Here is a 288358-nt window from a genome sequence, read left to right as displayed (position 1 = left end):
TGCTCATTTGCACCTTCGACAGGTCAAATTAAAGACATAATTCTCACCTTTTTATAAGGAAATTCAAAGTGCTTGCAATCAAATTGACAAGTTAGGTGATAAAATTGAGAAGCTGTCAAAATACCCAAATAATGTTGAAAATGTATAAGTTAATGTGAAGCTTTATCCTAACAGGTTCTTCCCACAATGCCTCACTACCAAGCATGCTAAGGTTTACACTCCTGGCATCAGCTATGATTCTTTTTCACATTCACTGGTGGCTAAATTAAATGCCTGTTCCATCATGTTTTATAGTCTACCCCACTTTTCCTCTCTGGCTAAACAACAATGGCAACTTTCATTTATATAATGCCATTAACATAATTAAAATCTCCAAGGTGCTTCACGTGGGCATCTCAAACAAAGTTTGACACTGAGCTGCATATTAGATATTAGGGACAACAACCAAAAGTTAGGTCAGAAGGTCAGATTTTCAGCATTTTAAAGGAAGAAAGAGAGGCAGGGGGGTGGGGGGGGGGGGGGGGGGGTGCACTCCAAAGGTCTTGGATACTGAAGTCTAATGGTAAAGTGACTAAAATCAGGGATGCTCGAAAGACCAGAGTTGGAGGAGCACATGTATGGTCGAGGTGGAGTGGAATACAGAGGTAAGGAGGGAGGGGAAAGGCCATGAAACCATTTGAGAACGAGGATGAAAATCTTAAAATTGAGGTGTTTCTTCACTATGAAATGAATGATATGGATCAGTGAGCAGAGCGGGTGATGAATGGGTGGGATTTGGTGAGAGCTCGGGCACAAGCTGCACTACTTTGAATGTCGTTGGGTTTATGAAGGGTAGAATATGGAAAGCCTACCATTGGGATCATTGAGTCCAGCGGTCAAAGGCATCGATTATCTGTGGAATTCCCTGCCCAGTGAAGCAGTTGAAGCTACCTCATTGAATGTTTATAAGGCAAAGATTTTTGAACAGTAATGAAAGGAAGGGTAAGTGGAGCTGAGTCAACGAGAAGATCAGCCATGATCTTATGAATGGCGGAGCAGGCTGGAGGGGCCAGATGGCCTATTCTTGCTCTTGGTTCTTATGTTCTTATGATTAGGGTTTCAGCAGCAGGTGAGTTGAGGTAAGAGTGAAGTTGGGAGATGTTACAGAGGTGGGAATAGGTGGTCATAGTGATGGCATAGATATTTGATTGGATATTTTCACCTCAGGGTCAAATATGATAGCAGGTTTATAAATGGTCAGGTTCTGTGGGCAATTGGGACTAGCTTCATGGTTACAAAAAAAGGGCAGCATCGACAAGTTGGGCCATGCTGTAAATCTCTATGACTCTATGACAGTCTCAGACAGCTGTCAGACAGAGGGATAAAGTCAGCGGCTATGGAACAGAAAGTAAAAAAGTTAAAGCAAAGTTTATTTATTTGTCATGAGTAGCCTTACATTAATACTGCAATGAAGTTACTGTGAAAATCACCTAGTTGCCACACTCGGGTGTCTGTTTGGGTACACGGAGGGAGAATTTAGCATGGCCAATGCACCTAACCAGCACATCTTTCGGACTGTGGGAGGAAACCGGAGCACCTGGAGGAGATGTGGATAGAAGTCAATGTCCTCCCATACTTGGTTGGAGGAAACTTTGGCTTGTCCCGTTCCGGACGTTGAACAAGCAGTTTGACAACTTAAAAACAGCAGAGGAGTCGTGATGAGGTAAGGTAGAGTTGGAGCATGGAAACGGAAACTGATGCTGTGTTTTCAAATGATGTGATCAAGGAAGAACATTTAGATGAGAATAGATCAAGGGTAGATCTTTGCGGGACACTAGAGGTAATAGTGCAAGAGAAAGAAGAGAGACCATTGCTCGTGTATCTCTGGCTATGACTAGTGCACAAATAAAACAGCTTACAAATGAATTACATGAATTATTTTGCTATACACATAATGCTGTCTCTGAATGTTTTTGGATTTTGCCTATATAATTAAAGTCATGCCATCCAAAGTGCAACTACTGCAATTAGAATCATAGAAACCTTACAGTGCAGAAGGAAGCCATTTGGCCCATCGAGCTTGCACCGACAACAATCCGACCTCGGCCTTATCCCCGTAACCCTACATGTTTACCCCGCTAATCCCTCTAACCTACACATCCTGGGACAGTAAAGGGCAAGTTGGCATGGCCAATGCACCTAATCTGCACGTCTTTGGACAGTGGGAAGAAACCAGAGCACCCGGAGGAAACCCACGCAGACACAAGGAGAACATGCAAACTCCACGCAGACAGTGACCCAAGCCGGGAATCGAACCCAGGTCCCTGGAGCTGTGAGGCAGCAGTGCTAACCACTGTGCCACCGTGCCGCCCAATTACGGCATTTGTTAAATACGCCACTGCAATCAAAATATTAGTTATCAATTGAGAAATCCATTGCACATGCATAAAGTTAATACAAGTTTGAAACTTTCAGGATTAACACCTCAACATTTCAACAGAATGTGCTTAATAAAGTCTGTTTCTGAATTTTCAAGAATAAGTTCATCTCTGTTTATTTGACATTCTCTTCGAGACCGGCAAACAAATGTTTTTTTCAAAAATAAGCTTCTACACAATGCATATCCATTTATCATTTTCAATAAACATTAGCAAATTGCACTGAAAAATTAATGAATGGAAACCCTGATATAAATGATTTAAGAACCCATGTTGACAGCCTGCTCCAGTGCACAGTTACATATTCTAATTCCAATTCTCTTCCCGCACCTACTGGTGCACTAAGGCAGATTCCTGTCTGTTTCCATCGCTAGTAACACCCGGAACAAGTCACTATTTTGTCGCGAGGGGCTTATAGCTTGAGTGTGCCACTGTACATCAAGCATGGCTGACCAGGAGTCTCTCATGCTCTGACCACCAGCCATTGGCGTGTTTGGAAGGATTTGCTAATTGACACAATCAACTTATTTGGTTGCGTTGTGAATGCAACTTCCTTGGCCATCAAATCCTGAAATGCAACTGGAAACCAGAGCTTCTGGCTTAGAGGCAGGGACACTACCCACTGAGTCACATTACTTCCATGCACATACTGGTGCACAATAGCAGTTCCAAATAAACTATACACATCTCATTTCCTTTTTTTTTCCAAATTGAAACATGAACACAAACATTTTCAAGGATAGTTGTTTCAATTGAAATAACCCAGAAGGATGATAACAGTTCAGACCAGTATTCTTATTTCCCCTTTTTACTGTTTTTTTCCTTCTGGGAAGCCACTTATGGAACTTTCCCAATTGTACTGCACCAACATTATCAATTCTATTTTAACAGTGATCCAAACAAGAGACAAGGTTACACTGCTCACTTGCATCACTTCTCAATTAGACATTGGCAAATATCCAAATAATCGAGAGCTTGGAGCCTGAGTTTTAGGGCTCAGCTTCTCCCTCTGCAACTGGATCCTGAACTTCCCAACCCACAGGCCACAGTCAGTAAGGATAGGCAACAACACCTCCTCCATGATCATCCTCAACAAGGATGGTGCACCACAAGGCTGTGTCCTCAGCCCCCTACTATACTCCTTATACACCTTTGACTGTGTGGCCAAATTCCCCTCCAACTCAATTGTCAAGTTTGCTGATGACACCACCGTGGTGGGTCGCATCTCAAACAATGACGAGACGGAGTACAGGAAAGAGATAGAGAATCTGGTGAACTGGTGCGATGACAATAATCTCTCCCTCAATGTCAACAAAATGAAGGAGATAGTCATCGACTTCAGGAAGCGTAATGGAGAACATGCCCCTGTCTACATCAATGGAAACAAAGTAGAAATGGTAGAGAGTTTCAAGTTTTTAGGTGTCCAGATCACCAACAACCTATCCTGGCCCCCCACACCGACACAATAGTTAAGAAAGCCCACCAACGCTTCGACCTTCTCAGGAGACTAAAGAAATTTTGCATGTCAGTTACAACTCTCATCAATCTCTACAGATGCACCATAGAAAGTATTATGTTTGGTTGTGTCATAGCTTGGTATGCCCCCTGCTCTGCCCAAGACTGCAAAAAACTACAAAGGGCCGTGAATAAAGCCCAGTCCATCAGTTAAGCCAGCCTCTCATCCATTGACTCTGTCTACACTTCCCACTGCCTCGAAAAAGAAGCCAGCATAATCAAGGACCCCACGCACCCCGGGCATTCTCTCTTCCACCTTCTTCCGTCAGGAAAAAGATACAAAAGTCTGAGGACACGTATCAACCGACTCAAGAACAGCTTCTTCCCTGCTGCTGTCAGACTTTTGAATGGACTTAGCTTGCATCAAGTTGATCTTTCTCTACACTCTAGCTATGACTGTAACACTACATTCTACGCTCTGCCCTTTCCTTCTCTATGAACGGTATGCTTTGTCTACATAGCGCGCAAGAAACAATACTTTTCACTTAATGTTAATATATGTGACAATAATAAATCAAATCAAATCAGATTCCTTTCTGAATCCAGCTCTGGGCTGTCTTTTGCTGACTGAATCTGTCTGTCAGAAGGGAGCTGCAGGCTTTCTCTTGTCTGCTCTGGTTTGGCTGCACTATGTCGCTGAGCTCACGTGTGTTCCATGAAGTTCCTGCGCCTCCGCAGATACACATTCAGATGGGGCTAAACAGATTTGTGCAAATTAATGTGTAATTCATTAGAAGCTAAAAGGTAATAAAAACAGAAAGCAGATTGCAGCTCAAAATCTTATAACTGTATGTTAATAAGCAATGGTAAATTATCCTACATCTAATGTTGTCTACTATACCATTGAGTTTTGTGGTTTTAATTCGATGTGTTATATATGTTGAACACTTTATACATTTATTTCAAAAATATTATTCAATATAAAATTGTATGGATAATTCTGAACTATTACAAAAATACATGATAACATTTGTTTTGTTTTATGTGCTTTGATCCCAGTGAGTAATTCAGGTGAGTCCTCAGCTCCCACCCCTGTCTAAACCGGGAGAAAACAAATGCCCTTCAAATTATATCATTGACATATTCATCTGCTGCAATGTGTTCTGAGTCCAGTTCCACTATCGGACTGAATCAGTGGCCGGGATTTCCCACCCCTGTTTTTGGCGGGCAGGAATGTTGGTGGGAGGTAGGAAATCCAGCTGGAATCCCTCAAACAGCTTTCACGCTGATAGGATTTCCTCACTGGAGTGACCCCACCCCCTGCCAATGATGGAATGGGGTTCCTGCCATGTAATGCCAGGAACTCCATTTAAAACCTTAGCGGCCTTCCCTGCATCATTATCCCCCCATGTTAGGATTTCCCTGTTGTAAAACAGGAACCTGATGAATGGTCTCCACTGGGGGGCCCACAGGTAAATACAGCCCCCAAGGGGGAGAGAGTCATGCCCGGGGCATTACCATGGTGCTGCCTGGCACTGCCCCTTGGCATTGTCCCCTGGCACTGCCCCAGCACAGCTCTGGCAGTGCCAGGTGGCAGTACCCATGGGGCTTCCATTGGAGAGGTTTGGAGTTGGAGGGGGTTTCCTGAGGGTGGGAGTCAGTAAGAGGGGGTTCCCTGGTGGGATCGCATGTTTGTCAAAGGGATACATTTTATTTAATAGATCAGGGCGAAAAGCTGAGATTGTTGGCAGAATGAACCTGCCCCAACAGCATGACGTCGTGGGATCCACCTCGAGCACCTTTTTTTTCAGAATATTAAAAAATTTGGCGGGCAAAGCTGACAGCGCAGTTGACGGGCTACACACCACTTTTCCCACCCGAGACAAACCTTTGAATAAAAAGCAAAAAGATTCCGCCCAGCGTCTCCAGCCTCAGCTGTTATTTCCAGAAAGGTTTATCAGCTATCTGAGCTGATACATTTGGTCAGAAATCTCTTAAAGACTTCAGACTTCTGCTTAGTTGTGTGAGTTTTACAGCATAAGTTGTCAGAAATTATTATAACCAGCGGAAAAGTCACAGAACATGAATTATCCTGTGTGAACTGAGTTTCCACAATTTAAAAAGTATCTTGCTAGAAGCTGCCCTGCCTGCCTTCACCACAGCCCATCACCCAAGATAGCTAAATGCACACTTTACAGAATCATAGAATCCTACTGCACAGAAGGAGGCCATTCGACCCATCGAGTCTGCACCAACCACAATCCCAGGCCCTATTCCCGTAATCCTACATATTTACCCTGCTAATCCCCCTGACACTAGGGACAATTTAGCATGGCCAATCAACCTAACCCACACATCTTTAGACTGTGGGAGGAAACCAGAGTTGTTATGACTTATTCAGAAACTGAAACTACAGTATAACTAGTAAGTTTTCAGCAATTGAATGTCCAGTTACTATCAGGTGCGAAATTGACACTGTGATTTAAAATTTTTGTAATAAGTTCATGCTCATATCAATCAAACTGTACAAACTCTTAAATGTATTAAGAAATGTTTCTTTTAAAACAATTTTTTTGAAAAAATTTTTTTATACTGCTGCCAGATTGCATTGGTTCATAGCAGATTTTGGCTGGATTTTTATGCCTCCATCCATGTCTGGCCATCTGTTCAGCCTGCTTCTATGGATACAATTACCAGATGGCCTCATTTTGAATGCTTGGCTGAGCTCCAAGAATGACTGATGGAATCAGCCCAGCAGGGAGTTGTTTACAAAGTTGCAAAGGGGACTGCTAGTTTTGTTTTATTAACAGGTTTATTGCCTTGCAATAACTTGCTTTTTCATTGACGTGGGTTTTTCCATGCCTGCGTGTTTATTTGGACAACATTGAAGAACTCTTCACTGGAAATTTCATTGCCTGTATTTGATTGACTTGAGAAGGCAAGAGGGGTAATGTTTCACAAAGGGATTTTTGAATGGTTGTCTTTTTTACTTCATGAGCATTTCAAAGACTTGTCAATGCTAACATATTGGTTGTGTATCTAGTGCATACTGGGTGAAGAGTGCATTGGGTATAGGTGGTGGGGTGAGGGTTTTGGTGAAGGTGAGAGGGTTAACAGCAATGGATACAAATGGCCTGATCTCTCAGTAAATGGAGGTTTACCTTTAATCCGCCAACCTCGCTATCCACCTCTTCTGTTGCTGACTCCAACTTGCGTCCGGAGGTGGGTGGGTGTGGGGGGGGGCATCTCCAACCCATGCCAGCTTCCCTGACATGAAAATAAAACAGGCTGGTTCCATCCAGGAAAAATACAGGATCATGGGATCAGACGTCTGAATGATGGAAATCTAGCCCTTTGTATTAACCAATGTACACATGGGTTTCAGCAGAAACTCAATGGTGAAATAACACTTTTCAAATTGTGGGAATTTTGTAGCTGGATAGCTGGTTGCACCCAAAGCAGAAACTTTTGCCCAGTGGATTCCTGGGTCACATCCAAAATATGGCTGTATGATTATAATAGCACAAAGTATCTCTAAACTGTTGGGATAACATCCACAAAAGTCTATGCAGTCATTGTGTTAAGCAGTGTTCAAACTATTAAACCATCACCAAAAAATCACAAAACAGCTAAATGGTCATGTCCGGTTAGGAATGCATGAAAGATGCTGGGGGTGATTCTCCCATCCCCGCTGAGCTGCTTTTGCAGTGCAGCGGGCGAGGAGACTCTCACAGAGGCCGATTCGTGGGCTCCCCGCTGGGCACCAGGGCCTCTGCGGGTCTCCCAGCGCCGCATTCCCGGCACCATCAGCTCCACGCCAAAAATTGGCGTGGAGCTGCATAATTTATTCAAATCAGAATTTTAATGTATTTTAATCTTATTACCAACCTCCCCCTGCTCGGAATGGTTCACTCCAGCGGGGGTTAGTATAGCTCCCCACTTGCGGGGAGCTGGCAGCCCGACCCTGCTGGAGTGAAGGGGGGCAATTGAGGCCCCCCATTAGGTTGGGGTTTGACCCTGGGCAGTGCCATCCTGGGCTCCCTGACAGTGCCCAGGGGACAAGTTGGCACTGCCCACTGGGCATAGGGCAGTGCCAAGGGGGTCAGGGCCTAATAGGGGTCAGGGCCTCTGGGGGGGGGGGGGGGCGATTGGTGGAGGTGAAGTGTCCCGCTGCCAATCTGCACTTTGGGCTGCTGGTGTGGGTGGGGGGGGGGGGGGGGGGGGGGGGGGGCGTGGAAATCGATGGGGTGGATCGGGAGATAGGTGCTGCGGGGAGTGGGGGGGTCGAGGCTGGCCCAAGGTCTGTTCAGGGGGCCAGTGATCAGGCGTGGGGGAGTCGCGGCCCGATCACTGGTTTACTTAAGCCCCTCCCCTACCCCTACCGGTGCCAAGTCTCCAGCTGTCCACAAAATTGAGTGTGTCGGAAGGTTGCAGTGCCAAGCTCACCCAAAAGACCAGCATGGGAGATTCCCATTTTCCCACTTTTATGACAGAATTTCTGGGGGAAAATTCCACCCATGATTTTTGGAGCTGGAAAAATTGGGTCATCTCATACACCAATTTGATTTAAATGCCGTGAACTGTGGTAATTGGAAATAGGAGAGGAGCTTGGAACAAAGAAATTCACCTTTTAAGAAGCATCTGATGTTATAAATATATTTCTGGGGCCTTATAACATTAGAAAGGTGCTTTACATTGATCTCATGTCAATCTCATGATGCTTTAGTAAATATGAAGCATTGATGCATTGAACTAACCCATGGTGCACAGTGGGCGGCACGGTAGCACAGTGGTTAGCACTGCTGCTTCACAGCTCCAGGGTCCCGGGTTCGATTCCTGGCTCAGGTCACTGTCTGTGTGGAGTTTGCACATTCTCCTCGTGTCTGCGTGGGTTTCCTCCGGGTGCTCCGGTTTCCTCCCACAGGCCAAAGATGTGCGGGTTAGGTTGATTGGCCAGGTTAAAAATTGCCCCTTAGAGTCCTGGGATGCGTAGGTTAGAGGGATTAGCGGGTGAATATGTGGGGGTAGGGCCTGGGTGGGATTGTGGTCGGTGCAAACTCGATGGACCGAATGGCCTCCTTCTGCACTGTAGGGTTTCTATGATTTAGACTTTAGCCAAACTGGAGTTTATCAGAAACTATGGTCCAGGAGCAAGATTAATCGTAAGCAATGTCATGGGTAATCTACTATTACCAATTAAGTGAAACTATTGACTGAAATTGTGGTAATCTTGATTCTTCCGGTGAAAACCTCCCGTGCGTTCCATAGATTATCATCCCGCTGACTAATTACATCCACATATGGGTCAGATAAAGAAGTGGCAGGCTAGTTGGATTTGCCCCATATACCCTTGGGCATAATGTCATGGAATAATAAAAGCTACATGCTGCGGAAGCTGGAAATTTGAAATACAACAGAAAATACTGGATAAACTCAGCAGGTCTTGCAGCACCTGTGGAGAGAAACAGTTAAGGTCTCGGGTCCAAATGGTCTCTCAAATCCGAAACGATGGTTGGGATTTTATGGCCTCGCTCGTCCCGCAACCATAAAATCCCACCCGAGGTCAATGGACCTTCCCAATGTCCACCCCTCGCCCGCTCCGATTTCCATGGGGCAATAAAATTCCGGTTATTAATTCTGTTTCTCTCCATAGATACTGCCAGACCTGCTGAATTTTTCCAACATTTTCTGTCATCGAGAGATGTTTAACTGTGCTCTGTAGTTTCTCTGATGGAAAAACTAAGGTCTACATTAGATTGGATGGACAACGAGCAAGTCTTTACTGTGTGCCATAGAGGGTTTTGTGGCTCGATATTTACTGTGGTGAACATTTCAAGTGGTGTGGTTGGGGTTGGGGTGGAGAGGGCTAGGGGTGGGGGGGGGATTACTGGGGTTTATACTGTGGAGGAATTTTGGCTACCTTCTAACTCCAACATGTGCTTTGTTTTAATACATTTTCTGCCCTAAAGCCAGTGTGACTGACAGGCTTAGCTCCCGATTGGGAAGGGAGTGTTCCAGAAGGGGCCACAGCCCAGGTTCAGGTAGGTCTCCTGCTGGTTTGAGTAGAGATCACAAGGTGGATGGGTTATGGGTACAGTGTGAGTTGGAATTTTAGGAAAGGGAGTTAATGATTCAAGGGGGTCTGATTCACCTTGGTAGTTCCTATGGGGAGGTTTTCTGCAATAGGCTGCATATTTTGTATCAACTTCATTTGGTACCTCCAATTTTAAGAAGGATAGGGAACAGATTTAATGTATTATTCCCTCTGTGCTTTTCAATTTGAGATGTCTTAATTTTATTTTTTGTGATAAAGCATCTGCTGCCGCAGCTTTAGTGTTAGACAAGTCACACAGCAAAAACATGCGACCAAAATATAAAATCCGTGTAATGACGTGACGGGCTTCTTTCCAACTGAATTAATTAAGTTCCATTTGGTTAAAAAAAATGTGTAATTTCTTACAAGCTTTCCTGGAAGAATGATCCATAGCTGTTAATCTATGTACTTTATTCAAGGCTGATAAACTTCCAGCATCTCTGCTTTTGATCCCAAACTTTATACATCTTCCCCTTTTCCTCTCCACCATTTACTTGCTTTTGTCCATGTATGGAGAGGTGATGGCCTAGTGCTATTATCGTTAGACTATTAATCCAGAAACTCAGCAAATGTTCGAATTCTGCCGCGGCAGGTGGTAGAATTTGAATTCAATAAAAAAAATCTGGAATTAAGAATCTGCTGATGACCATGAAACCATTGCTGATTGGTTCACTAATGCTCTTTAGGGAAGGAAATCTGCCGTCCGTACCTGGTCTGGCCTACATGTGACTCCAGAGCCACAGCAATGTGGTTGACTCACAACTGCACTCCAAAGGGCAACTAGGGATGGGCAATAAATGCTGGCCAGCTAGTGACGCCCACGTCCCATGAATGAATAACAGAAATGGACCTTTTGCCTGCTTTTCACCCCCTTTGTTACTTTTATGCTAAGAAAGTTCATTGCCTCATTGAAGCTATCTTTCATTTCATCCTCCCTCTCTGTTTAGCAACCTCAATGTCATTTAATCCATTAACTTCCTCTTAGTGATTGGAGTGGCTTTGTTGGTTCTTTTCCCTCCAGCCCACACTACATTCCCTCCTGTTCTACACAGATGTGTGCGTATCCTTCACTTTGCAGTTCCAGTTTTTTATTAATATTTTAGAATAGGATGGGACCTCTGAAAAAATCACAGTAATGCGGGCATACAACATTGCAAAAGCAGCACCAAGTGGAGAGTTATCAAGAACACTAACATAAACGTGCAGGATTAGTAATATTCAAATCACCCCATGTTGAAAAATATATTATTATTCGCCCATCTGGCGCTGTATAAAGAAGCCACTAAAATGATCTCAAATGCAACAGTTTAGTAATGAATGTGTTGTATCCACTAATGTACATCATTACTATTTAAAGAAAAGCCTTAGCTAAGTCAGCCTCCTGCTGTCTTGTTTTACAACACTTAACCAGAAAACTGTTAAATTTAGTCTTTTCCTTTCTCCCATCTGTACTAAACAAAAAACACCCATTAGGTTTCTCTGAAACACACTGATGCCCTTAATTTCACCTTCATCATTGGCTGTGAACATTTCTAATCATCCTAAAATGATGCATCTGCAATCACATTTTGAAACTTGACACTCAATAACAAAACTACGTGAACTTTTGCTCTTTCCTGATTGTGACAACGATGTTCATGCAAACAACTTTCACATTACGTTTCCCAGTACGACCTGGTTAAAGCCAGGTTAACGTACTGATCGTGTATTCCAATCTTGCAGCATGGTTCGTGAAGCTACAGTGAGACAAAAAACATGAGACTTATGGCACAAAATGGCAGCTACAGCATTAAATTATTGATGCAAATGTCGTAAGCTTGTGCTGTGGTATTAATTTCTGTTAAAAGAATTGCAATGCAGTGATGAAACTCGTCTCTAACTTGTGACAAATGTATTTGTTTACAGTTGAGATTTTAGTTTCTGTTCCTCTCCCTATTCTCCTCAAAACAAAGCAAGAATAAATTCAGGGACTGAAGATGCAAACTGTTCCTAACACAGGAAAGTGTTTCCTTACTAAATGTCGCTCACCCATCTCCGCACATAGAAATTGGACAATGGGGGGAAACCGGCTCAAGAACTGTGTAAATCACAAGAGGGGAAAGACTGGCCTTCTAAAAATCAGTTATCAGCAGGAAGTTCGTGATTTTGTCACTTTCAAAGAAGATGTTAAAAAATGAATATCAAACGTAGAACAGTACAGCACAGAAATAGACCCTTCGGCCCACAATGTTGTGCCAAACATGACGCCAAATTAAACTAATCCCTTTGACCTGTCCTTGGTCCAAATCCCTCTATTCCTTGCATATTCATGTGCTTATCAAAAAACCCTTTAAACGCCCTTATCGTATCTGCCTGCACCACCATCCCTGGCAGCGTGTTCCAGACACCTATCTCGGTGTAAAAATGAGCCCCTTAAACCTCCTTTGAACTTCTCCCACTCATCTTAATTGCATTCCCCTAGTATTAGACATTTTAACTCTGAGAAAAAGATTCTGACTGTCAACCCTATCTACGCCTCTCATAATTTTATAGACTTCTATCAGGTCTCCCCTCAGTCTCCGCCACTCCAGAAAAAATAACCCTAGTTTGTGCAGCCTCTCCTTATAGTTCATACCCTCTCATCCAGGCAGCATCCTGATAACCTCTTCTGCACCCTCTCCAAAGCCTCCACATCCTTCCTGTAATCTGGCGACCAGAATTGAACGCAATGCTCGAAGGGTGGCCTAACCAAAGTTTTATAAAGCTGCAACATGATATCCTGACTCATGTACTGAATGCTCCAACCAATAAAGGCAAGCATGCCATATGCCTTCTTTAGCAGCCTACCTGCTTAACACACAAGAAACAGAACTTTTCACTGTATCCCTATACAACAATAAATCAAACCAAGTCCAATCAAAAGAAGCTCAACACCATCCAGGACAAAACAGTCCACTTGATTGACACCACATCCATCACCTTCACTATTCCCTCTCTTCATCGCCATCACACAGAGGCAGCAGTGTTGTACCATCTAGAAGATGCAGAGCTGGAACTCACCATGGCTGTATCGCCAGCAAGTCCCAAACCCACGGCCTCTGCCACCTTGAGAAGGACCAGAACTGCAGACACATGGGAACACTATCATCCACACATTCCCCTCCAAGATATACTCCATCTTGACTTGGAAGCATATCACCTTTCCTTCACTCGCTGGGTGTAAATCCTAGAATGAGGACATAACTTATCAATCAGAACTAAAGGTTTGGAGCATTGCCAAACTTGGAGAGGAGATGGAAAGGGCCAGCATCAAGAAATGGTATAAACATGAAGAGGAATCAGGGTGCATTACTGTTCTTGCAGACAATCAAGAAACATGATAGATCTTGGTCAATTCCACCGGGGAACCCATAGATATCATCAGAAGACCACCGAGGGGTCATTGTATGTATCAAGTTAGAAAATTAAGTTAGGAATAAGGGGATTTAGCTTTGAACAGAACACGATCTTGGTAAAATAATAGTTGCAACTGTAACCTTTGATTGCTGAGTGTAACCTTTCTCTAAGGATTGTGAATAATTCAGTAATGTGATCCCGAGTTATCAGAAGAAATTTGTCTTGCTGGTTATTCTGTTCATGTCATACATTCGTAATTCTGGTATCACAAACCTGTGTCTATAGGTTCTCTAAGTGAGGCAAAGAATTCCCTCCGGTATTAACCAGAAACTGGACCAGCCACATAATTACTGTGGCTCCAAAAGCAGGTCAGAAGCTGGGAATTGTGTGATGATTAACTCACCTCCTGATGCCCCAAAGCCTGTCCACCATCTATAAGGCACAAGTCAGGAGTGCAATGGAATATTCAGTAATGTGATCCCGAGTTATCAGAAGAAATTTGTCTTGCTGGTTATTCTGTTCATGTCATACATTCGTAATTCTGGTATCACAAACCTGTGTCTATAGGTTCTCTAAGTGAGGCAAAGAATTCCCTCCGGTATTAACCAGAAATCGGTTCCAAGGACACTCAAAAAGCTTGACACCATCCAGAACAAAGCAGTCCACTTAATTGGAAGCCCATCCACCACCTTAAACATTCACTCCCTCCACGATTGACGAGTGACAGCAGCAGTGAGTACAATATACAAGAAGCACTCCAGCAACTCACTCAGGCCCCCTCAGAAGCATCTTCCGAAGCAGTGACCTCCACAGGGGAAACAGCATAAGTTTGAGAACACACCACCTGCAAATTCCTCTCCAAACCGCACATCATTTGGAACTATATTGCCATTCCTGTCACTGGGTCAAAATCTTGGAACTCCTTTCCTAACAACACGGTGAATGTATCTGCATCAGATGGAATGTAGTGGTTCAAGATGGTGGCTCACCACCATCTTCTCAAGGGCAACTTGGGGTGGACAACAAATGCTGGCCCAGCCAGTGACACACACATACCATGAAATAATTTTTTTTAAAGTATATTTTCTGAATTTGAATCTCTATCCTAACACCAATCCACTTTAGACTGGGAGTTAAGATTCTGCCCGAGGTTTGAATAGATTAAATGGTTAAGTATGGATACAATCAAGACAGTTATTATGAAAGATATCTCACCATAGTTTTTTGCCACTGTCATATTTAAGGAGACCCAATAAGATATTAAAGAAATTGACTTTAACGTAGAGAATTTGCTAGATCGGGGACAGGTTCATGGTAACGGGAGCTGTAGATTTGTTTAATTTGACTGAAAGAGTCGCGCTTTATATCTCCCCCTGCCCCTCAGCCTATGGTGCACTCTCTTTCGAGGCACAAACAGCAGTTTACAGTCTCTCAGGTAGTGGGAGAATATCCATCCTTGCTCAGCGAAACAGGTGGATAATATTTTTGTCAGCACCTTGTATCATGGTTTGATCAGCCACGGAGTCCAGTCCCCGTAGGATAACACCATTCCGCAGATTAATTAGACAATTAGCAGAAAGAATAAGGCCTGCTGCTCCTCTCTGACCCAGTTCTTGGACCACATTTCAATTCTTTCATTATCCTTCAACAAGTCCGCAGGCTGTTGCCCTGGAATAACTTTAAAGCAATTAAATTTAGACACTTGCCTCTGACATCATTTGGTAAGAATTCTGTTACTCTCAAAGTCAGAGAAGTTGCATAAGGTCATGGAATTTACAACTCATCACATGACTTCCTACTGTAAGAAACAGCTCTGTGACCCAGCAGTCTATTGACTTGGGGTTAAACAGGAGTTGATTAATGGAATAGCAAATCTCAAGCAATTAAAAGGATCTTAAGCAACGCCTGCCTTAAATTCATCCATACTAAAAGATTCACTGAACTTAGATCATGCTAAGTGGGATACATCCAATAGGATTAAGGTCCCTGACATTGCTGGAGATGTGGGGAAAGGGAGAAAGCATTCTGACCTATCGCTCTCTTTTTCTGTTCTAGTCTAGGTAAACAGTTCTTGGGAATAATATCAAATACTTATTCCTTTAAATTCCAGTTACTGTCTGTGATTATGTTTTGCTATTTGTTCTTGTCCTCCTCTCTCTGCCACATTTGACATGCCCAGTGCTCTATTCTTCCCCATCTACACACTCTCTGGCCCACCAACAAGGCACTAACCCCACTCCTCCCTCTCTTCTTGCCACTACACACTCCTATAATAGCCTCTCCAACTAACCCCTCATAGCCACCTTGACTATCCATTCAAAGATCCAGCCATTGCCTCATATTTCCTTTGGTGACACAGGCCTACACATGGATGCTGACAGAACATAAGAACATAAGAACGAGGAGCAGGAGTAGGCAATTCAGCCCCTCGAGCCTGCTCCGCCATTTAATACAATCATGGCTGATCTCATCTCAGCCTCAAATCCTCTCTCCTGCCCGTTCTCCATACCCTTCAACTCATTACTAATTAAAAATCTGTCTATCGCCTCCTTAAATTTATTCAATGTCCCGACATCCGCCACACTCTGAGGTAGTGAATTCCACAGATTCATGACCCTTTGAGAGAAGTAGGGCAGAATTTTATGGCCTCGCTCACCCCAAAACTGTAAAATCCCACCCGAAGTCAACTGATCTTTCCTATGTAGTTTCTCCTCATCTCTGTTTTAAATCTGGTACCCCTTATCCTAAAGCTGTGACCTCATGTTCTAGATTGCCCCACAAGAGGAAGCATCTGCTGAACATCTACTTTGTCAATATCTTTTATCATCTTATATACCTCAATTAGATTTTTTCTCCCTCGTATAAACTCTAGAGTATAGTCCTAAATTGCTCAATCTCTCTTCATAAGACAAACTCCTCGGGCGGGATTTTACAGCCTCACTTGTCCCGAATCCGTACAATCCCGCCCAAGGTCAATGGACCTTCCCCATCCTCCGCCCCTCGCTCACACCGATTCCTGTGGCGGGCGGGCCAGTAAAATTCCGGCCCTCATCTCTGGATTCAATCTAATGAACCTCCTCAGAACTGCCTCTAACACCACTACATCTTTCCTCAAATAAGAGGATCAAAACTGTGCACAATACCCCAGGTGCAGTCTCACCAATGCCTTGTATATTTGTAGCAACACTTTCTTACTTTTATACTCTATTCCTTTAGCTATAAATGCCCAAATTCTATTTGCCTACGGCTTCATGCCTATGAACAAGTCTGTATAGCGCGCAAGAAACAATACTTTTCACAGTATGTTAATGCATGTGACAATAATAAATTAAATCAAATCAAATCAATAACACTAACTTTAGCTATCCATTGCTACTTTTGAATTTACACTCAGGAATATGCTGTTCAGCCACCTTGTTTGACATTTATGCAGGGGTGAGAACGAAGTTTCTCCAATATTAGAGAAACCAAAACATTGCTTTTGCGGCTACTCCTATCCAATTGCATCCCCATTCCAAAAGTTTCTTTTGGCTTTTGAGGGACGCAAGTTTTTATTGCAATAATTGTCCCCATCAACTGCGTTTGCAAGAATACAAATCTGAGGTGGTTCCAGCATCTTGCAGCATGTTAGTGTTCACTGAAAAAAATGACAAAACAGTGTTACAATATTAATAAGCATTGCACCAAATTGCTCACTATGCACTTAACCAACATGCTGATGTCTAATGAGATAAGGGCTAGGTAGAGACATGGGCCCAGAATTTGTTGGAGTGGGGCATCTCATATATGTAGGTCCTGTTTGTGAGATTCTTCATTCTCACTTTCAGTTTGAACATCAAATGCACAGCAAATTGCTGGAAGTGCAAGTTAATGGTAGCACAGTGAGACCAACAAGTCATTTAGGACTGTAGTGAACAATGGTCCATGAATTTAATCGGTAAGATTTAAGGATTGTGAGGGAACATGATCTTATATTGGATATTTCTCTAAAATATATATAGATCTCCTCATGGCTAGCTCCAAAACTGTAAAAGCTCAACAATGATCATTAAAATGGCTGAAACAACGACTGTCTGTGACCCAGAACAAAAAAAGCTACTTTGCAGTTTCAGAAATCTCACACCTCGCTATCTCGGAGGATCTACTAATGATTACCTGGAGACGGCAGCCCAAATTCAAAGAGTGCTATACAAAGGCCACCTGCATCTAATAACCCAGGCTGGCCAGAAGGAGATGGATTGTTTACTAAGACAAAGGCCCCACAACCTTCCTTTCAATTCCTAATGGCAGAGACATTTAACAATCCAGACAATGGATACTCTTCTCCTCTGACAGTCCCTCAGGGTCAAGGATGACTTGCTTCCACTCTGGGGAGGTGGGTTCTGCAGTGACTGGATAGTCCAATCCTGGAGCCACAGACTCTGCCAAAGGTTTGGCGGGTGGCGTTTGATGAGGTGGGTGGCTGAGTGGGACACTCTGGATTCTGGGCACTCTTTCCTGTTCATGCTTGGCCTCCACATGCTCTACCCCATGACACTCAAGGTGTTTGGCACCTTTGCGGATGTTTCTTCTCCAGTTTCTGCATTCTAAGGCAAGTGATTCCCACATGCCAATGGGGATGCTGCATTTATTGAGGGAGGCTTTCAGAATGTCCTTGTAGCATTTCCTCTGCCCTCCTAGTGATTGCCTGCCATTGCGGAGCTCAGAATAGAGCACTTGTTTCAGTAGTCTTGTGTCAAGCATGTGGACAATGCGTGGGGTTACAGGGATAAGGCCTGGGTGGGATTGTTGCCAGTACAGGCTTAATGGGCCGAGTGGCTCTTATTGCACCATAGGGATTCTGTGATTCTATATTGCTGCCCCGCCTCCCACCCTCAACACTATTCAATAAACATTAACCCAGGGGAAATATCAAATTACATCTGTGTCCCTCCCTGATCGCTAGCTTCTCCAGCCTATGACAAGAATTAGAGATCAGAGTATGATCTACGTAACTGTTGGAAGGTCCAATGTTCCTGTCAAAGCATCTTCAAGAAGTAGACTTCTGGTAGTGTGCCCCTTTAAGGGGTGAAGTCTCGAAGGAGATCATGTGACCCATTGGGCCAATCGGTGTGCATGAATCCTGGGGCTGAGCGTGGATTTTCCCTGCAGTTAGCAGTCTGGAATCGCAGGGTTCAGTAACCTTTATATCACTCTCTGTAAATAGTTACTTACCTTAATAAACCTTTCATTCATCAATCTATTTGAAGGTCACCTGTCTTTCAAGATACTACAAGACCGAAACAGAAAAGTGGAAAGGTGGAATCTACGAGAGCACCCAGGATTCAGAGTCCAATGGTTGGAAGGAAACCAGAGACTTTGGCCAGAATTTTCCAACCTTTCACACCAGCGGGATTTTCCCATCCTACTGCAGTGAATGGAGATTTGGCTGGGCGCCAAAGTCTCCGTCTTCGCTGCAGCGGGAGTGTGGCGTGAATAGCCGGTAAGATCGCGTCCTTTCACTCCAAGTTAGAATAACTAAGGTGGGGGTTGGGACAGGGGTTAGAGTAAACCTGTCTATGTAGCACACTTTTCCTGTAAATTAAACCTGCCCTCCCTTTTACTTGATTTATGTATACGATGAATATTACATGTATCACAATTGTATTGAAGCACCTCAGAGTGCAACTTGATCTATATGGCCAACTTAAATACCTTTGCACTTTCTGCAATGACCATTTTGAAATGTCTGCTATGGTCTTTTGATTGTACTGAAGCATCTCAGAGTGTAACCTGATCTATGTAGAAAATCTGAATATTATTGCACTTTCTGTGATGGCCATTTTGAAATGTTTCTAATGTTCCTTCAGCTATTTTACAAATAAAATTATATCTTTGCAACAAAGAAAAGATTTACGATTACTGGAATCTCCTTTTGTATATTTCAAACCTAGGAATTTCAGGTGAAGCTGCCAAATTCACCAAAATTTCAGAAGTGTAACTAATTTGGATGAAACAGGGTAAATTTGCTTTGCTGTATCTGTTTAATTCCACCGACACTGTTGTAACTATTTCATGTTGCCCTTCTCTAAAACTCCAGAGGCATTAGCAATCTGTTGGATCATTGTCATCACATATATTTTAAACTGTGTCTTTGAATCATAATCCATGTTTTATGGCGAGATTACACTTTAAACGAACGCAATGGGAAATGTTGAGGTCTGAGTCTTTACTCTCATTGTTAGCCAATGCTGCCTGTGAATAAAGTGAACCTAATTAGCCTTGATGCAACAAATTCACAAAACGACCACTGGTTGTGATCTTTGCCAAAAGCAGTGGAGATCCAGACAAATGATTCTATAAGCCTGCCCTACACCTTCTGTTACAAAGTTTCAGGAAAAATGACAGGAGGGTGCTGTTTGACTCTGACATCAATTGTCCAGATGGTACTCTCCAATGGCTGTGAGCATAATGCCACATCTCTCCATCAGAATGATAGCTTCACCTATCCCTGAAGAGGCATTGAAGTTAATAGAGATGCAAACTTATCCACTACGTCCATTTTCTGTTCAGTGAAAGAATGTTGCTTCAAGAATATTTTAACTATTTTTCATCTTATGCTTGTTACCTACCTCTTTCCTCTGAGCTGAATACCCCACCATATGCACACGTATAAAAATCAATTTCCTTTTGCCACAGAAGCCATTCTAAAACTGTCAACTGTCAACAGTTTTATAAAATAACAAGCAATGAATGTGAAGGCACACTCCTCTTTAGAAATCTCTCCTTGGGCTCACATTGCGTATCATTGACAAGAACTCTACGTCCAGCAAACAGCAGACCCCTGAACCTAAGAGTGCAGGTGCAAAAGACAGCAGCACAGGGCGGCACAGTGGTTAGCACTGCTGCCTCACAGCACCAGGGACGCGGGTTCAATTCTGGCCTCGGGTCACTGTCTGTGTGGACTCCCCGTGTCTGCGTGGGTTTCCTCCGGGTGCTCCAGTTTCCTCCCCACAGTCCAAAGATGTACAGGTTAGGTGGAAGGTGGATTGGCCAGGCTAAATTGCCCTGTAGTGTCCAAAGATGTGCATGTTAGGTGGATTAGCCATGGTAAATGCACAGGGGATAGGGTGGAAGGAAGGGCCTGATTAAGATGCTCTTTTGAAGAGTCGGTGCAGACTCTTCCTGTACTGTAGGGTTCTATGGATTCTTTGGAGCAGTGATGAGCTGATACCATCATGCCGATAAGCATTTTCACCTGGATCAAAACCACACACACTCCTGGAACATGATTAGAAAACAGGAGACATCATTTTAATTTAATCCAGAACCAAAATATGTAAGGCAAGCACTGATTGGAAGTGCCACCAAATCTCAATTTCCCACCATTCTGCCAAACCATCACTCCTGACAATCAAAAACAAATGGTGATTTCAATAAACGGACTGAAATTAAAGCAACTGAAACTTTAATAGAACTGTGGTTTAAATTAAAATCTTGAGCAGTCTGCTGTACATGTAATTAATATAAATTTAATATTATTCCTTCCTTAAAAGCAAAAAAAAAACTACACACGTAATGGGCACAAGAATAAATATTTCCTCATAGGTTACTTTAAGCAATTAAAATTATTGAGTAACAGGGAATTTGCAAAAGTCACAACACCACCGTATCACAGCACTTAACAGCTGTTGTGATGTGCAGCATCTATTTTATGTCAGTATTTGACTGCTAAACTGCAGTCACAATGATATCCCTTAGGAAGCGTTTAAAGGCCCATGTGGATAGTGTTTTCAGATTGAGGAGGAACATGACAAAACAAGCATACATGTGTGAGAAATCTTTCTCCCTTTGCATCTTTCCAGCGCCATCTGCTGGCCCTACGTTTTAAGGCCAACCCCACTTGGGCGTGACGCCATACTCTCTTCTTGACAAAGCACATCAATTTTTAGCTGATTGACTGTCAGCAGCTACAGGCCTCTCAGAAACGGATTTAATTGTCCCAGCTTGGTACCACCTATTAACCTGTCAGTTACAGGGAAATTGTAACAGAGGCTTTGCACACATATTAATTTAATCACTTTGTAATAAAGCAATTTGTAGACTAGTTCAGACTTGCTTAATATCCCAATTACACAGAAGCAATTAATTCACTTTGTGCATGAAAACAAATTCTCGCTGATCTTGACTTAAGAACACTTCAGAATGTGTGAGGGAGAAATCTATTGCATCTGAATGAACTGGAATTTAGACTAAGTCACTAAAAATTAATGCCACTATATCTCCGATGCTACCACCTTAGCAGGAATTCCAGCTTGTCTGTGGAAAACCACAGAGCTAACAGGCTTTGAGCTAACATTTTAACCTGATTCCCAAACGGCCACCTCATTTTTCCACAAACTAATAATGTTGCAAGCTTATTAATTATTTAGGAATAACTCAGCTACGACTCTCACTTATTTTTACAGATACACCATAGAAAGCATTCTTTCTGGTTGTATCACGCTTGGTATGGCTCCTGCTCTGCCCAAGACTGCAAGAAACTACAAAGGGCCGTGAGCGAAGCCCAGTCCATCACACAAACCATCCTCCCAGCCATCGACTCCGTCTACACTTCCCGCTGCCTCGGAAAAGCAGCCAAAATAATTAAGGACCCCATGCACCCCGGAACATTCTCTCTGCCACCTTCTTCTGTCAGGAAAAAGATACAAAAGTCTGAGATCACATACCAACCGACTCAGCTTCTTCCCTGCTGCCATCAGGCTTTTGAATGGACCTACCACATATTAAGCTGATCTTTCTCTGCACCCTAGCTTTGACTATAACATTATATTCTCCCCTGTGTACGGTATGCTTTGCCTGTGTAGCACTCTTTACAATACAATACACTTTTCACTGTATGCCAATACATGTGACAATAATAAATCAAAACCTCAGAATCTCAAACCTCATTTTCAGATGTCTTATTTTCCAACAAAAACCCCACTTCTTAACATTACTTCACAACTTCTCAAATTAATGAATGTCAACTATGGTGTATCTGATGAATACTTTATCTCCTGTTGTAATTAAGGGTGCATTACACAGCAGTGTTGGTGCATCGAGGTTGTAGTCTTATTATAAATGCAGCCAAACTTGAGAGTCAGGACTCATAAACCTGACACCAGCGCAAAGTGGACTGAGATTTACCGGAGACAGGAGTAACGCTCAACATCAATAATAGGCAAAACAATTTTGTAAAACAGAACTGCACTCTCACACCCAGACTCCTGTATCTGGAGCCATATTCATTGCCTGTCATTTATAACATACACCTAAGGAGAATGAGTTCCAATGCTGTGAAAATAAATGTGACTCAGTCCTGCTCGGGAATTTGCCCTGATTCTTTCTAAAGCTTTGTACTTTAACCCATTACATGCATTCCTGTCATCTAGAATCAAAGATCACTGATTCCTGCTACCTGAGGTCTCTGCATGTGTGTGTTGCTGTAAGCTGCTTTTGGGACAGCCCGCAGAGTGAGTCTGCCTGTGTGGCGCACCCACCTTGGTGCCTCTGCATGTACTGGAAACAAATGACACGCAATATCCTGACACAACACAACTCAGCTGGCTGAAATGACACTAAACTCCCCAATTTGGAGCAGGCAGTGAGTCCAGCCATCACTCAGTAAGGAAGTATCGAGCTGCAATGGGACCTGGATGAACCTTATTTAAAGGACAGGCCTCCGATTTAGAGTTGGGAGCTGGGAAGGGGCATACGGCAGGAACGTACCATCGTCCTCAATGTATTCAGTGATGCTGGATGCCCTGGGCTCTGTCACACCCGGGTCCATGATGCTGAGGACGATGTCCTCCATAGAGCTCAGGAGGTGAAGTTGTCTCTGTCCTCCAACAGCTCTCCTCTGCACCTTCCTATTGTTCACCATCTCGTCCTGCAAGAAAGTCAGGGTATCAGCATTTGTGTCACGCTGTATTTGAGTGATGAAGGCCCCGCCTTCTCAAACTTGCCCCTCGCTTGAGGTGTGGTGATCCTCAGGTTAAATCACCACCAGTCAGCTCTCCCCCTCAAAGGGAAAGCAGCCTCTGGTCACCTGGGACTATTGAGACATTACCTTTTATTTGAGTGATGTACCTTCCATTGGTGAAAGTGTGTGGATGCAGCAGGAAGTGGATTTGAGGCTGACACACGTGGTGTTAGGGTGAGATGGAGTATCTGAAGGTTAGCTAAGAGTCCTAAGTGTCTGGGGTTGCTGATGGGTGGGTGATGTGGATGTGGCTGATTGGGTAGCGTGGGAGGTTGGTGGTGGGTTAGCTAAGAGATGTCATAAGAAGGTACATTAACTGAGCTTGGCCACTCGTGTGAGGTCATTAGATTTCTCGTGATATTGCTGCCACGTGTTCAGATACAGATAGCGGAATTGACCTCCCTGTCCACCTGTTTGAGAGTGGTCCTTGAGTGCCTTTGCGGAACCATGCATCTCTCCTCTGACTCACCTCCACCTCAAACACCCCCAGCAACGCATACATTAGCCTGGAACCCTTCTCTACCTTGGTGTTCCATTTTCCATATTTTAAATTGTAGTCATCTTTTCCAACACAGAGTCTGGTGGGATAGACTGCATTCCAGATCATCAGGTTGAGTGGTCCTGGTAGAGGCTGAATAGACCAACAGTGAGTGGACTATTAGTTAGTTTGTGCTGCTTGATCAGACTGTCAATGATACACTCGTTCACGTTTTGGTCAATAGAATCGTATCACAGGAGAGCCCAAAGTTACAACACAGAAGAGGGCAATTCGGCCCATTGTGCCAATGCCAGCTCTTTGAAAGGTTGTCCCACACCCTAGTTTTCCCTTAAAACTTTGCCAATTCCTTCTCTTCAAATACCTGCACAGTGCTCTTTGAAAGTTCTTGTGGAATTGAATTTCCAGGTAGTGTTTTCTGGACCGTAACAACACTCAGTGTGAAACAATTTCACCTTATTTCCACTCTACCTATTTTGCCAATAATTTTAAATCTATGACCACTGGCAACGGACTCACTTGACAGATTAAACAGTTCCTACTGGGTCTGTCAGAACCCCTGAAAATTTTGAATACCTCTGTGAATCAGATAAGGTGGCGGGAGACCCAAGGAGAAAACTTCCAACTTCTCCAATCTCTCAACACGATTGAAGTCCCTCATTCTTGGTATCATCTCGAGATACCTTGATTTTAAAATTCTCATCCTTGTTTTCAAATTCTTCCATGGCTTCATTGCCTCCCTATCCCTGTAACACCCTCCACGGATTCACCCCCAAGCTATCCCTGTAACACCCTCCACGGATTCACCCCCTCCCTATCCCTGTAACACCCTCCACAGATTCACCCCCTCGCTATCCCTGTAACACCCTCCATAGATTCACCCCCTCCCTATCCCTGTAACACCCTCCATAGAGTCACCCCTTCCCTATCACTGTAACACCCTCCATGGATTCACTCCCTCCCTATCCTGCAACACCCTCCATGGCTTCACGCCCTCCTTATCCCTGTACCACCCTCCGTGGGTTCACACCCTTCCTATCCTATAACACCCTCCATGGATTCACGCCCTCCCTATCCCTGTAACACCCTCCATGGATTCACCCCCTCCCTATCCCTGTACCACCCTCCGTGGATTCTCACCCTCCCTATACCTGTAACACCCTCCATGACCTCACCCCATCCCTATCCCTGTAACACCCTCCATGGATTCACCCCCTCCCTATCCCTGTAACACGCTCCATGGATTCACCCCCTCCCTTTCCCTGTACCACCCTCTATGGCTTCATCCCGTCCCTATCTCTGTAACACCCTCCATGGATTCATCCCCTCCCTATTCCCATAACACCCTCCATGGATTCACCCCCTCCCTATCCCGTAACACTCTCCATGGATTCACCCCCTCCCTATCCCTGTACCACCCTCTATTGCTTCATCCCGTCCCTATCTCTGTAACACCCTCCATGGCTTCACCCCCTCCCTATCCCTGTACCACTCTCCATGGATTCACCCCTTCCCTATCCCTGTAACACCCTCCATGGCTTCACCCCTTCCCTATCCCTGTAACACCCTCTATGGCTTCATCCCCACCCTATCCCTGTACCACCCTCCATGGCTTCACCCCCTCCCTAGTCCTGTAACACCCTCCATGGCTTCATCCCCTCCCTATCCCTGTACCACCCTCCATGGCTTCACCCCGTCCCTATCCCTGTAACATCCTCCAGTCCCCATAACTCTCCGAGATACCTGTGCTCCTCGAACTCTGGCCTCTTGAGCATCTCTGATTTTTATTCCTTCAGCTACCAAGGCCCGAAGTTCTGGAACTCCTTTCCCAAACCTCTTCACCTCACTTTCCTCCTTTAATATTGTCCATAGAAATGACCTCTTTGTGCAAACATTTGATCACCTGTCCTCATATCTCTTAACGTGACTCATTGTCAAATTATGCTTTAAACACCTCCGCTGAAGAACTGTGGATTATTCTATTACATTAAAGTGGATTAAAGTCACTCTGTAAGTATATTTTGTTGTAAACCTCTTCTATATTCTTTCCAAGGTCTTGGCATCTTTCCTAAAGTGTGATTCCCAGAACTGGACGCAATGCTCCAGCCAAGGCCTAACCAGTGATTTGTAAAGCATTAGCATGGCTTCTCTGTATTTGCAGTAAATTACTTACTATATAGGCTATTGTTTTTTTTAATTGCCTTATCAACCTCCCCTTCCACCTTCAATCATTTATAAATATGCACTCCCAGGTCCCTCTGTTTTCACATCTTACTCAATATAATAGCAATTAGATAATAGTGTCCCCCCCCAAATTGCATCTGCCATGGGTGGAATTCGCCCAAAAAGTTTCCAAATGTCATAATGGTGAGAATAAAGGAGTGATCCATGCCGGTCTCTCAGGCACACTCCGCACCGCAATCTTCCTATACACACTTACTTTTTTGAAGAGTTGGGAGGTTCGCGCTGGTTCTGGAAAGGGGCGGGGCCTAAACACGCCGGTGCATCTGGCTTCAGACTGCTTGGGTGCTGTTTTGCAAGGGCGCCCCGATCCCACAGTGCACTGGGACACCCCCCTCTCTCCCCCACTGGCATCGGGACCCCCCCACCCTCATTGGTGGCATGTTCCCCCAACCCTTCCTCAACATGGGTCATCGGCATCGAGGCCCTCCGAATAGGTTCCCCAGCCTGACCCCGGACATGCCCCCATCATGACCCCCGACATGCCCTCCCCCCATCATGACCGCATCCATGATCTACCCCTGCATGACCACCCTGTGCAAACCCCGTCATAGCCACACTCAAGCCCCACATGCTTGGCACTGCCCCTGACACACTGGCAGTGCCCAACTGACGCTGCTGTGTTCATGGGGCAGTACCACCGTGCAAGGTGGGCACCGCCCAGCCAAACCTCCAACCACCCAGGGACTTCAATGGCCCCCGAGCCTCTTGGCATGACTATCGTGCCAGGTACCCAATAGCGATTATCGCCATTATCACACTGCGCCCAAAGGCCGGTGATTTCTGTGCGCTGAGATTTGAACAGGCTGTGCATATTTCATAGATCATAGAATCCTACAGTGCAGAAAGAAGCCATTCAGCCCATCGAGTCCACACCAACCACAATCCCATACAGGCCCTATCCCCATATCCCCACATATTTACCCACTAATCCCTCTAATCTATGCATCCCGGGACACTAAGTGGCAATTTAGAATAGCCAATCAACCTAACCTGCACATCTTTGGACTGTGGGAGGAAACCGGAGCACCCGGAGGAAACCCACGCAGACACAGGGAGAATGTGAAAACTCCACATAGACAGTGACCCGAGCCAGGATTCAAACCCAGGTCCCTGGAGCTGTGAAGCAGCAGTGCTAACCACTGTGCTACCATGCCGCCCTCCATGCAGCTTTAAATATGCGAATCAGCCACATGCTCTTTCTGGGTGCAATCTGGTTCACGCCTCTAGGAAAGGGCCTGGAGATTCGCAAACTTTTTGCCGCCAAGCGCGAAACAGATTTAGGCCCTCACACTATCTCCGCGACTGGCGCGATTTGCTAACTGCACGGCAAGGTTGGAGAATCGCATCCCCTTATGTGTCAGTTCATTTACCAGTGTGTGTACTCCTGAAACCCCTTACAATCCTGTTCATCATTTTTAACATTGTTGAATTTTGTATCATTCACAAAATACAAAACTGTGCTTCCTATAGCCAACTCCAGGTCATTTATATAAATATATATAAAACAAGAAAAATCATGGTCACACTGACCCCTAGGGGACTCCACTTCATCATTCCAGTCAGAAAAACTCCACCACCACTACTCTCAGCCTCTTATCCCTTAGCCAATTACATACGCAAGTGACCCTGGTTCCTTTAACCATCTGCTTCATTTCCTGGATAAGCCTGCTATCTGGATATATACGCCATCTATTTCATAATCTCTAATTCATCGACCCTCAATGTCATTTCACTGAAGAACTCATTCAGGTTATTCAGACACAATTTGCCTTTAAATCTATGCTGACTATCCCTCACTGCGTTAACATCCTTCTCCAAGTGAGAATTACAATGACTCTATTGCCTCATTAATTAAATACACTGAGTTGCCCTTGATGATCCATTAGCTTATACTGGGAATTGACCACAATCATTTATTAAAACCATTTTTCACAAAATATGGCAAGCTGCTGTCATCTGGGGCAAGGGCAGAGGCATTTTGATACATGGCTTAAAATCTTTGGAAGTATAATCACACTATGAGAGCCCAAAAGTAGATACACCCACACCCTGCAGAACAACATCAAATCAGGAACTTTACCTTTGGATTTAAAACTTTGAGGTGAAGGTAGAAATAAATTAAATCTCAGAGCAGTTATGGAATGTGGAAGTATTTTTCTTGTTTTTTTAAACCTTGTTCCTTTACAACACAGAGGCAACAATTCTTTGCGCGGAATTATTGCATTTTCAAGACTTTACGTTCTGTTCACATTTATGTTTCAGGAAGCTGTTGTACATTTAGATTACACGCTGCATGTAGAGAAATGTATCACTCCTGACCGTTTATGGATTGTTTGTAGTGGTTAAACTGTTCTCTCTTGCAGGAAGCTGGTTTGGATGCTGGGGAGGGGGGATCTGTGCTAAGTGAACCCCCAGGAACATGCTTCACGACTGCTTGGCAATCCTACATTTCCAGGCAGGGACCAATCAGCACTTGCTTGAATTGGGATAGAGTTCAACCGAGTCTGTTGCAGGGAGGATCGAATTGCCTTCTAACCAATAGTGAAAGCTGAGTGGTGGCACTGTATACTCACAATGAACAAGCAAGCATTGGGCTAGATACTCTTAAAGTGTCAACTTGACTCAATGGTGGCATTTCCACCTCTGAGACAAAGGGTCCTGGGATTTAGTTAGATATCAGCACAGAATCGAAGGTCACATAGAAGCATTATTTAATTGACTGAGATTTTCAATTGAGGCCCAATCCTTTTGTTGAGATGAATGCAAAAAATCCCGTGGCACTATTTCAAGTAACTTTGGCTAACATTTCTACCTGAACCAAAGAAAAGTAACTGGTCATTTGCCTCATTGCTGTTGTGGGAATGTGTACAGGAATCAGATGCCTGTGCAAATTATTAATGATTGGCAAGTATGCTGAAGCCTCAGTCTAGCCATGTAGAGCTACTTTCTATTTAGCCAGAGCTATGACATTTTCAAGTTTGAAGAGCACCAAGGGTCACTGCTCAAGGATCACAATTCCCAATTTAGGCAAATTCAAAACATAGACACCAATTTGATTTTGATATTGGGGAAGCAGGAATGAGTCACACTACATCAGTATTGAAACACTACCTATTGTCGACAATATTCCTCAAGGAAGATGCTCAGAAAAGAAGAATTAAACTCCACATCTTCATCAGTTAAAGGTCTGGTTCAATGAAGCAACGGTATATTATTGCAGGAAGTTTAAAGCATACTAATTTTATTTAAGCTTTCAGTAGCATGACCATTATTTATGATGGTGTTGCTCTGCTTTCAGCAGCAGAAAGATCTATAAAGAACAAAGAAAAGTACAGCACAGGAACAGACTCTTGAGCCCTCCAAGACTGTGGCGATCATGATGCCCTAACTAAACTAAAACAAAAGTCTTCTGTCCTTACTTGGTCCGTATCCGTCTATTCCCTCCCTATTCATGTACCCATCCAGATGCCTCTTAAATGTTGCTAATGAGCCTGCTTCCACCACCTCCTCTGGTAGCGCATTCCATGCACCCACCACTCTCTGCGTGAAAGACTTACCCCGCATATCTCCCTTAAACTTTCCCCCTCTCACCTTGAATCTGTGCCCTCTTGTAATTGACACTTCCACCCTGGGAAAAGCCTCCTACTATCCACCCTGTCTATGCCTCTCATAGTTTTATAGACCTCTATCAGGTCTCCCCTCAGCCTCCGTTTTTCCAGTGAAAACAATCCTAGTTTATTAAACCTCTCCTCATAGTCGACACCCTCGAACCAGGCAATATCCTGGTGAACCTTCTTTGCACTCTGTCCAAAGCTTCTATGTCTTTCTGGTGGTGTGCTGACCACAACTGCACGCGATATTCCAAATGCAACCTAACCAAGGTTTTATATAGCAGCAACATGATTTCCCAACTCTTGGACTCAATGCCCCGGCTGATGAAGGCAAGCATGCCATATGCCTTCTTAATCACTTTGGCCATCTGTGTCACCACTTTTAGGGAACTGTGGACCTGCACACCCAGATCCCTCTGTATGTTAATGTTTCTAAGGGTTCTGCCATTTACAGTATAAATCATACCCAAATTTGATCCTCCAAAACGCATCACCTCACATTTGTCCGGATTAATCTCCATCTGCTATTTCTGTGCCCAAGTCTCCAATCTATCTATATCCTGTTGTATCCTCTGACAATCCCCAGCACTATCAGCAACTCCGCCAATCTTCATGTCATCTGCAAACTTACTAATCAGACCACCCACATTTTCTTCCAGATAATTTATATATACTCCAAACAACAGAGGTCCCAGCACTGATCCCTGCGGAATACAACTAGATACAGATCTCCATTCTGAAAAACATCCTTCCACCGCTACTCTCTGTCTTCTATAACCAAGCCAGTTCTGTATCCATCTAGCCAGTCCACCCCGAATCCCATGTGATTTTAGTTTTTGTACCAGTCTACCATGTGGGGCCTTGTCAAACGCCTTACTAAAGTCCATATAAACTACATCCATAGCCCTTCCCTCAGCAATTATCTTTTGTCACCTCTTCAAAAAACTCAATCAAGTTGGTGAGACATGACCTCCCCCGTACAAAACCATGTTGCCTGTCACTAATTAGTCCATTTTCCTCCAAATGTGTATATATTCTGTCCCTCAGTAGCTTTTCCAAAAGCTTCCACACCACTAATATTAGGGTCACTGGCCTTTAATTTCCTGGATTATCCCTGCTTCCCTTCTTAAACAAGAGAACAACATTGGTTACTCTTCCATCCTCTGGTCAAAGAGGATGTGAAGATATCTTTTAAGGTCCCAGCTATTTCTCCCCTTGCCTCCCACATGAATCTGGGATAGATCCCATCTGGCCCTGGGGACTTGCCTACCTTAATGCAATTTAGGGTACCAAACACTTCCTCCTTTGATATATTGACAATCACTTGAGCGTTCACACACCTATCCCTGACCTCAACATCTGTCATGTCCTTCTCCTTGGTGAATACCAATACAAAGTACTCATTAAGGATTTCACTCACTTCCTGTGGTTCCACGCATAATTTCCCTCCATTGTCTTTGAGTGCGCTTACTCTTTCTCTTGCTCCTAATATATCCAGAAAAAGCCTCGGGATTCTCCTTGACCCTGCTTACTAAAGACATTTCATGGCCCCTTTTAGCCTTCTTAATTCCACATTTAAGTTCATTCCTGCTTTCACTAAAATCCTCAAGGGCTTCATCAGTTTTTAGATGCTTAGACCTATCGTATGCTTCCTTTATCCTTTTGATGAAGCTTACAATTTCCCTTGCCATCCATGGTTCCCAAATCCTACCATTTCTATCCTTCATTTTTGTGGGGACATGCCTGTCCTGCACTTCAATCAACTAGCTGCGGAATATTTGTTTCCTTGTATGTTTTCAGATTTATTAGTGATGGGAATATGTGTGTGTCTGTGAATGCTCTGAGCTCTTCACTGCTCAGTTGCAGTTGGTTAAATAATCTTATGCATCCACAAGTGAATACATAAGATTATTTAACCAACTGCAACTGAGCAATCAGAGCAAAGTAGTCCAGGTACTTACAGTAAGTGAGAAAAAACTGATGGGTAACTGAATTTAGTTCACTTGCTACAGGAGGAGATTTTGTAGTCTTTCAATTGGAATAATGTTCAGTTTAAGGGAAAGTTGTGAAGGGGAGACAAACTAATGAAGGAAAAAAGAAACACAGCAAGACAAAAAACTGCACTGACAACAATGCCGTGGTGTAGTGGTAACATCACTGGGCTGGTAAACCAGAGGCCCAACTAATGCTCTTGGGATGTGGGTTCAGATTCTGCCATGGCAGCTGATGGCATTTAAATTCAATTCGTAAAACGTGGAATTGAAAGCTATTACGTAACCATGAAGCTACGATCATCGATTGTCATAAAAACCCATCCAGTTCACTGATGCCATCCGTGTGTGTTCTGGCCCACATGTGGCTCTAGATGCTCAGCAATGTAATTGACTCTTAACTGCCCTCTGAAATGGTCACTCAGCGTAAGGGCAATTTGGGATGGCAGCAAATGTTGGTCTTCCCAATGATGCCCACATTCCATAAAAGTACAAAGAGAAAAAAAGGTAACATCCTGTTAAAATGCTGATATCGCAAATAGAATTTATATCACATTCAAATTCTGTGGCCATATTTCTGTGCAGCTTTGCTCATGATGGGGTGGAGATAAGGTAGCTCGAATTTTCTCACCTGAACGCACCAGTGGCAAGGATCCTTCCTGTTCCTCAGCTGCCTGAAAGATTTGACGTAAAGGAACAATGTCAACAGTAACGTGTCACTTCTGGCACTGTTAAAGCAAGTGCATTAAAAAAAATCTAGATAAAGGCTCCTTATCTTCAGCACCAGAGTGAAACGCACCTTATCACATGTGCACAGGTTCTAGCCAGTGCCGGATTTAGGCATAAGCTACACAAGCTACAGCTTAGGGCCTCACAATCCACAGGGGCCTCACAAAATTTCAGAAGGTTTACAATGAAGAGAACATTTAAGAGCGGACACCAGAAAAGACAAAGAAAGCACCAGCTTGAAGAGCAACTCAAAGAATTACCAAAATTACCAAAATCTATGAGAGAGATCAAGCCAGCCAAATGATAAATATGTAATCAGTAAATGCATTCATTTGAAAATAATTTGTATTTTTCACTTTAAATATCTTGCTATTAAATAATTAAAAGGCATAATTATGTTTTCAATTTTTTTGTGGCGACCCAAGGTCCTGTTTTGGTACGCACCTTTGTGAGACCTTTTGGTGTAACTTTTTAATAAGGGGCCTCCAAGCTTTATGTAGCTTAGGGCCTCACCAAGTCTAAATCCGGCACTGGTTTTAGCAGAATGTGCAGAATGTTGCACGAACTAGGGAAGGGCCTCACTAAAAACTATGTAGGCAGTTATCTTATACAAGTCTCCTGGATATAGGGAACTCAACAATTGTACCTAAAGTTTGGGAGGTCAAGTCCCTCTGACATTATTGGGAGCTGAATTTGCACGATGCATACTTACTGTCAGCCATTCAGGAGCTACGGATCCAGAGTCTTAAAATTGTTCTGTTGAGAACTTTTGATTGGCTGATCCAGGAACATAGAGAGGCAGTAAGGGTGAGGAGGTTTCAGCAGTGGGAAAATAAGGCATCATGAAACTCAGCAAGCCTGGAACTTCTCCAGATTGGAGGCTTCTTACTGCCAGATGGATTTCACTGAGAAGTTTGGCAACTGAGTGCTTTCCTCGAAGAGCTTGGACAGGAGGAGGTTGAATTAACATGGGATCTCAAAGTATACAGTAAGCTCTGGTAGTTGGCAAACACCCTGCTCAGCTCAGTGGGGTCAGCGATAGTATTATCATTATGTTACCAAACTGACAAAACAGTTGTGGCTTGTATTTTGCAGCCGTAGGGTATATTTTAGCAGCTTCCCCCGTTTGTTATCCTGTCTGTTGGTTATGGTATACAAGAGAACATTCCCAGCAGCCACCAATGACAAGCTGTTTCATTCCCCTCTGGCCTGTAGCATGGCCATTTAAGTGTTTTCCATTTGATGTTCCTGTGTGTGGATTTCTAGCTTTTGGCAGCTTACCTGAGCATTCAACCTACTGGCAGAGGTGAGAGTGTTCATGTCACCCCCAAAGGACTACATGGCTGGTTTCCTAATGTAATGGAGGGAGGTGTGACACTCTGCTGCTCAACTACTCAGCAAGTGAGTTATACCCATAAGAAAGGAGGCAGTCGTTATTAAAGATTTTATAGCAGGGCACGTAGAAAAATTCAAGGCAATCAGGCAGAGTCGACTTGGTTTTGTGAAAATGAAATCAAGCTTAACCAATTTGTTGGTGTTCTTTGAAGGATTTACATGTGCTGTGGATAAAGGGGAACTGGTGGATTTATGTGATTTCCAGAAGGCGTTTGATAAGGTGCCACGTCAAAGGTTATTGTAAAAAGTAAAAGTTCATGGTGTAGCGAATAGCATATTGGTATGGATAGAAGATTGGCTAGCTAACAGGAAACTGAGAGTAGGCATAAATGGGTCTTTTTCTGGTTGGCACGATGTGAAGAGTGATGTGTCACAGGGATCAGTGCTGGGACCTCCACTTTTTATCATTTATATAAATGACTTGGATGAAGGGGCTGAAGGTATGGTTGTTAAATTTGCTGATGACACAAAGATAGAGAGGAAAATAAATTATGAAGAAGACATAAGGAGTTACAAAGATATATAAATAGGTTAAGTGAATGGGTAAAAGATCTGGCAAATGGTGTTCAACGTGGGAAAATATGAAATTCTCCATTTTGGCAGGAAGACTATAAAAGAAGCTTATTATGTAAATGGTGAGAGATTGCAGAACTCTGAGGTGCAGAGGAATCTGGGTGTCCTAGCGCATGAATCATAAAAGGCTGGTATACAGATGCAGCAAGTAATTAGGAAAGCTAATAGAATGTTATTGTTTACGGCAAGGGGAAAAACTAGAGAGGTTATGCTTCAGCTGTACAGGGCATTGATGAGACCACATCTGGAGTATTATATATAGAATTGGTTTCCTCATTTAAGAAAAAATTTAAATGCATTAGAAGCAGTTCAGCAAATGTTTACTTGACTAATACCAGGATTGGGCGGGTTGCCTAATGAGGAAAGGTCGAACAGGTTAGGCTTCTATCCACTGGCATTTAGAACGATAATAGGCAACCTGATCAAAACCTTTAAGATCCTGAGGGGCATTGACAGGGTGGATGTGGAGAGGGTGTTTCCTCTTGTTAGAGCATCTAGACCTAGGGGTCACTATTTAAAAGAGGTCACACATTTAAGACAGAGACGCACCCCCACCGTGGATTTCCTGGTGATGAGGAACCCTGTTGACAACTGCAGGGCCATAAGACCCCACTGCCAGCGAGAGGATGGCACTTCCCATCGTCATGAGAGGAAGAAAAATCCCACCCTTTGAATATTTTTAAGGCAGAGCCAGATCGGTTCTTTATTAACAAGGGGGTGAAACACTATTGGGGGCGGGGGGCAGAAATATGGGGCTGGAGTTACAATCAGATCAGCCATGACCTAATTAAATAGCGGAGCAGGCTCAACGGGCTGAGTGGCCTACCCCTGCTCTGAATGTTTGTATGTAAGGAGAACAATTCTCAGTCATTAGGCAGGGCAGAGCTGTGATGCCAGTGTTGGGAGAGTGACTGAGATATTGGGCCCTATTTTACCATTTTGATTCTAAGTGCGGGGCGGACCTGAATCTGGGAGTGTTTCAGATCCGACTTTTACACCCGTTCTGAGGCGCCCCCCCATACGCACTCTGCCTGAAGAAATATCAGCGAATCCAAATCGCGCTGCACAAGCCTGTGGGCGGGGCTTAATGAGCCTGAAACCCTGCAGCTCCGATCAGCGCCTCCAACTGCGCAAACGCAAACAAGAACGATAGAATGCCGCTCCCCTGCCACATCCCTCCCGGGCCGGATAATGCCTCCCCCTGGCCCTCACAGACATTGCCCCACCCCTACAGTATTACTGACTCCCTTATCCTCCCACCCCCTCCGTCACTCAGACCAATCACGGGCCCCTCCCCCCCACTGATCTCAGGCAGAGTGTCAGCGGACCCCCCTTCGCCCCCCCAACCAATCTCAAGCAGAGAGCCATCAGACGCTATGCACTTACCTCCTCACTAACCCTCACTGATGGAGCACCCAAATCAGACCTATATGAAGCATGCCTGTTTCACGCCGATTCTGGATGGACGAACATGGTGGTAAAGGGGGAAGTGCCGGTAAAGTTGGGCGCACAGCCCATTTAGTCAATTTAAATGCATGCAAATGCACGTAAATGGCCGTCGCGCCTGTTTCGGTCGAGGTCCCATTCGTGGCCATTTTTGGGCCTTGGTAAAGGGGAAACTGGCGCAGAGGCGGGCGCGGATCGTGCTACTCGCCTCACGCCCGACTTTACCAAGTTTTCACGCCCGAGACCGGGCGCAACGTGATGGTAAAATTGGGCCCATTGTCAGAAATAACTATTAATCCTGATTCGTATAAAACTTGGAAAAACTTGCAAACTGCTTTGAAAGAATTGAAGTAGTCCCCAAAAATTTAGTAACTCAAAAGAAAAATTATTACTGCAAAAACCATCCTGTATAAAAGCCATGGCCAAAAGCATTGGAGTCATAGAATCACAGTAACCCTACAATGCAGAAGGAGGCCATTTGGTCCATCGAGTCTGCACCAACGACAATCCCACCCAGGGCTATCCCCAATAACCCCACATATTTACCCTGCTAATCCCTCTAATTTACACATCCCGGCAGACTAAGGGGCAATCCAGCATGGTCAATGCACCTAACCCGCACATCTTTTGACTGTGGGAGGAAACCGGAACACCCGGAGGGAACACGCACAGACACAGGAAGAATGTGCAAACTCCACACAGGCAGTGACCCAAGTTGGGAATCGAACCCAGGTTCCTGGAGCTGTGAGAGAGCAGTGCTAACCACCGTGCCACTGTTGTTTCATGCTAACTGTATCAGTTCAATTCCTTTTAATTACATTGCACTTCAAAATTTTTAATTTGTGTTTTGCAATTCATAAAATTCACTTGTTTCTCCAGTAAAACTTTGGTGCCCTCATGTTTGACAAAATAAATGCTTCCAAATGAGTTTTGTTACATCAGCACAACGAGCCATGGTAAACGTGATTGCTTCAGGAATGATTTCATCCTGGTGTATGTCTTGTCTGTGTCTGAGTAGAAGGTGTATACAGGTTCTGTGGGGGATATGGCCCACTATAGATCCAACCCTCACTAAATACCTTCAGGCTGCAGTGGCTTCTTACCGAATCAGCTGGAACTCAGCACCTCTGGGTGGATACTGGATGAGTTGGCATGGGAGGTGTAAGGGGAAAAGGTGGTGGGCAGGGGTTGGCATGGGTTGGTTTAATAAAAAAGGGCAGCATGGACAAGTTGGGCCGAAGGGCCTGTTTCCATGCTGTAAATTTTTATGACTCTACGACTCTATGAGCTAGCATTAGTTGGCATGGGGGTATAAAGGGTTATGGGTGTGGGGACCATGGAGTTGGCAGCCTCTTTTGCTCTTTTCATTCAGGATATCAAAAAGTCAGACATCACTGTAGTTTTCCTGGTTTTGCGACTCTTCCATTTTAACAGCTCCGGCTTAGTTTCTCTCAAAACAGGTGGATTGTCCATGAATTTCTTCCAAATGTAATTGAGTTCCTTCCATCTATTTTTCAGTTGAACTGAAGCCACCTGCCGATCCTTACATTTTAACCGAGCTGTGTGCTGGTGTTGCTATTCCAGTTGTGTTTTTTGTAGTAATGAATTTTCAGCTTATTTATCCAGTGTTGCAGCCAGCACTTTGGGGCCACCTCAGTTCCCAATTCAAGTGGTGGACCTGCTACTCGCTAATTGCTTCCCCAGAGCTCTCGTGAAGGCTAATTACAGTCAGAGGCAGTGGAGCCTCCGTTCTGTCTGACAGACCAAATTTCTGTGATTAGTGTTACACAATGACAACACTAAATTTGATCATTTAAACAAAATTCTTTGGGGCTTTAAATTGAACTTTTGTAAAACTCAATTAAAGAAACTGACATAATATTCACGGATGTGAGAGGGCCAGAGAGTGAAATATTTTGTTACCATTTACAGCATCAAATACTGACAGGTCAGAGCAGGGTTAACAGCATTCCCTCCCCATGTTAATAACATACAATACCTGAATACTAACCTCTCGAGCGTACTCACACTCCCTCATTGTCAACGCCGAACATTTCAAATTCTAACTTGAGATTAATATGGTTTCTCTGAATAAGAATTAGTTTTACTGGTGCCAGATTCAGTCTTTTGCCATGGTCTGTTATCGACCACAAACTGATTTAAGAGAGTTAACACAGCTGATGCAAGAACAACTTATAACAGGTTAGTAATTGTATGTATTATATATATGTAGTGATATTTCTGTTCCAAAAGAGTGCGACAGATTGTAAACTCGGTCAAACACATGGGGAAGTATTTTAGTGGGAAGGATCTGAAAGCATATTTTTTCTAACGTTGGCGTTCATGCTACTTTTCCAACACCATTCCCGACAGTCAGTGGGGAAGGCAGGATCCAGCAACCCACCTGAGGAATGACCAATCAACCCTCTTAACACACTTGTTGTCAGCTGATCAAGGCTGGTCTGCAATTTTTGTGGGAAGCCAGAGGAACTACACTGAAACTGGAACAAGTAGAAGGAGACGGTGATGACCCAGTGGAGAACCAGACATGGCCGTGTTAATAAGGTGAGCTCGTAAAAGAGTGCACGGCTAGAAAAGTGCCCATCCATTGGTCCACAGCTGTCCTCAGGTGAGCAAGAGCTCTGTGCATGCTTGGTTATTCTGAGGGAATTGAGAACCCCCAGAGAAGGTGGGACCATTACAGGGAAGTTCAGAAGCGTTGTAAGTGCAGCTCACTGAGAGGCAGGAAGGTGACAGAGGCCATACTCTCAGCATCAAGTGTGCCCCCAAATAAGTTGTTACCTGGGCATGTCAGAGACTAAGTGCTGCAGGAGACTGCACCTGTCCAGGCACATGATACATGAGGTTAGTGCTCTTAACGCAAAATATGTCAAATGTCACAACAATGCCTACCATCCCTCCTTGTGAAAGTCACTGCGGCTTTGAACGTCTTCACTTCTGGTTTCTTCCAAGAATCAGCAGCGATCCTTGGTGGAGTCTTGCAAGTGGCAGCACACCATCACATATTGCAGCTCACTGATACCTTATTTATGAGAGCTGGCAAGTATGTAAGAATTTCAAGTAGATGGTGTTTTGCAGGTACAAAGGGTAGTGGGATTTTTCGCCATCATTGGATCTCAGCAGAAGCAGGACATCACCAATTGCACCCACGTGACTATCAAAGCACCAAGTGAGTGTTCAGTGCCATTCCTCGATAGGAAGAGTCTCAAATCCCTCAACATTCAGCTGGAAGGTGACCACAACATGTGCTGTATTTATCTATACACTCCCTACCCTGGTAGCTGCCATGATGCCTTCATCCTCCCACTGTCCAGGGCACTGCTGCCCCTCATGTCACTGTCAAAACTATATCAATGGATTCCAGGGGATGAGGGACATCCCTTGAAGAGATGGTGGCACACATCTTTCTATGACCTCCAGATGGAGGCACAGAGGTGTTACAACCCAAACCAGCTGCTCGCAAAGATCGCCATGAAGCGCCATTGAAACCCAACTAGATTCACTAATGCCTTTTAGGGAAGGAAACCTGCTCTCCTTAATATCCTATATGTGACTCCAGTGCCACACCAATATGGTGCAAACTGTCTGCAAACTGTCCTCTGAAGTGGCCTTGCGAGCCATTCAGTTGTATCAATCTATGGAAACAGCGGTTAAAGAATAAGGTCCATCAACCAACTTTTCAGGGCAACCAGGGGTGATCAATAAATGCCAGCCTTACTAACAAGGTTCATGTCTCGGAAATAATCAATTCTTAAAACTTTACGGTGGCACAGTGGTTAGCACTGCTGCCTCACAGCACCAGGGAACCAGGTTCAATTCCCGGCTCGGGTCACTGTCTGTGCGGAGCTTGCACATTCTCCCCGTTATCTGTGTGGGTTTCCTCTGGGTTCTCCGGTTTCCTCCCAGAGTCCAAAGATGTGCGGGTTCGGTTGATTGGCCATGCTAAATTGCCCCTTAGTGTCAGGGGGATTAGCAGGGTAAATGTGTGGTGTTATAGGGATAGGGCCTGGGTGGGATTGTGGTCGGTGCAGACTCGATGGGCCAAATGGCCTCCTTGTGTACTGTATGGATTCTATGATGATTGAACTTATATCCAAATGCCCTTGAATAGTGCCAGCTCATGCTGGAAAAGTTTCTGCAGCATTGGGAGTGAGTGCTTTGGTCATCTCTTCTGCAAAGCACACAGGGGGAGGAATATGTTTTCACAGCACTGTTCCTAATGGTACTTCACAGACTGACAGAGACTCCAAAGCAGCAGAGTGCGCCACAGGCAGCTACCTGCCTGGTCCACACAACATCCTTCATTGCCAGAATCAGCACTCTGTCTACTTTTCAATTTATTGCAGCCTGAATTTCCTCTCTTGGCCCATGTTTACAGCACGGGCTTTTTAAATCAAAACCCCATATAGAATATGTCAGCCTCAGAAATGAATTTACAATGTGTGAATCCTGAGGGACAGTACTCATCTCCTATTTCTTAAACATCTCACCAGTCAGATGTCATTTTGTGTTCCGAGAAACCTTTGACAGCTGGGTTTGATTACCGTGCTGCTGATTAATGCCATGGGGAAGATGGCATAACTAACAGTGCAGGAGAGTGACTGGTGGTATTTTATTAAGCAATAAAATGATACTGACTGTGGCACTAAATACACCAGAGAGGCTAATTACACCGCGTCGGTGCAAAAAGCTATGTTATGCCATGGACACACAATTAGTGGCATCAAACCCCACATTACAACAGAAATAACACTCCTCCGTCAGCCAGGTACAGCAGCATATGACTTCAAGACAACACACTGTGCAAGTGAAAGTGGGAATAGAACATTCTCCATGCTGTACAGAAAGTATCAAGTCTAAAAGAACATTTTTATCACCGTTCCCAACATGTGAACTATGATCCACATATTCACTATAGAACCTATAGCTTTGTCTAGCAGCAGTGGGGAAAAATGGGAGCAAAAGGATAAACGATGCATTATTTGATGATCTAATGTCTATGGTAGCAAGACATTGACGAACACAGGGTTATCGTGTCTTTTATTTTATTGGTTTTTATCGTTATTTTAATTATATTCTCATGCCTAAACTTTGTTTATTAGTGTCACAAGTAGGCTTACATAAACACTGCACTGAAGTTACTGTGAAAATCCCCTAGTTGCCATACTCTGGCGCCTGTTCATTACATGGCCAATGCCCCTAACCAGCACATCTTTCAGACTGTGGGAGGAAACCAGAGCACCCGGAAGAAACCCACACAGACACGGGGAGAACGTGCAAACTCCACACAGACAGTGACCCATGCCGGCAATCGAACTCACGTCCCTGGTGTTGTGAGGCAACAGTGCTAACCATTGTGCTGCCCCATGTATGGGGAGCTGGTTAACTGAGAAAGCTAGCATATGTTTCAGAATAACACCAACAGCACAGGTTCAATTCCTGTTCCTTCTAATGTGGAGTTGGGACCTGCCTCCTCATTCCACTCCTGAGAGTGGAAGGCAATGGCAAACTACCATGGACAAAACCTGCCAAGAAAACAGCTGAGGGTGAAGCATCAGCAGAGAATGAGACAAGGACCTGCATAAATTCTCATGCTTAAATTACTTCTGCCATTTAGTAATCTTCTGTCTTCCATGGAAGCGCACTGCCTGTCAGTGTTCTATTTCATTACTTGGACGCTTTGCTCTTTTTCACCTCTTCTGTGTCTTTGTTCTGTTGCTTTTTAAATGCTGCTCTTCAGTAAGATCTTCCAGCTCAGACAAAGCATATCATTCATAGAGTACATAGGAGAGAAGGAAAGGAGAGGGTGCAGAATGTGGTGTTACAGTCATAGCTAGGATGGAGAGAAAAATCAACTTAATATAAAGTCAGTCCATTCACAAGTCTAATAGTAGCAGGGAAGAAGCTGTTCTTGAATTGGTTGGGATGTGATCTCATACTGTTGTAATTTTTTCCCGATGGAAGAGGGTGAAAGAGAGTATATCTGGGGTGTGTGGGGAAATATGAGAGCAAAAGATAAACTATGCATTATTTGATGATCTGCAACATAATGTCTATGGTAGCAAGACATTGACTAACACAGGATTGAACTATTCATATGCTCCCTTGTCTCATACGTGTCTTTTATTTTGTTGGTTTCTATCATTATTTTAATTATATTTTCATGCCTAAAGTTTATTTATTAGTGTCACAAGGAGGTTGACATAAACATTGCACTGAAGTTACTGTGAAAATCCCCCAGTCGCCACACTCTGGTTCCTGTTCAGTGCATGGTCAATGCACCTAACCAGCACATCTTTCAGACTGTGGGAGGAAACCAGAGCACCGGAGGAAACCCACACAGACACAGGGAGAGCGTGCAGTCTCCACACAGACAGTGACTCAAGCTGACAATTGAACTTGGGTCCCTTGGGTTACTGCTGCTAAAATATTACCTTTTCCATCATCTCCACAAATGCTGCTTAATCTGTTGCCTGTTTCCAACATTTTCTATCTTTTTTTTTTTACAAGATTTCAGTTTAATTGGCTAAAATTGTTGTTTTCATTATAATTTTATTGCTATTTCACATATTTCAAAATTATTATTACCAAAAAAATTTAAAACCGGCAGCAAATGACAATCTCTCCCTCAATGTCAGTAAAATGAAGGGTAGTCATTGACTTCAGGAAGCATAGTGGAGGGCATGTCCCTGTCTACATCAACAGGGATGAAGTAAAAATGTCCAAATCATCAACAAGCTGTCCTAGTCTCTCCATGCCGAAGCTATAGTTAAGAAAGCCCACCAACGTCATTACTTTCTCATGTCCGCTATGACTCTCACCAACTTTTACAGATGCACCATAGAAAGCATCCTTTCCAGATGTATCACAGCTTGGTATGGATCTGACCAAGACTACAAGAAACTACAAAGGGTTGTGAAAGTAGCGCAGTCCATCACACAAACTGGCCTCCCATCCATTGATTCTGTTTATACTTCCTGCTGCCTCGGCAAAGCAGCCAGCATAATCAAGGACCCCACACACCGCAGACATTCTCTCTTCCATCTTCTTCCATCGGGAAAAAGATACAAACGTCTGAGATCACGTACTAACCAACTCAAGAACAGATTCTTCCCTGCTGCTATCAGACTTGTGAATGGACCTATCTTATATTAAGTTGATTTTTCTCTACATCCTAGCTATGACTGTAACACTACATTCTGCACCCTCTCCTTTCCTTCTCTCCTATGTACTCTATGAATGGTATGCTTTGTCTGTATAGTGCACAAAAAGCAATACTTTTTACTGTATCCCAATACATGTGACGGGATGGCACAGTGGTTAGCACTATTGCCTCACAGCACCAGGGACCTAGGTTTGATTCCCGGCTTGGGTCACTGTCTGTGTAGTTTGCATGTTCTCCCTGTGTCTGCGTGGGTTTCCTCCGGATGCTCCGGTTTCCTCCCACAGTCCAAAGATGTGCGGGTTAGCTGCATTGGCCATGCTAAATTGTCCCTTAATGTCCCGGGATGTGTAGTTTAGAGGGATTAGCAGGGTAAATATGTGGGATTATGAGGGTAGGGCCTGGGTGGGATTGTCGTCGGTGCAGACTCGATGGGCCGAATGGCCTCTTTCTGCACTGTAGTGATTCTATGATTTCTATGCTTCTTTGTGACAAAAATAAATCAAATCAAAATAAATCAAATTCATTGGTCCAGTTTTGTCCCCTATCATCAAAAATATAATTTGGAAATCAAGCATTCCAGATCTAATTTGTAACAATCGATTGAAGAGTTTGTAAATTGTTGCAGGTAAATTGTGAGAATATTCACAGGTAGCTGAGGGTGTCCCAGTCTAAGGATAGTCTGCAAGATGAAAGTGAGACTTGTGTTCCCTTGAGCCTAGAAGATGACGAGGTGATGGAACCAAGGTATTTAGGATGATTAAATGTTTGATAGAGTAGCTGGAGAGAAACTATTTTCTCTGGTGGGTGAATTCAGAACAAGGGGGCACATCTTTTAAATTAGAATTCAGCCATTCTGGAGTGATTTCTGGAGTAATTCTTCACATAAAGAGTGGTGGACAAATTCTGGAAATTTCTCCCTCAAGAAGCTCTTGAGATTTTCAAAATTTGAAACTGGAATTACTAGATTTCTGTTGGGTAAAAGTTATGGAAGCAAAACAAGAAATTGGACTGGCGATATTGAGCTGCCACGAACTTAGTGAACAGACTTAAGGGACTGAATGGCCATCTTATTTCCCATGCAAGGTTCTAATGGAATAAAGGGTTGAAGCAAGGAGCCGGATTGTGTACAGGATCTAACAAAGTTACGCAATGGACTTTATGGAGGATGCATCAGGGTGTACTGAAACTAAGAAGTGTGTGTAAAGGAGAAAATTTGATGCAAAAGGGTATAGAGTCTAAAAATGTTGCTCTAAAATATACCGATTCTAAGGAGGGTTCCTCAGGGTCTAGGGAGAGGTGCTGAGGATATATGGAGTTCAAATAAATGTGTATGGAGTCTATAGAGGTTGCCCAAGGTTCTATCAGTTCTTGGAAAAGTGCATGTGGTATGAAATTTAACAAGAGTTCCTTAAATTTAACAAGAGAAATTTAACAAGAGTGTGAAATAAAGAAATAAATTCATCCACCAAGGGATTTAGAAATTATTTATATTCCCTATCAATCTCGAACACCTCAATTAGATCACCCCACAACCTTCTGGACACAATGGAATACAGGCCTATGCAACTTCTCATTATAATTTAATGCTTTAAGTCCAGCTTCATTATGTTGAACCTGTGCTGCAGATTTTCCAAGGCCAGTGTACCCTTCCTGCTGTGCAGTGGCTAGAACTGAATTCAAAGTTTGCTTCAATTAGTGTGTCCCATCCATTTATCATTTTAAACACTTTTATTGCTATCTGTGTTGTTTCAATGAAAGACACAAGTTTTTAAGTACACAGAGTTGGGGGCAAAGTGTTAGCGTGGATTGAGGATTGGCTATCTAACAGAAAGCAGAGTGTCGGGATAAATGGGTGCTTTTCCGGTTGGCAATCAGTGACTAGTGGCATGCCGCAGGGATCAGTGCTGGGGCCTCAACTATTTATCATATACATAGACAATCTGGAGGAGGGGACCGAGTGTAGGGTAACAAAGTTTGCGGATGCCACAAAGATGAGTGGGAAAGCAAATTGCGTGGAGGACACAGAGAGTCTGCAGAGAGATTTGGACAGCCTAAGTAAATGGGCAAGGTTCTGGCAGATGGAGTATAACGTTGGTAAGTGTGAGGTTATCCACTTTGGAAGGAATAATAGTAAAATGGACTATTATTTAAACGGTGAAAAATTACAACATGCTACTGTGCAGAGGGACCTGGGGGTCCTTGTGCATGAATCACAAAAACTCAGTTTGCAGGTGCAGCAGGTAATCAAGAAAGCAAATGGAATGTTGGCCTTTATCGCGAGAGGGATGGAGTATAAAAGCAGGGAGGTCATGCTGCAACTGTACAGGGTATTGGTGAGGCTGCACCTAGAGTACTGTGTACAATTTTGGTCCCCTTATTTAAGAAAGGATATATTAGCTTTGGAGGGGGTACAAAGAAGGTTCACCAGGTTGATTCCGGAGATGAGGGGGTTAGCTTATGAGGAGAGATTGAGTAGACTGGGCCTGTACTCATTGGAGTTTAGAAGGTTGAGGGGAGATCTTATAGAGACATATAAGATAATGAAGGGGCCAGACAGGGTAGAAGCAGCAAGGTTATTTCCACTTACAATGGAAACAAGAACTAGGGGGCATAGCCTCAAAATACGGGGGAGTCAATTTAGAACAGAGTTGAGGAGGAACGTCTTCTCCCAGAGGGTAGTGAATCTTTGGAATTCTCTGCCCAATGAAGCAGTAAAGGCTACCTCGTTAAATGTGTTTAAGTCACAGATAGATAGATTTTTAACCATTAAGGGAATTAAGGGTTATGGGGAGCGGGCGGGTAAGTGGAACTGAACCCACTATCAGATCAGCCATGATCTTATTGAATGGCGGAGCAGGCCTGAGGGGCTAGATGGCCTACTCCTGCTCCTATTTCTTATGTTCTTATGTAAGTCTTTCGTTGTGTTAATATTTCTTCATTTCAGCCAACATTGTAATGAACATGCACTGTATTCTCTTTAAACCCTCAATACCCTCCCATGTTCAATTCTCAGCAACTGATGCACTGTCCCCCAAATCCCTCTCCTTTTCTAAAGCCTCAACCCACTTCAACTTTTTCAATATAAATGTACCACCTCACACTTACTGACAATGAATTCTAACTCAACACTTTTTAGTCCAGTCTTTGATCTTACCAATGTCCTCTTGTAGCTTCCTTTGGTCTTGCAAAAGATTATCACTCCAAACAATAAAAAAATCTTCTGTAACAAGATCTTAGAAGATTACATCAATTATTTATACATGAAATATTAGAGGAAAACCTAAATGCAACAGATCATTCAGTCAAAAAGGGCAAATGCATAAATGATTATTGATATAGATTCACAATCCAAGAAAAACCTCCTAAATATTTGGTTGCAAAATGGAAACCATGGGTTAGATTTTCAAACGGCCCTGAGGATAAGGTTGGGTATGGGTGCTCTTTGAAAACAGTGCTCCTCAATGCCCTCTGAGCCATAAGACCGTAAGACCATAAGACATAGGAGCAGAATTAGGCCACTCAGCCCATCGAGTCTGCTCCACCATTCAATCATGGCTGATATTTTTCTCATCCCCATTCTCCTGCCTTTTTCCCATAACCCCCGATCCCCTTATTAATCAAGAACCTATCTATCTCTGTCTTAGAGACACTCAATGACCTGGCCTCCACAGCCCTCTGCGGCAAAGATTTCCACAGATTCTCCACTTTCTGGCTGAAGAAATTCCTCCTCATCTCTGTTTTAAAGAATCGTCCCTCTAGCCTGAGGTTGTGCCCTCTGGTTCTGGTTTTTCCTACTCGTGGAAACATCCTCTCCACGTCCACCAGCCTGCTGATACTTCCAGAATTTTCATATTGAGGGTGGGTGGAGCTGGCAACCCTCTGAATAACTGTCTGTAAACTCATTGAGGAGGTTGTAATCAGCTGGTGAGGGACAAAATGACATTTTCAAAGATAGGAATGGGAAGAGCCAACAGTCTGGAGCAATGCAGCTGGCGGGAGCGATTTAGCTGGCGGGACCGATGCAGCTGGCGGGAGCGATGCAGCTGGCGGGAGCGATGCAGCTGGCGGGAGCGATGCAGCTGGCGGGAGCGATGCAGCTGGCGGGAGCGATGCAGCTGGCGGGAGCGATGCAGCTGGCGGGAGCGATGCAGCTGGCGGGAGCGATGCAGCTGGCGGGAGCGATGCAGCTGGCGGGAGCGATGCAGCTGGCGGGAGCGATGCAGCTGGCGGGAGCGATGCAGCTGGCGGGAGCGATGGAGCTGGCTGGTGCAATGCAGCTGGCGGGAGGGATGCAGCTGGCGGGTGCGATGCAGCTGGCTGGTGCAATGCAGCTGGCGGGAGCGATGCAGCTGGCGGGAGCGATGGAGCTGGCGGGAGCGACGCAGCTGGCGGGAGCGACGCAGCTGGCGGGAGCGACGCAGCTGGCAGATGCGATGCAGCTGGCGGGAGCGATGCAGCTGGCAGGTGCTATGCAGCTGGCGGGAGCGATGCAGCTGGCAGGTGCGATGCAGCTGGCAGGTGCTATGCAGCTGGCGGGTGCAATGCAGCTGGCGGGGGGGACAATGCAGCTGGCGGGTGCGATGCAGGTGTCGGGTGCGATGCAGCTGGCGGGTGCGATGCAGCTGGCAGGTGCGATGCAGCTGGCAGGTGCGATGCAGCTGGCGGGTGCAATGCAGCTGGCGGGGGGGACAATGCAGCTGGCGGGAGCGATGCAGTTGTCGGGTGCGAAGCAGGTGTCGGGTGCGATGCAGCTGCTGGGAGCACAGCATGGGGGCAATAATGTCTTGTTGCTGATTTAAAGTTTTCCCTTGAGAAAGAGAAATTCAAACAGACGTTTGAGGGCGGCTTGGACAAGTTGGTCCGAAGGGCCTGTTTCCATGCTGTAAACCTCTATGACTCTCTATCTCTACATACTCAAGCCATGATGCGAAGTTGCAATCGTTCAGCAGAGCTGATGATGTACCCGGTGGCTAGGATTTTGGGGACTTGTTGGGACAGTGAGGTTCATGGCCCTCTGTTCTTCTGCCTGCTCCATTCCCTAAGGGAACCGCACACCCAGCCATGGCAGCTCCCTGCCTTTGAGAATCGCCCTGCAGAACCAATTCTTTCCTCCAGGCAGTGCTTGGCACCATTAATTGGGCACCTAGCTTGCCTTCAGCCCAACCGGAGCTTTGCATACGAAAATAGAGCCTCATGAGCCACACTTGTGTTGTGAGGTCAAGACCCAGAAATGCTCAAAATTCCTCATAACAGGCAGTTAATTGGAAATGATGTATGCACAAGGACTTGCATTGATATGATACTAAAAACATATATCTGAATAATGTCTTACTTCCCAATATTGTTTTGTTTCTTACCATATTTTACAACTGTGGACTTAAATTAGTTTCTCATATGCAGCGAGACCTTCTGTTTTATCATTAATCTCATGTATGTAATGTATATCTACCTAAAGTAATAAAGTGCACTGACTTTCATAATTTAATGTATTAACCTTTAACTGCAAGAGAATGATGGTCTTTACCTTATTAGCCAAAAGGTTTATGCTTTCTTCTGTTAAAGTCAAGATCTATTTTTAATTTGCCCTATTTGCATATGTAAATCAATGGCAATTAGCACAATTGCTGAGACACTAAACAGTCCCATTATAGCTTCCAATTTTGGAAAGGTAGGTCGCGTTATTATTCTTTATAGGAGAAAGTCCACACACGATTTTATGTAATTCCAGTAAATGACACAGCTGCTTTAAATAAGAACAAGATCTTTTAACACTAAGAAAAGATCATTTTGACCAAAAGCCCATCATTTTTAAAGATGTTTTGTCCCTCTGATTTTACTCCCCCAGTCCTCTCCTGAATGCATGGATTTCCTTACTGCGGCATGGTTTCAAGGGCTTGCTTGTCCTCGGGCAAGGTTATCATGTGAATATTTACGATGAATCTCAATGGCAGTCCCTCACTCTTTACCCTTCGCTTCTTACAGAGCAACACTGAGGCCAGCAGTGTGCATAGCAGCATAGGAACAGGATCAGCCAGTTCGTCCCTCGAACCTGTTCCATCATTCAACTAAAGGTTGATTCCATATACTCATCATTATCCCATATCCTTTAATACGGTTGGTTGACAGAAATTTATCAATATCAGCATTTAAAATTAACAGTGGACCAAGCATCTGCCGACCTTTTGAACAACGGTTCCAAACTTCTACCACCCTTTATGTGGAAGTGTTTCCAAACTTCACCCCTAAAAGATCTGCCTCTAATTCCAGAGATTTTTTCAAAATTAATTGATGGGATTTGGGCATCGCTGGCTAGGCCAGTATTTATTGCCCATCCCTAGTTGCCCTTGAGTAGGTGGTGATGAGCTGCCTTCTTAAACCTCTGCAGTGCATGAGGTGTAGGTATGCCCACAGTATTAGGGAGGGAATTACAAGATTTTGACTCAGCAACAGTGAAGGAACAGCAATAGATTTCCAAGTCAAGGTGGTGAATGGCTTGGAGGGGAACCTCCAGGTGGTGGGGTTCCCAGGTATCTACTGCTCTTTTCCGTCCAGATGACAACAGTTATAGGTTTGGAAGGTGCTGCCTAAGGAACCTTGGTGAGTTCCTGCAATACATCTTGTAGATGGTACACATGGCTACCACGGTTCGTTGGTGATAGAGGGAGTGAATGTTTATGGAAGGGATAGCAATTAAGTGGGCTGCTTTGTCCTGGATGGTGTCGAGCTGCTTGAGTGTTGTTGGAGCTGCACTCATCCAGACAAGTGGAGAACGTTCCATCACACTCCTGACTTGTGTCTTGTAGATGGTGGACAGGCTTTGGAGAGTCAGGGGTGAATACTCAGTCTCTGACCTGCTCTTGCAGCCATAGTATTTATATGGCTAGTCCAGTCTAGTTCCCGGTCATTGGTAACCCCCATGATGTTGATAATGAGGGATTCAGCGATGGTAATGCCATTGGATGTCAAGGAGTGATGGTTAGATCCTCTTTTGTTGGAGATGGTGATCGCCTGGCACTTGTGTTGTGCAAACGTTACAATTATTTGTCTAATCCCGTTCCTTGTCATTTACCCCTTACACACCCAGTTTGGTTCTAGTAAATCCACACTGCTCTGCTTCCAATTGCTCACAGTTCTCCAAGTGTCATCCAGGGTTTTGTACTCCCTGGTTTCTTTAAAGATGAACTCTATAATAAACCTCTCACACATGCCTCCTTGCTGCTGACCCATGGCTGGAGGAATATCGAGATTAACATGAAGGTAGAGAAGGAAGCTCAAGTTCCCTTAATATAACAAATGATGAATATATGTAAAGCAGAGCACAGAATTATTGGATCCGAAACATTCTCGGAGTGAGCCTGCACCAGTCAACATCAGGGTCTGATGCAATTAATCACCTTAAACCATGTAGATGTAGCAGGTTCTATCTCAATATCTCATTTTACCATTTTAAAAGTATAGCCTTATTGTAATTGTAAAAAGCATTAAAAGCTTGTAACAAGGTCCCCTCTAGCTTCTGCGTGCCAAAGTCTGAATCTAATATAAATTATTTGCATCTGCTCGAATAGTCATGACATTTATTTCTTCTGTTAGTCCAGCTGAATTTCTGCTCGATGGTGACCCCCCAGAATATTGATTGTGGGGGAGTCTGTTATAGCGATGCCATAAATGTCAAAAAGATGTGGTTAAGCTCTCCCTTGTTGGAGATAATTATTGCCTGGCATTTGTGTGGCATGAATACCATTTGCTATTTCTCAACCAAAGGCTGGATGTTGTCCAGGTCTTGCTGCATGTGGAAATGGGCTACTTCATTATCTGAGAAAGGTAAATGAAGCTAGACACTGTGCAGCCATGACAAAGCTGGTGATGGAGCAGCCAAGGATAGCTGGAGGCTGCTTGGAGGAGCCCTTGAAGTGCTGTCCTGGAAACTGAAACGGTTGGCTTCCGTAGAACACAAATATCTTTCTTTCTGCCAGGAATGACTAAAGCCATTGGACAGTGTCCTCCATAATCCACATTGACTTCAGTTTTACTCATTAGTAATGGTGATTAATAAATAGACTGTGTTGGTGCTAGGTTTAGAAAAATTATTCCAGAGTACTTTGTTCTAAAATAATAGATGTTCTTGGCAATTGTAGTAATGGGAGTGGTTGCCCCTCCCACCTGTCAATCAATCAGTGGGCGGTGCCAGTGCTGTGCCCCGGGTAGTAAGATGGCGATCAGCCAATAAGCACCTCAATGTGTGTTCACAATAAAGTTTGTTTGCAACAAACCAGCTCCTTCCTCAGATTATCACACTGGCGATGAGGATAAACCTGACTGAAGCTGCTTCCCTCACCATGAGTACCACACGGATCAAAGAACAGCAAAGGAAGATTCAAAAGTTTTGCACGCTTGAAAAGGATTTCTGAAAAGTGTGGGAAACAAATAAAAGAAAGGAAAACTACTGTAGCTCTATGAAACTGGAAGAAGGAATTGCCCCGAAATCCAGCAAGTTGCTGCAGTGTTTGTTTTAAGTCAGGGGACAGTTTTGAAAGTTAAATGAAGGAGCACATTGCTACAGAACTGATGAAGAATCAACTAGACTCGAAACGTTGGTTCTATTCTCTCTCCACAGATGCTGTCAGACCTGCTGAGATTTTCCAGCATTTTCTGTTTTGTTTCAGATTCCAGCATCCACTGTATTTTGCTTTTAACTCTCTGTGTATCAGGTGACTGCTGTTAAACCTGTGCCCACTGCAGTGACGGTCAGGTGAATGGCAAGCAACTGCAGACAGAGATGGACACTGATGCTTCAGCTACTGTTGTTGGGAAACTCATGTTCAGGTACCTCAGCGAAGGCAGTAAGTCATTGACATTGAAGTACATGTCCACCCAACTGAGAACCTACGCTGGAGAGGCCATTCATGTCCAGGGCATTGTTGCAGTTCCAGCCTGCTACAAACTGCAGATAGTCCAGCTTCCTGCGATGGTCGCAGAGGGAGAGTAGCCTTGCCTTTTAGGAATAGATTGAATCCAGAAATCAAACTCGTCTGGTCCAAAGTATTCCATTTGATGTCCGATGGAATTCTGGAGTTTTTGAAGAAACATGACAGAGTTTTTCAGGATGAATTGGGGAAAATGAAAGGTCTGCAAGCTAAAATACACATCGATCCCCAGATACCACCGAGCTTCTTCAAGGCCTGGCTGGGGCCTTACTCCCTCATAGAAAAGATAGAAACAGGGTTGTGTAGGTTGGAAAATCTGGGAATAACTCAGCCTGTCCAGTTTACTGAGTGGGCCACACCCATCGTCCCAGTTCTCAAGCAAGACCAGACCATAGGTCCATGCGGTGACTACAAATTGATGGCCAACAGAGCAGCAAAGTTAGACAAGTATTCTATTCTGTACGCACCGACAGACTTAGAGTGCCTAAAGAACAACAAGGTAGGCTTGGTAACTTGAACACTGCGAGTTCTTTATTGCAGGTGTGCACTGTTCCACAGTCAGACCTAAGACAGCCTAACCACACTGGGAGGAGCTAATCCCCCAGAGGTCACCTGACTGTCACAGCAAATGGAGGACGGGCTAGAAAAGCCCATCAGATACGTTTAGAGAACACTATCCCAGGCTGAAAAGGGCTACTGGCAGCTGGAGAGAGTTGTGCTGTCGGTTGTGTTTGGTGTCAAGAAGTTTCACCAATGCCTACACAGGCAACATTTCACACTTGTGTCCGATTATAAGCCACTGACAGGCTTATTCGGCGAAGACATAGCTATCCCACCCATAGCCTCAGCAAGAATCCAGCGGCACAGCTCAGTTTCAGTCCAGCTTTTCAATCACTCCAAAGAAAGTAATGAGTGTGGGGTTTACACCGTCAGCCTGGCAGGGTGGGGCGGGGCCAAATAGAGCCGGCATGGACACATTTCAACTCTTGATCTTGGGAAATGCAACAAACACTTTGTAATTGTAATGCAGCTGCTTTGTCGCTATGTTAGACACAGGCTGACTAAAAGAAATATCACTGGGTTTCATTAGTAAATCATAGAATGGTTACGGCACAAAACAAGGCCATTCAGCCCACCATGTCCATACCGCATGTCTGCAAGTGCAACACAACTAGTCACATTCCCCCACCTTTTCACCATAGCCCAATGAATCTTTTTTCCTTCAGATAATTATCCAATTGCCTTTTGAAAGCCATGATTGAATCTGCCTCCATCACACACACAGGCACTGCATTCTAGATCTCATACACTTGCAGCAGAAAAAGACTTTTTCTCCCATCGCTGGTTTTGACTGTCACCCTAAATTGGCATCCTCTGGTCCCTCGACAAACCCCTCACCATTTGAACACAATCAAATGTTATGTTCTCCAAGGAGAATCTATCGACATAACTGGACTTTTTCAATATAATCCCACATTCAGAAAGAATATATCTTCCCCAATGTGGGCTGGTTGTCTTCTTCATGTATAATATATATATATATTTAAACAATATGCACTAAGCTCATTTTTAGTTGTTGCAACCTATTTTAAATCAAGAAGCATCCCCAATAACAAATTTGACGTGGGGATGTTTTGTAAGTCAATAAAACCTCAGTGGGTCCTAAGCCATAAAGACAAAGCTGTTTGAAATTTGTTCAGTCCATAGCAGCCCTAAGGTGGTATAACAGCTTGTAATATATTTCCAAACAACTGTTCTTTTATATCACATGTACAGAGGGGGTGAGGGGGGGGGGCACTGAATAGATTCTAATGAAAAGGGGCAGTTTCTACTGTTCCAGCATCGCCATCTGGGATCTTTCACCCACCCCATCACCATGTTTTGCTCTTCAGTGTAAGTTATATGAAAGAGAACACAGAACAATAGCAGTTAAAGTCCTCTCCCGTATCGCAATTCCAAAGCAGAGTAAGATATTTCTTGTATGGTAATCAGAATATCTCCTACTGTTATTATAAATTACAATATTGTAAATTGAATGGCAGTCTAAACATTTAAACATTCTTGGGGGAACAAGGTGTGTCGTAACTATTGAAAATTCAGCAAATACAGTTTCAGCTTGATATAGGAAGCATAAAGGAACATAATTGGCATCGTTTCTTTTCATCTCTTCATTAAAAAATAAACACAAAATTATCTTTAACCATTTTTCTAATTTTCCTCCCTCCCCTCTTAAAGTCGCTGAGTGCATTGCTCTGTGAGTACTTCTAACACTGTTGGATATCTTGTTGTGAAGAGCATTATTCAACAAGGAGCCTCTGGGCAATGAATATGAGCTTTTATTGAATCAGGGAGACCATCGTAACTTTCAAGGCTAAGGGCCAAGTACTGGTAGATGGGATTAGGTGGGAGTTAGGCGAGTGGCACGGTGGCACAGTGGTTAGCACTGCTGCCTCACAACGCCAAGGACCCGGGTTCGATTCCCGGCTTGGGTCACTGTCTGTGCGGAGTCTGCATGTTTTCCCCATATCTGAGTGTTTCCTCCGGGTGCTCCGGTTTCCTCCCACAGTCTGAAAGACATGCTGGTTAGGTACATTGACCATGCTAAAATTCTCAGTGTACCCAAACGGGCGCCGGAATGTGGTGTCTAAGAGATTTTCACAGTAACTTCATTGCAGTGTTAATGTAAGCCTACTTGTGACACTAATAAATAAACTTAAAGCTTCAGGGGCAGGATTTTCTGGCCACGCTCACCCTAAGACTGGAAAATTCCGCCCGTGGTCAACGAACCTTTGCATGGTTCGCCCCCACCCGCTATGATTCCCGTGGCGGACGGGATGAGAAAATTCTGTCCCACGTGTATTTCACGTGTCAGTGCCGACTCGATGGGCTGAAGGGCATCTCCTGCGCTGCGTGACTCTATCAGAGCTGAATCTGAGCCTGATCTGGTTTGCACTCAAGGGTGCAGAGGACAGGTTCCAGCAGGAAGACCTTGCGCTTATTCAAGCTCTTTCACATTCTCAGAAACTGTTATGAGGTGTTCTGCAGCCAGTTAATTCCTTGTAGAATTGTGGCGTTGGATTTTATTGCAGCAAATTGGGCGTAATGGCATCAGATCAGAAAAACAAGGCTACCACCCAGGTGTCTGCAAATTGGAAGCCTGCCCACCATTTTGAAATGACCAATTAACAAGTTACTGAGCTTGTTAAAGACCCAATTTCTGCAATTTCCTGGTGCCCGCTGCATTTTCCGGGCATAGGATGGGAAAAGATTCTGAAGTATTTTACGGTCACAATGACGACAGGGTGGCAGAAAAGGCTGACCATCAGGATCATGGCTGAATGTAGCAGCAAATGCTGCTGTTGGTGAAGGTGGCAGCGACTGTGTGATTGCAGAGTTCAATTGTTAGTTTTTTCAGCATTCCATTAAAGAGAGATTAAGAGAGCGAGGGGGCCTTTAAGTGTGTAGTCACAGCGACCTTCCTGTTCAAAGCCTATACCCCCCTGCCACATTGCCATATGATGTGGCATTGAACTGGGTTGGGCACAGTAAGAAGTCTCACAACACCGGGTTAAAGTCCAAAATGTTTATTTGGAATCACAAGCTTTCGGAGCGCTGCTCCTTCATCAGGTGAGTGGAGAGGTAGGTTTCACAAACACGGCATATATAGGCAAAGACACAATTGCAAGATAATGGTTGGAATGCGAGTCTTTACAGGTAATCAAATCTTTACAGCTACAGACAGTGCAAGTGGAGAGAGGGATAATCACAGGTTAAAGAGGTGTGAATTGTCTCAAGCCAGGACAGTTAGTAGGATTTTGCAAGCCAGGCCAAATGGTGGTGGGTTACATGTAGTGTGACATGAACCCAAGATCCCAGTTGAGGCCATCCTCATGCGTGCGGAACTTGGCTATCAGTTTCTGCTCGGTGATTCTGCGTTGTGGTATGTCTTGAAGGCCGCCTTTGAGAACATGCCCTTGACTGCTGAAGTGTTCCCTGACTGGAAAAATCTTTTTCCCAACAGAAGAAAGTGGAAGAGAGTATGTCCAAGGTGTGCTGGGTCCTTGATTATGCTGGCTGCTTTTCCGAGGCAGCGGGAAGTGTAGATTGAGTCAATGGATGGGAGGCTGGTTTGCATGACGGACTGGGCTGCGTTCACGACCTTTTGTAGTTTTCTGTGGTCTTGGACAGAGCAGGAGCCATACCAAGCTGTGATAAACCAGAAAGAATGCTTTCTGTGATGCATCTGTAAACATTGGTGAGAGTCGTAGTGGACATGCCAAATTTCCTTAGTCTCCTGAGAAAGTAGATGTCGTCAGCAAAGTTGAAAATCGAATTGGAGGGGAATTTGGCCACACAGTCATAGGTGTATAAGGAGTATAGTAGGGGGCTGAGAATACAGCCTTAGGGGCACCAGTGTTGATGATGATCGAGGAGAAGGTGTTGTTGCCTGTCCTTACTGATTGTGGTCTGTGAGTTAGGAAGGTCAGGATCCAGTCACAGAGGGAGGAGCCGAGGCCCAGGCCACGGAGTTTGGAATGAATCTTGTAGGAATAATGAACTGTAGTCCATGAATAGGAGTCTGATATAGGTGTCTCAGTTATCTAGGCATTCCTGGGTTGAGTGTAGGGCCAGGGAGATGGCTTCTGCTGTGGACCTGTTGTGGTGATAGGCCACTCAAGCTGCCACTCAAACTCAGAAATGTAACATTTTTCATGAACCAATGCAGTTGGGCAGCATTTTAAAATATTATTCCTTTCATTAAAAGCTATTCTTTGAGTTATTTAAGACTGGTAACTGTTATGATTTTATTAATGCAGCTGAAAATGAGTTCATCGTGAATAATATTTTAGTAATAGTGCCCAGCAGCAACTGTGAGGAACTGGAATTAAGTTACTGAAAATGCCTTTCAGAAAGACAATACAGAACCATCAGTGCGCGCTGCTCCATGTCTCAGTAAATTCAATATTATTCAATATTGAAAAAGTTACTGAAAAAGTGTTTAATTTAAAAAACCACCTCGAAGACCTCTAAACTAAATATTAATGGAAAATTGAATTGATGATTAATTTGTTTGTGGTCGTGGCTGGTTGGGACAGAGTCAGCATCCAGCCACAAAACCAGTGGAAACTCCACCCCAACCAACCAGCCACTCCACCCCTATCCCCCATTAACCCATCCCTGCAAACCCCATCCCCCCATTCCCCATCCCTCAATTCCCCATTCCCCAATCACCCCGTTCCCGCATTCCCGCAACCCCATCCCCCGTTCCCTCCATCCCCCAATCCCCCCTTTCCCTCTATCCCCTAATCCCTCAATTCCCCATTCCTTTCCATTACCCATTCTCTCATTCTCCTATCCCCCAATCCCCCCATCTCCCCATCCCCCTATCCCCCATCCCTCAATTCCCCATTCCCGCAACCCCTATCCCCCCATTCCGCATTCCCATATCACCCATTCCCAATCCACCCATTCCCTCCATCCCCCAATCCCTCAATTCCTCATTCTCCCCCGTTGCCCGTTCCCTCATTCTCCTATCCCCTGATTCCCCCCAATCCCCCCTTTCCCCAAGCCCCCCATTCCCCAACCACCCCATTCCCCTACCCCTCCATTCCCCTATGCCCCCAATCGCCCCAATCCCCCCATTCCCCTATGCCCCCATCCCCCCAGTCCCCCAATTCTCCACCCCCACCACCGCAACCCCTATCCCCCATCCCTTCTTTATCTTGATAATTTTATGGAAGGAAGAAAAGTAATTTCACACAAATGATTGAATACAAATGCAATGGATAACATTTTGTGATTATGCAACAGGTCATGGCCACATTCCATCACATCAGTTTGCCAGTTTAGACGTGTGAGCAAGGCCGATCCACATCTGCCCCTTTGGTCATTCACACAGTTTCCGATTCTGAATTGAGGTAGTTGGCACCAATTTACAGATTTGCATCTCATCTACACGAGTAAAATTCAGAATCCTGCATTCTCACTCTCAAAATAATGAAGCTAGATTCTCCACCACAAAGGCACCTGAGTCATTTTTAAATAAAGGGAAACCATGCCTGGCACAGCGAGTGTCATTTTCAAATAACCCAGCACAAGTTTCACAATTTGTGGCACTCGTGTAACATGGACATTACATGATGAGGCTGCTATTACAGAGATCGGTCACTGTGGAATTTATAGCCTAATTACCTGGGTTATTTGAATGAAAGGATTAGAAATAAATTGCTATTCAAAAGGATAATTGATTTGGTATAATACTCAATCCAGTTGAACAGCATTTTCTGTAACAAGCTTTCATATCATGTTGATTAGGCCGTGGTAGTAGCATTTCCTAACGGAATTATAAGATAAATAACCATGAAAAACAGCCTAGCTGGTCACGTTGCTCTGCTGTTGTTCAATGGAGATGCGATGCACTCATACAATCACTGCCATTAAAGACACATCAAACAATAATTGTGCTTGCTTTCAACACTGTGACAGTGCAATTTACAAACATTTAAAATGGCAGCCATTATTTTTAAAATGCTAGCAATGATTAAATGGCACTCAAGTTAAAATCAAGCATTTTACTTTGCATTAGCCGTCTATTTACCACGTCACAAACCACAGTTCAGATCTCAGCAACGTTGGACTCATCTGACTTGACCGAACCGGGACCGGTAACTGGGTTAGAAAGACGTGGAATTACAGCATTCCATTGAAAGGGATGAAAAATAACTCGTACTAACCCCTGCTTCACCACAGCAACAGCCTGCATTTATAGAGTGCCTCAATATGGTGAAAACACCCCCAGGTGCTTTTCCAACAAAATTTAACAATGTTTTCCTGTTGGATAAAACTGCCATGCTGGCATTTACGAAGACCCAAGTTCATGCCAACTTCTCAGCAAAAGAGGGAAGAATACTCACCAGATATCAAAATGTAGAAAGACATAAACAAACAGCATTATTTGCAAAAAAGAAATATTTCAATAAACAACACGATAGAATAGAATAGAATCTCTAAAGGGCAGAAGGAGGCCATTCGGCCCATCAAGTCTGCACCGACTCATCTTACCCAGAGCCTATCCCCATAACCCCACATATTTACCCCGCTAATCTCCCCTAATTTACACATCTTGGGACACTAACTGTCAATTTAGCATGGCCAATCCACCTAATCTGCACATCTTTGGATTGTGGGAGGAAACCGGAGCACCCAGAGAAAACCCACACAGACACGGGGAGAATGTGCAAATTCCACACAGGCAGTCACCCGAGGCCGGAATCGAACCTGGGTCCCTGATGCTGTGAGGCAGCAGTACGAATCACGGTGCCACCATGCCGCCCCTACTGTTATTTAAATATATTAGTTATTCATTTAAACAATTTAGTGACATAGTTTTCAAGTGTTTTTTGCTGGATAATGTTTAGGTGTAAACTACTGGTCACAGCGGCCCAATTTCTGACAGCAAACAGCAACAGCTGCTAAAGAGTGTGTGCACCAAAGGATTTATTATCCATTTGGGCCATTATGATGCATTGTGGTTCAGACCAAACTGGAGAGCTTTTGCAGTGACAATGTGAGAGGTGGACAGGGAACTTGACCTTCCTCCAGGCGTCCCCTTCCCACAAAGACTTAAGGAGGGGCCCTCAGACACTCAGAGGGTGGGGGAGGGAGGAGCATCAGGTAGAACACCCCTGGGGCCTCCATTCAAGACTCTGCCCATTCCAATTCCCCTGGGTCTGAGACCCCAGCAGTTCCAGCCTCTGGGACTGCAGAGCGTGCACTTGCCCAAGAGCAGGAGGCCCAAAGTCAGTCAGGGCAAAACCTCAAAACTCCAGAGGACACCTGCCAAGACCATCAAAGACAGCGGGGCATGGTGGTGAGCAGGCTGCCTCCAACCTACTGCAGAGGTCAGGGAAGCACTGCGACACATAGGCAGGAAAGGTAAGATGAAGAAGCATTGATCTTATTATGGTGGCATGTGTGGTCTATCGGAATGTTGATGCATATAACCACCTTTTACCCGTTCCCCACTACACAACCTTCCCCCATCATCACCATTAACCTACCCAACCCCCACCCACCCCTCCCCCATGTGTCACAGTCAACTTTGGAGTCACCCCAAACTCATCCTCTCTGAAAAAGCATCTAAGCAAGTCCCATGGTACTGCCTTATCCCTGTAACCTTGCACATTCGCTTTTTTCAGATAGCAATCCAAGTCTCTTTTGAGTACCTCAGTTGAACCTGCCTCCACCATCTTCTCAGCAAGTTCATTCGAGACTCCAACCATCCTCTGGGTGAAAGCATTTTTCCTCTCATCAGTTTTACCCTTTTGCCAATTATTTTGAATCTGTACCCTCTAGCGCTTGATACTCTCGAGTGGGAAGAGTTTCTCACTATTTACCCTGCCCTTACCCCTCCAGATCTTGAACACCTCTATCAAGTCTTTGGGTTGTAGAGAAGGGAGGGTCCCTGCAATTAAATTTATGTCCGTTCTGGCAAGCGTAAATAAGTCACATTACAAGCTCGACTCATTATCTTAAATTGGATGTTACACTGTTGCTATTGGCGCACTCATAGAATCCCTACGCTGCACAAGGAGGCCATTTGGCCCATCAAGCCTGCACCGACCACAATCCCACAGGTCCTATCCTCGTAGCCTCATTTACCCTGCTAGTCCCCCTGATACTACAGCCTAATCCGCACACCTTTGGACTGTGGGAGGAAACCGGAGCACCCGGAAGAAACACACGCAGACACGGGGAGAACGTGCAAACTCCACACAGTGATCCGAGCCAGGAATTGAACCTGGGTCCCTGGCACTGTGAGGAACAGTGCTAACCACTGTGCCACTATGCTGCCCTAAATGGTGGCATGATTGTTCACTAAGTGCAAAGCTGGGCTGAAAAATGGCAGATGGAGTTTAACCCTGATAAATGTGAGGTGATTTATTTTGGTAGGACTAATTTAAATGTGGATTACAGGGTTCTGAAGACTGTGGAGGAACAGAGAGATCTTGGGGTTCATATCCACAGAGCTCTGAAGGTTGCCACTCAAGTGGATAGAGCTGTGAAGAAGGCCTATAGTGTGTTAGCTTTTATTAACAGGGGGTTGGAGTTTAAGAGCCGTGGGGTTATGCTGCAACTGTACAGGACCTTGGTGAGACCACATTTGGAATATTGTGTGTAGTTCTGGTCACCTCACTATAAGAAGGATGTGGAAGTGCTGGAAAAATTTCAAAGGAGATTTACCAGGATGCTGCCTGGTTTGGAGGGTAGGTCTGATGAGGAAAGGTTGAGGGAGCTAGGGCTGTTCTCTCTGGAGCGGTGGAGGTTGAGGGGAGACTTAATAGAGGTTTATAAAATGATGAAGGGGATAGATAGAGTGAACGTTCAAAGACTATTTCCTCGGGTGGATGGAGCTATTACAAGGGGGCATAACTATAGGGTTCGTGGTGGGAGATACAGGAAGGATATCAGAGGTAGGTTCTTTACGCAGAGAGTGGTTGGGGTGTGGAATGGACTGCCTGCAGTGATAGTGGAGTCAGACACTTTAGGAACATTTAAGCAGTTATTGGATAGGCACATGGAGCACCCCAGGATGATAGGGAGTGGGATAGCTTGATCTTGGTTTCAGATAAAGCTCGGCACAACATCGTGGGCCGAAGGGCCTGTTCTGTGCTGTACTGTTCTATGTTCTATGTTCAATCGCAAAATCATATCTAACATTAGACATTTTGTTTTGGATTTTGAAAGCACGGGCTGGTTAAGTACAGTCTGTGCTCTGCCTATTGTGAACAAGCAAAGGAATATGCTGTTTTTGATCAGCCCATCACTGGGACATAGGGTCTAGGTACTGGCATTGCACTGGCACTGAAATTCAAACATGACATTAGCAACAATAGTAAATGTTAAATAAAACTGTATCCTCACAGTTTATAAGTATAAGTTACAGGAACTAAACATTACGGTGGCACCAGTGGTTAGCACTGCTGCCTCACAGCGCCAAGGACCCGGGTTCAATTCCCGGCTTGGGTCACTGTCTGTGTGGAGTTTGCACGTTCTCCCTGTGTCTGCATGGGTTTCCTCCCACAGTCCAAAGATGTGTGATTGGCCATGCTAAATTGACCCTTAGTGTCAAAGGTAAAAATGTGGGGTTACGGGGATAGGGCCTGAGTGGGATTGTTATCGGTGCCGACTCGATGGGCCGAACGGCCTCCTTCTGCACTGTAGGAATTCTATGATCCTATTCTAACTTCTTTCTGGTCCTGACAGATGTGCAGTCATCACTTTGTAGACTCTTTCAAATATATTTACTTTGTTTAATACTTACATTGCACATTTAGGAATTATCCTCCCCACAAAAAAAAACATTTTGCTTGCTCCATAATAGATTACCAGTAGTTGCAGGGTGAGATAAATAAAACATATTTTTCACAATGATTGCTGAGCCAAATAGTCTAGTGTCATAAATTTTAATTTTACTATGATGAGATTTTAAAAAGCTCATTCACTGTTTGTACAGTTTTAAAGGATCTTTATTACATGCGTATCATGATTGGTAGATTTTTAAAAAGGCCTGGAAATCTAAAAGAAACTACAAAATGTTGGTAATGTGTGGCCAGTTTATCAGCAGCTAAAAATTCCCCAGAACAAAAAAAACAATAAAAATGGGGAAATAAGAACACTGGTCCAAATTGGTCTTGTATACCTTACTGTGGAATACCTGTAAAAACAGGGAAATAAGATTACTGCTCTGAACTGTTCTTTCCAGAAAAAAACATGTCGATCCTTCATCAGGACTAGAACCTGAAAGACAGAAGAACTCTTCTTCAAGCTGAATAGAAAGTGAAAGGAAGCGGGGAAAGAGAACAGACTAAAAGTAGCCTAACACTCTCAGAGAAAGGGCAGATTGATGGACTATAATTGTTAATAGATCAATAATAATTTTGTGAAATGCTGAGAACTGTTAAAAACCTATACAATTACCTTTTACAAAGGCAGTGAAAAGCTTTCAAAAAAACGAGGGAGGGAACATTTGAGATGTAAAAGACTTATTCCCCTCCAATTTACTCAGCATTAAAGGGCTCATTATGTTCCAGTCTCCAGTTCTGACAAAGGGTTTATACCCACAAGGTTAATCTGCCTATTCTCTTTTCAGGAGATTGGCTATTAATTGTTCATTAACACTAATAAAATGTCAACCTCAGGTACAACACACATTTCTAAACCATCCATTTCTTTAATGTCACACATCAGGGTGAAAAATTGGAATTTCTCTCTTTAAAGGAGGAGGGATATCTAACCTAATGATTCAATTGTAAACCTAATAAGGTTCCATTTGACTAGTTCCATAATGACATGGTTTAGAAGGTGAATCTTACTGCATGAGGGGTTTGCTATTTATGCATTTGAGTGTAAGGTTTTTCATTTTGCTATGACGCCTGGCAGTAAAAATACATATTCACATACAGTTTGCCACATGGGGTTACGCGGAGCTGCAACACACACACACAGTTAAGTTTTAGCAGATACCAGTTGACTGAATTTGTTAAATGTTGACCTTGTTCTGGTTAGACCTTTTCTCAATTTTACTTGCACTTATAGAAATCGATAGCCCATGAATATTTTGTTGCTTATACATGGGTTTTTTTTTAGTATATTCACAGATAGATTTTAAACCTTTTTGAATATAACCAATCAGCAGATCCTGATACACTCATTTCAATAAGTGCTGTTTAAAGAAGAAAATTCATTTCCAAGTCATAAAACTACACGAATGGCAGATTCGTAAAAAGGCATCAGAAAAGTTTGGGTATTTAGAATGATATGACAATATTCCAGGAGCAACATTAACCTGTATGTTTAGAAAGTGAAAAGTTGTCAAAGTGCAGTGCACTTTCCCCACTGATAACACAGCAGATTTAGACAGAAGTGCAGTTAAGATGCATTGCAAGTTAACTTTGTCATATGAACTTACATACTAGCATGTTACATTACCAAATTTCCTTATCATTCAATAGCAGGTACCGACCACAGAAGAAATAACTTTAATTTGCTCTGTTACCGCCATCCATGCTGTTGCTCATTAATGCAAGATGGTCCTCAACTACAACAACCTGGCTCAAAAGAAATCTACCATTAATATCACTCAATTTCCCAGAACTGCAATCTGAACATTCTTCCTTCAGATCGCTCAAGTTAATTTCCCAATTTTAAAAAAGTGGGCCGGGATTTTCCCAAAAAGATTTGAAGGGCCATATTCGCGGAAAAGCTGGAGTAACTCCCACTGTTATTGCGGGATTTTCAAAATGGATCTCCCACACTCTGTGCACCATTTTCCTCTCATAGGGTCATTAGTCTGTGGAATTCTCTTTCCCAAAGAGTAATGGAGGTTGCATCATTGCATATATTCAAGGCTGAACTAGATCAATTTTTGATGGACAAGAGAGTTGAGGGTTATGAGGGGCAGACAGAAAAGTGGAGTTGAGGCCACAATCAGATCAGTCATTATCTTATTGAACAGCAGAGCAAGCTCGAGGAGCTGAATGGTCCACTCCTACTTTTTGTTCTAGGTCACTAATATATGCCAAGAAAGGCAGTTGTTGTAGTATTAACTCCTTTTGGAAATCCATGTACACCACATCAACCACACTACCCTCATCACCCCTCTCTATTACCTCATCGAACTCAATCAAGTTGGTTAGACATGACTTGTCTTTAACAACTCTATGTTAGCTTTCCTTAATCAAACTGCACTTCTCCAATTGTCTTTTGATTTTGTCCCAGATTATTTTTTCCAAAAGCTTTCCCACCACCGAGGTGAAATTGACTGGCCTGTAGTTGCTTCTTAAATTGTTCATTTAGTACCTGGATGCCGATAGAAGACTTTTGATTCCTTTCCATTCTGTCTGCTTGTCTCTTCTCAAACTCTGTTTGCTCCTCTTATCAGTTTTTTCACTTCCCCTATGAACCTTCTATACTCAGCTGCTTATCATTCGTTTTATCAAACCAACATCTGCTGTACACATCCTTTTCCTGCTTTAACTTACCCTGGATCGCTTTTATCATCTAGAAAGCTTCGATTTTGTTTATCCTACATTTCCTACTAGCGGGAATATACCTCGACTACACCTGATCAAATTCCTTTTTAAAGGCAGCTCCATTAAAAGCTGCCAATCTTTGATTCCAATTTAGCTGGGCCACTTCCTAACAACTCATTAAAATTGGCCCTGCTCCAAGTTATTATTTCTCTCTGGATTGTTCTCTGTCCTTCATAATAGCTAAACTAAACGTTATGATAATATGATCACTGTCCTTTAAACGTTACACTACTGACACCTGATCCATTTGACCCACCTTATTTCCCTGAACCAGGTCCAGCAATGTCTCCTTCCACATTGGATTGGAGACACACTGATCAGGAAAATTCTCCTGTACACACTTCTAAAACTCTTCCCCTCTCTGTCCTTTGCTTTATTACAGTTGAAGCCTCCAAATATAACTACTCTATACTTTTTGCACCTCTCTGTAATTTTCTTGAAAATGTGTTCCTCTAGTTGAGGTCTTGGCACTGATCTCTGTGGCGAGTTACAGCTTATCAGCCCAAAAATGACCCATTTATCCCAACTCTATGGTGCCAGTTAGCTGAAAATTTCCTCTATCCATGTTATAAAAACAGAAAATACTGGGGAAACTCAGCAAGTCTGGCAGCATCTGTAAAGAGAGAAACAGAGTTAACACTTCAAGACTGGATGCAATTGTTTAATTGTGGCTCCCAGATGGAAAAGAAATAGTGAATCGAGGTAATAAGAATACTGGTCCAAACTGTTTATTTCCTTCGGGCTTTCAAAAGGGAGTTTAATTATTATCTAAAAAGAAAACATTTACACAGTTACAGGCAAGGGCATGCAGTGGGACTAACTGAATTGCACTTATAGAGAACTAGCACCAACATAAAAGGCCAAATGGCCACCTTCTGTTTTGTAACCATCTCATGCATAACCCTCGTCTGTGCTGGTGGTAACCCCTGTGTTTGTGTAACTTACTGCAACTGGTTACATGATGATGGAAATTAAGCCAGACACTGCTCCCACTCCCTATTTTCATAAATATTACCAAATCGGTCTCCTAATACAACAATAAATGATAACTGTTTTAATCATTTATTAAATCTTCTTTTGCTTTATGCTCACAGTAAAAAAAAATGCAATGAAGTGCAGTGACCCATAGCCTGAGAAAAGGCATATTGTGCAAAATCATGAATGGGATGAAGGCCACCACTTTCAGTCTCCCTGAAAGTACCCTTCAACAGTAAAGTGTCTAAAAATAAACTGAACAAGCGAATCCATTTCAAGCTGCTACTAGCTGTAGAAACGCAAGTGGTATTCTCCACAAACACGGTGCTACCATCGTGCCATCAAGGTCTGCCACCAAACAAGAGCAATGTGGTATATGAATTTCAATGCCAATGTGATGCTAGGTCGATAGGTCACATGTCCCAATGATCAATGCATCCGATCAAACAACATGTCCCTTCAGCTCTTCACAAGAGTCCTGACCACACTCAACAAGCCCATGCTTGCGAAACTCAGAACATAGTGTCCAACATTAGATTTGATTTCACAATTAGACAACACTTACTGAATAACCCAAAGTATGCTGAGTATTACACATGTAATGTGGCTCACTTATATTTACTAGAAACTGTATATCTTCATATGCATGGCCCTGTCCCTACAGTAAGAAGTTTAACAACACCAGGTTAAAGTCCAACAGGTTTATTTGGTAGCAAAAGCCACACAAGCTTTCGAGGCTCTAAGCTTGTGTGGCTTTTGCTACCAAATAAACCTGTTGGACTTTAACCTGGTGTTGTTAAACTTCTTACTGTGTTTACCCCAGTCCAACGCCGGCATCTCCACATCATGACTACCTGTCCCTACAAACAGGAAGAACACGTCCAGGCCTTTTTCAATCAAGCAAAAGTTCAGGGGACAATCATTCGCTTGCACATTCTCCATGGCCATGACTTGACAAATCAGAATCGACTAGCCTTTTTAGAATTTAACCCAAGGCTTGGATATAGCTGTTCCCTGGTGCATTCTCTATAACAATGTCTCAACCAGAGTCCCTTTGCCAACCAATCAGCACTGTTGCTCCCTTTGAAATCTGACATCGGTCCTGATGAGTGCAGGGCAAAAAGCTTTGACAGCATGTCTCTTTTTTTCAGCAATACTTGAGTTCAGCACCACCAAGAGACTATTGTTAATTATTTCTTCATAGCAAACAGCAACCAGACATTTATTCCCCAGCTGTATGAATCTCACCACAACTATTGTAAGGTTTGTACTTTAGAATGTTATTTCCTTCACAGGGTGGCAGCTACAAACTCTTCTCATTTACATCATCTGCAATAATGCCTGACAGGTCAGTTTGTGGCTAAACATGCAAATCCTAAAGATGTGCATGAACTATGCAGTGAATGTAATTATTAACTGGTAAAGGCCTCAAGTACAAAGGGGAAGCAGTCTAGATAAATAACAATTGAAAAAAAGTTAAACTATAGAGAAGGGAAACCCACGAAAAGAGTTAATCCCATTTAAATGCTCACACGAGGAAGGGGTAAATAAGGACTCTTTGTGCTTCTTTTTCATATTACGTGGTGCTTAGTCCATTGGAAATAGTTCAGATGTTCACAGATAAACATTTAACATAAAGCTCATCATTCATCACACAAAAGACTATATTCTCCAGCCAGAGAATTCCAAAATCCCATTTTTAAAATATTTTATCTGGCACTAGAATAACACTTAAATTGAAACTGATTGCCTTATCCTCGTGGTGGAAGCAGACTTGGAATACTGCATGTTATTAGGAGTATCCGTCCTTCGAAGGTGCTTCAAAAGATGGGAAAAGGTTTGGCTATAGAGGAACAAGAATGGTTTGAGAATGTACATGTTAAGTTAAAGAAGAGGGATTCCATTGTTCATTGCAGGATCTTTTGCTGCAGTGTGAAGAGTTGACCACTAGATGGCAGCACGAAATCCAGTTATTTCAAGGGGTTAAGCCAAATCTGGCTGGAAAAGTGACTGAAATGGTGCTCAAAGCACAACTCAACCAGAAATATTCAGCGTGAATGAGAGATACAGCAAAATTCCAGAACGCGCCGGTAGTTTACACCAGCAATTCCTTCACACAAACTGCATCTTGTCCTTCGGCTCCCTATTACTTTTTAAGAACTTACTGGACTTGCTTTAACTCCCCTCAACGCTAAGTCTGTAATTAACAGTAAGAGTGTCTTTTAAAGGATGTGGTCATTTTTATTGTAATGTCGATCAACCTCTCGACCCCAGAAATTGAAGAATTTAAACAGTAGCACCTCGTTCTTTCAGGTGATGAATTGTTCTTAGAAAATTATAAAAACATAAAATTTTAAGGGCAGAATTCTCCCAACTTGCCCGTGGCTGGTTTGGTGGCAGGTGGTGACAGCGAATCTGGTGGGAGCCAGAAAATTGGAAAGCAGCCGGCGTAAACAATCCTCCCAATGGCGGGTTAATGGGCGGCACAGCGCCAGGGACCCGGGTTCGATTCCCAGCTTGGGTCACTGTCTGTGTGGAGTTTGCACGTTCTCCCCTAATCTGCGTGGGTTTCCTCCGGGTGCTCCGGTTTACTCCCACTGAGAGACGTGCTGGTTAGGTGCATTGACCCGAACAAGCGCCGGAGTGTGGCGACTGGGGGATTTTCACAGTACCTTCATTGCAGTGTTAATGTAAGCCTTACTTGTGACAAATAAATAAACTTTAACTTTAATGGCAGGTCACTCTTCCCGCTCATATTTGCTCATTAAAACACCTGCCCACCTGAATCCTGACTTCCGATCTTGTGTCACGTCAGCGGGAAATCACGTTGGTGCAAACATGATTTCTGATCAGTGACGCGCACAAGGCGGTCCTCAGCTCGCCAGAGAGTTCGGGGTGAGTGCAGCCACAGTGCTGTGCTGCTCCTGAAGCATTGTACACCACTCTGCCAGGACGGACTGGTTCCTGCCTTCATCTCCAAGCTGAGGCTGGTTGTTATGGACAGCACTGTGCTGCTGGACCCATTGACTCTCCTGTGTCATCATGTCGGATCAGTAATGTGTCTGGGGTTGGGGAGTACAGGGGTCTCCTTCTCCCTGGTGCCACACACTGTCCAGTATCTATCTGGACAGCACTATGCTGCAGGACACATGCAGCTGCTGCAGCAAAGTACAAGCAGGGGTGGAGTGTGAGGCGAGGCCGTGGGGTTGTGGTGTAATGAAGACAAGGAGGGCAATGTGGAAGGAGGGTAGTGCAAGGGGTGTGGGAATGGAGTGGGCTCATGATGACATGTAGAGGGCAAGAAGGTGGATGAAGAAGATGAACAATGGAAGGCAGAGGGAAGATCAAGGGGAGAGAAGACAGACCCCAACAAGACTACGTGAAAAGCTCACAAGAAATGGTGTCAAAGGGATACCACATTGTTTACTGAACGGGGATGCACAAAGACTCCAGATGTGATGGGGAGAGGTCCAAGTGCGACATGGATGCCTCGCAGGTGATGGACTCGGGGAGGTGGGGGGCAGAGGGGGGGGGGGGGGTGGTGGAGGAGGGAATGGTGGTTGAATCAAGGAACAGAATTCTTCTTGAGGCTGCTAGCCTTTTTCCTCCAGGTTGCTGACATCCTGCATGGTTTGGTGAAGACAGGTGGGCTGGAGGGAGTGATATGTGTGAGCTTGACTGGGATTTAAATATGACACCAGGACCTTTGAAACAGCCAGCTGAGGGCAGACAGACGAATCAGCCATTGGTCGACTAGTAAAGTCAAAGGGGAACTTGCCTGTGCAAAATTAATGAGGTTCCAAGCACTGAATCTGGTGCGAAATCCCGCCATTCTGGCTGGCAGGAAAGGCACTGTCAGAGCCACCCACCAACTTAGTCTCAAAATGAGAGGATTCTGCTCAAAGTCTTTGTGTGTTGTTTTATACCTGGCACCTACAAGCTAATATTTCCATTAAGCACAGCTGAGAGGTAATCAGAAATAAAAAATCTTTGTCAATATTTCCTTAATAAATAACACAGTAGACTAAACGGGGACCATCGCTAAGTTCTGCAAAATACAATGAAGTGTACATCGATTTAAGGAGCAGAGGAAGAGGAGGATCAGTTTTGTAAAGTAATGGGTTAACATCAGGAGCACCTGATACAACTATGATGAAATGTCATATGATTGAGACGGAGATCTGGTGGGAAGCAGAAATGCAAACTTGTGTAGAATACAGAGATGTGTATATTGATCCAGAAATCTTCAAGCATGTTTTTTATGAAGAACAGTTTATGGTAACATTCTTAAGTTAACGGGAAAGCCCTGAAGAAAGCCCATCTAGACCCTGAAACCACGACAGAACATGATGGCAGCTGGTGGTATCTGCCGACTGTTCATCTACACCATCTGAAACATGGTGGCAACGGGCAGAATGTAAAGACCCATTAGAACTCCGAGAAAACTGCAGACCTGAGAAACCTACAAATCCTTGGACAAAGGGCAAGAAAAAACAAAAGAGTAAAGGATGACCTGAGAACAGGGCAGTGTGTCTGCTCCAGATGCAACCAGACACACAGGCCTGGAGTGCAGACAGCAGTGAATACAGATCCCAATCTACAAGCTAAACTGAAACAGCAATAGATCCAGAGGGTGGGGTAACCATGAGGTCTACATTTCCACACCCAGAACCATTCCGAGGCCCTGAAAGCTCACAACAGGCTCAACACGGGGACAACTGGAAGAAGAGATTCTCCAGATACAGATAAGGGTGGCATGGTGGCACAGTGGTTAGCACTACTGCCTCACAGCGCCAGAGACCCGGGTTCGATTCCAGCCTAAGGTCAGTGTGTGTGTGGAGTTTGCACATTGTCTGCATCTTTTTCCTCCGTGCACTCCGGTTTCCTCCCACAGTCCAAAGATGTGCAGGTTCGGTTGATTGGCTATGCTAAATTGACCTGAGTGTCAGGGGGATTAGCAGGGTAAATATGTGGGGTTACGGGAATAGGGCCTGGGTGGGATTGTGGTCAGTGCAGACTTGATGGGTCGAATGGCCTCCTTCTGTACTGTAGGGATTGTATGATTCTATGAACAAGATTCAGGTGTGCATTAGAAGGAACAGAGGGTCAGTTTAATACTGTAGAGGCCATAGCAGATGATGTTATGGCAGATGATGGCTATATTCATTGGAATTCAGAAGAATGAGGGGAGATCTTATAGAAACATATAAGATTATGAAGGGGATAGATAAGATAGAAGCAGGGAAGTTGTCTCCACTGGCGGGTGAAACTAGAACTCGGGGGCATGGCCTCAAAATAAGGGGGAGCAGATTTAGGACTGAGTTGAGGAGGAACGTCTTGACACAAAGGGTTGTGAATCTGTGGAATTCCCTGCCTAGTGAAGCAGTTGAGGCTACCTCATTGAATGTTTTTAAGGCAAGGATAGATACATTTTTGAACAGTAAAGGAATTAAAGGCAATGGTGAACGGGTGGGTAAGTGGAGCTGAGTCCACGAAAAGATCAGCCATGATCTTATTGAATGGCGGAGCAGGCTCAAGGGGCCAGATGGCCTATTCCTGCTCCTGGTTCTTATGTTCTTATGTTATTGCTTTGAGTTCATATAAGCAAGTCCTCCGGGCATTCGATTCTTACTTCAGTGTTCGAATGATGAGCAAGCAAAATTGAAAAAAGGGCGGCAAAAACCAGCTGAATCCATGGGTTCATTCATAAATAACCTGTGCAGACTCGCAGGGAATTGTGACCATGGGATCCTCAGAGATGAATTAATACACAAGCAACTTGTGATTGACTTCCTAGATGAAACCCTATCAGATCTTTTGCAGGCAAGGGAAGATTTAACTCTTGCAAAGGCGGTACAAATAGCATGACAGACCAAGCTTAGGAAGCTAAACAGAGCAGTTGTTCATGTAGAAAGTGACATCTCTTGGAAAAAGTTAATGAAAATATCCAATATGTTGCACAAAAAAGTGAAAGGACAGTGGCACAAGAGCCTGTAGAATCGGAGAAGAAGCACATCACACATCATCTTGAGATTCTCTTGGTGTGGCAGGAAAACCCTATATAAGCAGGACAAATGCCCAGCAGAGGAAGCTGAGTGCCACAACTGTGGGAAGTTAGGACAGGACACTTTAAAATAGTCTGCTGATCCAAAATTCCTATAGGTCATAGGAAGAAAGAAATCAATGAAACCAAGTAAAATCCAAGAAGTGGAAGAGCCACAGAAAAAGACAAATAACCTTCTTAGCAGTGAATGAAACAAAAAGTAATTACTGGAGCATTAAAATAGACTATGATGGACAGTCTACAGCATTCAAGATAGATACTGGCACACGTGTTTCAGTATTATCTGATTAAGTAAAATGGCTTAAAAATAAATCACATAATGGCCCTCCTCCATCTGGTTACAAGATCCAGGAGTGACAACACTAAGTGATAGGCCAACACTTGGCAATTTTAAGATACAAGGATAAATTAATTGTTGAACCCCTGAATCTGATAAAAAAAACTAGGAGTCATTATTACTAAGCAGAAAAAAACACGTTTTCAGTTGACGCTCATTTACAAGGTTGATGAAATCACTGACAAGCAGTCTAGTGTGGTCTTCATGATTCCCATCCCTATTTTCAGGCTGAGGAAAGCTATCAACCTAAGGGCAGTGTTATACCTATATGTCTCTTCACAGCAAGGAAGGTCCCTCACCTACTCTTAGACAAAGTCAAGAGTGAGATTGTTTAAATATTACAACAAGGGGTCATCTCTCCTGTAACCAGACCAATGAAGTAGTGAGCTGGAATGGTCACAGTGCAAAAGTTTAATGTTTCAATTAGAATCTGTGTGGCCATGATTTAATTAAACAAGTCAGTAAAGCATGAGGTCCACCCAATGTTCTCAGTGGATGAAATTCTCTCCAAATTAGTAAAGAACACCCTCTTCACAAAATTGGGTGCTAACAGTGACTTTTGGCAGTTGTCTCTAACAAAGAATCCAGTTTGCTAACAACTTCTATCACCTAATTTGGTCATGATTGTTTTTAACAGTTAACTTTCGGAATGGCTTCTGCAACAGAGATATTCTAAAATACGATGTCTCAGATCCTGGAGGACATGGAACGTGTAATATGCCATATGGAGGACATTCTCATACATGGCTCATTGAGGGAAGAACATGACTGTTGAGCGAGAGCAGTCCACAAAGTCCTACAAGAAGCAAGTTTGACATTAAATGATAAATGTGGATTTGCAAAACCTATGATAAAATTCATAGGTTACAGTGTGCAAGCTTTGGGAATTACAGCTGACCCATAGAAAACCAAGATCATCAAAGAGTTCCCACAGCCTAAAAAAAATCAGGGAATTACAAAGATTCCTTGGGATGGTCAACCAAGTAGGCAAGTTCCTACCAAAATTGGTGGACATCAATGAGCCGTGACAATAGCTGTTGAGGCAAGATCAACAGTGGTGCTGGAATATGGACCACTAAAATGCTAAATCCCCTAATTTCACCAGAAAATTTAACGCACTATAGTCCAGAGTTGCCAACAACTGTAATCGTGAATGCATTATCCACAGGCTTGTTTCAAGTTCAAAAGAATGGACAAAGATGTCCAGTTTACTACGCCTCAAAATCACTCACGGATACAGAGAAGAAGTTGCAATCATTGAGAAGGAAGTGTCAGCAGCCACATGGGCCCTGAGAATGTTTTCGGATTATGTCATGGGAATAAGATTGAAAATTGAAACCAACCACAAACCTTGAGTTACTCTTCTTAACCCAAAGGGAATTGCAAATTGCCATCGAGACTGAGAGATGGGTTTCATTTTGCAACATATGTTCAAGGGAATTACCAGGCGACAGTGAATGTATTGAGGAAGTGGAAGTATTTACTTCAACAATTGCCAAACACTTACCAGCCACTGAGAGGAGTTTACAAGAAATTAAGCAAACACAGGAGCAGGATGACGAGTACATCAAAATAAAAGTGTATTGCCAGAACAAATGGCCGGAGTATATCCCTAATAAGCCAATACTTCGAATAGAGAAAATCTCTCTCAATCATCCATGGTTTCTTCGCTTTTACAACAGACTAGTCATCCCTTAATCACTTCAATTTGACATTCTTCAGAAAATCCATCAAGGTCACTTAGCAAAAAGCCAAACAAGAGTCCAGCAGTCACTCCATTGAGGAGTTAATCAGAATTGCCTTACATGTGCCATGAATAGCAAACAGCAGAGTGAACCACTGGAATCCTCCACATTTTCCACTGGGGCCCCCAATAACTGAAATAGCTAATGATGTAATGTCACATGAGTAAGAGACTGATTTGGTGGGAAGCAGACGTCTAACCTTGTGTAGAGTACTGTGACGTACATTATCTCGAAATAAACAAGAATTTTTTTAATGAATAACAGTCTACAATAGCATTCTTTGGGTAACAGGCAAATCCTAAAGAAATCCAATCGAAAAACCATGTCGAAGATGAAACAACTTTCGGAATCTTTGTTTTTTTTTCCCTGCGTAGAAACAATTTTAGGACTGAGTTACATTTAAAGATTGCATTTGAGACTGAGAACAAGTCAGAGATCAATCCAAGTGATTGTTTTGCATGCAATTTATTATGCAGGAGATCAATTTGATGAAAATCATCTAAGCAACAAGTTACAGGAAACTAACTCAGCTTATGGGTTGAAGCCTTATAAAGATTACATGGAGGTTTTCATTTATTCTTTCATGGGATGTGGATGACGCTAACAGCATTTGTTGCCCAGCCCCAAGTTTCGTTGAGGACATAGTGATGAACCGCCTTTGAGAACTTCTGCAATCCATCCAGTGTAAGTGCAATGCAGAGAATGCCAGGATTTTGATCACTTGACTGTGTCGGAATGATGATATAGTTTTAAGTCAGGACGGTTTATCGCTTGGAACTGCTAACATGGATCTACAACATGCTACATTTCCTATTCAGTGATTATGAACGCACCAAAATAATCATCATTGGTATTAGACATTTTGGCAATTTATAAACCTCAAATTGTTGGTTTGACATCCTGACTAAGGAGAACCGAAAATAACCATTTGATGATTTGTTAATTTGCAGCACCTTCTGGATGTTACAACAGAATGTGATGCAAGTGTTGCCATGTCAGAATGAGGTCATGCCCAGTATTTGACCAACTGATAAAGTTGTGTATTGGTAATGATCAGCACATTTGGTTGATAATATCACACACAGTGGGTGCGCTCATACAGATATTCTTAGCATTATCTTCCTCTAGATAAGTGGAAGATAAAGCAAATTGGTAGGATTTGGAGGGAGGGGTGTGGGGGTGTCAGGCCAGGGCTGTTGGGATTGGGAAAAGGTGGGAGGAAGAGAGTATTGGCTCAGGCCTCAGGGGAGGTGGGGTGTGGGTCTAGTCAGACCAGTTCGACCTAGGATGGGAAAGGGGTATTGGCTTGGGCTATAGGGTGTGGGGTGAGGTGGATGTCAGCTCAGGTTGCAGGAGTGGGTGGGGACGGGGAAGATGTCAGGTCATGTCAGTCCAGGTCAGGACGTGGAGTGGCTGGGAGAGCGGGGATGGTGTCTAGTCCTGTGAAGCCAAGGTTGGGGTCAAGAGGTGTAGTTGGGGATGTGAAAGGGCATGGATCGGTAGTGGGCAGAGTCCCATGGTGCTGGGGAGATATTCTGTACAATACTTACCCAGAAGTGAGAAATTGATTTAATTCTTCTCGCTTTGGTCTGGGTAACTATTTGCGATTTAAGTCACATTTTCGGATGGTCCCTAGTGCTGGGCAATTGCTCAAAGGAAGTTTGAACTTCACGGGCAATTGCTGTGCAATCCTTACCTGGGAACTTTGGGGTACCTCCACCCCCAGTTACACTGGCCTGGAGGTCAGAAGTTACAGCTCAATATAGTAAATGCTCTTATGCTGTAAGAGAGAGTGACTCAACCATCCACATTATTTAATATTCCTTTAACATTATTAAATTTACATCTTGATGCAATTCAGTAAATTGACGAACTTGGAAATTCATGATAGTTTTCGAGATGTATATGATTTTAGCAAGCCCTATTTAATGATCAAATAAAATAGTCTTTGTGTATTAATTATATGGGTACTTGCAGAAAAATCCCTTGTATCTATTAAAATCCCCTACACTTGTTTGAAAATGAGGCAGGGTTGATTTTCAGGTGCAACAGATGCATGGTGCATACATAAATCCTTCATTGGCAGATTGTTTTATGGGAAAATTTTGAACAATAAATTTTGATGGGCTTGATATTAATACTGACAGAAAGATACACCAGCTATCAGCAGTCTTTACAATTCTACCTCCAGATCTAATGATGGGATGTATTTGCAAATTCATGGAACAATTGTTAACTATTTAAATGAACTAAATTAAGAAAATGATTTCAGGGCTAAAGAAAAGAGGAGTTGAATAGAAATAATTGGATAGTTTTACCGAAGATTTCCCTCCTTTTCTGTTGTATCAACCTATGGTTGTAAAAGTAACCAAATGGCATTGAACAGAAGCTATTTGTTAATAGGAAAATCACCAAGAGAATTACCCACATTGCAAGACATCTTGAAATGTACATCGGGGAGAGAAGGCAAATCAATAATTAATGTGTTTTTAATTGCAAATCTTTTTGTTTTAGAAAAAGAATCGCTGCATCATAAGTAGAAAGTCGACTGAAAAACTAAGAAGTCCTCCAGTTTATATATCCCTGGGAGGAATAAGTTAATGATGTGGAGATGCCGGCATTGGACTGGGGCAAACACAGTAAGTAGTCTCACAACACCAGGTTAAAATCCAACAGGTTTATTTGGCAGCAAAAGCCACTAGCTTTTGGAGTGCTGCTCCTTCGTCAGGGAAGACACTGGGGGGATTCAACCCAAACTCAGACCCTGCTATAATTATGAACAAAAGTTACATATTTGGCTGAAAGTGAACAAAATAGAGATGAGGATAAAATAAATGCTTTCCTTACCTTGATGCTTCCAGATTATTTTGAGATGGTACCTTCAAGGCCCCAGTATTCTGCACTGTTCTAAAATTAGTGTAGTTCTGGAGTCATATAAAGGCATCACTAAGAATGAGATTGCTTTGAGAGTTGCAATCCGTGAAAGGAAGCAGTTGCCAAGTGAGACCATTATAAAGTATATTGCTATGTTGCTGAAATACTAATTTCTCTGAACTTGAGAAGCTGTTACAGACAAATGATCAACCAGCGAAAAATAAAGATTAAAAAAACTAGTTGGTGGCATCAATTGGTAAAGGTAAGAGTGATATTTTAACATGGCACTCTGATTGACGATACTTTATATTCCAGACAATACATTATATTGCAGGTGTACAGATAACATCAGTGACAGTCATTGCAAACAGCTAGCAGCTAACAAAGGTATGCCTTTGTACAGCCTAAAAATGGTAGTTAAGAGTTGATGATCAGCCATTGTGAGATGACGACCATATAAATAATGATGAAACTTTTGTATACCAAAATTTATACTCAATGCTTCTTTTTATAGTTAGATTACATGCTGGTCAGAGTATGTAAAGCAAAAGCTGTTGGTCATTCTTCTCTTGAAGGCATAATACAAGAAGCTACTCCATAAGGTGAAGTGTCGCAAGCAAGCAGTAATGGTAGCTTCAGATTAAAATGAACCAATACCTCAGACTTCTATAAAACATCTTTGACATCCTTGTATGCTTTTATACATTGTTGTCCATTCACATGACTCTTAACACATTGTAAATTATACAATGGCTTCAATAATGTTGCTAAGTTAGGGACAAATTTGCCATAATAATTTACTAATCCTAGAAAGGACTTCAATTGGGTCACATTCATCGGAATTGGTTTTTCTAAAATAGCATCCATCTTTCTGGGTGCTTTATTTGACCCAAATACTAGACCGACTATAGAAAAAAAAAATCACACTTTTCTTTCTTGAGACGTGGGCCTTGTGCTTGAAGACGTTCCACTGTTGCTTCTAAATTATTCAAGTGCTCCTGTTCACTGGACTCTATAATTAAAATATCAGCCAGGTAACACTGAACACCAGAGACCACTTAAAATCTGATCTTTCGCTGTTTGGAATACGGCTACTGCAGATGTTATTCCAAAAGGCAATCTTTTATAATGAAAAATACCTTTCTGAGTAATTATGGTAAGCAATGGTTGAAATTCAGTGGCAACATACATCTGTAAATATGTTTGTGAAAGATCAATCTTGATGAATTTCTGCCCACCTGATAACCCAGCAAACAAACCTTCAATAAAAAAGTGGATACTGATCAACACAAAACACAGCATTTATGGTTGTTTTATAATCACCACAAATACAAACTGAACCATCTGGTTTCATGATAGGTACGATCCGATAACCTGCTCTAACACAACAGTGTTAACAAGTCGTACTAATTCTTCTTCAACCTCGGGACAAATTGCATATGGCACCACTCTTGCTTTGAGACTTTTTGGTTGACTTTATCTTGAGTTTCACTTGAACTCCCTTTGTTGAGTCAAGTGTCTCTTTGAAGAAACTCTTATTTATCCAGAAGGTGTTGTAGGTCTGTTTTGGCATCGACCAATCTGTTGACAGTGCATCAATCAAGCTTTGTCTTCTCCAACCGTGATCTACCAAATAAAGCTGGAAAATTACCATGGACTACATGGAGAGGCAGCTCCTTTGTCAGATTTCTAAGTTGGAATTCTTGGGCTCTCCTTTTCGCTTTTTAACATTGTCACTTCCAATTTCCTTTCCTCTTTCTCATGCTTGCCCTTTTGCCTGTTCTATTACAAATGCTCATTTTATTTTGTTTTCCTCTTGTTTTCTTTCCTTTTCTTTCCTGTCCAGTTCAAGATTTTTCATCTGCAATTGAATTTGAGCGCATTTCAATGACCAACCCCGGAGAACCCTGTCCCATGGGTATCCTTCCCAACCCCAAATGCTGAGCTGCACCTTAAATTATGTCCAATTTCCTTACCCCAGTAGGTAATCGCAATTGCAATTTATCTGCCAATTCTGTATTTCAGCTTTAGTTACCTTTTGAAAACCCTCCAAGGTTATATTTTCTATTCTCAGGCAAAGTCTTAGTCATTGCCAAAACCAGTTTGCAATCACCCACTTTAAAATCTCACAATACTGCTCTTGGTTCAATACTCTCCTCAATCTCATTGCTTTTAAATTAATCAATTCCAAACTAATCAAGGAAATATTATTTTAATATCCTGCCAAAAGCCCCAGTTTTATTAAGGGCAGGGTTAATGGTAAAAGCTGAGATATTCCAAATTCCAGAAGGGAAACTTGAAACAACTGCCCTCAATTTTATCTTGTGCAATTTGTTATTAGATGAGGTGAGGTTTGAAATCCAGAGAATGATGCCCCAGACATTTTGTGATGCTTTCAAGTAAAATAAACAATAAAGTCAATTGGAAGTACACTAAACTAAGACAATGACTATCCACGGTATCACTAATTCTACAGTTCCAAACAACCTTTACTTCACTACCCAGAGAGTTAACTCTCCCCAAAGGTTCCACAACACCTTAGAGATTTTAAGAATGGTAAGAATCCAGTAACAATTAACAGAGTCATAGAGGTTTACAGCATGGGAACAGGCCCTTCGGCCCAACTTATTCATGCCGTCCTTTTTTTTAAAAAACCCCTCAGCTAATCCCAATTGCCCGCATTTGGCCCATATCCCTCTATACCCATCACTCCCACGTAACTATCTAAATGCTTTTTAAAAGATAAAATTGTACCTGCCTCTACTACTACCTCGGGCAGCTTGTTCCAGACACTCACCACCCTGTGTGAAAAAATTGCCCCTCTGGACACTTTTGTATCTCTCCCCTCTCACCTTAAACCTATGACCTCTAGTTTTAGACTCCCCTACCTTTGGGCAAAGATATTGACTATCTACCTTGTCTATGCCCCTCATTATTTTCAGCCTCCTACGCTTCAGAGAAAAAAGTTCGTCTATTCAGCCTCTCCTTATAACTCAATCCATCAAGTCCCGGTAGCATCCTAGTAAATCTTTTCTGCACTCTTTCTAGTTTAATAATATCCTTTCTATAATAGGGTGACCAGAATTGAACACAGTATTCCAAGTATGGCCTTACCAATGTCTTGTACAACTTCAACAAGACATTCCAACTCCTGTATTCAATGTTCTGACCGATTAAACCAAGCATGCCGAATGCCTTCTTCACCACTCTGTCCACCTGTGACTCCACTTTCAAGGAGCTATGAACATGTACCCCTAGATCTCTTTGTTCTGTAACTCTCCCCAAAGCCCTACCATTAACTGAGCAAGTCCTGCCCTGGTTCAATCTACCAAAATGCATCACCTCGCATTTGTCTAAATTAAACTCCATCTGCCATTCATCAGCCCACTGGCCCAATTGATCAAGATCCCATTGCAATTGGAGATAACTTTCTTCACTGTCCACTATGCCACCAATCTTGGTGTCATCTGCAAACTTAGTAACCATGTCTCCTATATTCTCATCCAAATCATTAATATAAATGACAAATAAAAGTGGGCCCAGCACTGATCCCTGAGGCACACCGCTGTCACAGGCCTCCAGTTTGAAAAACAACTCTCTACAACCACCCTCTGGGCTTCTGTCAAGAAGCCAATTTTGTATCCAATTAAATACCTCACCCTGGATCCCGTGAGATTTAACTTTTTGCAACAACCTACCATGAGGTACCTTGTCAAAGGCCTTGCTAAAGTCCATGTAGACAACATCAACTGCACTGCCCTCATCTACCTTCTTGGTTACCCCTTCAAAAAACTCAATTAAGTTTGTGAGACATGATTTTCCACTCAACATACCAAGCAGTTATATCTCTTTGATGTTACTGAGGTAGAACAAACAGCTTGCTTTTCAAGATAGCCTTTCTTCACTTACACTACTCGCCGAGAGGTAAAACAGCTTTTACTGCTGTTGGCTGGAGTCTGAAAACAATCTCTCCTGCATCAGTTTAATCATCTCTTTATATACAGTTTTCCCCTTTGGTCTTCCCTTATCTGAGCTAACTTCTTCAGAAGTCAAATTTAATTACCTTCATTTCTTGAGTCCAGTTTTGAGAGTGTAAATGCAAAGTACACTTACTTTATGACCCTTCTTCTCACCTTGTCCTTTCCTTTGAATCTCTAACACCTGATTCAAATCCCTTCATGTTCTGCTCCCCATTGTTCCCAACTTGCCTTAGGTAAACATTAGTTGTAGTGCTTCTCAGCTTCTCAACATATCAAAGACACTAATTCCATTAATCTAACCAAGCTGTCCCTACTTTAAGCAACTTAAACTTTCCCAGTTTTAAAAATATATAGAAAATAATCCAACTTCTTGGATTTCTCTGTTATTTTCATGTAATCACTGTTTGCCCAACAGTGGTTACAGGATGACCGAGACTGTGTACTGAATATTCAAGGATATTCATTATTTAGCAAGGATAGGCAAAAAAGGGAAAGGAATTTGGGTGGCACTGTTAATATGGACAAGATCAATACATTAGTGAGAGAGGCTCTTAAGATCAAAGGATCAGTTTGGGTGGAGCTAAGAAACAGCAAGGGGCAGCAAGCATTGCTGGGAATTGTTGATAGGCCAAAGTATAGTGGTAACATTGGGCATAGTATAAATCAGAGGTTAGTACTGCAGGTAACATGGGTTATACAGTAATACTGGGCAACTTCAATTTATTTATAGATTGGATAAGCCTAAAGAGGGCTCATGCTGTGGAGGATGAATTCCTCAAGTGTGGACGAGCAAAATGTTAAAGAATGAACTGGGGATCAGGCTATTCTAGATTTTGTATATAAGGGCTCGTAAACAACCTTGCTGTAAAGGACCCTTTAGGAAACAATATGATAAAATTTTATATTAAGTTTGAAAGTGAGTTAATTTTGAAACTAAGGCCTTCAATCTGAACAAACGAAACTATGAAGCTATGAGGAGCAAGTTGGCTATGGTCGATTGGGTAAATTAAATATAAAACTTAAACATAGACAGGCGATGGTTTGTGTTTAAAGTTAGACATGGTCTGCAACATGTATACATTCCTCTAGGACACAAAAACCCAACACAAAAATATGAATCAACTGTGCCTAACAAAAAAAGTTGAGGATTGCATTAAATCAAAGGAAGCAGTTTTTAAGATTGCAAGAAAAAGTGGGAAGCCTAAGGATCGGGAGAAATTTAAAATCCAACAAAAAAAGACCTGATAAGACGAAGGTAAGTAAATGTGAATGCAAGCTAGCGAGAAGCATGAAAGCAGACTGTGAAAACTTCTTTAGGTTATGTGAAAAGGAGAAGATTAATGAGGATAAAGGTGGGCCCATGATAGGCAGAGAGGGAAAAATTATAATGGAGAATAGGGAAATAGCAGAGAAATTGAACAATTGCTTCATGTCTATCTTCACTGAGGAAGGTACAGAAAATCTCCCAGAAATACTAGGGAATCAAGGGGTTTGTGAAAATGAGGAATTGAAAGAAACTATTAATAAAGAGGAAAATTTAATTGGATTAAAGGTTAATAAATCCCCTGGACCTGATGAGCTACATCCCAGAGTGTTGAAGGAGATTACTATAGATCGTGGATGCAAAGGGGGCCCATCTTTCAGAACTCTATAGACTCTGGAAAGGCTAGTTATCATAGATTTATGAAAGGGGAATCATGTTTGACAAACCTGGTAAGAGTTTTTTGGGGGGGAGCTGTTACTTGCAGCATAAAGGAAAACCAGGGGATGTGTCTTATTTGACTTTTCAGAGGTGATTAAACAAAATTAGACCACATGGGTTTGGGGTAATAAACTGTTATGGATTGAGAACTGGTTGACAGAAAACAGAGTAGGAATAAACAGGTCATTCTCAGTTTTTAAGATCGTTATTTCCCTATTCTCCATTATAATTTTTCCCCTCTCTGCCTGTCATGGACCCACCTTCATCCTCATTAATCTTCTCTTTTTCAGATAACCTAAAGAAGTTTTCACAGTCTGCTTTTATGCTTCTCGCTAGCTTGCATTCACATTTACTTACCTTTGTCTTATCGGCTCTTTCTTTGTTGATTTTAAACTTCTCCCGATCCTCAGAAATTGTTACTAGTGGGGCATCACAGGGATCAGTGCTGGGGCTACATTTGCTCATAATCTAGATAAATCATTTGGTTGTGGGGACCAAATGTAATATTTCCAAATTAGGTGGGAATTTAAGTTGTGAGGAGGATGAAAGGAGGCTTCAAGGGGACTTGGACGAGCTAAGTGAATGAACAAGTACATGAGAAGTATAATGAGAATAAGCTAAATTGCTCCTTAGTGTCCTAAGATGTGTAGGTTAGAGGGATTAGCCAAGTAAATACATGGGGCTATGGGGTAGGGCCTGGATGGGATGCTCTGTTGGAGTTGGTGCAGACTCGATGGGCCAAGTGGCTTCCTCCTGCACTGTAGAGATTCAATGAAAAGTACAAAGTTATCCACTTTAGTAGATAAAACAGAAAGGTAGAGTCCTACTTAAATGGAGAAGAGTTGGGATGTGTTGATGTCCAAAAGAGCCTAGGCATTCTAGTTCATGAATCACTAAAAGTTAGCATGCAAGTGCAATTAGGAAGGCAAATGTTATGTTGGCCTTCATCGCAAGGGGAAAAAGTACAGGAGTAAAGATATCTTGCTACAATTGGATAGAGCCTTGGTGGACTGCACCTGTAATGTTGTATACAGTTTTGGTCTCCTCATCCAAGGGATACACTTGCCATAGAGGGAATGCAATGGAATTTCACAAGATTAATCTGTGGAATGGCAGGATTGTCTTGAGGAGGTTAAGGAAGCTGAGAATGTATTCTCTAGAGTTTCAAAAAATGACAAGTGATCTCATTGAAACTTAAAATTCTTACAGGGGGTGTGACAGGATAAGATGTAAATACGATGTTATACCTCGCTGTTGAGTTTAGAACCAGATGGACAGTCTTGAACAAATGGCAGACCATTTAAAACTGAGATGAGGAGGAATTTCTTCACTGAGAGGGTGGTGAATCTTTGGAATTCTCTACCACACAAGAGCTGTGGAAGCTCAATCATTGAGCATGTTCAAGATAGAAATAGATGGATTTCTGGATACTAGTGACATCAAGAGAAATGGGGATAGTTTGAGAATGTGGTATTGAGGTAGATGATCAGCTATGATCTAATTAAATGGCAGAGCAGACTTGATGGGCTGAATGGACTACCCCTGCTACTAATTTAAAAATCTAATTTAATGCTTTTTCTCTTTCATGCAAGGTGGTTAGCTTTAAATATTTATTCAAGTACTGATTTTATAATGGGAGAGGGGCTACTTATTGAGTTCAGTTATTCAATGAAGTACGTTAAAAGGGATTGCGACTGCATCATTTCTAAGTTAAGGCAAAAAACCAAGGCATTATATGCAAATTATCTTTTAGGGAACAATCTAGTTTAAAATAACTCAAAATAAAGTAACTACTAGAAATCACACAACAGTGAAATAACAGTTAAACCTATAGGCTAATCATGACAGCCAACATGGATTTGTTAAGTAGGTCATACAAACAGCCAAGCATTTAAATAAAGGGACTGCAACAAATATAATGAATATCACAAATGCTTTTTAAAGTCTGAAGTATCACATTAGAGATTGATTTCAAAGTATTAAATTCACAGTCTTCGAAGTATAATGATGAAATGAAGAGAGATGTGTGAAAGTTAGGAAGTAGAAATGGGGTTAATCAGATGCTTCTTGAATTGGCAAGAGAGGTTAATGAAATGTCCCATGCTTCTTTGTACATTCCTGATCTGAATATGAAAATGGAAGGAAGATCATCCATCAAATTAAATGGCATGGCAATCTCAAAAAAAAGAACAAAACAAAGAACAAAGAATACAGCTCAGGAACAGGCCCTTCGGCCCTCCAAGCCTGCGCCGCTCATGTGCCCACTAGACCATTCTTTTGTATCCCTCTATTTCCAGTCTGTTCATGTGGTTATCTAGTTAAGTCTTAAACGATCCCAGTGTCCGCCTCAATTACCTTGCTTAGCAGTGCATTCCAGGCCCCCACCACCCTCTGTGTAAAATATGTCCGCCTGACATCTGTGTTGAACCTTGCCCCCCCCACCTTGAACCCATGACCCCTTGTGTTCGTCACCTCCGACCTGGGAAAAAACTTCCCACTGTTCACTCTATCTATGCCCTTCATAATTTTATACACCTCTATTAGGTCGCCCCTCATCCTCCGTCTTTCCAGGGAGAACAACCCCAGTTTACCTAATCTCTCCTCATGGCTAAGACCCTCCATACCAGGCAACATCCTGGTAAACCTTCTCTGTACTCTCTCCAAAGCCTCCATGTCCTTCTGGTAGTGTGGCGACCAGAACTGGACGCAACAAATATAATGAATATCACAAATGCTTTTTAAAGTCTGAAGTATCACATTAGAGATTGATTTCAAAGTATTAAATTCACAGTCTTCGAAGTATAATGATGAAATGAAGAGAGATGTGTGAAAGTGTGAAAGGGCAGGAAACTACTGGATTTAGCAGTTAACAAAGTGGGTAGATGCATTACAAATGCAGTAGTTTAAGATTGATAAATGTGAAATTAAGTTGTTGGGGAAAAACAATCCTAAAACATAAAATTGTCAGTGAAGTGTGAAACTAAAAGATCTGTTGATACACAGGTGGATCCCTGAAATACAGGGTGAATATATGTGAAAAATGTCACATGGCCACAGACCTACACCAATTATACCAGTGCCACACATCAATCCCCTTCAAATCTATGGCTCTCAAAACCACATTTTGAGCAAATACTTGACATTTGGTAATATAGCACACAGAACAGACTTTATTCTTGACTAATATGAGTAATCAGCTCGATTAGACAGAGATTGTCCTTTTTTAGGATCTCTTGAGCACTTTGGAAAAACTGTTGAAGAGAAAATGCCCCTTTATCCACCATGTTTTGTCTATGAAGGTACATCACGGATGAGGGTGCAACAACATGAAGAGTCTTCATGTAAACAGTTGTGGTTGTTTACTCCAAAGTTTAGTTAAGACTTCCTACCCTAACTGTTCTCAACTTTTTTGAAGAATACAACTTGCTCTGAAGGGTTATCCAGATTTGAAACGCTGGCTTTGTTCTCTCTCCACAGATGCTGTCAGACCTGCTGAGTTTCTCCAGCATTTTCTATTCTTGTTTCTACAGTATTTTGCCTACAACTTATCAACCGTTGTCTTTCTACACTATATCTAACAGAAGCCCTACTTATTTATTACCCTTTTACCCACCACTAAAGTTACATTTTAATAGCTGATGGCTAACATCATTATCATGCATTCTCTTTACATAAGCATTTGTGGCATCAGAAGACAAGCTATGCATTCCTCTTATGTCACTTCAAACCAGCCTGTTCATTTTGGAAAAACTGTTGCTCTTAAGATACAAAGAAGCTCAATTACTCACCTTCAACTCCCCAACATACATTTACCCAGGATGTCTACCCACCCAACTCCATATTCACCTCTCTCAAGACATAGGTGCAGAATTCAGCCACTCGGCCCATCGAGTCTGCTCCGCCATTCAATCATGGCTGATATTTTTCTCATCCCCATTCTCCTGCCTTTTCCCCATAACCCCCGATCCCCTTATTAATCAAGAACCTATCTGTCTCAAAGACACTCAATAACCTGGCCTCCACAGCCCTCTGCAGTAAAGAGTTCCACAGATTCACCACTCTCTGGCTGAAGACATTCCTCCTCATCTCGGTTTTAAAGGATCGTCCCTTTAGCCTGAGGTTGTGCCCTCTGGTTCTAGTCTTTCCTACTAATGGAAACATTCCACGTCTACTCTATCCAGGCCTCGCAGTATCCTGTAAGTTTCAATAAGATTCCCCCTTCATCCTTCTAAACTCCAACGTGTACAGACCAGAGTCCTCAACTGTTCCTCATATAACAAGCTCTTCATTCCAGGGATCATTCTTGTGAACCTCCTCTGGACCCTTTCCAAGGCCAGCACATCCTTCCTTAGATATGGGGCACAAAACTGCTCACAATACTCCAAATGGGGTCTGACCAGAGCCTTATACAGCCTCAGAAGTACATCCCTGCTCTTGTATTCTAGCCCTCGCGACATGAATGCTAATGTTGCATTGCCTTCCTAACAGCCGACTGAATCTGCACGTTAACCTCTCATTTCACTTTCTACCAAGCCCCCAGCACTGAGGCATTCAAGCCAAACTCACATGACATTCTTGACAATTGCAACCATGGTGGTGTCTTTCGTGTGATTCTAAACACTTCTAGCATTTGGCAGTCGCACTCCCTTGCACCATCTCTCCTGCTGACCTACCTCAGCAGGACTCGCCTCGTTTGCTCGAGACTTAGAGTGAAACCACAAATCCCACACAAGTCATTTCAATAGCATCAAAGTTCCATTCTGGGCCCACTTCCATTTTCATTACCTGTAGACACAAGTAGTGCACGAATGGTGATAATGCTCAAAGTTTCTCTCAAACAACTCCGCATTGCTATATTGCATGACCATTATGAAATCATAGAACCCCTACAATGCAGAAGGAGGCCATTCGGCCCATCGAGTCTGCACCTACCACAATCCCACCCAGGCCCTATCCCCACAACCCTACATATTTTTATGCGCTAATCCCTCTAATTTACGCATCCCAGGATACTAGGGGGCAATTTAGCATGGCCAATCAACCTAACCCGCACATCTTTGGACTGTGGGAGGAAACCGGAGCACCCGGAGGAAACCCACGCAGACACGAGGAGAATGTGCAAACTCCACACAGACAGTGACCCAAGCCGGGAATCGAACCCAGGTCCCTGGAGCTGTGAAGCAGCAGTGCTAACCACTGTGCTACCGTGCCGCCCGAAGAGGATGTGGGGCCAATTAACAATCAAAATGTATGAAGCCATCCCTCGTCCCACTCCACATCCATCAAATGAAAAACTCTGTACCTTTGCCCTTGAACCTACCCTGTTCAAATCCCAAGTCCTAATCTCACCAAAGATGCCTACTTCCATTTCTGCTTCATCCACATCAACTACTTACCTCACCCCATGCTTGCCTCAAAAGATAATTTTACTCAGAGGCCTCCAAATCTTCACTCCAACAATCTCCAGGTTGTCCCAGTTCTGCAACCTGGATCTATTCCTATTCAGCTATCATCTGTAAACTGGATAACATCAACTTGCTATTTTTCTTAGGGAGGTCAAAAGAGTATTGGAAAAGACTGGTAGTTGGTTTAAAAGGGAATCAGAAAGTCTTTGATAACCATATAAATATAGAAGAGGATGTGGGGCCAATTAACAATCAAAAACAGCATCAATGCATGCGTGGCTGAGGTACTAAAATGAGTACATTGCATCTGCCTTTATCAAAGAAAAAGATACTGTCCAAGACCAAATGAAAGAGGAGGTAGTTGGCTAAAATTTGATGAAAAGGTGTTAGAAAAGTTGGCTGTATTTAAAGGGCATAAGCCACAAGGACAAGATAGCATGTACCGGAGGAAGTTAAGGGAAGGAATACAATTACAGAGGTGCTAGACTTGGGGGTGGCGCAGAAAACTGGAATTCCAAAAGTTTCACCTTTGTTCCAAAAAAGGTACAAGGTGAACTCCAGGAACCAAAGGCCAGTCAATTTAATCTTAGTAGTGGGAAAACTGAGACAATAATGTGATACAGAATTAAGAGTCACTTGGACAAATGCGGATTAATTAAAGAAAGCCAAAACAGATTTGTTAAAATAAAATTATTTTCAACAAACTTGAAAAGAAATGAGCTTTTTTGATGATATAACAGGGTTGATAAGGTGTGCACAGTCTTCCAAAAGGCATTTGACGAAGTACCACATAATAGACTTGTCAGCAAAGTTAAAGTCCAAGAAAGGACAGTGGTAGCATGGACACAAAGTTGGCTGTGAGACAGGAAATAAAAGTAGTAAATAATTATTTTTTCAGATGGGGGGAAAAAGGTGTATAGCCAAGTTCTCCAGCAGTTGGGATTAGGACCACCGTTTTTCTTGATCTATGTGAATTATCTAGACTTGGATGCGCAGGGCACAAATTCAAAATTTGCAGATGACACCAAATTTAGAAGTATTGCGAAATGTGAAGATATTTATAGACTTAAGAACATAGACAAGCTGTAGCTGGATGTCACACGGCAGGCATTTTGGTAGGAAAATTGAGAGGCAATATAAAACATAGGACATAATTCTTAAAGGGGTGCAGGATCAGAAAATACTGGGGGTACATGTGCACAAACTGGGTTCAGAACACAGTTAATAAAGCATATAGAATCCTGGAATTTATAAATAAAAACAAGAATACAAAAGCACGGAAATTATAAAACTGGTTTGGCCTCAACTGGTGTATAACATCCAAATCTGGAAACCACACTTTAGGGAGGATGAGACGGTTTAGAGAGGATCCAGAACAATATATGAGAATAGTTCAGGGATGAGTATCTCAAGTTATGTGGACAGGTCAGAAAAGCTGGGCGGTTTCCCTTTAGAAAAGGATGTGAAGGGATTTGATTGGAGGTGGGGGGTGGGTGGGTGGTCAAAACCTAGACAGACAAAAACTGCTTCTGGAACTGGAGTACAGCAATTTATGATTGCAAGAGTAGTAATGGCCACATGAGGAAAAACTCTTTTACACAAGTGGTTAGGATCTGGAATGTACCATGAAAGTGTCAAGGAAACGCATACAATGGGGTTTTCAAAAGACAGTTGAAGTATCTGAATAATAAATATTGCACTTATGGGAAAAGGACAAGAGTGGGACTAGCTACGTTGCTCTTCCAGAGAGCGAGCATGGTCACAATGAGCCAAATAGACTCCTTCTGTGCTGTAACCATTCCAGATTTCTACATGCCAAATTCAAAAATCTCAGTTATAAAAGCCTCCTAAGAGATCCTAAGATAAAAGGCAAAATACTGCAGATGCTGAAATCTGAAACAAAAACAGAAAATGCTGGAAAATCTGAGCCAGTCTGACAGCATCTGTGAAGAAAGAATAGAGCCAACATTTTGAGTCAAGATGATCCTTCATCAGAGAGCATTGCTTCTTTGCCCATGACCTTTTAAAGCCTCCTATAAATGTATCTTCTGGCCCATGATTAACATGGGGCTTTCTAAATTGAAATACTTCAGGATACTTTTTTTAGTTTGAAGGTGCTATAAAAATGCTTGTTGAAAGAACTGTATTTTTCAAATCATTATTGCCTCCCTCCGAAGATGTCTCCTCTCCTTCATATATTTGCACATTGTCATCCTCATTTCCAAGATAGATTTCTGGCAAAGGCGCACATCAGAAAGGATTATCCCCACTTGATTCCGTGGCCACAATATCCACGCAAAACACATTGAAAATCTCACCTACAGTGCAAAATTGTTATTTAACAGTGTAAACCATATTACAAACTGCACTTGCATCTTATTTATAAAAACAATTTTCTCCATAGATTTCACATCACATGAGTTGTGATTCACACTAGCTTCTGTAGTTTCATTTTAGTGCCTCCTTCTTGAACTTAAAAATGTCAACAGGAGCTCGACAAGATGCAAGAGGGTAGACACTTTTCAAATGAAGTAGTTAATTTTAAGTTGGGGCCGATTTCAGGACTAGTGTTTTTTGTATTACAAATTATTTTGAGCTGTATTAACTGACCTAAGGAAGGAAGGGAAACTGCAGGCCAAAAGCAGTTGGAAAAAAATTGTTTCATCAATTTTGTTCCAGATTGTTGTTATTGAAAACATAACGTTGAGGTATTTTGTCATTGCTGATTGGTAACTTTTCTTATCAGTTCATTAAATGCAAGTGCTTTGCTTTATAGACAAGGGGATGTTTTCACAAACTAGCTAACTTAATAGACAATGATCATTTTAGCCAATTTTGTTTTCCTGTACCAGCATTTGAGGTGTGTATCCCCCAGGTGTTGGGGCCGTAGACAAGCAGTACAGATATGAGATGGCTATCCAGAAAAAAATACCATTGAGGTTTTTCAGCCGCTACCAATGAATTATGCTAATCAGAAATAAACACTATTTGAGGTAAGGTGAAGCAAAGGCTGTGACATCAGACAAATAGGTGACAGCACTATGTGAAATCCAATAAAAAGTTTTATTTTTGAAGAGGAGCTACATACATTTCTAGTCCAAATTGCAATTCTGCTTTCCAGTTTGGTTGCATTGTTCAACAAAATTATTTGTTTACAATTACATTAGAAAACTAAAAATTCCTTAATCAATTTAACTGCATTTATTGTTTGCCATTAGCCTCCCCTCCGTTTTCCACCTATACATGTTCAGTCCTAAATAAGTTGCAATGCATAGTGGCTACTATAATGTACTACCCTTAGCCTGAGACCATACTATATTAGGGCAAAGTAGTTAAGAGCACCTGATTCTTCATATTATTACAATCTAATAGCACATCATAAAAATAGATTGGGATTTGTTCTCCAAATTACACCATGCACCAGATTCTGTTGTGTCAACAAAAAAGTGGCAGTATAACTGCATGCTTAAGCTAATCTACTGCAATTTACTTATTGTCAACAATCTGTACCATAACATTTTGTTACTTATTAAAACCTGATTTGTTTACCCTAAAGGATGGTCATTTTTGATAGTTATTCTTATTGCAACTCTATTTGTTATCCAGTGATGCTGATTTCTGCAATTACAACAGCTAAATATATAACACAAGCTATATTACTCCCCAACCAAATAACACACTGAATATAAAATAAATAAATAACCTCGGAAACAGTTTATTGTGTTTTGAGATGATACATCAGGTGCTCATTATTTAGAGCTACAAAGGTTTAAATGAAATCTCTTCATTACAAATTGACAAAAAGGTAAAACAGATTCACAACAGCATGTACCACATGATCGGAAATGGAACTGGGTTTAATACGAATGCCAAAATTCTAATAATCTACAGCTATCATAGATTTCATACAGATAATGGATTAGGCTAAAATGCACCATAATATTTGGTTGACTTGAGGAACATTTTCCTTTTACATCACAAAATACATTTTGATATCCCAAAGAAGCAGACTTGCAAGTAGGCATTTAAACATAACTAATCTACTGCTACAAAGATCTACTTCAATAGCTTTTACCTTTTACAGGGCTTGTCCCAATCTTCAAAAGATAAAAGCAGAGATTAGAATCAGTATAACATATACACAGAAGTCCGTATTGTAAAGGCTATAAAGAATTGTTGCACATTGTAAATAATGCCTCCTGCTCCTTTTCACAATACAGGAAGTGATGCAATTTATGTAGCATATCTCTTGGTCCACTGTCTGGCTATCCTGTCATGTTCTGCTCTGTTGGTCAAATATTGGGTTGCTATGCTCCCAACTAGAGGATCCGCTGTGAAACAGAAGAAAATTTAATAAGCCAAAGCTGAAAAAATTAAGAATGTTCATTATTCACTTTTTCACCAGTTTCCCCCACCTACATTTTTCCCACCAAATACACCTGTGCAATGTCATAACTTCCAACACTTCAGCAGTGCTACATAGGAAATTAAGAAAAAATTTGTTTTCAATATCAAGCCAAAGCAAAACTGTTTCCGGAATTAAGACACACCAAAAATGTTAATTTTTAAATGGAATAAAAATATTGTCAAATTTAAATTATGGCATTATTTGCAAGTGGGCATACCGAGAGAATTCACAACCGAAAGTATTGTTTTGCCTTCAAGGTTTTATGGTCTCACCTTCAACCCACAATTTTTAAATGGGCTTGATTTTGTGGGCAGCAGTGAAAGGATAGTGCTTGCCACTGAACTTGAAAAAGCTGCCCATCATGATGTAACTAGCTCCAGAGCTTAGAGCTCCTCTATTTTGATGTCACTTTGAATTTAGTATGGTATCCAGCCAATCACATTGAAGTAGCCTCAGAGCAGGAAGAGCATGAAATATAATTCACATTTTAATGACTGGGCAGAAAGCCAGATAACGATTGGAGTGCATACATGGGATTAAGAGAGAAGCAGAAATTTCAAATGTTAAAAGAAAATAACAATCATCTTTCAAATGTTGTTTGAAGGAAATGTGCAACATGTGTAAAATTAGCCTTTCTGGGCAAGAGAGGTTGTTTAAAAGTAATTGTGTGTTAGCATGTCATAAAAATACTCAGTTACTCCTGTAAGACTCCACATTTTCATCGTTTTTTTTAAACAGCTAAAATAGTACACACGCCAAATCTGTGCTTTTGTACATATTGCACGGACAACAACTGCAACAGTATATTCTGTGGAGGAGCAGAGCTTCACTGACAGCAATTTTCAGATTTCCTATTTAATTGTGCATGCATGGATGCCAGGAGTTGCCTTCAGTTTTGCAGAGTGATGATGGTGAATACCACAAGTTATGTCATTATAACTGCAAATTCTGGTTGAGTAGTTTTTTTTCTCTATATGGAAGCATTACTAATGTTGCCTAACAAAGCTTACTTGCTGGCACAATTAGGTTTTTTATGAGTTATCTAATGCATTCTTGAAAAATAATTTTCCTATGCCTTGGTTTCTTCTTTTTGTTCAGTTAAAAGCATTTGTGCTGTTGAATAAGATAGACAGCTGACGCTATTGATTGCCTAAAATTTCTACTTGCCTTTTTCTTTCCTTAAATGTTTAATTTATGCTAGAGTGCTGGTCTCTATTTTGAGGGAGTATAGGAAAGCTCCAGAACGTGTAACTCCATGATTCTGGCAATCAATGGCCTATCTCTATGCCGGACAACTCATTTTTCAATTATGCCTTTAAAAGATATTAGAACAATGCCTGCGGCCCCTTGCGCACAAACAGATTGAGAGCTGTAATCTGTTCATTCACTGTCCAGTCAAGGTTTGATCTCAGATTCTAGCAAAGGGGAAGAGAGAGACAGGTGTTTCTTTCCCTTGACCCCAAGCAACCCTTTCTGATTAGTATATAGGTTGATAAAGGAAGTTCAATTGATGACAACAGCATAGTAAAAATCTCAGATCCATGCAAAGAACTTAGATATCATACTGAATAAACTCAAACACAGTCAGGTCATGCTCATAGCTTTGAACTCAAGTGGCACCATTTATATACCTCACCAAAAGGCTATTTCATCTCCCACGTATAGATTAATGCTTTGATTCTGCTGCAAGTTTAGGAGTGTTTCAGTGTGCTCAGGATAAATAAATTTTGGACTTTTATGCCTTGTTACATGCAAGTGCACAATGAAATATAGATCAGAGGGCAAAAACATCAAAGCAAATGGAAAAGGTAACTAATATTGCTCGTGGACACCATGGTGGAGTGTATACTATCCTTGAAGTTGAAATGCAAATTGGTAAAAGCTGCAGTCACTAATAGCTAACATTTGAATTAAGTATATATGATCATATAAGGCTATAAATTCAAAGATGAAAGGATTATGAAGCATGACTATTAGCTAACTGGATCAAAAAATAGTTCCATGAACACAAAACTTATGGTTGCAAACTAATAAAATGCTTGACAAAGAGGTAGCCACAAGGGAAGATCTATAGGAACCCATTATTGCTTCCTTACTCAGTGCAGTTGAATGGATATGGAACATGTCATAGAATTCCAATGGTGCAGAAGGTGGTCATTCGGGCCCACCAAGTCTGCACTGATTCTCCAACAGAGCATCTTACACACACACTTACACAATCCTCACAACCCCATGCATTTACCCACTAATCCCCCCAATCTACACATCCTCGGACACTTAAAGTGCAATTTAGCATGGCCAATTCACCTAACCTGCACATCTTTGGACTGTGGGAGGAAACCTGAGCACCTGAAGGAAACTCACGCAGACATGGAGAGAACATGCAGACTCTACACAGTCACCCAAACTGGAATCGAACTCAGGTCTCTGGCGCTGTGAGACAGCAGTGCTAACCACTGGTGGACCTGATTGTGGCTCAGCTCTACTTTCCTGCCTACTCCCTATACTCTTTGACTCCTTTATACAATTGAACAAACCTGTCCTGCCACCTTGAATTATTTGTGCTGATACAAACCAGATCCTCCACGACTAGTGGACTCCAGGGGGACTGGGGTGCGTTATCACCCCCAGAAATGACATTTGTTTTACTTAGAGTTTCCTTTGAAGTTTTTTTTTGAGAACGGTCCCCCATATTTTTGCTTTTTCAAAAGAGTACACACCAGTTCCCTCTGCTTCTGCATCCTCTTTAAAATTATATCCTTTATTTTATATTGTCTCTGTCAAAATGAATCACTTCTCTGCATTACATTTCATCTGCCACTTGTCTGCCTATTCCATCAACTCGACTATGTCCTTTTGAACTTGTACACTACTTTCCCCATACTTCAATTGCCTGCAAAATATACACCAAGGTCTCGGTCATTAATATACATCAGGAAGAGCTGGGGGATCCTAACACTGAGCCCTGGAGGATTCCATTTCAAATCTTCCTTCAGACTGAAAAATAATCATTCACCACTACCCTGTTTCCTGTCACTCAGCCAAATTCATAACTATGTTGCTACTATCCCTTTTATTCCATGAGTTCTAATTTTGCTCACAAGCCTATAGTGCAGCACTCCCACAAACACCTTTCAAAAGTACATTTCAACCACATCAATATTCTTGCCCTCATCACCCTTCTCTATCAAAAACTCAAGTAAATTACTTAAACGTAATTTGTCCTGAATAAATCTTTCCTTAATTAACCTCTTCACTTCCCTCCATCCTCACAAACTTATAAAGTCATAGAGTTACAGAATTGAACAACGCAGTAAAGACCCCCTGGCCCACTGAATCCGCACAGACAATAGCCACACCAATCCTACCATCTGCACCCCCCCAAACTCCACGATATCTCGTGTTCATCCAAAACCATGTACTTGTAAGATTATAAAAATTACTGATACAATCTCAATCTGGAGCAAGAAGACTTTTACATAAAATGGTCCAAAACAAAGTAGATTCCATCAAACATTACAATAATACCGGAAAGAGTTATTGCTTTGGGTCGATAACCTTTTGTCAATTTTGATGAAAAAAAATCATCTAGCTGACATGTCAACTCTGTTTGTCCCCTCTACAGAGATGCTGCATTATCTGATGAATCTTTCCAGCACTTGATTTACATTACAAACATTACTGCTTTGGTTCAAGACAAAACTAACAGTTGGCATTGAAGCCAAGCTCCTGAAATATGGTTATCTGCCAAATTGGTCTTTGTGCAATCTTTTGACAGATACACATCTCCAGGCATTAACCTGCTTTAACAGAATGATAAAAAGCTAGTGGAGAGCGAGGCCAGAAGTGTGAATTATAACCGTCTCAGGTCTTCAATCGGTGGTGTGCGTGGGGGATGATCATTTGAGAGAGTTTGGTGCTATAGGAGGTTCAGGCTATCACTAATTAGATTCTGTTAGTTTATTACAATGTCTGTGAGAATCATCATGGAGGACAAATACAGAAGCAAGGTATTTGCATGCAGCGTCAGAACTTGATTGTTTTGGAGTGAAAGCAGTAGGTACTTCAGCATTAATTAGCAACTACCAACAATGGAGAGGACAAGGGTATTTTGGACTAAATTCTCCAGAAAATGACCAAAGGCAATGATATAATAGTTCAACCATGGTTTAATAAATGGTGGTGGGGTCAAGGGACAATAGGCTCCAATTTGTTATGTGCTTATGTTAATGCTGGACAGTTCAAGATACAGGGATAATGCAGAAAGGGGGAAGTGGGTGACCACCCATAGGCACACCAGAAGAAAAGAGAACACTCAGGTGGCAAAAATCTGAGTTATTGAAGATGTACATGGATAAGTGAGGTGGATAGATAATTAGAGTATCAGAAAGGAATGATATACTGCAGCACTGCGGCATCGTAGTACATGGGGCACTCCGGGAAGTGAAAGGCAAGTATTGGAAAGTTCTATAAATGAGAGGTGTAGATCATCTTTTTATACCTTTCAACAGTTTGTTCCAGGTCTGCCACTGAATTACATCATGGTAGTTTAGCACCTGAACTCCATTTACCCATCTTTGTTCCATATTTCACACCGTTACTCAACAAAAATCTATCATTTTCAAAATTAAAAATTCTGATTCTCCTAGCATCCACAGCCTTTTTACAAGGGTGAGAGCAGAATTTCAACTACACTTTGCGTAAAAAAGTGCTGCATGTTTCAGTTTAGTTCTGATCTATTTATCCTCCGAACTCTACAGCACTACTTTGAGCAGTCTGCCAGTCAGTACCTCAAGCCTGTTTTGCCAATGAGATCATTGTTGAGAAACGCTCAATACATTTGGCTAGCAAAAATTCTAACTGATCTCAGGTTTAAAAAGTATAAGCAAGCATCTGCAGCTTAGAGGGAGAGATTTCCACATTTCTACCACTCTTGGCATGAAGAAGTATTTCTCAACTTCTCTCCTTAATGGCCTGGCGGTGAGTTTAAGTTTATGTCCCTTTGTCCTAGGCATTCCAGCAGCAGAAAACACAAACATGAGAATTAGGAGTAGGAGTAGGCCACTCGGTAGATCTAATTTTAACCTCACATTCCTGCCTCCTGCCGATAACCTTTCAGCCCTTGTTCATCTTGAATCGACTTCCCTCAACAACCTTTTGAGGAACAGCATTCTAAAGTCTCACAACCCTCAGAGAAATTGTTTCCTCCTATGTCCGAAAAGGACGACCACTTATTTTTTTAAACAAGTGGCCCCTAGTTCTATATTCGCTCAAGAGCGGGGCCTCGGCGAGGAGAGCGGGGCTGTATAGAGCAAGGCTTCAGAGAGGGCAGTAAAGAGCGAGACTACAGTGGCACCTAACTGATTGAGCGGGGCCAGGAGAAGCAGCAGCAGAGACACAGAGGTGTGGAGGAGTTGCGGAGGAGCGCAGCTTCAGCTTCCAGGACATGAGTTTGAGAGAAAAATTTTTAAATGGTGACCTCACAGGAAACCACAAGTCAACTAGTTGGTGAGAAACTGCTGTTGGGAATGGTCTGTATGGAGCTCAAATTTAGAAAAATGCAAACTTTTAAAGAACACCCACCTTATAAATAATTGAGAGATACTGGCAAGAGGGAAGAAAGAAACGAGTGAATCCATTATTTCTTTTATTCTTAACTCATAGCATTTATTGTATTATTGAAGTTTAAATTAGTGCAGTAAGTGGGATGAGAAGAGGCACTGATCTAATTCAAAATAAATTAAGAAAATAATGAGTTAATTAAGATGTAGGGCAGGTGATGTGCTTTGAGTGCAAGATGTGAGAGCTGCTGGACACCAATGTGATCCAGGACAAACATGTATGCAGGAAGTTTGTGTGGGTTGAGGAACTTTGGCTCAGGTTATTGAGCTGGTAATGGAGGTGCAGAATCTGTGACACATCAGGGAGGGTCCATGTTACTTGTACACATTGTTCTAGAAAACAGTCGCACTGCTTAGGATGGGTCTTCTATTCTGGTTAGTAATCAGGGACAGAAGGGTGTGACTGCAAGCAAGGGAATTCAAGAAGTGGAGGAACATTGCAATTGTCCAAAAAGTTGAGGTGCTTGCAACCTGTATGACTGTGGGAACTGCAGGGTGGATTAGCAAACTGACCACTGCATCATAACACAAATCATTCAGGTAGGAGGTAAAGTAATAAGAACATGGAGATAGTAGGGGGATATATAGTTCTCCACAGCCAAGAGCAAGAGTTCAGAATTCTGTGTAGCCTGCAAGATGCCAGGGTTTAGGACATCTGCTCCAGGTTGGAGTAGAACTTGCAATGCAAGCGGAGGATCAAGTGGCTGTAGGTACCAAATATATAGGTAGGACTCCATGAGCAGCTATGGGCTAAATTGAAAAGCAGAATCTCAAAGGCAACCTGAGCCACAAGCAAATGGCAAATAAGATTAGAGTTTATGTGTGGCTAAGTGATTGGTGTGGGAGAAATAGGTTTTGATTCCTCAGACAATGGCATCAGTATTGGGTCAAGTGGGAGCTAAACTGCTGCACGATCTTCACCTCAACTGTGCTGGGACCAGTTTCCGGTGAGTCATATAACTAAGGCAGTAGAGGGCACTTCAAACTAAGTAGTATGGGTTGAAAGAGGGTGTGATACACTAAAGGGAAAGGAGAACATACGAGAGCAGGTTAGCAATAAGGGAAATGGTCATCAGAATGTGGCACGAAGGGACAGAGCATAGAGTATTCAATATGAGGAAGGATAGGCAAAAACGAAAAGGGAGCGGTGTCACACTATTAATAAAAGATATGACCAGTACATTAGTAAGAAAGGATATTTGATTGCAAGATTAAGATGTAGAATTAGTTTGGGTGCAGTTGAGAAACAGCAAGGGACAGCAAATTTTACTAAGAGTTTTTTTTATAAGACACCAAATAGTAATGCAGAACACAGTGTAAATCAGAAAATTGGAACTGCATGCAACAAGTGTAACACATCATTTCAAACTACCCAAATATAAATAGCACTAATACCGAGGACGACAAACTCATGGAATGAATACACAATGTGGCACAGTGGTTAGCACTGCTGCCTCACAGTGCCAGGCACCCAAGTTTGATTCCCGGCCTTGGGTGAGTCTGTGTGGAGTCTGCACGTTCTCCCAGTGTCTGCGTGGGTTTCCCCTGGGTGCTCTGATTTCCCCCAACACTCCGAAAAACATGCTGGTTAGGTGCAATGCCATGCTAAATTCTCCCTCAGTGTATCCAAACAGGGGCCGTAGTGAGGCAACTAGGGGAATTTCACTGTAACTTAATTGTGGTGTTAATGTAAGCCTACTTGTGACACTAAGGTCTGGAATGCATCTGCTTCATTGCAAGGAGTATAACAGGTAAGACAGGTGAACTTAGAGCCTGATTCTTGCGCGGAACTTGGTTGCGACAACGGAGACTTGGTTAAAAGAGAGACAGGACTGGCAGCTAAATATTCCAGGATACAAGTGTTTTAGGAGAGACAGAGGGGAAGGTAAAAGAGGTGGGGGAGTTGCAATACAATACTGGTTAGGGAACATATTACAGCTGTACAGAAGGAGGACACCTTGGAAGAATCATGTAATGAGACACTGTGGGTAGAACTCAGAAACAGGAAGAGGACAGTCACTATGACGGGAGTGTACTACAGACTTCCCAACAGCCCAAGGGAAGTTGAAGAACGGATATGTAAGCAGATTCTGGACAGATGTAGCAATAATAGGGTTGTTGTGGTGGGAGACTTTAATTTTCTTCATTGACTGGAAATCCCTTAGGGCTAGGGGTCTGGATGATGAGAAATTTGTTAAGTGTGTCCAGGAAGGTTTTTTGGAACAATATGTGGATCGTCCAACTAGAGACGGGGTTATATTGGACCTAGTACTAGGGAATGAGCCCGACCAGGTCATCAAAGTTGCAATGGGGGAACATATGGTGAATAGTGACCACAATTCCGTAAGCTTCCAGATATTGATTGAAAAGGACGAGTGTTGTCCTAGAGTTAAGGTGCTAAATTGGGAGATTAGGTAGGATTTGGAGGCTGTTGTTTGGGAGAGACTCTTTGAGGGTAAATCCACATTTGGCATGTGGGAGTCTTTTAAGGGGCAGTTGATCAGAGTGCAGGACAAGCATGTATCTCTGAAAACGAAGGACAGAAAAGGCAGGATTCAGGAACCATGGATGACCAGGGAAATTGCAAATCAAGTCAAAAAGAGAAAGGATGCAGATATGAAGTCTAGGCAACTAAAAACAGATGAAGCATTTGAAGAATACAGGGAAAGTAGAAAAAAAGCTCAAAACACGGAGTTAGGAGGGCAAAAAGGGGTCACGAAATGTCCTTGGCAGACAGGATTAAGGAGAATGCCAAGGCATTTTATACATACATTAGAAACAAGGGGGTAGCTAGAGAAAGAGTTGGTCCACTCACAGACAAAGGAGGGGAATTATGCGTCGAAGCAAAGGAAGTGGGTGAGATCCTTAATGAGTACTTTGCATCGATATTCACAAAGGAGAGGGACAGGTCGATACATAGTGTCTCGGAGGGGTGTGCAAACTCTTTAGAACAAGTCATCATTACGAGGGAAGTGTTAGGTGAATTAAAAAGCATTAAGGTAGACAAATCGCCAGGGCCAGATGGCATCTATCCCAGATTACTGAGGGAGTCAAGAAATTTAATTGCTGGGCCTCTAATAGAAATCTTTGTTTCCTCATTGGGCACTGGTGAGGTCCCAGTAGTTTGGAGGATAGTCAATGTTGTCCCATTATTTGAGGAGGGTAGCAAGGATAACCCAGGTAATTATAGGCCAGTGAGCTTGATGTCAGTGAAAGTGAAATTATTGGAGAAGATTCTTTGAGATAGGATCTGTACACATTTGGAACTGAATGCTCTTTTAGTGATAGACAGCATGGTTTTGTACGAGGGAGGTCGTGTCTCATTAATTTAATTGAGTTTTTTAAGGTGACAAAAATGATTGATGAGGGAAGGATTGTGGATGTTGGCCACATGGACTTTAGTAAAGTATTTGGTAAGGTCCCTCATGGCAGGCTGGTGCAAAAGATTAAATCTCATGGGATCAGGGGTGAAATAGCTAGATAGATTCAGAACTGGTTTGGCCATAGAAGACAGAGGGTAGCGGTGAAGAGTGTTTTTCTGAATGGAGGTCTGTAACTAGTGGTGTTCTGCAGGGGTCAGTGCTGGAACCTCTGCTGTTTGTAATATATATATATATAAATGATTTGGAAGAAAACGTAGTTTTGATTAGTAAGTTTGCGGATGATACTAAGATTGGCGGAGTTGCGGATTGTGATGAAGATTGTCAGAGAATACAGCAGGATATAGATAGGCTGGAAAACTGGGCGGAAAAATGGAAGATGGAATTTAATCCGGACAAATGCAAGGTGATTCATTTTGGTATATCCAATTCAGGTGGGAGCTATAAAATAAATGGCAGAATCATCAGGAGCATAGACACACAGAGATTTGGGTGTGCAGGTCCTTAAAAGTGGCAGCACATATGGAAAAGGTGGTGAAGGAAGCATATGGCATGCTTGCCTTCATCGGACGGGGCATCAAGTATAAAATTTGGCAAATTATTTACAGTTGTATAAAACATTTGTTAGGCCACATTTGGAATACTGTGTCCAATTCTGGTCACCACACTACTAGAAGGGCATGGAGGCTTTGGAGAGAATACAGAAAAGGTTCACCAGGATGTTGCCTGGAATGGAGGGTATTAGCTACGAGGAGAGATTGAATAAACTAGGATTGTTCTCCCTGGAAAGACGGAGGCTGAGGGGAAGACCGGATAGAAGCTTATAAAATTATGAAGGGTATTGATAGGGTGAACAGTTGGAAGCTTTTTCTCAGGGCAGAAATCACAATTACAAGGAGACACAAGTTCAAGATAAGGGGGGGGGGGGGGGGGGGGGAAGTTTCAGTGGAGATGTGAGGGGAAGTTTCTTTTTACACAGAGGGTGGTGGGGGCCTGGAATGCACTGTCAAATGAGGTGGTTGAGGCAGATACGTTAGTGAATTTTAGACTAATCTGGATAGACACATGAACAGACGGGGAATAGAACAAAGAACAAAACAGCACAGGAACAGGCCCTTCGGCCCTCCAAGCCTGCACCGATCATGTGTTCCTAACTAGACCATCCGTTTGTATCCCTCTATTCCCAGTCTGTTCATGTGGCTATCTAGATAAGTCTTAAATGATCCTAGCGTGTCTGCCTCAACCAGCTTGCTTGGTAGTGCATTCCAGGCCCCCACCACCCTCTGTGTAAAATACGTCCCCCGCATATCTGTATTGAACCTTGTCCCCCTTACCTTGAACTTGTGACCCCTTGTGTTTGTCATTTCCGACCTGGGAAAAAGCTTCCAACTGTTCACCCTATCTATGCCCTTCATAATTTTATAAACTTCTATTAGGTCGCCCCTCAACCTCCGTCTTTCCGGGGAGAACAACCCTTAGAGGGATACAAGCGGTTCGTCTAGATAGGACAACATGATCGGCGCAGGCTTGGAGGGCCAAAGGGCCTGTTCCTGTGCTGTACTGTTCTTTGTAATAAATAAACAATGGATTTCGAGAACTGTAGATTGAGGAACCAGCTAATTAGAAATCTCTCTTTAAAGGAGCCATTAGAATTATAATATGATAGAATTTTACATTAAGTTTGGGAGCGATGAGGCTCAATCTGAAACCAGGATCTTTAAACAAAGGAAACGGCAAAAGTGCGAGTGGCAATTGGCCGAGGTGGAATGGGGAGTTATATTAAAAATATAAGATGATGGATAGGCAATGGTTAACATTTGAAGAATTAATACATAGTTTACAACAAATTTACAACTTTAAGCCAAGTGATCCAATCATGCCTAACAAATTAAAGATTCTAATAGATCAAAGGAAGAGGCATATAGTTGCCAAAAACTAGTAAGTCTGACAATTAGGAGCATTTTAAAATTCAGCAAAGGAGAACCAAAAAATTGATTAAGAGCAAGAAAATAGAATACAATGTGAGGAACATGAAAAGGGGCTGTAAAAGCTTCTATCGGTATGCAAAAAAGAAAATGTTAGTAAAGACAAATGTGAGCCCATTGCAGGCAGAGAATGGGGAATTTATAGTGGGTCATATGGAAATGGAGAAACTAATATGATGATACTGTGCCTTTTAAGAAATGTATTTTAATCATGTTTCTCTGCAGGATGTTTTGTCGGCACCGTGTTATCTGTAGCCGGTGTCCTTTATTGTTACGGAGGCAGTATAATTGATATCATGTTGATTTTAATCTAAACTAAAGCAGTGTTCTGTGGTTTTTAATGGTCCCTTGGGATTGCTGAGTAGAGCTTGATTTGGGAGTGATTGACAGGTCATGTCAAGTGACTGAGGACAGCTATTTTTCACAGCATTTCAGTCCATGTTTCATTTTCAGAAGCAGCTTAATGCTGAGAGAAGCAACAGTAGTTTTTCCTTCTCTCTCTGGAGTTGGAGTTTTTATTTTTAAGTGTTGCGTGTGGAAACCGCTAGAGACTGGATTTATCTCTCTGAAGTTTGGCTGTTTTCAGGATATATCCTTCTCGACAAACAGCTGACCTGGTTTTCTGTCCATTGGTGTTACACAGCTGAAAATCCAGCATCATGTGAGCATACTTGTTTTTGTGCTAAAACTGAAAAAGGTTGTATGTCAGTGGGATGGTGTTTACTTTGGAACAAAAGATAGCTAGCTGTTAGGAGATATATTGTGTCATGTTTAAGTCTTGTAAATGGTAAAAGTTATGCTAAATCTTTGGTATATTTTAACTGTGTTGTGAAATACACTTTGTTTGATAAAAGCTTCCTGGTGGGTCACTTGAATCCTACCTGGAATGAAATACCTGATGCTCACCAAGCCAAAATCAAATGTAAAACTTAGGATCTAGGCTAACTTAATGAAATACTTGAGTCTTAACACTAAATAAATACTGTGCTATACATTATAGCAACAATATGTGGACACATCTATAATGCCGTGATAATTAGTGTTTGTACAGTCGTCAATGGGATGCCTACCCTCCCCACCATTAGGGGAGCGAACACACGCACACACACACACTTTGACTCAGATTTGTGCTCCATGCCCCATGCCAAGTTGTTAGTACAGCGACAAGACTGATAGCTAACTGGCAAGGTGGAAAATTGCTCAGGTTTGTCCTGTAGACAGAAAGGAGGACAAAAACAACCTGTCCAATTACTGCTCCACCAGTCTACTTTTGACCATCAGCAAAGTAATAGAGTGTCACAGACAGTGCTATCAGGTTGTACTTGCACAGCAATGAACTGCCCACTGACAAGAGTTTGAGTTCCACCAGGGTCACTCAGCTTTTGACCTCATTACAGTCTTGGTCCAAGCATGGACAAACGAGCAGAACTCAAGAGTTGAGGTGAAAGTGACTGCCCTTGACATCAAGGCAGCATTTGACCATGTGTGGCATCACTGAAATCAATGGGAATGGGGAGAAAACTTTCCATTGATCAGAGACATATCTAGTAGAAAAGGAAGATGACTGTGATTGTTGGAGGTCAATCACCTCAATCCTAGGATATCGCTGTCGGAGTTCCTCAGGATAGTATCCGAGGCCCAACTGTCTTCAGCTGCTTCAATGACCTTCCATCCATCATAAGGTCAGGTGCTGCTTTGCGAGAAACCTCTGTTCTGTCCACAAGCATGTCAAGCTACCAGTGGCCTATAATTTGAATTCTTCACTGTGCTCTCATGCTGACATTTCTGTCCTTGGCCAACTGCATTGTTCCAGTGAACTCTAAAAGTAAACTTCCAGAACAGCACCTTATCTTTTAATTAGGCACTTTACAGCCTTCTGAACTTAAGTTCAACAATTTTGGATGTAAACTCTGTCCCCCATTTGGTTTTCTTTTCTCTGCTAGTTTCATTTTCTTTCCTGTTCATTTCGGTTTTTTTCCCTTTCAGTTCACAGTACATGTGCTCTATTTTTCTTGCCAACTTCATTCCCTTTTGCCTGGCAGACTAACTTTACGTCATTCAATCTCTCCTCTCTGCCACCCTACCATAGATTTTGTCCTTGTCCCATTCATCCTCTTGCATTACATCTTTAACTTTTCTCAGTTCTGATGAAAGATCATCAGCCTGAGGTGTTAACTCTGTTTTTCTCTCTATACAGATGCTGCCTAACCTGCTAAGTTCTTTTTCAGCATTTTCTGCTTTTATTTCAGATGGGGCTGTTCGCTGATGATTGCACAACTTTCAGTACCATTCACAAATCCTCACATATTGAAGCAGTCTGTGTCCACATGCAGCTACCTCGGGTTGCTAAATGGCAAGTAACATTGGTGCCACACAAATGTCAAGCAATAACCATCTCCCTATGACATTCAATGGTATTACCAACACCTCCCAAACCTTTACTATTGAGAAGGACAAGGCTAGCAGTTGCATGGGAACACCGCTATTTGAAAGCTCCACTCAAAATCATACTCCATCTTGAAATGAGATTGCACTTATGGTGTACCTACACCCACATGGACTGCGGCGGTTTTTAAACAGCAGTTCACCACCACCTTCTCCAGGGCAATTAGGGATGGGCAACAAACATTGGCCGAGCCAGCGATGCCCACATCCTGTGATAGAAATTTTATAAATCACCATAAATCACAAAACTGATCAGAAACTTATCATCTTAAGTTGCAGTGGATAAGAACCATTGACTCACCATAAGAACTGCCACAAGAGGTTCACAAAACAAGGCCAAATCAGTTGTTGTCAAGCCAACATTGGGCTAATTCACACAATATATCAATTAACCATACAGACACATTAATTTGGTATTCTACGTTCTTGAGTGTTCCTTTATTTTGCTTCATCCATCTTTGTTAGTTGATACCTTTCTTTGATAAGCAGGAAATTCACATGACAAATACCAGTTTTAGATGACGTGAACATCTCTCCTGTGGTATTGCTGTCTGTTGTTTATTGACTATAGTGCATAAAGTGTTATCAGAACCATTGATGCACATGTTTTGAATTGTCAATTAACACAATTGTCATAAAAATGGAAATGATTACATTTTATTCCGAGTGTAAGCAAGTCCCATTTCTAGATGCATTTATGAATCGAAAATGCAAATATATGCCTTGATTATTAATATATTATTTCAAGTATACAGTTGCAAATAGTGCATGTAAAGAATTGGGGAGTACCAAGGATTACATAAAGTTATGACTGAGGAATAAGAAATCTTGGAAGGGGATAGTGCAGCTTGACAGGAGAAGGTAGGTGTTGGGCTCCACGAGTACTGCATTGCAGGAATACTGGGAGGTAGTGGTAGGAAGAAAGTGACCCAAGGTACAAGAATGGACTATTTGGTGGAATAGGTATCTGGGGTGTGTTGATGCTGGGGCGCGCACGCGAGAACGAGGGGGCGCGGGGCACGCGCGAGAGCAAGCGAACGGGGGGGGCGCGCGTGGGGGTGCGGGCGCAAACGAGCGGGCGGTCGAGCAGGCTCGCGGGCAAGGGCGAGGGCGCACAAGCCAGCGAGCACGGGAAATAAAGTTCGCCCCAGCAGCAGTTGGGATCTGATCATAGAAATATCGAAACTAGATGCAGGAATATGAAATTCGGCCTTGAGAGCCTGCACTGCCATTCAATATGATTATGGCTGATCCTCTGTCTCAACGCCACATTCTTACTTTCTCTCCAAACTCCTTTGATGCCATTAAAATCTAAAAAAAATGTATCTCTTTCTTGAATATGTTCAGTGAATTGGCCCTCACAGTCTTCTGAGGTAGAGAATTCCACATGTTTACTGTTCTTGGAGTGAAGAAATGTTTCCTCATCTCAGTCCTATATGGTCTATCCCATATCTTAAGATTGTGCCCCCGGTTCAGGATTCCCCAACCAGGGAAAGCATCCTATCTGCATCTCGTCTGACCTATTCTGCTCGATGGATTTCCCACTCGTGATCTGGCCTTTTCCGAAATGCAAATTGAGATGCTCAAATGGGCTAGGGTTACCTTCATCTTAAAAGTAAGAGTTTTTTTAAAAAATTCACTTGAAAATGGATAAAACATCAAAAATGCCAGGAGTTGGAGCACAGGCGAGAAAAATAAAGTGGCAAGCAAACTTAAGTGACTCACAAAACACAATCTATTGTAAAGACTAAGAATAACAAACAAGTAAATGCTAACAGCAGCATTTTCCAGAAAATATGGACTTGGTTTCCCCAATATAAATGATGACTTAAAAATCATAATTCAAAAATGACAGTGGTAGTAACATGGATGCAGGTGTGCATAATATACAAGACCTTTGAATTTGCATAGCATAAAACTTCCATGTTATATACATGACACACACCCACCTGCCCACACTTCACCAGACTTAAACAGAACCTGAAATTTAGCCTCAAGAGTGCTGGGGGAAAAAACCTTGGGATCGCAAGTAATAAAACAGACTGTCAGATGTTATAAAAAATGACCGATTATAATATTTATCATATTCACCTGGCAGTAATCTCCAGATTTAATTCTTTTGGTTATTAAATATTTCCCATTTGACCATAAACTAGTGAAAGTAACACTGACTCTGACAAGATTATAATCATGGCACAGGAAAGGGGTCACGACCCTAAAAAAGTTCACTCAGAAGTATATTTTATTGCAACGCAATTTCAAGATATCTTTCCTCGGTCAGCTGGTAATACCACAAATTATTGATTGCAACATGACTTTCCACTGCAAGAGTTCCAAAATACCCCAGATAACATCACAATTTTGATAAGCATTTCAAATTTAATTCGTCCCGAATGATGTCTTCAGGAAACAAAATTTGTCAATTTATGTTAGCGTTTGTTTGAAATAGCAACCTTCAAATGACAAAACTGGCCAACTGCTAGAAATACTATACTGCCTCATCTAGTTTGTAATCCAAGATTTATTGCACATCATGTAGCTTGCAAATGGATTTTTAATAAATGCAGAAAAACATGCAATTTAAATGGTACATTTTGATATATTTTGTGGAATGCATCATGCTCACACCAGTTTGGATACCAATTATATGTCTTAGTCTGTTAAAAAGTTCTTCCACTGGACCTCAAGCTAAAGCTCGAGAAAATTTTCAAATCCCTTATTAATACATTACATTGATCTACAAGTTAAGAACTACAAGTCTGGATCGAAGTCTGCTACTGACAAAGAGATTTTATAATCCACAAGGGCAAAAGATACAAACTAGTGTTTAGTTCAGTTTCACTGATTACAGAATGCAAGCCAACTTCAGACTTCACAAGCCTCAGGCGAAGTCCTTGGTGGAACCCTGCTCCAATCAACATCCCTCCGATGGAAGAACGCGATGTCCACCATAAATTATGCCATAAGCCTCACTTTGCAGTATGTTTTGACGTTTCTTAGTTAGCAAGAGAATGTTACAGAAGTAGGGCTTTCCAAAGTTAATCAGAAATATAGCAAGTCTAACTGGAAACTTTCACTCGCACTATTGACTTGAGCTAAACTTCACCTCCACAATATGGTTTGATTTTATTTTGAAGTGTAGGAAAAGAAAAAAGAAACTGAGTGAAGAACTTGTACCTGCAGATAAATGGGCTGTAAAGTGTGTTAAACAAAGAAGGAAAATCAGGGAAGAGAAGAATTAGAAAGATAATGAAGGAAATGCATGAATAAGTTAAAAGCCAAAGCGATGAGGGATGGAGAAACAGAGGGAAAGAGAAAGAACGAGGATGAGAGAAAAACCAAAATATTTAAATGTTGCAGGATGGGTTGGTAAGTTTGCCGATGACACAAAGGTTGGAGGATGTCAGAAGCTGCAGCGTGACATAGATAGGATGCAAGACTGGGCGGAGAAGTGGCAGATGGACTTCAACCCGGATAAATGTGTAGTGGTCCATTTTGGCAGGTCAAATGGGATGAAGGAGTATATCATCAAGGGTAAGACTCTTAGCAGTGTAGAGGATCAGAAGGACCTTGGGGTCCGTGTCCATAGGACTCTTAAATCGGCCTCGCAGGTAGGGGAGGTGGTTAAGAAGGCGTATGGTGTGCTGGCCTTCATCAATCGAGGGATTGAGTTTAGGAGTCGGGAGATAATGATGCAGCTTTATAAGACCCTCATCAGACCCCACTTGGAGTACTGTGCTCAGTTCTGGTCGCCTCATTACAGGAGGGATGTGGAAATGATTGAAAGGCTGCAGAGAAGATTTACAAGGATGTTGCCTGGATTGGTTGGCATGCCTTATGAGGATAGGTTGAGGGAGCTCGGTCTTTTCTCCTTGGAGAGACGAAGGATGAAAGGTGACCTGATAAGAGGTGTACAAGATGTTGAGAGGTATAGATTGGGTGGATTCTTGGAGGCTTTTTCCCAGGGCTGAAATGACTGCTATGAGAGGACACAGGTTTAAGGTGCTGGGGAGTAGGTACAGAGGAGATGTCAGGGGTAAGTTTTTCACTCAGAGGGTGGTGGGCGAGTGGAATCGGCTGCCGTCAGTGGTGGTGGAGGCAAACTCGATAGGATCATTTAAGAGACTTCTGGATGAGTACATGGGACTTAATAGGATTGAGGGTTATAGGTAAGCTTAGATATAAGCCGAGGTAGGTAGGAACATGACCGGCGCAACTTGTGGGCCGAAGGGCCTGTTTGTGCTGTTTTTTTTCTATGTTCTATTTTCAGTGCAGTGAAATTTGTACTATTGGCTTCATTACATGTTAGTGCAACAGTAAACCATATTTTCATTATCTGTTCACGATGAAGTTGCAGAATATAAAACCACAGTACTTGCAACCAAATGCAAGCTTAAAAATAGGCTGCCAATACTTTTCCAATGCTTAAATGTGAACAGATGCTGGTTCCTGATATGCCAGATCTGATTTCCCATCTTTCCCAGCATGATACTTCCTTGACCAAGTAATAAGCTGAAAGCACATGTAGCCATGACCACATGCAACACATGGAAAGTGAAGAATGTCAGTGATTCAAAGCAGTTGAAAAAGAAAATGCAAGACTTAATTTAAAATATCCAAAGTTTTGAAAATGACCGACAATACATAAAAAAAAACAGCTTTGCACAACATTCAGTACAGCCTCATTATGCTTCATCACACCAATTTTCCAGTGCCAAAATAGTCAGAGTGGGAAAAAGTCTGGAAAGCATAGGTCTGGGCTTAGACTGCCCTCTGCTGCCTACAAGGATGGTGGCAGGAGATTGAATCATGGCTTTCAAAAGGGAATTGGATAAGCACCTCAAGGGGAAAAATGTGCAAGGCTACAGGCAAAGATCAGGAGCTGGATTAGCTATATTGCTCTTCCACAGACTCTATGGGTTGAATGACCTCTTTCTGTGTTGTGAACTTCCAAATGATACTGTGAAATGAATAATAGTAATGGCAGAGGGATAGGAACCTATACAAGGAGTCAGAGGAGGGGGAAATCAAGGATAAAAACCAAAGACAGAAAAGTGATAGACTCAAGGGACTGATTAAGAAGGGGAAAATAAAGTATGAAATAAGCTTGTGGGCAACCTGAAAACTTGACTGTAAAAGTTTCTAAAGATATGCGAGGAGAAAAAGATTAGTGAAGACAAATGTAGGTCCCTCAGTCAAAAACAGGGGAATTTATGATGGGGAACAAAGAAGCGACTCAACAACTGAATACAAACTTTGATTCTGTCTTCACAAAGAAGGACACAAATAAAATACCAGAAATGTTGGGGAACACAGGGTTTAGCGAGAGGGAGATCAGGATTGGTTGGGGAAACATGGGATTGAAGGCCGATAAATCCCCAGGGCCTGATAACCTACATCCCAGAGTACTTAAGGAAGTGGTCCGTGAAATGGTGGATGAATTGGTGGTCATCTTCCAAGATTCTTTAGTGTGGAGATGCCAGCGTTAGACTGGGGTAGGCACAGTAAGAAGTCTCACAACACCAGGTTAAAGTCCAACAGGTTTATTTGGTAGCACGAGCTTTCGGAGCACTGCTCCTTCATCACTCATCTCATGAAGGGGCAGCGCTCCGAAAGCTTGTGCTACCAAATAAACCTGTTGGACTTTAACCTGGTGTTGTGAGACAGGATTCTTTGGAGTCTGGAACAGTTCTTACAGATTGGAAGGTAGCTAATGTAAACACACTATTAAAAAAGGGAGGTAGAGAGAAAACAAGAAATTATAGGTAAGCTTGACATTGGTAGTGGAGAAAATTCTACAATCCATTATCAAAGATAAAAACACTCGGAAAACAGCGGCAGGATTGGACAGTCGGTATTAATTTAAGAAAAATCATGCTCGACAAATCTGCTGGAATTCTCCAAGCATGTAACTGGTAGAGTTGATGAGGGGGAGCCAGAAGGCTTTCAACAAAGTCCCACATAAGAGTAACGTATAAAATTAAAGCGCAAGGGGTAGGGGGTAGTGTATTCAGATGGATAGAAAACTGATTGGCAGAGAAAAATCAGAAGAATAGGAATAAATGGGTCTTTTTGCAAATGGCAGGCAGTGGCTAGTGAGGTACCGCAGGGATCAGTGCTGGGACCCTAGCTATTCACTATATATATGGATTTAGATGAGGGAACTAAACATAATATTGCCAAATTTGCTGATGAGACAAAGCTGGTTGGGAACGTGAGCTGTAAGGAGGATGCAGAGATCCTTCAGTGTAATTTGGACAATTGACTGAGTGGGCAAATTAATGGTAAATGCAGTATAATTGCGTTAAATGGGAGTTTTGCACTTCCGTAGCAAAAACGGGAAGGCAGTTGCTATCTAAATAGCCATAAGACTTGGGTGTCCTCGCACAACAGTGACTGAAAGTAAGCATGCAGGTGCAGCAGGCAGTAAAAAAGGCAAATGGCATTTTGGCCTTCATAGCGAGAGGATTTGATAACAGGAGCAGGGATGGCTTGATACAATTATGATGTGGAGATGCCGGCGTTGGACTGGGGTAAACACAGTGAGAGTTTTAACAACACCAGGTTAAAGTCCAACAGGTTTATTTGGTAGCAAATACCATTAACTTTCGGAGCGCTGCCCCTTCGTCAGATGGAGTGGAAATCTGCTCTCAAACAGGGTTCAGAGATACAAAATCAAGTTACAGAATACTGATTAGAATGCGAATCTCTACAACCAACCAGGTCTTAAAGGTACAGACAATGTGAGTGGTGGGAGCATTAAGCACAGGTTAAAGAGATGTGTATTGTCTCCAGACAGGACAGCCAGTGAGATTCTGCAAGTCCAGGAGGCAAGCTGTAGGGGTTACTGATAGTGTGACATAAACCCAACATCCCGGTTTAGGCCATCCTCATGTGTGTGGAACTTAGTTTTCAGTTTCTGCTCAGCGACTCTGCGCTGTCGTGTGTCGTGAAGGCCGCCTTGGAGAACGCTTACCTGAAGATCAGAGGCTGAATGCCCGTGACCGCTGAAGTGCTCCCCCACAGGAAGAGAACAGTCTCGCCTGGTGATTGTCGAGCGGTGTTCATTCATCCATTGTCGTAGCGTCTGCATGGTTTCCCCAATGTACCATGCCTCGGTACATCCTTTCCTGCAGCGTATCAGGTAGATAACATTGGCCGAGTTGCAAGAATAGGTACCGTGTACTTGGTAGATGGTGTTCTCACGTGAGATGATGGCATTCGTGTGGTACATTGGGGAAACCATGCAGACGCTACGACAACGGATGAATGAACACCGCTCGACAATCACCAGGTGAGACTGTTCTCTTCCTGTGGGGGAGCACTTCAGCGGTCACGGGCATTCAGCCTCTGATCTTCAGGTAAGCGTTCTCCAAGGCGGCCTTCACGACACGCGACAGCGCAGAGCAGAAACTGATAGCCAAGTTCCGCACACATGAGGAAGGCCTAAACCGGGACGTTGGGTTTACGTCACACTATCAGTAACCCTCCACAGCTTGCCTTCTGGACTTGCAGAATCGCACTGGCTGTCCTGTCTGGAGACAATACACATCTTTTTAACCTGTGCTTAGTGCTGCCTCCACTCACATTGTCTGTATCTTTACGACCTGGTTGGCTGTAGAGATTCGCATTCTAATCAGTATTCTGTAACTTGATTTTGTGTCTCTGTGCCCTGTTTGAGAGCAGATTTGCACTCCATCTGACGAAGGAGCAGCGTTCCAAAAGTTAATGGTATTTGCTACCAAATAAACCTGTTGGACTTTAACCTGGTGTTGTTAAAACTCTTACTGTTGATACAATTATACAGGATCTTGTTGAGACCATACCTGGAATACTGCATGCAGTTTTGGTCTCCTTATCTGAGGAAGGATGTTCTTGCTTTGGGGGGGTGCAGAGAAGGTTTACATAAGAACATAAGAAATAGGAGCAGGAGTAGGCCATCTAGCCCCTCAAGCCTGCTCCGCCATTCAATAGGATCATGGCTGATCTGATAGTGGGTTCAGTTCCACTTACCCGCCCGCTCCCCATAACCCTTAATTCCCTTAATGGTTAAAAATCTATCTATCTGTGACTTAAACACACTTAACGAGGTAACTTCTACTGCTTCATTGGGCAGAGAATTCCAAAGATTCACTACCCTCTGGGAGAAGAAGTTCCTCCTCAACTCTGTTCTAAATTGACTCCCCCGTATTTTGAGGCTATGCCCCCTAGTTCTTGTTTCCATTGTAAGTGGAAATAACCTTGCTGCTTCTACCCTGTCTAGCCCCTTCATTATCTTATATGTCTCTATAAGATCTCCCCATAACCGTCTAAACTCCAATGAGCACAGGCCCAGTCTACTCAATCTCTCCTCATGAGCTAACCCCCTCATCTCCGGAATCAACCTGGTGAACCTTCTCTGTACCCCCGCCAAAGCTAATATATCCTTTCTTAAATAAGGGGACCAAAATTGTACACAGTACTCTAGGTGCGGCCTCACCAGCACCCTGTACAGTTGCAGCATGACCTCCCTGCTTTTATACTCCATCCCCTTCGCGATAAAGGCCAACATTCCATTTGCCTTCTTGATTACCTGCTGCACCTGCAAACTGAGTTTTTGTGATTCATGCACAAGGACCCCCAGGTCCCTCTGCACAGTAGCATGTTGTAATTTTTCACCGTTTAAATAATAGTCCATTTTACTATTATTCGTTCCAAAGTGGATAGCCTCACACTTACCAACGTTATACTCCATCTGCCAGATCCTTGCCCACTCACTTAGCCTATCCAAATCTCTCTGCAGACTTTCCGCATCCTCCATGCAATTCGCTTTCCCACTCATCTTTGTGTCATCCGCAAACTTTGTTACCCTACACTCGGTCCCCTCCTCCAGATTGTCTATGTATATGGTAAATAGTTGAGGCCCCAGCACCGATCCCTGCGGCACGCCACTAGTCACTGATTGCCAACTGGAAAAGCACCCATTTATTCCGACTCTCTGCTTTCTGTTAGATAGCCAATCCTCAATCCACGCTAACACTTTACCCCCAACTCCGTGTACCTTTATCTAATGCAGCAACCTTTTGTGAGGCACCTTATCGAATGCCTTCTGGAAATCTAAATATACCACATCCACCGATTCCCCTCTGTCAACCGCACTCGTTATATCCTCAAATAATTTCAGTAAATTAGTCAAACATGACTTTCCCTTCATGAATCCATGCTGCGTCTGCTTGATTGAACCACTCTTTTCCAGGTGTCCTGCTATTTCTTCCTTAATGATAGATTCCAGCATTTTCCCAACTACGGATGTTAAGCTAACCGGCCTTACCAACCTGGTTCTTGAGATGGCAGGACTGAAGTATGAGGAGACAGAGAGTCAGTTAGGACTGTATTTGCTGAAGTTCAGAAGAATGAGGGGAGATCACAAAGAAACCTATAAAATTCTAACAGGACGAGACAGGGTAGATGCAAGAAGGATGTCCCCGATAATGGGGGTGGGGGGCAGAGAGGCAGGATCAGGCTACTGAGCTGGATGATCAGCCATGATCCGAATGAATGACTGAGCACTGTCGAAAGAGAGCTACAACATGACTGCTCTACAAATATGTGTCTTAAAATTATCTCCAATTAACTAGATATAAAGTGTCACTCCTTGGATTCTAATTTGCTTACCTGGATTGCAGTCTGTCAGAAGTGAACAAATAGAAAGTAGAACCTTTGAAATGGTCAGAGCTGGACTCCAGTTGTCTTTCAAAATGTCCAGGCAGATTACTCCCTGACTGTTGATATTGCAGTGATAGATCCTGGTCCGGAAAGTTACCTGAAGATATCATGCAAATACAAAGAATTGTTCTTTACAGTGAACAGACCATTCAATAATGCTGTCAATGGTGATCTAAGTTGTGAAATTGTGTTACTAATTAGTTTTCATCACTAGGCCTGAAAAAGAACCCACAGGACAAACAACCTACAGGAGGAGGAAAATGGGTTGAAGTGAAAGGAAGGCTAAGAATTGTATTCAATAAAGAGGTGGTGTGGCAGCAATAGTCGTCAATTTTTAAGAATATTTAACCTCGCCAACCATATGATGTAACGATTGTGGAATGAGTTACATATCTTCCACTTATGGAATGCAACTTCAACGTACATAACTGTTTGCTGCATAATAGAAATGAAAAATATAAATGAATGGAATATTTAAGCATACCCAGCAGCATCTGTGAAGAAAATAGACAGGTTGTGGCAGCGTTTCCACAGAGCAGGTTGCTTTTTGGGATGGTGCAGGATCACCACCTCAACAACAGCCCTAACACTATCCTGCCGGCTGAGCCTTTTTAAAAGCCGTTCACTTGTAATATATTAGTTTGAGGACGGGTCTATACCTGAAATGTCAAATGATGTGCACTTGCAATAGTTAATTTTTTTTTGTGTTTACTTCGTAACTGAAATCAAATGGGTAAAAATTGGACACGGGTGGAAAAGGATAGAATGATTAGATAAGAGGGAATTATCCTTCAGAAGTACCTTTAACTTCAGCTATGTAGTCTTTTAGCTCAAAACTTCTTTCCTTACATTTTCAGTGCACCATTCAACCATAACTGCAATGTTCACTTTTCCTATTTCAATAACTTAGTTTCTGCCTGTGACAAAAAATATTTCAGACGGCAAGGTCAATGAATTCAGGAATGGCCACTTAGGAGATTTAAAATGTAAATAACTAGGAATAATGCTCTGTTCTTGTTTCAGATTCCAGCATTTGCAGTATTTTGCTTATAGAGTAATTGTTTGTCTGCTATTAAAAATAGAAATGCGAAGGAGCATCATGTTTTATCAGTGCAGAGATATGGACTGCTGTTGAAGAATATATTGGTTCTTCAACAGTGGTATCAGCTCATGTGTATTTAGTATAACTCTTGCTCTTAACTGGTTTCTTTGTCCACTTATTTGGACAAGTTATTTTTAAATGACTGTTCAACATGTTCAAATATTTTAATTTAGTCACACTTAGATCATATTATATGGTCTTCAAAAACAAAACATCTTGTTAAGCGCATCAAAGTAGTAAGTTTGCTTGTATTATCATTTTTTTTTTGCTTTTATATATGATTTGTAGAGACCGGATAAAGTACATAAAACATTACATTACTTTGGAAAGTGTGATTCCATTCAGAAAAGGACAATCAGAATGAACTAACTGAATATCTCAGACTGTAATCACAATGAACCAAATGGCTAAATTCATTACAGTAGGATTTTAACTTTGTATGTTCGCTGGAACTTTGCTTAGCAAATGAATACCATGAATTACCAAACGTCAGTAAGAGCTAACACTTAAAGCTGCAAATATTGAAGGAAATAAAGTTGCTGTGCCCCCTGACGTTGGCAATCCTGCAATCATCCTGACGAATGCAAGATGAAAAAGCTTTGAAAACAAATAGCTTTTATATAGAACGTGCTTTAAAAAATGTCCAATCTTAAAGATGGTGCTTCCCTATTAAACAATTGCAACCATATACTCTTGTTGCATATCCTAAAAAGCATTTGCCAAAAAGGTCAGCCACCTTCACAATATTTCAAAATTTCCCGCATCATTGAGTTATTGTAAACAGCAAACATCATACTGTAAACAGCAAACAATAATGTGCAGCAAACTATTTGAAAATGTATTTAGATAAATATAATGCATCAAGAATTACCTTTGGTGGTTTGAATGGATAGTCAGATGAGAAAGTGATGTCCAGAAAAAAAACACCTCCCTCATAAACTGAACCAGGAGGGCCTAGTATGGTAGATCGCCATTCATATATATTGTCGCCTTTTGGACCAGCACTGAAATAAATTCATTGACAGTATGTTAAACATATTATTTGCAACATTTCAGAAGAGTTAACCCCATGAACTTAGTCTTTTTGTTCCTAGCAAGTATTACATTTTTTTTGTTGCATATGCTACCTTACACAAATAGAAACAACAGAAATATCTTGCACCACGAGCAGAAGTTGTGATCACTTTCAAGTGGATTCCTACAGTGAATAGGCAAAATGGGCAAAAGCTCTGCACAACTCTAAATTACCTATCCCCACCATATATTGACACGTTGCATGGCCCAAGTTCCAAAGCTCAAATCCTCGCCAAAGTCCTTTACTTCAAGGGTGACCCAATAGCACAATGGTTAACACTGCTACCTCACAGCACCAGGGATTCAGGTTCAATTCCGGCCTTGGGTGACTGTGTGGAGTTTGCACATGCTCCCCTTGTCTGTGTGGGTTTCCTCCGGGTGCTCCAGTTTCCTCCACAGTCCAAAGATGTGCAGCTTAGGTAGATTGGCCATGGTAAATTGTCCCTTAAGTGTCTTAAGATGTGTAGGTTAGATTAATTAGCCAGGGTGAATGTGTGGAGTTGCGGGGATAGGGCAGGGCAGTGGGCCTGGCTAAGGTACTCGTTCAGAGAGTCGGTGTAGACTCCATTAGCCAAATGGCCGCCTTCTGCACTGTAGGGATTCCGTGATTCTATTCTATCTGCAAAACACTGTCTATTCTCTCCCATGATCTCAATTCTGTCCTTCTCTGATCAAATCTTATACATGTCTTTGTCATCTGTCACCAATGTTCACCTCCCTGGTCTTCCACTTACTACCTTCCATTGTCCAAAACCCCTCTGCATATCTCACTGGCAAATCTAACTATCTTAATTCATGTCATTACTGATCTAAATTAGCTCTGCATTTTCCAGTGCAGTAAATCAATAGCCTTGTAGCATCATAATGCTGTGATCCTCTCCAACACTTACCCTCACCCAAATTTTTTTTTAAATGCGTGACATTGCAGGAAGACAGCTAAGTAGTTGGTGAGTACTTTGTTTGTTTATCTTTCAAAACTCAAGTAATTTTTTTATTGGCAAGGTTTAATTAGTGCAAGGTTTACTAGCAGTCGTAAAGTAGTACAGTTATCAATTATTCATTAATTAAAATAATAAAATCAATTAACATTTAATAAGCATAACAGAGTAGGTGATGTGTTGTGACTGCAGAATGCAGTAGCTCCTGGACACCACTGTGATCCAGCACAAACACATCTGAAACAAGCTTCTCTGGCTTGAAGAGTTTTGTCGTAGAATCCATAAGAGTTGGAGGCCAAGCTGCGGACACTGCAATGCATCAGGGAGCAGAAAGATTACCTGGGCACTTTGGGAGGCAGTCACATCCCTTAGGATAGGGTCCGATTTGGTCAGGGACACAAAGGTGTTATTGTAAGTGATGGAGGCCAGGGGTATCGAGAAAGTAGTGGGGGAGCCTCAGTCCTTATAATTGTCCAACAGATTTGAGGTGTTTGAAACCTGCATGGACAAAAGCAGGGGCTGCAGGGTGGATGTGCATACTGACCTTGGCACAATGGGAGAGGAAGACATTCAAGCTAGGGCGAGTTGGTCAGAATGTGGCTGTAGTAGCAGACAGTATAGTCAGGAGGATTGACATAGCTCTCTGCAGCCAAGGGCAAGAGTCTAGAAGGCTGTGTTGCCTGCTCTGTCCAAAGTTCAGGACATCTGCTCAGGGTGAAAAGAAACTTGAAGTGGAAGGGGAAGGATCCAGTGTTCAAGGTCAACATTGGTACCACATTGTACACAAGTACATTAGAAAAGAGGCTCTGCTCAGAGAGCAGGGGTAACTAGGGACTAAGTTAAAAAAAACCCAAAAGTTATTTACCTGAGCTGCAAGTAAACTGGCGTAGGGTAAATAAGATTAAAGATTTAAACGTATGGCTTAAAAAGATTGGTGTGGGAGAAATGGGTTTCAATTCATGGTGCACAGGCACCAGGACCAATGGGATGGTCTTCACCTGCACCGTGATGGGACAGTTCTATAACGAGGGCATTAAACTTAATAATGGGGGTGAACGATCAAGTGTGGGAAAAAAAAGTATATAATCCATCAAAGATTAGTGGCAAATCAGAAGATTGGGCAGAATATAAAAAATAGCAAATAATGACTAAAAGAATGAGACAGAAATAAAGAGCACCAAATAAGGCTAGCTAATATAAAAGCAGACAGTAACAGTTTCTTTGGATATTTTTAAGAAAAGTGAGTGTTGATCCTTAGCAATGGAAGATTAATTGCCCAGATAACTTGCATCTGGCAGAGGATATAAAAATGTCCCAGAAATAATTGTGAATCAAGAAGTGAAAAGGATGGAAGAACTTAAAACAACCACAAATCACCAGAAAAAGGGTACTGAGAAAATGATTAGAACTAAAAGCAGACAAGTCCCCAAATCCTGATGGATTCCACCCAGGGTGTTCAAAGAAGTAGCTGCTGAAATAATAGATGTATCCGTTTTAATTTTCCAAAATTCCCTACATCCTGGAAGGTCCCACCAGATTGCAAATTAGTAAATGCCGCTCCTTGATTTAAGAAAGGAGACAGACAGAAAGCAGAAAACTATAGACCAGTTATATCTGTCATAGGGCCTATGCTGGAATCCATTATTAAGGAAGTTTTAGTGGGGCAAATAGAAAATCTCAATGTAATCAGGCAGAGTCAACATGATTTTGAGAAAGGGTCATCTGAAAGCAAGGTCTTGCCTTTCTAAAGGGGGAAATCGGCTGCTGGTGGATTGCCCAGAATCCCTGGTGTTTTGGGAAGCTGTTCTGACTTCAAGCTGTTCTGAGTCTATCCAAAGACCTGCAGACTTCATCCAAAGGTCTCAAGTCCAGTATTCGTGCGCATTAGTCTTTGCTGTGTTAAACCTGTGAAAGGGGTCTTTTGTCTATGGGATTGGTTTGATTGAAACACATTAGGTATATTTGTTAAGGGTTATACATTATAGTCGTTATTTTGTTTCTTATTTGTAATTGATAAAAGTTCTTGCTAATTTGCTTGCTATACATTTTAACTATATTTTTAAATAAACTTTATTTGATAAAAGCTCCCTCGTGGGTCATTTGAATCATACCTAAAGTGAAACCTTTCATGCTTATTTATCCTATCCAAATTCAAGATGCAAAACATATGATTTATTCGGGCCCCATAAAACACTTTGGAATTTCTGACCTGAACCATAACATGGTGCACTTGAGTGCCAGAAAGCATTTGACAAGGTGCCACATTAAAGGTTACTGCACAAAATTGGAGCTCATGGTATAGGGGATCACATATTTACAATGGTTGTTTGGTACTTGAGTATTGCTGACAAAAAAGAGACTTGCAGTATAAGCTTTTTGTTTTGCATTCATTAGGACAGATCACAAGATTATCAGTGAAAGGAACAACAATTTATACTGCATGAGAAGAGTGTGCTGATTGATTGGCAAGTGGACCCTGATTGGTAGCGGTGCTGCCATGGAGAACGCAACAGGGAATAGGTAACTGCCAAGTTATTGTCCAAATTCAAACCAGGAAGGTCGACTTTGATTGGTCAATGCAGTCCATGTTTGCAAAAATTAAAACAATATCCAACATGATATGCATTTCAGTGATTGGATAGCACTTGTCAAACAATCCTGACTGTGTTAAGTTTTACACTGGAAACCAATTTAAGCTCATCAGTCAAGCTCGCAGGTTCAATTGCACATGCCAGAAGCCACATATATTCTCACACCAGGCCCTGTCCTTTGCAGATAGAAGTATGTCCACACAATGCACCTTTTTCAACTAAACAGAGGCTTGGGGGACAACCATTCCCTGGCTCATTCACCATGGCACTATCTTGACCAGAGTTGAGCAACCCAGTTTGAATGTGAAGAACAACTGGCGGTCAACTATTCTCCATGGCAATACCTCTACCAGAGTCTACTTGTCAACTAATCAGCACTCTCATACAGTAGAAAAAGTGTCCTTCCCTTTACTTCTGGTAACCTTGTGAACTGTCCCGATGAGTGCAAGGGTTAGTGTGCAGGTGCTGCAAGTAATCAGGAAGGCAAATGCAATGTTGTTACTTATTGGAAGGGGCATGGAATATAGAAGTAGAGATGTTTTGCTATAGTTGCACACGGCATTGATGAGACCACATCTAGAGTAGTATACAGTTTAGGTCTTTTTCAAGAAAGAACATAATTGCATTTGACACAGTTCAGGGAACGTTCATTCAACTGATTTCTGGGACAAGGGGGCTACCTTATGAGGAAAGGTTGGGCCTATATCCATTAAGTACAGAAGACTGAGGTGATCTAATTGAAACATTCAAAATTCTGTGGGGGTTTAACAGGGTGGATGCTGAAAGGATGTTTCCTCTTGTGGGAGAGATCAGCTCTAGGGAATAGTTTAAAACTAAACAGATCTCTCATTTAAGGCAGAGTTGAGGAGAGTTTTTTCTGAGCTTCAAGAGACTATGGAAATCTCTTTCCCAGGGAGTGGTGGAGGAAGGGTCATTGGGTATTTCTGAGGGAAAGGCAAGTATATTCTTGACGGACAAGTGAGTTAAAGGATATCAGGGATAGGCAGGATTGAGGTCACAATAAGATCAGTCATGGTCTTAGTAAATGGTGGAGCAGGTTCAAAGTCCTGCTCCTAATTCTTATGTTTGTATAAAATATTCCCTTCCTGATCCCAGCCATTTATGTGCATCCCCTTCCCTCAATTTTGCCCAAACATTGATGGTAGAGCCATCTACCCATATAGTACAATCCAATATTTTCCCTAAACATGCTGCCTTTCTATATTTATCTTAGCAGCCTCCTCAAAATCCATCTCTTCAATACAACTTTTAATCAGATCTCCTAATTCTCCCTTGCTCTGAAATATATTAAAGATGTATATTAATGGCACAGAAATTTGTCACAATGCATATGCTGGATAAGGTTACAGATCCAATTATGTTCCAATACTGAAAAAGACAATTATAGCAACATTGAACAATATTGAATTCTAAAAATTAGCATCAGCAATCAATATCTCCTTCCATCCATTCCCAAACACCAAAATCTGAATAGTGACATTTCCTATTGATCTCACATCTAGTAAAAGTTGGCAGTTCTTGCTAAATGCTGAATTATGATGGCACGAGAGAGCGCGCAAGGGCAACCAAGGAAGACACCGCAACCACAAAAGAGTCAAAAGTTATTTGTCATCGAGTTCAGGAAGCGTAAAGGAGAACATGCTCCTGTCTACATCAACGGGGACGAAGTAGAAAGGGTCAAGAGCTTCAAATCACCAACCTGTCCTGGTCCCCTCATGCCGACACGATAATTAAGAAAGCCCACCAACGCCTCTACTTTCTCAGAAGACTAAAGGAAATTTGGCATGTCAGCTACGACTCTCACCAACTTTTACAGATGCACCATAGAAAGCATTCTTCCTGGTTGTATCACAGCTTGGTATGGCTCCTGTTCTGCCCAAGACTGCAAGAAACTACAAAAGGTCGTGAATGTAGTCCAATCCATCAGGCAAACCAGCCTCCATCCATTGACTCTGTCTACACTTCCCGCTGCCTCGGCAAAGCAGCCAGCATAATTAAGGACCCCACACACCCCGGACATTTTCTCTTCCATCTTCTTCCGTCGGGAAAAGGATACAAATGTCTGAGGTCACGTACCAACTGATTCAAAAACAGCTTCTTCCCTGCTGCTGCCAGACTTTTGAAAGGACTTACCTTGCATTAAGTTGATCTTTCTCTACACCCTAGCTATGACTGTATCACTACATTCTGCACTCTCTCCTTTCCTTCTCTATGAACGGTATGCTTTGTCTGTATAGTGTGCATGAAACAATACTTTTCACTGTATATACACGTGACAATAATAAATCAAATCAGAACGGACGTTAGAGTGCCAGGAGAACTGTGCCGCCTATTATAATGACATCTATGGCAAATATGTGGCAGAAGACAGACACACTACAGATCAGCTGTGACCTAAAATATGTTAACACTTCATTCCACTGCTATGGGGCTGGTATCATGGAGTGCCACTCAAGAAAGTAATCCTCCTACGAAAACCTCCATGCAGTATAACCTGCATTTCATTACATTAGCTCCCAACTGTCATCACAGGGCTGCATTTTCTAGGCTGAGTGAACCGACTCTATCCTGTACTGCGCCATTCATAGTCCAACCAATAGGTGGTGCTTTTATTCCTTCTCCGTGGTTGAAATGGGGATCCTGGGGATTTTGAATTATCTGCTATTGTAGATGCATTTCATAAATGCAACCTTGATAATAGTTGAAAAAGTATTCTGCACCAGTAGAAAAAACTGCAGGTTTCCCATGACCAAATGCATACTAACAACTTGACTCAGCAAGAAGCAGTTGGTTCCTTATTTCATCAATGGAACACAAAAGACAGCTTCACTGTCCTATGGAGGCTATGATGTGGAGATGCCGGCGTTGGACTGGGGTAAACACAGTAAGAGTTTTAACAACACCAGGTTAAAGTCCAACAGGTTTATTTGGTAGTAAATGCCATTAGCTTTTGGAGCGCTGCTCCTTCGTCAGACGGAGTGGATATCCAAAGACTATTTCCTCGGGTGGATGGAGCTATTACAAGGGGGCATAACTATAGGGTTCATGGTGGGAGATATAGGAAGGATATCAGAGGTAGGTTCTTCACGCAGAGAGTGGTTGGGGTGTGGAATGGACTGCCTGCAGTGATAGTGGAGTCAGACACTTTAGGAACATTTAAGCGGTTATTGGATAGGCACATGGAGCACACCAGGATGGTAGGGAGTGGGATAGCTTGATCTTGGTTTCAGATGAAGGTCGGCACAACATCGTGGGCCGAAGGGCCTGTTCTGTGCTGTACTGTTCTATGTTCTATCTGACGAAGGAGCAGCGCTCCGAAAGCTAATGGCATTTACTACCAAATAAACCTGTTGGACTTTAACCTGGTGTTAAAACTCTTACTATGGAGGCTATGCAGGCTGATGCAGCCGATTTTAACAATGTTGAAATAACTTGTGATATAATAAATGGAGATACGTAATGCTTCTCCATTCATAAGTTGCAGGAAACTAGAACTGTATTAGAGGGGAGAGCATAGGAGGATACCTTCCTTAGCAAATCTAGTCTCAGTGGCTTTGGATTACAGTGAATCCAGGAGGCAGAGGTAAGCTTTCTTCCACAACCTCTCAAATCATACATCAATGACCAGATAGATTTCACAGGTGATTCAAGTGGCAAATGACAGAAAGCCACACTTTTGAAGACTTCCTTTTTGTCCCAACTTCTGCATCCTCTTTATTATTCCAACATAGATAAAATGTGATTCACAAGTTCAGGAGCTGAATTTATTACCTAAAGGATAGAAAGCACTTGAGAGTGCATGAGTTTAACATTCAAAAATTTGTTTTTAATTCTAGAGTGTCAGCTTGTCACGCTGTGAAAGCAAAAAAATGTTTGCATGCGAGCAATAGAAAGAAATTCAAAACAAAGTTAAAATGAAAAATATGCCATGCCAAAAATAAAAACCAGTATTCTCAGGAGACCTTGCTGACAAAATAAACATCCAAAGTAATTCATTGGCTATTGCACACTTTGTTAAGCTGCTGGCAAGTTTCTGAGAACATGACAGATGCTATACAAATGCAAATCTGTTCTCTCTCTCTCTGTGTGAAGTCAGGTCCAGTATATGGTCCTGCAAGCTGCAGCTGGAACATTTAACAAGAAATGCGTGACCCTTAACATTAATTCAGATCCCTTGTAGTCCATTATTCTGCTGCAATAATTAACAATGTTGTACAGACATTTTCACAATTTCAGGTTGACAGAGTTGCCAAAATACTTGTATCAAGAATATTGATGCTATCCTACCAAATACTTAAGTGAAGGGAGAAAATTCGAGCTTCAAGTAATTCAGAAGATTGTTTTCACCATATACTTTCCTTTTAAAGAAACTAAATTTCATGCATTTTGAGTGAGCACAAAATTGTCTAACGATCTATGATAGAAGCATTTACCCAATAAATGACGATCCTTTCCTACCAACAAACTACAGCATGGTAGAAGGATTCTTTCCTTTACAGAAAGGATGCAGCACTAGTTTTACTGGCAAGGGAAAGTAGTGTCAAAAGTAATGCTTTTTTTAAACTACTGGACATCCATCGCAGAATTCAAAGTCAGCCATCTCTGTGCCAAGATGGATGGATACATTTGAATTCTAAGATTACCCCAGCAAGAAGTCCCAAAATTATTTGGTTAAATTTTAATTAAGTGCTGAAGCTCTGGACAGAGGGGAAAAGTAGATCCGAACTTGTCTGTCACATTACAACTGCACGTTTCTGTCAACATTCATTTTGAACATGAAAGCCACTACTAACCCAATAAAGAATGCACTATGGCAGATTTTTTCAGTGAATTGATAAAGATTTTGAAGGCAAACTTAAGGTCTGGTTTTGGGTAATTTCTTGCCAGTTCTGAGAGTAGTCCAACAGGTATTTCAAACCTTACTCAAATATTAACAATTAAGTAACTTAATTTTCTGCAATCACTTCAGAGCTGGAATTTTCCGTTCAGTCACGCCCTGCTGCTGTTACAAGCAAGGCCTTAGAGTTTGACGCTCAGCCAAATCTCCGTTCGCTGCAGCTGGACCAGAAAATCCTACCGGCGTGAACAGCCGGAAAATTCCAGCCAAAATGCAGCACACAATTAGAAACAGGATGAAGAAATAATTCCATCTACTCATTTAACCGTCCCAACAATAACGTGCATTTAAATAGCATCTTTAGCATGATGGAATAAAGAACAAAGAACAGTACAGCACAGGAAACAGGCCCTTCAGCCCTCCAAGCCTGTGCCGCTCCTTGGTCCAACTAGACCAATCGTTTGTATCCCTCCATTCCCAGGCTGCTCATGTGACTATCCAGGTAAGTCTTAAACGATGTCAGCGTGCCTGCCTCCACCACCCTACTTGGCAGCACATTCCAGGCCCCCACCACCCTCTGTGTAAAAAACATCCCTCTAATATCTGAGTTATACTTCGCTCCTCTCACCTCGAGCCCGTGACCCCTCGTGATCGTCACTTCTGATCTGGGAAAAAGCTTCCCACCGTTCACCCTATCTATCCCCTTCATAATTTTGTACACCTCTATTAGATCTCCCCTCATTCTCCATCTTTCCAGGGAGAACAACCCCAGTTTACCCAATCTCTCCTCATAGCTGAGACTCTCCATACCAGGCAACATCCTGGTAAACCTTCTCTCCACTCTAACGCCTCCACGTCGTTCTGGTAGTGCGGCGACCAGAACTGGACGCAGTACTCCAAATGTGGCCTAACCAGCATTCTATACAGCTGCATCATCAGACTCCAGCTTTTATACTCTATACCCCATCCTATAAAGGCAAGCATACCATATGCCTTCTTCACCACCTTCTCCACCTGTGTTGCCACCTTCAAGGATTTGTGGACTTGCACACCTAGGTCCCTCTGTGTTTCTATACTCTTGATAGCTCTGCCATTTATTGTACAACTCCTCCCTACATTATTTCTTCCAAAATGCATCACTTCGCATTTATCCGGATTAAATTCCATCTGCCATTTCTCCGCCCAATTTTCCAGCCTATCTATATCCTGCTGTATTGCCCGACAATGCTCATCGCTATCCGCAAGTCCAGCCATCTTCGTGTCATCCGCAAACTTGCCGATAACACCAGTTACACCTTCTTCCAAATCATTTATATATATATAAATCTATATATTTATAAATATATATATAAATCTCCCAAATCTTCACAAGAGTATCATCAGGGACTGAGCCACATTTGGGTGATATTAAGGCAGATGACAAAAAGCTTGGAATATATCAGACAAGGAAATAGAGACAAAAAGGTAGAGAGATTTAGGGAGGGAAATGCAGAGCTTAAAGGCCTAACAATTTGAAGACATAGTTATTAACAATGGAGCGATTAAAATGGGGAAGAACAAAAATAGGAACTGGAGGTGTGCCGATATTTTGGAGGATTGTATGCCTGGTGGAGATTACAGAAATAGGCAGTGTTGAGGTGATTGAAGGATTTGAAAACAAGGGCAAGTGTTTTTAAATTGAGGCTTAGCCAGAATAGGACCAAATATACACCAGTAATCATGAGGTGATGGGTGAACAAGGCTTGCTGAGAGGGTGGCGATTCTCCCAAAAAAATTCCAAGTGTTGAAGTCACATAAAAACTGGGGTAAATTACTCTGGTTTTTTTCAGCGGGAGTTTCAATACAAATGTCCCAAAATCAATGCTTGGCAGAGTACACTGACATAAATCAGTCCAAAAATCTGGGGGCACGGCCTATTCCCACTGGAGAGGCCGGCAGCATAGCGCTGAACGGGCCACTGCGCATGCACCGATCTGTCAGCGTTGAGATCACTGGCCAGCCCCGCGACCCCCGCATTGCTGGTTGTGCAACCACCCCACAGCCCGATCGCTAGCCCCCCCCTAAACATGCCCGGGCCAGCCTCGACACCCCCCACACCGCCACAAGCAGGCTGACTCCCACACCCACCCTGACGGCCAGTCCCAATCGCTGGCCTGCCTCCGTCACTCAGCCCAAATGAGTGGCAGTGGGAACCCTCACCCTATCGATCAAGCCCCAGAGGTCCCGCCCCCATTAGGCCCAGGGGCAACCCCCCCTCACCTGACCCTCTGTGGGGGTCTCGATGGCCCCCTTCACTCCAGCGGGGTTGGGCCGCCAGCTCCCCGCAAGTGGGGAGCTATACTAAAGCCCACTGGAGTGAACCACTAGGCTAATGAGGTTTAAAAGAGATGGAGATGCGCATCTGGCTAAATTATGCAGTTCCATGGCAGAAACTGGCACAGAGCTGACAGTGCCAGAAACGCGCAGAGACCGTGGCGCCTAGCAGGAAGCCCGTGAAATGGCCTCCGCTCGAATCAACCGGCCCACTGCACTATAAAAGCAGCGCAGCGGGATGGGAGAATCACCCCCAAGATCTCAGAGCAGAAAACCAGTAAATATTTAATAAAATGTTCGAACAGTTCCTCTGAAAGCAAATGCAGAAAATGATATTAACTCTCATTCAAACAGAAAAGTAAACAATGGGGAAGATTTATGTTTTAAGGAATGTTAGGCATTTGTCACCAACAGGAAAAAAAACAGGAGGGAGTTCATACCAATAAAATCTGGCGGGAGATCAGTTTGACTGGTTAGGATATGGATAGGAATTTTTCTTGGTTCCATGGCAGCAATATATGCCATTGGGCACTATCATAATGAAGTTTTTAGAATTTCTATCCTTCATTGTTGAATTTATAAGGTCTCAATATCAAATGTTATTGTGGAAAATAAAAGCTCATGGTGTCGGCCTGTACGAGGTAACATATTGCATGGATAGAAGACTGGCTAGCCAGCAAGAAACAGAGGGTAGGCATAAATACATCATCTTCTGCTTGGCAGAATGTCACGAGTGGTGTGCCACAGGGATCAATGCTGATTAATTCTTTACAATTTATACAAATGACTTGAAGGTTGCTAAATTTGCTGATGACACAAAGATAGATAGGAAAGCAAGTTGTGAAGAGAACACAATGCTGCAAAGGTATATAGATAGGCTAAGTGAGTGGACAAAGATCTGGCAAATGGGAGCATAACATGGGAAAATGTGAAATCGTCCATTTTGACAGGAAAAAGCATATTATCTAAATGGTGTGAGATTACAAAGCTCTGAGGTTCAGCGGGATCTGGGTATCCTAGTACACAAATCATAGAAGGCTTTTATGCAGTTACAGCAAGTAATCAGGAAACTTAATAGAATGTTATTTTTTATGGCAAGGGGAAATGAATATAAATGTGGGCAAGTTGTGTTTCAGTCATACAGGACATTGGTGAGACCACATGTGGAGTATTGTGTACAACACTGGTTTCCTTATTTAAGGAAGAATGTAAATGTGTTAGCAGCATTTCAGAGAAGGTTTACTGAACTAATACCTGGTTTGTGCTGGTTATCTTATGAGGAAAGGTTGGACAGGCTAGGCTTGTATCAGCTGGAGTTTAGAAGACTAAGAGGTGACTTGGTTGATATGTATAAGATCCTGAGGAGTGTTGACAGGGTTGATGTTGGGTGAGGATGGTTTGCTCTTATGAGAGAACCTAGAACTAGGGGGTCATTGTTTAAAAATAACAGTCTTCCATTTAAGATTGAGATGAGAATTTTTTTTCTCTGAGCGGAGTGGGTCTTTGGAATTCCCCTCCTCAAAAGGCAGTGGAAGCAGTCTCTAATATTTTTAAGGTATAGGTAGATAAGATACTTGATAAACATGGGGTGAAAGATTATCAGGAGTAGGGGGGAGGTTTCAATCAGATCAGCTATGACTATACTGAAAGGGCCAAGTAGCCTACTCCTGCTCCTAATTCATATGTTCGTATAAATATTCATGTGCACCACAACAAATTCAAAATATATTTAATAAATTGAGTTTCACATATTTACTTGGGCATGCGAATTCAACATTTTATATATGGACCAAAACAAAACATCGCTAGTAATGCCTGCAGCGAGTGAACTGTAAACTTGATTTCTTCAGAAAAAAAATCAGCATGCCTTTCATATGTTCCTAACCATGCTAAATGTATTTCCTGAAAAATACAAAGCACATGCATGACAACTCCATACCTTCCCACAGCATGATTAAAGATTGTGAAGAAAATAGATTTCACCTCAAGTCCAAAACATGCATTTGAATCCATACTTTTGAATTGTTCAGTGAATTGAACATATGTTTGGATTATATTTTCCAATCATTTAAAGTAGCTGAAATCATGTCTGCTTTGCTTTTGTTTTTCCTATTCCTTCAGCCAGTTATAAGATTGAAATGCATTTTCAATATTTCCAACATGCACAACACATCTCAGAAGAGATGAAGACAACACGCACACAGGCACACATGCACAGAGCCCACGTCAGGTCTCTGCATGAGCAATTTAGTTAATCCCACTTACCCACCCTGCAAAATCTCTCTCTAGAGATAATTATTCAATTTCATTTTGAAAGTCACAATTAAATCTGCCTCCGCAACTCCCTTCGCAACTCTCACAAAGTGCATACCACCCGCTGGATAAAAGATTTTCCTCAAGTCCCTTCTGGTTCTTTTGCAATGACTTATCCCTAATTTGTGCACCTCGTTCTTGATCCTTCTGCCAAGGCGAAAAATTTCTCTCTACTGACTCCGACTACAGCCCTCAACCAAATCTCTTCTCAACCTTCTCCAAAGAGAACAAGCGCCAGCTCCTCCAAACTATCCACAAGTCCCAAATTCCTGAAACCTTATTCATAAATCTTTACAGCACCCTCTCGTACGTTTTGACATTCCCCCGAGACTGCAGTGTCTAAAATCCTTATTCTTCCTTAAGATGGGGGTGTCACTGGAAAGGCTAGCATTTGTTGCCCATCCCTAATTGCCCTTGAACTGAGTGGCATTCAAGGCCATTTCAGAAGGCAGTGTGCTGTGGGTCTGGAGTCACATGTAGGCCAGAGCAGCTACGGAAGATTTCTTTCCCTTGGGCACATGTGGTGAACCAGAAAGGCTTTTATACCAATCGATAATGGCTTTGTGGTTACCATCACAGGGTAGCTTTTAATTTCGGATTTATTCATCAATTTAATTTCCACCAAATGTTGTCGTGAGATTTGAAACCAGTTGAAGACTGGACCAGTCTTCTGGATGACTGGTCCAGTGGCATTACCACTGTGCACCATCGTCTCCCTGAAACCACCTTCACCACAGTCCCAACAAATATATGTTTGTCACCAACACTGCAGCTGAATATTATAAAGGATCACCATAACTTCCTTATTTTGCTCCATGCCTCTATTTAAGGCCAGGTACCCAAATGCCTTTTCATCCACTTTGTCAACCTGACCTACCACCTTGTGCACATGTATTCCAGGTTTCAGTTCCTGGACATCTTTTGAATTCCACCTTTTAAATAGTATTGCCTCTTGTTGTTCTTTCTAGAAAATAATGCATCATGCCACATTTCACTGCATTAAAATTTGATATGCAATGCCCAGCCTATGTCCTCTTGAGGTTCATCACTATCCTCATCACAGTTCACAATACTCCAAGAGAAGGACAGGCTGTGAAAAAGAGCAAGCATGAATAAGTACATGGTGCATTAACATTTTTGTGCTGCTTGCTGTTTTAAATTGTTGTTGCATACAGCCATCATCTCACACTGTCAACTGGTTGTACACATCAGCAGATATTGAAAGGTGGCCTGCACCTTTTAAAGGCAAAGAGCATTTGGCTGCAAGTGGAGAGAGCTTAGCAGTCTGAAATTAAATGTCATGGTAAATAAGTTCAATCTTCAAATAACAATGCCAACCAACTGCACATGAGCCTCATCCACTACTCAACTCACGACACACCCATCACCCATCCATCAAAAAATCTTGATCAATGAGTTAACAACCCTTCACAATTCATACGCTTTACTTCGTTCTCAGTCATCTAGCATTATTGCAAACCTTGCACACACACAATTCACAATTTTACACATTGTCAGCTATACAAACATGATAGCCACATTGCAGGATACTCACTGACATACTTCCCTATCTCTAGCAGCAAAATCACAGAATCATTACAGTGCAGGAGGCCACCATTTGGCTCATTGTGTCCACAGCGGCTCTCTGAATGAACAATTCATCTAGTGCCATTCTTCTGCCTTTTCCCTGTAACCTTGCATATTCTTACTTTTCAGGTAGGTATCACCCTTTGAATGCCTTGATTGAACCCATCTCCACTACACTCCCAGACAGCACACCTCAGAACTCAACAGAATCACAGAATTGTTACAGTGCAGTAGGAGGCCATTCAGACCATCAGGTCTGTAGTGGACAGATTTCTGTCACAGCTCCTTTTGTGAAGGGAGGAAGTCTCATGCCTTGGTCCTTGAAGTGGAGGAAACAGAATTGGTCCCTGAAGACACTTGGCGAATACAGTGCCCTGTCTCTTCCCTATTCCTCCTCTTCCCTCTGCTTGCAGCTTGTTCTGATATTTGTGAGCGCTATCCATTCAATTCCTGAGGAAGACCAGCAGGCCACCCATCAGGAAACCTGTTTCACCTCATGGCTTTAAATGACCAAAAACTTCAACACCAGCCAGGCCACTCCTTGTATATTATTCAAACTTTTAGCAGAAAACTCCAAAATACACACAATTGCACAGGTGGCAGAGTGGTTAGCACTACTGTCTCACAGTGCCAGATACCCGGGTTCGATTTCCAGCTTGGCTCACACTCTGTGCAGAGTCTGCATGTTCTCCCTATGTCTGTGTGGGTTTCCTCTGGGTGCTCCGGTTTCCTCCCACAGTCCGAAAGGCGTGCTGGTTAGGTGCACTGGCCATACTAAATTCTCCCTCAGTGTACCCGAACAGGAGGCGGAGTGTGGCAACTAGGATTTTCACAGTAACTTCATTGCAGTGTTAATGTAAGCCTACTTGTGACACAAATAAATAAACTTTAAACTTTGCATAAGCAACAGGATAGAAGCCAACAATTACCTGTAAATAGGTCATGATTCCTTTCAATAGAGTTTGTCATTAATTTTATTGACACCATGCTCAACAGGTTAAGACAGAGAATTAACTGGAATGATGAGTTCAAAAATGGCAGCAGTGGAGTCAAATCAGTTTTATGACACAATCTTGCTGTAAAAGAATTCTGATAGGCATGTGGACACAGTCACCCAGCAAAAAAAAAACTACCTCGCAGACCGCTCCAGCTGTTGAGCCCAGATTCCCAGGTACCAACTGCTTGCAAGCGGGGATAAGATAACATATGCTGACCACCGATGTGCTCCCAATAAGTGCTGCTTATTTTTCTTTACTTCCAACATTGCCAAAGCCTCATTTACAATCTGTCTCAAATTACAAGGAACTCAAAAGCCAAAACTACACTGGAATCCCATGTCAACTAGATGCCTGCAGCAGGTATATACAAAACACCATTAACTCGATCCCAAACCCCCCTTACAACTTGAACTGCTTCACTCGACTTCTCAAAAGACAGTCATCAAATTGCCCCCCCAAGATTCAGAAAAACCTTGAACCCCTGCTGGAGCCCAGAAAGAATATAGGGAAAATTAAGTCCCCAATGTGACAACTGCACTCACGACCCAGGATGAAGGACCCTTCGCTCGATGGTTAGAAACAGCAGAGAACATCTTAATGCACTCAAGCCAGCCTCCTGAACAGTCTGGACCAACCGAACAGCAACTAAGGGGCAATTTGTGCTTCACAACTCAAAGTTACCTACAAAATGGATAAATAAAAACATCACTGATGCAGGCAATGAAGACAGGAACAAAGTCAAACAAAGCAGCAGTAGCTTGCAGGATTTACCCAGAATTCTTTAAGAATATCAGATCACAGCTAGGGAAGTGGCCAACAACATTACTTGCAATCTCCAGAGCACAGGCACCATTCCAAACATCTGTCACCAATCCTAGATAGCAGCCATTGCCAAATGAAGGAAACCACTCAAAAATCCACACAGCTCCCACTCCATTGCCCTGCTCCCAATATCACAAGGTCCTGGAATGGTTCCTGTTGAATAGACAAAGTCCCATCCTGGAAGCAGCAATGCTTTGTCAACTCTTCATTCCCCAACAATACTGTTCCAATAGCCACCAAAGGTGGAGTGATTAAAAGAGGCCAGAATTAGAGGAGCAGGAGGCAGGGAGAAATTAGCGATCAAGGAAGACAAGGCCACAGAGGGATTTGAAAACAAGAATGTGTGTTTAAAAATAAAAAGATCGTTTGACCAGGAGTCAAAGTAGGTCAACAAGCACTGGGATAATAGGGATTCAGATCTGGCGCAAGTTAAAAGACAACCAGAATTTTGGATGACCTCGGTTTATCGAGAGTAGATGTGGGAGATCAATGATCTCTTTTAGTTTGCTGCAAGTGTCATTTTTTTCTACATGCTTAGCAAACATTTTTGCCAAGTGTTTGTGCTTAACAGTTGTTGCCTGAAATTTACATGAACAGTTAAAAGCAACACCATATTTAACCTCTGCAGGGGAGGTGGTGGCACACCAGGTTTTTCACTAGACTAGTAATCCAGAGGCCCAAGTTCGAATCCCACTATGGCAATTGGGAGGCCTTCTTACTCCTTTCATTTGATTTTTTAAAAACTTACAAGATAGCCTGTTCATGTCTGCATTTTAATGTCACAGGATTAAAAAGAATTAAAACTACTCTTCAAAAATACATCTTGTTGCAGTCAGTTGAGAGGTGAGGGATAAAAAGGATAAAATTATCCCACCGTCTCACATTCCTCCCCCCCCGCAACAATTGTATTGTAAATGTCAGATAAGCATGAAGCAAAGACAATGTGTTTTTAATGGGAGATTTTAACATTCATATAGATTGGAATTGCATGGTTCTTTACAACCTCCTGTTCTGCAGCATAGTGGCTCAGTGGTTAGCACTGCTGCCTCATAGCATCAGATACCCTGGTTCAATTCAGCCTCGGGTCACTGTGGATCTTGCACCTTCTCCCCATGTCTGCGTGGATTTCCTCTGGGTGCTCCGGTTTCCTCCCACAGTCCAAAGATGTGAGCGTTAGGTTGACTGGCCATACCAAATTGCCCCTTAGTATAGTGGGGTAAATATGTGGGGTTAAGGCCTGGGTGGGATTGTTGTCGGTGCAGGCTTGATGGGCTGAATGATCTCCTTCTGCACTGTAGGGATTCTACGATGATTTGCTCTTCAATTCTGAGATATGTTTCATCATCCTCGTCTGGGTGTTTACTTGTGGGCATGTATACTTGAATGATGGTAATTCCACTGGTTGTTCCTTCAGTGTCACTGGAATCAGTCTGACTCACATTTCACTTCATTCACACATTGAAGCTTCTTCGTCTCGCACTGATGCTACTCCCTGTACCTTTCCTGTTACAAAGTATACCATTCTTATTTCATCACTCAGGAAGTCGCCTTCTCCTATCCCTTCACATAACCCTATGATGTTGAATTTCTTGTTTTCTGTTTCCTACTCAAGGTTCTGTAGCATTTTTTCTTGTTGGTAGTTCATAAATTTCATGTTCCCATTCTTTTCATTCTAATGAGCTTGTCTACAAACAAGGTTTTATTGGATGATGACCTGGGATGCCTTATTCCTCACTTGTTGAGTGTAGCATCAACCGCCTTTAAGCAAACCATCTACATTGTTGTGCTGACGCCATCCTGAGCTGTCTCTTGGCTGTTTTCAGTGGCAGTTCCACTGTGGGGTTGGCTTGGTCACTGACAACTTGACCATTGTGACAGGTCGAACTGGGCTAAAATAATACCAGAAGCAGACCTCTCATGGCTGACTTGACTGTATGGGATATAGGAAGAGTATCGTTGGGAAAGGAAGAGATGACAAAGTTTTGCTGCCTCAGGGTGAGACTTGGTCTGTTCAGCAGAAACTATTCCAGAATCTTGTGTTTTTGACAGCATGGCAAAAAACCTGGAATTAAAAGTCTAATGACAACCATGAAATCATGCCCTCAGGGTAAGGAACTATGCCATACTTACTGGGCCTACATGTAACTCCAGATCCATAACAGTGTGGTCGGTTCATAACTGCTCTCTGAATTTGCCTAGCAAACCACTCTGTTGCATCAAACAGCTAAAAAGTCGAAAAGGACAGACTCAGCAGAGGTGACGACACAGTGGCGAGAGATTTGCTCCAGGAGTCCTCAATGTCGGCTCTGGACACATCAAGTCCCAAACATGGGCAAGGAAACCTCCTGCTGATTACCATGTATCATCATTCCTCCTCTGATGAATCAGTACACCACTTGGCAGGAAGCACAGTGGCAAGGGTGCTGAATGTACTCAAGGTGGAGCACTTCAATCGTCATCACCAAAATTGCCTCTGTTGCACCAGTAAGGACACAGCTGCTAGACTGAGTCTGCGGCAGGTGGCGAGAGAACCAAGAGGGAAAAGCATACATGACTCCATCCTCACCAACCTGCCTGCTGCAGATGCATCGCTCCATGACAGTATCAGTAGGAATGACACAGTCCTTATGGAAACAAAGTCCTGTCCTCGCATTGAGGATGTGGGGCATTACCACCTTGCTACATGGGACAGATTTCGAACAAATCTCGCAACTCAAACTGGGCAACAATGAGGCTCTGCGGACCATCAGCAGCAGCACAATTGCACACAACCTCAATCTGTAACCCCATGGTCTAGCCGAGCCTCACTCTACCACTATCACAAACCAGGGATCAACCCTGGTTCAATGAAGGGGGCATGTCAGGAGCAGCACCATGAATACCTAAAAATGAGGTGTCAACATGGTGAAGCTACAACACAGGATACTTGCGTGCCAAGCAACAAGTAATAGACAGAGCTAAAAAAACCCACACCCAATGGATCAGATCTAAGCTCTTAAGTCCTGTGACATCCAGTCATGAATGGTGGTAGACAATTAAACTCATTGGAGGAAGGGGGGGAGCGCAACATATTAGCTCAAAAGGATGAAGTATTTCCAATAATGAATAACTTCAGCCAGAAGCACCCAGTGGATGACCCATATCAGCGTACTTTGCTAGTGCCCAGCAACACAGGTGATAGAGAATTAAAATAGCTGAAGACTACGTAATACCAAGAAATAACTGAAGGCACTGGATACTGCAAAGGTTTAGGTCCGGACAACATTCTGGAAATGGGACTGAAAACCCGAGCTCCAGAACTTGCCATGCTCCCAGCCAAACTGTTCCAGTACAACAACAACGCTGACATCTACTGGCAATGTGGGAAATTTCCCATGCAAGCCCTGTACTCAAAACGCAGGACAAATTCAACCTGGATAATTACCATCCCATCAGTCTGCCCTCAATCATCAGTAAACTGATGGAAGGGGTTACCAACAAGTTCTATGAAGTGGGTGTTGCTTACTGACAACTTGCTCACCGACACACAGTTTGGATTCCGTCAAGGACACCCATGCTTTTGACCTCATTACAACCTTGGTTCAAACATGGACAAAAGAGCTGAACTCCAGAGGCGAAGTGAGAGTGGCTGCCCTTGACATCAAGATAGCATTCCATCAAGTGTGGCATCAAGTAGTACCTAGCAAAACTGAATGACTGGGAATCAAGGGGAAAACTGTCCACTGGTTGTAGTCATACCTAGCGCAAAGGAAGATAGTTCTAATTGAGGTCAATCATCTCAGTTCCAAGTTATTACTGCAAGAGTTCCTCAGAGTAGCGTCCTAGGCCCAACTATCTTCAACTGCTTCATCAATGACCTTCCTTCTATCATAAAGTTAGAAACGGGGTATTCATACAATGATCAGCAACCAATACCATTTGCAACTTGTCAGCTACTGACGCTGTCCATGTCCAAATTCAACAAGACCTGGACAATATACAGGCGTGGGATGACGAGTGGCAAATAACATTCGCACTACAAAGTGCCAGGCAATAACAATCTCCAAGATGAGAGAAGCTAACCACCATGCCTTGACATTCAATGGCATTACCATCATTGAATCCTTTACTATTAGCATACTGGGGGTGACCATTGACCAGAAGTCGAACTGGACTGACCATGTAAATGCTGTTACTACAAGAGCAGGTCAAAGGCTAAAAACCTGCGCCAAATTACTAGCCTATCTACCATCTACAAGGCACAAGTCAGGAGTGTAATGAAATCCTCTCCAGTTGCTTGAATGAGTGCAGCTTAAGAGCTCAACACCATCCAGGACAAAGCATCAACTTCATTGGCACTCCATCCACAAATAGTGTGATGCTAGTGTACCTTTAAGAAAGGGTTTTTTAAAAATCATGATCTTTGGAGTTCTCACAGCTTCAGTGTTTCTCATTGCTACCAGGCTATCTACCAGATGTCTCAGTCTATCAGATGATATTGCTCTTTAAGTAGCTTAAATGGGGGCCTCAGGTACTTTGAGATTAGTTTTATGACCCTGCATTGTTAGGGGGAAAACTGGTTGGCAGATCAGGTGACAGGAGCTCTTTCATTTTCAGTTCTGAACGGCAGGTTAGTTTTTAGGAGGGATATCAAGTTGGAAAGAAGTGTTTCTTTCGCTCTTGCTCCCTGGTTTTGGAAATTCTGCAGGTTAGCTGAAACCTTTCCTGGAATAGAAAATCTGCTATTGGTGGCTTGACTAGAGTCTACCTGAGGTTCTGGGAAGCTGTTCTGACTTCAAACTGTTGTGTGTGTGTCAAGAGGACTACTAGAACTTACAAGACAGAGTTTTCAATTGTGTTTAAAGGTTTTGTTCATGGGATTGGTTTGATTGGAACATTTTAGATACATTTGTTAAGGGTTATACATTATCATGGTTGTTTTGTTTTTTGTTTGTAATTGATAAAAGTTCTTGCTAATTTTCTTACTATACATGTTAACTATATTCTTAAATAAACCGGGTGAGATCCCCCAATATGTCTGAATTCCAGACAGGATACCCCAAAATTGTTATGCTTCCAAGTGAGAGGGGATGAACAACTTCCTCGTTTCTATTCAACCCCCTTGATTGGTTGCAACAAAATTCATTTAGGAAAGACCCCTTCCCCTGTGGATTCCTTTTCCAAATCCAAATGTGTTTATATTTTAAAAGGAGCCAATTTAACCACACTTTCTTGAGTTAAAGAACGAGTTTATTTAATTACTAAAATGCAGGGGAAAAATAATTAATTGCAACAAACAAACAGATGAAAAATAAGAGAGCTCAAAAATAAAAGTTAAAGATGTATGAATGAGTCCTTGGCTTGTCCGTGAGGATTAGATGGTGAAACAGTGCAGCAGTTAAATTGGGCGATTTCGGAAGCACTGACTTTGGTAGCTGAGCAATTGGTTTGGAAATTCTTGGTTCTTGCAGGTTAGCTGGTTAGTCCTGCTTCCTTTTCGACTGCGGCTTTGCTGACTTAACTTACTTCCAACAATTCTAAAGACAGATTTGTCAGTGCAGGGGTGCCTGGGGGCGGGAAATGGGTTGGTGTTCCTCAGCTATGACCATCACAGCTCACACTAGCACAGTGGAACGAGAGCACCAGACTAGCATGCAGAGACCAGAGTTGCAGTTGGTTTTAACCCCTTTCCCTGTGTATTCCTGGAAGTGGAAAACCATAAGCATGTCTGGGATATAACTTACAGAAGGTGCTTTCTGCTGAGATGGTAATAAGCTTCCATTATCTCCACAGGAGCTTACAATTCTGTTTGTCCTGCATCCAATCCTTTGAAATGTCTTGATCTGAAAAGTGACTCGGATGCAACATTCAATTGTTCGGTCTGAAAAGGCATGCAATATTCCACTGACCCTCACAGGACTGAGTATAATTCACATACAAATTTGTGTGAGTGGTTACTTTGCAGTCTCAGCCAGCTTTGGTTTTTTTAAATAAACACATCGCATTTAAATGCTCAATATGTCTGTATGTAATTTGGGGCTATGGGGCTTGTCATGTCAAGTGTGTACCATCTACCAGATGCATTGTAGAAATTGAAAGGCTGTTTGGACAGCACCTTCCAAACCCACAATCATTACCATCTGGAAGGACAAGGACAGCAGATACATGAGAACACCACCAACTGGAAGTTTTCTTCCAAGCCACTTGCCATCCTGACTTGGAAATATATCACTATTCCTTCAACAGATCAAAACCCTGGAACACCCTTGCTAACAGCACTGTGGGTGTACTTACAGCGCATGGACTACAGTGGTCTCATCCCCACCTTTCCAAGAGCAATAGGGATTGCAATAAATGCTGTCCCAACCAGTGACACACATCCCATGAATGAAAAGTGAATACTCACTTACAACAAATTTCCAACTTTTACATTTATGTGCTCAATTTACATCAACGCTGTGTATCAAATGTTGTTTACCTACGTGCACTTTTGTGAACCACACCCAACTGACAAGTGCTTACTCAGCTTTCTGCTAGCACCTATTCAGGCAATCACTGATGGTTGACACAGTGTAAAACAAACTGTGTCAACGTTCCAAATTAAATTCAAAATGTTGAATTGAAGTTAAGCTTGAAAACTGCTCACCCATTATTTACTAGAGAATTCCCATGATCACCAAAATCCCTAACTTTTACACGGTTTCTGAAAGAGTTTTACAACCACTCTTCATTTCAGGCTGTCCATGTTTATTGAGGTAGGCTACAATGAATGCTTCTTTATGCACACAGATAGGGCTCGGAAGTAGTGATTCTGTTCAATCCCTCTTAAGCTTCAAATTTACTTCCAATGCATTGTCAACAGCTTTTAAATGAAGAACTCTTGGAAATAAAATTCATAACAAAAAATATCAGGAATTAAAATAGAATACCAACAGGGTAAACTACATTGCAATGCAAGATGTAATTAAAATGCCAAATATTTAAGCATCTCTAAAATACAGCATATGAAAAAGAATATTTTTGATTATTTACAAGTTCAAAATGACATTCAACAATGCCAATCACAATTGCAACATTTAAATCATCAAGTTATCAGAATAATTACATTACATTACGATTTTTAAAAATCACATCTTTTCATTGCAATAACAATTCATTCTCAAGCTATGTTTGTATATTTGTTGTCTTGTAAATTACTAACACTATTTCAAGCCTGGTTTAATGAGTTGCGCGTGAGTGTATGCCAGGGGCAGCACCAAGCGTGTCGAAATTGAGTTGCCAAACTGAAGCAACAGCACAGGTCTACATCTATGCCATACAACAAGCGGAAGCAGCATGCAATACCAAACTCATACCAACAGATCAGTTTAAGTTCTGCTGCCCTGCCACATCTGTTTGCGAATAGTGATGGAAAATTTAACAACCAATTAAAGATAGCAGCTCCACAAATATCACCAACGATGACATATTCAGGCACAGAAGCATACAACAGTCATAGCACTGAAGAAAGCCATTCAGCCCATTATGTCCATCTGAGCTCTCTGCAATTCAGCTAGTCTCCAAAAAAGTGCAAAAAACTGAAGCATATTCAACCATCTTCAGCTCGAATTGCTCAGTGGAAGATGTCCCCAGATGCCAGTCTTCAGCCAATTCAATTCAGTCTACTTGATATAAAAAAAAACAGCTGAAGGCTGGGATTCAGCAAATGTTATGAGCCAGAATAACATCCCGACAATCATCCTGAAAACTTGTGCTCCAGAATGAGCCATGCCCTTGCCAAGATGATCCAGCACAGTTACAAGACTGGCATCTGCTCAAAGTGGAAGGTAACCCAAGTACATCCAGTCCACAAAAAACAAGACAAATCCAAATCTGGCCATTTACCATCACATCAATCTACTCTCTATCAGCAAAGTGACGAAGGTGTGGCACTTATTCAACAATAACCTGCTCACCAATGGTCAGTTTGGATTATGCCAGCCCTCGAGTTCATTACAGCCTTGGTTCAAACAGACAAAATAGTTGAACTTCAAAGGAGAGAGGAGAATGACTGCCCTTGACTGGAGTGTGTCATCAACGAACTCCAGTGAAACTGGAGTCAATGTTAATCAGGGGGGAATCTCTTCACTGGCTGGAGTCATACCTAGCACCAAGGAAGATGAGTGTCATTCTTGGAGATCAATCATCTCATCCCCAGGATTTGGCTGCAGAAGTTCCTCAAACTACTGTCCCGAGAGTGCTTCATCAGAAGGGATGGCAAGAGGTACCATAGACTTAATGGCACAGTTTTGAGTGCATGCACAGAAGGAACTGGAGATGCATGTGCATCAATCTTTGAAGGTGGAAGGACATATTGACAGAGTGGTTCCAAAGCCTTTGAGATCTTGGGGTCCATAAATAGGGGCATTGAATTAAAACATGGAACAAAGGAAGCCAAGCTGAAACTATATGAAGCTCTTGTTAGGCCCCAGTATTGCATCCACTTCCGGTCACCATACTTTAGGAATGATGAGCTCTTCCTTGAAAGGGTGAAAAAATTTACAGGCTCCAGGGATGTGGGGAATTTCAGTTATGTTACTTTGGTTTTCACCTTGGTGCAAAGGAGACCGAGGGGAGATTTGATTGATGTGTACAAGATGATGACAGATTTAGATAAGGTTCACAAGGAAAAACTGCTCCCAATAGCTGATGGCACAAGGACTAGGGGACAAACATTTAAGATTCTGGGCAAGAGATGCAGGTGGATGGATATGAGCAACACTTTTAAATATACACAGAGTGCAATGATGTGGAACTTGCTGCCCACAAGAGTGGTGGAAGCAGAAACAATGATTCCAAAATGAAAGTGGATGGACACTTGAAGGAAATAAACCCGCAGTGCTACTGGAATCAAGTAGCGAGTGGACTGACTGAATTGCTCTGCTTCCAGCTGGCATGGATTGGGTGGGTCGAACGACCTCCTTTTGTGCCATAAATGACTATGACTGATCAACGACCTCCCTCCACCATAAGGTTCAGAAGTGGGGATATTTGCTGATAATTGCAGTGTCCTGTACCATTCACTGCTCCTCAGTTACTTAAGCAGTTCATGTCCGGATGCAACAAGACCTGGACAGCATGCAGACATGGACTGAGAGGAAAGTAACATTCACATCACAGAAGTGCCAGGCAATGACTATCCCCAACGAGAGAGAATCCATCCACCTCCCCTTGACAGTCAATGGAATTGCCATCACTTAAACCCCATAGCATCAACATTCCGAAGATTGCTAGAAACACAAGATGCGTATGCACAAACCAGGACAAAACAGTCCACTTGATTGGCAACCCAACCACTACATTAAAGATTCATTCCTTTGGTTCGATGGAACACCTTTTCATTGAACCAAAATTTGTATTTTCACAATTGTCACAACATCTTCTTTTGAGTCACATAGCTATGACTCAAAACAAATGAATGGAATTGAGAACAAAATAAAATGAAATAATTATTTAATAAATGAAACTACCAGAATCAGAAATATTGCTTTAATTAAAACTGCTGAGATATCATTGTTTTTGAATGCTTTACTTGATCACAATTTGTAATTGTATTGATTCAATCAAATAGTACAATTGTACAAATATTTCTTCCTCATAAATAGAATGGAAAATAGTCATCAGATCTCACAACTTGGTTGACAGTTGTGAAGACCAGACTGACCGCTGGCTACTATCCAGATTTCCAGGAGAAAAGAAACTCAAAATATTTTTAGTAAAACTAACAGCAAATATCCCTTCAGGCAGTTGGTGGCAAGTGTCCAATCATAACACCCAGCGACTTCAAGCACATTTTTGACAGTAAGGTTGCCACACACATAAAATTAACTTGTTACCTTTCAAATGCTAAGTTCATTACATAAAAGTGAAGACTTCTATGAAATTTATGGAAACAGGAGCATCAAAACAAGAAATGTTTGTATGAAATGCAGTATAAAATGTCTAACAGTATGAAAGCAATTACATAATTCTACCTTCCCTAATTTAAACATTAAGTGAGATGTTAAGGAAATTCATTGATTTGAGCAATCAGCTATTTATCCTGTTCACCTGTCTTATAAAACAAAAAAGTTCTAAGGCTGCTATGAAGTATTTGTTGGCTGGCAAATACCTGAATAGAAAGTGAGAAATTTATGGAGCGAGAGTATAAATGGATTCTGTAGTAAAGGTGGGCCATATTTCACCACCAGTGAAACACTGTTTCTGAAAAGGACTTATTACAGTACACATAGAAGAATACAAAGAATTGAATTTTTTGAATAAGTCTTCAAAACAATGCCAAGCAGCTGACAAAGAAAATTATTTTGGAAATGCGGGCGTGCGAGGGAGGCGGTGCGAGGTTACAGATAATACAATGAATGTTTTATGCTTCAGAAATTGCATGATCCTCCATGGCTTTGCTGCACTACATCTTGCCTAGAGACTCAGCATTAAAACATATCATGGGAGTGCATTTTGTTTCAAGTTTATTTATCCATGTCACAAGTAGGCTTACATTAACATTGCAATGAAGTTACTGTGAAAATCCCCTTGTCGCCACACTCCAGTGCCTGTTCTGGTATACTTCGGGAGAATTTAGCATGGCCAATGCACCGAACCAATACGTCTTTCAGACTGTGGGAGAAAACCAGAGCACCTGGAGGAAACACAGACACGGGGAGAACTTGTAAACTCTGCACACAGTGACCCAAGCCAGGAATCGAGCCCAGGTCCCTGGCGCTGTGAAGAAGCAGTGCTAACTACTGTGTCACTGTTACCTATCAAACATACCAGAAAAGGGTTGGAGTTCTGTCCATTTAAGTACAAAGTGATATTTTAAACAATGTGATGAATCTTATTCACTGTCAAATAATCTCTCTGGTACCCCATCACAGTGTGGAATCTCATTTCCAGATTTTAACTCTTGGAGATACAAAAAAAATTACATGTTTCCTTCCCCGTGTGTTTCCCCCGTTTCTGTACATTCTGACCATCATCCTACTTTCTAGATCTATTTTGTTTTCTGCACATGACTTTACATTGAATTAAACATTCCAACTTAAACTCTCTGGTTTAAACACTGCACCTCTTAAGAAGTGGAATTTGTAATCAGATTGAAAAGATGCACTGTTATTTACCTTAGTTACATACAGACTATGCATGCTAAAATAGTCGTCTGATCATCCTAAATTGTAGGTAAAACTAAAGTCTGCGAACGGCTTCAAGCATACTGAAAAGCAACAGTGTTCATTTGCCACTGACTGCAAAATCCAGGCTGGAAACCTTTGGTACTCTTATTTGTTCCAGTCATTCAGTTACCAACGGCCTATCATAGAAATCATAGAAACCTACAGTGCAGAAGGAGGCCATTCGGCCCATCGAGTCTGCACCGACCACAATCCCACCCAGGCCCTACCCCCACATGTTTACCCGCTAAGCCCTCTAACCTACGCATCTCAGGATTCTAAGGGGCAATTTTTAACCTGGCCAATCAACCTAACCCGCACATCTTTGGACTGTGGGAGGAAACCGGAGCACCCGGAGGAAACCCACGCAGACACGAGGAGAATGTGCAAACTCCACACAGACAGTGACCTGAGCCAGGAATTGAACCCGGGACCCTGGGGCTGTGAAGCAGCAGTGCTAACCACTGCGCTACCGTGCCGCTCGATCACCGCCTCCATCACTTAGCTCTACCAACTGATTCTAGGAACATAGATATCCCTGCTCACAACCACACCCAAAAAAGACATGCATAATATATAGGTACAAAACATTTAAACAGTGGTCTGGAAGTGTTGGATTGGCACACTGCTCTACTTAGCTGGAAACAAAGCTGTTCCTTTCTTGTCGAACCTACAGCCTCATGCCAAGTGAGAACGGTGTAATACAGCAGGTCCCCGAAACATTGTGTCAAGGGCAGCTGAGTCAAAGGCATGAGCTAGGGTTGTCAGTACTATAGTTACCCAGAAGTTTGAATTCTAACTTTTGCTGGGTAACTATTACTGTACAAAAAAGTTAGAAACATCCGATATTTGGTTATATCATACTTTCAAATGGTTCCCATATTTGATTCGATTTAATTTATTATTGTATGGGAAACAGTGAAAAGTATTCTTATACGCTGCACAGACAAAACATACCGTTCATAGATTACGTAAGGGAGAAGGAAAGGATAGTGTGCAGAGTAGTGTTGCAAATACAAATAGAGTGAAGAAAAGATCAGCTTAATATATAAAAGGAACATTTAAAAGTTTGATGGCAGCAGGGAAGAAGCTGTTCTTGAGTCGATTGGTACGTGATCTCAGATGGCAGAAGGTGGAAGAGAGTATGTCCAGGGTGTGTGGGGTCCTTGATTATGCTGGCTGCTTTTCCGGGGCAGCGGGAAGGTCAACCGGAATCAATGGATAGAAGGGTGGTTTGCGTGATGGACTGGGCTACGTTCACAGCCCTTTGTAGTTTCTTGCGGTCTTGGTCAGAGCAGGAGTGATACCAAGCTGTGATACATCCGGAAAGGATATTTTCTATGGTGCATCTGCAAAAATTGGCGAGAGCCGTAGTGGACATACTGAATTTCCTTAGCCTTCTGAGAAAGTAGAGGAAATGGAGGGCTTTCTTAGGCATTTGCCTATTGGAAATTTGAACTTGCTGGGCAATTGTAATGCAATCCTTATCAGACGAATGAGGAAAGATTCCCCAGCATATCTTTTGGGTACTACATATTTATGATACCCCAGAGCTCCTGAACCAGTGCATTCTTATGCAAGTGATTTCTGTTTTGCATATAGGCGGGTGAGCAAGTTTATTGGTGAGTGTCAGATTGGCCCAATGACAGTATTCATACAGAAGGCTATGGTTCAAACTTTGCTCTGCCACATCACCGAGACAACGGCCAGCAACACGAAGAAACTTAAAAATTGGCAAAAATAAAATCTATTTGGATTTACGAGACAGAAATAAATTGGCATTTCCAAACCAAATACTTGGAAAATAAGCAAGTCTCTCTGATAGAATGCACAAATTGCATTTATGTTAAATAAAATATTTTATTTTTATCAATTGATACACAAGTACAAGTAGACCCAACACCAAATTGTGTTTATTTTACAAACAAAATTATAGTTTAAAAAATCTTTAAATTTCAACTTAATTTGCAAAGATTAAGGCAATTTTTTCAGCTATCGATTCTGGCGATTGAAAAAAATAGCTTCAGAGTAGTTTGTTTCAGCGATATTAGAAGCAATAATGGCAGCAACTATAAAACCTCTCTCAATCCAAAGGCATTATCTATATCTGTGGTGTAGCTATGCCATTCAAACAAATTTATTCAGGGCATGATGATTTTCATGAAAATAATACCTGAATTCATAGAGTGCAAAATAATAATAGCTCTTTTATCCCCACAATGAAAACACAGTTCCTGTTTCCCTGACTTCAATTTTTTTTCGGAACGGTCAAAGGTTGGGTCTGCAAATGTGGTGTTGCTGACTCCTGATCTGGAATGACACTTCAGAACTGCTATGTTATAGAAGGTGTCAAACCAAACCTTTTTCTGCCTGCTCAGGGGACGAGAGCTCCCAAGGCAACTCTTTGAAACACAAGCTTTTCAAGTCATCCCTCAACAAAACCGAACAAATGGTTAGTGCGGTTTCTGGAACTTTTCTATGCACAAAATTGATTGCTGCAACTGACTCAGTAATTAATTGGATATGCAGTATTGGATGTGCCAAGTCTATGAAAAACGCTAAATAAATGCAATGTTATTCTTGATTTGCAAAAGTTACTGAAAACACACCAGAGATATTTCAATGTCATAGAATGCAGCATGATTGTTGGTAAGGAAATTCTAAAATTTGTGGAAACTCTGACTTCTTGTTGCAACTAGAGCACAATACTTTTATTTACAATTCCAGAAGTGAATTGGGCCTTAAGTTCAATGCACAGGTACATGCCAGACATAGCTGTTCCAAATGACTGCACGACAATCAGACAAATTGCACTCAGCTTTACGTGAAAACACAAATAATTTAAAATTATAATTGAAATTTGAAGAAAGAAACTGAAAGCCAACAGTACAAATGTTTATTATTTCAAATGGATTTTATCAATAAACTTGAAAAAAAATATTAATGAGAAATGTATGACCTTCTTGAAGGCTGCAATGGAGCTCAACAGATTTCAAGTGAATTCTGAAGACTTAACATTCCTCAGATAACCTTTAATGAGACAAGCGGCATCTGCTTTGTTGATGAACAACTAACAAAACCATGATAACTTGTGTTAACAGTAATATGGCAGGACTGTCCCAGGAAAGTTGCTTTATTAATCATTTTGTGGACAAGTTGAGGTACAATTTCAAATCACAAAACACTAAATCCAACAAAAAGACAGGCATATACTTCTTTCCTCAGTCGTTTAAAAAAGTATAGCGTTTCAAATTGCACTGGCCTGGATTGCTCACAGATCATTTTAGTTTAATTGCATAGATACTAACAGTAATATTTCAAAGGGTGGTATGCAGCCAGTATTCCAATACACTTCTCTTTTCTGTTTCTACAGTTATTGCTGCAAAACCACTCATTGTCCAAAATGACCCTGAAAAAAACAGCGCCCAGTGTCACTGACAATAAAAAATTTGAGTGGATATATTAAGTAGAGACCACCAGTTTTTAGAATCTTGCAGCAGTGAAGGAGGGTCTGCAGGCAATTGTGACTATTTAAGAAATGTTCCACTCTCCCATTCTCCTCTTTCCCCATTAGCTTTTGAGAGGAGATAAATGAAGATGAAGTATCAGACGAAAACTATTATCCATTTTGCTTTTACCACTGTGATAGGGCATCCTATGTCCTCATCACCCCTCTGTATTTAAAAATAACGCAGTATTTCTTTTAATAATGATCTATCATTCATTTCCTCAAGTTACACAATCACAGTGGGATTGCTTTTCCTCATTGAGGAATTGAGGCATTGTCAATGTCTTAATCAGATGATCTCTTAATCCTCTGCTCCAATTAAACACATTTGTGTTGGTCATTGTTCCTCCGAAAGAGGTTTTTCCACCACCAGGAGTGGGGTGAAATATTCTCTACCTGCCTGGATGAGCGCAGCTTAACACCATCTAGGCCAAAGCAGGTCATTTGGTTCCTTCTCAATTTTCTCCCTCAGGAACAATGTAATTGGGCCACTCGCCATACTTCCTTAGGACAAAGGCATTGGGTTGAGTTGACATTGACCTTTTGTGATGGGGCCGTGTCTCGCTTGGATCTAGATGAATTTACTGTACACACGAGCGGCAGTATCCGAACTGGCTTTCTTAATCCCAGATCACTTCCAATTGAGTGGCACCCTTAATTCACTCTCCAACAGACTGGTGTAATCAAGAGCCAATGTCAAGAGGCATGAAGTTGTCTCCAACTACAAAGTACCAAATGCCACCATTAGTAATTCCAGCACACTGCTCCTACCCAAACAGGTTTCACAATCAACTATTAGCATGAACTGCAGACGAATGTCAATGGTCACACAAAAAATGTGTGTCCTGAACAAACTGATAGTTATTCTGATGGTAATGACTTTTCTTCAAATAGAATCAAAGATGAAAATCTCCACCATTGCACCCCTCGCCCACAAGTGCTATCAGGATACCAACCGAACAGTGAGGACACATCACCTCTGCCTGTTTTAAAAAATATAACATTGATTGCAACATGGAAGTTCTTTATGTTCCTGATTTAAGTTTTTCATCCATCCGTTGCAAGGCATCAACTGAAACCAAATATCTCTTCCAATGTTATACCTATTGAATCCAAATTTAGATACATTCACACATGCATTGATTACATAGTTTTGTAGCATACTAACAATATGGACTTTCATCAGTGTTATTACACTTAGAAATCCAAAGTGGCAAAAGGATAGATAGAACATGAGCCTTTAAAAGCCTTTATTTACGGAGATATAAAATACAAACGTGCACTAAATCCAATAATTTCATCCCAAAACGTTTACTCAGTTTCTCTTCTGACAGATGCTTTTTCCAGCATCCTCCCTTCTCATTTCACATTCCAGCATCCGTAGTACTTTGATTATAGTTTTATTCTGTCCCTTTTTATAGGAACACAACTGAATTCCCCCATTAATTTTCACCAACTGCATAGAATTAAATACAATTAACATCTCCCTTCCACCACCACTGTACCGTGACTGCACTATGTGCCATCCACAGGATGGACTGCAGCACTTTGCTATGGCTTCCATAACGGCATCTTCTAAACCAGTGACCTCCATTACCCGGGAGGACAAGGACAGCAGGTACATCGGAACACTACCACTGTACAAGTCAAACACCATTTGGAACTGAGTCACTACTTCTTCAATGTTACTGGGTCAACGTGCTGAACTTAATAATTAACAGCACCTTGAGAATACTTACACCTCACTGACTGCAGCAGTTGATACCAGTGGAAATAGGTATGGGTAATAATCAAGACTTTGGTGCAATGCCCACATCCCCAGAATTAACATCTTTAATAAAACGTACAGGGGAAAAAAAACTGTTTATAAGCAACAAACATAGAATATCATTGCCCCCGTTCATGTCCAGGGAGGAAGCACACTGCTTAAATAAATTATAACCCTTCATACTCTTCTGGGGCCATTGATTATAAGTAGGACTGCAATGTAAGTGAGAGTGTACAATCGACATTTCTGGTAACCCATGCTTTAAAGATTGACTGCAGATGATGCGCACACAAAATTGGTCAAGCCAAACTCATGGAGCACTCAGCAGCACAATGAAGTCTTCTCTTGTCTCTATTCTCTCTGTATAACAAATATATCTGGCAGGAGATGTGCACCCCAGTAAAAGGTCCCTTTAAAAGATATTGTCAAGAGATGAGAAGCTAATTCATAGCTACACCAGTCTTAGTGTTTATGATCCTGTTATAGATCATTAATTTCTGAAGAGAAATACGAACACCCAGCAACCAACTTCAGAACCACACCACAAAATTCAATGTTTCTCAACAAAAAAAATTTGTTGGATAAGTAAAGTAAGCACTATTAACAATATGGTTTACAATTATTTATGCAATGAAGTCGGTTTTATACTCCTCCGATCCCTTGAATTCTCTTATATTATCATAGAAAATCATAGAATCCCTACAGTGCAGAAGTAGGTCATTTGGCCCATCAAGTCTGCATCAACCACAATCCCAACCATGCCCTATTCCCGTAACCCCACATATTTACCCTGCTAATTCCCTGACACTAGGGTCAATTTAGCATGGCCAATCAACCTAACCTGCACATCTTTGGACTGTGGGAGGAAACCGGAGCACCCGGAGGAAACCCACACACAGGGAGAACATGCAAACTCCACACAGACCATGACCTGAGGCCGAAATTGAACCCAGGTCCCTGGCGCTGTGAGGCAGCAGTGTTAACCACTATGCTGCAACAACAAACTTGAAAGGTTAATTTCACTTCTTTTAATGACCAACCCAAAAGGTACACCATAGCCTCCAGAATTTTCATGTTAATGCTCCTCCGTGTTCCAGCTTTACTCCAAGATATTTTATGCAACCCTTTCTATAGCTTTTTGACTAAGCAGCTCTCCAATTTTTATTTACTACATTAGTTCCTTGTTCTGGCTGACAGCAGAGCCCATTTATCCCTCGCAACTTCCATGCCAACTCTGCTGACTGCTTTTTACCACAAGCCGGTGAGGATCCCTGTAGATTTCTTCCACTAACTGCAAGCCAGTGTTGTTTTTCCCCTCAAAATCCAAACAGAGCACTCCAACCAGTCTGCCATGCATTAAACAAAAATTACTACTTCCTCTGCTTCAAATGCAGACCTAACTGACCCTCAATCCAGTGAGGCAGTTGCAACAGCCTCTTGTCTGTTGCCTTCATCAGACCTCTTCACTAGCTCTGATGAAGGGTCATCCAGACTGAAAACATTAGCTCTCTTCTCTCTCCACAGACGCTGTCAAACCTGTTGAGATTTTCCAGCATTTTGTGTTTTTGGGTTATAAACAAATTATCTAGGCTTCAACAAGCTCTCCAATTCTGCGACTCTTATGAATACTTTATATTGTTACTAGAATTAACAACCCTTTATCCAGACTTCTTGGGTCCAGAAAGAAATTCCATGTTTACAAAGTTGTTTTCCACTTCCTCTCTTCTGGAAACTACATGCATAATTTAGATTTTTATTAAAAACAAGTGGAAGTGGAGACCCTCTGGCTCTATCACTAGCATTATGATAAGAGTTATGAACCCATGCATCCAAACTTCTACACCAAAACTCAGGTACTCAGTCCCCAACAGGATATTATTGTTTCAAAGACTGAAAATAAGAATACCAAACCTTATGATTACTTCAGATCTGTCTCTGGCTTCTTGCTAGCCAACTTCATTGCTGTATTTTTTCAGCTGTCTTTAACTTCAATGAACAGTACCGTGCTCCAGTTCTCGTTTTCCTTTTTATTCCAATCTTCTTGAAAACTTCCCATTTCATTCTCTAGTTTCCAGAACCAGCTGCTCTTTAATTCCTGGTGTTCTTTGTGGGAAGTCTGCATTTTGCAGCCCCCTCCCCCGACAAAGGCTAAGTAACATCTCATTTTTTTTTGCCAAGTTTGTGCTTACTTTTCACATTATAAGCTTTGAGCACAATGCAGGCACAGTTTGAACTGAAACCAAAAACCCCTATTCAACAGTAATCTAATAATTACCCTCCCTTACACAGAAACACTAAATTAAACTCACTTAAATCAATATCTTATTTCTAATATCAACAATACAAACATATATCACCTAAAACTACCCAGCTACTTGACAATATGGACACAAGCTGTTTCAATATCTGAGTTGTCGTGAATGGTGCTGAACACTGCGATCATCCATGCACATCCCCACTTCTGGCCTTATGATACAAGGACGGAAACTGATGATATTCAATACACTGCCTCAGTTTTTGCAGAAAAAATAAGTTGATGACTGTAGAGGGTTTTAAAAGTTAAGGAAGTTGGAAACCTGGAGTAATTGAGTAACAACGGGAAGTAGGCAGAGACGCTATAAGTAAAATATTATTCTAAACTTCAGGGATCAGTAAAATCTAATGTTTTTAAAAGTAATTGAAACAGCATTTCAAAAACACTCAGGATATGTGCATCATTGGCAAGGCTAGCATTTACTGTCCATCCCCAAGGGTCATGGAGAAGGTGATGGTGGGTCTTTTCCTTGAACCACTATAGACCATGTCATGAAAGTACATCCATAGTACTGTTGGGGTGGAAGTACCAAGGTTTTGACTTGTGGCAATAAAGGAACAATATATTTCAAAGTCAGTATGGTGTGTGGCTTGGAGGGGAAATTAAACGTTTGGGTATTCCCCTGCACTGCCATTCTTGTCCTTCCAAGCAGTGAAGATCACAGGTTTGGAAGGTGCTGTCAAACCAGCCATGGCAAGTTGCTACAGTGCACCCACTATACAGGAGATACTGCCACCCTTACAGTGGCGGGAAAGAATGAATATTTAACGTGGTGGATAAGCTCATCAAGCAGACTCTTTGGTATGGAGTTTTTGAGTGTTGTTGGAGCAAGGGGAGCATTCCATCACCTGAAAGTGTGCTATGCAGGTATCGGTAAGGCTTTAGGAAGCTAGGGCATGTGTCACTCACCACAGAATATTCAACCTTTGACTTGCTATAGGGGCAATAGTATTTGCATGGTTCACCTGCAGTTCAATGTAATGCAGGATGTTGGTGGCAGTGGATTTGACATGCTATTGAATGTCATGAGGAGCTGTTGCATTTCTTATTGGAGATTGTCATTGCCTGGAACTTCTGTAATGCAAACACTGCAATCATCCATCCTTCTGCATGGACAGCTTTATCAACTGAGGAATTATGAACAGGACACAAATCAGTGAACAACTGCTTCTAAACTTCTAATCTAATGATAAAGGGGAATAAAATCAGCGATGATGCAGCTGACGACAGCTGGGGTGTGTCGCAGCCGAATGGACCCAGTATAAGGTGACTTGCCTCCAACAGGCAAAATTACAAATAAACTTGTAAAACGGAGATACTTGAATCAAGGTGTTATTTTGTGTAAGGATTTTTATTGTTGGAATGGTTCTTGTATGCACTCAAAAAATTGTCCCAACAAGCCAAGAACAAGTTGAAACTATGAATAACACCTAATCAGCTATAACTGTGCTAAGAAATGTTTGGAAACAGATGTTAACCAACCAAATTGACGTTGCAAGTAGAATACCTCTACAGTGGAACCCGTTACCAATGACAGTTTCAGAAGACAGGCAATCATACTACATACATTAATCTCTGTTTATCTTTTGGTGCATACAAAGCTGTATTTGGAAATAGAGATACCAGCTGACAGCAGAGTCCAAAGACTGACTGGCCTGGGAAAAAGAATCCACTGTAATAGTCCATTGGTCATCACTATTTTCAGATTGAGATACCTTATATATTTTGAATAGTTTGAAGTGTGGAGTAAAGTTGTTTCCCATGCTTTGAAGACTACCTTAGTTGATAATTTGAGAATGTTTGCAGTTCCAGAGCACTATTTGCATATGCAAATTATTTGGGCCTCTCACTAAATGTCTATTCACGTAAGTTTCTGTTTGTTAGATAGGAGTCCGTTTACTAAAGAATTTCCTCTGACCCCCACTGACTTCACTTTTACCAAGATTGCTTAATCCATACTTGATGCCTTGATGTTTTCACCAGTTACTCTAATCTGGTAATTAAACTCTTGGCACAATTTGGACAAAGTTATAAATCAGGGCTGGAGCAGAATTGTCCTTGCAAAACCACAACGGAGCTTCATTGAGAAATTCTTTGCACAGCAGTCGAAGTCAGCAAGCACTGTTGCAAAAGCCTTACATCAGTTGGCTGATGATTTATGCTGATACGATGACAATTTGCTAGGTTAGATTTTTCTTTTTGAGAACAAGACATTGCTGAGCAATTTTCCACATGGTAGCTATAGTGGAAGTTTAGCTGTTCTTGGAACACAAGTCTTCGGCGGTGCATCCTTGATCCTTACAGGGTTCATCATCTTTTATGTAGCCAATGCATTCAGCCATTTTTTGTTACCACGTGAAGTGAACTGGCTAATGAATAGCATTTGTGATGATGGAGACTTCTTAGTCTGTTCAATTCCCTTCCCCAGAAAGCAGTGGAGGTTGGGTAATTGAACTTATTCGAGGCAGAGTTAAATGGGTTTTTGATAGACAAAAGGAATCAAGGGTTGTGGTGGGCTGCCAAGAAAGTGAAGTTGAGACCACAACCGATCAGCCATAATCTCATCAAATGCAGGGCAGACATGTAAGGGCCTAAAGGTCCTATGTTCCTATATTCTCATGTTTCTTGAACTGAGGCTCAACAAGTCTTGATCCACCACTGTCCTCCACCTGGCTGAACATTTTCTCGCATTCAGCAACTTCTTGTTTAACTCCACTAACTTTTTCTAAAGAAAAAGCAGTAACACTTTGGGTACCCACTTGGATCCCGACTATGGCTATCTTTCTGTGGGATATATGGAACATGTCTCGTATTAGAAAAGTTGGACCTTAAGAGATGATTCTGTTTTAAAATGTCTTCTTTAACTTCAAGTGAGAAAGAACATTCTGAAAGGAGGATGGGGAGGTCATATCCTCTGACGAGAGACAGGTCTGTATCATCTTGTTGCCATGGGAAAAGAATTGCAATGAGAAGTCTCACAACACCAGATTGAAGTCCAACAGGTTTATTTGGCAGCACAAGCTTTCGGAGGCTCATTCTTTCATCAGTTGAGTGAGGATTTGTATTCACAAACAGGGCATATACAGACACAAACTCAATTTACAAGATAATGGTTGGAATGCGAGACTTTACAGGTAATCAAGTCTGAAAGGTACAGACATTGTAAGTGGAGAGAGGGCCAAGCACAAGTTAAAGAGGTGTGTATTGTCTCCAGACAGGACAGTTAGTGAGATTTTGTAAACCCAGGCAAGTCGTGGGGATTACAGATAGTGTGACAAGATCTCGGTTGAGGCCATCCTCATGTGTGCGGAACTTGGCTATCAGTTTCTGCTCAGCGATTCTGCATTGCCGTGTGTCGTGAAGGCCGTCTTGGAGAACGCTTACCCAAAGATCAGAGGCCGAATGCCCATGACTGCTGAAGTGTTCCCTGACTGGAAGTGAACACTCCTGCCTGGTGATTGTCGAGCGGTGTTCATTCATCCGTCGTAGCGTCTGCATGGTCTCCCCAATGTACCATGCCTTGGGACATCCTTTCCTGCAGCGTATCAGGTAGATAACATTGGCCGAGTCTCAAGAATATGTACCGTGTACCTGGTGGATGGTGTTCTCACGTGAGATGATGGCATCCATGTCGATGATCCGGCACGTCTTGCAGAGGTTGCTGTGGCAGGGTTGTGTGGTGTCGTGGTCAGTTCTCCTGAAGGCTGGGTAGTTTGCTGCGGACAATAGTCTGTTTGAGGTTGTGCAGTTGTTTGAAGGCAAGAAGTGGGGGTGTGGGGATGGCCTTGGGGAGCTGTTCATCTTTATTCATGACATGTTGAAGGCTCCAGAGAAGATGTCGTAGCTTCTCCACGAAGGGTACTCTGTCCGCCGTGTCCATCTTCTGAGGTGGTTGGTGCGGTTTTTCGCTGTGGCGCGACAGAACTGTTGATCGATGAGTCAAGCGCCATATCCTGTTCTTAGGAGGGTGTCTTTCAGCGTCTGTAGGTGTCTGTTGCGATCCTCCTCATCTGAGCCGATCCTGTATATACAGAGGGCTTGTCTGTAGGGGATGGCTTTTTTAACGTGTTTAGGGTGGAAGCTGGAGAAGTGGAGCATTGTGAGGTTATCCATGAGCTTGCGGTACACTGAAGTGCTGAGGTGACCGTTCTTGATGGAGATGCGTGTATCCAAGCATGCAACCGATTCCGGAGAGTAGTCTATGGTGAGTCTGATGGTGGGATGGAACTTGTTGATGTCATCATAAATTTGTTTCAATGATTGTTCGCCATGAGTCCAAAGGAAGAAAATGTCATCGATGTATCAAGTGTATAGCGTCGGTTGAAGGTCCTGTGCGGTGAAGAGGTCTTGTTCGAACCTGTGCATAAAGATGTTGGCATATTGAGGTGTGAATTTGGTCCCCATGGCTGTTCCGTGCATCTGGATGAAGAACTGGTTGTTGAAGGTGAAGACGTTGTGGTCCAGGATGAAGCGGATGAGTTTAGAATTGCATCTGGAGATTGGCAGTTATCGGCATTGAGTACTGAGGCAGTTGCAGCAATGCCGTTGTCGTGGGGGGATGCTGATGTACAGTGCCAAGACATCCATTGTGACGAAGAGTGCTCCTGGTTCAACTGCTCCATGTGTGCCGAGTTTCTGTAGGAAGTCCGTAGTGTCGCGACAGAAGCTGGGGGTTCTTTGTACAATGGGTTTCAGGGTGCCCTCGATGTCGCCGGAGAGGTTCGCACACAGGGTCCCTCTGCCTGACGTGATGGGACGGCCCCGAGTGTTGGCCTTGTGTATTTTCAGGAGGCAACAAAGATCTCCAACGCGGGGAGTACGTGGGGTGAGAGCACGGAGGGTGCTTTGAAGGTCCGGATCAAAGGTCTTGATCAGTCTGTTGAGTTGACGGGTGTGTTCTTTGGTCGGACCTGCGGATAATTGTCTGTAGTGTTCCCCGTTGTTCAGTTGTCGGTACACTTCTTTGCAGTAATCCGTTCTGTTCAGTATGACAGTGGCTCCTCCTTTGTCCGCTGGTTTGATGACAATGTTGCAGTTGGTCTTGAGCGCGCGGATGGCGTTGCGTTGTGCTTGAGTGATGTTCGGGGCTGTCTTGTGAGTGCGGCTGATGAATCTGGCATTGACGCACCTCCCGACGACTTGGGCATACATGTCGAGTCGAGGGCAACAGCGTTCCAGAGGAGTCCAATTCGACTCTTTCCTCTTCGGTTGCTGCACCGCGGATCCCTCTGTCGGCTGTCTCATTGTGTTCGCTAATGGCCTCTTGGGGTTTGTGGAAGAACTCCCACAGCCTCATTCGCCTGATGAATTCCTCTGTGTCCGCTGTGAGACTGATGGGGTCCATTTTGGTGGTGGGGCAGAAATTGAGCCCTCGGCTGAGAACTTTGATTTCGTCTGGTTGAAGTGTGTAGTCCAACAAGTTGACAATGGACTTCCCTGCAGTGGTACTGCTCCATGTGTGCTCAGTTTCTGTAGGAAGTCCGTAGTGCCGTGACAGAAGCTGGGGGTTCTTTGTACATTGGGTTTCAGGATGCCCTCGAAGTAGCCGGAGAGGTTCTCACACAGGGTCCCATTGCCTGATATGATGGGATGGCCGTCTTCCCTGCAGTCTGTACCTTTAAGACTTGATTACCTGTAAAGACTCGCATTCTAACCATTATCTTGTAAATTGAGTTTGTGTCTGTATATGCCCTGTTTGTGAACACAAGTCCTCATTCAGCTGGTGAAGGGTCGAGACTCTGAAAGCTGGTGCTGCCAAATAAACCTGTTTGACTTTAACCTGATGTTGCGAGACTGCTTACCCCAGTTCAACACCGGCATCTCCACATCAAAAGAATCTCAAACAGAAACCTACTGAAATACCAAATGACAGTTTCCACACCTTACCAGATAACTCTCCATAAAAGGGATGGCTGTTTTGTGTGACACAGAACAAAAGGGGATGGGCAGCTACTCATGTGGAAAAGCAAAGCAGCTCCAGCGGTGAATAGCAGAGAAAGATGATTTTGTGTTAACAACCAAACTGGATGGTTGAAAGGAAGGAAGGCATAACCTAGAGGACCTATGGAAATTTAAGGTACAAAGAGTCACCTTGCTGGTGCAATTCGGATTTGGAAGACTTAGGTCAAAAATAACAACTTTTGAAGGATACTGCAAGTTTTAACCAAGTGAGGGATGAAGAAGCAAGCTACTTGGAGAGCGAGGAGTAACTTTGGATTGTTGTTTTAACAGCATACATTTACCCAAAAAGGAATGCACAGAGAAAGGAGGTATAAGACAAATTCTGATTGTGTTAGTGAGTTAATGTGAGAAATTTTTTCTTAATTTGGTGCATTTGTTGCCTGTTTTTAAAAAAACTGATCAAACACAATGTGTTACAATAAAAGTTTTAAAATGTGAAATCCTTCTGTCATTTGCTGGAAGATTAATCTATTTTTTAAAATTATTGTTCTCTATGGGATTGTAACAAGCTGGGGTTTCATCCAGGATCAAATTCAGGAGGTTGTAACATGGGTACAATGGAATTTTCCAGACGTACACTTTTGCTGCCTTCAGTGAAAGTTAGCTTTCTCTCGCTCATGCACTTTTGGAAAGAGAGCATCTGTCTGTTAGTGCCTTATAACAATTAACAGGTTAATTTGAAGGCTGTGGCAGAGATATTAGGGGCTAGTAGGAGAAAAAAAATGCAGAGATTGCTGGAGTACTGGTTCAGCAAACAAGTGTTATGAAAAAGGTGATCCTGATCATACTCAGACAGAATTACTGAACTTCAAATCACAAAAGAAACAATTTTGAATTCAAAGTAAAAGCCATGTAAAAACATGAACTAGATTTCCAATGAGAGAGAGTTCCAGAAGTCTCCAAATTCCAGAGAAAAAGTTTGAAAATTTGAAATGGAAAGAGAAAAACTTAATTTATGCAAATAGAGGGTGGAGGTTTAAAAAAAACCGTGGATGACTCAATCAACTTCTGGTTCTGATTTGACAAGGAGGATGCACTTGAAGTGCAAATTCAGTGAGGAAGAAGTTGAAATGCATTGTGTGTCATTTGATAAGAGTGCCACAAAACTGCAATGACTTAGAGAAAATTGGAAATACTGCACAGTACATTCATAAGGAAAGCTTTGGAAAGTTATTCATCTTTCCAACAAACAATCTGGGAACTGTGATACAGTGAAACCTGCTGTTTTCAATGCCAGAGTTAGTGCCAGAGGGCTAGACAAAAATTTAGAAATTTAAGGAAGAAACAGGATCTGACTTTTCTGCAAGGAATGGTGTTAAGATAGGTGATTTGGATCGATGAAGTTTGAACCAGATTTTGAAAAGCTTAAGAGAGGTGATGCGAATGAAAGAAATTAGAAATAATGTCCCTTTGGTAATACATCCCACCTGGAGTTTCTAAGATGAGGAAGGCTGTAAATAATGTGTTATGATCTAGGCCAGAAACTCCAAGGTGTTTTATAAAGATAGCCTAGACCCTAAATTTTTACCTTTGAATTTGGCACAGGTGAGCAGAAGAGTTTCACTCCAGGTACGATTCAAGTGATCAAGGAAGCTTTTATCAAACAAACGGTCATTTAAGAATACAGTTAAAACAAAAAGAAAAATGAGCATAACCTTTATTACTTATAAAAGTCAACCATGATATAATATAAACCTTAACAGCTAACTATGATGCTCCAAGTCAAACAACACCCCACAAACATCCACCCCATCTAGGCTTGGCACAGAAAACAAGTATGCTCATGTGATGCTGGATCGTCCAGCTTTTTAACACCGGCTGTGAATTATTCCTTTGAATGTTGAATAAAAACTATGTTGGATGAGCACGCAAGGCTCACTTGCAACTTCACTCAACCAGCTTCTAGTTAGCAACAAACAGACAGCAGAATTTTCAACGCCAGAGAGGGGAAGACCAGAACCACTACTTTTTGTCTCACATCCAAACAGCATCTAAACCAAAACTAAAACCTTGGACTTTGCTGTAAAAAGAAAACTGTCCCAGGCAGCATCTGACTTGTCAATCATGCTCCACCCAATAATTCCAAAAGGACCATAAACCCCTGGGACATTGCATTAGTCCAGATTAAAAAATAATTAAGAGGTGCATTATATTGCTTCAGTAACAATTAGAGGACACCAGCGAAACAGTACACCAACAATAATACCAGAGCCTGTTTGAAAAAACTGCAGAGAAATTAGTAAAATACATTTGTTAAAGGCATAGTATCATCACAAATGGCAGACAAGGAGTTATTGCACAATAAATAATAAATCTGATCAATGAGGAGAATGACTAAGGGAAATAGATCCCCCTCAAGAGTGAGATTGTTCCAAGGTAAGAGCTGAACTACCTACTTCTGCTCTTGATTCCTCTGTTCCTGTGACATGTTGTCATAAAAAAAGGACATGTGAAGCTTGGAAATTAAAAGGCCAAATTGTCGTATTTGCAAGACTGCATTGGTCCTCCAGCAAATACTATCCTGAGAGGGTAAAACTGATGACAAACCTATAGGTTAACTGTATTTGCCACTACAGTGGATCAAAATGCACAAAATTATAGAAAATTTCTGTTCAAGTGTGAAATGTGCTCAGCCGTGTCTGGTGAAGCAGGATCTCCACAATCTCTAATGTTGGCAGATAATAGAAATTACCCTCCAGAAAATAATCATATATTAACATGGGGTATTGTTAGAAATAGTTACTTGCAGAGAGGTGGTTTAAAATGTGGTTTAATTATTGGTCATGTGATTGTTGGGGTGTTCATAATGTGTCTATTGATGGCATCATGGATTTTTGTCAGGAAATTATTTGGTTTGGGATAAGGTATTGGTGCTTATGGGAAATCTTCAGTGTTTATGGGAAATCCTGTGGGGACTGCTGAAACTGAATAACTTAAAAATAATTTATAATTCCCTATAATCCTGTGAGAACTGGTGTTTCAACTATCAATGTTTTCAAAAAGTCAGGAACTCAGCCACTAACTTTAAAAGGATGGAGCATTACGCTGAAAAGAATGTCAATGACAACTGGAGATGAATTAAAGCCATATGAATTACAAATACATGAAAAATATGAGCGATGCATATAAAAGCAAATAGCAATAGTATTCAAAGTATATGAAGAAACAAAGGTGGGTGTTGGGGGAGGGGTTGAAGGAGAGTGGAACAGCTGCATCCAATGCTGACATGATAAAGCTATATAGGGTAGATTAGGAATGAGATTTCAAATGAGTAGAAACATAAGTTTTCCCTCTGTTTACTTTCAACTATCTCCATTGCCCCTTAGTGTCCCAGGATGCGTAGGCTAGAGGGATTAGCGGGGCAAATATGTGGGGTTACGGGGATAGGGCCTAGGTGGGATTGTTGTTGGTGCAGATTCAATGGGCCGAATAATGACCTTTTGCACTGTAGGGTTTCTATGATTTTATAAAATTACTAGTGACCTCAACATTTAATGCAGTTAATGCATACAATAACAGAATACAATCCTGCTGGATTATGTATATACAAAACAAAACCAAGACGATGGCAGTGCTTCACAGCCTGTTTTCCGACATAACCCATTCTAACTCACCATCTTCTTGGGGGTGGGTGACAAAGGTTGGCCTTACCATTGATCCCCACATCCCATGAACGAATGCGCACACACACACCCTAAATCATAGTAAGATTTGGTGTGCTAAGTTTACATATTACAAAAGCATAATAGATCATATAAAAATGAAAACACGTTTTTAAAAGTACTTTTCAAAAATGTTACATACTCAGGTCACACACACAAATACGAAGGCTGTGATCTCGTGGCCCCATTAGCCACAGGCGCAAATCCCACAATGACTGCTGAAACCCGTGAGTTGCCAAAAACCAGATTTGCGCCTGCGAGATCTCAATTTAAGATCTTCCCTGGTCCCCAGGCATGAACGTGATTGCAATAAATTAACAATTTTACACATTATTAAAAGAGTTGACGTCATAGCATCTGACCACAGTGCATCTTCTCCCCCCGACGATGAGACACCACACCAGGGTGAGGGTGCCCTTTAAAAAAGCCACTACAGGAACCCTGATCTCAGAATCCTGGCTTTGCCAGTGTATCTAGGTCCTGCCCCATCCATCTGGCTGAGAGATTCTTTGAAATTGCACAAAGTGTTGTTTAATCAGATGAGAAAAAGCATCTGTGAAGCCGGTGAGTTTCACACAGCTTCTCTCGTCTGATCCAAATGTCCATTCAATTTTGGGAAAATTGCACCCTAAAACTTTATAAAACAGATTAATGTGGAAGAGAAGCAGCCGTCTGGGCACAAGTCCCAGACCTTTGATCCCACCTCAGTCCACACCCCCCTCCCCCACATTCCAGCCCTACTCTTGCCACTCTCAGTCCTGGCCTTGTTTCCTCCCTGGCCAGTAGAAATGACTCCCGTAACAGAAACTGCACCAGGAAGATGTCCCAGCACAGGAAGGCACTCTGCAGGCTGCGTGTGGGAATAGCAACTACTGGGGGTGTGGTCTCTACATCTCCCAATCTCAGGAGCAAATCAAATTAGTGACGGGGAGGAGTGTTAACTCCCAGGTTCAGGTGGAGGGCAAAGGGAAAAAAAGGCCAAATTCCATGCTGTAAAAGTTGGAATTCTGCCAAACAGGAGAACTTTCTCATCCCTGGTATTAAAGACAAATTTGACACTTGACCTGAATGTTAAAGAACCTATTGAAAACTCTATGCAAGCACAGATTAAGACTCACTAGGAAATGTTTCTAATTAATCAGGTGAATATTTTATCGGCATGTACAATGACACACTGAATGGCAATAGTACTGAAGATCTGTGCTTGAGAACTTGACACACCCCTGGCCAAGCTGTTCTAGTACAGCTACAACACTCTTAACATCTATCCAAAAATGTGGAAAATTGCCCAGCAATATTCTGTACACAAAATGTTCAAATCTAACCTAACAAAATACTGCCCCATTAGCCTCCTCTCAATAATCAGTAAAGTGACATTTGATTTGATTTGTCACATGTATTAATATACAGTGAAAAATATTGTTTCTTGCACGCTATACAGACAAAGCATACCGTACATAGGGAAGGAAAGGAAAGAGAGAAGAATGTAGTCTTACAGTTATAGCTAGGGTGTAGAGAAAGATCAACTTAATGCGAGGTAAAAGTCTGATAGCAGAGGAAGAAGTTGTTTTTGAGTCAGTTGGTATGTGACCTCAGGCTTTTGGAAAAAGGTGGAAGAGAGTATGTCCAGGGTGCGTGGGGTCCTTGATTATGCTGGCTGCTTTTCTGAGGCAGCAGGAAGTGTATACAGTGTCAATGGACGGGTGGCTGGTTTGTGTGATGGACTGGGCTTCGTTCACGACCCTTTGTAGTTTATTGCGAGAGAAGGGGTGATCAGCAGTGCTATCAAGTGGCACTTGCTCAGCAATAACCTGATCACCAGTTCTAGGCCATCATTGCAGGAATTCTTCAGGATAGCGTCCTGGGCCCAACCATCATCAGCTGCTTCATCAATAACCTTCCTTACAACACAAGGTCAGAAATGGGGATGTTCGCTGATAATTGCACAATGTTCAGCACCATTTGTGACTTCTCAGATATTGAAGCAGCCCATGCCCAAATGCAACAAGACCTGGACAATATTCAGGCTTGGGCTGACAAGTGGCAAGAAACAGTCATGCCACAAGTGCCAAGCAACAACCACCTCCAACAGCAGAGAATCTAATTATCAGCCTTTGACATTCAACGGCAGTAACATCACAAAATCCAGCACAATCAACATCCATGGGGTTACCATTGACTCGAAACTGAATTGAACCAGCCACATAAATACTGTGGCTGCTGGAGCAGGTCAGAGATTCGAAATCTTGCGGTGAGTAATTCACCGCCTGACTCCCCAAAGCCTGTATACCATCTACAAGGCACAAATCAGGAGTGTAATGGAATGCTCTCCACTTGACTGGGCAAGTGCAGCTTCAAAAACATAAGCAGCTCAACACCATTCAAGACAAAGCAACCAGCTTGACTGGCATCCCATCCACAAACATTCACTCCTTCCACCACTGACACACAGTGACAGCATCCACAAGCTGCACTGCAGCAACTTACCAAGGCTCCTTCAACATCACCTTCCAAACCCAGAACCACAACCATTTAGAAGGACAAGGGCAGCAGACACATAGGAACACCACTACCTGCAAGTTCCCCTCCAAGACACTCACAAGACACTCCTGACTTGGAAATATATCACCATTCCTTCACGATTACTGGGTCAAAATCCTAGAACTTCCTTCCCAACAACACCACACCTCTCAAGGGCAATAAATTGCTGGTCTAGTCAGTGATGCCCAAATCCCAGGAATGAATTTTTTAAAACTTGGTTTCTCAATATTGATAAAATGCAGTTTAAGAATTCGCAATGAATTTTCGTTTGGTGTATTTCCAACCTTGCCCTGCTAATCAGACACAACATAAAAAGTAATCTGTGTACTGACATTTTTGTAGCAACTTAGCAGTTTTGTAATATTGTCGTAATGCAATAGCTTGCACATCACAGGATAAACAAATGTAAAACTGAAATGTATAACTACCTGCAATGTCACCAACCTATACGATAGTGCAGAAGATTTTAGTTTGATTGATGTGCTTTCTGGATGAGGGAGGTTTATCTAAATATAGAGTTGCACGTAAAAGCTCTCTTGCAGAGTAATTTTCCTTTTACAAGAACCACCACATTGCTGGTGCTCCACATCTATTAATGTTTTCAGAGAGTATGCAATTAGAGGGTTGGTACTGCAAGGTCCCATACGGAAAGTCAGAATGGGAAACAAATGCATTTTGCATTTAAAAATGTAATCCTGAGACATTTTGAAAACAGGGAAATGGATACTGTTTTTTGTTTTTAAGTGTTTAGCTCAATCAATTGCCAAAGACTCAAAATGGACACAGTTATGAAAGAAATTACACGTCAGACTGACATACTATACAGTGAAAGTGCACTCGGATATACATAATTCAACAAGTTTGGTACTCAGGTTTAATCACTAATTTTGACCATTATGTTTGTTCCATAGAATCCCTATAGTGCAGGAGGAGGCCATTTGGCCCATCGAGTCTACACCAGTTTTCTGAAAGAGCATCTTACCCAGGTCCACACTACCTCCCCTATCCCCATAACCCCGTGCATTTACTATTGCTAATCCACCTAATGTACACATATTTGGGACGGCGGGAAGAAACATATGCATCCAAAGGAAACCCAGGCAGACACAGGGGTGAACGCGCAAACTCCTCACATTCACCGAAGGCTGGAATCAAACTCAGGTCCCTAGTGCTTGAGGCAGCAATGCCAACCACTGTGCCACCCACCAGTTCTTGGTTGCAAAATGATGATTAAATGGGACTGTTCTTTTTGATCAATAAGAGTCAAGAATTATGCAGGGCAGGCAGGAAAGTGAAGTTGAGGCCACAATCGTATCAGCCACGGTCTGATCAAATGCCCTACTCCCACTCAGTGTTCTTGTGGTGTCACATTGCTTAAGGAACTGAGTGAAAGTATTAAACTGAAGAATATCGCTCTTTCTTTTCTTACCCCATCACCAGTCCCTCTGGCCATTTCAGACCAACTCTTCTCTTGTTCAAGCTCTCGTGTCTTCCATCCTATCGCAGACCTTTTTGTCCTTGTCCCAGCCTCCTCTTGCTCAAAATCTATTGCATCTTTAACTTTTCTCAGTTTTGATGAAAGATGCATTTTACAAAAAAGCTCAATCAATACCTGACATGCACAGACCAGAAAGGTTATGTCGTTGATCACTATCTGCTTAATTACCTATTTGGCTGTGATAATAATAGCAGTGCTAATATGACTGAAACATCAACTCTTTCTTGCTCTCCAGAAATGCCGCCCAACCTGATTACTTCCAGCATTTTTTCTGTTTTCATCTCCTTCTGTTTTGCAGTGCACACATTCACATCAGACAGAGTCACACAAACTCGAAACATTGGCTCTGTTCTCTCTCCACAGATGCTTTCAGATATGCTGACATTTTCCAGCAGTTTTTGTTTCAGATTCCAGCATCTGCAGCAATTTTTTTTTTAAATCAGAATGATCATGGCTATTATTCTTGTTTTGCCCCATCAGAGACAGCACCTCCCACCAGAAGCAGCACAGCCACCTCTTCACCTTGTAGGACTCATGTTCGGGAATTATTCCTATAATCCCTTCCCCTTGCCTCTTCACCTTTTAGACCATTCACCCTGAAAACTCAGTTGTAATATCAAGCTGTCTCCTTTTTGGTCATTCTGATTTTATTGCACCTCAAGTTGTTTTATTATACTGAAGCTGTGATATTAATGCAAGATGCTGCGAATGAGTGGGTAAATCAATTCCAGTTCATCAACTAGATTAAATACCAAATTGATGAACATCTTTTTTTTAAAATCACCTGCATTTTTGATTTCATTTTACTGGATTTTATTTCTATGTTTTCTTATTTTTTTATATGATGGAATCCAAGTATCAAAACTGAAACAAGTTCAAAGAAATGAAGTGGAGATGATGTTGGAAAGCTTTACCATTTTCCAACAGTGCAACAGCAACTATACTTCTAAAGTACTTTGTCTGCAAAGCATTTTGGGGAGAGCAGAGGTTGTGTGTGTAAGGCACTGCATAAATGCAAATCTTTTCTATTAAGCTAACCACTGGTTTAATTTTTAGAATGAGTGAACTGATGCAAGGCTGAAACTCATTTCAAGTCACATCCAACCACAACCCCTCACCGCCCGTCAGGTCAGAGAAAACTTCACAGGCAGTGGCTATGCACCCATTGGCCCTGACTGGCCCAATATATGATGACCATTTAAAAAACAAGCAGAACAAAATTTTTGTACTGCTCATGTTCTTCAATACAATAAAAATCAAGAATGTATTTCTTACAGTATAATTTAGGACACACCAGAGTTACAGAATCATGCTGTCCTTTCAGTTTTCTAGAGGAAATCTTCCTTTAAATCATGGTTTGATCTGCACAATGCAAGAGAAATGTTCAAACTAGCAGAACATCTTTTGTGAGGCTACTAATAAATATTACTTATTTTCCGGTGGTTATATTATTCATGGGTAAACCCTCTGCAAGAATTTTGAGAGGGCAGTGTGTAGGTCATACGGTTTTGCCCTAACAAAAACATGACAGCTCCCATTCTCAAATCAGCACAGCTCTAAAGTGCACATAAGTGAGATCACTGGAAACTGAGTGGCAATTGGAAACTATCAGCAGCATTGCAATATTTGAAAAAGGGGAATCATTATAATGTAGTGCACAAATGTTAAAGATGAACCTGGAAACGAACAACGCAAATACAAACTGTGACATCACAACTCACAGGCAAATCTCAATTCTCCTTGGATATTGACAGTTAACTAGATGAGTTACACTCCTGCCTTCAGATATGGACGAGTCTGCAACTTTTCAATAAGTGGAAGAGCAGGAAGTAGAATTTTCTGTCTTGACAATTCGGATGAAGTGGTGGTTTTAAAAGAGGTATTTTTGCTGCAATTTTCAAGTGTGCGCCTTAACATTTTATTGGTTACTTGTGCCTGTGCTTTTCTTTCCGATTTGTCATTCTCCTCTCACTGAATAGAATTTTTTATAGCTACTATAATTCACCACCCACCTAAAAGCTGGTGTAACATACATTATATCACCAGGTGTTATCTTTTCATATTTACATTAAAGATGTGGGATTTCCAGTCATTCGTTGCACTTGAAGACTTGCTCTGGATTTCTTTAGTTTTTCGATCCTCTTGACAGCTGTCACCCACAAAGTTGAATTGTTTGCTGTCTTTGCTCCTACAGTTTTGTTTTTAAAACACTGGCATGCACACCCAAACTTCTCAAATAGTGACTTTTGTAGTGGTTTTACATCCCTGCACTGATCACAGAGCCTGGATTTACATTCCAATCTAGGTCAGTAATGATGGTGTTTCCTTCAGTTCTTAAATGCCAGCCCAACTTGTTGAGTGTCTGCTATAATTAGTACTCATTATACCACTGGCCCGTTCCTGGTACTGAGTGCTAATAATATTATTAATAATATGATAGTTATGATGTTAAAAAATATCTTTTTCTACCTTGCATGTCATCTTGGGTCAGTTAGTAGTACTCCAAGTTGCAAATGTGTGGGTTCAAGCTCCACCACAGACTTCAGCATGCAATCAATGCTAATAGTGCTAAGTGGTGCCCGTGCATTTTTGGATGAGGTATTAAACTGGATTTCTATCTGCCTACTGAGATAGATATAAAATATCCCATGTCACTGTTTGAAAATCAACATGCATTAACTCAAATGTCTTGGCAAATCCACCTTTAATAATAATAGATGTAACCATTCATTTACTTTCTGTTACATTTGTCTACACAGCAGTAACTATACTTCAAGGATTTCACAGTGCGAAACATTTTGGGACATTCTCTTCAGTTGTTCAAGTTCAATGCAAATACAAGTTTGAGGCATGAACATCTGCCACGTCTTCAAATGTGTGAAGGATGAGCTATGCGGACTGTCAACAACGTGCTTTCGAGCCTACCAGAGATCAGCAGTGCACAACAGCAATTTTCTGTGTTCAACCCCATGCTCAAAGGTGGATTCCTAATCAACCCTACACTAATGGCTCCATTTGTAAAAGGAAAACATTGTGTGGACATTGGTCGAAACTAGTAATACTTTGGTCACACAATTTTGGAAACTCAAACCGTGATGTGATGCAGTTTGACTGAAGGAATAGAGAGGGACAGTACTAGCTTGATGACACAGTTCAAAAGAGGGTGCAGGGGGTGGAAGATCTGAGGGAACATGTGCATAAATTTTAGAACAGTGACAGACAACATTGGCAAGTAAGTGGACCGCCCAAGTGGCCCTCTGTCATCTGTCAGCCACAAAGTTAAAAGCAGGCATGTGCACTAACCATGACCCCAAGAATAAAATTAAATAATTTAAAACACAATGAATATTTTTAGACTTAGAAAAATTGCGAAATCATTAATTTTAATCAACTTCAAATGGGAGAAACTAAGAGAAATATTTAGAACATAAAACAGTACAGCACAGAACAGGCCCTTTGGCCCACAATGTTGTCTGAAACCAAGATCAAGCTACCCCACTCCCTATCATCCTGGTGTGCTCCATGTGCCTATCCAATAACCGCTTAAATGTTCCTAAAGTGTCTGACTCCACTATCACTGCAGGCAGTCCATTCCACACCCCAACCACTCTCTGCGTAAAGAACCTACCTCTGATATCCTTCCTGTATCTCCCACCACGAACCCTATAGTTATGCCCCCTTGTATTAGCTCCATCCACCCAAGGAAATAGTCTTTGAACGTTCACTCTATCTATCCCCTTCATCATTTTATAAACCTCTATTGAGTCTCCCCTCAGCCTCCTCCGCTCCAGAGAGAACAGCCCTAGCTCCCTCAACCTTTCCTCATAAGACCTACCCTCCAAACCAGGCAGCATCCTGGTAAATCTCATCTGCACTCTTTCCAGCGCTTCCACATCCTTCTTATAGTGAGGTGACCAGAACTGCACACAATATTCCAAATGTGGTCTCACCAAGGTCCTGTACAGTTGCAGCATAACCCCACGGCTCTTAAACTCCAACCCCCGTTAATAAAAGCTAACACACTATAGGCCTTCTTCACAGCTCTATCCACTTGAGTGGCAACCTTTAGAGATCTGTGGATATGAACCCCAAGATCTCTCTGTTCCTCCACAGTCTTCAGAACCCTACCTTTGACCCTGTAATCCACATTTAAATTAGTCCTACCAAAATGAATCACCTCACATTTATCAGGGTTAAACTCCATTTGCCATTTTTCAGCCCAGCTTTGCATCCTATCTATGTCTCTTTGCAGCCTACAACAGCCCTCCACCTCATCCACTACTCCACCAATCTTGGTGTCATCAGCAAATTTACTGATCCACCCTTCAGCCCCCTCCTCTAAGTCATTAATAAAAATCACAAAGAGCAGAGGACCAAGCACTGATCCCTGCGGCACTCCGCTAGCAACCTGCCTCCAATCCGAAAATTTTCCATCGACCACCACCCTCTGTCTTCGATCAGACAGCCAGTTACCTATCCAATCGGCCAACTTTCCCGCTATCCCACACCTCCTCACTTTCATCATAAGCCGACCATGGGGGACCTTATTAAACGCCTTACTAAAATCCATGTATATGACATCAACTGCCCTACCTTCATCAACACACTTAGTTACCTCCTCAAAAAATTCTATCAAATTTGTGAGGCACGACTTGCCCTTCACAAATCCATGCTGACTATCCCGGATTAATCCACATCTTTCTAAATGGTCGTAAATCCCATCTCCAAGGACCTTTTTCATCAATTTACCAACCACCGAAGTAAGACTAACCGGTCTATAATTACCAGGGTCATTTCTATTCCCTTTCTTAAACAGAGGAACAACATTCGCCATTCTCCAGTCCTCTGGCACCATTCCCGTGGACAGCGAGGACCCAAAGATCAAAGCCAAAGGCTCTACAATCTCATCCCTTGCCTCCCAAAGAATCCTAGGATACATTTCATCAGGCCCAGGGGACTTATCGACCTTCAGTTTATTCAAAACTGCCAGGACATCCTCCCTCCGAACATCTATTTCCTCTGGCCTATTAGCCTGTAACACCTTCTCTTCCTCAAAAACATGGCCCCTCTCCTTGGTGAACACTGAAGAAAAGTATTCATTCATCACCTCGCCTATCTCTACTGACTCCATACACAAGTTCCCACTACTGTCCTTGACCAGCCCTAACCTCACCCTGGTCATTCTTTTATTCCTCACATAAGAGTAAAAAGCCTTGGGGTTTTCCTTGATCCGATCCGCCAAGGACTTCTCGTGTCCCCTCCTAGCTCTCCTAAGCCCCTTTTTCAGCTCATTCCTTGCTAACTTGTAACCCTCAATCGAGCCATCTGAACCTTGCTTCCTCATCCCTACATAAGCTTCCCTCTTCCTTTTCACAAGACATTCCACCTCTTTCGTGAACCATGGTTCCCTCACTCGGCCATTTCCTCCCCGCCTGACAGGGACATACCTATCAAGGACATCCAGTATTTGTTCCTTCAAAAAGTTCCACTTTTCATTAGTTCCTTTCCCTGACAGTTTCTGTTCCCAACTTATGCCCCCTAATTCTTGCCGAATCGCATCATAATTACCTCTCCCCCAATTGTAAACTTTGCCCTGCCGTACGGCCCTATCCCTCTCCATTGCAATAACAAAAGACACCGAATTGTGGTCACTATCTCCAAAGTGCTCTCCCACAACCAAATCTAACACTTGGCCCGGTTCATTTCCCAGTACCAAATCCAATGTGGCCTCACCTCTTGTCGGCCTATCCACATATTGCGTCAGGAAACCCTCCTGTACACACTGCACAAAAACTGCCCCATCCGAACTATTTGACCTACAAAGGTTCTAATCAATATTTGTAAAGTTAAAGTCCCCCATGACAACGACCCTGTGACCCCTACACATATCCATAACCTGCTTAGCAATTTCTTCCTCCACATCTCTATTACTATTTGGGGGCCTATCGTAAACTCCTAACAACGTGACCGCTCCTTTCCTATTTCTAACCTCAGCCTATATTACCTCAGTGTGCAGATCCCCCTCGAAGTGCCTTTTCGCAGCCGTTAAACTATCTTTGATTAACAATGCCACTCCTCCACCTCTTTTACCAGCTTCCCTACACTTAGTGAAACGATTTATGTTTACTTTGTGCATTTTAAAACTTACTATGCTTATCAAAGCCAATACCAGTAAAAGTTATACATTTCTTAATTACAGTTATGTAATTTAAGTACTTATTTATATGTATTTACTTCAATTAATAAACCCTACTGCCCGATAAGCTTTACTACAACTATAATAAAAACGTAATAATGAAGAAATAATTTATTGCCAACAGTAAAGTTAAGAGTATTTAAATATAAACGTGCAAAACAAAAATACTCACCAACCAATCACTCTGCTCTCAGCCTCGTGCTTTCTCGCGACCATGTATCCACCTGCCCCTGCTCTCACCTTTTACCTTACCTGTTCCTCTCTCGCACCCTATCCTCCCAGCTCCAAACTCAGTCTCTTAAACTCTGCTCTTATTTTCTCGACAAAATGTCTTGTGGGTCGCAGTCAAAACCCTGATGGGCCACATGTGGCCTACAGGTTGCCCACCACTGTCTTAGAAGATGACAGGACATAGACAGATTAGTCACCAAAACATATGGGATCTTAGGTTTCATAGAGAGATACTGAACACAAAAGCTGGGGGCATGATGTTGAACTTGTACAGAGCTGTGGTTAGAGTATTGTGACTATTTCTGGTCACTACATTTCAGGGTGAAATAAAGTCCTGAAGATGATGCAGAAGAGATTTACCAGAACGGTTCCAGGGATGAGTGATTTTAGTCACAAGGTAAGGCTGGAGAAGCGAGGATTGTTCTCATTGAAGCAAAGGAGGTTGAGGGACAATCTGATAGATGTGCAGAAGGTTATGACAGAGTCGGCCAAAGCTGACAAAAAACCGATGGTACAAGGAGTCAGGACATAGATTTAAAATTCTGGACAAGAGACAAGGAAGAACATTTTTGTTCTTACATAGCTAGTGGTAAAGACCTGGAACTTGCTGTCTTTAAAGTTGGTGGAAGCAGAAATGATTTGAGAAATATATAAGCACTTGCAGGAAATAAATTTGTTGGGTAACAGGGATTGAACAGGGACTGGGACTGACTGGATTGCTCTGCAGAGAGCTGGCAAGTACTCCTAGGACAAATAGCCTCAGTGTATATGAATACCAATGGCAACAAGCAACCATTCATTTAGGGAATTGGTAAAATACCTCCAAGTCCAAGCAGTTTGTCAAGAATCAAGGTAACACAAGGCGATCTCAAATTTGTCTGCAGTGCATTAGCCAATTGTTTAATGATTCCATGGTTACTGCTTCCCTTATTTTTAATTTATCACAATGTAGATACTGTGAAATAACTTCCTAAAGGACTTCTTACTAGTATGCAAAGTTCTCTTTGTTGCTCTCCCAGAGTTTATGTTGTTTTTTTAATTTCCCAGGAACGAGAGCTGAACAGTGTTCAAAGTGCACGCTAATCAAAGCACTATAGTTTCACCACTGCTTCCCACTTTGCAGTGGTCGAAACGAGATAGGAAAACATCTTTTGAGCCTTAGATGCATTTTTTCAAGTTTTCCTTCTGCATCTGCTGCCTCTTTGGGTGGCTTCAAAAATCACTTCTCTCTGAATATGAACATGCAGAAATGTGACTTTTATACTTCAAAGAACAGGTAGCCAAAGGAACTTAAAAAGTTCAAAATTATTTTTCCAATTACTGTGGAAGGGGACATTCTACCATATATATCACCTAATTGCTCTTCAAAACCCCAAGCAACTGGCCTCCCTTTATCCTTACACTGTTTTAGTTGCAAGGGCGTTTTCAATACAAATCCATCAAGCACAAAACTGGTTGCCCCTTATCTGCTCGCAAATTCTAAATGCTCTCCAAATATCTAACTCTCATCATTTTGTCCCGTTAGTTTATGCTCACATTTGTTGATAACCACGAGATCTTCACGCTCATAAGGAATTATGCTTCCTGTATTATCTTGAGGCTGTTCTGTGGTCTTAATTACATCATGTAAGCTATTCAAACAAGGTTTCTACTTGCACGTTTATATCTGTCAAGTATGCAAAATAACCCTCTTGCAATCTGAGGGTCATGTGATTGTTTCTCAGAAGAATTACTTACATAGAAACAGACAGAGAAAATAGAAGCAGGCGATCCCCCCCCCCCCCCCCCCACATTCCATGAGTCCAGCATTTGCTACCCTACCACAGACCTTTTGAGAATCCAAGCATTTGACACCTATTACACTACCCTTGGAGGGAGGTCTTGTAGAGCAGTAGGTAACATCCCTGCCTCTCAACCAGATGCTCCAGGTTCGAGTTCTACCCCAGGACTTGATGGCTACGGAAGGTGCACTCATAACATGACCAAATATTTTTGTGTGTCAAACTGCAAATCCTTCCAACACAACATTGGTTAGCCTAAGTGTGGGAAAAACTCCTGGTCAGCCATGCTTGATGCAGAGTGGCACCCCTCAAGCTACGAGCCTCTGGCGACAGATCAGCAACATGTTCCAGGAATAACTAACTGCCAAAAGTCTGCCTTAGTGCACCACTAGATATGAGAAGAGAACTGGACACTACCCTTGCTGCTCTCCATTCCGCTTCAAAAATATCAAGTTAATTAAGCATGAATTAAGTTTTATGGACCTCATGCTGGTGATGTTCATTCTATTTTGTCTTGCTCCATACAAGCATGAGGATACTGAATATTATGGACTGTAAGATCATTCTTTGTGAAAGTGGCCACAAAACCCTTTAAGATGGCTACAACTCAACATGTGACTGTGGTCATTTAAACTAGTGTTCAATTCTGTGGCCAATATTTTGTTAAAACTGGACCTGAATGAGGGTAAAAGCAAATTACTGCGGATACTGGAATCTGAAACAACAGAAAATGCTGGAAAATCTTCACAGGTCTGACAACGTCTGTGGAGAGAGAAAAGAGCTAAAGCTTTGAGTCTGGATGACCCTTCGTCAGAGCTAAAGTTAAAGAAAATAGGATGAGATTTATACTGTAAGGATGGGAAGAGGGGTGGGACAGACAAAGACGGCACAGACAAAAAGACAGGGAATGTAAATCGCGGTGATCTTGGTTGAGAAACGTGCTGGTAGTAGCCCATTAAGAGATGGTAGAACAAAGGTAAGCAGAGTGTCAAAGGACAACCTGAGACGTGGAACAGATGGCCCTAGTGGGGTGAGGGGGCAGGGAAGATGGAAAGTGGGATTTTTAACAAGTGGATAAATGAAACGATGGAAGAAATGAAAATTTTAAAAATAATTTATTAAATAATAAAAAATAAATGAGATTAAGTCAAATAAAATCAAAGGAAATGGAGTGAAGGTCACGGAGAGTTTATGCTCTGAAATTGTTGAACTCAAAAGTTCAACCGGAAGGTTGTAAAATACCTAATCGGAAGATCAGGTGCTGTTCCTCCAGTTTGAATTGGGCTTCACTGAAAGATTGCAACAGGCCAAGGACAGACATATGGATACATTAGCAGGATGGTGTGGTGAAATGGCAAGCAACAGGCAGACCTGGGTCCTGCTTGCGGACAGACTGAAGGTGTTCTGCAAAGCAGTCACCCAGTCTGCATTTGGTCTCTCCAAAATAGAGTAGACCTCATTGGGTGCAGCGAATGCAACAGACCAGATTAAAGGAGGCGCACGTGAAGCGATAATTCACCCGAGAAGAGTTTTTGGGACCTTGATGGTGAGCAAGGAGGTGGTAAAGGGGTAGGTGTTGCACCTTCTGCGATTGCATGTGAAGATACCATGGGTGGTAGGTAAGGTGTTGGATGTGATGAGGAGTGGGCCAGGGTGTCCCAAAAGGAACATTCCTGCGGGAAGCTGACAGAGGGAGTGTGGGGAAGGTGTGTTTGGTGGTGGCATCGTGCTGGAGTTGGCGGTAATGGCAGAGGATGAATGCAGAGGCTGGTGGAGTGAAAAGTGAGAGAAAGGGGACCCTATTCTGGTTTTAGGAGGGAGAGGTGAGTAGTGGTGCGGGAGATGGGTCGGACATAGGTTGGGAGCCCTGTCAACTGCAAGTGGTTGGGAAACCACAATTCAGAAAGACATATCAGCAGTGCCATTTTGCAAAGTGGCATCATCGGAACAGATGTAATGGAGGCGAAGGAACAGAGTGAATGTGATGAAGTCCTTACAGGATTAACCTGCAGTCATGTGGCTAAACTTTCACAGACTGCAATTTAAAATTCCCTGAACAAAACAAATCCAGCATTGAAACAGCTAACACACCAATAAACTACCATGACTATATTAGGAGACCTTCAACTAAGTACTGTATATGTGCCAGCTTTCAAGTCTACCTGAGAACCAATTTCCTAGCTGTTAATTTACTTTGAAGCTTTTTGAAAATCCTTCATTTTTAAAAGATCTTCACTCCAACTAAATGGCACAGTAATTAGCACCGCTGCTTCATAGCGCCAGGGACCCGGGTTCAATTCCGGACTCGGGTCACTGTCTGCGTGGAGTTTGCACATTCTTTCAGTGTCTGCATGGGTTTCCTCCGGGTGCTCTGGTCTCCTCCTACAGTCCAAAGATGTGCAGGTTAGTTGATTGGCCATGCTAAATTGCCCTTTAGGGTCAGGGAGATTAGCAAGGTAAATACGCATGGTTACGAGGATAGGGGCTGGGTGGGATTGTTGTTGGTGCAGGCTTGATGGGCCGAGTGGCCTCCTTCTGCACTGTCGGGATTCTATGAACTCAGTATCAGTTGACATCAGACCCATATTAGCATAGAGACTGGAGTTACAAATTCAATTTTTATAATCATGGTTTTATCTTCAGTTATAGATACTATATGTGTGCATGATAGCATGACAGCTAATGTTAATTGTTGTGCAAACCAAACCCCAGAGTGAAGCATCTCGCGCTGATTTTATTGAGAAGAGGAAGAGTGACTGACCTCAAAAGCATTGAACTCTAGTAACACCTTAGAATTTTTAAATATTAAAATGATTTATTTTAAAAAATCAAAACTTAAGCATCCATGGTAAAAGTTACAGTTAAAATACTCTTACAGAACAACGCCCAGAAAAAAATGCTTGGTCAAAAGTACACAATTAATGCTATCTTTATGGCAACAAACCCTGAAGAGACTTTAGCTATAAAAATCCAGTATTTCCAAGTCAGGGAATTGTTGTTACTTTAATAAAGGTATACCTCACGACTTCTCAAGCACACCCACTCTGATGTGAAATTCCAAGAGGTTCCGAGACAAGCTGTTGCTTAAAATAAAGACTCTCATTGCTTCACACAGAATGGCTGCCGCCAATTCAAAAGTTACACAGCTTCTTAGCAGCCCTAACAAAGGAGCTGGTCTTCAAGCCTTTCCCCCATAAAAACTCAACTCAGTTAAACATCGCTTTCCTTAAATATCTTTTTCTTCTTTCATCTCAGGTTCCATTGTCCTCAAACACCTCTTTGAAATCAACTTCTCCAAGTTATCTATTCAATTTCACCTCTACCTTTGGGTCAATAAAATTTAATGTGCCTTCCCATTTACTCATGGAATCCCTGCAAGATGCAAATATCTCTCGTCACCTCTGAACTCCCTTTTGAAATCCAACATCTGAAAAAAACAATTTTTCCACTTTCAACAATGCAAATGTTAGATCCAGGCTTATTTCCTTGTAATACAAACTCAACATAATCTATCACCACCAATGCACAAACCACTCTTCGATCTCACAGACATGTTTCTCGAAACCTTCCTGTTTAATTAATCCTGCTCGCACACGCACATGTACACACTTTTCTTTAACCAAAAAACAATCTTAAAAATGTAAAAATATACATCTCTCGTCACAACAGGTGAGTGAGAGGAGTGATTGAGACGGCGTGTTTTAAACATCCGGGTCAAGTGTGGGATCATTAATAACCTTGTTTTAAATTCACCAAAAAAAATCCATGACTGTAATCTTATTATGGAAAACAAATGACTCGAGAAGTTGGACACACTTCACATACAAAAATAATGATAAACTGGGATGGACCCCACAATTTCTGCCCGTAACAATTTTTCTCTAGGACATTAAGCCAATAGGACTTTTGCTCTCAAATTTTAGAGTCATAGAGGTTTACAGCTTGGAAACAGGCTCTTCGGCCCAACTTGTCCATGCCACCCTTTTTAAAAAAAAAATACCACTAAGCTAGTCCCAATTGCCCACATTTGACCCATATCCCTCTATAGCCATCTTACCCATGTAACTGTGTAAATGCTTTTTAAAAGACAAAATTGTACCCACATCTGGCAGCTTGTTCCAGACACTCACCACCCTCTAAAAAAATTGCCCCTCTGGACCCATTTGTATCTCTCCCTTCTCACCTTAAACCTATGCCCTCTAGTTTTAGACTCCCCTACCTTTGGGAAAAGATAGCGACTCTCCAGCTAATCTATGCCCCTCATTATTTTATAGACCTCTATAAAGTCACCCCTCAGCCTCCTACGCTCCAGAGAAAAAAGTCCCAATCTATCCAGCCTCTCCTTAGAACTCAAACCATCAAGTCCCGGTCGCATCCTAGTAAATTTTTTCTGCACTCTTTCTAGTTTAATAATATCCTTTCTATAACAGGGTGACCAGAATTGCACACAGTATTCCAAATGTGGCCTTACCAATGTCTTGTACAACTTCAACAAGACTTTCCAACTCCTGTATTCAAAGTCCTGACCAATGAAACCAAGCATGCCCAATGCCTTCTTCACTACCCTGCCCACCTGTGACTCCACTTTCAAGGAGCTATGAACCAGTACCCTAAATCTCTTCATTCTTTAACTCTCCCTAATGCCCTACCATTAACTGAGTAAGTCCTGCCCTGCTTCGATTGACCAAAATGCATCACTTCCCATTTATCTAAATTGAATTCCATCTGCCATTCGTCAGCCCACTGGCCCAATTGATCAAGATCCTGCTGCAATCCTCGATAACCTTATTCACTGCTCACTATGCCACCAATCTTGGCACACCGCTGGTCACAGGCCTCCAGTCTGAAAAACAACCCTCTGTAACCACTCTGTCTTCTGTCATCCAGCCAATTTTGAATCCATTTGGCTATCTCACCCTGGATCCCATGAGATTTAACCTTATGCAACAACCTACCATTCAGTGCCTTGTCAAAGTCCATGTAGACAACATCAACTGCACTGCCTTCATCGACCTTCTTGGTTACCCCTTCAAAAATCTCAATCAAATTTGTGAGACATGATTTTCCATTCACAATTTGCCTCTCTAAATGCCTGTAGATCCTGTCTCTTAGAATATCTTCTAAGAACTTATCCAATTTTTGTTCCATCTCACTTATTGCATATCTGGCATTACCCTCTTTGCAATGTATTTTTTGTACATATAAACTAATGCCTATGCTCTGTTCTGCCTAGTTTGTCGATTATTTGTATTCACCTTTCTTTAGAATCATAGAATCTCTACAGTGCAGGAGGGCATGACTCATCAAGTCAGCACTGACTCTCCAACAGAGCATCTGACCCAGGCCCACAACCCCCCCTGTCCTGTAACTCCACACATTTTACCATGGCTAATCCACCTGACCCTGAACATCTTTGAGCTGAGGGAGGAAACTAGAGCACCCAGAGGAAACACACAGACACAGAAAGAAGGTGCAAACTCCACAGAGACAGACACCCAAGGCCAGAATTGAACCCAGGTCCCTGGCGCTGCTAGCCACTGTGCATACTGCAGTGAAGTGTCTATTTCCTCACATTCTTGAAAAAAACTTGAAAATTTCACATGTATTTAATACTTCAAGCCATTTCTTGTACCCGAACAGGTGCCGGAGCATGGCGACTAGGGGATTTTCGCAATAACTTCATTGCAGCGTTAATGTAAGCCTACTAGTGACACTAATAAATAAACTTTAAATGATGTTTGTGATGATCTTGCAACTGTACACAACTCTGGTGCGGCCGCACTTGGAGTACTGTGTGCAGTTCTGGTCCCCACATTACAGGAAGGATGTGGAGGCTTTGGAGAGGGTGCAGAGGAGGTTTACCAGGATGTTGCCTGGTATGGAGGGGAGATCCTATGAGGAGAGGCTGAGGGATTTGGGATTGTTTTCGCTGGAAAGGCGGCGGCTAAGAGGGGATCTTATTGAAACATATAAGATGATTAGAGGTTTAGATAGGGTGGATAGTGATAGCCTTTTTCCTCTGATGGAGAAATCCAGCACGAGGGGGCATGGCTTTAAATTGAGGGGGGGTAGTTATAGAACCGATGTCAGGGGTAGGTTCTTTACCCAGAGGGTGGTGAGGGATTGGAATGCCCTGCCAGCATCAGTAGTAAATGCGCCTAGTTTGGGGGCGTTTAAGAGATCCGTAGATAGGTTCATGGACGAAAAGAAATTGGTTTAGGTTGGAGGGTCACAGTTTTTTTTTTTAACTGGTCGGTGCAACATCGTGGGCCGAAGGGCCTGTTCTGCGCTGTAATGTTCTATGTTCTATGTTCTATCCTTTAGTGGCCCTATTGCTACTTTAATTTGAGAGATGAATTGGAGGAAGTATGAACTTGTAGGTGCAGCAACAAGAGATGGAAAGCATGGCAGCATGGTACAAGGTCACCTGAGCAGCACTCAGTAAAATTTAAGACTGGAAAAGTATAAAGCCTTGTCACTGGAGTTCTTTCAGCTTTACCAGTTCCTTTGGCATTCAGCTACTCTTTATTCAACCCAGCTTCCATCTCATTCTCAGTAATTCAAGTTCATAGAACCCTTGGTTACAAACTGGAACAATGCTCAATTTCCACCCTCTAAACATGAACTTATCCAAAACTATGCTGTTCATATCAATTTACATCAAATCTCATTCATCCATCAGTCCTGTATCTACTGACATACACTGACTTTCAGGCCAATAATGCTTCAAAATTTGAAAGAGTCAGCCTTGTGTTCAAATCCCTCCGAAATGCTATATCATCTTTGTGATCCTCTTGAGCCCTATGATAACTGTATCCTCCAATTTTGTCTCTTGTATATCCCTGATTTCCTCCCACTTTTAACAGCCATATCTTCAGTTGTCATAAGCCCAAAACTTTGGAATTCACAACCAAGATCTCTCCACCTCACCCCTCAAAGATATTCTTAAAGCCTACCTCTATGGCCAAGCTTTTGATCACTTGTCCAAGTATTACCTTAAATGATTCAGTTGCAAATTTTGTCTGATAATGTTCCCGTGAAGTGCCGAGGGATGATTTAAGTATTCTTCTTCAGGTGCTATGTTTTAGAATGTCAGCGATCCTGACTCTCTAACACATTTCTTGATAACAGCCAACGTCTTGACAGCTGACTTGAACCTTATACCTGTTCTGCTTCTTAAATGGTTGACCTATTTCCTCCTTCATCTCTCCCTTGCTCTGCTGGCCTCAATTTTACGAGTCACTACCAGATGGTCTAGGTTCTCTTCCCCCAGATATGTGCTCAAACAATGGTGATTATCTGCGAAACTTCTTGTATGCCTGCCTTCCTTAACAGTTCCTGATTAGGTGTTTTGCCCTCATCAAACATCTCAGAAACCACGTGTGTTACCTTGAGTATATCTTCCATTGTTTTGCTCATGTTCTAATTTTCACATCCATATAGCAATATTGACCAGATGTAGCATTTTAGTAATCTCATTACTTTTCATAGAGATGTTCTTGCTTATGAAGAGATTTCAACTTTCTGATAAGGTTTATTTTGCAAGTGTTATGCACTTCTTAATGTCTTTGTCACCTCTCCCATCAGATGTCATTAGACTATCCAGATAAGAAAATTACATCTTTTATTTCCAGTTATTTGGCACCTCGGTGTCATCTTTTTTGATATTACTATGCACACTATTTTAGTTTAGTGATAAACTATATCTGTTACTGATTGAAGACTTCGGAACATAATTGTAACAAAGATTTTCTTCTGCATCTGCCATAATTATTTTGTCAGCCACTTACCTCAATATTGATATTCTGTCCACCTACTAAAATTATCTTCAGTAGATGCCTTAATTATTTTACTGTAAAGATTGAAAAGATCTGGAAAGGGAACATAACCTTGTCACACTCATTCTTTTATTGTTATCCATTTTTTGTATTCACCATCTGTTCTGGTACATTTCAAGTTTTGAAGTAACAAATCTACATGTTCAAGGCACTATATAAATCCAAGTTGTCATTGTCCAGAAGAAACTGGAATTTGCCATCATGTGACAGAACTTGATTTCTAGCTAAGGGTCGCAAATGTGAAAGGGTCTCTGCAGGGAGCAGCTCACAGCAAGACCAAGAGCAGAGCATTAAAAGTAGCAAAAGAATTAAAATCAAGCCAATTGCACAGACCAAGTTGGGAGATGACGTTACCATTTGGTTATACCTCGGCAAAATGGGATTTTAAAAACAGGAGTCCCAAAAATGAAACTTTATTTTCATCCATTGTGTTCGCCCTATCCACGTGCATTATCATTCTCTTACTCTACCTAGTACTCAATGCGCATATCAGATGCGCCTTTCAGATCCAGGCCTTGATCCTTAGCCAGTCTGAATGATACAACTGACTTAGCTTGAAGAGTAAACTGTGGGTTTCAAAACCAACAATGCCAAGATGTCACTTCAGCATCTTGGTTTTCAGGAAGGGAGGAAGGAATAAGAGTGCTATGGTTAACTGTGCAAGAGTAAATAAGATGAAGATAAAGTACTGGTGAAAAAAATTAAGACAGAAGCCAAGATGGAGTCGCACAGGATATCAAAATGCATGTACTTGAATGGGATTCTACAGATCGTATTTCACACAAAAAAAAGGATTTTCGGCACACATTTGCAAACAGCGCACTGTGAGAAGGAAATAAATAGTGTAATATCAAGAAACAGGTCTGATATTAACCAAAAAAAAGTCAGCCAATTACTCCAACTTTCCAAGTAAGCTGAAGCATGATCTAAAGCTATGGGGTGATCTTAATAAAAGACTATCATATAGCTACGAGTACCCATCTATTGCACAAAACTAAATGAGGTTCTTATCTCAACCTAGCAGTTAGAAGTCAGAGGAATGTATCAAAACTCAACACACAAGTCCAGTATCTACTGGAAACTACTTAGCTAATCTAATTGAACCCTTCTAGGAACCAGGCCAAAAAGAATCAGGAACTTGAAATTTTAATTAAAAAATCAGGATGAAATGAGGGAAAATACAATGCATCTAAACTGGAAAATAATTTAAGACAGTATTTCTAGCCTCTTCCCACAAAAATTAAGATATATTTCTCACTCTGGAGCCATTTGAAGGTAGTTTTACATGTCAGTGAGCATCCCAGAGTTGCACCATGGCCTCGTAATCAGCAGCACCAAGCCAAGAAATGCCTGTTCACAGACTGAAAAATAAGGTGTTTATTTCCATCAAGCTTGCAAATTCATGGAAACTTGATAGCAAATTCTACAGGAGAGACTCACAATGATTGTACACCATTATACATGGGCTTGTAAAATTTTATGGATCTTGGAAAGCCACAACTTGTGCAAAATACCTGGTCTGAGAAATGATTATGCTTATTGTTCAACCCGTTCTGCATTTACAGTAGGACCAAAGAGCAGTACAAATCAATGCAGTCTGTAGCTTCTATAATTATCTTCTGGAAACAGATCTTCAGAATAGCCAAGTGTAAAAAGGACAAAACAGAAACATGAGTTGATAGACAGTCTAGCTGACTTTTAAAGGTGTATGTTTACTTTTGTAAAATAAATTAAAATTAGAAAAAAAGGCTCAATTAGATTATTTACATTGGACAGTATTTGTACATTCCATCAGAAAAAACAAAGTTCTTCTTGGAAGAAACTCACACCTTAATGATTAATACTCTGATCTCATTTCCACTTGCTTCAGATCAAACATTATAGCCACCACCAAGCCCAAAGTTGAAAGTGTATACTATCCTGCTCAAGAACGATGCATTTGAGCCAACATCATGATCCCTCAAAGTTAAACACATTCCAAACTACAGAATGAGTACACAAAAGACTTCCAAATGAATCAATTTGGACAGCTGAAATATAGCCACTTATAAATCACAGATTAACCAAACATAATACATTTCGAATAAAATGCCTCTGAACAAGATCACACCTATGGTGCTCCACACTATAATTCAAAAATGAAATTAAAGTTGCAGTTGCTGGGGGAGTGGAGGCGGCATGGGGGCAAACGGTGGTAGTAGAAATTGTCAAACATGTTGACCACAAAACCTAATGGTAAAACTCAGTGCTAAGCAGCAAAAACAGGATGATGCCAGAGAAAAGCAACTCTTTCCAAAGTACCATGAAAATTCAAGAACTATCTTCAATAGAAAGGTTATTTTCGACTACAAGTTTTAGCACTACGGGAAATTTCCATTTTTGTCACTTGTAGCAAATCATAAACATGATTAAAACCAATTTTACTTCAAATAGCACAAAAGCTTCCTTTCGACCTGGGACAGCAAAATGGTCTCACTATTCTCTCCGCCTTCCCACCCTGTCTCCAAATCAATCAAATTAAAAGAAGTCATTGACTGTTAACTAGGAGCAAGGAACCCGGACTGAGGTTTTTCCCTCCCTACCCTGAGACACAGAGGGCCCGATTTTACCATCAAATTGCGCCCGTCCATGATTCGGAATCGCTGATGTTTTTTCAGGCAGAGTGCGTATGGGGATGCCCAAGAACGGGTCGAAAGTCGGACCTGAAACACTCCCAGTTTTAAGTCCGTCCAGCACTTCGAATCAAAATGGTAAAATAGCATCCTGAGGCCAATTGATATGAACTTATCGCTGATCAGCTGAAATCAATGAACCCTGCATGGATTGAATCTGAGCATTTGCTCATTTTTGTGGCCAAGTACCATTCTTGGAATCTAAACTTTAACATGCTTGTGAGGAATTTTGTTTCTCAAGCAATGAAACTGTATCATTGGTATTCTGCTGCAACGAAGTTGAAGAGATTCGAAACCTCAAAAATTAGACCAAAGGTACATTCTCCTTTAGAAAAGTAATAATTTGTTGTGAAAAATTGTGAAATCAAAGAAAGATACAGCACGGAGGTGGCTATTTGGTTCACTGTCCATGTCAGCTCTTTGAAGCTATCCAATTAACCCACTCCCGTGCCCTTTCCCCTTGGCCCTGCAATTTTTTCTTTTCAAGAATTTATTGAGCTCCTTTGTAAAAACTATTTTAACTGCTTCCACCAACATTTCAGACCATGTATTCCAAATCATAACTTGCTGTGTAGATCACCTTTAATTCTTTTGCCAATTAGCTTACATATATCTGCTGACTTTGAACTACTCTATCTTCTGCAATCCTCCAGACCTCTGGCACCAGTTCAAGGAAAATTATATATCCACAGGCTTTGGAATTTCCATTTGTACTTCTCTCATCAAGCTAGGATGCATCCCATCCGAACCAGATGATTTGTCTACTTATTAGCTATTGTCAACCTTTTAAGTACCCCCTCTATTTCATCCTAAGGACTTAACCCATTTTTTGATTACTTCCTCCTGTAGTGGCATTCTATCTGACTTCACCAAATAACGGATGCTGCCAAAGTATTCTTTAAGTACCTCAAGCATACCCTCTGCCTTCACAAAAAAATCCTCCCTTTAGTCTTCAATTAAATGCACCCTTTGACTACCCATATATTATTTGCATTTAGAGACTTTTGTGTTCTCTTTTATATTACCAACCATTCTACTTGGATATATTTTCTTTACCTCTTAATTCATTTTTCTGTTCTCCTCTGTACTTTTTGTAGTCAGCTTGGATCTCCAAATGAAGTATGACTCTAACATTTATCATAAAACTCTACATCTTGCGTCAACCAGGGAGCTCTAGACTTAAATGTCCTTCTTTCCCCCATCATGACAATGTGTCTCATCCACTTTATATATGAACTCTCTCCTCTGATGACTTTGCATTGATCATATGCTGTTTCACCTGCCAATCTGGGGCGGCACGGTGGCACAGTGGTTAGCACTGCTGCGCCAGGGACCGGGTTCAATTCCTGGCTCGGATCACTGTCTGTGCAGTGTCTGCACGTTCTCCCCGTGTCTGCGTAGGTTTCCTCCGGATGCTCCGGTTTCCTCCCACAGTCTGAAAGACGTGCTGGTTAGGTGCATTGACCTGAACAGGCGCCATAGTGTGGCAACTAGGGGAATTTCACAGTAACTTCATTGCAGTGTTAATGTAAGCCTACTTGTGACTAATAAATAAACTTTAACTTTAAACTTTAATCCAATTTCAATCCACCTGGGCCAGATCCCTTTAGAATTCAATTAACTGAGCTCTAAATGAGTATTTTAACATTTTACTCATCAAGCTAAGAAAGTGGTTTCATTTCATAAAATCATTCCTATTAATGTTTCTCAGACAGTTCATCATCTTGCTCGTAATACATGGTAGAACCAACACAGTATTGTCAACTGCTAAGAGCATGTCATTCCTCATCATGCATCGTCAGAAAACACAACCGCTATTGTATCACAGAACAATTGCCTGTGTTGAAGGTTCTTCTCGTCCACACTCTACAACTTTCCTAAAACTGAAACCTATTTTGATCAATTTAAGAGTTACATACAATGTCTTGTCCAATACAAAATAATATTTCAAGGAATTAACTCTCCATATATTGTGCAACTTAAATTTAATAAGCAGGTTCACAGTTATAGGAGATAGCAACTTTGTGATATCAAACTCAATGAATCACACATCAATATGTACAAGATGATTGATTTTAAACACATACTACGATCATCCTATTACATATTCCATTTTCAATTAAATAAACTGGTGGCCTTTCTGGCAGTTTGGTATTTTCCTCTCCACAAGCAGTTACCTTCGGAGGGAAGCCCTTGATTCTAGAGGGACCTGTTATTTCCAATGGTAATGGTGTCAGGGGCATGCGCACTGAGGAGTATGTGTACGTGCACATTTCCAGCATTTTTCTGCTTGCTTTTCAGACTGTATCTCTTTTCTCATTGTTCATGGAGTCAGGTTGTTTCTTTTACAGATTTCATAGTAAATTTAGAATAATTTTTATGTTTATCTACTTTTGGTCATGTGACAGATTATGCATTTTCACTGTTGTAAAATCTCAGAAGTACAGTAATGCATATTTTGACCAAAATAATCAGAATGATTTAAGTTATGGCACTTTCAAACATCAGAATTAAACTTGGAGAATCGGGCCATAGTTCACTTTGGATTTTGAGTCAAGTCGTACTAACACCCTGCAAACAACAATCGAATTAGTTGGAATTCTTGGGTGGTGTTGTTCTGCTGTCATAATGCAGGAAGAGAGAGTTTGGTTAATTTTGGGATCATTAATATTTTTAATCATAGACATCTCCTAGGGGATGATCAATTAGGCAATAATTTTAGACATGATAGCCCTGTTCAACCTTGCCATTTGGGACTCGACCACTAAAGACTATAATTAAACTGTGATTGATTATTCAGGCTCAAAACCATTAGTTGCAGGTGGCTCAGATTATGAACCTGGAGATTGATTAACACATGGCCACGTGTCAAGTTTGTTTTGATCATTTTCTACTGACATTTGTTAAAACAAGCGTACACTCAAGTATCTTGATAAAAGGCAATTGATGTGCTAAACTAAGTAATTTACCCGCAGACTAAACAATAAGCAATTCAAAAGTTTGTGTAAGGAATTGAGAAACACCATGTACTGCAAAACCCTTACAGTATGCCTGTGTATGAAGAGAGAAATAAGGACCAGAATGCAAATCATTCACTACATTTAGTAAATCATTCACTACTTTTAGGCAAGTGTTTATGGTTTTCCTTGTAATATAGAAGATAATGTAACCTTTTCCAAAATATTCTCACTTCTTTATTCTCTTTTCCTATCCCTTCCGTATTCACTACAGATTTTTCATGTTGAGTAAATTATTTGACGCAGAAAAGTGTATACAATTCCTCATGATTTTTTCTGACAAAACTATTTCTGAATCTCTGTTTCCAAAAGATTATACTTGCAAAATGAAACAAGGCTAGGTTTCGGGCATTTGATTAGACCTCCGGGACTGTTCCTTTCTTTATGATGGAATGTTGAAGTATGATTTACTGATGCAGACCATCTTACATGTGACAACTGAATTAATGAACTAAAATACATACTTGGTTATGAAATATGAGTGTTTTATATTCTATTCAAGTTCTCACAAAGTGTAAACAACCTCTTACTAATTTCCTCCTTAGGTGTGCAAAACCTTTTCAGCATAAAGCTGAAAATTTCTTTTGTGTAAAAGCCAATGGTTTATGATAACTTCCATATTTCAGACAGTACAGCAGTTTACTACATGGTATCCAACAAGAAGGTTACCACAAGTAGATCAACTGTTAATCCCTTGGGAAAACATCTCAACGATATGCTCCAGACAGTGCTTTTCAAAATGGGGTTCGCAACCCACGGTAGGTCTCAGGATGTTGAAAATTGGTCACCAAAAATGATCCCTGAAGATCGCCTGATCTTTTCCCCTCCCCATTTTCTCTCTGGGTAAATTCTCGCTGCAGTACTGTATATGCTCACGAGGCAAGAATAAATAGGTCAGCGTATGTGTAAACAGGTACATTCACTTGGCACCAAGCTTCCTGTACGTACGTGCACTGGGCACCAATTTTCTTTCCCTTTCTTGCAAGCCGATTGTAGAAATGGATTGTAGTAAGTGAACATGGCATAGGTCGCAAGCGATAGCCAATTGGTAAAATTGGGTCGAGGAAAAGAAAAGTTTGAAAAACTGGATCAGAGCAAACAAAATCCACAAATGTCAACGACAGTCAAAGATTTTCTTTAAAATTCTACCAAAGATGAAGAAAATTATCTTCCAAGAACCATTCTTCTAAATTCAATCACGTATTTAATCTGCATGGACAATAAAGCCATTTTGGATTTCAAAAAATGAAACCCAACTTTGCCGGAAAAAAAATCATGTTCACTAACTCATGCGCAAAACATCTCTTCAGCAATCCAACATCTCAGAAATCAGGGGAGGTATGCGTAACATATTCACAAGTGCTAAATTCAAATGAAGAGGCATCTACGTGTGTAATGAAAATCTAATAACACAATAAATATCACTTCTTAAAACTACTGTTTCTACCTTGGCCGGCACAAAAATCTTACTCCCATCCTCACCAATGTACTTGATGCCAATCTATCAACTCCTCAAAAATTAACATTTCTTTCCTCCTGTGTCTAAACCACCCAAAGTTTTATCTTTGGTCATCTGTGCAGCCTCTTTCAGCTTTGAAGACCTCTTCTATCAATTTTTCACCCCAGCCTCTTGGGGAAACATCTGCTCCTTTCACTCCAATGGGGACTAAATCTTTGGCATTCTCAGCACTGCATTCTACAATTCCCTCCAACAGCACTTCAGAAATCTCCAGAGAACAGAAATTGTTCATATTCTCATTTCCAATATCAACCACCTCTGTGTATTTTTCTTCTATCGTTTTCACATCCGCTTACAAAAGCAAAGGTCTCAAATATATGGTCATAAAGAATCAATTCACTCAGCTGCTCAAATTGTTGCTTTCTCTTCCCCACTGAGCCAAATCTTCTCCCCAGTTTCTCAATATGTTCTGTCAGAGAAGCCTTTCATGCCCCTCCCCATGGGTTCGTCTGTCTGAGCGCAGCGGCCACCGGCAGAGCCTAGGAACAGAATGGACACAGATCTGCACCTCACAATCCCCTGCACTCAATTTTTTCTGTTCCATGTGTAGGACTTTTGCTGGGCTACTTTGACAATGAAGACAATTATAGCCTACTGGTTTAGACCAGCTGATGAGCATCAATACATACATACATACCAGGTTTAATATCTCCACATATGTCAAAGAAAGGACAGTTCTGGCAGACACAATAGTTCTTAATATGTCCACTCTAACTGCATTATGCAACATTAGGAATTTACTGAAATTCCAAGAACACAAGCTTTCAGAAATATACAAACATTAAAAACAGACTGGAGTGTATAGATATAGATGTATAGGATATAGATCGGTTGGAGACTTGAGCGAAGAGATGGCAGATGGAGTTTAATCCAGACAAATGCATTTTGGAAGGCCTAATATGGATGGGAAATATAAATAAATAGCAGAACCCCTAAGAGTATTGATAGGCAGAGGGATCTGGGTGCACAGGTACACAGGTCACTGAACGTGGCAACGCAGGTGGAGAAGGTAGTCAAGAAGGCATACGGCATGCTTGCCTTCATCGGCCGAGGCATTGAGTTTAAAAATTGGCAAGTCAATTTGCAGATTGAGAGAACCTTAGTTAGGCTGCACTTGGAATATAGTGTTCAATCCTGATCGCCACACGACCAGAATGATGAAGGCTTTGGAGGGGGTACAGAACAGATTTACCAAGATATTGCCCACTATGGAGGGCATTAGCTATGAGGAGGGTTTGGAGAAACTTGGTTTATTCTCTCTTGAACGATGGATGGTGAGGGGCGACCTGATAGAAGTCTACAAGATTATGAGGGGCATGGACAGAGTGGACAATCAGAAGCTTTTTCCCAGGGTGGAAGAGTCAATTACTAGCAGGCACAGGTTTAAGGTGTGAGGGGCAAGGTTTAAAGGAGATGTACAAGGCAAGTTTTTTTTTAAACAGAGTAGAGGGTGCTTGGAACTCTGCTGGGGGAGGTAGTGGAAGCAGGTAAGACTTTTAAGAGGCATCTTGACAAATACATGAATAGGAGGGAATAGAGGGATCTGGTCCCTGGAAGGGTAGGGGCATTTAGTTCAGATGAGCAGTATGGTCGGTGCTGGCTTGGTGGGCTGAAGGGCCTGCTCCTGTGCTGTAATTTTCTTTGTTCGTTGTAAGTGATGTAGTGCTCATTAAGTAAGGTAAATAAATTGTATGGATTGCTTTACACAGACCAATTTCAGTTACACCAGCCTCAGCTTATTAGCAATTGTCAAAAGCATTGCCCACTAGAGACAAGGCACCCTCCCCTCTGAACCCACTCCTCGACCACTGACTGCACCCTATCCTGACATCCAATGTGGCTTTCTTCTGGCCTCCCATTTCCCTACTGGATTTTCCCCACTGCTTTAGTGAGTGGCTTGCCATGTGGTCACCTGAATACTTTCCCAGAGTTTCAGCCTCTGCTCTCCAGACTCCCACCCACATTCAGAGTTGATATAGTGAAGGATGGATGACAAGCATAATGAAAAGAAGATCTTCGCAATTGCTGGTACCCATTCTGATTACTTGATGATTTTCATATTTCAATGATTGATCTCAAAATACTTCTACAGACTTTTGAGCATTGTTTTCATACAGATGGTTTGATGTTGAGGCAGTAAATCAGTGCTATGTGGAATGGGTATTCAGTATAATGCAAGTCAAATGTAACTGACTGAACAAGGGACTGAAATAGGTCAGATGCATTAAAATCTGGACTACAAAACCGAATGAATACCCAGCCAAGACTCGAGACATACATCATGCATTAACCCCAGTAAACTGCTGACCATCCAATTTCCACTTCCCAGTCTCAAATCTCTTGGAGGTACTGATCCTTCCCCTTCAATATCACCTGACTTTGCCAAAAATCCTACCATTAATCCTGATGGCTTTGCAACCAATCACTCTCCAAACCTCCTTTTATTGTCCAAAATTGTTCTGCATATTGTTGTCTCCCAAATTCTTGCCTGTTTTCCCCATGATTCCCTCATCCCATCTTTCCCAGCTCAGCAGGACTGTCTTCACCTGGTTGCATTCTGACCAATCCAATCATGGCCAGAGGGTTTCGAGTACTTGCTTTCCTTCATTCCCCCACACCAGCATCTTCAGAATCTCCCAAGAATCCTTGCCCCGTTCAACTTATCCAACCACATGTTGCCCCTTGGTGACATAATTTCAAAAGTAAGCAAAGCCACCTCCATGTCTCTAAATTAAGGGTAAACTTTAACGAAGGATTTAAAAATACATAAGACAATTCAATGGATAATTACAAACTTAATGAAATACATGTTGCTAAAGTGAATAGCCTGCGAATTCCAGTTCCCTGCTGTGGTCTTGATGACCCAGTACTTGACTGAAGGAATGTCGGCAACACAAAAACTTTGTTTTTGATTTGCTCATTTCTATGATTGCATTGTTCAATCCAGTGTTCATTGCTGAGTTAGGTGCACACCTCAGTGATGGAGGAGGGGGCACCTAATGTTTGTGTGGCGAGCGCCACCAAGGTTAATGGGCACTTCTTAAAAAGGAATGGTACATTCTGGCTGAGCCTGAAAACTGCATGGCAACATTTCAAAACTTCAGGAAGCACCTGAAATGGCACCACAGACAAGAGGGCGACTCTTGGTTTGCAGATGCTACACTGGAGTCACTCACACAGGTGGTGGACCACAGGAAAGGCTGTTATCCCCACTGTGTTCAGGAGACCCTCCAGTTAAGTCTTCAGAAGGCATTGAGAGCAGGTGACTGTGGCAGTCAATGCCAGCAGCCTGGCATTGAGGGCCTAACACAGTAAGGAGTCTAACAATACCAGGTTAAAGTCCAACAGGTTTATTTGGTAGCAAACACCACTAGCTTTCGGAGCGCTGCTCCTTCATCAGGTGAGTGGGAGATCCACATCATTGAGGGCCTGGATGCAGTGCCATAAGAATTTTAATGACCTCAGACCAATAATCAAGGTCGATGAATGTATCCTTGCATGCCATATCTCACCAATTGTACTACTATCTTCACAAGATGACAACATGTTCCTGAACCTCCCACATCACTTTCATCCTGCAATCTGGCATGAAGTACAAGCTGCAGATGGTATAACCATGCAGCTGTTGCTTTCCATGTCCCCAATATCACCGTCCCAAACCTCCTTGTGGATTTATGTTTCCAGTTATTTAAGAACCATCATGTAGTCAGTCAATGGTGCCTGAGGTGGAAGGCCAAAAAGAAAAAATGACCTCTGGGGAACAAACATCATTTGTTCTGACACCTACAGCCAAAGCACAGATACTACCATGGCGTGTACTTGGGAAGGAAATGCAGGGACAGGACAGGCACAAGTGGGCTGCAGTCAGGACAGAGGCATAAGATCACACGTGTCAGGAGGGAAAGAATACACCAGTTCAGGTGCAGTAGGCTCAGATGAGGAAACCAATGACGTGCTCAACAACATTTCTCATTACAACACAGCTCACGTTCTGAGTGCTACAGACATGGTGGCTTAAATGTACAATGTGTTTAATTATGGACAGGTGGTGGACATTAATTGAATGCAATGTAAGCAATACAAGCATTTATTATCCTTATAAAAGGCGGTCTCGAATTGTACTAATTGTGTAAGAATCCCCATAGTGCCTCAGGGATGCCCAGTTTTGAGCTGTTGGGAAACCATCCCATTTGACATCAGGTTGCGTGATATGACCTGCATGGAACATGACCTTAGTGTAAAGATTAGTCTTCACAAGAACTGTGCGCTGGTCATTTCGGTCAAGTTGGTTTTTCACTCTCGTTGCTTTTCCGACTATTTGTCACAATCTGGCAGATATGCCTTTTAGGACTCAGCCAACTCAGTCATGGTGTTGAAATCCCCATTCAGAATACATTCTGTATCATTGTTGCTCTCAGCGTTTCTTTCAAGTGGTGGTTGACATGGAGGAGTATAGCTGAATGAGTGTGCGAGATGGTAATCAGCAGGAAGTTTTCTTGCCTATGTTTGACTTAATGCCATGAGATTTCATTGGGTCGAGTCCCAGGACAACTCCCTCCCGACTGTATCACTATGCAGCCACTTCAGCTACCGGTGAGTCAGGACGTACACAGAGATGGTGAAGAAGATTGGTATAATGCCCAAAATGATTTGCTGAAAATGGTTGTGATTAGGTATATTTGATCAAGTTTATAGCACCCACAAACTCATATGTGCAGTCGATACTTCCCTGCATCCTTGGGAAGCTCGCTGAAGGCCGGGAGATTTAAGTGGGGCCAGATTAGCACGATGCGCTAATGGCATCCGGTCATGGCATCCAGCCCCGAGCACCTCTCGCAGCGCCGGATTTCCAGCGCCATCAGCTCCACGCCAGAAATAAGCACGGAGCTGCATTACGTATTCAACAGGACAATTAAATATAATTGGCAGGGCTGGGTCTGAAGTCTCCGGGCCCATTAGCCTCTCCCACCCCAGTAGGAGTCTTTCACTCCAGCGGGGGTTTACAGTAGTTTACAGGTTGGGCAGTGGGGGGATACCCCTGAGCATAGACACCTTGGCACTGCCAGCCTGTGCCCCCTGACACTGCCCAAAGGGCAAAGTGCCAAGGCCTCTGGGGTGATCAGTGATGGGGTCCCACTGCCACTCTGCAGTCGGGATCGGTGGGGGAGGGAGGCCAGCGATCAGGGCAGGGGGGTGGGGGTGCTGACAGATCGGTGCATGTGCAGTGGCCCGCCAAGTGCTATGCTGCCGGCCTCTCCAGTGGGAATAAGCCCTGCTCCCAGCTTTTCAGTGCGATTTACGCTAGTGCACAGAGTGTGGGAGATTCATTTTGAAAGTCCCGCTGAAAAAAAAGCGTGATTTACTCCGGTTTTCACACAAATTCGACACTTACAATTTTTTGGAGAGAATCGCCCCCATATATTTGTGTAATTAAGAAATGCATAACTGCATAACTTAGCTCCACCGGTATTAGCTTTGATAAGCACAGTACTTTTTAATATACACAAGATAACGTAGATATTTATTTTTATTTTTCCATTTGAAGTTGTTTACAGTTCTATTTATGAATGATTTAGCATTTTCTGTAACTCATTATGAAATATTGTTTGTGTATTAAATTATTTAATCGTATTCAAGAGATCATGGATAGTGCACATGCCCGATTGTATCCTAGCAGCCAACTGAGATGCAGGTGGGCCATTATGTGGCCCATTCATTCACCTAGGTTGCCCATCACTGGTATAAATCATCATTTACAAAAACATTGATCAAGGTCAACAAGGGTTTAAGTGAAAGTCATTTTGCACTCGAATTTTGAGAAAGGAACAAAGAAGAGAAGGAACAAAAGAGGATCAATGAGGGCAACATGTTTGTTAGGAACGGTAGCATAATCGGAATTATACTGGACTCGAGGGCTGGACTAATATTCTGGAACCACAAATTCAAATCCCACCATGCTAGTGAGTGAAATTCAAATTAATTTAATTATCTCTGCCACTTTGACCCCCGTTTGTCTAGAAATAAACCTCAAAAACGGGATATGGGCCACAAGGAAGAACTGATAAGGTTTTGAAGGACCTGGATTCAGATCCTATTTTTTTTGACACTGGGAGGTAGGGAAAACTGGTTTTTAAAAATATGCTGAGTGTTGTTCGATTTAGAATGTTTTGGCGCAGTTTGTCACAGCTCTTAAATGTGAGCAGAGTTTTCAAAGCAGGTTGTTTGTTACACAATGGCCTGAAGCCTCCTCAAGTGAAATGCAAGTTATTAATAGCATTCATTTTTCAGATTCATTGGAGCTTTAACCAGGCTGGGATAAACCTCGTGGAAGAACTGCATAACAATTATAATGCTGAGTTAATATAGCATGACGGAGGGCATGAACTCTGTGTCCTCTTCGCTTGTTAATAAATCGAGAACAAAAAAATGTTTCCGTAACGGTGGCCATCAAACTACAGGATTGTGGTAAAAATTTATCAGGTTCACTGATGTCCTCACCACCATCTCTCAGGGAAAATAATCTACCGTCCTTACCTAGACGTGACTCCAGATCCACAGTAATGGGTTGACTTTCAATTGCCCCCCTCAAATAGCCTAAGCAAGTCAAATAAGAATAAAATCAGATCGCCCAGCATCAACGTAGGTACCTAAAAAACAAATACACATCTGGGGAAGTGCAAAAATTTGTGAGGACTGTCTCAGACTAGTCAAGCAACAGCTGGTATCGTCATACTCACCGAATCATACCTTCCCTCCACCAGCACAGTGGAAACAGTGTGCACCATCTAAAAGATGCACTGCAGCAACTCACCAAGGCTTCTTCAGCTGCACTTTCCAAACCAATCTCTATCACCAAGAGGGACAAGGGCATGGAATACATAGGAATGCCACCACCTGCATGTTCCCCTCCAAGTCACAAGTTATTCTGACTGAGAATATCACCATTCTTTCACTGAGGTTGGGTTAAAAACCAGGAACTCCCTTCCTAAACGCAGAGTGGATGTACCTATGCTACATGGGCTGCAGCGGCTCAAGGCGGCAACTCACCATCACTTTCTCATCAATTAGGGCTGGGCAGAAAACATCTCTGATACTCCAAGTATCATTTTTTTTAAATCTACACAGATTTTTGCAACACTCTTTATGAGGTCCCACATGGCAGATTGATTAGAAATCTAAAAGCCCATGAAATACTAGAGCAAGTGGCAAGTTAGATCTATAACTCAATTCAGAAGCAGGAAGAAAATGGCAATGATCGATGATGGAGTTTACAGAATTGGAAGGCTGTTTCTAGCGGAGTTCAGCAGGCCCTTTTTTTGTGGTATACAACTTAAATATTTAAGAGGTTTGATGCAAAAATGGACCTTCTGGTTGATTTGTGGAAGGAAGTTGTAGATTGCAGAAATGTATCAATGGAGCGATTAGATGGGCAGAAAAGTTGCAAAAAGATTTTAATCTAAAGAAACTTATTGGGAAAACTAGGTAAGGGGATACACAAACAGTAGAATGTGGACAAGTGCATGTTTTTAGATCCTTCAAGATATCAGGGCTGGTAAGTAGCTAAGGTGGATTAGAAAAGATATGCAATACTTTTCTTTATTGCCCGACACATGGAACGCAAGAGCAGGGAAGTCATGTTAACTGTGTGAAGTTAGTTAAGTCGCAACTAAGGTACTGCATACAATTCTGGTCACTGCTTCTAGGAAGGATGATGTGGAGGTGCCGGCGTTGGACTGGGGTAAACACAGTAAGAGTTTTAACAACACCAGGTTAAAGTCCAACAGGTTTATTTGGCATTTGCTACCAAATAAACCTGTTGGACTTTAACCTGGTGTTGTTGGACTTTAACCTGGTGTTGTTAGACTTCTTACTCGTCCATAGCTCGCAGATGCCTGATCTACCAGCCCCTTGTTTTGGCTTGGCTGGAACGTTTTACAATGCAAGGTATGTTACATTCCAGCAGTTTGCCTAGTTAGTCTTTGTCCATGTTGAGATGGTCAGTGGTGGTCATTTTCAGTCCAGCCATTTGTCAATTTAAAACATATATAAAAGTAGCCAGATTTGACATATAGTCCTTCATGTCTTCGATAATGACAGAACCCTCAAGTTCTTGCACCACAAGTCGTGATGTACCTCTCCCTTTTGATTTCCACAGCTTTATTTCCATTGTGTTGGAAGTATTTTGTATATTATTTACTTACTTCGGTTGGGGGGCCGGGGGTGAAGAGATTGCAATTCAAATAAATAAATGTGGCCTCAGCTTACAAAACTAGAGACTTGGCAGAGCCTAACAGCAACCAATTGATGAAATTAATTAGCTTCAGATGTTACCATAATTCAAACAGCTTCAAATCTCAGGATCCAGATTCTGGGACACAAAGCAGCCATGATTTGGTTTAACAAGTCTCTCATTAATATATACAAGGAAGATTCAAAGTGAAGAATCTACTCAGTGCAACACTTCACCAGTTCTTCCAACTTAATTCTCATTTTTTTTCCTGTGCCAACAGGAAAAGGATCACTGCTCCAAATTACTCATGACCCTGAAATACAATTCACTTCCCCAATTCCTTAAAGCAAGTCAATGCCACTGGAATAAATTAATGATCTTCCCTTCCCCAACAATATGCCCTCATATTTACAATCACCAAAACTACATCAAATTCACTTCTTATAAATGACTCATGTCACTGCTCATCAACAGCAATACAACAGGAGATCCATAAAATTCCTCAGTATTTTGGATTTGCTATGGTACTTCTAAAACAAGCTAGTACATGCAACACACAAAAATGTGACCACAAAGGGCTCACAGCAAATCATTTACCAAAAGCCAACCATGTATTTCCCCACTGACAGCAGATGGCATATGTGACCGTAACATTAAAACTTGCTAGTCTGCATTATCAAGATTACACCTTTTCACACCTTTCAGAAGTCTTATTTCTTTCCTGATTTTCCATATTCACACTGTCAAACTGTGTGAAGTCTATTTCAGTGATCTTCAAGTGTCATCTGGGATCTATCCATCCCATCCCACGTTTTACCAAACATTTTTACTACATAAGTGTTATGATTGTAGTCTGATTGGACAAAATAGTAGAACTGCTCCCATTACAACTTGGGTCTCTGACAACCTTTAAAACTGGACACTGAGTCATGCTTTGCACCATCTGAACTCGTTCAGCATGCTGTATGGCAGATTCAGACATGAAATCATAAGAGACAATCAAAATCCAAACTGTATTAATATGAATACAACAGCTTTTTTTTAAAATCACAAATGGCATTCACGGTGCAAGTCTGACACAAATTTCATCCTATGCTTTACCACTGCTATCTAGATTTCACAGTATGGTCCCACAATTGAACCCATGATTTCAGCTGCAAGGATATGGGGAATTCCCAAACCAAAAGTACATATTTAGAACATTCCATATCCAACACTTTTTCAAGCAGCCTCTTTGGATATATATACACATGTACCAGAAACCACCTTCCCAATACTTTCCTCCCTGTCAGAAAATACATTTGGAGACAGTGAGGCTATAATAAGAAATCACTATATCAAGGACAGAGTGCATAGGAAATCAGGTTACTCCTGAAGAACTTTTACAACTCAGCATTCATGTCATATTCCAAAACTTGCAGGGATAATGAGCAAGCACAGAATGCTTTCAAGTTTTCTATTTTTTTTGAGGAAATTGCTCAAAGAATTTTGTCAGAAGTAAAGAGTACCACAAATTCTCAGAAATCACCCATTTCAGTTTTCTCTGATTATGTTTAAAGGAAAAGGCTACAATCCCTCACATGCAGGACAAATCAGCCCCAGAACTTGTTTGCATTCTTCTCCACAAGAACTTTTAACAAGAACTAACAGGATTTAATAGACAAGGATATGCGCTCAGGGTGAGACTCTGACTGATTATTTTAAGTACAGTAAGAAGTCTCACAACACCAGGTTAAACTCCAACAGGTTTATTTGGTAGCAAAAGCCACTAGCTTTCGGAGCGCTCGCTGCTCCTTCGTCAGGCGAGTGGGATTTCAGTTCACAAACAGGGCATATAAAGACACAAACTCAATTTAAAAAATAATGGTTGGAATGCAAGTCTTTTTTTTGAGGAAATTGCTCAAAGAATTTTGAAGACTCGCATTCCAACCATTATTTTATAAATTGAGTTTGTGTCTTTATATGCCCTGTTTGTGAACTGAAATCCCACTCACCTGACGAAGGAGCAGCGAGCGCTCCGAAAGCTAGTGGCTTTTGCTACCAAATAAACCTGTTGGACTTTAACCTGGTGTTGTGAGACTTCTTACTGTGTTTACCCCAGTCCAAAGCTGGCATCTCCACATCATGATTATTTTAATGCAGTGGAATAGATTACTGCAAATTTAGTTAAAGCTGGAATGCCAGAGTAGGGTAACTTTTTTTGTAATAAAGCCATATTATCCAAAATGAACTTCCATATGGATGAAATGAAATGAGCAAGAACTTTCCAAACTGTTCTAAATTCTAGTCATAGTAAGGATTTTTCCAAGTTACATTATTATTTAAAGGATGAAAATCCAACAAAATTCACATAAATTCCCTTTTATTTGCTGACTGATCAAACACTCACTAATAAAAAGTGGATAGATTTGACATATTACTTTTAATATCTTGACAATAATGATGGAAATATTTACATTAAAAACACTTTGGCTGGTTTGAATACAGCACAATCAAATAATCAGATTTAACTAGCATATATTGCAGAGAATGAAACCACCTTCCAGATAATTCTGCCTTCAACAGATATCCAAGCACGAACCATCACACGACTTCCAACAGTATCGTATTGCGATCAGCTAATGAGCCCATGTCATAGACAAGCTTAATATTTATTATCCTCCGAGCCTTCACAAGTAAAACATGAGATCTTAAACAGGCACTGCATATTATTCAGTGACTTTGAAAAAAATAATAGTTGATCACATGCAACATTTTTGTCAATGCTCGTGTTGAATTTTTAATAAAACAGGTCTTGAGGTTCCTAAAATACAAGAGGTGTTGTTCCTTATTTTCAACCTGAAAAGTAATGTAATTTGCAGAACTTGATTTTACAGAAAATGGAACTCCTAGCCATGAAAATTGCACTTCACAGTGAAGGTTTACATGCATGAAAAAAGTACCACTCACCACTTTTTGTCAGAAGGGCACATTAATTGTTTTTCTTTTACAGTACAGTGCACCATATCTGGCTGTTTTAATTTCTTGGTTCCTTCAAGGAATAAGAGAAAGCCCATTGAAATTAAAATAGTGGTGCTCCTTATGCAAGTGCAGCAGAGATTTTTTATAACACACTGTTAAGCATGTGTGTTCTCTGCTGTATATATTAACAGCTTTAAAATGTTACTCAAGAGGTTGCCCATTTATTCAGAAAAAAATTCAGTTTCTGAAAGAGAAATGACCAAATGCATTGTTCAAGTGATTTTAGGATAAATTTGGCTAGGACACTTTAAAAAGTGTCTTCTTTGAATAAGATGCTTTCCATCTATTTATGAATAGATAGGAACTTCTTTCAAGTTTATTAGATAATTACATGAAGGGAAAATACATTGCAGGGCTACAGGGAATGGGCAAGAGAGTGGGCTAGCTCGATTGTTCTGGCAGATGGCATGGATTTAGCATGTTGAATGGCCTCCCTCTAAGCTACAACTGTGATTTTATGAACTTCTCATCCAAAAAAAATCACCTGTCAAGGCAGTGCCCCATTCACTAATGCAACAAAATGTTAACATGGATTTGTGTTTGACTATCTGGAATAGAACTTGAAGCTATGACCTTCTCACTCAAGATGTGCGCGCTACCAGCAATTGCTCACATTAAGTATCAAATAGGTGGAATTATCTGTTGTTGCAAACACAATCCTGCACAGATTTAATAAAATAGACTGCGAAATATGAATTAGGAGTAGGCCATTCTGCCCCCCAAGCCTTCTCCATTCAATAAGATCATAGCTGATCAGATTGTAACTTCACTCCTAGATTCTTGCCTATCCCCGATAACCTTTCAGCCCTTCTTAATCAAGAATCAATGTAACTCAGCCTTAAAGATATTCTAAGACATTGCTTCCACTGCCTTTTGAGGAAGAGCCCCAGAGTCAAATCTCAGTAAAAATATTTCTCCTGATCTCTGTTTCAAATGAGCGACCCCATCTTTTAAAGCAGTGACCCCTAGTAATAGATTCTCCGACAAGTGGAAACATCTTCTCCACGTCCGCCCTGTCGATGAAAAGTCAATGTGTCAGGTTCTTGAAGGTTTCGATCAAGTCACTTCTTACCATTCTAAACTCCAGGGAACACAAGCTTAGCCTTCATCCAACCTGTCCATTCCTGCTATTAGTCTAATAAACCTTCTCTAAACTGCTTCTAACGCATTTAAATCTTTCCTTAAATAAAGAGATCAATACTGTCCACAGCACTCCAGATGTAGTCTTACCAATGCCCTGTATAACTGATGCATAACCTCCCTATAGTTTTGTCATCAATTCTCCTCACAATAAACAATAACGTTGTATTAGCTTTCCCAATTACTTGCTGCATCATACTAGCCTTTAGTGATTCATGCAGTGAAACACCCAGATCCCTCCGCACCTCACAGCTCTGCAATCTCTCACCATTTAGATAATAACCTTATTTTTTTATTCTCCATCAAAATAGAAAATTTCACATTTGCCCACATTATATTCCATTTGCCAGATTTTTGCCCACTCACTGAAATTATCTTCCTTTGTAGACTAATGTTCTCTTCGCAATTTACTTTCCTACATATCTTTATATTGTCAGCAAATTAGCACCCATTCCTTCAGTCCCTTCAAAGTCATTTATATAAATTGAAGTTGAGAGCCCAGCACTGATCCCTGTGGCACAGCACTTGTCACATCCCACCAACCAGAGAAAAGACCCATGTATGCCAACTGTTTCCTGTTAGCTATGATGTGGAGATGCCGGCGTTGGACTGGGGTAAACACAGTAAGAAGTTTAACAACACCAGGTTAAAGTCCAACAGGTTTATTTGGTAGCAAAAGCCACACAAGCTTTCGAGGCTCTAAGCCCCTTCTTCAGGTGAGTGGGAATTCTGTTCACAAACAGAACTTATAAAGACACAGACTCAATTTACATGAATAATGGTTGGAATGCGAATACTTACAACTAATCCAGTCTTTAAGAAACAAAACAATGGGAGTGGAGAGAGCATCAAGACAGGCTAAAAAGATGTGTATTGTCTCCAGACAAGACAGCCATCTGTCTGGAGACAATACACATCTTTTTAGCCTGTCTTGATGCTCTCTCCACTCCCATTGTTTTGTTTCTTAAAGACTGGATTAGTTGTAAGTATTCGCATTCCAACCATTATTCATGTAAATTGAGTCTGTGTCTTTATAAGTTCTGTTTGTGAACGGAATTCCCACTCACCTGAAGAAGGGGCTTAGAGCCTCGAAAGCTTGTGTGGCTTTTGCTACCAAATAAACCTGTTGGACTTTAACCTGGTGTTGTTAAACTTATCCTGTTAGCTAGCCAATCTTCAATCCTTTCCAATGTCACCCCCTTCACTATGAGCCTTTATTTTCCACAATAACCTTTGATGTGGCACCTTATCAAACACCTTCTGAAAATCAAATCTCTTTATCCAAAGCATATGTTACTTCTTCAAAAAAACTCCAATAAATGGGTTAAACATGATTTTCCCTCAACAAAACCATAAACTGTAAGATATAGGAAGAGAAGCAAGTCATTCAGTCCATTGGATCTCATGTAATTGAATAAGATCATGACTGACCTATCCCACCTTATCCCCATAACCCTCAAGTCCCTTACTAATTGAAAATGTCTATCTCAGCCTTGAACATACTTAATGATCCAGCTTCTATAGCCCTCTGTAGTGAAGAATTCCAAAGATTCACCACCCTTTGAGAGAATGAATATTTCCTCATGTGTCTTAAATGGGTGACCCCTTACACTGAGATTATGCCCTCTGGTTCAAGACTCTCCCACAAGGGGATACAATGTCTCTGCATCAACTCTGTCAAGCACGCCCACCTTCCCAAAATCCTATTTCTCTCAATAAGGTCACCTCTCATTCTTCAATGAGTACAGACCCAATCGACTTAACCTCGCCTCATAAGAAAATTCCTCCATATCTGGGGTCAACCTTCTCTGGACTGCCTCCAATGGCAGTACATCTTTCCTTAGATAAGGGGACCTAAATTGCACAGAGTATTCCAGGTGTGGTCTAACTAATGTCTTGAATAGTTTTAGCAAGACTTCCATATTTTTATACTCCATTCTTTTTGAAATAAAGGCCAACATTTCACTTGCTTTCCCTAATACCTACCAAACCTGCATACGAGCCTTTTGTGATTTATGCACAACGACCCCCAAATCCCTTCGCGCTACAGTCTTTCTCCATTGAGATAATATTCAGCTAAGTTATTCTTCCGACCAAAGTGCATAACATCGCATTTTCTAACATTATATGCCATCTGCCAAATTTTTGCCCATTCACAACCTATCTATATTCCTCTGTAGGCTGTGTGTAACCAGTTGCCTTCCCATCTGTTTTTGCGGTATTTGCAAACTTAACAGTACATTTACTTCCCTTGTCCAAGTCATATACATTGTAAATAATTGTGGCACCAGTGTTGATCTCTGTGACACTCCAGTAGTTACAGGGCGCCATCCTGAAATGCCCCATCTTATCCCAACTCTGTTGTCTATTGGTCAATCCTCTATCCATGCTAATATACTACCCCAAACACCATGGGCTCTTATCTTATTCAGCAGTCTTTTGTGCAATACCTTACTAAATGCTTTTTGAAAATCCAAATGTATTACATCTACAGGTTCCCCTTTATCTACCCTGCTCAGTAGCACCTCAACAAATTCTAATAAATTTGTCAGGCATGATTTCCCCTTCATGAAGCAATGCTAACTCTGCCTGATTGTATCATGTATTTCCAAATAACCTATTACATACTTTATAATGGACTCTCAATATTTTCCCAATTACAGTAATATGAGTTGAGGCCTTGAATCTCTGGTGCTACTACTACAGCACTGACCAAGGTCCAAGAGCCACTGGACAGTGCTAGCAGAGGCCATGCAGCAATCTAGAGATGGTAGTCTAGTCTGAATGTGACTAAAGATTCAAGCCTACCAAGGGTCACTGGCGGAGGGTTTGGAGCTTCCGAGGTCACCAGGTTGCAAGCATAAAATGGTGGTAATTCCCCAATTAACAGTTATCTGTTTTTTGTCTCCCTCCCTTTTTGATTAAAGATGTTACTTTGGCAGCTTTCCAATCCTTTGGGACATTGCCAGAACCTATGGATTCTTGGAAGATTATTACCAGTGCACCCACCATCTTTGTTCCTTTAATATCGTAGCATGTAACCGATAAGGTCCAGGGGACTAGGCGGCCTTTAGCCCCATTACTTTCCCAAGTAGTTTTTCCTCTAGTGATAGTTATTGAATCATGATGACCACTTTACCTGATTGCCTCGAATTTTCAAGTGTCATTTTCAAGTGACATTGTTAACAATGGCTTTTAACATTTTACCTGTGACAGATGTTAAGCGAACTAGCCTATAGTTCCCTGCTTTCTGTGTCCCTCTTCTTGAATGCGAGAGCTTACATTTGCTTTTTTCCAATCTAATTGAGCCTTTCCCCAAATTTAAGCAATTCTGGAAAATTAAAACCAATGCTTCAACCATTTCATTAGCCATTTCTTTCAAGACGTTCGGGTGAAGTCCATCCGAATCAGATTTATCAGCCCGCAGACCCAATATGCTCAATTTTCCCCAAGTTTCTCTCTCCCATTTCCTGATTTACAGCTATTTTTGAGATGTTAGTTATAGCTTCTGTAGTGAAGACCAATACAAAATACATGTTTACTTTATCTGCCGCAGCTCTACATTTCATTACTATTTCCCAAATGCACTATAACTATATGAGCATTGGTCCTATAGAAAGAAAAGATTTAACAATCTATAGAAATTCTTACTGTTTGTCTTTATTACTGGCGAGCTTTCTCCTGTGCTACAGTTTTTATCTCCTTTTCAAGCTTTTGTCATTCCTTGATATATCTTTCCAATCTTCTGACCTGCCACTATTCTTGGTGCATATATTTATTTTTCTTCCAATACTGTCTGTAACATTTTTAGTTAACCACTGATGGACTCTTCCCTTGAAATTTCTCTCTCATTGGAAGGTGCGTATTCTGAAATACGTCTTTAAATTCTGCCACAGAATTTCTGTTGATCTATCCCTTAAGCATATGTACCTGTTCACTTTAGCGAGCTCTGCTTTCATGTGTGCCTTCATAATTGTCCTATTTAAGTTTAAAGTACTAGTCTTAGATGCATTCTTCTCTACCTCAAACTGGATGTAAAATGCAATCATATTATTGCTGCGGCCCAAGGGTGCCTTCACTATGAAGTTATCAATTAATCCTATCGCATTGCACAATACCAGGTCTACTATAGCCTACCTTCTGGTTGGTTCCAGAACATGATGTTCTAAGAGACTATTCCAAAAACATTGTGAACTCCTCGCCTACGCTACCTTTGCCCATCAGATTTCCCCAATCCATACATAGAACATAGAACAGTACAGCACAGAACAGGCCCTTCGGCCCACGATGTTGTGCCGAGCTTTATCTGAAACCAAGATCAAGCTATCCCACTCCCCATCATCCTGGGGTGCTCCATGTGCCTATCCAATAACCGCTTAAATGTTCCTAAAGTGTCTGACTCCACTATCACTGCAGGCAGTCCATTCCACACCCCAACCACTCTCTGCGTAAAGAACCTACCTCGGACATCCTTCCTATATCTCCCACCATGAACCCGATAGTTATGCCCTCTTGTAACAGCTCCATCCACCCGAGGAAATAGTCTTTGAACGTTCACCCTATCTATCCCCTTCACTATTTTATAAACCTCTATTAAGTCTCCCCTCAACCTCCACCGCTCCAGAGAGAACAGCCCTAGCTCCCTCAACCTTTCCTCATAAGACCTACCCTCCAAACCAGGCAGCATCCTGGTAAATCTCCTTTGAAATTTTTCCAGCACTTCCACATCCTTCTTATAGTGAGGTGACCAGAACTATACACAATATTCCAAATGTGGTCTCACCAAGGTCCTATACAGTTGCAGCATAACCCCACGGCTCTTAAACTCCAACCCTCTGTTAATAAAAGCTAACACACTATAGGCCTTCTTCACAGCTCTATCCACTTGAGTGGCAACCTTCAGAGATCTGTGGATATGGTTCCCAAGATCTCTCTGTTCCTCCAGTCTTCAGAACCCTACCTTGGACCCTGTAATCCACATTTAAATTAGTCCTACCAAAATGAATCACCTCACATTTATCAGGGTTAAACTCCATCTGCCATTTTTCAGCCCAGCTTTGCATCCTATCTATGTCTCTTTGCAATCTACAACAGCCCTCCACCTCATCCACTACTCCACCAATCTTGGCGTCATCAGCAAATTTACTGATCCACCCTTCAGCCCCCTCCTCTAAGTCATTAATAAAGATCACAAAGAGCAGAGGACCAAGCACTGATCCCTGCGGCACTCCGCGAGCAACCTGCCTCCAGTCCGAAAATTTTCCATCCACCACCACCCTCTGTCTTCGATCAGATAGCCAGTTACCAATCCAATCGGCCAACTTTCCCTCTATCCCAAACCTTCTTACGTTCATCATAAGCCGACCATGGGGGACCTTATCAAACACCTTACTAAAATCCATGTACATGACATCAACTGCCCTACCTTCATCAACACACTTAGTTACCTCCTCAAAAAATGCTATCAAATTTGTGAGGCACGACTTGCCCTTCACCAATCCGTGCTGACTATCCCGGATTAATCCGCATCTTTCTAAATGGTCGTAAATCCCATCCCTAAGGACCTTTTCCATCAATTTACCAACCACCGAAGTAAGACTAACCAGTCTATAATTACCAGGGTCATTTCTATTCCCTTTCTTAAACAGATGAACAACATTCGCCACTCTCCAGTCCTCTGGCACCATCCCTGTAAGAGTTTTAACAACACCAGATTAAAGTCCAACAGGTTTATTTGGACAGTGAGGACCCAAAGATCAAAGCCAAAGGCTCTGCAATCTCATCCCTTGCCTCCCAAAGAATCCAAGGATATATTTCCTCAGGCCCAGGGGACTTATCGACCTTCAGTTTATTCAAAACTGCTAGTACATCCTCCCTCCGAACATCTACCTCCTCCACCTATTAGCCTGTAACACCTTCTCTTCCTCAAAAACATGGCCCCTCTCCTTGGTGAACACTGAAGAAAAGTATTCATTCATCACCTCTCCTATCTCTACTGACTCATAGAAACATAGAAAAACTACAGCACAAAACAGGCCCCCCGGTCCCACAAGCTGTGCCGAACACATCCCCACCCTCCAGGCCCACCCATAACCTCCATCCCACCAAGTCCCATGCACTCATCCAGGAGTCCTGAAAAAGACCCCATCCAGTCCGCCTCCACCACCACCGACGGCAGCCAACTCCACCCGCCGTGCGAAAAACTCCCCCCCCAACATTTCCTCCGTACTCCATACACAAGTTCCCACTACTGTCCTTGACCGGCCCTAACCTCACCCTGGTCATTCTTTTATTCCTCACATAAGAGTAAAAAGGTTTTCCTTGATCCGACCCGCCAAGGACTTCTCATGCCCCCCTCCGAGCTCTCCTAAGCCCCTTTTTCAGCTCATTCCTTGCTAACTTGTAACCCTCAATCGAGCCATCCGGGGATTAAATGCCCCCATGATTATTGCAGTACCTTTCTGACAAGATTGGACTCTGAATATTGAAGAGCACGTGACATTTAGGAAGGACAGGAAGTTAATTATATACTCTGTCCTATCATGTGGCTACAATTAGGGGACCTGCACAACAGTTTGACAAGTGACTTCTTGTCCTTATCATTCCTCATCTCAACCCAAACTGGTTGTACATCCTGATTTCCTGAACTTGGGTCATCTATCTCTAATGTGCTAATGCCATCATTAATTCACTGTTATTAACTTTCTGTCCTAAATGTCACATAGATTGGGCCCTGAATATTGAAGGCTATGTCATTCTCTAGCCAGATCTCATTTATTTATTTCTATTTGCACTATCAGTTCATCAGTTTTATTTCAAATGCTGTGTGCAGTCAGGTACAGAGCCTTAAATGTTGCTAGTTTCCTCTCAAATTGCACATCTCACACTATCCTCAAAAAACCCACTTTCCACACCTCTGTTCTTGCAGAAGAGCAAAGCATACTATCACAACTTCACTTTGCAAATTTGTTCAGATCTATACCAGATTTCTGTAATTTCTTGTTTGAATTCTTTCAATCGCATTTCTGCTTCTCCTGCACTACTAAAAGCTTGCTCGTCAAAATCGCAAGCAAGGCACTCCTCGCTTTCTCTGTAGTCTGAGGTCATCTGTCAGAATTGCCCTCCATTACCTCCACTACCTGCTGTAATAATAGTATGACTAAGTTGATCTTAATTGAGATATTAACAAGATAACCCCATTTACACTGACACTTTCATCAATTTTCAAAAACAAAAGAGCATTTCTGAAAGCAACGAATGAACACCATTGGTCATTTCAAAATCAATAGCTTTAGTGTAACATATCATTTTGTAGTTCAAATTAAGCATTTTATGCTAAATTGACAAAAGTCATTAAAAAAAACTAAACCTGCATTAACAACTAATCTGGCTGGTTTCCAGACAGCCTTAATTGTGAAACAATTAAAAAGTAACTAATTCATTAAAAGATGTATAAGTAACTCTGGCATGGTAATGTAATCAATCTGTTTTTTATTAACTCTTGATTATTAATACAGTTTCTTAAAATGCTGTCAGAATTCTAAGATGGCCACTTCCCATTTTGGCAAAAAAAACATGGACTTGCGTTAACTTTGACTGTGGCGCAGGCAATAAACAAAGAAATAACTGACACACGTAAAAAGGTACGGCAATTATCATGGGGGATTTTAATCTACATGTTGATTGGTCAAACCAGGTCAGTTAAGGCAGCCTTGAGGAGGAGTTCATAGAATGGATCTGCCAAATTTTCCTCAAACAGTATGTATTGGAACAAAGAACAAAGAACAGTACAGCACAGGAAACAGGCCCTTTGGCCCTCCAAGCCTGTGCCGCTCATTGGTCCAGCTAGACCATTCGTTTGTATCCCTCCATTCCCAGACTGCTCATGTGACTATCCAGGTAAGTCTTAAACGATGCCAGCGTGTCTGCCTCCACCACCCTACTTGGCAGCGCATTCCAGGCCCCCACCACCCTCTGTGTAAAAAACGTCCCTCTGATATCTGAGTTATACCTCGCCCCTCTCACCTTGAGCCTGTGACCCCTTGTGATCGTCACCTCTGACCTGGGAAAAAGCTTCCCACTGTTCACCCTATCTATACCCTTCATAATTTTGTTCACCTCTATTAGGTCTCCCCTCATTCTCTGTCTTTCCAGGGAGAACAAGCCCAGTTTACCCAATCTCTCCTCATAGCTAAGACCCTCCATACCAGGCAACATCCTGGTAAACCTTCTCTGCACTCTCTAAAGCCTCCACGTCCTTCAGGTAGTGCGGCGACCAGAACTGGACGCAGTACTCCAAATATGGCTTAACCAGCGTTTATACAGCTGCAACATCAGACTCCAGCTTTTATACTCAATACCCCGTCCTATAAAGGCAAGCATACCATATGCCTTCTTCACCACCTGTGCTGCGACCTTCAAGAATTTGTGGACTTGCACACCTAGGTCCCTACGAGGGAGCAAGCTATCCTGGATCTGGCCCTGTGTAACAACGGTAAGAAGTCTCACAACACCAGGTTAAAGTCCAACAGGTTTATTTGGTAGCAAATAACATAAGCTTTCGGAGCACTGCTCCTTCGTCAGATGGAGTGGAAATGTGCTCTCAAACAGTGCAAACAGACAAAGTCAAGTTGCAGAATACTGATTAGAATGCGAATCCTACAGCCAGCCAGGTCTTAAAGGTACAGACAATGTGGGTGGAGGGAACATTAAACACAGGTTAAAGGAATGTGTATCGTCTCCAGACAGAACAGCGAGTGAGATTCTACAAGCCCTTGTACAAGGCTTGTAGAATCTCACTAGCTGTTCTGTCTAGAGACAATACACATTTCTTTAACCTGTGTTTAATGTTCCCTCCACCCACATTGTCTGTACCTTTAAGACCTGGCTGGCTGTAGGATTCGCATTCTAATCAGTATTCTGCAACTTGATTTTGTCTGTTTGCACTGTTTGAGAGCACATTTTCACTCCATCTGACGAAGGAGCAGTGCTCCGAAAGCTTATGTTATTTGCTACCAAATAAACCTGTTGGACTTTAACCTGGTGTTGTGAGACTTCTTACCGTGTTCACCCCAGTCCAACGCCGGCATCTCCACATCCTGTGTAACAAGACAGGAATAATTAATTATCTCACAGTTAGGGATCCTCTCGGAAGGAGCTGTCACAATGTGGTTGAATTTAAAGTACAGATGGAGGGCGAGAAGGCAAAATCCAATATCAGTGTCTTGTGCTTAAACAAAGGAGGCTACATATGAGGGAAGAGATGGCTAAGACAGACTAGGAGAAAAGACTTTATGGTGGGACAATTGAGGAACATTAGAGGACTTTCAAAGCGAATTTTCACAGTGCTCAGCAAAACTATATGCCAGTGAAAAAGGACTGTAGGAAAAGAGATAATCAGAGGAAATAAAGGAGGGCATCAAATTGAAAGAAAATGCATACAAAGTGGCAAAGATTAGTGGGAAACTAGAGGATTGGGAAATCTTTAAAGGTCAACAGAAAGCCATGAATAAAGTTATAAAGAAAAGATTGATTATGAGAGTAAACGAATTCAGAAAATAAAAACAAATATCAAAGGTTTCTACAAATATAAAACCAAAAAAAAAGAGTGGTTACAGTAAACATTGGTCCTTTAGAGGATGAGAAGGGGCACTTAATAATGGGGAATGAGGAAATTGCCGAGGCATTGAACAAATAGCGTGCGTCAGTCTTCACAGTGAAAAACACAAATAACATGCCGAGAAATGATGATAAGGAGGCTATGGAAGGTGAGGACCTAGAAATGATCATTATCACTAAAGAGGGAGTGTTGGGCAAGCTAATGGGGCTAAAGGTAGGCAAGTCTCCTGGCCCTGATGCATCACAGGGTACTAAAAGAGATGGCAGGGCAAATAGCTAATGCGTAATGAATTTACCAAAATTCGCTGGACCCTGGGGCAGAATGGAAAACAGCAAATGTGACACCATTGTTTAAAAAGGAGGTAGACAAAAGGGAAGTAACTATAGGCTGGTTATCTTAACTTCTGTAGTGGGGAAAATGCTTGAATCTATCAAGAAGAAATAGCAAGACATCGAGATAGGAGTTGTCCCGTTGGGCAGACACAGCATGGGTTCATAAAAGGCAGGTCATGTTTAATTAGTTTACTGGAATTCTTTGAGGACATTACAAGCTCAGTGGATGTGGTGTATCTGGATGTCCAGAAGGCATTCGACAAGGTGCCACACAAAAGGCTGCTGCACAAGATAAAGGTGCACGGCATTACGGGTAATGTATTAGCATGGATAGAGGATTGGTTAACAAAAAAGCAAAAAGTGGGGGGAAATGGGTGTTTTTCTGGTTGGCATTCAGTGGCTAGCAGTTTGCCTCAGGGATCAGTTTGGGACCACAATTGTTTACAATTTACATAGATGATTTGGAGTTGGGGACCAAGTGTAGTGTGTCAAAGTTTGCGGAGGACACCAAGATGAATGGCAGAGCAAAGTGTGCAGAGGACACTGAAAGACTGCAGAGGGAAATAGATTGTTTGAGTGGACAATAATGGAAAATGAGGAAATGGCTGAGGCATTGAACAAATATTGTGCGTCAGTCTTCACAGTGGCAGGTGCATTACTAGGTTGGTAAATGTGAGGTCATCCATTTTGGTAGGAATAACAGCAAAATTGACTGTCATTTAAATGGCAAAAAATTGCAGCATGATGCTGTGCAGAGGGACCCTGGGTGTCCTTGTGCATGAATCGCAAAAAGTTGGTTTGCAGATGCAACAAGTAATTAAGAAGGCAAATGGAAGTTTGTCCTTCATTGCTAGAGGGATGGATTTAAAAACAGGGAGGTTATGTTGCAGCTGTACAAGATGCTGGTGAGGCCACACCTGGGAGTACTGTGTACAGTTTTGGTCTCCTTACTCGAGAAAGGATGTACTGACACTGGAGGGGGTGCAGAGGAGATTCGCTAGATTGATTCCGAGTTGAGGGCGCTGACTTATGAGGAGAGACTGAGTAGACCAAGACTATACTCGTTGAAATTTAGAAGAATTAAGGGGGGAATCTTATAGAAACACATAAAATTATGAATGGATTAGACAAGATAGAAGCAGGGAGATTGTTTCCACTGGTGGGTGAAACTAAAACTAGGGGGCATAGCTTCAAAATAAAAGGAAGCAATTTAGGACTGCGTTGGAGGAGGAACTTCTTCACCCAAAGGGTTGTGAACCTGTGGAATTCCCTGTCCATTGAAGCAGTTGAGATGACTCGTTGAATGTTTTTAAGGCAAAGATAGATAGATAGATTTGTGAACAGTCACGGAATTAAGGGTTATGATGAGCGGGCAGGTAAGTGGAGCTGAGTCCACAAAAAGATCAGCCATGATCTTACTGAATGGCGGAGCAGGCTCAATGGGCCAGAAGACCTAATCCTGCTCCTAGTTCTTCTGTTCTTATGTAAGTGAATTCAGAGTATTGGGCGACTCTTAGGCTAAATCAAGGTAAGAGATATAGCTTTAGAAGATGCTGCTATTTTAAATTTGAGACAAGGTACGTAATTAGTCAAAGTAGGCCAACTCTTAATTAATTGTTGACAAATTATAGACCAATTGACTATTTTCCAACTGTTGACTAACTGTTGATTAGCTGCTGTGACCTAGGACATAAGAAACTACAAACGTAGCCCAGTCCATCACGCAAACCAGCCTCCCATCCATTCACTCTGTCTGCACTTCCCATTGCCTCGGAAAAGCAACCAGCATAATCAAGGACCCCAAGCACCCTAGACATACTCACTTCCACCTTTTAGGCTATTTAAAATGTTCTTTTTTATCATGTGCTTAAGTCTGCAGAACTTTAACTCCCCAAGCGTATTGTAAACAAGTGAACCCCATAAATCTTCATCCAAACAAATCAATGATGTAAGAATATTGAATGCACTTATGCATTTAAAAAAAACATGGTTATCATCTTCGCAAATTAAACTTATGACAGAATTTATTTCCCCAAACATTTTATCTCTCTGTACTATGCCACCAAGCAATAAGAAACAGACATCATAATATCTTTTTGTTGGGGCTGTGGTGGAAATGGCAGGCAATCGTTAATTGACAGGAGCTTGAATTGATACATTAATGGTGTAAGTACCAAAGTAATGAAAATTTCATAACATATGTATCCTGAACAGACAATTTCAATGGTATATTTTCTAAAATAGCGTGTTCAGCTATCAATTCTTTTGACCTCAAACCTTTCATTCCATAAGCAACAGAAAAAAAAGCAGAATTTGACATAGCATGTAAAATAATCTAGCAATAGGAGTGCAAATGGAAAGTATAATAAATTCTCATTGGCTTTCATAGCCTTGATACTTCGAAATGTTAATATACAAGGCAGAGTATTCTCATGTAAAATACATTGCAAAGTCAATTTTAATATTTACTTGCATTACCCATTAAATCTGTGTTTTTCAATGGCACTTAAATCCATATATTATAGTACAGAAAATTAATTGAACACAAAAAAATCAGGGTGGGATTGCTCTGGCCATCAACTTTACACTGCAGCAGCCTCATTGTTTGAACTAGCATGGACACTGACCAAAGTCAGTCATGCAGAGAGATGTTAAAGGTAAAATGTAGATCTTTTTGATTTAAAAAAGTTATATCTATGAAGCCAAAGTAGCAGGTGGAGGGGTATGGCCAACCAGAAAACAGTGCAGGTTAGGATTTTTTTGTTCATTCATTCACAGGATGTGGGCATAACTGGATAGACCAGCATTTATTGCTCATCCCTAACTTTCCACAAAGTGGTGGTGAACTGCCTTCTTGAACCACTGCAGTCCATCTGGTGTAGATATGTCCACAGTGCTGTAAGGATGCGAGTTCCTGGATTCTGACCCAGCAGTGAAGGAAGAGCAATATAGCTTCAAGTCAGAAAAGTGTGTGGGAATTTGACGGTTGTGGTGCTCCCACACATCTGCTGCCTTGTCATTCTAGGTGGAGTCATGGATTTGGAAGATGCTGTTGAAACAGCCTTGGTGAGTTGCTGCAGGGCAACTTGCAGATGGTACATACTACTGCCACTGTGCAAAAGATGGTGGAGGTAGTAAATATTTGTGGATGGAATGCCAATCAAGCAGGCTGCTTTCTCCTGGATGGTGTTCAGCTCAGAGAGAATGCGTCATTGGAGCTGCACTCATCCAGGCAGGCAGATAATATTGAATCACACTTCTGACTTGTACCTTGTAGAAGGTGCACTGGCTTTGAGCAGTCAGGGGGTGAGTTACTCTCTCCACAAAATTTTCAGCTTCTGAGCTGCTCATCACCACAATATTTATATGGCCAGTTGAGTTTCTAGTCAATGGTAACCTCCAGGATGTTGATAGTGGGGGACTCGTAATAGTAATGCCATTGAACATTACAGGGTGATGGTTGGATTCTTCTTATTGGAGATGGTCATTGTCTGGCACAAATGTTATTGCCATTTATCACCCCAAGCCTGAATGTTATCTAGGTCTTGCTGCAGTAGGAGTTGTCTTAAATGGTGCTGAACTCTGTGCAGCCAGCGAACATCCTTGCTTCTGACCTTATGATGCAAAGTCATTGATGTAGCAGCAGAAGATGGTTGGGCTCAAGGATGTCCTGGAAGAGATGATTGACCTCCAACAATCACAACCATCTTTCTTTGTGCTAGGTATGACTCCAACCAGTGGAGATTTTCACTCCTCATTCCCATTGATTTCAGTTTTGTTTGGGCCTCTTCTCAAGCTTAAAACAGAAAATGGAAGGCCATGCAAGAGAACATTTGATTTTGATCAGCTGTTGAGGTGATGTAGGCACAGACAAGGATTTTATCAGATCAGCTGATGCAGGAGTGCAGCTAGATAACGTAGATAGTCTTGGCGAGAGGATGTGGACAGACACTCAGCTGAGGGTCAAATAAGCCAAAAGCCACAAGCAGTCACAGTAACCAATGACTGTCAATTCACTGTCACCTCAGACCGGAGGCGTTCCACCGCCAACAGACTGACTCTCTCCCTGATGGGTCCATGTGCATGATTTAACTTGTACAACTGCAACAGTTCATGGGAATCCAACAAGAATACTTTTGATATTTTATATCTGTCATCGATACCAATCCTCTCCCAGTATGACACCACCTGGAGCTGAAACAGCGAAAATGGAAGGGACAATCTGTGATTGGAGAAGATGATGCTCTCAAATTCTCCGTTTCACGTGCAGAGTTGATTGGAAGAACAGCGAGCATGGTTTTCACTCTCTCAACGGGACACCTGCACCTGAAACTGTTGAGCCCCATTTGGACCATGGAGGAGCCATAACGTAATTGTATGAGGACAACCTTTCTGAATTTCTCACCCTTTGTTTTATAGTGGACTATTATTGTCAGAGGGAAAATTGGCACATGTATTTTGCTACTATCATGCTGAGTGTAATTTAACTGTGCCTCACTTGTGCATTACATGGTGCAGCTGGAAGTGATGAATAATGACTGCACTGTGGGGTTTGTTAATTTGTGCATGGACATATTGGGCAATACAGTTGATCAATGTGCAAGCAAGTTGATAGGAGACAATAGTTGTACAAGCATATGCAACTGTGTCACAAACAGCATCTCCAATGTGACCAGGAAGATTAACAGCAGTGAGGAATATAATTTTTTTTTTAAAAGTCACCTAAGCCAGTGATCTCCAGAAACCTGCTATCTGTATTTTCATATCTGCACCAACTGCTCAAACTCCCAACATGGGAACAATACTGTGGCTGAACAATATACAAACAGCAGGACAGAGATAAGTTCACGCAGTCAGCAGCAAAAAAAAATGTCCATCAACAGCACCATATAAAAAGCAACCAATCAATTCCAAAGGCTCTGATAAATATGCTGTTGTAATCTTGCAAACTGCTTGCCACTCCAAAAATAAACTTCATCTCCAGCAGCAAACCCCAGGAGGAACAGCAAGTACCCAAACAACTCAGAAGGGAACAGGATTTGCTTCCTCCACAACAAATACTAGAGATACTGCTGCACAAAACATATTTATTCTAGTTTCATGATTTTCATCCCAACCAAACACATGATTTTTTTCTCAGAAAAATACAGCTCCAACTAATTTGGAGGAGGAAGTACCTCAGTAAATTGTTGTAATTGCATGAATGAAGTTGTTTGGAAATAAAAATTTGCAATTCTATCAGTATTAAAAAGATAGAAATGTACCAATATCTTAACCCTATTCAAGAATGTAAAAGGTTCAATATTGCAAATAATCTTGACCCAAAAGGTAAAAATGTTAACAAAAATTTGGATACATTCGTGTCAACATTCTAGAAATTACATTAAGAGGCTATAATACTGCCATTCCTTCCACAACACCCTGGTCCATTCCTCTATTACCCTCAACATCTCATCCCCTTCCCATGCCTCTTTTGCACTAATTTGCTGGGCTCCTCCACCCATGAGGATGTGGATATTTGTGGACACTCCTCCTTGTAGCCTGATGGGTATTCATAAATGAATTGATTTGACAGTGGCTGTTGCTATGCCTTGATCAGTGATTGTGTCGTGTTCCTGACAGAGGCACGACTCTCCATATTTGTGATCAAAAAGACAGTGATTGATTTGTGCCAGTCCGCCGCAACAGGTCCACAGCAGACGCCATCTCCCTGGCCCTGCACTCAACCCTGGAACACCTAGATAACAGACACCGATGTCAGACTCCTACTTATTGACGACAGCTCAGCCTTCAACACCATTATTCCTACGAAACTCATCCACAAACTCCATGGCCTGGGCCTCGGCTCCTCCCTCTGCAACTGGATCTTGAACTTCCTAACCCACAGACCATAATTAGCAAGGATAGGCAACAACACCTCCTCCATGATCATCCACAACACTGGTGCCCCACAAGGCTGCATCCTCAGCCCTCTACTATGCTCCTTATACCTATCACTGTATGGCCAAATTCCCATCCAATTCAATTTTCAAGTTTGCTGATGACACCACCGTAGTGGATCGGATCTCAAACAATGATGAGACAGAGTTCAGGAATGAGATAGAGAATCTGGTGAATTGATACGACGACAATAATCTCTCCCTCAATGTGAGCAAAATGAATGAGGTAGTCATCGACTTCAGGAAGTGTAAAGGAGAACATGCTCTTGTCTACATCAATGGGGATGAAGTAGAAATGGTCGAGAGCTAGACGTTTTTAGGTGTCCAGATCACCAACAATCTGTCCTGGTCCCCCCATGCTGACACTATAGTTAAGAAAGCCCACTAAAGCCTCTATTTTCTCAGAAGACTCAGGAAATTTGACGTCAGCTACGATTCTCACCAACTTCCACAGATGCACCATAGAAAGCATTCTTTCTGGTCAAATCACAGCTTTGTATGGCTCCTGCTCTGCCCAAGACTGCAAGAAACTACAAACGGTCGTGAATGTAGCCCAATCCATCACTCAAACCAGTCTCCCATCCATTGACTGTCTATACTTCCTGCTGCCTCGGCATAATTAAGGACCCCACAAACCCCGGACATACGCTCTTCAACCTTGTTCCATCGGAAAAATATACAAAAGTCTGAGGTCAGGTCCCAACCAACTCAAGAAAAGGTTTTTCCCTGCTGCCATCAGACTTTTGAATGGACCTACCTTGCATTAAGTTGATTTTTCTCTACACCCTAGTTATGACTGCAACACTCTCCGGATTAGATGTACCCCAGGCTACTGTGGGAGGCGAGGGAAGAGATTGCTGAGCCTCTGGCAATGATCTTTGCATCATTAATGGAGATGGGTGAGGTTCCGGAGGATTGCGGATGTTGTTCCTTTATTCAAGAAAGGGAGTAGAGATAGCCCTGGAAATTATAGACCAGTGAGTCTAACCTCAGTGATTGGTAAGTTGATGGAGAAGATCCTGAGAGGCAGGATTTATGAACATTTGGAGAGATATAATATGATTAAGAATAGTCAGCATGGCTTTGTCAAAGGCAGATCATGCCTTACGAGCCTGATTGAATTTTTTGAGGATGTGACTAAACACATTGATGAAGGAAGAGCAGTAGATGTAGTATATATGGACTTCAGCAAGGCATTTGATAAGGTGCCCCATGCAAGGCTTATTGAGAAAGTGAGGGGGCATGGGATCTAAGGGGACATTGCTTTGTGGATCCAGATCTGGCTTGCCCACAGAAGGCAAAGAGGGTAATAGATGGGTCATATTCTGAATGGAGGTCGGTCACCAGTGGAGTGCCCCAGGGATCTGTTCTGGGACCCATGCTCTTTGTGATATTTATAAATGACCTGGATGAGGAAGTGGAGGGATGGGTTGGTAAGTTTGCTGATGACACAAAGGTTGGAGGTGTTGTGGATAGTGTGGAGGGATGTCAGAAGTTGCAGCGAGACATTGATAGGATGCAAGACTGGGCAGAGAAGTGGCAGATGGACTTCAACCCATATAAGTGTGAGGTGGTTCATTTTGGCAGATCAAATACGATGGCGGAATACAATATTAATGGTAGGACTCTTGGCAGTGTGGAAGATCAGAAGGATCTTGGGGTCAGAGTTCATAGGACGCTCAAAGCAGCTGTGCAGGTTGAGACTGTGGTTAAGAAAGCGTATGGTGTACTGGCCTTCATCAATCGAGGAATTGAGTTTAGGAGTTGTGAGATAATGTTGCAGCTATATAGGACCCTGGTCAGACTCCACTTGGAGTACTGTGCTCAGTTCTGGTCGCCTCATTACAGGAAGGATGTGGAAGCCATAGAAAGGGTGCAGAGGAGATTTACAAGGATGTTGCCTGGGTTGAGGAGCATGCCTTATGAGGATAGGTTGAGTGAGCTCGGCCTTTTCTCCTTGGAGAGACGAAGGATGAGGGGTGACCTGATAGAGGTGTATAAGATGTTGAGAGGTATTGATCGAGTGGACAGTCAGAGGCTTTTTCCTAGGGCTGAAATGGTTGCCACAAGAGGACATGGGTTTAAGGTGCTGGGGAGTAGATACAGAGGAGATGTCAGGGGTAAGTTTTTCACTCAAGAGGGTGGTGGGTGCGTGGAATGGGCTGCCATCAACGGTGGTGGAGGCGGATTCGATAGGGTCTTTTAAGAGACTTTTAGATAAATACATGGAACTTAGTAAGATAGAGGGTTATAGGTAAGCCTAGTAATCGCTCAGGTAGGGACATGTTCGGCACAACTGTGGGCTGAAGGGCCTGTATTGTGCTGTAGTTTTTCTATGTTCTACTACATTCTGCACTCTCCCGTTTCCTTCTCTATGAACAGTATGCTGTGTCTGTATGGCATGCAAGAAACAATACTTTTCACTGTATACTAATACATGTGACAATAATAAATCAAATCAATGGAAACAAAGCATTAAAAATATACATATTAATTTTTCTCCTAATTCAGAACTATCCAATCTTTTGCAGTAGGGGATGGGCATAATTTTGATTACATAAAAAAGGGGATGCTCCGACACCACAATTTTATTGCACAAAATTAAATCCACGGCCCCACCACAAAACGAGACACAACCTCACCCACTTTAGAGATATAAAAAAGGCAAAAGAGAGGCAAGAATGGACATTGGGCCACTGGAAAATGAGGTTGTAGTAGTAGTAGTAATGGGGACAAAAAAGTGGCAGAGGAACTGAATTTGTATCAGTCTTCACAGTGGAAGACACCAGTAACATGCCAGAACTTCAAGAGAGTCAGGGGGCAGAGGTAAACGTAGTAGCCATCACTAAGGAGAAGGTGCTAGGGAAGCCAAAAGGTCTGGAGGTGGATACATCAACCGGATGGACTGTACCCCAGGGTTCTGAAGGAGATAGCTGAGGAGATTGTGGAGGCATTGGTGGTGATCTTTCAGGAATCATTCGAGTCAGGGAAGGTCCCAGAGGATTGGGAAAAGGCTAATGCAACACCCTTATTGAAGGAGGAAGGGAGGTAGAAGATGGGAAATTATAGGCCAGTTAGCCGGACCTCGGTCATGGATAAGATCTTCGGATCCATTGTTAAGGATGAAACTGTGGAGTACTTGGAAATGCATGGTAAAATAGGGCTGAGTCAGCATGGCTTCGTCAAAGGGAGGTCATGTCTTACAAATCTGTTAGAATTCCTTGGCTAACTTCTTTGTTATCTCCTCAGAGGAGAGCCAGTGGACATGATTTATTTGGATTTCCAGAAAGCCTTTGACAAGGTGCCTTACAAGAGACTGTTAAATAAACTAAAAGCCAATGGTGTTAGAGGCAAGGTACTGGCATGGATAGAAGATTGGCTAACAGACAGAAGGCAGAGAGTGGCGAAAAGGGGGTCCTTTTTGGGATGACAACCGGTGATAATTGGTGTTTCACAAGGGTCAATATCAGGACCACAACTTTTCACTATATACATAAATGATCTGGAAGATGGAACTGAGGGCATGGTTGCTAAGTTTGTGGATGGTACAAAGATATGTAGAGGGATAGCTAGTGTTGAGAAAGTGGGGAGGCTGCAGAATGACTTGGACAGGCTAGGAGAGTGGGCAAAGTAGTGGCAGATGGAATACAATGTGGGAAAGTATAAGAGTATGCACTTCGGTAGAAAGAAGAGGCGTGGACTATTTTCCAAATGCGAAAAGGCTTCAGAAATCTGAAGCACAAGGGGACTTAGGAATCCTGGTTCAGTACTCTCTTAAGGTTAATGTTCAGGTTCAGTTGGCAGTTGGGAAGGCAAATTCAACGTTAGCATTCAATTCTAGAGGGCGAGAATACAAGAACAGGGATGTACTGCTGAGGTTGTATCAGGCTCTGGTCAGATCTTATTTGGAATATTGTGAGCAGTTTTGGACCTCATACCAAAGGGAGGATGTGCAGGCCCTGGAGGGGGTCCAGAGGAGGCTCACAAGAATGATCCCAGGAATGAAGGGTTTGTCATATGAGGAGTAGTTGAGGAGTCTGGGTCGATACTCAATGGAGTTTAGAAGTATGAGGGGGGTGGGGAAGGGAGGGGTCAAATTGAAACTTAGAATACTGAGAGACCTAGATAGAGTGGACATGGAGAGGATGTTTCCACTAATGGGAGAGACTAGAACTCAAGGGCACAACCTCAGAGCGAAACGACGCTCCTTTAAAACTGAGATGAGGAGGAATTTCTTCAGCCAGAGGGTGGTGAATCTGTGGAACTCATTGCCACAGGGGGCTGTGGAGGCCATGTCATTGATTGTCTTCAAGACAAAGATAGATATGTTTTTGATAAGGGGATCAAGGGTTATGGGGAGAAGGCAGGAGAACGGGGATGAGAATCATATCAGCCATGATTGAATGGCAGAGCAGACTCGACAGACCGAATGGCCTAATTCTGCTCCTATATCTTATGGTCACTTGCCAGAATTTACGAGAACTACGAACAAAAGTTGGTTGATTCACTATACGTCACTTGCCTTAATCCATTCCAATGCTACCTCCCATCCTTGATTACTGCTTTCTTCACACATTGCATTTGCTGACTTTCCCTCCACCACCTGTTTGTGCTATGTCAGCTGCTGTTGCAATATTGCCAAGTTTGAGAGTTTGAGAATTTGAGTTTTAGCTTCAGGTCTCCAAATGTGTAAGTGAAGTTTGATTAAGTCTTTTCCCAGCAATCAACAACAACCTTCTCCAGTTCCACAAGTCCAGGAATTTTGAAGAGGCTAAACGGAAATGAAAGTTAGTACTGCTAACAAGCGCACAGAGGAACTGTCAGGGGCTTCTTTGGCCAGATAGATGGAACTTGTGATCCAAATCTGACTGGCAAATCATATCTTGTACAACCTACCCTGAAGACAAATAGCATTTTCAGAGGGAGGAATTTCAGAAAGGCACATTTCATCCATTAACTCATGAAAGTGCTCAGTGAAGCTAAATATTTCATTAATTATTCCTAACACAACAACAACTTCTACGTTCAAATAAGGACAATTCTTAGCAATTTGAACTCATGTATTTTCTGAAGTTATTCTGCTAACCTTCTAATGGAGGACAAGGGTTAACAAAGCAACTGCAAACAATTCCTCAAATAGCAATAAAAAGGAACAGTCAGCCATCTTGTTTACCACCAAAACTAGTCTAAAATTAGAGGGCATAGGTTTAAGGTGAGAGGGGAGAGATACAAAAGTGTCAAGAGGGGCAATTTTTTCACACAGAGAATGGTGAGTGTCTGGAACAAGCTGCCAGAGGTAGAAGAAGAGGCGGGTACAAGTTTATCTTTTAAAAAGCATTTAGATAGTTACATGGGTGCGATGGGTATAGAGGAATATGGGCCAAATGCAGGCAATTGGGATTAGCTTAGGTGTTTTTTTAAAAAAAGGGCAGCATGGACAAGTTGGGCCAAAGGGCCTGTTTCCATGCTGTAAACCTCTATGACTCTAAAATGTTGAAAGAAAAATTGTTTGGAAACTCCCAAAGTCATGTTTCCTTGAGCCAATTGCACCAGACACTGCTTCAGACTTGAATTTTCTGTTAATCAACAGAGCAGAAGCAAACGCAAGGTCACTGGTGATCAGTTATTGCTGCCACCAGCCTAAATCCCAAGACCACCTGCTCTTTTGTTCTGACAATACAGCTTTACTAACACTGAGCAGCATTGGATTCTTGATTAATTATTTAAATCAGGAGGTGGAGGAGTGAAAAAGGCTCACCTGCTGTCAAAACTTACATCGTGCAAAACAGCAGAATTCTAAACAGCCAAGTATAAAGCATTTGTGGAAGGAGAAGCAGAGTTTACTTTTCAAGATCACGGACCTTTGGATCAGAACTGATAAAAGGTCACTGACCTAAAACATTAACTTTTTCTCCCTCCACCAGACACTGCTTGACCTTCTGAGTATTTCCAGCACTTTGTTTACATTTCAGAGTTCAAGCTTCGGCAGTATTTTGCTTTGGAAAATATAGAGCAATTTAAGTGAAAACTGGAAGTTGGGTGTAACTCGAACTATCTGCGTAATATGCCAAATGAGAAACATATTTTAAAAAGCAATTCATTATTAGTGTCACAATAACATTGACATTAAGTTTAATCATACAGCATCTGTACAGCTGCATTCCTGTCCAGGTATTAATCTGCATCACACTAAATCAGAACAGTTTATAGCTTAATAGATGGTGGCGTAAGAGTTGCAGGCATAATGACAATATGTCCAAGAAACCATCCTCATGAATGTATCATGGATCACAAAACTGACCATAATGTAATGCTCAAAATACAAGCACCCTAAAAATGAGGTTCCCTCCCCCAATATTTATCTTAACTAGGATCTACTCTGTATTTTGGTTGCTTTAATGTATTGTCTTGGCACAAATTACGTTCAAACTTCTGTTTTCATGTTCTTAAATATGCTTTGCTTGGTGTGTCTAAGTGATGGGTGTCAGTTGAAATTTAATTAAAGATTTAGAAAAAATATTTTATTTTATGTGGGTTTGCTTCCCGTTTTACTTGATTTACTACATGACTTCAGCATAATTCTGGTGTTCGAGAATCTAATGTTTTTAAAAATCTGCCCAAGAGTGAGAACAAACGATCAAATAACTAACTCACGCGAGCATATGCTAGTTCACTAGAATGCATGATGTTGTGTCAGGCAATTCTTCTCACCTTCAACTAGTAGTCTAAATAACTGATCTATTGGAATGAGACTCAAGCTGGAAGTCAATACTTTATTTTAATTGAGCAGGTAAACAAACTTTCCTTTGTATTAAACTTAAGAAATAGATCATACAGCCCCCCAACCTGCAGTAAATTACTAACTTCGCAAAAGACATGCCTCCCAAACTAACTCCAAACAAACTGCAAATTGAACTATAGAACTGGATTTAAAGAAGAAACAGAGTAGGTCCAGCTAGCTTAGCTCCTCCACAGGTTGTAAACTACATCATCTGATTGAATCACGACAGCCAACTAAACTTGCAATTAAAAATTCTCTGTCCAGAGAAAGAAATGACACAAGTGACATAAAAAAGACAATTTTAAAATTTGAAACATTCACTGATTGGGAGGTTAGGGAGAACTGGGACAAGGGCCAAGTGGACCAGTGTGAGGTAGGATGTCGGTTGCAAAGTTTTTAAAATGAAACTTAGGTTTACAAAGGATAGAGTAAGCAAAGGTAGGCATTAGGACTGCAGTAGAGGACTGGTAAAGGTAAGGGAAGAGACATGCAAATTCACTGAGGTGTAAGTAGAGGTCCTGGTGATGCAGAGAATATATGTGATTCAATAGCACGCCAAAAAGGTATAAACAGTCTGGTTCACCCTCCCAATGTGTCCATGAAAAGAGGGATAGGGGTCAGCAACAAATGCCAGTATCATATTGCATGGTTTTGTTCTTTCCAATGTTGAACTGGAAGAAACTGGCTCAACAGTGCAGGGAGCGAGCTGGGTTCAGAGAACTGATAGTGTCATTGGTTAAGTAGGTAGATAATGATATGGTTCAGCAGATGGAAGATCTCAAAGAGATCAAGGAAGAAAAATGCACCAGCCATAGAGAACATAAAATTGACCTTTGGGCTGTGAGGAAGTGCATACCCGAACAAAGTGATTCAAAATGGAGCTGAGAGAGAATTAAGCACCAAGCTGCAGAGAAGGAACACTTTTTAAAAATTAAGAGGTTAGAGATTGGGTGATAGTTTGTGTGAAGAGGTAGGCTCAGGATGATTCATGCAAACTGAACGATGATGCTTTTGCCAATGACATTTTATAGTGTATGATACACCAGCAAAAAGCACCACATTTGATCCAAAATGATTGTCACTTACTATCCAGTACTATAGAAAACAAACAGCAGTAGGCCATTTAGCATCTCCAGTCCCATTCACTTACATCATCTACAGAAATAGAGGAAGAGTATGTCATTCGGCCCCTTGAGCCTGCTGTGCCATTCAACTAGATCATGGCTGATCATCAACCTTAATGCCACTTTCTTGGGCTATCCCCATATCCCTTAGATATAATTAGTATCAGCAATCTATTGCCACTTGATGCGAGAATTGTCTGCACTACTGACATCAGTTACCATCTGATCTGTGAACTAACTCCATATACCCACTTCAGTCCCATTGATCAATTCCCCAACCTCAAAATTTGGACTGACTGTTTGCAGGAGTGAGTATACCCTAACATTAGAAATAAGGTAGTGAGAAATTCAGCATCTCCTTACTACTGTAAATTTTGATCAAATCACTCCATAACATTCTGAATTCCAGAGACTATACCCCTAGTTTATGTAATCACTCCTTGTAATTTAACTCTTGGAATCCAGGTACTATACTGCTAAGTGTATGACGCATTCTCTCAAAAACAATAAAGGCCAGCATTCCATTCGTCTTTTTGATTATGTTCATGATATTTTGATGGCGTGCACTTGGAACCCCAAGTTCTGCCAACTTTTGCTCTTTTTTTCCATCCACATGCTTAATGGATCTAATTACGCGCACTGATATCAAGGTAATGTGTGCCATTAGTCAAAACACAAAATCTCTGTATTCTTTCGTTCTCTTTGAAGAATAAAAAATACAAAAATGATCCATTCACAACCAGTGACTTGGTAATATGCTGGTCCATAAACTACCAGGTTTACTGAATTGAATTTTACCTTTACTACGGAAGCATTTGAACTCTCAACCTCTTTCAGTACCATAACTACTATATTAGCATAGACAAAAGAGGCATGTTTCTTTAGAATACAGCTTGTATTTTAATCATTTGACAGAACAAAAGTTGAATTGCGAGCGATGTCTTAAGACAAGGATCTGGTTTCAATTTGGCAAACTCAAGGTAAAAATGAGGAAAAGGCAACTTGAATTTTTCAGCTGATTAAGTGTTTTCTTTACTTAAAACTGTCACGAATAATGAGAAAAATATTGCCGTAATTTATTCACAACAACAAACAATCACACAAGAGGTAAAGTGCCTCTAAATTTGGGAGGAGATTGGCTCGTGAACTAGAGGCTGAAGGTCAGAGACACAGTGTCCTGTAAATTTTGCAAACATTTAAGGGCAAACTACAGCAGGGAGCAGGAAAGTATGTGTCGTGGTGAAAATAGAATGGAATTCCAGGAGGGAGAATGGCTGTTGACGCAGTTTTTGGGAAGTAATGGCATTTATTCCTTCTGCAGCTTTTAAATTAAAATCTACAAATTATGAAATAATAAACTGGATTACCATTTTTGAAGCAAGTCACCTCTCAATGCATGCACAAACAAATTGGAAAGTGGTGGTGTCTGGAAGCATAAGATTTAAAATATCCCATGACATAATCTCAAGAGCCTTTGCATTATTTGGAGATCCGCTCCAGAATACAAAACTTCCCACAAACTGCCTAGAAATGCTATTGAGGTTTTTTTTAATGCATTGCATGCCTTTGGGATCAATCTCCTTTAATAATTCTACAGAAGCAACTGCAGTAATATGGCTAAATCAGTGGTGTTAACGGGTCCAAAAATCCTCTTAACTATTGAGAACCTACTCCCAAATTAGCAATTCTTCCAACACCTCTCTCAGCTTGTTTCTTTTCCCAACGCACCACTTCCCACCCCAATACTTTCCCCCCTCTTGCGCGCTGCTTCCAACCCGCTTCCCTTCACCCAAAATCTTGCTCTGAGGAAGAGTTCAAGAGAGGGGCAGTGAGAGGGAGGGAGAGAGTAATGGAGAAAGAGAGGCTGCAAGCAAGAGAGTCAAGGAGGGAAACAGTGCACAAGATGGAAACAGCAAGCTGGCCACAAGAAAGACAAGGGTGACACCAGGAACTGACCCGAATGAATTTCAGCTATTAGTTCTGTTTTGATCATTGGGCAGACCCTTTATGTGGGGGAAAAGAGGTTCAGTTAGAGACCAGTAAAGCTTTTCAGAAGCAGTTAAAAGTGTTGAGATCCAGTACACCTGCTTTTGGAATATCACAAGATTCCACAGTTTTGAACAAAAAAGAATGTACTATTCAAGTTCAGAAAGCCAAAACAATTTGCAACATGCATCTTATACTCTCATATACATTCAGGGTAACTATAACAGCAAGCAGTGGTTTAACAAACCACAAAGTAAATGACTGCACAATCAAGAAAGAGTTTAGAGCTTTCTCAAAGATCTCCCAGATGTTAGACCCACAACAAGTCAACCAAACTCACTGAAACTTTGTGTTTCTCACAACAATGCCTCATCTGCACCTTTGAAGATCCTGCCCCTTTGAAGATCCTGCCCTAGAATTCTCTCCAAACATTTCTCATTTCGATGTACCACCATGCACAGTTTCATCCCACCTTGAGATTCCTTCTCCCTAGATTGCCAAGTAACTCAACACTTTCACAAGCGTGTTTCAGACCTATGGCGAGGCCTAGCAGAATATCACTGTTCAAAGGGGTATCCCTTTGCCCCAACAGCCCACAGTACAAGGTCAGTCTAGCTGCAACGGTAGCACAGTGGTTAGCACTGCTGCTTCACAGCGCCAGGGACCTGGGTTCGATTCCTGGCTTGGATCACTCTCTGTGTGGAGTTTGCACATTCTCCTCATGTCTGCGTGGGTTTCCTCCGGGTGCTCCGGTTTCCTCCCACAGTCCAAAGATGTGCGGGGAAGGTTGATTGGCCATGCTAAAATTGCCCCTTAGTGTCCTGATATGCGTAGGTGAGAGGGATTAGCGGATAAATACGTGGGGTAGGGCCTGGGTGGGATTGTGGTCGGTGCAGACGCGATGGGCCCAATGGCCTCTTTCTGCACTGTAAGGTTTCTATGATTCTATGATTTCTAACTCTTCAATTCAGAGTCTATTTTTGGTCCCTTCTTTTAACTTACTTCAGTGATACCTCTTGGCTTGCAGACTTACTCAAAACTGATTCCCTGAAGAGTTGTCTAACCCTTGAAATGATGTGATGAACCTATCAAAAAACTCAGAGGGTCCCACCCTTGTTATGAGGCAAGAAACACTAAGGTACAGGGTGTTCCAGCTGTTAATTGTTTATAATGTCCATTGACTGCAAATGACTGACACACACACATGCACGCACGCGACATGATTAATTGAATTCACGTCAGGCGTCTACCAGCTCTTTGCTCATGGGTTAGAATGGCAGCAAACCTCATTTAACTATCAGACATGCATTGTAAAAAATCAAATGCCCTGTATTTGGGCTGTTGCACAGGTGTACAGTTTAGAGAGAATGTTAACCTCCACTTCTAGCTTTTCACCATTTAGAAAGTACATTGTTGTATCTCTTATTAAATTCCAAGTGGATGATGTTACATTTACCCACATTGGAGTCCACTTACCACTGTTTTGTCCATTCTATGATCTGTGAATATCTCTGAAATTTTATGGTTTCATCTACATTGCTCGTAACGTTTTTGATCATTGTGTCATCAACAAGCTTGGATACATGGCTTTCTACTGCCATCAATTAAGTTGTTAATGAATATAGTGAATAGTTGAGGCCCCAAAACAGATCTTTGCAGGACACTACCACTAGAGTACATGTCCATTATCCCTACTCTTGCCGATCAACCAATTTCCGAACCAGATCAATATTTATCTTCAATTCCATGAGTTTCAACTTTAACAAAGTCTCACTGAACGGATGTCATCATATGCCTTCTGAAAGTCCAGATAAACAATATTCTTTTGTCCACAACCTCAGCCATCTCTTAAAAAAATTCAAATCAATCAGACTCGTCTGTAATGGCCGGGCCTTCACAAATCCATGGTGGCTCTCTGATTAACTGAATTTTTTTTTAAAAAGTAGTCACTGCCAATTTTCCAACATTCAGTTAACTGCAAGGTTTCCCCCCCAATCACCTTTCTTAAATAGCTAAATGACACGTACAACTTTCTAACATAAAGGAATGGTTCCCAAAATCGGGAGAATTTCTTAAGATTATATTTAGTGCATCTGCAATGTTCTCACTTGCGCCCTTTAAAATTGTAGGAAGGAAACCATCTGGCCCTGGGGATTTGTCACACTTTGGCACATAAATTTGGTTAATTACTGTTGTTTTCTTACGTTAATTTTGGCAAATTTCTGACCTTGATTCAATATTAGTTTCCTCAGGATGTCTGGCATGCTGACCTCTTCCTCTATTGTCAATATGGAACCAAGTAATTTTATTTTATTTTCACGGACAATATCACCTCATCAGTTTAAGGGGGCCATATTGCTCCTTGACTTGTAGAATGTAAATGCTATTTTTAAAAAAAACATCCATGAACAGTTTCCACGCAATAAAATTACCCTGTATTGGGGAGAAAAATATTCTTGCTGGTTTCAAAAGGAGTATGAAACTAAGCTGGCAGAAAACATAAAAACTGATTGTAAAAGTTTAAGATTGACAAAAATGAATGTAAGCCCCTTTCAGTCAGAAACGGGAGAATTCATAGTGGGGAACAAAGAAATGGCTGAGGAACTAAATTCATACTTTGTTTCTGTCTTCACAAAGAAAAACATGAATAATGTATCAGAAGTTCTGAGAGAAACAAGTGTTGGTGAGGAGCTGAAGGTTATCAGTATTAGTGGAGAAGTGGTTTTGGGGAAATTGGTGGGATTGAAGGTGAATAAATCTCCAGGGCCTGATAATCTTCATCCCTGAATACTTAAGGAAGTAGTCCTGGATAGAGGAGATCCATTCATGCTCATTTTCCAAAATTCTTTGGATTCTGGACTGATTCCTACAGATTGGAAGGTAGCTATTGTAGGCCTGCAATTCAAAAAGGGAGGGAGAGAGGAAACAGGGAACTATGGACCAGTGAGCCTAACGTCAGCACTGGGGAAGTTGCTAGAGTCCAGTATCAAGGATTTCATAGCTCAGCATCTGGAAAGCAGTGGTATGATCAGACAAAGTCAATATAGATTTACAATGGGGAAGTCATGTTTGACAAATTAATTGGAATTCTTTGAGGGTGTAACTAGTAGAGTTGACCAAGGAGAACTAGTGGATGTGGTTTATTTAGACTTTCAGAAGGCTTCCAACAAGATCATACAAAGCGGACTAAGTTAAAGCTCATGGGATTACGGGTAGCATCTTGAGATGGATAGAAAGCTGGTTAGCAGACAGGAAGCAAAGAGTTGGCATGCCTAAATGGGTCATTTTCCGATTGACAGGCAGTGACTAGTGGGGTACTGCAGGGATCTGTGCTAGGATCCCAACTGTTCACATGATTTGGAGATGGGAACTAAATGCATTATCTCCAAATTTGCAGATGATACACAGTTGGGTGAGAAGGTAAGTTATGAGGAGGATGCAGAGATGTTTCAGTGATTTGGACAGGCTGAGTGAGTGGGCCTATGCATGGCAGATGCAGTATGTGGATAAATCTGAGGTTGTAATGTTTCCAAGTTTGCAGATGTCAAGTGAGGATACAAAGACACTTCATGAGATTTGGTGAGGCAAAGCGAGTGGGCAAACCTTTTGTAGATGGAATATAATGAGAATAAATGCAAAATTACTCACTCTCATTGGTTAAAAAGAAATGGTGTTTCTTAAATCGTGAGAGGCTGTGAAGTGCTGATTTCCAAAATGAGATGAGCGACCTTCTTCCTGAGACACTAAAGACAGGCACAGCATGCAATTAAGACAAAAGGTTTAAACCCAGTTGTTGTGGGTTTAATCTCAGTTGTTTGGATTTAATCTCAGTTGTTTGGGTTTAATCTCAGTTGTTTGGGTTTAATCTCAGTTGTTTGGGTTTAATCTCAGTTGTTTGGGTTTAATCTCAGTTGTTTGGGTTTAATCTCAGTTGTTTGGGTTTAATCTCAGTTGTTCGGGTTTAATCCCAGTTGTTGTGGATTTAATCTCAGTTGTTTGGATTTAATCTCAGTTGTTTGGGTTTAATCTCAGTTGTTTGGATTTAATCTGTTGTTTGGGTTTAATCTCAGTTGTTTGGGTTTAATCTGTTGTTTGGGTTTAATATCAGTTGTTTGGATTTAATATCAGTTGTTTGGATTTAATATCAGTTGTTTGGGTTTAATATCAGTTGTTTGGATTTAATCTCAGTTGTTTGGATTTAATATCAGTTGTTTGGGTTTAATCTCAGTTGTTCTGGGTTTAATATCAGTTGTTTGGGTTTAATATCAGTTGTTTAGGTTTAATCTCAGTTGTTTTGGGTTTAATCTCAGTTGTTTGGGTTTAATCTCAGTTGTTCTGGGTTTAATCTCAGTTGTTCTGGGTTTAATCTCAGTTGTTTGGGTTTAATCCCAGTTGTTTGGGTTTAATCTCAGTTGTTTGGGTTTAATATCAGTTGTTAATATCAGGGATTTGTTCCCAGGAGCAGGCTGAGGGTAAGAGAGTGGGTTTTCTGACTTTAATTAATTATTTATTTTTTCAGTTAATTTTGGGTTTAAAATCGGAGGTTTCTTTCAAAACCGGAAGTCGGGCCAGGAGAGGCCTGGGGAAGTTTTTGGAGGGTTTAAAAGCGCACCAAAGTATACAGCGGGCAGCAGAGTGAGTGGGAAGTTGAGTGAGCTGTCAGGGCTTTGGCTCACAGGGCTTGGACGAGCATGGGTGAGTTTTTGTTTCCTTACACTCTTATTAACTTTTCACTGTCTTACTTGACATAAAGTGTCCAGTATGAGTGTGAAACCAGTGTGTTGTTCCCAGTGTAGGATGTGGGAGGTCCTGGAGGCATCTGGCCTCTCGGACATCCACATCTGTGAGGGGTGTGTCGAGCTGCGGTTCCTGAGGGACCGTGTTAGGGAGCTGGAACTGCAGCTCGAGGATCTTAGGCTGATGAGGGAGAATGAGGAGGTGATAGACAAGAGCTATCATCAGGTGGTCACACCAGGGCAACGGGAGGAGGCCAAGTGGGTGATGGCCAGGAAGGGTAAGGCTAGGGTGGTTGAGAGCACCCCAGTGGATTTGCCCCTGCACAACAAGTACTCCTGCTTGAGTACTGCTGGGGGGGACAGCCCGCCTGGGGGAAGCAGCAGTGGCCGTGTCTCCGCAGTGGAGTCCAGCCCTGTAACTCAGAAGGCTAAGGAAAAGAGGAGGAAGGCGGTATTAATCGGGGACTCGATGGTGAAGGGGACAGACAGGCGTTTCTGCGGAGGTAGGCGGGATTCTCGCATGGTGGTCTGCCTCCCTGGGGCCGGGATCCAGGATGTCGCTAGTCGCGTCCCGGAAATCCTGAGGTGGGAGGGAGAGGAGCCTGAGGTAGCGGTACATATTGGTACCGCTGATGTGGGTAGGAAGGGAGAAGGGGTCATGAAAAGGGAGTACAGGGAATTAGGGAGACAGCTGAGAAAGAGGAAAGCAAAGGTAGTAATCTCAGGATTACTGCCTGTGCCACGGGAAGGTGAGGGCAGGAATGGAGTGAGGTGGAAGATGAATGTGTGGCTGAGGGACTGGTGCAGGGGGCAGGGATTCAGGTTCCTGGACCATTGGGACCTCTTTAGGGGCAGGGGTGATCTGTATACAAAAAACGGGTGGAACTTGAATCACACGGGAACCAATATCCTGGCCGGTAGGTTGGCTAAGGTTACTGGGGAGAATTTAAACTAGATAGGTTGGGGGGAGGGGAGCTAGAAGAGTTGACTAGGATCAAGGAACTAATTGATGGGGTGGAGGATGCAGGGGTAAGGGGAATTACAAAATTAATGGTAGAGGAGAGGGTGCAAGTGAATGAAGGCGGTAATTTAGATAAGGGAGTAGAGGGAGAGGGTGTTCGCGACTCATCAAAGCGGGTCCAGATAAAAGCTGGAATAAGGACACTTTGCCTGAATGCACGAAGCATTCGGAACAAGGTAAATGAGTTGATGGTGCAAATCAGCACGAGTGGGTACGATCTAGTGGCCATTACAGAAACGTGGCTGAAAGGTGACCAGGACTGGGAGATGAATATCCAGGGGTATCAGGCGTTTAGGAAGAATAGACAGGAAGGAAAAGGTGGTGGGGTCGCGCTATTAATAAGAGATAATATCAGGGTAGTACTGAGGGATGACATAGGCTCTGAGGAACAAAACGTGGAATCATTATGGGTAGAGATGAGGAATAGTAGAGGGAGAAAGACACTAGTAGGTGTGGTATATAGGCCCCCAAATAATAATGTTGAGGTAGGGAGGGCTATAAACAAGCAGATAAGGGATGCGTGTAAAAACGGAACGGCAATAATCATGGGGGACTTCAACATGCACATTGACTGGCAGACTCAAGTCGGTAAGGGTGGAATGGAGGAAGAGTTCTTAGAATGCTGTCGGGATAGTTTCCTTGAACAGCATGTTACGGAACCGACGAGGGAATGAGCTATTTTGGATCTGGTATTGTGTAACGAGGTAGGTAGAATTAAGGATCTTATTGTGAAGGACCCTCTTGGGTCTAGTGACCACAATATGGTCGAATTTCTGATTCAGATGGAAGAGGAGAAAGTTTGGTCCCAAACCAGTGTCCTCTGTTTGAACAGAGGGAAATATGATAGGATGAGGGATGAATTGGCTAAGGTAGACTGGGAGAGCAGGCTGGCAGGTAGGATAGCTGAGGAACAGTGGAGGATTTTTAAGGAGATCCTTTTCAGTTCTCAGCAAAAATATATTCCAGCAAAAAACAAGGATTGTAAGAAAAGGGAGAACCAGCCGTGGATAACGAAGGAAATAAAGGAGAGTATTAAAATAAAAACAGCTGCGTACAGAGTGGCCAAAAATAGTGGAGAAACAAGTGATTGGAAAAATTTAAGAAACAACAAAGAGAGACTAAGAAAGCGATAAAGAAAGGAAGGATAGACTATGAAGCTAGGCTAGCAATTAATATAAAAAATGATAGTAAAAGTTTTTATAAATATATAAAAAGGAATAGAGTGGCTAGAGTGAATGTTGGACCCTTGGAGGACGAGAGGGGGGAGTTAATAGTGGGAAATGAGGATATGGCTGAGTCTTTAAATAAGTTTTTTGTGTCGGTCTTCACGGTGGAGGACACAAATAGTTTGCCAAATATTAACGATAGAGGGTTGGCAGCAGGAGAAATACTTAATACGATTAATGTTACCAGAGAGGCAGTGCTGGGTAGACTAATGGGACTGAAGGTGGATAAGTCCCCGGGTCCGGATGGAATGCATCCCAGGGTATTGAAAGAAATGTCAGAGGTAATAGTGGATGCGTTAGTGATTATTTATCAAAACTCGTTGCATTCTGGGGTAGTGCCGGTTGATTGGAAAACGGCTAATGTTACGCCGCTGTTTAAAAAAGGAAGGAGACAAAAGGCGGGTAACTATAGGCCGGTCAGCTTAACGTCTGTAGTAGGGAAAATGCTGGAATCCATTATTAAAGAGGAGATAGCAGGGCATCTGGATAGAAATGGTTCGATCAATCAGACGCAGCATGGATTCATGAGGGGAAAGTCGTGCTTGACGAACATGTTGGATTTTTATGAAGATGTGACTAGGGCGGTTGATGGAGGAGAACCGGTGGATGCGGTGTTTTTGGATTTCCAAAAGGCGTTTGATAAGGTGCCCCATAAAAGGCTACTGAAGAAGATTAGGGCACACGGAGTTGGGGGTAGTGTGTTAAAGTGGATTGGGGACTGGCTATCCGACAGGAAGCAAAGAGTCGGAATAAATGGGTGTTTTTCCGGTTGGAGGAAGGTAACTAGTGGCGTGCCGCAGGGATCGGTACTCGGGCCGCAACTGTTTACCATTTATATAGATGATCTGGAGGAGGGGACGGAGTGTAGGGTAACGAAGTTTGCAGACGACACAAAGACAAGTGGAAAAGTGAATCGTGTGGAGGACGGAGAAGATCTGCAGAGAGATTTGGACAGGCTGAGTGAGTGGGCGAGGATATGGCAAATGGAGTATAACGTTGAGAAATGCGAGGTTATACACTTTGGAGGAAATAATAACAAATGGGATTACTATCTCAATGGAAACAAATTAAAACATGCTACCGTGCAAAGGGACCTGGGGGTCCTTGTGCATGAGACGCAAAAGCCCAGTCTGCAGGTACAACAGGTGATCAAGAAGGCAAATGGGATGTTGGCCTATATTGCGAGGGGGATAGAATATAAAAGCAGGGATGTCTTGATGCACCTGTACAGGGCATTGGTGAGGCCGCAGCTGGAATACTGTGTGCAGTATTGGTCCCCTTATATGAGGAAGGATATATTGGCATTGGAGGGAGTGCAGAGAAGGTTCACCAGGTTGATACCGGAGATGAGGGGTTTGGATTATGAGGAGAGGCTGAGGAGATTGGGTTTGTACTCGTTGGAGTTTAGAAGGATGAGGGGGGATCTTATGGAGACTTATAAGATAATGCAGGGGCTGGATAGGGTGGAGGCGGAGAGATTCTTTCCACTTAGTAAGGAAGTTAAAACTAGAGGACACAGCCTCAAAATAAAGGGGGGTCGGTTTAAGACAGAGTTGAGGAGGAACTTCTTCTCCCAGAGGGTGGTGAATCTCTGGAATTCTCTGCCCACTGAGGTGGTGGAGGCTACCTCGCTGAATATGTTTAAAGCGCGGATGGATGGATTCCTGATCGGTAAGGGAATTAAGGGTTATGGGGATCAGGCGGGTAAGTGGTACTGATCCACGTCAGATCAGCCATGATCTTGTTGAATGGCGGGGCAGGCTCGGGGGGCTAGATGGCCTACTCCTGCTCCTATTTCTTATGTTCTTAAGACAGCAAATGGTATGCTGTCTTTTATTACAAGAGGATTAGAATATAGGAACAAAGATCATAGAATCCCTACAGTGCCAAGGGACGCCATTCAGCCTGTACCGACAAAAATCCCACCCGAGCCCCATCCTCTTAAACCACGTATTTACCCTGCTAGTCCTCTGACACTAAGGGCCAACTGACCATGGCCAATCAACCTAACCCGCACATCTTTAGACTGTGGGAGGAAACTGGTGCACCCCAAGGAAACCCACGCAGACACAAAGAGAACGTGCAAACGCCACACAGAGTGACCCGAGGCTGGAACTGAACTTGGGTCCCTGCTGCTGTGAGGCAGCAGTGCTAACTACTGCCACCATGTCTTATTATAATTATACAGAACCTGGGTGAGACTGCACCCGAGAGTGGTGTGTGCAGTTTTGGTATCCTTACCCAAGGGAGATACACTTGGCACAGAGAGGAGTGGAGCAGAGGTTCCCAGACTAATTCCTGGGATGTCAGGATTGTTTTAAAGAGGACAGATTGATGAAACAGGGTCTGTATTCTCTAGAGTTTAGAAGAATGAGGGGTGCTCAATCAGATTCACAAAATTGAGAGATTAGACAGGGTGGATCAACAAAGGTTCATCAAACTAAAAAATGGGATGGAGGGATTGTCCCTTGAGGAAAGAGTAATAGGCTGGGCCTTTATTCTCAGGAGTTTAGAAGAATTAGAAGAGATCTCATTCAAACATACAAAATTCTTAAAGAATTCAGGGTAGACATAGGAAGAATGTTTTCCTTCAATGGTGTGGGTCTGGAACCAGGTCTCAGAATAAGGGGCAGGCCACACAGAATGGACATGAAGACGAACTTCTTCACTCAGAGGATGATGAATCTTTGGACTTCTTTGCTCCAAAGGGCTGTAGAAGCTCAAGTTGTTGAGCATGTTCAAGAATGAGATTGATAAATTTCTACATATTAAAAACATCAAGGTATACAGGACGGTGCAGGAAAAATGTGTTGATCTCGCTGAATGGTAAGTGGACTCTTGAAGGGCTCAATAGCCAACTCCTTTTTCTTATGCTATGCTCTCAAAGGGACATGTCCTGTCTTCCTACACTTGCCTCTCCTCTATTGTAACAGCTCTTCAAGGGATGCTGCACTCCACATTTCTAACAAACCTAGGCTTGTAAAATACAGAGCAGTATCAAACCAGGAGAAAGTTCATGCAGAGTGGCAATTCAATTAAGATTGCTGTTCTTCAACAGATCCTGGCCAGTGTCTATACAAAGAAAGGTATATGTGTATACCATATGTGCGCACAAAACATACACCGATATGTCAAAATACAATAATGAACTCCAAACAAAGTCATGAAGCATAAATACCTGAACAATGCACCATAATTTTCACCTATGAATCAGTTCAAGAACTTAAATCGTAATCAGCAGTGGTTCTCAAAGTGGGGTACATATAGCCCTGGTACAGCGGATGTTTTGAGGGCTCCAGTTGTCAAAGTGGGATAATTGCACCGCTGGGCTCAAGACAGATGATGCTGCTTGCACTTGTGAAAGTGTGTAAAGACAACAAGCATCATGATCTGAAACACACCTACACTCCCAAATAGTAGTGCCCCAATTTTTACCTTCGAACAATTAATATATATGCTCAGTCTTTTAAAAACAAATCACCACTTTGCTCATCACTTCCCTCTCCCAAACCCTTGCCACCTCACCCTCTCTCGAAGTCTTGCTTACAACAAGAGGGGCAGAGAGAGCAGGACAGGTGGTGAAAGTGGTGAGCTCCAACAAACAAGCTCATCCATCACATTAAGGCCAAATTTCTAAACAAATATTTACCTGTAATGTGCAAAATAATCATTAGAAGTGTAGATAAAATAGCAACTGACTGCAGTGGCATGTAAAAAAATTACTGAATCTGAATGAGAGTTCATAACCAAAACACTTCGTAAAATATGATATACCATAGTTCATAAGTTGCGAGTGTAAAACATTTTTTTCTGACAAAGCCATCCACACCACAACCCACATCTAATTGAGAGGAAGTGGCTGATAAGGACAGCATTATATGAAACTCAAAATTTAACAAAGTTTATATTTTGCTGATGTTCAGAAATTCACCAAGTTTTTTGGGAGCAACTGGCAACATTTAAAGTTATACCCAAAGAGGAAGTACAGTAAAAGGAAACAGACTATACACTCACCCTATAAGAAGGAGGGAATAAAGGTACAACATTTGATCGTTCTCAAGGCATGCTATTTGAATCAATCCCCAGGAACAGAAACGGCTAATATACATCCTCACAAAAGCAAGTGACATCTCTGGGAACAGGGTGGCACAGAGGTTTAGACATTGGCCTTTTAATACTAGTTCAAATCTATCCCTAATGAATGGAATCAAAGTTTCTTCTGTCTGCTGGTTGCATGGATTCTTTGTGAAATGAGTTTTGGCAAACTTAGTTTCTAGCAGGTATAGGTCAGCATAATTTGCCAATGCCATTTAGACATGCCACAAAAAGGCTGATATGAAGAAAAAATCAACACTGGTGCAGTTCATTTTACATTCCCAAGCAATATCAACATCTGATTAAAGCCATATGCTGATATTGGGTCCCTTAAAAGTTTCATCTTTGCACATTATAGATATTTCAATCAACGGCCATTTTAAGCACCCCTACACGCTTGGTGGCATTACAATAGGCCTCTTCAACATTAATTTGTGTCATGATGTGTGATACACAATATTTGCTGCTTTACAGTGCGCTTATTGCATCAATTACCCAATGGGGTCCCAGAAATCACTCAATGTTTCTGAAAACTTCTCAAGCCCCCTTCAAACAACTGAATGCTAAAAATATTTTTTATTTAAACACGGATCTTTTGCTGTGATGGTTAAGGTTTGGTTCACATTTTTTAATGTGTGCTCTGCACTGGTGACACCAGTTCTTACCTCTCTTGACACCATCTCTATCTTTGGGCAGTCAAGGCTGCCAGTTCAAGGCTGCAGATGAAGCACTATTTCTTCCAGTAAACATGGGAAAGACTAAAGGCATCATCTTTGGCCCCTCCTACAAATTCTGTCCGCTACCAATGCATCAAGGCTGAACCAGAGCATCAGCAATCTCTGTGCCCTATTCAAACCGAAACTGAATTTCCAGCCCCACATCCTGACCAAAGACTCTACACCTCTGCTATCCAAACCCATCTGCTGCTGAAATCCTCATTCATGCATTTGTTGTCTCCAGAACTACCTTCGTCAATGCACTTTTGGACAGCCTTCCATCCTTCATGCTGTTTGAATTTCACCAGGACCACTTGGCTTCAGACTTGATTAAAGTCTTGGTTCACGCAGAAAAAAAAGCTGAATTCCAGAGGTCCAACAAGAGGGGCTGTTCTTGACATTAAGACAACAACAAGGAGCACTGATAAAAGTGAAATCATTTGAATCAAGGACAAATTCTCCAGTGACTGGAGTCATTCCTAGCACAAAAGGAAAATGGTGTCGTTGTTTAAGCCAATCAATCCACCCTGCAGGAGTTTCTCAGGGCAACCATCTTCAGCTGCTTCATTAATGACTTCCTCCTCCACCACCATTCCCCCCAATCATAAAATTAAAGTGGGGATGTGCCCTAACAAATGCACAGTATTCATACATATTTGCCAAAGAAAATGAAGCAGCCCATGCCTGATGGGTCTGAACAACATCCCAACTCAGGCTGATAAGTGACACCTGTAGAGCACTCCGCACAAGTTCAGCGGCGTGTAACTTACTTCCCGACTCCCCAAACCCGCTGACTATGGAACAAGTCACGAGGGTGATGGATTTGCCTGGATGTGTGAATCTCCAGCAACACTCAAGAAGCTGGGGAACATCCAGGACATAGCAGCCTGCTTAGTTGGCATCCCAGATCACTAAAAAGGCAGGCTATGTTGAACAGTGCTCAGAATATAAATTCATTTTTTAACTGTTATTTTTAACCATCTTCCTTAATTCAGCAAGGTCAGGCTGGCACTGATAAAATTCATTAAGTTTCAACAAAAAATTCTGGGGTTACAATCTTACTTATGACTCAACATAACTGGCCAAGACTAGAGGAACTAATCAATTTAGATTATTTCTTTGGGCAGCCGACATCAGGTGTCTCTCAATCAGGCTAAAAGTTCAATTTCAACATTTTGTAAACACAGGTGACATACTTTATTTAAGCCACAACTACTATTAAATTATTTTTAAAAGGAAACAAAAACATAAAAAAGTGGCGCAGCTCAGAAATTAAAATAAATTCACCTATTTACATCCTGCCAAACTGATTTGAAGAGTTAATTTTTCAACATAACTGAAGCAGTTTTTTAAAAACCCTTAGACAATATGCATTTTAATTCACGAAACATGAGGTTAAAGTGTATTGCTAATTATATAAACTGATGGCGTCATGAGCATTTGGTTGTCCGTTAAACTTGGTAAATCTGCATCCCAAGAACTTATTCTGCAGCAGAATGGAGACATTTGGCCACACTGATGCAGTAAAAGTTCATGTTCTACTCCAGTTAAGTATATAGTCGAACATTACTGAAGAAGGTGCTATCTTTCAGCCACCCTCTCACGTGGGCATAATATATCCCATGGCAACATTTGCAATAGTTTTCTTGGTCTCTCGATACTTAGCCCTTAATCATAGCTAATACAAAAGGAAGACAGTTGGGTTTGTTGCAGGCTAATAATTTCAGCCCCAAAACATTCCTGGAGATCCTCAGGGTGAAGGGCCTCAGTCCAACCATCTTTAATGCTTCTTCATTGGCCTTCCTGCCATCATAAAGTCAAAAGTGGGAATGTTTGCTGATGATTGCAGAGTGTTTATTTTCTTTCACAATTCCTCAGAAAATGAAACAAGGCCTGGACAACATTTATGTTTGGACTAATAAATATCAAGCACCATTTGCAGCAAACAAATGTCCAGTCTAAACACCTCCCCAAATCATTCAATATTACGATCATTAGAACCTCCATCATCAACATTTTGGGTGTCATCATTGACCAGAGATTGAACTGGACCAGCCACAAGTATTCTACATCAAGTGACTCACTTCCTAACTCCCCACAGCCTTTGCATCATATATTAAGGAGTGTCACAGAATGCTTTCTACTTGCCTTGATGAATGCTGCTTCAATACTACATCCACCACCTTAAAATTCAGTCCCTCCACTATCAGTGCAACGCAGCTGCAATGTGCATCACAGGCAAGATGCTTTGCAGCAACTTGGCAAGGCTTGTGATAGTAACTTCCAAATTAACGTGTGCTCCTCTAGCCAGGAGGACAGGGCAGCAAGAGCAAGGGAATACCACTTACTGCAAGATTCCCCCCTAGCTACACAACATCCTGACTCTGTAACAGCATAAATAGTTACTTTTGGATATTTTACAGATTGGCAATTGAATATTTGAGTACAAGAACAGCAGCAACTGTATTCTCTGTATACCTATTCAATGATTTGCCACTTTGATATGAAGTACATGGCTCAGTCTCGGCCAAGAACTATATTTGCCGCTGTAAATTAGTAGTGTGACTGAATTGCTATGCTCCCTACGTACAAACACTGATCACAATTGAAAGGAAGAACTTGCATTTATGTTGTGCCTTTTAAACCTCAGGACATCACAAATTGCTCAGGCAAAGTGGTGCAGTCAATGTTATAACTGTAGTTAATTTCACACAGCAAGGTTCTAAAACAGTTGTGATATAAATAAACAGATGATCTGTTCTCATTTTAATTTATTAATTCACAAAATGTGGCATTGTTGGCATTTATTGCTTATCTTAATTGTAGTTGGGAAGGTGGTGGTGAGCTACTTTTTAAAAACTCTGCAACCTGTATACTGAAGGTACTTGCAGAGCATTAGAACCACAGAATCCTTACAATGCAGGAGGCTATTCAACTCTCCAAAAGAGGATCTTTCCCAGGCCCATCCACCCCCGCCCTATCCCCATTTATCATGGCCAATCCACCTAACCTGCACATCTTTGGACTGTGGGAGGAAACTGGAGCATCCAGAGGAAACCCACACAAACACAGGAAGAACATGCAAATTCCACACACAGTCACCCAAGAAGTTTCAGGATTTTGACCGAGACATGGAACTTTGAAACCAGCAGAGCAGTCATGCTCCGGACCAGAGACAACTGTGAGCAATGTCATAGGAAGATTGCGATAGCAAAGTGTATGCTCCTATTATGAACTAACTGAAGATACAAAAGTCTGAGGTCATATACCAACCAACTCAAGAACATCTTCTTCCCTGCTGCTGTCAGACTTTTGAATGGACTTACCTTGCTTTAAGTTGATCTTTCTCTACACCCGAACTATGACTGTAACACTACATTCTGCACTCTCCCGTTTCCTTCTCTATGAATGGTATGTTTTGTCTGCATAGCACGCAAGAAAGAATACTTTTAACTAATGTTAATACATGCGACAATAATAAATCAAACGGCTTGTTTATACAACTCGCCTGGGGAAGATGTCAGCCGTACCCTTAATGGTGCAAACTTGTTAGTAGATGAACAGGGCAACCATGTTCCAGTTTATCTCTAAGAACACACCACAGAAGCATACATTTTGCCATTTTCCAAGACATTGCTTACAGTTACCTCAGATCTGGAGCACAACGGTCAAGCTGGCCTGCACTTTTAAAATCATTGCTCAAAGTTAGCAAATCCAGGCAACTACAACTGCTTATTGTTGGACCAAAGCATTCAGGCGCAAGTCAGTCACCATTTTGACATTATACATTCTTTATGCAGGATTTTATTATGTAACATAAATTTGCTATACTGCAATTCACCCTCTAGGAGGTGCTGGCCACATTGACACATAGCCATTGTCAAGGGGGTGTAAATTAGGTTCCAACAAACATGTAGCTTTAACGAGTTTTCATCGTCAACTGTTAACTCTCCCATGGCATTGCTCATTGTCAGTGGATCTCGTGTTTACTCAATACGGATATCATGCCCCCTGGAGATAACACATTGTAGTTTGTTGTTCATCAGTGGCCAAAGGAGAATGTACTCAACTTGAAAGAACACAACTGTGGAAAGACGATGCACATCTCTCTATCAGTGTCCAATTGTGGTTAGTTACTGGAATGTTTACGTTTTTAAAATTAACATACTGATATTCAGAGTGAACAGCATTAAAGTATTTTTCTGGCAGAACCAACTCAATTGCAATGAGAAAAAACAATGAGCCAATTACATTTATGGGACACAAAGCAAGCTCTAAATGTGTTGAATCTTCCCCCACCTTCACCCGAAATAGTGGGTACACTGCACATGTTCACATTACACAAAACTAAAGCCAGCACAGTCACAGGTTCAGGCAAAAAAAAAGCCAAGACTTGTGGGAGATGCTAAAGTATTACTTAATGAAGCATCAAAAGACCGAAAAAAAAATCAATGGACGTCATCTTACTGACCATTCACGCCACACTCCCATTGCGGCGAAGTCGGAGAATTTGGCACCCAACCAAATTCATTGCAATGGGATAAAAAAAATTTGCCGGCATGAATGGTGGTAACATTCCGGCCAACAGATAAATTTGTACAATTTTTAAAAATGTTGCTTCAACTCATTTTCAACATTGGAAGTTTTGGTTACTTTACCTGGTTAAATGCCAGGTGTTTGGTCATATTGGATAAAGAGCAGGAAATCTGGTCACACTGGGGGTAATTTTGGCATGTTGTAGAGTGGAGAGGGGTCCCACATCTTGACAACACGATGAGGCTACTGGGAGTTTTTCAGCTTGGGGGTGGGGACTTTAGTATCATGGCAGAAGAAATCAGAGATTTGCATTACTGAGGGGTGGAGAAAGAAACAAGGAGAAACATATTTGTAGCCACAAACTTGAGCTAAAAATACTCGAGCAGCAGAAGAAAATCTAGGATGGCATGCTGCTTCCAAATGGTCAAATGTTGCATGGTTTTGAATTGACAATTCTGTACATTCTATGTTATATTTGCCCGATTCAGCTCTTTTGTTGGTCATCCATCCAAGTAAGAGAAATACGCTTTTCAGTGAAATCAGCACAGCAAGGAAGGTTAAAAACTTGTACTGATAAAGCTGAAGCCTGAACTGCATGTGAGATTAAAGCTGATCATACACAGTTAGCATGAAATGAAGAAACTACTTAAAACAACAAAAGCTTACAAAGCATTTACAGACACATAGGTTAAATAACAAAATCTGAATTATATAGAAATCCAACTAATAAACTAATTTTGGGAGAGCCAATTCACAGGAGGGAGAATTGACCTGGTCCACGTAAATTGGGCTTTGAAATGAAAATTGGGAGGCAAGGCTGGAATGGAACAATGGCTGCATTTAAAGACGGAATGGTTCATGAGACAGAGAGAGAGAGAACACGAGCGCAAGATGACGCAGAAAAAAAGGGTGCTTGTGAGAGATGTTAGGCGCCAGGTGAGGACCGGGTTGAATGTAAAAAGTTCAGAGGCAAGTAAAAAAAGAGAGGAAAAGGGAGAGCCTGAGAAGAGATGACAAATAATAGCAAAGGGAATCTAAAAGCTTAAGTTAAGGATTAAAATAGTAAAAAAGGAGAACTGGGGCTGAGGAGGGTCCAAAAGGAGATTTACCCATTGAGGCAGAGGGCATGGATTAGCTACTAAATAAATACTTTGATTCCATCATTAGGAAAAAAAGATACTGGCAAAGTCATAATGAAAGAAGTAGTTGAGACACTGATAAAAGTTGAAAGAGTTATTAGAAAAGCAAGCTGTAAAATTGGTAAGTCACCAGGATCAATCAGATGCACCTGCAAATATGGAGAGAAGGGGTGGAATTAGTGGAGGCATTGGCCATAATCTTCAATGTACTTTAGATATAGGGGTGGTACCAGAAGGATAGAGAATTGCAAATGTTGCACCCTTGTTAAATAAAAGAGTGCACCGATAAGTCCAGCCACTAATAGGCTAGCCAGTTTAACCTCAGTCATGCAAAAACTTTCAAAACAATAATCCAATACAGAATTATTCACTTGGACAATATGAATTCAGGATAACCAGTATGAATTTGAGAAATGCAAAGAGCATTTAACTAATTTGAGATTTTTTTGAAGCGGCAACAGAGAGGGTTGATGAGGGCAATGCTGATGATGTGGTACATGGCTTTCAAACTGACACTGCATAAAGTGCCACACTTCAGGTTGCCAGCCAAGTTAAATCCATAGAATAAAAGGGACAGTGGGCACATGAATACACACTTCACTGAGTAACAGGAAACAGAAGCAGTAGTAAATTACTGTTTCCAGGCACGTGACTGGAAAACACATTTCAGATGGAAGATAAGACTGATAAGAAAAAAATGAAAATGAAATGAAGCAGACAATTGCTATATGGGGTTCAGCTGCGGAGGGACCTGGAGACATATGTGCACAAATTGTTGAAAGTTGCAAAAGCAGTTAATAATGTATATGGGTGTAGATTACAAATGCAAGGAGATTATGGTGAACCTTTGATGAAACACTGGACACTACACTTTAGGGTGGCTGGGAAAACATTGAAGACAGTGCAAAAATATTTATGAGAATGGCTCCAGGGATGAGGAACTTCAATTATATACATAGTTTGGAGAAACTCAGACAGTTCTTGAAGAGAAGTTTTGAAAGAAGATGTGATAGAGCTATTCAATATCATGAGGAGTCTGAACAAAGTAGGTAGGGAGAAACTGTTCCCATTGGCAGACGAATAGGGAACCAGGGGACCCCGATTTCAGGTGAATGGCAGAAGAACTAGAGGTGACATGATGAAAAAAAACTTATTCATGCAGCAAGTGGTTAGGATCTGAAGTGCACAATCCGAGAGTGTGGCGGAGGCAGAATTAAATCATGGCTTTCCAAATAGAACTGGACAGTTGCCCGAATGGCAAAAATTCCAGGGCTATGGGAAAAAGCCAGATGAATGGGACTAGCTAATTTGGTCTTAAAGACCCATCACGCAATGGGGAAAGGGCCTCCTCTATGTTGTAACCATTTTTTGATACATGGGTAGAATTGTGTCCAAGAGTTCTTGGCACAGAGAATTCAGTAAGTGTACAAATTTGCCAAAAGGGCACGAAATAGACTAGTTTTTCTTGGTTGTGTAACAATTTGGATGGCTGAAGAAATGTTACATGAAATATTTGCATACAGAACATTAAGGAATTTATTAAAACACCATTCTATTTCATCAAGATACGCTGCAATGCATAAAAGCAGAAAATATTAAATGGTGTTGTTTTCATGAAAAAAATCCCAAATTGGATAGCATTATTATTATTCAACTTATGATACCCTTAATAATAGCAAACTGAAAGCCAAGGAATACTTTAGACAAAAAAAGCACAGCATTGATTTTAAAAGTCAGTACGTTTTTTTAAAATATGAAGATGACATGTGAATCTTGCACTTGACCAGAGTTTAATGCAAACTTGTTCTTGGAATACTGGACCTTACGGCATTTTGGTAGTGAAAATATGAATCAAGAGCTTAAAACCTAAGCACTACTAAGTATTAGAATAATTCACTCACACTGACCTAATGCGATACTAGCAATCACGAGTATAGCAACAGCACAAGTTTTGTAAGCAATAGCAATTCATGCAAGGTATTTGTGGAGCATATTTCTTAACACTCATTTCATATAAACACTGGTCTTTAATATAATTAGAGGATATAAACATCTCATACTTCAAAATGGCCCATTACACTGAAGATTATTTTTGCAATTACACTATACATAGATATTCGAGTTATAATATTCTAACAAGTTTATATAGTGTCTTGATAAATGTAAACCAGAAAAAAAATTATCTTCAATTATGCCCCAAAATAAATTTCACCAAAAAAAAAATCACACCTCTTGGGGAAAAAGATCAAGTTTCTTATTTGAAAGACCCAAGCCTCAGACACTTAATTAGTTCCACCCACCCATGCCATTTGTGCAAACCAGCCCAAAGGCCACGGACACACTCCAGAGGCTGAAATAACAAAGGAATGAAGTTTCCCAACCGTTAGCATGGTTAACTTTAGGTTGAGTAACAGATCATCTCTGGCTGCTTTGAAATCACAAATTATGCGACTGCTTTAGAACTGCTATCGATAATCACCATTGCCAGAACAGCCCTAATAGGAAAGCAGACCTTGCTTGTGAATTTCCATGGAGACAAGGTGGCTTTTTTTTAAAAAGTAGTCTTCAGGTCATAATTTTGTGTTCCAAAGAACCAAGTTCTTCAAATGCCCAGGCCATCACACCAAGCAAAAATGATCCACTATTCATTTATTTCACTGATATGTAGTACTGGACTGCAAATTAGCTATCATGCTTGCTGACAAGGACTTAACTTCAAAGACTGTTGGCTGTTAATCACTGAGCAAGGTTCAGAGGATGTGAATGGCACTTGAACACTCCCAAGTCTTTCATTGTCCCAAAAACATATGGAAGGGACTTTCCATCGACTTTTTCTCTTTAAATGACAAGACATGGTACTTATCTTAAAATCAGATCTAGAATATATTTTGAGCATCCAGGCACATTGCAAGGACCAAACCTTTTTTTTAAAAAAGCTGCCAGATGTAATCCCCTCTCAAAGAAAAATCCTCAGTTGATCTTTACGGTGTAATCAAACCCTCCCTTTTGGAAACCCACACAACTTCCTTGCAAATTACCACCATATCTCCCAACTTCCCTCCTAAGTCCTCAACTGAGCTGTCACATCCCAAATCATGCCCAACTTTCCTGTAACTCAACATCTGAGCTTTTCCAATCTGGTTTCATCCCTGGTGTGGTAATGAAACTCCCCTAAACAATGCAACAAATTGCATCCCATGTGACTTACAACCATGAAGCACTCTTCATTCTGTCTGCAGCCTTTGACAAGGTTGAACACATTTCCTATCCTCCACCAACTCCTGCAATCCAACCGAGTAGGGCTGCCCTTGGCTTTTATCCATTCATATCTGTCCTGTCTTGGCTGGAGAATCTCCTGTAATGGGCTCCTTCTACAACTGCAGTTTCCTCAAGTTCTCACATGCATTCCTCCAAGTCTGGCCTCTTTTATGACCCTCTTCTTCCTATATTGCACCATCGCCTCTGTGGCTCATCAGGAAATCCCTCCCTAGTCCACCATGCCTTTCTCTCTTCTCCTTTAAGGTATACCTAAGAACTACCTCCTATACAAAGTTTTTGGTTACCGATTATAAATGTACTTTCTCCAGTCAGATGTAACTTTCTGTTTGATTACATACTTAAGAAGTGCCTTGGGACAAGTTTCTTCCATTATGATGCTATATAAATGTGAGTTCCTGTAAAAATTGCCAGAAAGGAATTTCAATTCCTTTAAGCGCCTTGATGCCCGCACCACACTCTCGGGCAGTGCATTCCTGATCCTGATCACTTGCTGCGTGAAAAAGGATTTCTTGATGCCTCCACTGTTTTTATCAATCACTTTCAATCTGTGCCCTCCAGTTGTCAATGCTACCACCACTGAAAACAGCCTCTCCCTACTGACCAGAAGAAATTGGCCATTTTCGCTTTAAAACCCGAGTCAACACCAAATGGATAAATTTTCTACATAAATCAAAAACCACAGAAAACAGGAGACTATCAGCCTGTCATTGCTTCTTCAAGTCATTCTTCCATTAAATTAAAAAAGCATGAATGCACAAATTAGTCTGTATTTATCAAAAGCAGCTCCACCTTAAATTAAGATCTCAGTTTTAGTGCATTGCTATTTTCTTCAGGAATGTATCATAAACCAGAGACTTTAAAATTCCACGATAGACATTCATCTTGAATGTGTTGCAAAGTATAAATGTGTCAATGCAAGAAACAAGAGCCGAATGTGTGATGGTTTAAGCTTATGGGTCCCTCATTTTATATTATGCCAATTTCATGTGAAAATCACATTTCATCAAGAAGGAAACAGGAACTTAAGTCCAGCTTCAAATTCAATTTTGAGGGAGCTTTAAAGTTTGACGCCAGATCACAACATTAAATAAGTTTTAATTTCAATTTGAATTCAAAGACTCAGTGATTTGATTAAATATTATTCCTGTTAATCAAAAGTCAATATTGGATCATGAACTTTGGTCATCCCCAGCAAACTTTGCATCCCATTCCACTTCCTCCCAAAACATGGAGCCAATTGTGCAACACAGTATCCCCAGTTCACACTGGTCTAAAATATAGAATAGCAACAAATCTGAAGTATTTTGAATAAAACTTTGACTTGAAGTCAAAGCATTTTGTGACTGACAACCAAAATTCCAATGTCTTCTCATAAAACCAATTGGTAAATATCAACCATGAACGTTCTGCTTCATTATATTTTTCACATGCACTGCAAAGGTCAATTATGACAATTTTTATTTTCAAAATCCAGACTAAGTGGGCTTCAATTTTTTTTACTAAAAATGATAAAGCAGTTGCCAAAATTGAATTGACAAATTTACATTAAGGCGCTCCATTCAAACCCGATTTCCACATCTTACAAATTTAATATTTGAGCTCGACAACATGAAAAACTTTTTTCAAAACAATGTAAAATTAAGTCCTGTTGAAATCTGAAAAAGTATCGCTAGCCTGCAAACAACATACAAAAAGCATTGCTGCTTGTGAAACTCATTTGCTCTCTGTAGAATAACAGTTCATCGTTCATTTTGTAGAACGAAGACAGATGACCTTATTTCACTCCTCTGCCACACCAAGAACTTTTAAGTTCTCAGGCATACCTTATGTGCATTACTTTAACAGCAAATAAAAGGTGTCAAAAGTTGATTAATCAAGTAAAATTTAAAATTTTAACAGTTCAGTATAGAAGCTACACCTCAAACAGAATAACTGTCATTTTCCTCAAAGGCTGGACAAAAACACCGGATTCAAACAACACAAATTGTAATCCAACTACAACAGTCAAATACGTTATTCGCTCCCCTCCCAAAACATAAACTTATTGTTGCAGTTTCTCCAGTCATGGAAAAAACAGCATGTGTACTGTAACAACAAATTTAAACATAGAGCAACACCAAGGGGAACACTAGAAAACCTTTACATATCTCAAGATGTCACCATGCTGTCAGACATTTACAGACATAATTTACTGATACAGAAGTCTATTATTTACAAAGTTATCACTCCCCATAATTTATGCCACAACTCATGCCCTACTTAAGATATTAATTGTCTATTAAATACCTGTGTGTCCAGGAAACTACAATAGACACGGATTTACAGGCATGACACATTTACTTAAATTGCATCACTTACGGTAAATAATCACATTTTGCAACCTGCCAATTGATCCACTTCACTTACCTGCAGTTTGGGGGTGGATCCAGTGTGATTTCTGCGAGTTCCTTTTGAATTCTGAAGAAAATGTAAAAATTAGATTTTTAGTAAACATTGTGCTGCATTTAGATGTATAAGAACGATTATAGTGCCCTCTATCACCATCCTTTTCTCAGCAGCTCACCCAACCAGAGTGGAAAACATGGCTGCTTCCTCTTTGTTCTCAACAGCGTTAAACCCAAATCCCATAACAGGACAAGTTTTCACAAATTTTCACTACATGTCGCTTTTCAATTTATATAATTTAGTCCAAAACGGGTGAAAGGGTATAACAACGATGCAAACAAGGGCAATTTATCCCACTTAAGGCCGGTTTTCCCCAAATTGTTCTCTTTTCAAGCTTATATGCAAATGAAGAGAGGAGTGTTTATATTGACATATTTGATAAGGACTTTAAAGGAGTGCAACCGAGATTGGCAAAATGCCGGTGCTCGAGTACAGAAACAGATATATTTACCTTTTAGCACTGGTGGAGAGTTTGGCTGTGGTTTTGCTGGATACCTTGGGGTCTTTCTTTTTCGGTTGTTGTTGAGAGGATGGTTCTTTCCTCTCCTCTTGCGGGTTGTCACGCTGGTCGGCATCCGAGCTCCCACTGCTTGTGCTCGGACTCTCGTCGTCAGACCTCTGCCTGTCGCTGGACATCTTCCCTGAAGCGTCAAAAAGAAGCCACACAAATTACCACATTCACCAAAGAGGGGGAGGGTGAAAGCCGAAATACTATTTAAAACTAAACGATTCGCGTGGACACCAAGGAACAGTGCTCGTGGTCACAGAGCGGACAGACAGCAGCTCTCTCTCTCTCTCCCTCCCCCTCCTCCAAAGATTTAAAAACATACTTTGCATCGGATTTACATACCGTCGACGGATATGAGAAACATAATTTCAGGACTGTAAAGTCTGTGCTTCGAGTAAATCAAGTTGTCTTTGTGCTGGGAGGGAATTGGCGAGGGAGGTCATGGGGTGTCTGCTGTAAAAGGAGGTTTTGTTGTGTAAGGTGGCACTGCTCGGGATTTTAACACCACACGATCTTGATGGTCCTTTTAAAGGGGGGGGGGGGGGGGAGAGAGACTAGACTGAGGCAGGAGGCCGTCAGGTCTAAAGGAGATCAGGGTCAGAAATCTGTGGCAAGCTCGGGTGACTTTTTTTTAAAAAAAGGATTTATTTTAGATTGTCCTTTTAAAAAAAAAGCAGGGCGCTCCAATCAGCGTGGCACAGCAACTGATGCGTAAACTCGGCTCTCTCGACAACCGCTGAACAATGAGGAGGAATTTGTCAAGTTTCCCCACCAAATTCTCTACCTAAAAAGCTGACGGCCAACTTCCTCCTTACCTTAGGGTGATCCGAGCCCGAGGCCTGTGGCCGAAATGTACGGGGGTGGGCAGCCGATGTTTAGGCGAGAATGGGGGTGTTATTTTTAAAGAAAATAGCAAATGTCTACGGAGAAAGAAGGGGGGGGATCCGAGGGGAGGGGGGTGGGGAGGCAGGAGATTTTTTTTAAAAAAGTGTCAGAAGCCCACGGTCTGAATCATTGAGTCGGGAAGCGAGTGCTATTTCTCCTCAGACACTGGCTCGGGCGGCCGGCTGTTGAATTCGCCTCCCGCCGCCAGCGCTCGGATCGCGCCGAGTCAGCAGCGGCGGCGGCCCCCGAGCGCGCATGCGCGGGGACGGGGGGGGGGGCGCACCGGCGCGCGCTGGGGCTAACGGCTCCGTGTTCCACACCTGCCATTCAAACCATGACCGTCTCCCAACTGAACCCCATTTACACAACACACAGCTCCAGACCAATAACCTCACCCCCCCCCTCACTTATACACAGCTCCAGACCAATAACCTCACCCCCCCTCACTTACACACAGCTCCATACCAATAACCTCACCCCCCCTCACTTACACACAGCTCCATACCAATAACCTCACCCCCCCCTCACTTACACACAGCTCCATACCAATAACCTCACCCCCCCCCCCTCACTTACACACAGCTCCATACCAATAACCTCACCCCCCCTCACTTACACACAGCTCCATATCAATAACCTCATCCCCCCCCCTCACTTACACACAGCTCCATACCAATAACCTCACCCCCCCTCACTTACACACAGCTCCATACCAATAAACTCAGCTCCCCCGCCCACACTTAGAGACAGCTCCATACCAATAAACTTACCCCCCTCACACACCACACTTATACACAGCTCCATAACAATAGCCTCACCCCCCTCACTTACACACAGCTCCATACCAAGAAACTCACCCCCCCCCCCCACTTACACACAGCTCCATACCAATAGCCTCACCCCCCTCACTCACACACAGCTCCATACCAATAAACTCAGCACCCCCCCCCCCCCCACCACACACAACTCCATACCAATAGCCTCACCCTCTCACTTACACACAGCTCCATACCAAGAAACTCACCCCCCTCATACACCACTCACTCACCCCCTCCCTCCCACCCACACACTTCATTTGTACACAGCTCCATTCCAATAAACTCACCCCCTCAATCTTCGAACCCGCATCTCCTTCAAGAGCATTGAATAGGAGATGTGATGGACTGGATTGGGGCGGTGGGAGTGAAGGTGCTGCCAGTAATTGCACACCTTTCATCAACTGTTTGTTGTTATGTTTATTCACTTCGCCGGGTCGACATCTCCTGTCAAAACAAAGACTCATCCTGCCCAAATTAACGTGCATTTATCAGTGGAGATTCTTCGCCATTTCCAGACATCCAAGGAAGGAGGTGAACCTTTTAATCGAGTGTGGTTTGTCGGTTAATTTTTTTTTTGCACGGGGCCTACGTTTTCCTAAACGATGTGTAAATGTCGTGGGGCTTTGACTTGAAGTGGGTCTGTAGGTGCGGAACTTTCCTTCTTGATCAAACTTGCTGGGTGTAAAGCTTTAAGAAGATTTTATGAAATTCTGAAATCCTCCCCCCTCGCGTCCCCTCTTCCCCCACCCCAACAAAAAGCTTTTGTCAGCTGGGGTACTGAAGTGATCAATGACCTGCCGCTCAGAATAAAAAGAAAAACAAGTTATTTTATCGACTACTGTTCACAATCCAAAAGGTCCCAATCAAATACTTTTCAAGTGCTGTCACTGTTATAATGTCGGGAATAAAATGCAGGTCGACCCAGGCCAGTTGAAAGGAATTTGGGGCCGGGCACATCACCTTGGTTTTGCTGTCCATGATTTCAATATCAGTATCTGCTCCGTGCTCTGGTGCACCTGCACTCACTTTGCCCCTCTTGTCAGTATTTGTCATATCTGTAAGATGAGAAAGCAGACACAGGTAGACCTGCTCAGTTTTTTCCAGCATCCTCCTTATTTCAGATTCCAGTATGTTCCATCCAACCGCAGTATTTAACTTATTTTAGTGTTTAATTCATTGTCATTTCTCTTCCAGGAAATCCTTCCTTGAAGAAGTTTCTCTCTGACAGGATTTCCATTAGTCTCTTTTACCATGTTCCTTTGTTCTTAAAATTGCTTCTTTTTTGTTGCAGTTTCTACAGTTCTAACACATTCTCCCTCTCAGTTCTGACAGCCTATGAACTCAAAATGTTTGGTGCGATTCTTCCAACCAAATTATAAATGTTGAACGAGTAAGAAAATGGGAGTTATTCACACCAGTTTTTTCAGTGAGCCACAGACTGCAATTTTTTGACACTTTGTGCAATGAAAGACCGGCATGGATCCTCTGGGTGCATGACTCGCCCAAAGCGGCGTCACGCCAGGAAAATGGTACCACAATGAACTATGCCACTGTTTGCGGAAGAACATAGTATAAGAACATAAGAACTAGGAGCAGGAGTCGGCCATCTGGCCCCTCGAGCCTGCTCCGCCATTCATTAAGATCATGGCTGATCTTTTTGTGGACTCTGCTCCACTTACCCGCCCGCTCACCATAACCCTTAATTCCTTTACTGCTCAAAAATGTATCTATCCTTGCCTTAAAAACATTCAATGAGATAGCCTCAACTGCTTCACTGGGCAGGGAATTCCACAGATTCACAACCCTTTGTGTGAAGAAGTTGCTCCTCAACTCAGTCCTAAATCTGCTTCCCCTTATTTTGAGGCTATGCCCCCTAGTTCTAGTTTCACCCGCCAGTGGAAACAACTTCCCTGCTTCTATCTTATCTATTCCCTTCATAATCTTATATTCTATAAGACCTCCCCTCATTTTTCTGAATTCCAATGAGTATAGCCCCAGTCTACTCAGTCTCTCCTCATAAGCCAACCCTCTCAACTCCGGAATCAGCCTAGTGAATCTCTTCTGCATCCCCTCCAGTGCCAGTACATCCTTTCTCAAGTAAGGAGACCAAAACTATACACAGTACTCCAGGTGTGGCCTCACCAGCACCTTATACAACTGCAACATAACCTTCCTGTTTTTAAACTCCATCCCTCTAGCAATGAAGGACAAAATTCCATTTGCCGCCTTAATTACCTGCTGCACCTGCAAACCAACTCCTTGAGATTCCTGCACAAGGACACCCAGGTCCCTCTGCACAGCAGCATGCTGCAATTTTTTACCTTTTAAATAATAATCCATTTTGCTGTTATTCCTACCAAAATGGATGGATCTACCAAAAAAGGTGGATACTGTGGAGGAGAGGTGGACCATATTTTTCCCCCAAGATGGGTGACAAACGAGGGAGTCGGGTCGGGCCAGCATTGCAGTCTGGGAGGCCGTAGCAGTTGCTTTCAGAGTCCATGCACTGGCACAGAGGACTGGCAACCAGTGCAGGAAGAAGGTGAATGACCTCCTTCTTGCAGGAAGGGTGAGTATCCATCCAGTCCTGATATCAGTCCCATATACCGCACCTGGAATGTCCATGTCGATCCACTCCCTGACACACTTGGGCTTTCCGGCACCTGACTCCCCAGCCGCTTCCTCCAACCCCTCTGGCAACCCATCACAACCCCTGCCTGCTGTGACACGGTCCCGACATATGCCACCCAATCGCCCCACGCCCGACACCCGTGGCCCTCCCAGCCATCAGGCTTTCAATCCCCCTTCTGCCCCGCAGAATAAGATGGCCCATAACTGCCGAGAGCAGGAGGAAACCGGAAGTGGGGCCTTCGAGCTGTGTCTGCTCACTTTGAGGAGTGTGTACTGGAGCAGGCATGCCAGGTCGGCCTGCAACATGGAAGTGCGCATCCGCAAAACCTTCATTCATATGCCATATCTCAAGAAAGTGGCATGCTGCTCAGACATTCATCCCTCACTTGCACTGAACCATGTTTGTTGCAGGAAACAATCCTGATGCGTTCAGCTCGACAGGAGTTGCGTCCCCCTCTCCCCAATTCTTCAGCTGCGACGTTGGCCGATGTCACGGCGGAAATCCCTGTGGAATTCTCCGATGCCAGCACAATTCACTCATCACAGGCATCCACTAGCGCAGATGCTATCACCACAGTGGGGCATGTTAGCAGTGAGGCTTCTGCGTCCGGATGGAATGTACCCCAGGTTACTGTGGGAGGCGAGGGAAGAGATTGCAGAGCCTCTGACGATGATCTTTGCGTTGTCGATGGAGACGGGAGAGGTGCCGAAGGATTGGAGGATTGCGGATGTGCTTCCTATTTCCAAGAAGAGGAATAGGGATAGCCCAGGAAATTACCGACCGGTGAGTCTAACCTCAGTGGTTGGTAAGCTGATGGAGAAGATCCTGAGGGACAAGATTTACGAGCATTTAGAGAGGTTTAGTATGCTCAAGAATACTCCGCATGGCTTTGTCAAAGGCAGATCGTGCCTTACGAGCCTGGTGGAGTTCTTTGAAAATGTGACTAAACACATTGACGAAGGGAAAGCGGTAGATGTGGTTTATATGGATTTTAGCAAAGCGTTCGATAAGGTCCCCCATGCAAGGCTTCTAGAAAAAGTGAGAGGGCATGGGTTCCAAGGGGCTGCTGCCTGTGGATCCAGAACTGGCTTGCCCAAAGGAGGCAGAGAGTGGGTATAGATGGGTCTTTTTCTAAATGGAGGTCAGTCACCAATGGTGTGCCCCAGGGATCTGTTCTGGGACCCTTGCTGTTTGTCATTTTCATCAATGACCTGGATGAGGAAGTGGAGGGATGGGTTGGTAGGTTTGCCGACGACACGAAGGTTGGTGGGGTTGTGGATAGTCTGGAAGGATGTCAGAAGTTACAAAGGGACATAGGTAGGATGCAAGACTGGGCGGAGAAGTGGCAGATGGACTTCAGCCCAGATAAATGCGTAGTGGTCCATTTTGGCAGGTCAAATAGGATGAAGGAGTACAATATAAAGGGAAAGACTCTTAGTACTGTGGAGGATCAGAAGGACCTTGGGGTCCGGGTCCATAGGACTCTAAAATCGGCCCCGCAGGTGGAGGAGGTGGTTAAGAAGGCGTATGGTGTGCTGGCTTTTATCAATCGAGGGATTGAGTTTAGGAGTCCGGGGATAATGATGCAGCTATATAAGACCCTCGTCAGACCTCACTTGGAGTACTGTGCTCAGTTCTGGTCGCCTCATTACAGGAAGGATGTGGAAAAGATTGAAAGGGTGCAGAGGCGATTTACAAGGATGCTGCCTGGATTGAGTGGCATGCCTTATGAGGATAGGCTGAGGGAGCTCGGTCTTTTCTCCTTGGAGAGATGTAGGATGAGAGGAGACCTAATAGAGGTATATAAGATGTTGAGAGGCATAGATCGGGTGGACTCTCGGAGACTTTTTCCCAGGGTGGAAATGGCTGCTACGAGAGGACACAGGTTTAAGGTGCTGGGGGGTAGGTGCAGGGGAGATGTTCGGGGTAAGTTTTTCACACAGAGGGTGGTGGGCGAGTGGAATCGGCTGCCGTCAGTGGTGGTGGAGGCAAACTCAATAGGGTCTTTTAAGAGACTCCTAGATGAGTACATGGGACTTAATAGGATGGAGGGTTATAGGTAGGCCTAAAAGGTAGGGATATGTTCGGCACAACTTGTGGGGCCAAAGGGCCTGTTTTGTGCTGTAGTTTTTCTATGTTTCTTACCAATGCACAAGGCACAGCCACAGAAGCACCAGGTGGAGGCGGGAACCTCTGAGGCCTTGGGCACGAGGAAGTCTGCCAGAAACAAAAAATCCTCTGCCGCCAAGCCATTGGGATCCGTCATCCCAAAGCTGCTGGAGATGCATCAGCAGAACTGGAGATTACAGGAGGGGCTGCCAGCATCACAGCAGCAACTGCAAGGCTGTTTGCAGGAGTCCAACAGACTTCTGTTACAGAAGTTGGTGCTGGCATTGCGTGGTACACAGGCCAGCACTGCAAGGGTGGCATCCACAGTGGAAAGTCTGGGTCAGGAAATAGTTGTCATGAGTGGCAGGGTCTAAGGCATCGTGGAGGCACAACGGGTTATGGCAGAGACAACAGTGGGCCATGGCCAAGGGGCTCAGAGGCATTCTGGAGACACAGCTAGGCATAGCTGGGGCTCTCGCCAGCATTCTTGAGACACCACAGGCCATGGCTGCAGGCCTCGAGAGCTTGGCCCAGAGTCAGAGGGATAACGCTGAGGGGCTGCAGAACTTGGCCCAGTCACAAAGCGCTGATGCTGAGGGCCTTCCAGAGCTTAGCCCAGGTTCAGAGAGCCATCGTGGCAGGCTTGCATACCATGGTGCATATACGCAGTTGGGCCTCCAGGACTGGCAGAGCCAGGTGACACTGAGGCCTCTCGAGTTCACTCCAGCTGTCCCACCATCCCACAGAGTGTCCCAGGTGCCAATGGGCACCCCAAGAGGGGAGGAGGAATGGCTGGAGTCCATGTCTGGGCCTTACACACAGGAGACCTCGGATGTCCCCAGATTTTCCGTATCCTCCTTTCTTGCCACCAGAGCATGTCACAAGCAGCGAGATGAATAGGGTGGCAAAGCTACATCAGTGTCTCCTGAAAGTCGGCCAGGGCCCTCCAGGTCTCGGCTCCCCAGGGGGACCCACCAAGGGCATCACGAGGCACAGAATACAGCTGACGGCCTCCACCTCTGATGTGCATTGTGAGGAGACACCTGGATGTAGCGGTCAGCCTTGCAAGATTAAGAAGTTGTAGGGTCACCAAGAGGGCATGGGTGAAGGGCTGCACAAGTTAGGTTTAGGAGTATACACTGTGAAGAATCATGCACACCGGTTTTATTGCACTTTTAAGTATCACCACTTAATGTTATTGCACTGTTAGTTTCACCAATAAATGTTATTGCACCCCACAGTTGTGACTAATCTCTCCCCCCCCCCTGCCCCCCCCAACAAGGATAACTGTACCGCAACCCTACGCATTGAGGCGCAGAGTGTCATGCTGCGCGATAGGGGCCCTTCGGCCAATCAAGCACATACTCCATAGATCCCAGCACCTGTGCCAGACTCCTGACTGCCGTGAAATTGTAAGCAGTCCCAGCAGTTGGGGCCCTGTTGGCCCACAGTGACAAATGGCCTGTCTTGACATCCCTGGCATCCATCGGACCCTTGGACCACTCCCTCCTCCCCCCCCCACAAACCCTGGGGCATTGCACCGCACAGTGGTGCCCCCGGCCCGCACTCAGATGTGGGCCCATATGCTAATATGCAGTCGGAGAACAGGTAGGAGTCAGACTTGTGTTGCACCAGGGCTACATCAGTGTGCCACATAGCGGGTCTGGACCAGTAACATGGCCAACTCAGGCCCATTACCCTGGTGTGATGTCAATTGGACCCATGGGGAGGTGGGGTGGACCCACCTGGATGTATGGTACAGTGGCTTCCAGGAATGGCTAGCAGTTCAGTCAGAAGGGGGAGAGGCAGCCTCGTGACTATCCCAGGCTGGGTTCTCATCAAGGGCAGCACTGCAGAGTGCATGTAGTGTAAGGAGCCATGCTAACACCTACAGAGCTCCCTTGATTGGAGCAGCAGCTGACAGAGCTACTGCTTGCTACTGTTAGTGGGGCCCAGGATGGAATGTTTGTGAGAAACGACGGAGCCTGGCAGGGCAACAAGAGTGATATTCATGGTGTTGGTTGTTGACCTCATGTGAAACCCCTCAGGGATTGGTCAGCAGCCACAGGGAAAATGCGCAACACGAGCCCTGAGCCAGTGGCAGCCCCTGACCTGAGGACCTCCTGACTGGCACAAGCCCATTCCCCCCCCACCAACCCGCAACATGACAGTGGTTGAGAATACCCCTGGGATTGGTCAGTGGTACTCAGCTCCTCACTTCCCTTTGCTACTCCTGCACCTGGCCCACACTTTTATAGACCATCTGTGATTCACGCCAGAAAGGTGGGAAATGTACAGGAAGGGAGAAATGGCCATGCCAAACATGCCAATGATATTGGCGCCCATTTTGGGTGTGAAGCGTTTTGCGCCAGGAGAAGTGGCTGGGCAGATACCAAACCGCTTCACACCGGGCACAAATCAGATTTTTTGGTTCATGCCCTATTTTCCAGCCTCGCCACACTAATTGACCAGCGCAGTGGGCATAAAGATTAACTCTTTCCCTCCTGATAAATGCTGGCAGAGACCAGAAGAGTTTTTCCAGCATCTTCTGTTCTGACTTCTACGCATGCTTTTCTGTTACATATTAATGATATATTATATCAATTTCATTGTATCTACTTGCCACCAGAAAATAAATCTGTCCATCTGTTGTATATGTATTTGTTCTTAAGGTTAGTTATTTTACATAATCACTCTCACTTTTAACATTCAAGTTGTTTTTTGGATTTTAAGTCCTGAATTGAGTGTACAAGAAACAATTTATAACCATTGCCAGTCATCTTTATTTCTGTAGATGTCTCCCTTTAGTCATATTCTCATTGTAACATGAGCCAACATGACAGCATTAACAAAACAGCTTCCAAAAAAGATTGTTTAACTTAACAGAGATAGCTTAATGTAAAAAGGATCTTCACAACCCAAAATAACGTACAATAGGGCATGGACTTTGCAATTTATTTGGGAACAGAAAGTAGCTCAAGTAAACTGAAGATTAAAATGACCTTCTCTTCTCCCCTCCTACGGTACTAATATGCATGGTAGAATTTTTTAAAGTTTATTTATTAGTGTCACAAGTAGGCTTACATTAACACTGCAATGAAGTTACTGTGAAAATCTCCTAGTCGCCACACTCCGGCGCCTGTTCGGGCACACTGAGGGAGAATTTAGCACGACCAATGCACCTAACCAGCACACCCTTTGGACTGAGGGAGGAAACTGGAGCACCCGGAGGAAACCCACGCAGACACATGGAGAACGTGCAGACTTCGCACAGTGACCCAAGCCAGGAATCGAACCCCAGTCCTTGTGCTAACTACTGTTTTACCGTGCTGTGAGAGTTGATTGAGTGCGATGCTGACAAATTATTTTCTGCTGAGGGGGTAATTTTGGTCGAAAAAGGAGTTTGTCACTGAGATAAAGACGGTTTGACCCTGCAAAACCAGGCCCTAACATTTCCCTTGCTCTGCTTCATCTCTTTGGATGGGGTAACTACCAAAAATTAATTCTCCTTAAGGCTACAGCATCATAGAATTTTAAGTGTACAGTAATACAGTAGTAGGATCAGGACCTAGGCTAATTGTGTTTGTACACAGATATTCTGAAATTGAAAATTATCTAAATGAATATATATCCGTGAAGTGACAAAAATAAATTGTGTTGTCAGGTGGAGGAAGCTGGAGTTTGCACTCTAGCTGGTTAATTTCAAAAAATAGTTGGGCAGGAAATATTTCTGGAAGACAATCCAACAGATAATAAACCCATTCATCGAGAGAAAAAATAGAGGAGAGCAAGGGAAATAATGGTCACCCAAAGAGAGAGGAGGAAAAGAAACCAATACACAAATGCCCTGTGGTCAAAGAAGTGTTTCACCATTGACACTCAGGACAAGGACAGAAGCAGAGAGGAGGATAATTATCATGAGATGGGGCAAACAGTGCAGACATAAAAATAAGAAAATAAAGAATGATGGAGATAGAGACATATAAACAAAAGATACTGTGATCATAGAACATAGAATCCCTACAGTCCAAAAGGAGGCTATTTGGCCCATCAAGTCTGCACCGACAATAATCCAACCCAGGCCCTATCCCTGTAACCCCGTGTATTTATCCCATTAATGCCCCTGTCATTGAGGGGCAATTTAGCATGGCCAGTCAACACATCTTTGGACTGTGGGAGGGAGCCGGAGCACCTGGAGAAAACCCAAGCAGACACAGGGAGAATGTGCAAACTCCACACCGTCATCCAAGGCCGAAATTGAACCCAGGTTCCTGGCGCTGTGAAGCAGCAGTGCTAACCACTGTGCCACCCTACTGATACTAAGTAGATACTGTTAGATACCATTCACATGCAAACTATGATCCAGCAAGTATGTAGATTAAAGATACAGTCACACGGGATTAATGTCAAAAATATAGGAAGAACAGGAAAACAATTTCCTCAAAGCTCTGTATAGGAATAAAATAGATGACCTACAGAATCTTTATGGAGAGAGAGATTGTGATGATTTTAGTAATGACATAGGCGAAGGAAATATATGGAGACAGAAATAAGATCTAAATGCTAGAAAATACATGATCCCAATATTTACAAGGAGCCAGGAAACAGCTTGAGTTCGTGGCTGACTCACTGATGGGTGGAAAGTCTGCACAATAAGGCAATAGTTATGGACAGTCCCCAGCAATTTAAGATTGGGATGGGGTTGTGGGGGATGGTTTGGAATGCAGGGAAGGGAGGGAAAGATCCCACATTGTTGGGCAGGGAGCATAAAAAAGATGTGGGCTGAATAGATTCTGAAAATTGCACGGGGGGAGGACGATTTGCTCCAGGCAGTGATTCACAAACATTTTTGTTTGAAGAACCCCTTTTCAAATCAGTGTGTTTATGTGCGGGAGTGAATGACTGTGGGTGGGGGTGAGTGCGAGTCTGCTTTATACCCAGTCTCAGTTTTCTCTCACTCTCACCGCTACACACCTAATACATACATGCATTCTCATCCACATACACTGACCTCTGATATTCTGGTCATTTTTATTGCATCATCTTTTTAAACTCAACAGTTTATTGCTATGACATTGGTTTCCATTTATTCAGCAATTGTTTCTTTCCTTAAAAACTCCATTTTTTTTGAAATTCAGTTTATTCTGCGACACCTTACTTTTTGGAAATTTCCTTATAGACCACTTTAATGAGAACAATTTGCAAATGTGGCCTCCTGAGCGAAAAGATTGGACCCCAGCCCACCATGAAGGTCTCAGGAGTGCCCCCCCCCTCGCCCCCCCAATTAGAGCCAGCATTTAACCCCCTCTCTCACAAGATATTCTAAAAGTATATCAATGGGAAGAGAATAACCAGGGAAAGGGTAGGGCCCATGAGGGACCAAGCGGGCAATCTGTGGGTGAAGCCAGAGGACCGGTGGAGTGTTGAATGAATACTTCACATCCATCTTCACCCAAGAGAATGAGGATAATGGTATGGAATTCAGGAGAGAGACTGTGAAATTCTTGAGCAAATTGACAAAGGGAAGGACAAGGTGTTGGCAGCCTTAAAAGTGGATAAATCTCCAGGTCCAGATGAATTGTGCTATGGGAGGAGATTGCAGGGACTCTTATCCAAATTTTCAATTCCTCTCTGGCCACGGGGGAGGTGCCAGATGACTGGAAAACAGCTAATGTAGTTCCACTAGTTAAGAAGGTTTGTCGAGATAAACCAGGGAACTACAGACCAGCGAGTCTCACGTCAGTGGTAGGGAAAATATTAGAGAAACTTCCGAAGGAGAACATCTATCTCCACTTGGAGAGGCAAAGCTTGATCAGGGATAGTCAGCATGGTTTCGTCAGAGGGAAGTCATGCCTAACAAATTTGATTGAATTTTTTGAGGAGGTGACCAGGTGTGCAGACGAGAGTAGTGCAATCGATGCAGTTTATGTGGATTTCAGCAAAGCCTTTGACAAGGTCCACATGGGAGACTTTTAAAAGAAAAAAATTCACATGGGATTCAGGGTAATTTGATAAAGTGGATTCAAAATTGGCTTAGTTGTAGGAGACAGAGTGATGACAGAAAACTGCTTTAGGGACAGGAAGCCAATGGCGTACCCAGGGATCTGTGTTAGGCCCCCTATGATTTGTCATTTATATAAATGACATTGATGACTATGTGAAGGGTAGGATTAGTAAGTTTGTAGATGACAATAAGATTGCACAGGTGGTTAACAGTGAGGCTGAGTGTCTTGGGCTACAAGAAGATATAGATGGAATGGGCAGATAAGTGGCAGATGGATACACTTTGGAAGGAGTAATTTGACAAGAAAGTACTCAATGAATGGTCGGACACGAGGAAGTTCTGTAGAACAAAGGAACCAAGGCATGTTTGTCCACAGATCTCTGAAGGTGGAAGGGCATGTTAGTAGGGTGGTGAAAAAGGCATATGGGACACTTGCCTTTATCAATCGAGGCATAGATTACAAAAGCAGGGAAGTCTTGTTGGAGTTGTACAGAACTTTGATGAGGCCACAGCTGGAGTACTGTGCAGTTCTGGTCGTCACATTATTGGAAGGATGTGATTGCACTGGAGAGGGTGCAGAGGAGATTCACCAGGATGCCTGGGACCATTTATGAGGAGAGGTTGCATATGCTCGGGTTGTTTTCGTTGGAGCAGAGAAGACTGAGAGGTGACCTGATCGAGGTGTACAAGATAATGAGAGACAGGGACAGAGTGGATAAGGAGCAGCCATTTCCCCTTAGTTGAAGGGGCAGTCACGAGGGATTGGAATGTCTTGTTGAAGTTGTACAAGACATTGGTAAGGCCACACTTGGAATACTGTGTGCAATTCTGGTCACCCTGTTATAGAAAGGATATTATGAAACTAGAAAGAGTGCAGGAAAGATTTACTAGGATGCAACCGGGACTTGATGGCTTGCGTTATAAGGAGAGGCTGGATAGACTGGGACTTTTTTCTCTGGAGCGTAGGAGCTGAGGGGTGATCTTATAGAAGTCTATAAAATAATGGGGGGCACAGATCAGCTAGATAGTCAGTATCTTTTCCCAAAGGTAGGGGAGTCTAAAACTAGAGGGCATAGGTTTAAGGTGAGAGGGGAGAGATACAAAAGTGTCCAGAGGGGCAATCATTTCACACAGAGGGTGGTGAGTATCTGGAACAAGCTGCCAGAGGTAGTAGTAGAGGCGGGTACAATTTTATTTTTTAAAAAGCATTTAGATAGTTACATGGGTACGATGGGTATAGAGGGATATGGGCCAAATGCGGGCAATTGGGATTAGCTTAGGGGTTTTAAAAAAGAAAGGGTGGCATGGACAAGTTGGGCCGAAGGGCCTGTTCCCATGCTGTAAACCTCTATGACTCTATAAATGGATAAGTAATCACACCAGCCCCCAACAATCCAATTTCTGTGTAACACTCTGCTGCACATAGTGTTTTGAGAATGCTTTTAAGGATACAGATATTTTTCTTACAAGTATTTATGTTTTGAATGTGCTTTCTTAAATATCTCTCTTGAGCAAGACCCCTGTTTGAGAATCACTAACTGAAGGGGCCAAGGGAATTACTCCTGCTCCTGGCCCATAAGCATTGCTGGAAAAATATGCTGCTGCTGTGGGCAGCTCCTACCTTCCTTCAGTTGCATAGTATCTCAAACTCTGGGAAACCTGGACTGCAGTCGCTAAACTCAAATTGATGTTAGATTCTGACGTATGTAGCCGCATGTAAATGTTATAATTAGTGACCTGCCTCTCAAGTGAATTGCTCATCTAACCTTCTAACCCCAAAACCGCATCAGGTTACCCCCCCCCCCCCCCCCCACCCTCCTCCCTCTGCCCAATGGCTTTGTTTCCTAAACTATTCTGGCCCATTTGACCTACAAGAAAAGATTGTTTTTGTGCAATAGATACAAATATTCCAAAATAAATTCACAGCAATCTTTTATATTTATTATAATTAGTGTGATCTTATTCAACAAAGAACTGAAACCTTTATAATATTTCTAATGGGAGGAGTCATGCTGGGTTTTTTGTGCACAGATTCATTTAATATTAGGATTGCTGCTGGAGAGCTGGATTCTCATTTTAAACACATGCAATCACCCTCACCTTTCTCTCTCTCACACACACACCACTCTCTCAGATACATACACACTCTCACCTCTCTCTTTCTCACACATGCACACTTAGCTGTCAGCTGGGCACTGCCCAGCCATGTCCCTGACCACCTGGGGGCTTCACTGGCCTCCAAGCCCCCAATGTGGCCATTATGCTTGGTCTCTGCTTGTTGAGACCAGTAGTGATTCTTGTCGGGCTCATGCCATGCCAGAGGGTCGGAAGATCCCGGGAGATGGGAGAATCCAGCATTGAAGAGGCTTATCATATTTAGAAGTTTTTTTTTGTACTTTTCCAATTCAATCAAATCAAATCCAATTCAGAGTCTCAACAAGTTGAGACATTTCTGATCCAGGCTGACAAGACAGGGCATGCAACCCTCTACCCTGCCTTGGGCCTTATCTACATGAGCCAAGCTGATTGGAGTAGGCAGACGTCTCCACCCCCCCAGGCTTGATCTCATTTGCATCTTAGCCAAAAGGCCGAGATACCGCTTTTTAAAAATTGCTTCATATGAATCATATGAAGCTTAAATGCAACCCAATGGCCACCACCAAGTGCAGCATCACCAGACCACACTTGATCTTAGCCAAAAGATGTTACTTTAATTATGGCCTTGCGCCCTTTTTGGGGCACGAACAGTTTGTGCCAGTAGAAAGGGACCAGGACAATTGCAAACCATTTTCAGGCCTGCATGGAATTTTCTGGGATCGACGCGATCTGCACCAGGCACGGTAAGGACAGAAAATCACCACCATCAGATTTGAAGTAATGCAGAGTTCTGGTTGGATGTATTCCTGGAGGTCTCATCATACTGCATTTGAGATTGCATAACATCCAATCACATGATGACCTGAAACATTAACATCTTCCTTTTTTTTACAGATGTGACCTGACTAACTGGCTGCTTACCACAGTTTTGCAATTTCCAAAATTTGAGTGACATTCAGTTTTTTTCTTGATAACTTAATTTGACTAAATTAAATCTAGAATATAAATCAAACATACTTAAAATAAAAATATTAACAAGATATCAAACTTCACTCTCAACCACAGCTACAAGAAATTGTTTCTCGTTTTTTGACCATAAGCATTGAAAAACACATAATGCAATAAAAATACAGTTGAATCTTCACCTTTTGTAGTGAAGAAGTGGTTATATTGCTCAATTGTGATACAGAAAAGATACATTTCATTTCATGTCATATTTGTACACTTGCTTGCACTACTCAATACAAGCCAGCTGGACTACAACTCAAAGTTTAGTAGGAAAACATTTCTCGGGTACTTATTGGGTGATCTCTGAGAAGGACTTTTATTAATCCTGCCAATCTGGCTGTTAAGAAAATTACATTTTTATGGTTTGATTCAAGTGCATTCTGCTCCTCCATCTACTAGTTCTGACACCAAGTAGTGAAACAAAATTAGGTTTGGATCATTGAGCTCTCCAGAGGATACAAACTTTCTTTGCCTGCATTGTGAAGGTCAGGTAGTCGTCAAGCAGTAGAATGTTGAAGATAACAGTTTTGCAGAAACCATTTAATGCCTGTATTATTTAGAAAATTTATTTATTTTCATGCACAGCAAAATATGAATAATTGGTCAGGTCTAAATGTCAAATTTTTAGCTGAATCTTTTATTTTTGTTTATCAAAGTTTATTTATTGGTGTCACAAGTGGGTTACTGTGAAAATCCCCTAGTCGCCACACTGAGGGAGAATTTAGTATGGCCAATGCATCTAAGCTGCGCGTCTTTCGGACTGAAAGGGGAAACCGAAGCGCTCGGAGGAAACCCACGCAGACACAGGGAGAACTTGTGGACTCCACACAGAGTGACCCAAGCCGGGAATCGAACCCAGGTCCCTTGTACTGTGTGGTGAACCACTGTAGTATTGTCTGTTTGTGTGATATGCCTGGACACACCCCTGCTGCCTCAATCCGGGACTCCGCCCTTCTCTGGGTATAAAGGCGACTACTCTCCGCCCCTTTTGCCTCAGTTCGGATTAGCTATCAGTTCGGGTGTGCTCCAATTCTTTCGTTAATAAAAGCCTGTTATTTCGCAACGAGTCTTTGCATAATCAATGGTGCATCAATTTTATTAACGAAAGTTTTTGGGATGGAGCAACTCTTAAAACCTGATAAATTGGACTTGGACCCCCAGGCTGTTGGGGCCTCAAACTGTTTTGATCACTGGCTGCGCTGCTTCGAGACCTTCATCGCCTCCTCCACCGCCGTCATCATAACCGATATCGACAAACTACACGTGCTCCACGCCCGCGTCAGCGCTCACATCTTCGCGATAATCCGAGACGCGGAAACTTACAAGGAGGCAATCGATCTTCTAAAGGGCCAGTACAACAGGCAGCCGAATGAGGTCTACGCCAGACATCTGCTGGCCACTCGCAGACAGCAGCCGGGGGAATCGACTGAACAATTCTTGCGCGAGCTGCAAGCCTGCAGCTGCAAGGCCGTTTCAGCCGCCCAAAACGCCGACGACCTGATCAGAGATGCCTTTGTCGCGGGCATCAGGTCGACCTATATCCGGCAGCGTCTGCTGGAACAAGGTGGGCTGGACCTGCAGAAGACTGTGGAGCTTGCCGGCTCGCTGGAGGTGACTTTTCGGGAATCTCGAGGCCTACACCCCAGACCACGAGGGCGCACCGTGGACACCGCGACCGCAGCCATCTCTGTACCCGGGAGGGCCGCAAACCTACGCCACGCCCCGTCCCGACACCAAACTGACCACTGCGGCAGTCTCCGGAGGCCCGAGGTGCTACTTCTGCGGCCTGGAGAAGCACCCACGACGACGCTGCCCGGCGAAAGACGCGATCTGCGCCGGCTGCGGTAAGAAGGGCCATTACTTGAAAGTCTGCAGGGCAAAATCGGCCTCCAGGCCCAGCGGCGCCGCGTGGGATCCGCGGGAGGCACCGTCTTTGACGCCATCGGCCGCGTGCGATACGCGGGAGCCGCCATTTTGGATGCCATCGGCCGCGTGCGACCCACGGGGGCCGCCATCTTGGATGACATCTTGGATGGCGAGCCGCACGGCCGCCATTTTGGGAACCATCCACCGCGTGCGGCTCCTCGCCTAATCCGATGGTGGCCTCGGTTGCGTTGGACCAGTCCAGGCCTCACCAACTCGCCTGGTCTATGATGGACATCAAGATAAACGGTCACACTACTAACTGTTTATTTGACAGTGGGAGTACGGAGAGTTTTATCCACCCTAACACGGTGAGGCACTATGCACTGCCAGTACTGCCAATGCAGCAACCAATCTCCATGGCTTTGACGTCCCAGTCGGTGAATGTCCTCGGCTACTGTGTGGCAACTCTGACTGTACGGGGCACAGTGTACGAGAAGTTCAGGCTCCTTGTGCTGCCACAACTCTGCGCTGCCGTACTACTGGGGCTAGATTTCATGTGTCACCTTGGGAGCGTCACCATGGTGTATAATGGGCCTTTTCCCCCAATCTCCGTCCGCAATCCGCAGCTATTAGACCAGCCACCGCGCACAACTGTGGTCTCTCGACCCTTAAAGTCGCCCCTCCCTCGCTCTTTGAACACCTCACCCCAACTGCAAGCCCATTGCCACCAAAAGCAGATGGTACAGCGCTGGAGATAGAGCATTTATTAAGTCCGAGGTGCGATGCCTCCTGGGGGAGGGGATCATTGAGGCCAGTACCAGCCCCTGGAGAGCCCAAGTGGTGGTTGTTAAGACTGGGGAGAAACATCGCATGGTTATCGACTACAGTCAGACCATTAACCGATACACGCAGCTGGACGCGTATCCCCTTCCCCGCATATCTGACATGGTCAATCAGATTGCACAATATCGGGTGTTCTCCACCATTGACTTGAGGTCTGCATACCACCAGCTCCCAATCCGCCCGGAAGACCACCAATACACTGCCTTCGAGGCGGATGGCGGTCTCTATCATTTCCTTCGGGTCCCCTTCGGCGTCACCAACGGGGTCTCGGTTTTCCAGCGTGAGATGGACCGAATGGTGGACCAGAACGGGCTGCGGGCCACCTTCCCGTACCTGGATAACGTCACTATCTGCGACCACGATCAGCAGGACCACGACGCCAACCTCCAAAAATTCCTGCACACCGCGGCACTCCTCAATCTGACCTATAATAAGGAGAAGTGCGTATTCCGCATGCGCCGTCTCGCCATCCTTGTTTGTGTTGTGGAGAACGGGGTCCTCGGCCCCGATCCCGACCATATGCATCCCTTCCTGGAACTTCCCCTCCCCACCACCCTCAAAGCACTGAGGAGATGCCTAGGCTTCTTCTCGTACTACGCCCAGTGGGTCCCCAATTATGCGGACAAAGCCCGTCCGCTCATCAAATCCACATCTTTTCCCCTGGCGGCGGAGTCTCGGCTGGCCTTTGACCGCATCAAAGCGGATATCGCGAAGGCCACAATGCACGCTGTAGACGAATCCATCCCATTCCAGGTGGAGAGCGATGCGTCTGACTTTGCCCTAGCCGTCACTCTTAACCAGGCGGGCAGACCTGTGGCCTTCTTCTCGCGCACCCTCCAGGGGCCTGAAATTTGACACTCCTCTGTCGAAAAAGAGGCACAAGCCATCGTGGAGGCTGTATGGCACTGGCGCCACTACTTAGCTGGCAAACGGTTCACCCTGCTCACGGACCAACGGTCCGTTGCGTTTATGTTCAGTAACGCGCGGCGGGGCAAAATCAAGAATGAAAAGATTTTGAGGTGTAGGATCGAGCTCTCCACCTACAATTACGACATTTTATACCGGCCTGAGAAGCTCAATGAGCCCCAGACGCCCTGTCCCGGGGGACCTGTGCCAGCGCGAACCTAGACCGGTTACAGACTCTCCACGATGACCTCTGCCACCCGGGGGTGACCAGGTTCTTCCACTTCATCAAGGCCCGGAACCTGCCCTATTCCATCGAGGAAGTCAGGTCTGTAACCAGGCACTGCCAAGTCTGAACAGAGTGCAAGCTGCACTTCTATCGGCCAGACAGAGCACACCTCATCAAAGCCACCCGCCCTTTCGAACGCCTAAGCGTTGACTTCAAAGGCCCCCTCCCCTCTTCTGACCGCAACATATACTTCCTCAACGTCATCGATGAGTATTCACGGTTCCCCTTCGTTATTCCCTGCCCGGATATGACCTCGGCCATGGTCGTCAGGGCCCTGCACAGCCTCTTCACCCTGTTCGGTTTCCCTAGCTATATTCATAGCAACCGGGTGACGAGCTGCACCAGTACCTGCTCTCCAAAGGTATAGCCTCGAGTAGGACCACCAGCTACAACCCCAGGGGGAATGGACAGGTAGAGAGGGAGAACGCGACAGTCTGGAAGGCCGTTTTATTAGCTCTCCAGTCTAAGGGTCTTCCAGTCTCCCGCTGGCAAGAGGTCCTCCCTGATGCGCTACACTCAATTAGGTCACTACTGTGCACGGCTACCAACGCCACCCCTCATGAACGAATGTTTGTTTTCCCCAGGAAGTCCTCCTCGGGGACCTCACTACCTTCGTTGCTGACGTCCCCAGGCCCTGTCCTGCTCCGGAAGCACTTGCGGACCCATAAATCGGACCCCCTGGTCGAAATGGTCCAACTCCTCCACGCCAACCCCCAATACGCCTATGTGGCGTATCATGACGGGCGGGAGGACACGGTCTCCATTCGCGACCTGGCACCCGCAGGTACTACGGCCCATGGCCCCTCACCCCCAGCTCCCAACGTTGCCCATGATGCACCAGGGTCACAGCACGCTCATCTAGCCCCCGTGTACGGCACGCCTGAGCCCCAGAAGCAGCCTTTACACACCCGGCAGTCTGAAGGGGCTGCGGACGGCTTCACCGATTACGGACTGGCGTCTGACTCACCTCCGCGGCCTCCTGAACCGGCACCACGGCCGACACTGCAGTGGTCGCAGTGGCAGATCAAGCCCCCGGAGAGACTGAAGTTGTAACTCTGTGACTGTCGTTCCACCACCTCGCCCCCGCCAAACTTTTTTTGAACAGGGGGTGAATGTGGTGAACCACTGTAGTATTGTCTGTTTGTGTGATATGCCTGGACACGCCCCTGCTGCCTCAATCCGGGACTCCGCCCTTCTCTGGGTATAAAGGCAGCTGCTCTCCACCCCTTTTGCCTCAGTTCGGATTAGCTATCAGTTCGGGTGTGCTCCAATTCTTTCGTTAATAAAAGCCTGTTATTTCGCAACAACGAGTCTTTGCATAATCAATTTTGCATCATACTGTGAGGCAGCAGTGCTAACCACTGTGCCATGTGCTGCCCTAGGTGCCAAAGCCAATTCCATGACCAAGCACTATTTGCCATTTCATTAATTATTTTAAATTTACAGTTATTTGACGAACAGCACTGCTAACAAAATGTGCAAAGGCCACTTGTTTTGGGGAACCAGTCTACTATGGCTCTCTGGGACATTGTTTTGGTAAATTGTCATATTCACACTCCAGAAGTCCAGTACAGATTTTAAAAAATAAATAATTTACAACCTTAACGTTTATTTACTAATTACAGGCTGCACTTTGAAAGTTGAAATTCTTACTGAGGCTGGGAATTTCCTTTTTGCTCTGTCGCCATAACTTCACTGGAAGTGCAATTATATAACTTCAATTGAAGTTTCTAACCAGTTACATGGAAATTTCAGACCAAAGTGGATCTCAAGCTTTCTCACTAACAGCTGTTGTGCATGTCCATCCCTGAACCTTTAGAAGGATTTGCAATCATCCTTGGGAGGATGTATCTGAACTAGTTGTTAGGAGCAATAGAGTAAGTATTGGGTGATATCTACTTCCATTTTGTTTTGTACTCCAAAAGAAAAAGTTTGTGAAATGATGATCAACTTTTATATATAATTTCTAGCACTTGGTTACTTGGTAAAGCTCTTCAGTATACAATTTGATATCAGTGAGAAAATCAGAGAGTAAGACAAGGACAAAGAGCAAGAGGAAGTGGTCAGTGAACCCTGAACAACTTTCTTCTTCTATTTCCCCATTTCCAGCACTCGTCTCTCACTACCAGTTTCCTTGCATCTCGGATTAGGGCATAAACATTCGGGTGTCTTCCTGTGTGTAATCCTTTTAGATCATTTGTGCATAGGTTTTGCATACAAAGGATGAAATGCTCTCATAAAAATATTTATTTATTGCGAATTGCAGGAGTATTGACAAAATTTGACACTGAGCCACAATAGAACAGAATAGAAGTGGCCTAAATCTTGATCAAAGAGGCAAGTTTTATGGAGTGTCTATCATACAGCCCCTCCATACCATTACACAAATATTCATACAAAAATCAGTTCCTGGCCCCTCTTATTTTCCTGCCCTTTGGGGACACCATCCAAAATCACATCAGATACCGCTCATACGCTGACAACATCCAGCTTTACCTCACCATAACCTCTCTCTCAACCCATCTATCGCTTCTGATTTATTATAAATGCCCAACTTATTTGCCCAACATCCAAGAATGAATGAACAGCAATTTGCTCCGACTAAATATTGGGAAGACAAATGCCATTGCTGTTGTTCCTTGCCACAAACGTTGTTCCCTATACATGGACTCGCTCTCTCCCTGACCACTGTCTGAGCCTGAACCACCTCGGCGCACTATTTGACCCCAAGATGAGCTTCCAGCCCCATACTTGCTCCATTGCCAATTCAACTTATCTGCTGCTGAAACCCTCATCCATGCCTTTGTTATTTCTACACTTTAATGATTTCAACACTCCCCTTGCTGGTGTCCTATCTTCCACCCTCGATAAACCTGAACTCATCAAAATTCTGCTGCTCATAACCTGCTTTCACCCTTCAACCCAGTGCATGCTGACCTACATTGGCTCCTGGCTTCAGAACCCCACAATTTAAACATTTTCATCCTTGTTTTCAACTCCCTTTATAACATTACCACTCCCTACCTCTGTAATCTCTTTGAACCCTACAATCCATGCAGATCTCTGCACCCTCCATTTTGTCAACGTATCAGCAATTACATTGTGTAGCAATTACATTGTTATGCCAATTGCATTGTTAAAACAGGCGATAGGCATTGGCTCAAAAGAGTAGAAATGGACTCCTTCCACGGTCGATGAGCACCATCAGGGATTGAATGCTTCATTAACCCCATGATCATATTTCCCAGAGTAAATTTCCTATGCGATTTTGTCTGTTGCAGTTTTCCTTTAAGGGGCCCTTTAATTTGATCTTTTGTTAATTTTACCGAAAAGACTGTAAATTGACAAATCTGTAACAGTTGGGGAGGGGGAAGGAACTGAGAGAGTTGGTTAGTGCTGAGCTGTCTCAGGAGTAAACGTGCTTGAAGTAAAAATCTAGAGTCATTCCTCCACAATATACCATTACTGACATTAACACAATTCTGGCTTCTTGCGCATCCATCACTCCCCCATTGAAGGCATGTCTTCAGCCATCTAATTCTCTTCCTAAACATCGTCACCTCTATAGATCTCTCTCCTCTTTTAAGACGCTTCTTAATGCCTAATGGTAATCTATCTAAAAAATCTCTTCATCTGGTTCAATGTCATGATTTGTGGAGCACTTTCGGACATTTGGCACAGTATAAATGCAAATTATTGTTATTGGGGCAGCTTTAACATGGGGAGTAAAATCGCAATGTCACCAACAAGAGGAACAGGGACTGCAGGTACTCATAGAAGGAGTATTTAATAAAATGCACAATCCAAATATTAAATTTAACACGCAACTAGTCAGTCCACTGTGGAGCTGCACACATTGGGCCCCCCTACAGAATCCACAAAGATTCATCAACAGAAAGAGATTCCACTTCCTGAATGTTCAACTAGTGTGTGACCATAATATGAACATTATGCACGTCTGCGCAAGACACCCAGGCAGTTTGCACGACAGCTTCACTGTCAGGAGGTAGGACATCCCGGAGGCATTTGAGGAGGAGCCAGGTTGCGGGGGTGGCTCGATATGGGTTACCCGCTTCGGACATGGCTGATGACATCTGTGCAGAGGCTTATGTCTGAGGCAGAGACCCGCTATAATGAGGCCCATGTAGCCACCCGCGCGATAGTGGAGAGGTGCATTGGGCTCCTCAAGATGTGATTCTGAGGTGCCTGGACCGATCTGGGGGGGGCCCTCCAATGCAGCCCTGTGATCTCTTCCCGCATAGTGGTCGTGTGCTGTGCCTTGCACAATCAGGCTCTACAGAAAGGTGACATATTGAAGGAAGAGGAGGAGGACGTGGAGGCTGACCAGCTGGGCGTCACTGAGGAGGATGACCAGCAGAAGGAGGAGGAAGAGGAGGAGGAAGAAGAAAAAGAACATCCGAGGAACACCACCCAGGCGCTGGAGGGCTGGCAGCTCAAATGAGGCATGCAAGGGCGGCAAGGGAGGTCCTGATCACCAGGCGGTTCACTCACTCAGGGTTTGTATCTGTGGGTTCCATCCCCCCTGCCAAAATTTCTTCTATCTCCTGCAACATTGTCACACCAGAGTGGTGGGCCTGGGTACTCTGTGTTAGCGAGTTTCTGTGACAGGCAGGAGGGTGATGATGATTCGCTAAGCACAATTACGATGATGCCCTGATGCAAACTAGTCTGACTCCTACCTGAGCTCCGCGTGCACACTGACAACTGGGCCCATGTCTGTGTAGTGGGTAACGGGTCTGAAACCCCCATACAGGGCCCTGGGGTGGGTGGAGTGGGGGACGGGGGGGGCGGGGGGGGGGGGGGGGGGAATTTGCTTGTGGATTCTGGGGAACCACTGGCTTCCTTTTCTCAGTGACACAGCATTGAGGGGCCTCCCCAACAGACATCAACATGAAGCATCCCTCTGGCGATCATCAATGGAAGAGGATTCCTATTCAAGACAAATCTGAGACAAATTAGTCACAGGTGGGTGGTGAAAAAACATTTAATTGCAATAAAGGTGTTTAAATAAGATGTTCTGACATAACAACTTGTGAACAGAAAATGTTAAGGTGCTCAAATATCTTTCTAACTACTGAAGCCCTTCACCCGTGCCATCTCAGTGCAACCACAACTTCCTAACCTTCCTAATAGCCTACCACGATGTCTCAGTAACTCCCCGGATTGTCGGAGGCAGAGGGAGTCAGCTGCCTACCTCGCCCCGTTGCCTGTGATGTGCAGGGTGGGGGTCCTCTGGAGGCCCTGGACCTTGAGGGCCCTGGCCTGTTTCCAGGTGCCTGGGATGTTTCCATGACACCCTCTTCATCCCACTGCCCCTGAGATGCCTTGGTGTCAGGAAGAGGGGAGTCAGAAGGTATAGACACAGCTGCAGTCTCCTGGCTGGAAGGCCCCGGCATGGACTCGAGCCCTTCCTCCTCCCTTGGGGTTCCTGTGGGCCCCTGAGTCACTCTTTGGGACGGCAGTGCTTCTGCAGCGATCTCCAGAAGCTCAGGAGTCACCTGGTACTGCCAATCCTGGAAGACCACCTACGTCCTACCCATGGTGGTCGAGCCCTCTGCGATGGCCACTTGAGTCGGGGGCCACCTCTCAAGGGCCACAACAAGTGCCCTCTGAGACTGGGCCACACTCTGCAATCCCTCATCCGTGGCCTTCTGAGCCTGGGCCATGCTCTCCAACCCCTCAGCCATGACTCTCTGCGACTGGGCCACATTCTCAAGGGTTGCTGCTGTAGCCCGCTGTGCCTTAGCGCTGTCCAGCTGGGTCTCCTGCAAGGTCTCGAGCCTCTCAGCCATGCACCGCAGAACCTCGAGAATCCTGTTCAGTCCCTCAACTGTAGCCTGCTGTGACTCAGCCATCGCTTGGAGCCTACCATTCATGGCGAGGATCCCCCGCCCCAAGCTTTCCACTGCAGATGCCACCCTTGCACTGTTGGCCTGGGAAGCATGGAAGACAGGCAATAGCTGGTCTGCCTGAAAGCTTGGGACTCCTCCTAACAACCTCGCAGTTGGTCCAGTGTTGTGGCCAGTCCCTCCTGCATTTTCTGGCTCTGTTGCTGCATCTCCAGCAGTTGAGGGTGAAGTGATCTCAGAAGACCAGCATGTAGCCTGGAGCCAGCTGAGTCCTCGCCTCCGGCAGACTCCCGCATGCCAGAGGCCTCGGACATTCCCTCCTCCACCCGATGTACATTATCAGATGTGTTGTGCTCATCAGAGAGTGATCCAGAAGCCCCACCACTAACTGGACCCACCGAAGTGTCAGTATCTGGGATGGTGAGTTGTGAGGTGGAAGCTGACACCAAAATGGTGCCACCCTCGGAGGTCACTTCACCCATATCCTCCGAGGACTCGTCCGAGTTGTCTGGACCAGGATGGGCAGGATCTGCAGTACGGGCCTAGAGTCCAGAAGATCCCGGGTCATCCGGATGTGTCCCTGCAACACAGGACACAAGGTTAAGTGCAAGGGAGGGAGAGGAATCCGGGATGCAAAACACGTGATTCACATTTCTCCATTGAACATAGAACAAAGCACCAAGAAAATTACATCACAGGAACAGGCCCTTCGGCCCTCCAAGCCTGTAGCGACCAGGCTGCCCATCTGATTTGTAACCCTATACTCTTCCGGGGACCATATGTCTCTATTCCCATCCCATTCACATAGTTGTAAAGATGCCCCTTAAAGGTCACCATCATATCTGCGTCCGCGACCTCCCCAGCAGCGAGTTCTAGGCACCCACTACTCTATGCAAATAAACATGCTTTGTACATCTCCTTTAAACCGTGCCCCTTGCACCCGAAACTCGTGCCCCCGAGAAGTTCCCTCAAAATGAGTGGAGGATTGACAGGTGCTCACGTCTTGACGGCAGCCCGACCATGCTGTCGCTGACAGCCTGCATCTTCCCTTCTCGAGAGCTCCAGCGCCCACTCCTCAAAGGGGGTGAGGTCCCGGAAGTCTGGCCCACCACCCCCTGTCTTCAGCCTCTCACGGGTGTTATGGTCGGTCTTCTCCTGTGGAGACAGAAGGAGCCGTGAAAGATTGTGGCGTGACTCCCGCAGAGTATCAAGCGGTGGCCCTTAGAGGGCAAGCGCAGTGGGGCTCTTGGGGAGGATAGGAAGGAGCTGCTTGGGGGTCAGGGGCTAGAAGCAAGCAGGGTGCTGGGGATGGGAGGATCTGGGGGTGATTTGGAGGAAGATGCCAGATGGGGCTCAGCACTACCCTTGCTGCTCGGATGAGGTAATTGAGTTTTTTCCGGCACTGCTTTCTGGTTTGGGGGCCAGTGCCCTGGCACTGACCGAGGCAACGACTGCCTCCCAGCTTGCATTGCCATCAAAGCCCCTGGGTCTGCATCCTTCTGGGGGGGGGAAGGGAGTGTCCTGCCTCGCCTCTGCTGCATCCAGCAGCCTCCTCAGGTGGCCCTCAGAAAATTGGGGGGCTGGTCGTGCGCACATTTTGTGCAGGAATGCCTGCCTGCCTGTCCATTCTTGAGTTTTTTATGGAGCTGCCCCTCGTTAGGGCAGATCAGCTGCAGGCAGTTTGGCAGAACATTCCAACAAGTTCCATGCAGTTTGCTTGTTAGCATTGAGGGGAAGGCAAGTGAGCACTTTAGGTGTGTGGAGGGGGAGGGTGAATAAGTGCCTCAATGATTGGGTAAGAGTTTTAACAACACCAGGTTAACACCATCTCCACATCAATGATTGGGGACAGAGGAGAGAGAGATAAGTGTCACACAGCCATCGAGGTCCGGAGGAGATGGGGGCCTTGCGCGGGAGGGTCTGGGGTTGGGGGGGAGGGGAGGGGGATCACTCTGTCTGATATCTGTAGGGTGGATCTCTCTGCCTGAGATCAGTCGGGGGGAAGGGGGGTCTGATGCCACTTTGTCTGAGATCAGTTGGGGGGGAAGTGGGGTCTGCTGCCACTTTGTCTGAGATCAGTGGGGGGAAGGGGAGGGGCCCGTGATCAGTCTGGGTGGTGGGGGAGTGGGGGGATAAGGGGGTCACTAATGTTGTAGGGGGTGGAGCAATGTCTGTGGGGGCCAGGAGGTGGCATTATCTGGCCTGGGAGGGATGTGGTAGGAGAGCATTATTCTATCATTTCTTTTCTTTTTGCGCATGCACAGTTGGAGGCGCCGATCAGAGCTGCAGGGTTTCGGACACATTAAGCCCCGCCCACAGGCTTCTGCAGCGCGATTTGGAATCGCTGATATTTTTCAGGCAGAGTGCATATGGGAGTGACTGAGAACGTGTCTAAAAGTCAGATCTGAAACACTCCCAGTTTCAAGTCCGCCCAGCACTTAGAATCAAAATGGTAAAATAAGGCCCACTATGTCAAAGAATATCATTTCGGCCTTGACTCCAGTATCTTTGTGATAGTGTTTCTTTTGCTAAGCTTAATGAAAATCTGTTATTGGTGTTTAAGAAGAAAGAAGATGCTGACAAGTTATCAATCAGTAGATGAGAAGATGGAGGAGGTAATGGATGGAGTGAAATTTGAAGGGAGTGTGTATAGTGAATAAGTCACTTGGTCTGGACGGCTTCCACCCCAGGTTAAGAACATAAGAACATAGAACATAAGAACAAGGAGCAGGAGTAGGCCATCTGGCCCCTTGAGCCTGCTCCGCCATTCAATAAGATCATGGCTGATCTTTTTGTGGACTCAGCTCCACTTACTCACCCGCTCACCATAACCCTTAATTCCTTTACTGTTCAAACATTTATCTATCCTTGCCTTAAAAACATTCAATGAGGTAGCCTCAACTGCTTCACTTGGCAGAGAATTCTACAGATTTACAGCCCTTTGTGTGAAGAAGTTCCTCCTCAACTCAGTCCTAAATCTGCTCCCCCTTATTTTGAGGCCATGCCCTCTAGTTCTAGTTTCACCCGCCAGTGGAGACAACTTCCCTGCTTCTATCTTATCTATTCCCTTCATAATCTTATATGTTTCCATAAGATCTCCCCTCATTCTTCTGACTTCCAATGAGTATAGCCCCAGTCTACTCAGTCTCTCCTCATAAGTCAACCCTCTCAACTCCGGAATCAACCTCGTGAATCTCCTCTGCACCCCTCCAGTGCCAGTATATCCTTTCTCAAGTAAGGAGACCAAAACTGTACACAGTACTCCAGGTGTGGCCTCAACATAACCTCGCTGGTTTTAAACTCCATCCCTTTAGCAATGAAGGACAAAATTCTATTTGCCTTCTTAATTACCTGCTGCACCTACAAACCAATTCCTTGTGATTCTTGCACAAGGACACCCAGGTCCCTCTTCACAGGACCATGCTGCAATTTTTTACTATTTAAATAATAGTCCATTTTGCTGTTATTCCTGCCAAAATGGATGACCTCACATTTACCAACATTGTACTCCATCTGCCAGACCCTCGCCCACTCACTTAGACTATCTATGTCCCTTTACAGACTTTCAGCGTCCTCTGCACACTTTGGTCTGCCACTCATCTTAGTATCTTCTGCGAATTTTGACACACTACACTTCGTCCCCAACTCCAGATCATCTATGTAAATCGTAAACAATTGTGGTCCTAACACTGATCCCTGAGGCACACCACTTCGTCACTAATCGCCAACCAGAAAAACACCCATTTACACCCACTCTTTGCTTTCTGTTGGTTAACCAATCCGTTATCCATGTTAATACATTACCCGTAACACCGAGCACCTTTATCTTATGTTGCAGTCTTTGATCCGGCACCTTGTCAAATGCCTTCTGGAAATCCAGATACACCGCATCCACAGGCTCCCCATTGTCCACTGCGCATGTAATGTTCTCAAAGAATTCCACCAAATTAGTCAAACATGACCTGCCCTTCATGAACCCATGCTGCGTCTTACCAATGGGACAATTTATATCCAGATGTCTCGCTATTTCTTCCTTGATGATAGATTCAAGCATTTTCCCTAAAACAGAAGTTAAGCTAACCGGCCTATAGTTACCTGCCTTTTGTCTACCTCCTTTTTTAAACAGTGGCGTCACATTTGTTGTTTTCCAATCTGCGAGAACCACCCCAGTGTCCAGCAAATTTTGGTAAATTACCACTAGTACATTTGGTATTTCTCCCGCCATCTCTTTTAGTATCCTGGGATGCATTCCATCAGGGCCAGGAGACTTGTCTACCTTTCGCCACATTAGCTTGCCCAATACTACCTCTTTTGTGATAATGATAGTTTCTAGGTCCTCACCTGCCATAGCCTTCCTGTCATCAATTTTTGACATGTTATTCCACTGTGAAGACCGACATAAAATACCTGATCAATGCCTCAGCCATTTTCTCATTTCCAGTTATTACAACCCCTTCTCATCCTCTCAAGGAGCAATGTTTACTTTAGCCACTCTTTTTGTTTTATATATTTGTAGAAATTCTGAGCTAGTTTATTCTCATAATCCATCTTACTTTTCTTTATAGCTTTTTTCGTGGCTTTCTGACCTTTAAAGATTTCCCAATCCTCCAATTTCCCACTAATCTTTGCCACTTTGTATGTATTTTTTTTCAATTTGATACCCTCCTTTATTTCCTTAGATATCCATGGCTGATTATCTCTTTTTCTACAGTCCTTCCTTATCACTGGTATATACTTTTGCTGAGCACTGTGAAAGATCGCTTTGAAAGTCCTCCACTGTTGCTCCATTGTCCCACCATAAAGTTTTTGCTCCCAGTCTACCTTAGCCAACGCCTCCCTCATCCCTTTGTAGTCTGCTTTGTTTAAACACAAGACACCGGTATTGGATTTTACCTTCTCACGCTCCATCTGTATTTTAAATTCAACCATATTGTGATCACTTCTTCCGAGAGGATCCCTAACTGTAAGATCATTAATTATTCCTGCCTCATTACACAGGACCATTACATACTGTTCAAGGAAGCTAGCGCGGATACATTCTATGAATTCCTCCTCAAGGCTCCCTTGACTGACCTGGTTTGACCAATTGATATGTTGATTAAAATCCCCCATGATAATTGCTGTACCATTTTTACATGCATCAGTTATCTCTTTGTTTATTTCTCGCCCCACCATGATGTTATTATTTGGTGGCCTATAAACTACACCTATCAGTGACTTTTTCTCCTTACTATTTCTAATTTCCACCCAAATGGATTCAACCTTTTTTTCCATAAAAATAAATCATTTCACAACCGCCCTGATGTCATCCTTAAATATCAGAGCTACACCACCTCCCTTACCTTCCTGTCGGTCTCTCTGAACAGTCTGATACCCCTGGATATTTAACTCCCAGTTGTGATCATCCTGCAACCATGTCTCTGTAATGGCCACCAAATCATACTCATTCGCAATGATTTGTGCCGTCAACTCATTTACCTTGTTTCAAATGCTACGAGCATTCAGATAAAGTGCCCTTATGCTAATTTTTGTACCTTCTTTTTGAATTCTAACACTTCCATTGATAACATCTCTTGAGCTCTCCTTCCTTTTAACTTTTTCCCTGATTTTTGATGTAGGTGGAACCTTCTCCCCACATTTTGTCCTTGCTCCCTCCTTCTCGGACTCCTTACATAGGTTCCCATCCCCCTGGCATATTAGTTTAAACCCTCCCCAACCGCTTTAGCAAACACTCCCCCTAGGACATCAGTCCCAGTCCTGCCCAGGTTAACCTGTCCAATTTGTACAGGTCCCACCTCCCTCAGAACTGGTCCCAATGCCCCAGGAATCTGAAACCCTCCCCCTAACACCATCTCTTCAGTCATGTATTTATCCGATATATCCTGTCATTTCTACTCTGACTAGCACATGGCACCAGTAATAATCCTGAGATCACTACCTTTGAGGTCCAATTTCTTAACTTTCTTCCTAGCTTCCTGTATTCTGCTTTTAGGATCTCATCCCTTTTTTTAACCTATGTCGTTTGTACCAAGGTGTACTACGACCACTGGCTGTTCGCCCTCCCCCTTCAGAATGTCCTGTACCTGCTCCGAGACATCTTGGACCCTAACACCAGCTTGGCAACATACCATCCTGGAGTCTCGTTTGCGGCCACAGAAACGCCTGTCCATTCCCCTTACAATTGAATCCCCTATAACTATTGCACTGGCACACTTTTTACCCCTGCCCTCTGCAACAGAACCAACCATGGTGCAACGAGTTTGCCTGCTGCTGGTTTCCCTCAACAGTATCCTGTTTTGCAGGGGAATGGCCACAGGAGATTCCTGCACTACCTGCCTATCTCTCTTGCTCTGTCTGGGGGTCACCCATTCCCTTCCTACCTGCGGAGTCTGAGCCTGCGGTGTAACCACCTCTCTATACGTGCTATCCATGATACTCTCTGACTCACGGGTGCTCCACAGTGTCTCCAGCCACTGCTCCAGCTCTGAAACTCGAGCTTCCAGGAGCTGTAACTGGAGACACTTCCCACACACACGCTGACCCAGGAGACTGGAACTGTCCCCAGCCTGCCACATGGAGCAAGAGGAGCAAACCACATGTCTTACCGCTTTAAATTAAACTTTTGAAAAATGTTTTGTTTCAGATTATATCCAATTTTCTATAACCCTTCTTTCCTGCTCCTTGTTCCTACCGAATATAACCTTTTCAAACCATAAAACCACAGAAATTACACAGAAACACTGTTGTAGTGTACAACAACTACAATGCCAAGAGCAAAAAGAAAAAATAACACTGACTGACCAGTCAGCACTCTCCCTTGTAGCCTCTGCTGCCAGTTTCACCTAACTCCCTGTGTTCACCCAACTCCAAAAGCACTCCTCTCAGCCAGGCAGCACTCGCCGTGCAGGCGGTGAGCACTCTGAGGCCTCTATTTTTATAGGCACAACTTACAAAGCCCTGGAACTGGTTTTAACTAGTTGTACAAACAACCAGCCAAATTCAGCTGATTCCTGTGGCAAGAATGCACTAAAGTGCAGCTTTTAACTTCCCAAATAAGAACTAATTTAGCTCACCCTGAAAGCAAGTTTAATGACTACTTACCTCCTTATAACTTACCACTCCCTGTTTTCACCCAACTCAAAAGCACTCCTCTCAGTCAGGCAACACTCACCGTGCAGTCAGAACAGCACTCTGAGCTCTTGAGGGAAGTGGGGTAGTATGGCAGAAGAGCTTGCCATAATCATTGAATCTTCTCTGGGGGAGGCCGGAGGGTTGGAAAGTCACAAATGTGACACAAATTTGAAAGGATGTAAGAACCAGGATAGTCAGTTTAACTTTAGTGGTGGTAGAGTTTTTGTTGCAATAATCAGGGGAAAAGATTAACAAGCACTTGGAGATGTTTGAATTAATTAAGGAAAGCCATTTGTAAATGGCAGGTTGTGCTTGACTTTTCAAATTGACTTACTGATAAAGTAACAGAGAAGGTTGGTAAGGGGAACACAAAAGATGGTGTCCACATGAATTTTAAGATAGTTTTGACAAAGTACCACATAATCGGCTGGTTAACAAACTTGAAGCTCATGGAACAGAAGGGTCAGTGTCAGCTTGGACTAAAATTTGGCTTGACAGAAAACATTGTGTCCTGGTAACACAGTTTTTCAGACTAGAGAACGGGAGACAGTGTGTTCCCCAAGGGTCAGTGCTGAGATCACTGCTTTTTCCATTGCATATCCCATAGAATCCCTACAGCAGAAGGAGGCCATCAGCCCATTGAGTCTGCACCAACTCCTCAAAAGAGGCCACCCACCCCCATCCTATCCCCGTAACTCCGCAGATTTATCATGGCTAATCCACCCAACCAGCACATCTTTGGGCACTAAAGGACAATTTAGTATGGCCAACCCACCTAACCTGCACATCTTTAGACTGTGGGAGGAAACCGGAGCAACCGAAGGAAACCCGCGCAAACATGGGGAGAATGTGCAAACTTCACACAATCTCTCAAGACCAGAATCGAACCTGGGTCTCTTGTGCTATGAGGCAGCAATGCTAACACTGTGCCATGACCTGGATATTGAAATAGAGTAAAATTTCAAAATTTGTGTATGAAGGCAAATTTAGAGGCATGGCAAAGATACCAATCAACTGCAACAGTACATAAATAGGTCAGCAGAATGGGTAGATAAGTGGCAGATGGAATTTAGTACAGAGAAGGGTGAGGTGACGGATTTTTGCAAAAGGCTTAATTGTATTGTTCCAACAAGGGGAGGGATATAAGGACCTTGGGATTTGAGTGTAGAGATCTTTGAATGTGGCAGGACATATTGATAGCATTGTTAGAAAAACATATGCATTCTTGGATTTCAGATTTTGACGTATTGAGTACAAATCAGTACCAGTAAGATTCCAGGGATGAGGGAAATTTAACTGCAAGGCGAGGTTGGAGAAGCTGAGGTTGTTCTCGCTGGAGCAAAGGAAATTGAGGGGAGACCTGAGGTGAACAAGATTATGACAGATACAGGTATGGTAGACAAAGAAAAGTTATTCCCATTAGCTGATGATACAAGGATGAAGAGGCATAGATTTAAGGCTTTGGACAAGATATAACATGGGGATGTGAGGAAGAACTTTTAATGCAGTGAGTGTGAATGACCCAGAACTAGCTGCCTCCGAGAGGTTGGATGCAAAGATGATCAAAAATTTTGAAAGGAAATTGTATAGGCACTTAAGCAAAATAAACCTATGTACTGTGGGAATGGAACCAACTGGATTGCTCTAAAGAGACCCAGCACTGACTCAGTGGGCTGAATGGCCACCTTTTTTGCCATAATGGCTTTTGACTTATTGACTCAAGGTCATGGATCCACTACAATCTCACTGAATGGTGCAACAGACTCAAAGGATTAAGTGGCCTACTCTATTTCTGATGTTCAACTTGTTTCTTATTGAAGAAATAAAATAAAGACAAGGAAAGCAATTGACAGACTCCCTTTCTCTTAACTTTCTTTCTGTCTTTCTCCCTTTGGATCATATCTGTCAGAAATTAAAATCTCTCTCAATGTTGCATGCAATAAAAAATTACTTTTTCTATCATAATAACACAGATGGGAACAAGTAGGTTGCTATAAGATTTGATTGTCCCTGACACAATTAAAACCAGAATTAGAAACATTGGAGCTTACGGTGATCCTATGATACTCCTTTCAATGCTTTCTTCCATCCTCCACATTACTTCCCAACAAGTTCCCAATATTCCTATCCTTAAGCCAATTTGTTATTCATCCCAGGTTTTAACTTCAATCATCTCTACTTTGAATGAAGATATCTTTATCTTTATGATTTCATCCGAGTCATTATTGAACTCTGCTCAGAAGTATTTATTGCTTTAATTCAACATGCTGTTGAAAATTCATCTTTGAACCTTAATTCTTGAATGCCAAGTTATGGAAGTGTCATTGCTTTAATCCAGGAATAGTAAACAAGATATTGTGACTTCATCATCATACCACAGCAAATTGTGAAATTGATTTCACGAAATTTGGTCATTTGTGGGTTAACATCCAGCAAAATAATAACATTACATTATTGTTGTTAAAACAATCTGAATCATCTTGTCTGTCAAGAAAAAAATCAAGATGCCACGTGTCTCTTCTGAACTTTTTAATAAATAGCACAAAAATCATTAATGTTGTCGACATTTTGTAGGTTTGCATACTATTGCTTTTGTTGGGTTAGGTATATTTCTATTCAAGCAATTAAACATTCTTTAATACTGAATTATTCTCCACCCTGCATATTTCCTGCTTTTACTACCTTTTGGACTATAAACTGACTGACTATTTCTGTAATTTAACATTTTGGAGTTGCATGTACATAATTTGTGAGCAAAAATTGTGTACTTTAATCAAATTATATAATTATTTTTAAAATTGCTTTTGTAGGATATGGGTCACACTGGCAAGGCCAACATTTGTTACCCATCGCTAATTGTCCTTGAGAAGGTGGTTGTGAGGTGTCTTCTAGAATGGCTGTAGTCCATCTGGTGCAGGTACACCTACAATGCTGTTTGGAAAGGAATTCCAGGATTTTGATCCAGCAACAGTGAAGAACCAGCAATGTAGTTCAAAGTCAGGATGGTGTGTAGCTTGGAGGAGAACTTGCAGCAGGTGGTATTCCCACACATCTGTTGCCCCTGTCCTTCTATGTGTAGAGGTCATGGGTTTGGAAGGTACTGTCGAAGGGGTTGCTGCAGTGCATCTTCTATATGGTACACACTGCAACCACTGTGCATTGCTGATGGAGGGAATGAATTTTTAAGTTGGTGGAAGGGGCGCCAGACAAGTGGGGAGTATTCCATCACACTCCTGACTTGTGCCTTGTAAATAGTGGACAGGCTTTGGAGAGACAGGATATGAGTTAGTCTCTGACCTGTTCCTGTAGCTACAGTATTTAAATGGCTCGTCTAATTCAGTTTCTGGTCAATGACAACCTTCAGGATATTGACAGGGAGGTATTCAGCAATGGTAATGCTATTGAATGTCAAGCGAAGATTCTATTCTCTCTTGTTGGAAATGGTTATTCTCTGGCACTAGTTTGGGTATGAATATTGCTTGTCACTTAGCAGCCCAAACTCGGTCTTGTAGCATACAGATATGAACTTCTCCAGTATCTGAGGAGTCGTGTATGGTGCTGAACATTGTGCAATCTTCTGCAAACATTCCCTTTTCTGACTTTATGATGGGGGGAAGACCATTGATGAAGCTTGAAGACCATTCCTGAGAAATTCTTGCAGCGATGTCTTGGGAATGAGATGAATGGCCTCCAACATCTACAACCATCTATCTTTGTACTAGATATGACTTCAACCAATGGAGAGTTTTCCATCTGATTCTCATTGACTTCAATTTCACCAGGGCACTTTGCTGCCACACTCTGTCAAATTACACCTTGGTCTCAAGGCAGTCACTCTCACCTACTTTCTTCAATTCAGCTATTTTGTCTAGGTTTGGATCAAGGCTGTAATATGTCAAGAGCTGAATAGCCCTGGCACAAATCGAACTGGGCATCAGTGAGCAGGTTATTGCTATGTAACTGCTACTTAATAGCACTGTCAACGACACCTTCATTACTTTGCTGATAATCAAGATGAGGATGATGCTGAGGATGATTCACCTATCGAGTCTGCATCAACCACAATCCTACCCAGGCCCTATCCCC

The 288358-nt window shown here is 42.6% G+C and overlaps 1 protein-coding gene across 2 annotated transcripts; it reads right to left on the bottom strand.

Annotated features, from left to right (window-relative positions):
• Nucleotides 1-91808: 91808 nt before the first annotated feature.
• ube2e3 (ubiquitin-conjugating enzyme E2E 3 (UBC4/5 homolog, yeast)) lies at nucleotides 91809-253086 on the bottom strand. 2 transcript variants are annotated; one of them, XM_078228509.1, is made up of 6 exons: nucleotides 252633-253086; nucleotides 251761-251950; nucleotides 251271-251321; nucleotides 117633-117765; nucleotides 115609-115756; nucleotides 91809-92446 (listed from the first exon to the last, which is right to left on the bottom strand). In XM_078228509.1, the coding sequence occupies exons 2-6, from the start codon at nucleotides 251943-251945 to the stop codon at nucleotides 92349-92351; spliced, it is 615 nt and encodes a 204-aa protein (XP_078084635.1). In that variant the 5' UTR covers nucleotides 251946-251950; nucleotides 252633-253086; the 3' UTR covers nucleotides 91809-92348. The 2 variants fall into 2 exon arrangements, with proteins under 2 accessions (XP_078084635.1, XP_078084634.1); XM_078228508.1 differs by having other exon boundaries at nucleotides 252160-252936.
• Nucleotides 253087-288358: the final 35272 nt, after the last annotated feature.

This window comes from Mustelus asterias, chromosome 14 (genome assembly GCF_964213995.1).
Source record: "Mustelus asterias chromosome 14, sMusAst1.hap1.1, whole genome shotgun sequence".
NCBI lineage: Eukaryota > Metazoa > Chordata > Chondrichthyes > Carcharhiniformes > Triakidae > Mustelus > Mustelus asterias.
This window is presented reverse-complemented; position numbering and strand designations above follow the sequence as displayed.

Bases quoted from the DNA above. Each gene is read 5' to 3' on its own strand.
- ube2e3 (XM_078228508.1), bottom strand. From the start codon at position 252,181: ATGTTTCTCATATCCGTCGACG. The intron at 115,757-117,632 runs GTAATTCTTGAT...TGATATCTTCAG, and splicing joins ATCCATTCAAACCACCAAAG to GTAACTTTCCGGACCAGGAT. The intron at 92,447-115,608 runs GTAAGCAAATTA...TCTGTTTCACAG, and splicing joins TCTGACAGACTGCAATCCAG to CGGATCCTCTAGTTGGGAGC.